Raw genomic sequence first — 265,820 nt, 5'->3', positions numbered from 1 at the left:
TCAGTGTTAGACACATGGCAAAATTATAGTACTCACACATTAAAAATAAAAACCTTCTACTTAAACCATGGAAGCAGCTACAGCACCCCCAAGCCCATCCCTGGCACCACCCGTGATCTTAAGGCACTGCACTGGTAGGGACACCGGTCACTTTGATTAAAAAAAATCTGAAAATCCTTGTTTTCATGTCCTAATCTTGCTGATTTATTAAAGTCATATAATATTACACTATAGTCAAACCACTGAAACAATGATAAAACATTGTTGTACTTTTAGACCTTTTGTAATTTTGCCATAGCATCCTCCTTCTTGATTGGTTGTTGAGTAGTGCCCCTTTTGGGCCTCCTAGGCCACCGTCTGGCTGCTTATGAAACCTCCTAGAATATAGAACAGTAGCAAACCAGAATATATGAACAGCTGCCCTGTGTCCCTTATGTTTTATGTATGTATTTTTTTCTGTGTTGCCTGACTCTTCATCCTTTCTTTTCCCAACATTCATTCATCACCTCACCCTCTGCAGCTCACTGTGTCACGCTGACAGGCGTTTTTGCATATTTTATTTTAATGAGATAAGCACATTTTATAATAGTTTTTTTTCCATTATTGTTTTTATTGTTGTAAAGAATATTTTGTGTGTGGTGTTTTTACACTGAATGGCTGACTTTAATTAAGTGACATGTCACATATATATTGATATTCAGACCACACACGTGTGATTCTTGCATTTGATTCATTCAATAGAGGAATAATTTACATTGCAGAATGCTTTCAAGAATCAGGAATTCAGTTTCCCTGCATCAGCTATAAATGTAATTTTTTTTTACTTTTTATTTTCAGTATTAGCAAGAGAAGACCCTGTACGTCAATCTGTACCATGAGCTCTTTGGTAGCTGTTCGTTAGACACCCTAAGACTTTGCTACACAAAACTCAAAGCAGTACATGGCCTGACAGGAAGGCTGCAGCTGTGGAGGAGTTACAGAGGAGCAGCTTGTGCTTGCAGATTTTGAATAATGAATCCTGGGATAAAATCTGGTCTTATGGGTTTGGGCAAGAATCAAACGTCTCAGAAATGTGGAGTGACTGACATCTCACTGAGTGTGTATGTTGATTTCATTCTGTTTTTACTTGAAGTGCGTGTCTGTGAGCCAGCAAGTAAACAACAACCAACAGGCTCCTGCAATGGGGGAAATCTCACGTAATGCTGAAAATAAATCATAGGTAAGCTGTCATGACCTGCTCGTACGGTCCTCGAGTGTGCCACGCCCCCTCATTTACCTCTTGTGAATTCCCGATTGTGATCACCTGTGGCCTGTTATTTCGGCTAGTCTTTTGTATATCAGTCCACGGTTTCCTCTGTTTCCCAGATCTGTCCTTGACGTTTGTCTTGTGCTGCTCCCCGTTTACCCCAAATAAAACCCCGTACTTTGGATTTCGTCTCCTGGATTTATTTCAGGGCTCCCTGCTCAGGCATAGGACGTGACAGAATGACTGATCTCCAAGAAATGCTTCCGCAGTCTGAGGATCAACGCCACGGTCTGCTTGAGGAAGTGCTTTAATGTCTGAATCTGCCCAAGGTCCAGGAAGACCCCGTGGCACTGAACCTGGCCAGCTGGAGCGGAACCCTCCTGCAGAGGATGTCTCCGTCCGGGAACGCGCACCTCATAGATGAGGTACGCGATAACCTCCTGCAACTTCTGGAAAGGGTGACAGAGAGAAGGCTCCTGCCGCTGTCCCTCCGTGGTGAGCAGCGATCAGAGCCGCTGAGTTGCTCCAATGTGCCCCAACCTCCGCAGACAGTCACAAGCCAGAGGAAAAAGAAAAGGTGGAGAGAGCAACGACAGAAAGAAGCCCCAGCAATCTTCCTCTGGTCTGTCCCTCTTGCTGCTTCTGTCCCCGCTGGGAGGAACTCCTCTCGAACAGAAACCCGGCAGGGTTTATCCAGAACATCACCGCCACCACGTCCTGCATGCAGCTACCCCAAACCCGTTTCACCGGTACTGAGCGGCCGCCACTTGCGGCTTACTACTTGTGGCTACCGGGAAGCCCGCCTGCCTAACCAAGGAGCCAGGACAATGTGGGACGCTATCCCGCGGTTCCCCACCGGCGCCTGATGTGCCTGATCAGCCTGTCCTGCCTGCCCTGCCTGACGTGCCTGTCCTGCCTGTCCCGCTAAAGCCTGACGTGCCTGTCCCGCCGGTTACTGCGGCGCCCCCTGCTGGTCCTGAGTCGGCAGTTCCTGCAGCGCCCCCTTCTGGTCCTGAGTCAGCGGTGTCTGCTGTGGCGCCCAAGCTCCCTATTGCGCCTGCTGCACCGCCCGACCTCCCAGCGGAAACTCCGCCCGCGCCCGAGGTCCTGGCACCGCCTGCAGCTCTGCTCGTGGCTCCGCCTGCTGGTCTGCCCAAGGTCATGGTGCCACCTGCAGCTCCGCCCATGCTGGAGGTCCCAGCTACCCCCGTCGTCCCTGCTACGGCACCGCCTGCTTCTCCACCCGATGTCCTGGTGCCGCCTGCAGCTCCGCCCATGCAGGAGTTCCCAGCTACGCCCGCGGCCCCTGCTACAGCTCTGCCCGAGGCTCTGGCTCCAGCTCCACCCGTGCCTCCAGGCTCTGCCAGTCCTGGTCCCTGACCCATTTCCAGTCCCCCCAGCACCGGTCCCAGACAGTCTGACCACCGCTCCTTCCTCCTTGGAGGAGGAGGAGCTTGAATGGGACCCCTCGGGGACCTCCCTAATGACTCTTCTGCCTTCGCCCCGGTGTGGTCGATTCCGGCCTGAACCCCGCCTTTTAGTGTTCCCTGGTTCGCCCTCGCTCTCCCCGGCTGTGGTTCGGCGGCTGCCTTCTGGCCCTCCAGCTCCGGACAGGCTGCCAACTGCGGGTTCCCCTCCGGGGGCTTGTCGTCTGCCGGTGGTCCCTCCTCCGATGCCTCTGGGCTCCTCCTCCTCCTGTCGTGCCTCCGTTCACTCCTGGTCTATTTGTTCTTCTGTTCTCTGTGCCCTCCGTCTCTCCCTTTCTAGTGTGTCTATCTGCGTTTCCTGTTCTTAGTCGGGTGTTGTCCTGGTTCCTGCCGTTGTGCCTGTACTGTGTGTCGGTTTTTGTTCCCAATTCCTTGTTGATGTTTGTTCTTGTTTTCCAGGTCCCATGTCCCCAGTCTCGTCTCGTCTGTCGACTCCCCTGAGGCACCCGGAGATTTACTTCCCTGCTCCCCGCTCATGCAAAGGACGTGACATAAGGTGTCAAAGCTTAGAAAAGATAGATTTGTCCCTTGCAAACAGCTGCGGCAGTCATCATGTGAAAAATACCACAGTGATCCTGGTACCGGTAAGGAATGATCAAAGATCAGCAGATCATTCTGACTGGAAGACAAGTCACCCCCAGGGGAACAACAGGGGGCAGGAGATAACAAGCAGACAGAGAGCAGGAAACGTGAGATTTTGGTAATTAATAAGTAAATCAAAAATAAATGTGATGTCCATGCAGAATAAACCAATTAGCTGGGCGTACACAGGAACCATGCATGATGGGCGGGGCGGGGGTGGTCGTAGATGGGGCACAGTTTCCCACCCCCAACCCCTGCTTGTGATTGGGTTTGATCTATATTCGTCAGAAAGCCCTCCCCAAAAAGGAAACTGGGTCATACATACATTTCAAGTGTGAAAGACATGCAAACTCTCTCCATATTCTGAAATTTTAAAAATGCTGAGACTTAAATATAACCAATTTTGCTAACCTGAAAATGCTGGGGAAAAAACCGTTCCCAGTTTAGATTTTTTGTCAATTACACCACACATCTACTAACTGATATAGGGCCCAGTCTCGTAATTATAAAAGCGTAATCACTTAGACTTCATTATTATTCCCAAACAAAATTAGTAGAGGCTGCCTCTGTTTCATATGTATTGGCACTAAAACTCATAATAGCAAATTATTTGCAGTGATTAGATTGGCTCTTCCTTCCTGCCAAGTTCCGCAGCTACGGTTCATTTTAATAAGACATCCGTGTATCTGGCCCGGACGCAACCGCCCTCTTCAGCAGTGCGGAGCTCATCTGCAATTTGCCATTGCAGTGAGAGGACTGAGCTGCTAATTACTGAATGCAAACAGTTTACTGAGACATGTTGCTATTGCTTAATTAGCAGCCAATCATGGGTGACGCACAAGGATCCAGAGATAATTGCTGGCCTCAGCACAGAACAGAAAAGCAGAATTCTCCCTTTCTTTGCAGACCATCCAGCTGAACGCTTTTTCTCGCATATCTGAGCATTTACTTCTGTTTCTGGCTTTCTTGCCTTCATACCTGTAAGATTACGCCACCGTCTTTCAATGGAACATTTTATAAGCCAGGTATTGCAGGCGGATCTCTTTTGGCTTTGTGGGCTCATTATATCGCCAGGCCACAGAGTAGCAGGAGCGTGTTCATGTGGAGGGGGAGCTGTACCCAAATCCCCGCCAGCGACCGCACTCCGAATGGACTCACACACGGCGGACAGTCGGAGATGGGAAGCCTCCTGAAAGCGGACAGCAGTACCTGCCCACATCAGGCACTGTGCAGACTCAAGCCATTGTGAATATGACATGAAATGTCATGTGGAATCACATTAATCCGGCGCCCCCTCTTCATAACTTCACTTCTTTGCACGTGCATTTGCAATGTCTTCGTTTTTTAATGGTCTGTGAGGCAGATATGATTTTTTAAAAATATGAAGTAGAGCAGATGACTGATATCAGTCAAAATTTTGTCAATGTTGTATTAACGTCAACCTACACATAGAGCTGCAATCTCGAACGATTTCGTCATGATAATTTGGCAGCTGGGTCATCGTAAATTGAAAATAAATATAATCTGAATAATATATGCGGTCCAATGTACCGAGAGGGAGACTTAAAAGCAGAGACGTCCCAGCAGAAGTCGAAACCTTGGGAGCCTGGTGATTTGCATCACACTGCATTTCCATGGCAACAGCTGCCTCTGCCTGATATAGTAACCATGCACTATCTGGGATAAGTATTGACTTTCATCCTCACATAATATTTATGCAGGCCTTTTCAGCACATGCTATTTCGACTCTTTCAAATAATACTTATTAAGTGTAGCATAGCATTTCCTAACTAACATCAGTTACAGTCCAGATGCTATATTGTGTTACATAAGTATAATCATTAACTTCTACTGGGGAGGGGATGATCCTCAGCGCCTCCCAGCAGGAGGAGTACATTGTGGGGTGGGGACTTCAGCAGTCCATCAGAGGCTGATTACAAACACATTCACACATTCAGAGATTCTGAGAGTCAGCAAGTCACAGCATCAGGCATCTTTGGACTATGAGGTTAAATGAAATGACTGGAGAAGGCAGAGTAAAAGCCCCACACCAGAAGAAAAGCCACACATGGAAGGAGAACCCGAAACTGGAGGAAAAACCACATACTGAAGGAAAAGCCCCACACTGGAGCAAAAGCCGCACGCTACAGGAAAAGCCCCACATCAGAGGAAGATCTGCATACTAGAGGAAAAGGGGAACACCAAAGGAAAGTCCCGAACCAGAGGAAAAGCTGCATTCCGGAGGAAAAGCCACACTACAGAGGAAAAGCCACAACCTGGAAGAGAAGCCACACACTGGAGGAAAAGCTGCACATCATAGAAAAAGTCACACTGCAGAGGAAAAGCCACAACCTGGAGGAGAAGCCACACACTGGAGGAAAAGCTGCACATCATAGGAAAAGCCACACTACAGAGGAAAAGCCACAACCTGGAAGAGAAGCCACACACTGGAGGAAAAGCTGCACATCATAGGAAAAGTCACACTGCAGAGGAAAAGCCACAACCTGGAGGAGAAGCCACACACTGGAGGAAAAGCTGCACATCATAGGAAAAGTCACACTGCAGAGGAAAAGCCACAACCTGGAGGAGAAGCCACACACTGGAGGAAAAGCTGCACGTCATAGGAAAAGCCACACTGCAGAGGAAAAGCCGCAACCTGGAGGAGAAGCCACACACTGGAGGAAAAGCTGCACATCATAGGAAAAGCCACACTGCAGAGGAAAAGCCGCAACCTGGAGGAGAAGCCACACACTGGAGGAAAAGCTGCACATCATAGGAAAAGTCACACTGCAGAGGAAAAGCCACAACCTGGAGGAGAAGCCACACACTGGAGGAAAAGCTGCACATCATAGGAAAAGTCACACTGCAGAGGAAAAGCCGCAACCAGGAGGAGAAGCCACACACTGGAGGAAAAGCTGCACATCATAGGAAAAGTCACACTGCAGAGGAAAAGCCGCAACCTGGAGGAGAAGCCGCAGACTGGAGGAAAAGCTGCACATCATAGGAAAAGTCACACTGCAGAGGAAAAGCCGCAACCTGGAGGAGAAGCTGCAGACTGGAGGAAAAGCTGCACATCATAGGAAAAGTCACACTGCAGAGGAAAAGCCGCAACCTGGAGGAGAAGCTGCAGACTGGAGGAAAAGCTGCACACTAGAAAAAAATCCCCACACCGGATGAAAAGCCAAACTGAAAGAAAAGTCAGATACTGGTGGAAAACCCGCACACCAGAGGAAAAGCCTCATACCAGAGGAAAATCTGCACACCAGAGTAAAAGATGCACATTGGAGGAAAAGTCACACTCCAGAGGAAAAGCCACAACCTGGAGGAGAAGCCCCACTCTAGAGGAAAAGCTGCACACTGGAGGAAAAGCCAAATTTAACAGAAAAAGTCACATACCTGAGGAAAAGCCCATACTGGAGGAAAAACCACACACTGGAGAAAAAGCCACAAACCGGAGAAAAAGCTACCCACCAGCAGAAATTCCCCACACTGCAGGAAAAGCTGCACATCATAGGAAAAGTCACACTTCAGAGGAAAAGCTGCACACTGGAGGGAGAAGCCCCACATCACAGGAAAATCTGCAGACTAGAGAAGAATCTTCTAATTAAATAGCTAATTAATTAATATCCAGTCTAACTGAAGAATGCAATGCAAAAATGAAATCAAAGAAAAGACGCAACCTGCATCTCTGTTCAAAAGATGCAATTGTAGTTGGAATGACTGAAAAACCTTTTGAAACATGTGCACATTGGAACTTGATTTTGAATGGGCACTGTGGACATGCTGGTAGCCCCTGCAGACTCAGTGACCAAACAGCACCTTTTAGCATTAGCATCTACAAAGGCTGCTCTTCTACTCATGGATTCTACTTGTTTTCATAAGCATTAGCCTCCACAAACACTGCTCCTCTCCTTGCTGGTACTGATGGTTAGCATTAGCATCAGCATCCAAAAATGCTGTTCCTCTCCTTGCTGGCATTGCTTATTAGCATTAGCATCCACCAACATTGCTCCTATCCATTCTGCTACTGCTTGTTAACATTAGCATCAGCATCCACAGTGCTGCTCCTCTCCTCGCTCTCTCAGCTTCTTCTTCCTTTAGGTTTTCTGCTTGATTTCTGCACTGCTTGAGTTCCGATGGCTTTGTTGCTTTGCCCCAAAAATTCAAAATACTGTACAAAAATGTCTTTTTGACATTTTCTTTGACACGCCTTATCTACTTTATTGGCGAAAAAGTCAAGTTTTCTGTGCGCACATACTGCAGTTTTTTTCTTTCAAAGTCAGATTGCCAAAACATACAGGTACCAATTTTGGTAGATGTATCTCAAAACTCTCCTACAAGACAATCTATTTTATAAATCTTTAGCTCAATTTGCATTCATTCCAAGGCTTAACTAAAATTAAGTTGAATCATATTGGGTGATGCATTTGGGGTGGCGGAGACTGCAGTACCTGAGGCTTGGCAGAGCTCAGACAGCTCTGTGGTCACGAAGTTGAGCTCCAGCACAAATTTAACACTAACCGAGACTATTTACTGATTAAAAGCATCAAAAATGCGTGGACCCTTAAGGAAAAAATGCACTTACCTGTAAGGATGTCAGCGTAACCAGGCAAGGATAAGGCCTACCACACCGTAGGAGAGGTACCCAAAGCCTTCAATGTAAATATATAAATACATTCATCTCTCCACAACCCCTTATCCAATGAAGGCTCACAGTAAATCAAGAGTCTGTCCCAGCAGACACAGGATATGAAGTAGGTAAACCTTCTGTAAGATACTTACAGTACATACACAGTCACCATAGGAAGAGGTCAGCCAGACACACCCACATGTCCTTATCAGCCAATCAATATTCCTACATGTGTCCCAACACTTAGCATGGTTTAGTCGGTGTCGCAGCATAATAGCACTGTTTAGTTAAACTTTTTGACAATTCCTGCTGGATAAAACTTCTCAAAATTGACCATATTACTACACAGAAGAGGGGCTCGCTTGTACCTGCAGGTGTTCAATTGTGTATCACATGTGATGAGATCATTAAGGAAAAATAATGGCCCCTGCAGTACCCGAAGGAATGCTCCTGTTACCGATGGTGGAGGAGATCACAATCCATCAAAGCATGAGTTCAATTCCTTATCTGCTTAAGAATTATTCACCATGGTGACAAGGCTTTCTACTTCTGCTTTCCTTGGTGAATTTCATGCAGTACACTTATGTACCAACTAGAACCATATTACTGCAAAGCCTTCAGTAAAGAAGGACTGTTGTTCAGAAGCTCCTGCCTGTCCTGGCCTTGGCATACTGAAAGAGAGCTGAGGTGAAAGAGCACCTTCTTTGAATCCCTCACTGTGAAATGCGTGGGAGAACCATTCCAGCAAAGCAGGCTGCTGGGGAGAGAAGCTGCTGGTCCCTCACTGGGCAGATTCATGCGTCTCCATTTGAATGATTTATGCTCAATATTGCCCCCTACTTTTCCTCCCTGGAATTTACTTTGGGCCCAGGTCTCACAGCAAGAATCTGGGAGGTATCAAAAGGCAGACTGGATGCCACCAGTTTCCCCTCGTTATTCAGGACGCTAAGACACCCAGCATAGCAGAGATTTCTGAGTTGGGATATGCCATTGAGGGAACCTTAATTTTCACGGAAATTTTATGCAAGCCTACCTTCTTACGGCGGCTGCGGCCTGGTCGTCTTCTAGCCAGAGTCACCCTCTTACGGCGGCTGCGGCCTGGTCGTCTTCTAGCCAGAGTCACCCTCTTACGGCGGCTGCGGCCTGGTCGTCTTCTAGCCAGAGTCACCCTCTTACGGCGGCTGCAGCCAGGTCGTCTTCCAGCAGGAGTGCATTTTCCTGGGGTTCTTGTCTGCCTGAGTGAATGAGAGGCAGCTCATGCAGACAGGGGGGAATAAGTTATTAAGGCAAGTAACCCAGCATCTGACAGCTACATGCCTCTAATATCAATAACTCTCTAGAGTCCCCTAGTTAATGCTTTTTGTGGTGGCTTAGTTAAGTCTTTTAAATCCAATCTCATCTCCCGCTTTTAATTGTATAGATTTTCCCTATTAGCTTAATGTCAATGCAAGTCTCTCAGAGTCGCCTGGTCTACGAGGTGCCATGTCATCTCACGTAAATCTGGAAAATCCAAAGCACTTCAATAATCCCGAGGTTATGAAATGTTAATAGACATTCTGTGTATGAGAAGCTTTGGGGACAGAAAGTGACTTGGAGGTTGCTTAAGTCTGGCTGTGGCCTCATTGTGCAGACAGTGGGGCTTTAGTTTTTCATGTAATAGGTGTAAGTTCAGGAATTCTGAATCATCCGGATGCTTACAAATGACACCGTTGGTGCTTACTGTATAATCAGCAGCAACAACAGCGTGAATCTGCATTTGTCTGAAAAGCATTTTAATTGAAGTACTCTGGTCTGCCAGCTGTCCTAGCATGTCAAGCACATTTCAAAGGCCTGAATGAGTGAATTGGCACACATCTATAGTGTAGTACACAACCGGCAGACCGGACTCTGACCTGACCCACCGGCATCACAGCAAAGTGAGAAACACTTGCCGGAAAGTCTGGCAGAGTCATCTTTTATGCCTTACAGGAGCATCTGACAGGAAGATGATTACAAGCTGGTGTCTCATGTAAGGGGATTCATCAAAGTGCATGCAGTAGTGATTTAAAAGTGACTGGTTACTGTGCTTAAAAAGAGTGATGACAGAAAGCAGCTCCTCCACTATGACAAGCATATGTTCAGTGAGCAGGAGTGTTTAAACCATTACATCCAGTGTGTTCAGTGAGCAGGAGTGTTTAAACCATTACATCCCGTGTGTTCAGTGAGCAAGAGAGTTTAAACCTTTACATCCTGCGTGTTCAGTGAGCAGGAGTGTTTACACCGTTGCATCCTGTGCATTCAGTGAAGGGGGGGGGTGTTTACACTGTCGCATCCCGTGTGTTCAGTAAGTGGGGGAGTATACACTGTTACGTCTTGTGTGTTCAGTGAGCAGGAGTGTTTAAACCTTTACATGCTGCGGGTTCAGTGAGCAGGAGTGTTTACACTGTCAAATCCTGTGTGTTCAGTTAAGGGGGTGTTTAAACTATTACACCTTGTGAGTTCAGTGAGGGGGGCTTTTACACTATTACATCATGTGTGTTCAGTGCACGGACGGTGTTTTCACTGTCACATCCTGTGTGTTCAGTTAGTGGGGATGTTTACAACATCACATCCTGTGTGTACAGTGAGCAGAAGGTGTCCTCTCCTGTTCAGTGAGTGTGGGTCTTTGCACAATCACATCCTGCGTATTCATGGAAAGGGGGTTGTTTACACCATCACATCCTGTGTTCAGTGAGTGGACGGTGTTTCCTCAATTCCATCCTCTGTGTTCAGCCTCGTTGCTTACTGTATGTCTCAGTTTATTTTAGATTTTGTATCTATTTTATCCATAGTGGCTTGACAGTCACTGAAGAGAATTCTGCACCTTTTGAAAGCTACAGCCCTGTATCACGATCGTCACTGCATTTCTGTGAACAGCTGTGTGCGACAAATTTATTAATATAATTTTATGCTGGTTTAATGTGTCGTTTTATGAAGTGAAAGCATGACTATCTCTGCTAATCTGCATATAAAGTCCACAGTGATTTGTTTAACTCAGCCCTGAATTTTTTTTCTGATATTAAATTTGTATAAATGCTGACAAATTGTTTACTGCGTGTGAAAAACTAAAGGTTATGGAATTAAGATGCTTTTTTTCTTCTCATTTTGGTAGGAGTTGTAGGATGTCCTGGTGAGGAAACTAGAACACGATGATGTTCCCGGTCTCCATCGAGCACGTGGACTGAGACAAACACGGGGAGGCACCTCCAGCCAGGTCCCACCATACCACTTAGCCCTCCCCCCAGGGCAGAGGGACTCGAGATGAGGAGTAGGAGGAGCAGGAGGAGGAGATGCTCCATGGGAGCCCAGGCTTCTGGCGGTAATTACAGTACCGGGGTGGCAAGATGTGCATGCTGGCGCTCATTAACGCCGCATCAGCACCGCAACAACAGGGCACATCTGACGCCCACTCAGGCTGCTTTGTACTACAGAGGACCAGTGTGCCTTTCAATAAATGATGAGACATTTATGAATAATATATTAATTACTTCAATTAAAAATAGATATCTATCATACTCTCTCCTTCAGTCCGGCCATCAGCTCCGGGATCCACCCAATCAGAACCCCCCCTCCCCTCCCCACCCCTGATGGTACACTCCCTGATTCCCCACGATAATCGCAAGCCGACTCCCTCGTGCTCAAACTAAATGCTGGTTTCCTTTCATCATCAGCCTGTTATTTTGAGACTCGCAGTTTTATTACATTACATATTTCCCAGTAACCCACATGGGTTATTGTGCATTTATTGTATATTTCCTGGGGTTCCAGGAAAATAAATACCTTACTGCATGTTTGCTTTATTGTGAGCTGTATATATATTATAGTAATAATTTGTTTCGAATTAAAGTAACATTGTAACATGGGTCAGAAAACATAAGGATGTAATAAAACGGACCAGCTTGAAGCGTCTCTGTGACAGGTGGAGACCTGCTATGCTGATCATTCGTCAGTTTGCATTAAGGACACATGCTATTCAAAACCCGTAAATGAAATTAAAACTTAATACATTTTCTGGCATTTGTTTTGGGTGCTTTTCATACATCTAATTAAATGTAGGTCATTAGTGCCATTGTCATGCAATTCCATCATCGACAATGGTGGGGCGCCACTGAGCACTTTCACGGCAAAGGTCAGTGCGCCTTCCTGCTGTTTCTCAGGTCTGTTTGCTCACAGCGTGGTCTGATATGCTGCAGCGATTCCGTTACATATAAATCTTTAATGTCTGTGAAATGCAATGGACAGCCTGGTGCAGAGTATCGCCACCATGACACCATCAAAGCCCAAGCGTGACGTACAGTACGTACCTTTTAGTGTCTGCATCCACGTATCCTAGGACAGTTTATCAAATGCAGGGTAATACTGAGCCTGGTGCCTATTCCGGAAACCAGAGGGCTCGTGCTACATGGCTGCAACACACACACACGCACACACACACACACACACATTTGTATTCACATCTTTGTGGGGACCGTCCATTCATTTCTATGGGAAAATCCCTAATCCCATCAATGACAACCCCTAACCCTAACCCTAACCCCTAAGATACAAGACTTTTGGTATTTTTAGTTTTTTTGATCACATTCACAGATTTATATAAAATTAAATTTCCCCCTGCGGTCCCCACAACGTCAAAATAACGTATATAATATGTGTGTTATTCTGCTCTGAAGTTACTAAAATGTTTAATTAATAAGTTGAATCAGAAACAGCAGTCAAAGGAACAAGCATGTAATTAAAGTGGGCTGAGGATCAGCTCTTGATTAAGCCAGAATGTCACGTTTTAACAGCAAAGGCTTTTCTTGGCACTAATCTTCAGCACCACAGATTGTGGCCTGTGTGGACTGATGTTGGAACAAGCCTCAAGTGTGCCGACAGCAGTGGGAGTTTCAGGAAACACGTTTACACCTGAAACCTTGTTACCTGAGCTGGTGGTAACCAAGTTTAATACTTGGGAAATATAGTCTGAGAAGAATAAATGACAGGATTGGACTTACACTACATGCTGCAGGTTAAAAGCCATAGAGGGGATTTGTCTGTATGCTGGATACTGATATGTTATATATTATTTGTGGATTCTCTGGATATGAAAAACAATATATAAGGACGGGCGGCATGGTGGTGCAGTGGTTAGCACTGTTGCCTTACACCGCTGAGACCCGGGTTCGAGTCTCCGCCTGGGTCACATGTGTGCGGAGTTTGCATGTTCTCCCCATGTCCAAAAACATGCTGAGGCTAATTGGAGTTACGAAATTGCCCGTAGGTGTGCGTGTGTGAATGTGCCCTGTGATGGGCTGGCCCCCATTCTGGGTTGTTCCCTGCCCTCGTGCCCATTGCTTCTGGGATAGGCTCCGGACCCCCCGCAACCCAGTAGGATAAGTGGTTTGGAAAATGGATGGATGGATGGAATATATAAGGAGAAAACAGTGTAATATATTTTATTAATTAAGTCCAGATCTAGTCTAGTTGCATCCACTGAAATTTCGAGTCTCCCATGCAGTGCATGCGATCCTGACACAGGCCAGGACATTTGACGCCTGTGTGACCGGTGCATTACCAGAATGTTTTGCTAAGACTGGCAAATGTGACTGTGGAAAGATGCTCTGCTTTGAATCCAGCGACCCTCCAACCTACGAGGGTGGACAAGGAACGGCATGATTATTTGATGGGCGTTGACTATGTGTGTAGATCTCACTGACATCCCACTGGAAGGAGGCAACATCCTGTTTGTTGATGGGAGTTCTTTGAGGTTGGAGGATGGATCCCCAGCGACCTCCTATGCCGTGGTGCTGCATGATGGATCACTTGTCAACGGAGGGCATCTGCCCAGACATTGGCCCGCACAGGCGGCTGAGCTGTTTGCACTGCAACAGGCCTGCAAACTGGCTGAAGGACAGAAAGTCACTGTCTACACAGACTCAAGATACGCCTTCAGGGTGTGTCATGATCATGGTGCATTGTGGAAGCAGAGAGATTTTCGCACCAGCACTGGAAAACCCATTCAGCATCAGTTAGTGGAACAATTGCTGGATGTTTTCATGTTACCCGAACAGGTGGCAATAGTGAACTGCCAGTCACTTTTACCTGACCCACTAAATGTACTGTAATATATGCATAGGGTCCATTACTTTTCAATATTCCAAACAATAGCTAATTATTTGTTGAAATAATCATTTATGTCTGAGAGTGGTGATTAAGAAAATTAATGAAACGTGTCTTTCACAAATCATTTCTGTGTAGTTAAGGAATCACTCCCTTTCTGATGTTCGCAGCCCTGAAGTTGCGCTTTGGTGCCCTTGCAGGTCCTGTCAGCTGTGCTCCAGCTGTGAGACATCACCCAACTACACTATATTAGAGCTGCGTATGCTTACAGAGTGATGCTGCACTTTTCATTGTGGCGTAATAGTGAATGTGTGGTTACCCCAAGTGCACAAACAGTGACACTGTGACGTATATCCCAGAGCGCACTGCAGCCCCTGAATCAGCTACTGCCACCACGACCTCAGAGAGGCGTCCATCCTGAATTATTAAAGCGCAGCCAACTGGATGATATAAAAAGACCTCCTGGAAGTAACATTACACGGAATTCTCTCCAAGGCCAGTCCTGAATGTTATGCAGAAAAGAGCATCTTTCATTGGCATTATTCAGCAGCCGGAGATGAAGGAGAGGCCGAACGGAATATGGGCGTGGGCGCCCGGTAAGGCGAGGCCAAGGGGATATCCACGCCCAAACAGCCTCAGCACCACACGCAGATCCCGGGGCAGCAGGCAAGCAGGCTGAGGGGGAAGTATTTTCCTACCCAGAATGCACCTGTGCGGAGGTAGCATGCTGACTGCTCCCACTTTGTTCTGTCTCTCTCGCTATTTTCTCCTCTCCTCCTGTCTCTGGGCATACAGCCGCGTTACCCCTTGACATTGCACAGATGTTCTCCTCAAGCGTTTGAGGGCGACGAACATGAATCAGTTTGGTCATTAAAGCCTTACCTCTGCTGGGAGCTATGGCAGACTCCGCTGCGGCACAAACCAAAGCCCGAAGAGACGTCTTCGCTTCACAGACTTACCTGAGTCTTCATTGTATACTGACTGTTCATTGCTTATTTCAGAACACTAAAAAATAGCACCTTACACTCCTTTTAGGAGGTCAGTCTGCCCGTGGAGTCTGAGATACACACCTCCAGACAAAAACCGCCATCCAGACGAAGCAATTTAAGCACTGTTGCCTTGGACTCATTCATTTCTAAGGTGTTAACAGCTGAGATAGCCATCGCTGTAGCAACCACATTCAAACATGTTCAAAGACATATTCCTTCAGAATGATGTTATTAATTCCGCTTTATAGAATTACAGTGTTCTGCACACCGGAACGAAACCAGCCAGTGCACCAGTGTGCCCATGAACATCCCACGGGCAGACAGAGCCAGATCCGGAAATGTCATCTGTCTGGGACGTCCTTGCACCAGTGCTGAGTCCTCGTTTTCAGCTCCATTCATATCTCTGTCCAAGGCGAGACCCGCCTGTGTGGTCCTGCCTAATTAATCAAGCTTTTTATCATGATGCTTCCTTAAATTTATAGTTGATTTTTGATGAGCCTGGGTCTCGCCCTGCACCCACTGCTGGCGGCAGTGCATTACCAGGCCCCCCTCTTTTGGGGGCTTTTCTTAAACTTCTCATTTATGTCCTTGTAACCACACAAAGCAATAATTGGAGTAAAATCCACTCCCAGCAAAAAAGGGCCGGTGTGATAAAAGAATCGTACCTAAGCAGAGCCTGAAATCCATTCCGGGTTTTTCCATGCTTATTCTGCAGAAGCTATAATGAGGTGGAGCACATCTTCCACTCATGCTACCCATAGCAACAGCAAGTGCTTGACAGCAGCAGAGGGAAGATTTAATGCGGGCTGTTTACTACTAATTCCAGATCATGTTAGTAAGTCAGGTGGTTTGTGAAGATACTGAAGGTCCCACAAGAACCAAAAGGTCCAGATTAAGAGTGTAACACCTTCCTGACTTACAGCTTATTTACAGGGCAGCGTGTGCCAATAAGAGTGACCATTTTGCAGTATGGAAACACCTTCCGCAGAGGTATGGACGATGGCCCTCGGCCAGAGATGCTGTCTGACAGTCTTCAAAGTGCATCATGATCAAAAGCCAACATGCCATTTTCCCAAAGGATTCCTCTGAGCTCATTCTGAAAAATTGGGCAAAGCCAAAGCGGGGGGGCATATGACCAAAATGTCTTATCGCGATATTTTTGGCTAGAATCACGATCCATGATTTGTTTTCGATTACTTACAAACTAATCAAAATTGCAATGCATGTGGTGATGTTAATTAACCATTTAACCACTTAACCACTAATTTTGTCCTTACAAGAAACATTGCTTGTAGCTTTATAATCAGGGATTGACATAACTGGTACCGAAGTAGGCATTCACCATATAAATTGATACGTTCAGCATTTTCTTGTTGTAACAGTGCAAATGTGTAGTTATTTTGTGTGCTTTTGCGCTGTTATGACATGAAATTACCACAAATTTTAACCTTTAAACGGTGAATGAAGTAGCCTTAATATCTATATCTTCAAATGTCATCTGTATTCTTTATTTGTCTAAATATATTAATATTCTATTTATTACTCATTTGCACTATGACCAATGCTTTCCGTGACATAACTTTAAAGGACCACAACAGACACACCAATAGTATAACTAAGTAACAAAAATATAATGTCAAACAGACAATGTCAAGATCAGTGTCCTTCTGACCCTGTGCTATGTGTCTTGTCCCTATTCGGCCAACAGGTGTCGCTGGCCATCCTGTTCCCCCCTCAGTAGCCCCTCAGTCCCTATTGTGTTTCCCTATGCCCCAAACCACTGTGTATCTGAACAGGCCAAATGGTTGGCCATCATCCAGGCTCCCTTTTGTTGTGGGTTTGATGCTGGCCAAATGCCAGCCCCAATTAGTTGTTGTTTTTTGTTTAACATTTGTTATTTTGCGCTCTTGATTTATTTTGTGTTTGTATTCCAGTTACAGTCCCTTGTGTTTGCTCCCTGCTCCCTGGCTGTATTACGTTCTGTTCTCCTTGTTTTAGCTTCTCTCTGTGGTTTTACCTGCTGCATTCATCATTTGACCTCACCTGCTTCTTGTTGGTCCTAATGTCTTATAGCCACACCAGCCCCTTTTAGTCCTTCTTATCTGTGTATTTAAGTGCCTGCCTTTGTTCAGCACACAGTTTTACTCTCTTTCCTAGTGTTACTTTGAGATACATTGTTAGTTCTTATTATTCTGTCATTTTTAATTACTCCCGATCCCTTTATTTTGTGGTTTGTGTTCTGTTTTGTTAATAAACTCCTCTGTTTGCTGTGAGCTGCTCCCTTCATTCCTTCCCTCAACCTGCCTGCTGTAACAGACACATACAGACCCCACTGTGATTTTCTAAGATCAAATGTTACTGCTACCTAGATTGTTTAAGACTGAAAACACACTCGAGCTCCGGTTATCTGGAAAAAAACACAGGCTGTCCATAAAACCTGCGTAATATACCAGATCCTAAACTTATGAACAAAATCTTAAGAAATAAACAGGAAGATGTTATTGTCATGCCCGGCTCATACGATCCTCGTGTGTACCACGCCCCCCTGATTATCCACGTGTGCTTCCCTGATTGTACCCAGCTGTACCCTGTTGTCTTGCCTATTTCAGTCCATGTCTTGCCTTAATTCTTTGTCCGTCATTGATGTTTGTTAGCGTCAGTGCTAGTGTTCCGTCCTGCCCTGCCCGTACCTTTAATAAATCCCCCTTTTCCCCGTATTCCGCCTGCCTGCCTGCTTCTTGCCTGCTTGTCAGCCTGTGCGCTACCTCGCCTTCACCGCGATACTGACAGTTATATTAGCAATTTCACTGTGGAAATAAGCCCAAATATTCATTATAAAGCTAGACTACTTAAGATGAGCATGCATACAAATGACAAAGACGCTGACAAAAATGTCGCAGATGTCTGGATGTCCTGGAAGCCCCCTCACCCCCTCTCCCCTGTCTAATCACTACTCCTCCCAAACATCCTCAACCACAGTAAATGAAAAATTTTACCGGAATCTTACCCAAGCCTACTTTACACTACCCCTACTCAAAAAAATCTTTATCTTAAGTCCAATCTAATAGTCCTGCGTATGGGATTGTATGTGGTGATGCAATGGTGGTTATTGCGGGCCCTGCACAGCACATCACAGCATGCAGACCCTGTGTAGCCCCTGTGTAGCAGGTAAATCATTCTATCTATCCCAATGATGATTAATACTTTTAGTACAAGTAGCAATAGATGCAAATACTGTATATACTGAAGCTGTTTCCATGTTCATACATCACCTTGATTTATCATTGCTCTTCTTGGCTAATTATAGTGTGGCGTGAAGCTCAGTGGGTTGGGCCGCTGCCTCACGCCTCCAGGCTTGGGATTTGAACCCCATCCCTGCTCTCTGTGGGTTGGCAGTTTGCATGTTTACATGTTCCTTCTGCGTCGTGTGGGTGTAGGACGGGTTTCTCCTGCATGTCACTTCCATGCAGTTTTGTGCATTGGTGTCTCACGGTGTGTGACTACAGAGTGGCCTGCGTCTGTGGGTAGATGGGTCTGTGTGGTCATGTATATACTACATTGTGGGGACCAAATATCTCCACAATGTGATTAAAAACCAGTTTTTTTATGTAATGGGGACATTTTTTCAGTCCCCAGAAGAAACTTGTTTGTATAAAAATCTGTTACTGCAATCAAAAAACTAAAAGTCATTGTATTTAGTTTGGTTACATAGTATGGTTAGGGTTAGGGCTACTGTAGGTAGGATTAAGGTTGTCATTGTTGAGATTATGGTTTTGCCCATAGAATTGAATGGACGGTTCTCATAAACATATGAATATAAATGTGTGTGTTTGTGGGGGGGTGGGGGGGGGTGTGCACACTGTAATGCATTGGCATCTCTTCCAGGATAAACAGCTGGAAGGTCGATGTATAGAGAAGCATGGCATTCAATCTGATCCATTTGAAACTGGCCTTCTGGTTTTCTAATTCATTTTTTAATAGAGAACGTGCTGCTTCTGACTGCAGTGCCAGATACCAGCCTTATTGTTCCCATTCTACCAACAATCTGCACATGAGAGTCACCCCTTACTGATGTAGGCCAGGGTTTTATGAACAGACACTTAAAACAGCACCAGTGGGATCCGGGGTTCCCATTCCCAACATACGTAATGCGGGAAGACCGTGCATGTCAGCACTGCAGACTGTCACAGATACGATGTGATGACCCCGCTGCTGCATGAAAGCAGTGTAAATAACCTGCACTGTGGAGGCCTGCCACCAAACACCATAGTAATAATACAAAAAGTACCGATGCACAATATACAAAACTATAACGTCTAAGTGAGAATTTGGAAAAGTGTATATCTTACAGCTCCCTTATGCATAGTATGATGTGGTCTTCTCTGGATGCATTATTAATTTTAATCCTCGCACTTGCTGATTATTCTAAGCAAATAAGTGGATTTCCTCCCTAGGGGGGCTGGCCTACATGCCGTTCTGGGGGTGATGTTCCCATATTAAAGATTTTAAGGCTTAACTGTAGGTTTAAAATTGTGCCCCCAGCATCAATTTCGCAGCATAAATTAGCCATCACACAGGTTTCTGACACGAGGACAACTTGGCCTGCATCTCACCACCCTCTTCAGAAGGTGGGTTTTAATCATTCTTCTGGATCAGTATTAATTTCAGCTCCTTCTCCTTTCCTATTGGTGTGTCTGCATAGAGACCAATCGTCCCTGGGCCGCAACCACGGTAACCATTCTCATGACCTCTTAGATATCGCTCCTGCCTTTAAATCAGTCACTTTGTGAATGATGTCTCTGTTTCTCTTTTGTGATGCATGGCATTCTTTTAACCTGTGGGTTGTATTTTCTAAAAAAGATCAGAGGTTTGAGATAATGGTGTTGCTGCGATATTCCTTGTGCTCAAGCACTGAAGCACTGAACTGGTGCTGCCGGTAATCAAAGGCTATGTATTTTGAACAGAAGCTGAGATCAGTCTATGTGTGGAATCTGTAAGACAAGGCCACCCCTGCCTGCCTTGACCGACTCTTCTGTACAAAGGAACCCTCTGCTCAGTACAAACAGGAAATAAACCAGACATTGTTACCTAATATTAAACCTTGCCTTGCAGAGGACGTTGCAGGCGTCGTCTGCTTTCCTCGCATTGGTCTGGCAATCCAGATAAGCCTCACCCCCTCTGTATTCCCACCTGAAAGCCCACTCCATTGACTGCATCATCACTGGCTTCCTCTGTTTCCCTGCCATTGGTCCAATAATCAGCAATAAGCCCCATCCTCAAAATCCCCATCGCTGCACAGCACAGTTGCATTGGTCTGGGTCTGTCCCCCCCCCACACCAAGGACAGGTAAAGCTGATTATACCTCTAGGTCCCTTCTCTCCCAGATATGAATGATGGACAGACTCAGAGATTGTGGCTCCTGTTCAGTTTCCCAGGGTTATTAGAGGTGCTAATTTGCATCATTGATTATTTTAATGCATCAGCGTCTGATCCATTCTCTCTGCAGCCTTCGTGCTCGTTGGTGACTGAACTAAAATATTCAAAAAATATTAGGTTACCTCTTTGCTTATGTATTGATATTGGGTGAAAATCATCGGCCTGGTCATTGCTGTAACTAATTAAACACACACTAAATTGAAAGTAATCATGCTACGCAACAACAAAAATGGTACAGGATCGCGAGCGAGCAAATATTCAGATTCATGCAACATATTGTATATCATTCTGTGTTTTTCAGTATTTTCATCAAATGTTTTCCAGGCACATAAATAACTATAAGCCTTAAGAAACTTGTCAACTCCATATGTGTTTATCAGGCCCTTTATCTTTACAGAGTTATAGCGATAGTGCTGATAAGCCAGCCCAATGACAGGTGTTTTCATTTAAAAGACCATCTAGAAATGTCAGAATCCGCCACAAAATGCCAGGATCTCCACAAGACATGTCTGAGACCTATTGCTTTAACATTATTAGCATCGTGACAAAAACCCACCAAAATGATACTTACAGATGCCTGAAATATTTCATTGACCTGCCAGCACAGTAGAAAACATGCCTCATTTCAGTATTTGATGACACTTGTCGAAATGTACTTTGGTAAATACTACCTCACATTAATTATGCACCTTTTTTCAATGCAAACAGATGATGAATATGCACCCTGCGTACCATATGACCTTGATCAGGGTTAGATAGGTAGAGCAATGCATCCTGGGATTGAGACCCGCACTGTAATACGTGCCATCGTGTGAAGCTAAATAAATCATCGGAAATCATCCCCATGATATCTATTTACTACTTGGGCATACACCTGACTAACCCTGTAAGCTCCAGAGTGAGTCACTGAGCCTCAGAGGAAACCGTGACTGTCCTGCGTGTGAAACCGACGCATCTGCGCGGTTATTAATCACCGGCACAGTGGGATGCTGTGCTCCCCACTCTCTCTCACCCTCTTCTTCCCGCTACAGTTAATTGGATGTAGCCCTCTTGTGAAAATCGGAGTGACAGCAGTACAGGAAGCCGTGATCAACGATGCCAGGTCTTGGGTCACTCTAACACCCTCGAGATCTATCGCTCAGTGACTGCTGGCCTCCACAATACAGCATGATAAAAACTGACAAGCGAGAAAAAGCCCCCTGGCGTGCTCCAGTGAAGAGTGGAGTGGGCTAACTCAGGGCAGGCCACGGATATCCTGGTCAAAACCGTGTCTGGGCAGTAGACCATGGGCTGGAAAAACACTGTTTACCAAAAGAGAAACAAACCAGAAAGATCCAGATCACAAGGAAGATAAGGATAAGCTGTCATGGTGACAGGGTCACCAAAACTCCCAACAATACAGCAGATGAATCACTGTGACCCTGGCATGCCTTTTCAAGAGCTCACAACAGAATGATGCTATTCTACAGAAAAATGGGTAGCAGACATTGCTACCAGACCGTGAGACAGAGAAGCTGATATCCAGTCAGGACCGGGCAAGAGAGAAGCCAATATCCCATCTGGACCGCATGAGAGAGAAGCCGACATCCCAACCGAATCCCATGAGAGAGAAGCCGACATTCCAACCGGACTGCATGAGAGCGAAACTGACATCCTGACCAGACCGCATGAGAGAGAAGCCAACATCCCGACCGGATCCCATGAGAGAGAAGCCAACATCCTGACCGGATCCCATGAGAGAGAAGCCGACATCCTGACCGGAGCACATGAGAGAGAAGCCAACATCCCGACCAGATCCCATGAGAGAGAAGCCGACATCCTGACCAGATCCCATGAGAGAGAAGCCGACATCCCGACCAGAGCGCATGAGAGAGAAGCCGACATCCCGACCGGATCCCATGAGAGAGAAGCCGACATCCTGACCAGAGCACATGAGAGAGAAGCCGACATCCCGACCAGATCCCATGAGAGAGAAGCCGACATCCTGACTGGATCCCATGAGAGAGAAACCGACATCCTGACTGGATCCCATGAGAGAGAAGCCGACATCCCGACCGGATCCCATGAGAGAGAAGCCGACATCCCGACCAGATCCCATGAGAGAGAAGCGACATCCTGACTGGATCCCATGAGAGAGAAGCCGACATCCTGACCGGAGCGCATGAGAGAGAAGCTGACATCCGACTGGATCCCATAAGAGAGAAGCCGACATCCCGACTGGATCCCATGAGAGAGAAGCCGACATCCCGACTGGATCCCATGAGAGAGAAGCCAACATCCTGACCAGATCCCATGAGAGAGAAGCAGACATCCCGACCAGATCCCATGAGAGAGAAGCCTACATCCCGACCGGATCCCATGAGAGAGAAGCCGACATCCTGACTGGATCCCATGAGAGAGAAGCCGACATCCTGACCGGAGCGCATGAGAGAGAAGCTGACATCCTGACTGGATCCCATAAGAGAGAAGCCGACATCCCGACTGGATCCCATGAGAGAGAAGCCAACATCCTGACCAGATCCCATGAGAGAGAAGCAGACATCCCGACCAGATCCCATGAGAGAGAAGCCTACATCCCGACCGGATCCCATGACAGAGAAGCCAACATCCCAAACAGATCGCATGAGAGAGAAGCAGACATCCCGACCGGATCCCATGAGAGAGAAGCCGACATCCTGACCAGATCCCATGAGAGAGAAGCCGACATTCCGACCAGATCCCATGAGAGAGAAGCCGACATCCTGACCGGATCCCATGAGAGAGAAGCAGACATCCCAACCGGATCCCATGAAAGAGAAGCCGACATCCCGACCAGATCCCATGAGAGAAAAGCCGACATCCTGATCGGATCCCATGAGGGAGAAGCCGACACCCCGACCAGATCCCATGAGGGAGAAGCCAACATCCCGACCAGATCCCGTGACAGAGAAGCCGACATCCCAACCAGATCGCATGAGAGAGAAGCCGACATCCCCACCGGATCCCATGAGAGAGAAGTCGACATCCTGACCGGACCGCATAAGGGAGAAGCCAATATCCTGACCAGATCCCATGAGAGAGAAGCCGAGATCCCGACTGGACTACAAGACAGAGAATCTGATATCCTGATCAGACCGTGAGATAGAGAAGCAGTAGTAGCCTGACAGATCATCTTGAGCAGGGAACTGTAACCACAGAGGCCGAGTCGGGTCAGGGCCTTCAGGTGAAGATGAAGGGGGTCTGGAAAACACGGGCAGCAGGATGATGGACCTGTACTTGCAGGCAGGAACCGCACCAGTGTCCTCATCACGAACCCGCCAGAAAACAGCAGGACTCCAGCAGCACGAATGACGAGTGAATGTCATACTGTCTCATATGCTACAAACTGCTGAAATGTACCAGACAGACAGAAATAACAGGGAAACGATAAATAAGCTGGCAAGTGTGTCCAGAATGTCTGACTTTGACAAATTCTAATATATAACGGTTCTCACAATGATATGTCTCATTTTCTATTCAGCTATATCCATGCTGTCTACTGATCATCGACTGTGGGTTTGTATTTCCAGGCTGGGGTGGGAGGGGGGGGTCTGACCCCGCGGATATTTCAGAGGAACCAAAATGGCCCAAAAAGCAACTACAAACAAATACATATATCAGTTGTATCTAGGGGGAAAAGGGTCATAGAAACCGCCAACGTGGGCAAGCAACCTGAGAAAAGTGGTGGAAATGTGGTGAAGAATGTAGGAGAGAGTCAAAGAGCAAAAGGAAACATGAAGCTTAAGGTTAAACAGCACAAAGATGTTAACAGCTACTTATTCTCCAAAGGCAAACAGCTGTTGGGTTATACAGCTGAACAACACTGGCTGATATCTGGCACGTCTTCAGCTCAGTGAAACGTAAAGACCCAGGAAAGATGACCCACCATGGTCAGTGTGGAAAGTGGCCTGCCATGCTGTACCCATCACTGGCTAATGTCACACTGAACAGCATCATGGAATACTGCAAGGGAACTGACACTTCATGGAAGGTCTGAGCAAAAAGTTGTGCTTTTTTTATCCAATTTTTTAAACCTTTCATTTTTTCCTAAAACGGAAGACATTTGTTTAACTCAAGGATTCTGTTTCATTACATAAGCGACTTTGTGGTATTTTTTTCTGTCTAGAGGACACTTTCACATCTACCGCATCCAAAATAAAGTCTTAGATTGGATTGAAATCCAGTGACTAGGTGGGCCACTCCAGTGTACTAAACTCATGCGTTAGTGAGCAGAGGGTTATATCAGGGATCACTAGGACTGGGGCAGATTCGGGACTATAGTTCCCTGACACCTGAGTCTGCGTTGTTGTTCCACGCAAACACATTCTTTTCTGAAGTTAATAAGGGGCGCAACTATCAAGCTGATGATGGAACTCGCACTTTTCAGCTTTAGCAAAGGTACACATAGGGCGTCACAAAATAATAATTGGGACACTAGAAAAACAGGAAAGTGTAACAGCCAGCAAACATCCAAATCGTAATCAGTAAGGCAAAAACCAACGATGAGGAGACGGAAAACCTGAGATCTAACCACTCTAATAGGGGTGGCAAACCAAGCTGACCGTCTCACAGGGAACTGAGAGTTTGGGTATAAATAAGGTGGCTAATAGTCCACAGGTGCTATTAATGAATGATTAATGATTAATATGAACTGCAGTTTGCAACCTAACCAAACAGAACTATGAGAAATGCAGTCCACTAGGTTCAAACCCTGACATTACAGATATACTCAAACCAAATTGTCTGGTACCAACAATCATGTCAGGCACTGTCCAACCATGTCTTTATGGACCGTGCTTTGTGCACTGGGGCACAGTCATGCTGGAACATAGAAGAGCCTTCCCCAAACTGTCCCCACAAAGTTGGAAGCGTAGAGTTGTCCAAAATGTCCTGGTAAGCTGAAGCATTAAGAGTTCCCTTCACTGGAACTAAGGGGCCAAGCCCAACCCCTGAAAAACCGCCCCAGACTATTATCCTTCCTCCACCAAACTTTGCAGTTGGCATAATGCAGTCAGGCAGGTAACATTCTCCTGGCATCTGCCAAACCCAGACTCACCCAACAGACTGTCAAACAGAGAAGCGTGACTCATCACTCCACATAACATGTTTCCACTGCTCCAGAGTCCAGTGGCAGCGTGCTTTACACCACTCCATCCGACGCTTGGAATTGCATTTGGTGATGTGAGGCTTGCATGCAGCTGCTCAGCCATGGAAGCCCATTCCATGAAGCTCCCAGAGCACAGTTTTTGTGCTGGGGTTAATGCCAGAGGAAGTTTGGAACTCTGCAGATATTCAGTCTACAGAGGATTGCTCAGTTTTATGCACTATGTGCTTCAGCTCTCAGTGAACCCGCTCTGTTACTTTACATGCTCTGCCACTTCATGGCTGAGTTTCTATTGTTCTTAAATTCTTTTATTTTGCGATAATACTGTCAGGTTTCTGGATGGACGGACAGGCAGGCAGTGGGTATGGAGGAGGCAGGAAAGCGAGGATGAGGGAAAAACGGGTCTATTGGGTGGAAAAGAGGATACAGGGAAAACAGGTAGAAGGCGACAAACGAACATTAATGACAAGTCTGGGGAAGACGGACTCAGACGCGGACTAAATACACAAGACAAGCCGAAAATAACAGGAAACAGCTGGGCACAATCGGGGAAGCACTTGTGGATGATCAGGGGGCGTGACACACACAAGGATCCGACGAGCTGAGCGTGACAAATACCACTTACCTGTGATGTTGGCAAGGAAGAAATTTCACAAACTGACTAATTGCAAAGGTGGCATTGTATGCCAGTACCACGCTTGAAATCACTGAGCTCTCTAGAGTGACCCATTCTTTCACAAATGTCTGTAAACCTGACTGCATGGCTAGGTGCCTGATTTTATACACCTCTGGCAATGAGTGTGAATGAAACATCTGAGTTTAATAATTGAGAGGTGTGTCCCAATACTTTTGTTCATATAGTTCACGTTCCCCATTCTGGTGTTTGTTGTCAACATTAGCTGAAGATCCTGACCAGTATCTGCATAATTTTATGCAATGTGCCACATGATTGGTAGATTAGATAATTGCTTGAATCAGTAAGTGTACAAGTGGACCGCACTACACACGAAGACCGCAGTGTGTGGATATATATATATAAAATACCAGCCGAAGGTTTGAACACATCTGCTTTTAATGCATTTAGGTCTGTTTTTAAACCTTATATTAAAAAGCCTCGAGGTAATGGAGTAACACATTCAATCAAGCAGCTTCCAGATGTAGTCACCTGGAATGCATCTCAGTCCTGAAGGAGTTTCCACAAGTTCTGGGCACAATGTGGCTACTTTGTGGAGACTCTCCATTAATTTCTATGGGGAGAACTCTAATTCCACCATGACAACCTTAACCCCTACCCAGCGCTAACCTTAACCATAAGTAACCAAACTAAATATGAGACTTTTCGCATTTTTAGGTTTTTGATTGCATTCAGGTTTTTGTGGAAACCTGAAAAATGGTCCCCACAACCTAAAAATAACACGTTTTTATCACATTGTGGGAGACATTTGTCCACACACACACACACACACACACACACACACACACACACGCACGCACACACAAACTGTGTGTACCACTTCCTTGGAGAATTATAAATAATATAATTTGACTAATCTGTTTAATTGAATAGATAAATCTAATTATTTTACAAAATTACTTAAATTTCCCTCTATTTCCCAAGCGTCTTACTGTCCGTTGTTGTTAACAGGATTAATTTCTCAAGTTATTAGGTCAGGTAGACGGCCCAGTTTACGTGGGTTTCGGGATCAATAGGATTTATTTATACAGCACAGTAAAGTGGCATGGTTCGGGGATGCAGATCTGCCCATAATTAGGTTTTACCAGGACATCCCCGGCGTCATTCACATAAACCGTGACACCTATTGGAAGGATGGACGTGTATGTGCATGAAGTGAGCCAGCCCGCACTCCTCTCTCCATCCTCAGCCAATCCTCAGAAAAGCTGTTCGGGTCCTTAGATGCTGCTTCTGATCCCCTGGCACGAGCCACGGAGCCGCAGAGCCGGGCTTTGGTAACAGGAGCCGCGCCGTGGAAAGCTGCGCTCCGCCCGCCGCTGGTGCTGATGCTGTGATGAGCGGGTGAGGTGGCGGTCGGAGAAAGAGCAAAGCGCCTCCATGCACAAGGATGCGGGGGGGAAATGCCCGGCGACAGGGAGCACGACGTGTGTCGGAAGGCGCTGGAGCTCCTGTCGGATCTCTGCTCTAAGGGCGAAGTGCAAAGCGACAGCTGCCTGGATTTCAGTTACTATCTTCGCGATCTCGGCCGGCCGCGGTACCCCGACGCAGGTAAGGATGAGGGGCGCAGTTTGGGTTTGAAACTTGCCAGCGATCAAGTTGCACGGGAAGTGCTTTGTAATTCTAAAAATCTATATTTTAACTATACTACATGTTCGTTCACAACTTAAGTGCGTGCGAATCAGTGCCCCACCCTCCAGAATATAAGTTGCTATGGGGGAAATTCAGCATTTATTCATGCATTTGTTTATTTATATAGAGACTTCATAGCCGGTAAAAGCAGCCGATTTACTCGTTTTGAGAGACGGTATCATTTGCAACCATCCGTCCTCAAATCCGTTTCTTTTGTACCCGCGCTCCGCCCGGCGGCGCCACACCCTTAGCGGCGGCTCCGCCGAGGGGCACCGGGCGCGTGCGAGGCTTCACTACGCACCTGTCTGCATGTATAAATGCCTATAGCATGCGTTTATTAAGCCGTAATTATTAGGATATTAAGACAAGGACAGATATATGGTGCTTGATTGTACAATCTAGTCATGGGTAATAAGTCGTTTGAAAGTTGCATTTTGCCAAAAGTTTTAAAAGCTATTTCAGAAACACATGTGTGACCTGGTGAATGGCATCATGAATTTCATTGTCTATCAGTAGGACTTACTTGACATAACTTGAGGTTATGCACATGAACTATCCTTACATCTCACATTTGAATTTACTTGAAAAATATGCACTGACACCCTGAGGACAGAAATGCATGCCAACCTGCTGGCTGTAACTGAGCAGGAAGGGGGAGATTGTGCTTCAGCTTCCTGCTTAATGTGGCAAGACTTCACCACATGCTGCACTGGGGAGAGAGCCCAGGACAGGCTGGGGGTGCAGCAAGACGCAGCGTGTTAATGACGGCTCCTACTGGAAGCTGTCAGGCAGCACTGTATTTGGGCAATGCAGTGCAGAAAGCTTTAAACAGCCAAATATTCAGAGCCCCAGTGTGAGTGGCATACGGTCAGCCTTCACTGGCTGAGATGTCACCATACGGAACAACAACCTAAAAATTACAGGAGAAACGTAAGAGTGCCTGCCTGTATTGTGGTTTGCCCTCACGCCCGTGTTTCCGGTTTCTGATTTCTGCTGCTCTGGTGTTAATTGGATGTGGCAGCAGAGAGCAGAGTAATCATCACACTTACAGCAGTGGCGGTTCCTGGGGCTGTGGGTTCTGTATGATGGAGCTCTGGTATTGGGGTGGGTGTTAGGGTCTCTATGCGAGGAGGGCCCTTGATAGGAGCTCCAGTACAGTGTGGGGTTAGTGTTAGGGTCTATATGCGAGGAGGGCCCTCGTTTGGAACTCCAGTACAGTCTGGGGTTAGTGTAAGGATCTGTATGCAAGGAGGGACCTCGTTAGGAGTTCCAGTACAGTGTGGGGTTAGTGTTAGGGTCTGTATGTGAGGAGGGCCCTTGATAGGAGCTCCAGTACAGTGTGGGGTTAGTGTTAGGATCTGTATGCGAGGAGGGACCTCGTTAGGAGTTCCAGTACAGTGTGGGGTTAGTGTTAGGGTCTGTATGTGAGGAGGGCCCTCGATAGGAGCTCCAGTACAGTATGAGGTTGGTGTTCAGGTCTGTATGTGAAGAGGGCCCTCCTTAGGAACTCCAGTACAGTCTGGGGTTAGTGTAAGGATCTGTATGCAAGGAGGGACCTCGTTAGGAGTTCCAGTACAGTGTGGGGTTAGTGTTAGGGTCTGTATGTGAGGAGGGCCCTTGATAGGAGCTCCAGTACAGTGTGGGGTTAGTGTTAGGATCTGTATGCAAGGAGGGACCTCGTTAGGAGTTCCAGTACAGTGTGGGGTTAGTGTTAGGGTCTGTATGTGAGGAGGGCCCTCGATAGGAGCTCCAGTACAGTATGAGGTTAGTGTTAGGGTCTGTATGTGAGGAGGGCCCTTGATAGGAGCTCCAGTACAGTCTGGGGTTAGTGTAAGGATCTGTATGCGAGGAGGGACCTCGTTAGGAGTTTCAGTACAGTGTGGGGTTGGTGTTAGGGTCTGTATGCGAGTAGGGCTCTCGTTAGGAGCTCCAGTACAGTGTGGGGTTAGAGTTAGGGTCTTTAAGAGAGGAGGGCCCTCGATAGGAGCTCCAGTACAGTATGAGGTTGGTGTTCGGGTCTGTATGTGAGGAGGGCCCTCGTTAGGAGCTCCGGTACAGTGTGGGGTTAGTGTTAGGGTCTGTATGTGAGGAGGGCCCTCGTTAGGAGCTCTGGTACAGTGTAGGGTTAGTGTTCGGGTCTGTATGTGAGGAGGGCCCTCGTTAGGAGCTCCGGTACAGTGTAGGGTTAGTGTTAGTGTCCGTACATGATGAGGGCCAGCTCCAGTACAGTGTATATTTAGTGTTAGTGTCTGTTCGTGATGAGGGCCAGCTCCAGTACAGTGTGGGGTTAGGGTTAGTATCTGTATGTGAGGAGGGCCCTCGTTAGGAGCTCTGGTACAGTGTAGGGTTAGTGTTAGGGTCTGTATGTGAGGAGGGCCCTCGTTAGGAGCTCCGGTACAGTGTGGGGTTAGTGTTAGGGTCTGTATGTGAGGAGGGCCCTCGTTAGGAGCTCTGGTACAGTGTAGGGTTAGTGTTAGGGTCTGTATGTGAGGAGGGCCCTCGTTAGGAGCTCTGGTACAGTGTAGGGTTAGTGTTAGTGTCTGTACATGAGGAGGGCCAGCTGCAGTACAGTGTAGGGTTAGTGTCTGTATATGATGAGGGCCAGCTCCGGTACAGTGTAGGCTTAGTGTTAGTGTCTGTACATGTGGAGGGCCAGCTCCGGTACAGTGTAGGGTTGGTCTTAGTATACATTCATCATGAGGGCCAGCTCTTGTACAGTGTAGGGTTGGTGATAGTGTTTGTACATAAGGAAGGTCAGTTCCGGTACAGTGTAGGGTTGGTCTTAGTATATGTTCATGATGTGGGCCAGCTCTGGTACAGTGTAGTGTTGGTGATAGTGTTTGTACATAAGGAAGGTCAGTTCCGGTACAGTGTAGGGTTAGTGTTAGTTTCTGTACATAAGGAGGGCCAGCTCCAGTACAGTGTAGGGTTAGTGGTAGTGTCTGTACATGGGGAGGGCCAGTTCCGGTACAGTGTAGGGTTAGTGTTAGTGTCATTGTGTAGCAGTGATTAACTCCTCTCCAGGTAACTGTCAGCCGGCCCTCATCTCTGCATATCCTCTTAATTTTCCCATCTCTGCGTCCTCTGTTGCATTAGCACGGTTTACCCTGCGTTACTCTAGTTTACCCTGTGTTACTCTAATTTACCCTGTCACGTACTTAGAGGAGCACAGTGAAATACTTACGTCACAAAGGGGAGGGAACAGGTTTCATGGAGGGCACAACAGGACATGGGGGTTTGATTGCGGGAGAGGACACTTCTAACCAGGACACAGAAGCCGGCATCCTACCAGCCTCCTGTTATCACCCATTTAAAATGACGCTCATTTCAAGTATTATAGAACTGTCCTATTGTTCTGGCTGATATTTTACTCATCAGAGAGCGGCTGAAATGTCCTTAGAAAAGTGGTGTTTAAATAAAAACATGGAGAGTCACGCCGGAGCCTGTGCGTCGTGCTTCGCCGTGCATCTCGCAGGAGGTGGGGGCGCACACACACCCAAGATGTGTTGGCCCAGTTTCTTTTATAGCTCAAAGGGTTACGCATGTGGTCCATGTGGAGCCAAAGCATGTCATGACGTGTCCAGTTAAAGATCTTCCTTTTATGGCAAAGGCATGGGCTTGTGAGATCATGACCAGATCACATAAAAGTCACGCTCCAGAACCTCAGTGGAGCTAATGATGCGAGTAAATAGTGTACATTTCCATGTTGGGTTTAGAGAACAGAATCAGAATCAGAATGTTTTTATTATGCTGGAGGAAACTGTTTGTAATTACAGACTGCACAGTATGTAGCCATATGAAAAGACGAAAAATACACAATACACAGTCACAACAACAATTGCTATATAAAAATAAATAAGCATAGCATATGGAGATGCCTGAAGAGAAAAATACACAAATTTCAATGTAAAAAAAGATAAATAAATAAACAGAATCTCGCTCCTCTAGGCCTCAAGTCTGCCACAAGCTATCAGAAGTCTGAGGACTGATGACTCCTGCGTATGTTCTTAGTGATCACAAGTTGAGCAGCTTCTATCTGCAGCGCCGCTCTCCAGTGAAACAGCACCGTAATGTTAGCCAGGTTTCAGGGGTTGGTTAGCAACCCATGCCTCTTTTATTTTAAGCCAGTGTTTTCCTTAAAGAAAGGCAGAAACCCCCAAGTATGACTCAAAGAACGAATCCACCCAGCTCCAGAAATACTATAGTTTTGCAGGGCTGCGATCTCCGCAGTGGTAAGCAGCTGCGCTGTAGCCGGAGCTCGTCACCACTCTTAGCCGTCGAGCTGCGCGGCTTTTCCAGGGCTTAGAGGCATGAATGGGCCCCGTTTGGAGCAGCCAGGATAAATCACTCAGTGCCTGTGGGAGAGTGCTGCCGTTCTGAGGCTGGCGACATGATCGCGGGGGCAGCCCGGGGGGGGTCGCACACCTCTCGTCTTTTCAGGGAGGCTCAGAGGCAGGGGCTGCTTTGCAGATTTTCTTCAGTGGGAGCAGCCAGGCGGCTTGATGCTCTCGCGATGCTCTCCGTCCTCTTTGGCTGGAAATTGCATGCCCTGCCTTAACTCGATATGTACATGGGGCACCATCCACAGGCTGCATGGCTCCTCACTGAGCGGCTCTACACTGCATAGCTCCACACTGCTTGTCTCTTCACTGCACAGCTCCTCACTACACTGGTCCTCACTGTGTGCCTCCTCACTGCGTGGCTCCATATTGCCAGCTCCTCACCACACGTCTGCTCACTGTATTGCTCCTCACTGCACAGCTCCTCACTGCACCTCTGTCGCACGCCATTCCAGGCGCCGACCGGCTCACTCACACAGTCAGGGAGGGGCCTGCTCCTCACAGGCCTGTACGTACTGCCTGCATGAGGCAATAATTGCTGCAGGTGGTGAAGAATGGGGTCTCACGCCTTTTCGGGGCAAATGTTTACTGTCTTCAGTAACATTAAAGAAGGCTTTAGCTCTGCCCACCGACTTAGGGAGCCGGTCTAAGTCTGTAATTCTGCTCTATTATCATGCTCTTTCTTCTCCCCTGTACTTTGATAAATGCTCAGAAGCAATAACGGGAGTCTGCTTGAACATTAATTACCGTGACTCCCCTTGATTACTGCCACTTGGACTTGAATTTATGTGAAGTTTTGTCAGTGGTCTTAATGAAATCTCATTTGGTAAGTCTGAGGGGAAGAGCCAGGCAGGAAAGGCAGGTTAAAGCCCCCCGTTTTGTGGCACTGAATTAGCTGCAGAATCAGCACAAGCGTAAGTGTCATGCTATGGTACATTATAAGGCAGGCTTTGTGCAACAGGGCTGGCATTTTACAGAGTGTGAAAGTCGATAGGAGCACATCAGCGTCCATTTGTCCAGTTTATGTATATATCAGTCAGTCTGATCTACTTGTATGAAACCGATATGCAGCACTGAAAGGTGATACTGGGGGTGTATGCATGTGTGTGTGTGTGTGTGGGGGGGGGAGTGACTCCCTAACAGAGACCCAGCCTGTGGGGTGAAATGTGAATGAGGCTGACAGAGTGATGGGGGAAAGCTGGGGGAGGTACTCATGCGTTCATGGATCTCCTGAGTCTCCTCGCATTGCACACTGTGGCACTTGGAGGGAATATGTAATGCGGTGGGGGGCGCGATGGGGCCAGGCCAGCCAATCAGACGGCAGGGCCATCCCCCTGCTGCTCTAACTGCGAATCGGCTGTACGACGTCACATCCTCTTCACTAACTTTGCTTCCAAACTCATTTTTATGAGTTAGTTAATAATTGTACCAGAGATCTAAATGGGGAGCAATTAACTAGTTCCTTAAGTATGTATTCCTTACAGTACTTTATCAGTACTTACTAATTGCTTTGCCTGTCAAACTAGCTACAGTTTTAATTCTTTTTTATTATCCTCAGTGAGGCTCTTATTACCCCACGTTAGTTAGTTACACAGTTTGAGTTGAGCCTGTCTGTTATGGACAATATAATCTTTCATTCTCAGAATACACACCTGTGTGAAATTATTTACTTGCTATTAGCATAAGAACGATTACAGCTACATTGTAATGCTTCTGTGCTCGCATATCCCACCATGCTCCTCTTTGAAACACATACACACACATATATACATTTAAGAGTGAAGCTTGAGGACTGAGTGCAGGGTCAGGCCATTTATCAGGCTCCCTGGATGTATTTCGGGGGGTTTGAAGGCCTTGCTCAAGCGTCCAGCAGAGATGTGACTATCTGCTGAGACTTTAACCTCAGGCACACAGGTCCAACCTGCTGAGCCACACACCAGCCCCAATACGTGGGTATGTTCCTCTGCCAACTAGATGCTGTGCAGACTGCACAGCTGTGCATTTCCTGCACCATTCAGCAGCAGCTGAACCAGCAGCTGTCAGACTCGGTCCCCAGGCCACAAGCTACTGACTGGGAACGATAACAGTTTCGACTATGGAATCTTTTCTGTCATATTATAATAATTGCCGCGTTGAGCTCATTGGCTGGGCAGCAGCGATTTTCAAATGATGCTTCTGACAGGGACCCAGTGCGTCTGTTTATTTCCTGCTGTAAGCATTCCAGAGAGACGCCGATTCCCACTCCTGCCTTTCCTGGAATGTTCCGGCCAGCACGTGCGCAGTACAGTGGTGTGTGATACCCCCTGCCTGTCGACGTGACACGGATTTGCCGCAGCCTGATCGAAAACACATGTGTGATGGATGGCGGAACCAGCCCACGCCCAGTGCAAGTCACCTGCTCCGTACCGCTCAGCGCGGAGGGTTCGCTGGCTGCGTTTGTCATTAAAGGCCGCGCTAATGGATATGCTGCGTTTTGGCGGTGTTCCAGGGGAATTGGAGATAAACAATGCCTAATCCATCATTCTTTCTGGAAATTCCAGTCGGAGAACCGTATGGAATGTAACACTGCATAAAATTAAGAGACGAAGCTGCTAAGTACAGAAAGGCACTAAGTCGTCACAGAACAGAGGTTCTTTCTGTGCAGATAATTAAACTAACTCAGCTGAGCCTAATTAAACTTGTCATGGATTCTTTCAGAAGTTTAAGTATGGTATACCTGTACTGTAAGTAATGAATCTGGCTGCCTGTAATTTTATTAATTACGTAATGGCAGCTGTTCCGCCGAAAGACCATCCCGGTCTCCGCGACAACTTTGATCAAGGCACCTTGCAGCGATTTATGGGGCCCAGCGCCAATGAACAATGAAGAGCTAGAAGAGACAGGCCGAGCTGCCGCTGTGTGCTGTGCTTACCTTCCTGCAGCTCACTGTCATTTTCTCGAAATTCGCTCTTGGGCCTGTTGGATCAGGAGAAAAGGTGTGATCTGGGAAGGTGGGATGATGGGCTTTTTGTATGGCGAGTATTTAAAGCGGTGCTGCTAGTTTCTTTTTGATGAGTTTAATCTAAACCCCCATGTGGCTGCAGGTAATCATTCCAGGCAGTGAAAATGACAAAGAAAGCATTTTAAACGCAGCTCACCCTGTGACTCAAAAAATGAACAGAACAGAAGATGAAGCCGGAAGCCCATTGTCATGCTGACATGTGCTGCTGGTCGGTGCTCTGCTGCATTTTAGCTTATATGCTAATGCTGACGGTCTCTGGCTTTGGGCTCTGACATGACGCTCGTTCTGGTACCCAGTAAGCAGCCAGCGTGGGAGATGCCAGGGAGCCTTATTCGCTGACCCTGACAAGCCAAAGCCATGAAGATATTCTGTGCTGCTCTCTTCTGGCTTCATGTGGGGTCCCTTTGCTGATGGGACTGGAGCACAGCAGAGTGTGTGGGCCTTGGGGCATGTCCCGACTGAGGCAGAGATGCAGGCCTCTTTCCTGTCTCCCTCATGGGACACCCCACGCCCCCCCACTCATGTTCTCGGTTATGAATGAAGCACCGGCACTCAGACGGGGGCAGGGTGCCGCTTAGGGAAAGCCCAGCCCTCTTAAATGCCTTCTGGTAAATGGCATTAGATGCTTCTCTGAAAGCTGAACCATCTCTTCCACTGTGTGGTCGGAGAGGCGGTGGGGGCGGGGGGCAAGGTGGCCTTCCCAAGGTGCCCTTGGAAGGTTAAATTGCTCGGAGAGGATGAAGGAGCAGGGCTGGTCTGCTGACTAGTATTCGCTGCTAGCTGAGAACCTTGTTTCATTGAAGGGTGATGTCCCTCCCGTGAACCATCCTGTGAAGCACAGAGTGTCGGCAGGTTCTGTGTCAGTGTCCCTGCAGAACGTGAGAACGCGATCTCAGCCCCCCTGCAGGTCCATACACTACAGGGATGCCTGGGAAACTCACAGGCACAGCCCTCAGTGGGGAGTAGCGAGGAACAGCACACTAAAATGCCTTTTATTAAAAATAACTGCGGAACAGTGACTGAACTCCATAGGAAACCACAGGATACGAGTTCAGGAGCACGTGGTTGGTGTGAAAGTCAGTACGATTCATTTACTGTAAGTCAGCTGGTCTCACTGCCCAAAACAGACAGGAGGTCTTTGTCACATGATCTTCTCACGCATAGAGCTGAAACTGCTGACCAAAAATGAAATATAAAGCAAGCTACACATTTTAGGACGCATCCTGAAGGCTGATTATCTCTTATCTGTGCACCAATCTGTCTGGATATTCCCATTAACTGATGATAAAGGTGTAAACTGCCCTCACCACTGCCACAACCCCACATTTAGGCAGAGTGCTGCTGCCCACCCCCTCTCTGCGGGCCTCTCCTGCCATGTGGAAGGTGGGATGCGCCCTGTTTTCCCTGGCAACACTCCCCCCTGCGTCCCTGCATGTCCCATTCCGAAAAGGACAGAGAGAGCTGGTGACGCCAATGGGATGGGAATGAGGGGGAGGGGGGGGAGCATGATGAGTGTTGAAGTAAATTCAGTCTGTTTCACAGAAATATTACTGTTAAGCACAGACATTTCTTGAAGAACCACAGTCTGATGAATGGCGTCACCCAGGGGGGTTTGAGAGTGGAAAAGCTACATCCATCTTCCAACCACTTATCCAGTGTTATGGGGGGGCTGGAGGCTGTCCCAGGAAGCAAGGGGGACACTAGAGACTGGATGCTGGTCTATCACAGGAAACAGGGAGGGCATACCACAGATGCCAGTCCATCACAGGGCACGAGGCAGGGGACACCACAGACAGGATGCCAGTCCATCACAGGGCACGAGGCAGGGGACACCACAGACAGGATGCCAGTCCATCACAGGGCACGAGGCAGGGGACACCACAGACAGGATGCCAGTCCATCACAGGGCACGAGGCAGGGGACACCACAGACAGGATGCCAGTCCATCACAGGGCACGAGGCAGGGGACACCACAGACAGGATGCCAGTCCATCACAGGGCACGAGGCAGGGGACACCACAGACAGGATGCCAGTCCATCACAGGGCACGAGGCAGGGGACACCACAGACAGGATGCCAGTCCATCACAGGGCACGAGGCAGGGGACACCACAGACAGGATGCCAGTCCATCACAGGGCACGAGGCAGGGGACACCACAGACAGGATGCCAGTCCATCACAGGGCACGAGGCAGGGGACACCACAGACAGGATGCCAGTCCATCACAGTGCACGAGGGAGGGGACACCACAGACAAGCTGCCCATCCATCACAGGGTGCCCACTATAGGCAGTTTACAGATGCCAGTCCCTAATCCCCTAATCTACAATGCATGTGGCAGAGCACCCCCCCCCCCCTCACTGGGCCTCTGAGCCTAAGTAAATTACTTTCTAGAATTATATTCTAGAGCACAAAATCATACATTCCAATTTTACTCCATACATCAAAAAGAGTAAAATTAAACATTTGAAATGTGCATAAATAAGCAAAAATGGGAGTAACGTTTATTACAAAGAAACAAGGCCAAATATGGCCTGAAGAGGAGCAGCGCGTTTGTGGGTATGGGGGAAATGCTGCTGCATTAGTGCCCCCCCGGGTGCAGCCCGCTCGCTGACGCTCCCACACCTCTCCCCACGCCGCGCTGCAGACGTGTCCGTGAGCCTGCTGTCCCTGGTGGTGACGGCGTGCGGCCTGGCCCTTTTCGGGGTCTCCCTCTTCGTGTCGTGGAAGCTCTGCTGGATCCCGTGGCGTGAGCGAGGCCTGTTGCCAGGCGCCAAGGACGGCCAGCCAGAGCAGCTGGCCTACGGCGACGCGGACGCTGTCGACAGCGAGTGCTGCAAGGAGGCGACGCCGGTGCCCGAGGCGGCCATGAAGATCAGTCACACCTCCCCAGACATCCCGCTGGAAGCCGAATCCAAGGGCAAGGAGAACTGCATCCACAATGCACGCATGCAGCGGCAGATCACAGAGCCCACCTCCTCTGTGCGGTCAGTGTCTGTCCGGGGTACACCTTCACACAGGGGCACCGGGGAAACCCCGAACCGCGGTTCACCGTTAAGTACCATCACTCAGCATGTCCCAGTCACCCTTTGTGCTCTATGGTGTTCACTCTTTAAAACCACCGACCAAGGTTTATAGTTTGGCTTCTGTACTTTGCTCAAAGAGCCCAGCGGCCTTTTGAGTGACCCCTATTGGAGCAAAGGTGTATTACCACTCCCAAGTTAGAATGGGTAACTGTTGAAGATATCAGTGTATTCAGGTTAGCTCGTCGCATTGTTTTGGGTCTAAAGACTATCGAATGTAGAGTCGATGGCATGATTAAGCAGACCGTTTATTTACTCCTGTGTCCCATCTCTGCTACAAGGCACGACTCCATCCGGAGGCAGATGAACCTGTCAAACCCGGACTTCAACCTGGCACAGTTCCAGCGGCAGGAGTCACTGAGCGGTCTGGGTCGACTGAAACCCGAACTCTACAAGCAGCGCTCGGTGGACAGCGAGGATGGCCGGCGGGGGGCGGGCTGCGGGCGCCTCCACTTCATTCTCAAGTACGACTGCGACCTGGAGCAGCTCATCGTCAAGATCCACAAGGCAGATGACCTCCCCGCCAAGGACTTCTCAGGCACGTCTGACCCCTACGTGAAGATCTACCTACTGCCAGACCGCAAGACGAAGCACCAGACTAAGGTGCACCGTAAGACTCTGAACCCAGTGTTCGATGAGGTCTTCCTGTTCCCCGTGGCCTACACCGAGCTACCCACACGCAAGCTGCACTTCAGCGTCTACGACTTCGATAGGTTTTCTCGCCATGACATCATCGGCCAGGTGGTGGTGGACAACTTCTTGGACCTGGCTGACTTCCCCAGGGAAACAAAGCTCAGCATGGACATCCAATACGTCAGCTCGGTAAGAAACCCGGCTTCGCTGCTGCTTCTCGAGAATCGTGTCCTTGATATTGTGCGCCCACAAACATTAAGCAATAAACACACACGGTGACAGAATCTCCATAATCGCCGTCCTCTGTCTTCCAGCATTTAGTGATTTTGTGTATCTGACATGCAAGTCTAAGCGTTGCAGAATCGATGCCATAGCTGTCAGCTTGCAGAAACATCTATTTCTCTCCTTACAGACATAGAACAGAAGCAATATTTATATTCCTGAGCAAATACGCCGGCTTTAGTGCAGATGTTTGATAAAGAAGGTCTGTGAAAGAACAGCGATGAAGCGCATTTAGATCTTTTCTGCTTTTTTTATGCTTTATCGCATTTCATCATTTTTTTAAATCATTTGAATGAAGTAGCATCAGCAGGAGGGAAGATGAGGCTGATCAGGATGATGAGGATGATGATGAAGTAAAGGACAATAAATAGTAACAACGTTGAGTCTCCATTATAGGAAAATAGGGAAACATTTTACCTTAAATAGTCATCTATAATGACAGCACTGTACAAAAGTCTTAGGCAAAATAAATGTTTAAGGCTATTTATCTGGGTATTAAGTGTACTTTTGCTCAGAGAAAACACAATTTAACATTAGAACACTTGTAACACAATAAAACAATAAAAGCTAGTTAAAATTTCTTCTGTTCTTCAAAAAGTTACTGATATCTAGTTGGATGGGTGCTGGGAATAAAGGGGTGATTTTAGCAGGGGGTTTGAAACGGCTAAGCTAATACACTTTGACAGGCATAATAGCATAGTTTTACACCAACATTAAGATTATTCAAATATCATTTTCTTTGGCTGCCTAAGACTTTTGCACAGTAATGTAGATACCTTCATAATGTATTATAATGGTCAGTATCGAATTAATAAAACATTTCATATCTTCTATTGACCGTCATAAGGTAGTATAGTGTTGATTATAATATTTACTGTAATAAGCTCCAATGAAGCTCTCATTTATAATGTACTATAGGTATCTTCATAATGCATTATAATGATTGGTGTAAGAATGAATGATGTTTTGTACTTCATTACGAAGATATGTATAGTGCATTATGGATCAGAGCTGCAGAAAGCATTTATAATGCGTAATAAATATTGCTATAAGGTGTAATGCCTATTTATAAATATTTATAGCCATGTTTTTAATGCTTCATGAACATATTACAATGTGTTATGAATGTGTTCATAGATTGTTGTAAACATTCACAGACAGTGTTACCAAAAAAAGTTGCAGTTATTATTAAAACATTCTCTTGACCTGGGTGATTACAGTGACTCAGTGAGATTCATTCAGATTTAGGGTGTAAATACAGTGACACAGTGGAAAATTGCTGGTTTATTGGTGAGTTTGCTTATGACAGACACACGCGCAGACACAGGCGTGAGTGAGCTTTGGTGTGAGTGTCCTGGGAGAGCCAGCGGCCCTGGAACTGGGATTTGGGGGTCGTCCTGTGGGGCCCGTTTTTACTCTGCCATCCACCGGATTTGAGCTGATGACCTTCAGGACACAGATTTCTTACCCACTGACCTATATCCCCCCCCCCCCCCCTTAAATTCCACAGTGCAGATTAAACATGTTAAGAACCATCAAGGCGCAATTTGCAAGGTGAATTTTAGGAGACGGTGAATTTGGTGCATTAGTAAGAGAAATCGTTAAGTCGAACGATCCCGGTATGGGAAGTTTTTAATACATTATAAAATAATCATTCACGCTTTTCATTGAGACCGAAATCGGGTCTTCCAGAATGAAAATCCCAGCAGGAACCGTAAGACCACTCACACCATTAGGCGTGCAAACAGGGGCATTCTGTAAATAGACCACTCCGCCCCCTCCAAATAGACCACTCCGCCCCCTCCATGCCAGAGAGGATGGAGGAGGAGCCGGCCACGGGAACAGCCAGCGATAGATGCATAATTGGGAGTGTGCCCCGGAGTGTGTAAGCATTTATCAAGCGTAGGTGAGGAGGAGGCTCTGCTCTGTGTGAGTGTCAGCCACTAATGAGAGCAAAGCGGCGAAAGTGGCCGTCCCTGGGGCCTGCATTCCAAGCCAGTGGTCAGCACCGCTGCTCTGCTAATTACAGCCAATGTGTCATACACCAGCTATTGTGCCTCCCTCTCCCCCGACTTGCCAAGACACTTGCTCTGAAGCGCGCGCTAATCTCCAGAGCAGCAGGGATAACGAGCCCCGCATGATGGCTGCTGTCGGAGGCCTGCAGATCTGGCCAGAGACCGTCTCTCCTCTTTTACCAGCCCTGACATTAATTCCCCTGCCTCTGAATGATGTCTCTCTCTCCCAGATGGGAGATTACAGATTTGGCTCTGTGCGGCTGACTTCCTGGATTGCATTCCAATAAACATTCCGGAAAATTCTGGGGGATTTTCGATTGCAGGATTGCCAGCATATAGACAGATGTCTGACAGCTTTGCCTTTCTCTGAGAGAAGCAGAGGATATGCTTAGCTGAATAGATACCGAGACTAGGAATACCGCAGCCTGTCATCTAACGCTGCTTGAAGTGGAAGGACACCGTGAGTTTTTCCACTTCCCAGTGATCTCTCACTTGGGCTATGTGTCTAAAACATTGTTCATTCAGGAATTCATGGAAAATAGTCATGAAGATAGGAAAAAGATTCAATAAGCCTGAGGAATGGGGACAGAGAAAGGAAGGAATGATAGCTCGCTAATGCAATAAGTGAAGTTAGTTCAATTGGGGAATAATTGGTCAGGGCTAATCATCCTCATTAGCTGTAGGGTAATTACATTATCTGCTTGCTTAAGAGACACTTATCCAAAGTGCTGCACGCATTTTATCTGCCGATATGCTAGGATGTTCCCTCAGTCAATACTGACCTTTTTTAAAGGACATAAAATTCATTTCTCCCTGGATCGGTACCTGCAACAGCAGCATCACAGCCCAGACCTATATTTAACCTGTACACCATGTTCGCTCTGGAGGCTTATAATGCACAGCAAATGCAATTATCATATTAAATACTGAAAACAGAGACTTCTTGTAGATTGTAGCTTAAAATATTTGAGTTCTACTTGCAGTGACACCTCACCGGAATGCATGCAGCCCCTGGCAGAAGCCACCTTATTGGAATATGATATAATGTAACTGAGAGTCAATGCATTAAGGAAAATTGTGCTGGACAGGCCCCAGTCCCGCGCGCTGAGGAAGGGTGTGGAGCGGATGGGAGGGAGGTGTAATCTGTAAGGTTGGCTTGTACGCATATATCATGCAAAGGGCTGTGAATGTGTCTTAGGGACATGGTGTCCCAGAGGTCAATGATTGACTGGTAAAGAGATCAATATGAGCTTTACCTGGGAGTGAACCTTTTAACATTATGGATTTGGAACATTGATATGTTCATACGCAATACGTTATAACAGAAAAGACATTGTTGCACGGAACATGCGACGTGGCGTCCTTTTTGGTGTTACTTAGACGGGGTGCAGAAACAGCAGCGCCGCATCGTTTCATGATGTCATTCCTCCGGAGGACATGACCTACATGGAGAACAACCTCATACAGTATTTCCGACAGGAAGAGGAATATTTGCATGAGAGCCTTGAAATGCAGGATCGTTATGGAGCGGATGTGCTAGCTAGTCTCCTTCTAAGGCGCTCCTAGCTGACTTGAGTGACCCCGCTTTTATGAATCTTACAGTCTTACAGCACGATTGTAACAGGAAAATAAGCAGTTGCATATTAGTACTCCTACTAAGTCTCACAGACTGGAAGCCATTTAAATCAAGCTTCTGATACCTTTGGAGAACTCAAAGAATAAACCCTGAGTTATTGTCTTTGAAGAAGAAAGCACTCTTTATTCCCCAGAGTCTTCAGGGCAGTAGGAGGTTCCAGGAGTAGAGTATTGTCTAAGACTCCAGTGATAGAGAGGCAAACTGACACTATGTGTTACAAAGCAACAGGCAACCAGACAAACTAAGACCAGCCATAATGCACTTTCCCATCTGGTCCCTGGTTCCGAGTTCCTGGGCTCAACTGGGAACTTTTGTAGCTCCTGGCAACCTTTGTATGCTGCTTTCCGACCGCACAACATGAAATGTGAATAAGCATGGGAGATGAAAAAAAGTTTGTAGGCTAAATTTCACACAAGTTCATACTAAACTACACCGCTACCCCAATACTGAGGAGGATGAACAAGTCGTTTTATCAGTTACTGTCAGCTTTTGGGATGAACTATGAAATATGGAGACACAAGCAAAAAATAGTACTGATTAATGTAATGTAAATCAGATAAGATACAAAATAATTCCATTTGTTCTCTCTTTTCCTTGCACGTCTACATAACTTTGAAGTCGCTGGGAAGCGACCTATAGATATTTTGCAGGTAAAGTGTCATTAAGCACTAGAATATTGAACAACTGGGCAAAGGTGCCAGCTGAGTATCTTAGCGATTATCTTACAGGCATTCATGTTTACACCTGGGGGGGGACTCCTGTGACACTATCAGGAATGAATCATTAGTGAATCGTCTTTGACTAGTCATGCCTGTACTTGATTCCATTTCAGCATCCACAATTCCACATTCATATGTCTGTCACACAGGAACTGATGTGCCATTTTACATCATGTCAGGTCGTTTAATCTCTAGTTACTGTAATGTTAATCGCACATTTTGGCTGAGAATTAGCCATAGAAAGTTCCAGTGATCTCTAACTGGCTCCTCATTCTTCCAGCTCATTCTTACAGCTTTAAAAAGTATGAAGTATTCAAGTATGAAGAATAATAGTAAAAAGAAAAAACTTCCACGTTTTAGCAGTTCAGAGATCTGCTCTATTACTGAGTGAGTGTCATGAATAAGGCTGGGTGACAAAATGGCAACGATAATTATCACGATATAATTTCCCTCTATATCAATGTGACAAATGCTCTACATTATTTTTAGATAATTTAAGATCAAACATGTCGCTGGCAACATGCTTTGCATCACAGAATTGCGACACTTTCACTATTGTCAGGATCAGCAGTGTAGCAGAAGCGCAAACATCGCTGTGAAAATGGGGGATTTATTGAACAAACAACAGAATACAATAAGGCAGGTAGGCAGACAACAGACAATACTGTCAAAACAACAGGGCAACTCACCGGGAGAGCAGGTAAGTTCAAAACAACTGCTTCAATAAGGGTAATCCGGCGATTACAAGGATAGTCTGAGGTAATAACCCACAGAGAATTAAGAGAATGTCAACAGCGGAGCTATTTCAGCGACGACTAAAATAACTGTTCATCTTCTATCTCAGGCTCCTGAAATGCGATATAATGTTTGGCAGTGACGGCGAAAACGACACTTTGTGAACCATTTACGATATTTTTTGAGCCCACATGGCACTTTTGGTTTTCCTTTCGGCCCTTTTATAAACAGAGAACCCCATCTAGTGCGGTCGAAGACAGAGCAGATTGTCCAGAAGTGGCCTCTCTACTGTCTGGCAAGTGTTTCTCACTATCAGTCCATAAAGAAGGTTTATAACTACGACTAACCATCTGATGTCTTCAGTTTTAACTCAGGCGTAAAAAAATCAGCCTTTAAACAAAAAAGAAAAAATAATAATTAGACATTTATTGCGAAATTTATCAACTGATGTTTTTTATCGTGATTTTTTTGGCCATACTGTCCAGCTCTAGTCATCACTGGTCTGATGGCAGTTACTGGGCTTACAGCGGTTACTGACCATTCAACAATTTCTGGCCTGATAGCAAATTATTGAGCTGTTAGCAGTTACTGGTCTGACAGTGGTTACTAGTCTGACAGCCGTTACTGATCTGACAACAGTTACTGATCTGCCAGCAGTTGCAGGTCTGACAGCTGTTACTGGTTTTATGGTGTTTGTTGCTCTGATGGCAGTTACTGGTCTGATAGCAGTTACTCATCTGATAGCGGTAACTGGTCTGATGGCGATTACTGGGCTTACAGCGGTTACTGGCCTGACAACAGTTACTGGCCTGATAGCAGTTGCTGGTTTGACAGTAATTACTGGTCTGACAGCGGCAACAGGTTTGACTGTGGTTATTGGTCTAGCAGTGGTTACTGGTCTAACAGTGGTTGCTGGAGACCAGCCGGCCTTCTGGTCTCCATTTCATATCTGTGCTCTTGCTCGGCTGCTGTCCCAAATACCTCTGCCCCCCCCCCCCCCACCACCACCACCACCCTCCCACACACCCTACAGCACTGAGATACTTATTACAGACAAATTGTGAGCAATTTATTTTCACTGGGAATGTCACTGTTTAGCCACTGTATTTCTGTATTTCTTCTCTAAAACAAACCTCGGGCTGTCCTCCATTTTGGTGTAACTGCCATTAACCCTCACGCTGGGCCCTCCCAGTAAATACAGCTCATTACACGTCTGTGCCTCTGTGAGCAGCAATGTGTGGCTAAATTCGAAAGCAATCCATGGAATATTAAGTTATGAGATCACCGTATTTGTCCTTGTGCATTGCCAAAAATGGTAGTTCGGAATTATACTTTATAGTGAATATTTCATAAGTGCCAACCATGAAGCACAGAGGGATGAACTAAATTAAAGATGGATGGAAGAAGCAGTGAGGGTCCAGTCTCGACAGTGTGATATCGATTCAGGGCCCCCAATTGTCATTTACGTGGCCCCTGAGGTAGCGAGGGCCCAGCTTCCACAGTGTGAAATTGATTCTGGGCCCCCAATTGTTACTTACGTGTCCCCTGAGCCTTGAGAGTATGATACTGATTCAAGGCTCCCACTTGCCACTCATGTGGCCCCTGAGGTAGTGGATGCCCAGCTTCAACAGTGTGATGCTGATCCAGGGCGCCTGCTCGTCACTTAGGTGTCCCCTGAGGCAGCAAGAGCCCAGCCTTGACAGTGTGATACTGATCCAGATCCAAAATAACTTTGACACCTACAGAAATGAGACACTAGCTGACCGATAAGCAGCCGTTCCTGCTGCACTGCTCAGGGAGGCAGGTGTGAGTTGGCGTATCATGCTGGATCCACTGTCAGGCATAATGGCTTCCTCTACACTGCCTGCCTGTCTGGAAGAGGGGGCTTCGGGCTTGTGTGCAGCAGGCGAGCTGGAGCCAGGGCATTGGGCCTCGTTCTGCTGCCAATCTGGGCCAGAACTCCAGGGAAGCAGCACACTCACATGACCACATGCATAAATGATGTGCTCGACTGGATCACGCTCTCCGGCTTTCTGCATGTGGGACATACATTGATGGTTGCCATTAAGCCGGTAGGGCTTCCCTGTTCCAGTGTCAGAAGTGATGGAATGAGATAAAGGATATGTGTTCATTTCCCCATGAGCCTGACCGGATTAACGGTAAGACGATGGATTATGGGGGCGGCATGGTGGTGCAGTGGTTAGCACTGTTGCCTCACACCTCTGGGACCTGGATTCAAGTCTCTACCAGGGTTCCATGTGTGTGGAGTTTGCATTTTCTCCGCATGTCGTCGTGGGGTTTCATGCTGAGATTAATTGGAGTTGCCAAATTGCCCATTGGTGGTATGTGAGTGAACGTGCCCTATGATGGGTTGATGCCACGTCCTGGGCTGTTCCCTGCACCCGTCACATCTGGAATAGGCTCAAGACTCCCCACCACCCCGAACAGGACAAGCAGTTCCAGTAAATGGATGGATGATGAAGACATGTTCATTTGGGCCATTAAGTTCTAGGACCCTCCAATAAGAAACACAATCTACTGAAATGTTTTATAAACGTAATCCTAACGTGCCGTATTGAAATAGCTGTCTACAGGCTTTTTAAAGCAGATGCTTCAAAATGCCCTGTTCCTCTGTCATTTCAGCCTCCTAAACAACACCCTAAACCAAATAACCCTAACCCTAAATGAGAGGAGCACATGAATGTGGCCATAATGGATAAATGAAGTGACTTTACTAAAAGAGAGCTAACCAAATTCTCAAACTAGCTTTCTGCTCTCCTGAAGAATGTTTGTGTGAATGAAAGGTGGCTGGAATGGGACAAAGCTTTAAACGCGCCCTTCACTGAAGTTTTGTATCATGATGAAATTGCACACAGCCACATTGTTCCAGGCGGAATCCCGCATGCCCTTCAGGCCTGGATAGCAACATAAATCTCACAACTTAAAACGTGTGTATGTAATATGTGCCTTTAATCGGTTTGCTGCCTGCAGCACCCTCGAATGACTGTCACTGCGTCTTCCTCCACTTGCACTGCTGTCACTGGATGCTTTTTCATACAAATAGCCTCTGAGAAGGAGCAAAGAGAGAAATTTACTGGGAAGGGGAACTCTAAACGAGGGTGGGGGGAACAGAAGGCTAGTCTGTGAAGTAAGACCACGGCAGTGGCCCTGTCTGTCTGACCTTCTGAGATGGAGACGCTGCCCTCGTTCACTCCTCATAGGCTCCCCTGCATTGTGATGGACCTTCTCAGTGCTCTGCTCTAATTTGATTGACCAGGCAAGAGTGACCATCATTTCACCGTTGACTTGATTTAAAGGCGAGTGAGAAAGTAGCCAGCAGTTCTCCTATAGCCTTCAGATGGAAGGGGCTGATCGCATTATTCGTCCCCAGAGGAATTGCCCTGTGGAAGCGTGCCTTCTGTTCGGAGCTTGAGAAAGTGCTGGAAGATCACTGGCTTCGCTTACTACAGCACGTTCGTCCCCCTTTTAGTAAGTCAGGATGTTGCCAGTGAACGGGAGGAGGTGTCTGTCTTCTACCCTGGACCTGCCGCTGAAAAGTCAGGAGGTAACTCTCCTGTCGCCCCCCTGAGACCCTGTACATCAGATCCCTCTGTCACCTTTGAGCATAGTGCTATGGAGGGAGCGGCTGTTCTCTCACGCTCTTGTATGAATGTGGAAATGAAGATACTGATTAAGCCTCATCATCAGTCTCCAGGGAAATGACTTCTTTACAGCTTTGAGATACACTTGGAGAAAATGCAATGCAGGACTGCAAGGACTATATGCAGCTATATGATGAAGACGCGGCCCACAGACAGCTAAGGGGCACATTCGGTTACCCATGCATCTTGGCATAGCTGCAGCCCGGCATTCTGCGCCTAGGCGTGGAGGAGCTTCTACGTCTATGGCAGAGACAGACCGGGGCATTTTATAGCAAATCCTCCCCCTATGAGAGCTGCCAGAGCCAAGCCAGTGAGGTGAGGTAACACAAATGCAAAGGCTGCAGGTTTCGGGCTGAAATCCCTCGTGAGATTCAGAAGGAGGGGGTTTCGGGTGAAAATCCGCAGCTTTTTTTTATAGATGTACTATTTACAGAGGTGATAATTGAACTGCTGCTTTTAAAACATGTGAACAGAGCACTTCATGCTCTGTTAGTCAGGAGACTTTTGCGCTGGAAAACCAAAGGATTCTCCTTGCAAAGCTTTTCATGCTTCACAGATGAGACGTTTCCAATACCACTGCATAAGAACACTTGTGTTCTTTGTACCATATGAACAAAAGGCCTTCTGCTCATTTTCTCTGTCTCTCCTACTTTAGGATAACGTTGACCTGGGGGACCTCATGTTTTCGCTGTGCTATCTCCCCACCGCTGGCCGGCTCACCATCACCATGATCAAGGCCAGGAACCTGAAAGCCATGGATATCACAGGGGCATCAGGTTAGTGCTTAGGGACTCTTTCAAAAGCTGCTGCAGTGTGAAGGTGCTCCTCTGGTTCGCTGTTTCACAAGCTGCTGCAGTGTGAAGGTGCTCCTCTGGTTCGCTCTTTCACGAGCTGCTGCACTGTAAAGGAGTTCCTCTGGTTCGCTCTTTCACGAGCTGCTGCACTGTGAAGGTCCTCCTCTTGTTCACTATTTTTTGAGCTATTGTAATGTGAGGGAACTCCTCTGGGTCGCTTTTTTTGTGAGCTGCTGCTGTTTGAAGGTGCTCCTCTGATTTGCCCTTATACTGTAGGTTCATCCGTTTACATGGACCTCACACATTAGAGTAAAATCATAAAACATAAAGTTGTCACTCCATGGGCTTTGCCTCTTGACTCATATTGCTGTCTCTCCACAGATCCATATGTAAAGGTCTCTCTAATGTGTGATGGCCGCAGACTGAAGAAGAGGAAAACATCAATCAAAAGGAACACGCTGAATCCCATCTACAACGAAGCCATAGTGTTCGATGTCCCTCCGGAAAACATTGACCAAATCAGCCTTCTGATCGCAGTTATGGACTATGACCGGTAGCCTCCTCCGTCTTTCATGAATATTCATGCATCTTTTAACCACGATCTGTCACCCTACTAAAGCTTGTGAGCAGAATCTAACAGCAAAAGGCACAAAAGCAGCAGCCCTTAATGAAAGCCGGATATCTAAACAGAAATGTTTACCTCCTCATGCTCTTTTCTAGGATCCCTTTGTGCCTTTACATCCCACAGCTTAGTCAGCGATAATCGCTGGATCCATTCTGCTTTTCTCTTAGCTTGTCTGGCAAGAGAATGAAAACAATGCATCCTGGTGTTTGTTGCTCTGTGAATTAGGATGCTGTTCCCAGCCTTTGAAAGGTTGGTGGTTCAAATCCCATGATTGGCAGAGTGATTTCACTGTTGGGCCCCTGAGCAAGGGACTTAACCCCAATTGAACGTCGCTTTGGATAAAACGATCTGCTAAATAAATGAAAGGTAGACGTGTTGGTGGGAACGTGAGAACCGTTGGCGTTAAGAAAGCACTGTCTCTGGCCCCTTTCACAGTGTAGGTCACAACGAGATCATCGGTGTGTGCCGGGTGGGTAACGATGCTGAGAACCTGGGTCGCAACCACTGGAGTGAGATGCTGACGTACCCCCGCAAGCCCATCGCACACTGGCACCCCCTGGTGGAGGTAGGAGCCACCAGTCAGCCCTTTATTCTGAAAGATACACATTTACTTGATTCTAATGGAAACACTAGTCATGCACTTTAAATACTAATGACATCATTTGATCAGTATAATAAATTACACCCAGTAAGAATGTTACCCCCCCAGCCCCATAACATCTTCCTGTTGAATCTGCGATTCAAATGGCCAGAGGCTGTGATATCTGTGTGTCTCATCCCGCCTCGGTTACTGCTGCATCGCTTTGAAATCTCACTTTGACTCACGCTGACCTGTAAGACCGCCAGCCTCATCTATAATTCAGCGTTCCAGAGGCCAGGCCTTTTTGGTCAAGTTTAAACTCCCTTCAAAAGATCCATTTATCTTTAGAAAAAACATATTTAAAATGTGCTTTATAGCGTTTTTTCTGAAGGTGCATCTTTGCTTCCTGATGGTATTTTCTCTGCTTGCCAGCCACTGTGTGGCCTCTCAGGTCTCCCTTAGCGTGCATGGTGCGTTTGTTAAAACATTAAAGATGGTATGTCTGCAAAAGGTGGTTTCTGCTCCCCTGGCCAACAGGATGCCATATCAGAGGAATTCGGTTCAGGTGCTTTTTGTGTGGTTATTTTCTGAGTTGAGGTGTTTCGGCACGATGACACATGTGGACTGAGGATAACAGCATGGCTCACTTACCAGAAACTTCAAAGACCAAGGTGACGATGCCAAAAATCGAATCAAATCTTCACACCTGTTCTGCAGCGCTGAAGGCCACCGAATCGGCCCGTTTATTAAAACTGCTTTTCGTTTGCGGATCTGATTCAGCCACTCGTTAGCAGATGTCGTCACCGTAGCTCAGCCTGTCTCCGATGTCTTCTCCTCTGCAGTGGGTAGGGCAGGGCACCTCCGGAGGGGTCCAGGGGGGCTCCTGCCATTCCCTCAAGCCCCCCCCCTCGCCCTAGCTGAAGTAGGCTGGACGGGAGCTTGGAGATGGACCACGGCACAGCGAGGAACCCTCCCCACCCCCCCGGCAAGCCGAAGCCACCCGAAACGTTTACATCTGTGCGAAACAACTTTAATTGTGTGCCTCGGGGATGTCCTGGTCCACCCCAGTCCGCCCCGGTCCACCCTAGTCCGCCCTGGTCTGCCCCCGTCCGCCCTGGTTCGTCCTGGTCCACCCCAGTCCACCCTGGTCCGCCCTGGTCTCCCTCGGTCCACCCTGGTCCGTCCTGGTCCACCCCAGTCCGCCCCGGTCCGCCCTGGTTCGCCCCGGTCTGCCCCGGTCCGCCCCGGTCTGCCCCGGTCCGCCCTGGTTCGTCCTGTTCCACCCCAGTTCGTCCCGGTCCGCCCTGGTTCGCCCTGGTCCGCCCTGGTTCGTCCTGTTCCACCCCAGTTCGTCCCGGTCCGCCCTGGTTCGCCCTGGTCCGCCCTGGTCCACCCCAGTCCGACTCGGTCCGCCCTGGTCTGCCCTGGTCCGTCCTGGTCCACCCCGGTCCGCCCCAGTCCGCCCTGGTTCGCCCTGGTCTGCCCCGGTCCGCCCTGGGCCGCCCTGGTCCGCCCTGGTTTGCCCCAATCCGCCCTGCTCCGCCCCGGTCTGCCCTGGTCTGCCCCGGTCCGCCCTGGTTCGCCCTGGTCCGCCCTGGTCTGCCCTGGTTCGCCCTGGTCCGCCCTGGTCCGCCCTGGTCTGCCCCGGTCCACCCTGGTCCGCCCTGGTCCGCCATGGTCTGCCCCGGTCCGCTCCGGTTGCATGTTTGGAACAATTGTTTTTCTATTTAGTAACAAGCAACGACTTAGGTCTGAAAGTAACTGTTTTCTACTCGGCCTTTCAGCCTGTCTCGTTTCTCACGTAAGTGTTTTGCGCCGTAGTTGTTATCAGTGACTCCCCGATCGATCGACGTGCATGGGTCTTCTTTCTGTTGGATATTTCTTCAGCTGATTCTTTATGTTCGTCTTTTGGAATAACATGTGAGATTCTGTTACTTGAGCTCTGATGTGTGAGGCGTGCTGTGCAAATGTATTTATAGACCTAGTATGTAAAATGTCTTTTCAAATGTCACTAATAAATATTTATATATAAAGCCTTTCACTTCAAATTTACACTGGTTTATTATGAGATGTACTGTGGACTGTAATGCAGTGATGTTTTCCATCTGATATGGAGGAATTGCCCATACAGTATTAGTTTGCACACAACTCTTGTGTATCAAACAAACACAGAGTTAGTATTGTACTTTCTTTAGGTCCATAATAATTAAGCCATCTCCCGGTATTTATGAATCCCCAATGCAGTATTACAAGCAGTACATGAGAGTTACCGTGAAACTCTCTGTAACTGCAAATGGATGCTGTGTTCGAGCCACCGGCATGTACTGAGTGAGAAGGACGGAATAAACAACTCAAACAAACCACTTCAGACCCCTGTAATGAATCCAGTCACATTGGCCTGTTTGCGTGTTTTTGCTGCCTGTGCATTTCTGCTCCATGAATCGTCCCTGGAAGCACCGTTCCATATGCACGTGCCACTTGTCTACGCACCTGACATTGCCAGTAGGTCAAAGGAAACATTCCTCCGGTCAGTGCTGCGCCAGGCACCCCTCTAACCAAGGCCTAGTTACAGTAGAAATGACTGAGGCTTTGAATCACCATGTCTGATGAGATTCCCATTGCCATGCCGATCCTCTTTGCTTTGCTTAACACAATGGGAACCTGCCAAGTAACCGATGACAAGCTGATTATCCCAGATGAGTGGGATTTCAACCCAAATCTGCCCTGATGTAAAATGTCTTAAACACTGCATTCTCTCTGTCTCTCTGTTTGCCCATCTCTCTGTCTTCCTGTCTCTCTGTCTGTCCCCCTTTCTGTCCCTCTGTCTGAACCCTCTCTATTTGCCTGTCTCTTTGTTTATCTGTCTGCTTGTTGCTCAGCATCAGGAGCAGCTTCCATCTGTTAGGCTGCTGGGTCTCAATTAAAATGACTTCATTACCAACGTACATCCCCAGCCACTAGTTACACCAAAGACATCAGAGTCTCAATCCAGCCACCCCGATTGGGTCACATCAGAGCACTTGGCACTCACTGTCACAGGCTTCCCAGGCCCGGTGTCTGTAAAAATCTATGCAGTGGGCTTTCGGTCCAGAAGAACAAAGCCTTGGCTCCAGGCACTTGATGAGAGCCTGAGGCCTGTTGCTCACCCAGAAAGAGACCGAGTTACATCTTTCTACCAATTAGAAAATGAATCCATAAATTATGTTGATAACGACATTACAGTGAGACAGAAATCACTGTCGACACGCCTCGAATGTGGTGAGCTCACATAATAATCAGCAGGGCTGTGATGCTCCTATCTCCATGGGAATACAGGATTTATGTGTGTCTTTTATGGTTAAACCCTCCATGGTACAGATAAGAATGGCTTTGCTCTTTGTGAGCCATGCTGCATGCTATGTTGGCTGTACACGCCGCCGCCTCCCCCACCCGCCACACCGCTGCCTTCCCTGCCCCCCACACTGGAGACTCCCCTGACCACTGTCTCCCCTACCCTCCATGCCAGTGACTTCCCAACCCCATACCTCCCCCTCTTTCCAAGCCAGCAAGTCCCCCTGTGCACTGTCGCCCACACCCCTCCCCTCCTGCTCACTGACTGTCCCCCCTCCCCACCCTCGCTCCCGCCCCACCAACCAGCAACTCCCGAACCTACTGACTCCACCCAACCAAGCCGACAAATGCCTTGCCCACTGACCTGCCGTACCACCTGCACACCTCCACACTGGTTGTTCTCACCAGAGCATCACACTGGATCCATTATTGATCACTGCACACTCTGTCACATTATTAATAAACTGCTTTGTCTTTTCTCATTTCATGGTAGCTGAAATGTCACATCCTGTCCTATGGGGAGGGAGGGGCAAAGATTTTTATTTATAGCATTTTATCTCAAATGGAACAAACCCCGGGGTGGTATGGTGGTGCAGTGGTTAGCGCTGTTGCCTCACACCTCTGGGACCCAGTTTCGAGTCTCCGCCTGAGTTACATGTGTGTGGAGTTTGCATGTTCTCCCCATGTCATCGTGGGGTTTCCTCAGGGTACTCCGGTTTCCCCCCCACAGTCCAAAGACATGCTGAGGCTAATTGGAGTTGCTAAATTGCCCGTAGGTGTGCATGTGTGAGAGAATGGTGTGTGAGTGTGCCCTGCGATGGGTTGGCCCCCATCCTGGGTTGTTCCCTGCCTCATGCCCATTGCTTCCGGGATAGGCTCCGAACCCCCCCGCGACCCAGTAGGATAAGCGGTTTGGAAAATCGATGGATGGATGGATGGAACAAACCCAATACAAGCAGGTATTGATTGACATGGGACTTGTCCAATCAGGGAAGCATAAAGCATTTCAGGGGTTTCCTGTCACTAGAGACCACAGCAAAGATCACGATACACCTTTCGCCAATCTCCCAAGGGAGCCGTTCCAGAAAGAGCCGCACACCCTTTGTTTAACAAATTCAGTTTGTTGAATGAAAAATATCACAATGCAAGGAGGCCAAAGCTTAATGCCATAATAATCAGCAGGCGGTATGGCCTGGATGCACTGCGAGGGGTTTGCAGATAAATACCCACAGCAACCATGCAGAAGCTCCTCTGAGCACACTAGCACTGTTCTCTTTTCCTCTGAAATATGAAGAAGAAATTGCATTAGCCAAATACATCAAGCAAATGAGCTGCACCTCATCAAACGGGGTGGGGACCATCAGCAACCCTGGGGTTGAGCTGGCGCCCCCTGACGCAGGTTATTAAAGGCTTCTCTGTCTCCACGCCCAGGCTGGGCTTCACTGAGCTGGATCTGAAGAGGCCGCAGCAGAAGAAAGCAGTGAATGATTCATGAAGGAGCCGGGGGGGGGGGGGGGGGGGGGGTTCTATTGCATGGGAGAGGGGTCATGATACCGTGAGAATAACCAGGTTCATCTGAAGACGCTTGTGTCCATGACAGCCAGAGAGGCTTTGGGAGAAGAGCGATGCTGTATCTGAGATGTCTTCTGCTCAAATCGGTCACGCGCAGAATCTGCCTTCTCGTTAACTCACCCCGGACCCATGTTCTACCCATTAATCTGCTAATTACTCCATTTTGACAGACAGGCAGCCTGTAAACAGCCCGGGCAGCCGATCGCTATGGCTTTCCTGGGGCAGGCAGCTGAATTGAGTCCCATCAGCAGGTACCGCCTGCCCAGTCTGACGAAAAGCGAGCAGCGTGTGATGCTACTGGGATCCAGATGATCAAAGTCTCACTGAGACCCTCAGCAGGAGGGTAAGCGTGATCTTTACAAGCATTTATGGTTTTTGGGCCAATACCCGGAGCAGGAAAAGCGTGTGTCCTTTTCAGGCCTGTGCACTCAGCACAGAACTGTCAGCAGCACAAAGGCCCCACGGCCTCCCAGACTGGCTTGTGAAGCATCATGGGGGAAATGTCTCTGTGTAGCATTACAATTTTCTGCCACCAAAGGGGCCCATCAGCCAAAAGCCCAGAGACAAGGACGGTCATCGTGATCAGCCTGTAGGAGCTGCCCTTCCACACCAGACTTCTTATCTTAGGTATCCTTCACTAACGGAGAATGAACTGACAACTCAGGAGGGAGCACAGTGGCCTTGGCATCCTCGATTGTGGATTCCAGTCCAGCCAGGGACGGACTAACTTCTCTGGAGGCCCTAGATGGACATGGGTTGGGACCCCCCTAAGTGAGCCGTTGGAGTTTTTTGGAGCTGAAGAAGAGGGAATTAAAAATGCTGGAGCATCAATAATATGCTAATCAAAGCGCAGGGTGCCAGCACTGAAACTTACTGATCGGGGTGGGGGGTAGGAGTGCTGTTGGTAAAACTCACTGATCAGGGGGAGGGGGGTTTCGCACCAGCGGTTCAATCAGCCAAACTTAAGATATATTATATTATTATAGATTTTAATGTTTTGACCAAAATCGTTATATAAATGGTTTGGAGTGGACATTTGATCTGTATGTTTTGTTACGAATAAAGAGTGGAGATCTGCAGTGGGCCCCCTAGAAGATGAGGCCCAGGGTTGTTCACCCCTCTGCCCCCCCCCCCTAAATTCCACCTCTGAGTCCCACCCCTGAACTGGCTAGAATTCTCTTTGTTTGGGTTGTGAAACATGACCGAGCATGGATGGATTGAGAAAGCATGGAGCGGCCTTGAGGCTCTTTAAGTTTAACCTTCTTAGCAGTGTGGTCCTAAAGAACTGGGGTGTGGAGGGGGGCGGGGGGGAGCATATGTTGGGAATTAATGTCTCCTGCAGGTGCGATGAATCCTGACGAATGCAAGGGTGACGCATGGGGGAGCCGATGACATGAACGGAGCAAATATTACAAATGCAGTGAGAGAAGGTGGCTTAGCACTTTGTCAGAGGTCCTTGGGCTGCCAAGCTTGTGAAGATGGCGTCCCCTGTGAGCCACGCTTGGCACCGCGCTTTTCTTTATGGGGGGGGGGGGGGGGGGGGGGGTCTTCTGCATTGTGATTATAAACTCAGAACTAAACGATTATAACTAACTTACAGAGAAAACACATTCATGGTAACAGCTACTAATCTTTTCAAACCATGTAACATTCTCTTTATAAGATCAGCTATGTCCAAACATGGCCTTTCTTGTGTAGTTAAATAGATTTATTGAATCATGGATATAGAACTGTAGGTTATATATGATGATATGTAGAAAGTGATGGATTGCAGTATATTTTGTAGCTCTTTGTAAATGACTAACTGTAAGAAGTGCAACAAGTCAGTTGGCAAATGGGTAGCACACTGTACACACTGTATGTTGATAACACAAAGGTAGAATGAAATGAATGAAGATGGTGGTTAAGGAATAGGCATCACAGACAATAAGGAAAAGAGACTCTGATGGGTATAAGCAGGGTTATCCCAGCCCAGAGAGAGTGACAAAATCCCCAGTCAGCCAGGCTGAGAAGAAGTGACGTCAAAGTTTCTTGTCACCTGGCTTCCTCCAGCACCTTCTGACTCCTTAGGGTTCCTCCTGGCTCCCCTTGACATCTCCTGGTTCCTTATGGCTCCTCCAAGCTTCTCCTGACTCGCCTTCATCTCCTCCATTAACTGGTTTACAGCTCTCATCCTGGTGCTGCTGGCCAGCTCCTCCAAGCCCGGGAGACAAGAGAAAATCCACCGCAAGGCGTAGTCCATACACAGCCCGCATGAAATATTGATTTGACCCAGTAAAAGGATCCACTGTGGGCCAGGGTGGGGCTTCCTCTGTTTAATGTGCATAATTGGCAACGGTCACTGGGGGCAGCGCATTACAGCACAGCAGCTGCAAACAAACAGGCTGTCCTCCTTTACGGAACAAAGACCACCCTGTCCCCCATAACCATGTTTCCTGATGCAGTTCTGTAAATAGAAAACACAAAGCGACACCTCTGAGGTGCATTGAGGCATCGTTATGGGCACCTGGAAGTGTCAGGTCTGCCTCTGACACAAACTATGCCTGCCGATGGGCTGGAAAGCCACACATCTCAGCTCATCCTATTGCTCTGCTTAACCTTCTATCTGCTTATTGCTGGTGCATCTTATACATTCTTTATAATATGGAAGATCTTAACAGTTTAGTCAGTTAAGGACTGCAAAAGAGATCAAAGTCAAAGGCCAGGATACCTTGTCACACTCTAAAATCATTAACTAACAAAAGTGAAGACTAGAAATATGGAGAAATCTGAATGGATGAAAGATGGTTAGAGACTTCATACTCTGCTAGAGGATCATACTCCACAGAGTATGTAAAAGAGTTAGAAACGTTATACTCTACTAGAGGATCATACTCCGCTAGAGGATCATACTCCACAGAGTATGTAAAAGAGTTAGAGACTTCATACTCTGCTAGAGGATCATACTCCACAGAGTATATAAAAGAGTTATAGACTTCATACTCTGCTAGAGGATCATACTCCACAGAGTGTGTAAAAGAGTTAGAAACGTTATACTCTGCTAGAGGATCATACTCCACAGAGTGTGTAAAAGAGTTAGAGACTTCATACTCTGCTAGAGGATCATACTCTACTGAGTGCATAGCACTAGTGACCAACTTCAGACATCAATTGCCCTGATCATTATGTTCCAGTTTACCTTGCAAATATTTGTCTAATCAAAGGAAGTAGGAAATGTAACTCTGTCTGTTCCATTTGACGGTTCACCGTGGGTTTCCCGGTGTTGATCTGGTGAGAGGGCTTTGCAGATCCTCCCATCTCTGAGACTGGAACTTCGAGAGATATCACTCATAATTTCATTTTCATGTCTTTTCAGTCTCAGCAGACATCATCCTTAACGATGGAAGGAAAATAAATATCATAAAAAAACAAAGCATTCAGGGTTCATAATGGGTATAATATAGCACGATAAAATCATAATCCTCTTATTTAATGAATAAAAGCTTGTACAGCAGAAGCTATTGACGCACTTCTGTAAAACTGCCAGTTTCCAGAAAAACTGCAAATCCTTTAATAATAATTATAATAATAATACATTTTATTTATAATTCCCTTTACATCACAAGATCTCAAAGGGCTACAAGTTAAAATAAAAGAGACTAAATAAACAGTTTAAAAATAAACAATTTTAAAACCTCTAAGTGGAGGAACCAAAGGTTTTGTGTCTTTAGATGCTTTTTAAAACAGTCAGTGGGTTGTGGTACCCTCAGGAAGTCAGGGTCAGGTCTTCTGAGCACGGAGACTGATGAGAAAATCAAAATCATATTGATAACTGACCTATGTGAGATTTACAGACACCGACATCCCAAAACAGGGGCATATGATGACCTTCATCCCTCCGATTTAATGCGTCAGTGAATATCAGCATAGACATACAGTAGATACAGGCCTTTATTGGTCATACAGATAATTAAACATCATCATCATCATCATATTCATATTCATCCCACTTCTCCAGGTGAGCTTAGCAGTAGCAGGACACTGGGCGAGTCAGACCTGCCTTTGTCCACAGCCACAGACTCTCTATAATTCTGGAGGATCCCAAGATGCTCCTAACACAACTAGGAGATATAATCCTTCTAGCATGTCTTGGATCTTCTCCAGAGAATAGATCCCTCAGAAACCAGCCAGGTAGCATCCTTATGAGATGCCCGAACCCCCATGTGCAGACATGATCTGAAGGAGCAGTGTGTCAAAGTTCCCCTGGATCAACGTTGAGCAAAAACCAGAATTTATGAATTGCAATCTGAACTGAGTTGGCCAGACCCCACAGGAGGTGGAAATGGAAATTGAATTTGAATGACATGAAGTAAAATTTAATTAATTAAATTTGATGCAATCACACGCCACCGGAATGTCATTTAATATAGCAATTATGTAATATTTACTAGTTGGTAAATGTATATACTTCCCTGTACAAGTGAATGAAGCGTACTTTATTTGTGCACTGTAGTGAGAGAATAGTTATGTTTAACTTTTTGCCTGACAATGTACAGCAGGTTTCTGTCAGCCCTCTAAGCCCATTTCTATTGGAATGCATTTATTGTTTTTGCATATTTACCTGTTTATGTGTTTTATCATTTATGAAGAGTCTGCAGTAGCTTTTCTGAGTGTCGGTGGGTAGTCAGATGGATAGGGCTGTGATACGGTTACTTTTCTGACAGTACGAAGTGCTCTTCCACCATGATACACAAAATCCCAGTTAAATTATTTATTCTAAGGGTGACACTTCAAACTGCCATTCTGCATCCAATTATCAACTGCAATACAAATTCAATGAACTGAATTAGAATTTCAGAGCCGTTCTCAGTTCAGCTCTAAATGGAGCACAACCCTGCTCTGGATCTCCGAATCTTCAGCCCTTAATGGGCTGGATATGTACCTGAGGGCTTTCTGTCTCTAAGACTGTCTGGCTGATACCTTTCTATCAAATCAGCAGGGATGTGGACGGCTTGACTAAAGTCTCTGATAAGCCTATTCTGGGCAAGGTGCTCAGGTTCTCCTTGGTACCTTTCAGGGTTTCTTTGTTGGATTGTAGTCTGTCTGGCCTCCTTACACAGCCCTGGTTGCTGAGAGAGGTCCTACCAGCGGCTCCGGCTCTATGCATCATTAAGGCAGGTCCTACCAGGAGCTCAGGCTCGGTGCATGATTATCGCAGGTCCTACCAGCGGCTCCGGCTCTATGCATCATTAAGCCAGGTCCTACCAGCGGCTCCGGCTCTATGCATCATTATCGCAGGTCCTACCAGGAGCTCAGGCTTGATGCATCATTATCGCAGGTTCTACCAGGAGCTCAGGCTTGATGCATCATTATCGCAGGTCCTACCAGGAGCTCAGGCTCTGTGCATCATTAAGGGAGGTCCTACCAGGAGCTTAGGCTCGGTGCATGATTATCGCAGGTCCTACCAGCGGCTCCGGCTCTATGCATCATTAAGCCAGGTCCTACCAGCGGCTCCGGCTCTATGCATCATTATCGCAGGTCCTACCAGGAGCTCAGGCTTGATGCATCATTATCGCAGGTTCTACCAGGAGCTCAGGCTTGATGCATCATTATCGCAGGTCCTACCAGGAGCTCAGGCTCTGTGCATCATTAAGGCAGGTCCTACCAGGAGCTTAGGCTCGGTGCATGATTATCGCAGGTCCTACCTGGAGATCGGGCTCTGTGCATCATTATCGCAGGTCCTACCAGGAGCTCAGGCTCTGTGCATCGTTACGGCAGGTCCTACCAGGAGCTCAGGCTCTGTGCATTATTATCGCAGGTCCTACCTGGAGCTCAGGCTCTGTGCATCATTACGGCAGGTCCTACCTGGAGCTCGGGCTCTGTGCATCATTATCGCAGGTCCTACCAGGAGCTCAGGCTCTGTGCATCGTTACGGCAGGTCCTACCAGGAGCTCAGGCTCTGTGCATTATTATCGCAGGTCCTACCTGGAGCTCAGGCTCTGTGCATCATTACGGCAGGTCCTACCTGGAGCTCGGGCTCTGTGCATCATTATCGCAGGTCCTACCAGGAGCTCAGGCTCTGTGCATCGTTACGGCAGGTCCTACCAGGAGCTCAGGCTCTGTGCATTATTATCGCAGGTCCTACCTGGAGCTCAGGCTCTGTGCATCATTACGGCAGGTCCTACCAGGAACTCAGGCTCTGTGCATCATTATCCCAGGTCCTACCAGGAACTCAGGCTCTGTGCATCATTATCGCAGGTCCTACCAGGAACTCAGGCTCTGTGCATCATTATCGCAGGTCCTACCAGGAGCTCAGGCTCTGTGCATCATTATCGCAGGTCCTACCAGGAACTCAGGCTCTGTGCATCATTATCGCAGGTCCTACCTGGAGCTCAGGCTCTGTGCATTGTTACGGCAGGTCCTACCAGGAGCTCAGGCTCTGTGCATTGTTACGGCAGGTCCTACCAGGAGCTCAGGCTCTGTGCCTACTTGGATGAGCATCAAAGCCTCTCAGGGCTCCTCTCGTGCCCTGCTGAAATTTACGCAGGACCCGTGAGAACTTGAAAGTGCTTTTGCCCTGTGCAGAACTCTCTGGAAGCTTCTGTTACGACTCTCATTCTGGGCCGTGTGCCCTCATTACTAAGAGCAGCTCTGAATCGAGGAGAGCTTAAGGCCAACTTGTGCTTTTCACAGCTTTTTTTACATGGTAATTAGTTATTATTTGGAGCCTGACAGAGTGCTTCCCAATTGATACTTTCCTTTGGTAAATATTTAATTGGCACTTTCCCAAAAGAACAAACATCCTTGCTTAGACATGAAAAAGCATAAATTTATATCAATTATATCACAAAAAAATATTTTATTAAATGCCTTAAACCACACATTGGTCAGTTTAATGACTGGCCTTTCATGGTGACACTTATTAAGTGATCCCTGCACAGTAATATCAGGACACACTCTCACGCAAGCTCTCCATCCTCCTTGGGGAATGCATCCCAGCTTCCTGTCTGCTTCCCGTTTGCTGGGCTCCTGCAGAGTAATAAAACAGCATGGGCCTTGTGATGGCACACAGCTCACAGCCTTGGGCGTTCCCACTGTAACCTTGATCAACAGGCGCATCAATTAAATAATTGTTCCACTTTCCAGAAAACAGAATTTAAATTACCTTTCTTTGTGTTGCACCTTTACAAAGAGAGCGCAAATCTGTCAGTGTGAAAGTGTGGAAGTGTGACATACAGACACTGGAATGCTCAAGCGACTTTGTTAAAGTATGTCCAAATATGAGCGTGTATCATGGAAGCAAGTCACCTTCAGCAGCAAACTCTGCCTTTAAAATAACACACATAAAATTACTAATGTCCTGCACATGGCACTCGTATTTTTGACTTTTATATAATTCATGCCAGTTCGAAATGGATCGCACTGCAATTTGTGAAACTATGAAAACATCCTGGTGCATATATATGTATCTGTGTGATATATATAAAGTGTGTTTGTGTTGTGCCAATGACCTTGACCAGGATAAAAGGTTAGAAAATGGATGGATGGATGGATGGATGGATGGATGGAGTATGTGTTGAGTGTGCGTGTTTAATTCAAAGAATTTGCTTTAAAAAGAAGTGTTCGATTTTTCTTGAATTATAAAGGTAATTTTACAAGAAAATTGCCTTTTTAGAGTTTGAACATACCTGCAAAATGTCTGTAATTTCTTATACTGCTCTTGGTTTCATTGCTTCCCGGAGTCCCCCCTTCTTCTTCTGCCCCATCACTCACTTTGAGTGAATGCACAGAAACATAGAAATGCACAGAAACACAGAAATGCACAGAAACACAGAAATGCACAGAAATGCACAGAAACACAGAAATGCACAGAAACACAGAAATGCACAGAAACACAGAAACACAGAAACACAGAAATGCACAGAAACACAGAAATGCACAGAAATGCACAGAAACACAGAAATGCACAGAAACACAGAAATGCACAGAAATGCACAGAAGCACAGAAATGCACAGAAGCACAGAAATGCACAGAAATGCACAGAAACACAGAAATGCACAGAAATGCACAGAAACACAGAAATGCACAGAAACACAGAAATGCACAGAAATGCACAGAAACACAGAAATGCACAGAAATGCACAGAAACACAGAAATGCACAGAAATGCACAGAAACACAGAAATGCACAGAAACCTGTTATGGAGGATTTAAAAAATGATGAAAAGGCTGCTGTGCGAAAGTGACAGAAAGGAGAAGATGCCACGTCTCCAAGTTACGCGATGGTAATGGGGGCGTCATTCTGTATTATTTTTTATTAGCATGAGCATACAGGGGGGGTTGGGGGTGGCACCTAAAAGGCAGTGAGCTAAACGTCACGCACAGGACTCCGAAACCTCTTACTGAAAGACAGTACCCTCCTACAACACAATCCCCCACGTCGTCATTTTCACAGCACAGCATGCCATCCGCAGTGGCAGGGGGGCTCTCGGGGGGGCTAGGGCAGTCCCCCAATGACAACACGCACCCCCCCCCCCCCACGTGGCTCCCCTAAATAAATATGCTTCTTGAGTCCAAAATATTAAGATATTACATATGTGGGCAAAAATCCTGTGGGCTGGGAAGAGGCGAAACACAGACGTAAGCACATTTTCCTGAGGGACCCTTAACGTGGGTGTGCTGGGTGGTCGAGTCACATCAGTTGGTGAAAAGGGAATTTAACGACGGGAAAAAACTATCAAGCTTGTGGAAGCAATACGGTCTAAACAAGAAATCAGTGAGTTAAACATTTGTAAAAAAAAAAAAAACTATAAAATGTAACTGCAAAGCATCTGGCCCCCTAAGAGAACAACTGGCCCCAGTCTGCCCCCCCCCCAGGTTGAAATGGTTAGAAACACACAGTCGCACAGTGTGCGACTTGGCACTGTACCATGATTTAATAACGCCCCGGCGGACACTGAGGAGCTGATTTCAATACGCCACACATGACATGTCCCACATTTAAAAATCTGCATATATTGTATAGCATTTCAATCATTGCGGAGACAATGGACTCCAGCCAACGTATGACAAATGTCACCTTTTATGCGATGTTGTGAGTGTATTACAGTAAATAAATATAATTAATCCCCCAACCTTCCCATCCGTGTGTGAGCAGCAACTCGCTGGAGGCAGCCAGCCTCTCTCATATCGAATGTAATTTAATGGTGTAAAACAGGTAGGCATGAATCAGGCAGGGAGGTGTCATGTTTGGGGTCATTTTTCCATTAGCTAACAAGATTAAAAAAACTTTGAATCAAGCAATATACAGTATAGCAGGGTTTAACAATATATATAATATATTTACAATATATATAATGTTCCAGTGTTTTTGAGTAACCTGATACAGGGCTCCCCAATTGCAGTCCTACTTACACTTTTCTGCTCAATTCCAAAGCTGGAGCTCCAGAATTCAAAACAGTTTGCCGATATCCATGCTCAGACACGTCTTAATCAGCTAATTACTGGGTTTAGTTGGTGTTTTTGAACAGGGAAATCTGAACACTGTGTTGGATTCTGGTACGCCGGCTCTGGAATTGCCCTGATTTAATAGCAGTAACCTTGGAAATGCATATTTCCTGCCTCTTCACTTACTGCTAAGACTGTAAAAACCTTTTTTGTTACTGCTGTCTGACAACAAGACAAAGGGAAAGTCTGTCACCTTTACTAAATTAAGGTAATTCAGCAAGATACAGAACATCTGACTCTTTCATTGTACAAGAGACACTGTGTTATGAAAAGAGGCTGGACATTTGATGCGTTTAATGTAATAACATTCAGTGGGCCGTGGTGACAGATGGACACACTGTAGCCTCGAGCAGCCAAGTTGGAGGTGTCCTGTCACAGAACAAAGGCATGTAGTTAGGTTAGCTGCTGTCTCTACCATGATGTGTGTGAATATCTGCGAGTGTGAGCCCTGATGTGGACCGGCATGCCAGGCAGGGTGTATCCTGGCGGTGTCTGTGTGACCACAAAATATTCACAATAGAAACTACAGTCAATTGAGTCCTGAAATCATAGCTGTTAAAGTACCCATGAGGGAAAACGGCACCTTAAATTTAACAGGCCCGTACACTTCTCTCTAACATTAATGACTGTTTGTGTTTCATTTCATATTTACTCCTTGACATAGGTCTAGCTAAACAATGAAATTAAGAAGAAATGTAAATTTATACTAAGACTGAAAATCATTGTATCTTGGTTAATAAGCTTAAGTGCCTGTGCTTTCATAAGCAGGTCAATATGTGATAGGTAATATCAGGTACACATAAGATAAGAATGATAAAAAGTGAAATAATGTAAGGTAAAAATGTTTCTTTTTAACATATAGTTTTGTGACAGAGCCCCCTCTGGTGGACAGATTTGGAAACGTACAAATAATCAAGACCTAAGTTGCAGGAGAAGCTGCTACATGATTTTGCTTGAAAGATTAACTGAAGAAAGAGCTACACAGAGTTTGCAAGATATCTTTGGCAGGGTGCTGAACCCAGAAACACGTTCTGAAGCTCGGCGTTCTGGGTTCATTGCGGCTGAGGCATAGTGACCCCAATTCGTCTTTGCATTTCTATCCATCCATCCATACGTCCATCCATCCATCCATCATCTGTAACTGATTGTCCTATACAGGGTCATGGGGATTCAGGGAGCCTATGAGTGCAAGGCAGGGAACAACCCAGGATGGGGCACCAACCCATCTCAAGACACACTGACACACTATTTAGTCACTCTTACAAGCAATTTGGTGACTATACTCACCTTGCGTGCAATGAAAAAATATTCTATTATGTCCTGTTCTCTCCTGCCAATCATTTCTTTTGTAAGAAAATAGGCTTGTGACTCAGGAGTAAATAAGTGATTTAACTATATTAACATGTTTGGGACTGTGGGGAAAATCCCACAACAGCACAGAGAGAACATGCAAACTCCACACACATGGAGGGTGGAGACTCAAACCCTGCTCCCATAGGTGCGAGGTGACAGCGCTAACCACTGTACCATCATACCTCCCATTTTCCTGTTCTCTCTATTTTAACGGGAAGCACAGAAATATGGAACTTCTGGAACAGGCCCTCGGATAGATTCCTGCCATCAAGGTGCTATGATTAGAACTTATGACATAGAACCGCTATGATTATGTGTGTTTCCATTCCCAAGGGATAACGAGGCATTATTGTGACTTATCACACAAACTGTGGGGGGGCATGTGTGCAGTTCAGAGGGGCAATGAAGCCACGTGATGAGGGCCAACGGTGCATAAGTGATGCTTAGAAGCCTGAGCTGGCAACCGCAGCCTGGACCGCCTCTGTATCTCAGTTACCCAGAGGCTTGGGTTCACAGTGTCGGTCTGACTCAACAATATAACAATGGCTCGCTAATGGATTACAGTGGATCTGGGCTGGGGCATCGAGCTTGAGAAATCCCTCCTCTGTCAAAAAGGCTGTTTTCTTACGAAATAAATAAGAAGAAATGACTGGGGAGAGAGAACAGAACACAATAGTATTAGTTCACTGCACGCAAGCCCTTTTCTTGCTCTCATGATTGGCCTGTACGTGCAGTGAGCCTTGGCAGTCACACTGATAGGTATCAGTATCTGCCAGATATTTCTTTCTACCACGTGTGTTACGTCCTGCCCATCATGTCCACCAGACCCTCCTGTCTCCTCCCTGACGTGACCCTGATGAGCCACACCTGTTGCTTGTTACCCCTCGTTAGCCTTTGTATTTAAGTACCTGTTTGTCTGGTCAGTCCCGGTCCTGTCATTGACGTCGCTCCTCCTGTCTGCCCGTCCCCCTCCCCATACTCGCCTCCTTGTTCTGACTCCTCATGGTCTTGTATGTGGCAGATGGGGATCTGCTTTGAGTCCTTTGTCCTGCATGCTGTGACAATGTGGTTCTGCAGGACTCCCTCTGTAAGCATCCCGACCCTCAAAAACTGCACCAAACCCCTGCCAGCCTCTGGATGAGTTATGAGGGCGAAGCACGCCTTGATATTTCGCATTTCCTCATCTGTCTGAGTCACGTGGCTGTCATCTGGCTATTCTCACTGGTGAATCCTGCCCATTATTTGATGTCACCTAGTTTTCATGGGGCCATCTGAGGCAGCCATTTCTGATGGGGATCTGCAAGCGGAGCCACACGCTCACATCTGGAACACATTCATTCTTGGAGTGAGGCGACCGCCCGCCTGCGTAATACCGCCTCCCGCAAGATCAGCTGGATGTGGCCTCTTTGGGAGATTCAGCCAGATGTGAGGAGGCTTCAGCTAGCCGAGAGCGAGAGAAGCTAATGACAAAGTTACTGGGCTGAGTCTGCCTGAGCTGTGACTTGCGGTATCAGCGTGCCCCCCCCCCCCCCACCAAAGCCTCGCAATGTATGGACGGTGGGTTCTGCTGGCGGCTGGGCTCCTGTCCCTGCAGATCGGACACGCTCAGAGGATGACGCAGGAGATGGTCATGATGCAGTATTTTGACAGACGACTCTCCGAACTCGAGGTAGGAGTGGAATATATACTTCAGGAATCACATCAGATCAAGCTTCTGAAATCTGTGAAGAATCTACCTTATTAAGCGAATGCGATTAGTGCTTCTTGGAATGTCTTCTTCCTTTCTAACGTCCAATATTTCCACTAATACTTTAACATAAATTCATACCAAGTTCCTGATACTACACAAATGGTGGGGATTTGGGGGGTTTTAAAGCAGAAGTATCTTTATTAAGCGCTGTGATGACCTCCCTCCCCCCCTTCCCCCGGCCCCAGGAACGCGTTAACAGATGCGACCAGAGTGTACAGACATACGAGCAGAAGCTATACGACATCGGCAAGCACCTGCGTGGTCACTTGGACGGCCTGGGCGTCTTTAAAGCTGAAATGAAGAGCCTGATGGACAGCGTGCTGATGAGGGTGGAGCGGACGGAGAGGGACATCGAGTACATGGAGCAGCAGAGCCCCCTGCAGCCTTGCGTGGATGTCGACGAAGCCGTGCTGGAGGAGCAGGTGAAGGAGGCTCAGAGGGAGACCAAGAGCAAGCTGGGGCTGAAAGCAGGTAGTGAGAACATGCAGGGGGGGTGACCTGCAGTCACAGAGAGAAGCTTAGGGCGCAGAGGACCAGAACACAAATGTCTGCTCTAATTATTGTGTTGTTAATATAAGAAAACATGATCAGAAACATTTGTAATTCAGTAATATAACTTACATGCTAGATAAATATTTTAGTTGTGAGAAGTTTTTCCTATTTTGCCTATGAATTAGAATATGTGAAAAGTGTATTCATATCAGAGCTGTACTAGAATTAACATTTACCCATTACACTGCGTGAACAGCTAATGAATCCAAGATCAGTCTGTTTGTTCTGTGCACAGCATTCTGGGTAATGAATGTCTCCTGTGTCCTGAATAAGCAAATCACTGAAATGCAAACATTTATATCTGATTTTGTCTGAATTATGCATTGGAAAAAACATCAGAAGCAATAAGCTGATCTTCCTGGAAAGTGATTTCAGCGCACAGTACTTCTGGAAGAGCTCTGCCTTCCTTCCACAGTTCAAAGCCTTGTGGTTCAGGTTAATTTGTGCCATTAAAACACCCAACCACACCTCCACTGGAGAACAGGGCAATGAAAATGGCATGGGGTAGGTTTTTAATAAAGCCTTTTGTCTTATAAAGGAATTCACATAAAAGCCAGGTATTTCATTAAAATTCTCAAAAATCAAATGAAAATAATCAACAAAGTGTCTAAAAATGTGCAGGTTCTGCAGGTTCTTATCAATGCTTAATGACTTCTTCAGAATTCCAGACACACCAGAAAATGTCACCTTCCATCCAACATTGTGGTTGAGCTCCAAGCAAACAGCTGCACAAACACAGCGTTCGGCTCGCTGACAAAGTGAAATGTTTGCATCTTTTCACTGACAGATTGTGACGCGGTGATCAAGGGTGTGAAGTCCCTGAAGATCCTGAAGCGAGCAGGAGAGGCCCAGGGCTCCTGGATGAAGGATCCCAGCAAAGGCTCCTCCAAGGTCTACTTCTTCAGCGGGACGAGGAACAGTGCCTTCCTGGAGTTCAGCAACCTGCAAGCTTTCACCGAGCTAAACTCCACCCAGGGGGCGCTCAAGGTCCAGCTGCCATTCCCCTGGCAGGGGACGGGCCACGTCGTGTACCACAACTTCGTTTACTACCACAAGGCTGGTACAACCAATGAGATCGTCAAGGTGCACATCCGCAACGGCACCGTCAGTGACAGTATGCTGCTGCCGGGGGCTGGACGGCTGCCCGCCTACTCATTGACCCCGCAGACCATCATCGACCTGGCCGTGGACGAGCTGGGCCTCTGGGCTATCCACGCCGACCCGGACTTTGGAGGGAACCTGGTGATCACCAAGCTGGACCGGTCCAGTCTGGCGGTGGAGCACATTTGGGACACAGAGTGTAAGAGCCGGGATGCGGAGGCGTCCTTCCTCATCTGCGGGACGCTCCACGTGGTTTACAACTCGCGCTCCGGGGGGCGCTCCAGCGTGCAGTGCATGTACGACATCCACGACACCATCCACAGCACGGACAGCCCCGTCTTTTTCTTCCCCAAACGCTACTCGAGCCACTCAAGCATGCGGTACCACCCCAAAGACAAGCAGCTCTACTCCTGGGACGATGGCTACCAGACCATCTACCAAGTGCAGACCAAGAGGAAAAATGAGGTCGCCTCAACCTAACTTACAAGCGAAGGCACCATCCATTGGCTGTAGAGGACAACCAGATCTTAATCATGAAGGCAAACAAGGCTTTTTATTTTAGGAATTTCTCTTCAATGTATAATGACCAAAAAAATGTGAACCTAAACTTACATTCATACAGTAACATACTAATGTGATAGACACCAGCAGATATGTGGCGCAAGACTATGCAATTTAATATTAAACCTTGAGAAAACTCCCTCTACTGGTCAGTTAGAGAAGTGCATATACGGAATGCGAGCGTTCACAAGATAGAAAATTTATACATAAATCACGCTGAGTAGCTACAGTATCTAATTGTCTGTCGGTGACTTGATTTAATCAGAGGTTCCACTGAAACACACATTTTATGGTTAATTTATGGTTTGCGTGGCTTAAATTACATAATCGCTGTAACTGCAGACCAACACGTATATTGTATCATTATATATTTTTGCAAGCATAACTGAAATATATATTGTAAGAAATTTTATATTTCAAAATAAAAAGCAGGCTTTTCTTCTGTTGTGCTTTTATTTAAACAATATTCCGTTTATATTTTACTATGCACAATAATATACAGTACATATATTTCATAGGAAAACTTATGTTTGTGTTTAAAGACAGTTGCAAACAAAAAAATTACCGGATATGCTACTGCTGGACAACTTTTACTGTCGCCACGTCCGAGAAAATCATCATAATAAACATGTGTAAGCCGTCAGTGACGTGAAAGTGTAGTACTCTGGACGGAAAACAGCGTAATACTATAATAGGTCTAACAACAGGTCTATAACAGACACGCAAAAAGATAGATAGACGGACAGACAGACAGACAGACAGACAGACAGACAGACAGACAGATAGATAGATAGATAGATAGATAGATAGATAGATAGATAGATAGATAGATAGTCTATATTATCCTGAAATGCGCCTTTTAAAACATCTGCTTAACATCTGTTTGGCTCGGGTCTGTGTTCCCCTTAATTATTTAACACTGAGAACAGAAAACCCATTCCTCACATCTTCAAAAGAGGCTATTAAAAGATTTGCCACTTAAAAGATTATTTTATTCGTCCTTCACAGCTGCGGCTCTCGGTCGCGGTTTTATTCTGAAAAAAAAAAATATATATGTAAATGTTTCCATTTAACTGTACTGTACTTTCTCATACTTAAGTTACAGTGAGACCCGCTGGATGCGCTTCAGCCGCTAGGGGGCGACAAAATGTTGATTAAAAATGGCCAAAATGCGCGCATTGTTCAAACTTAATATAGTGCACCACTACTAACCTTCGTGTATGCATGAGCATAAAACAAAAGCATTACTGACTTCAGGTCTACATGCTAATATTTCATTATTCTTTCATATATATGGAGGGCTGCACTGCGACCTCAGACCTCCATGGCTGTGGGTCCAAGTCCTAACTCTCTATATGTCTGTGTACATGTCTTGTGATGGACAGGCATCCCATCCAGGTTGTCACCCTGCCTTGTCCCCTTTGCTTCATGAGGGAAGTTTCTCTTACGTCCCTGACCAGGATACTTGGATGGATAGATTATTATACATGGGCTATATTTATTGCTTTAAGTTTCACTGCAATTATCATTAAACCCAATGCGATAATCTCCTTCTGAAGATTTTTGATTGCTTTTGTTTCTGGTCATAAATACAATCCAGTCATCCAGGGCAGACTCTAGCTATAGGTGGAAAAGACAGTTGTCTATGACGGCCACTGCATTACCTGCTGCAGAGGATGTGATCAGCATTTTCTTGGTAGGCCCTAGGCAAGCCCTGGACATCCATCCATCCATCCGTCCCACTCGGAAAGATTGGTGGTTACTGCACTTACAGTTCATTCAATTGATTAGCTGCCCATCTACACCGTTTAAACCCGCTGTGTGTTTCCAAAGCTCTCAGATCGCATTTTTGGCTCCTGACCATGCGGACGCTGGCGGATCGGTGCACAGCCGCCGTGGGAATCACATGACGGGCGACCTACAATAGCCGCGGGGCGATGGAAAGGATCCCCTGGCGGTGAGAACAGAGGGCCAGCTTTACTGAGCCATTACCGGCGGAGGACAGATCGGAGCGAAAGGCGAGCGGCTCCCCGTTTCCTCACTGCTCATCCTGCGGTTTGCTGCTTTCCTTTTCGCACTTATGTCCGCCGCTTCATCGTCGATGTACCGTCTTTCTATGTGCATGTTTGTTTAATCAAAGTTAATCATAGCCCGATATAATACGTTAATCATTCGGCATGCGTTCGCTTTTTTTCCTTTTGTAAAACGTATTATAAGGTCGCTGCTTTCCCTTCAACTTTTAAGTGTGAAGTTTAACTAAAGTGCACGAAGTGCAGCAGGACGGCTGTTTCTTTGATAACCCCGCAGATATCTGTGTGGTGGCCCAGGGTGTAGGACCCCCACTGCTTAATAACTATTTTTGTACTGAGTCTTTAATTCTTCCCCTTAACCCTTTCACACAGCACAATGCTACCCACACACCCTTTAGGATCTCCTGGGGCAATGACACAATGGGGCAAACAACTGGGTGAACTGGCACAGATTTATTTGGGGCTCGGTTACAGATACTCCAAACTCCCAGGCAACAACCACCTCCCTCCCACCAACAGGTAAATCACACTACCACTACAAGTGTTATTTCTCCTTCCCCAATACTACTCCAAAACAACCCCACAGCACTCACACCTCCCCCAATATCCACTACAACTAATCACACAGTGGCACAGCACACGGCACCCTTATATACAGCACACTTATGCAGCGGGGAGAGGAGGTCGGTTAACATAGGAGAGGACAAAACCGAAGGGTGACCTGCAAAGGTCCCCCTTACATAAACCTAACCCCCAAACAAAAGTGTAATAATAATAATAACAATAATATTATTAATAATAAGAAACGAAAATGAAAAAAAAGAAACTAAAGACTCAGTCCTGGGCCGGCGCACTTCCCTCGTCCGGCCCACAAAAACAAACAAAAAATAAAAAATAAAAAAAAAACAAAACTTAACTATCCCTTTTCAGCAATGCCGCTACCCTCCGGCCGCATCCACCTCCTCCCGGAGCTCTCTCGGTCCCGTGGGAGATAACCGAAACTCTTCCCACTGTCCTTCTCTTAGCCTGGTAGCTCGTACGCCGCTCACCGCCTCAATCCGTTGGCTGCGATATGCACCAACCCGGTGCCTCCCAAGCCAGCCGACCCACGGCGGCGAGCTTAGACCTGTGGGGGAAACAAAGCCCAAAACAACCCCGGAACCACACCGTCCCGGCTATAACCCGAACGGATACGTCCTACACCCCACCGGTTAGGAACCTTCCCTTACTTCCGGGTTCTAAGCACAGTATCCCAGGCCACTCCCCCCACCGTCATCTGCGTCGCCTTCCCACTGCTCTTACCTCCCCAGACGCTATGGCTGCGCGCTCGCTATCCCTCTATCAATACCGCGGACCCGTGACTTGTAGCCTGGTACCTCAGCTCACTCACGTCCGCGGTCCTCTTGGGGAAAGCCCGCATCGCCCCACCGACGCCTCCTTAAAACAACCGCCGCGATTACCTTCCGTCCCCGGACCGCGCTCCCGTCCACTCTGATGTAGCCATCTTTAAACCCGATCAAGTCCCCGCCTCCGCCAACCAATCTAACAAGTCCCGCCCCTCAATTACCAATGAGGGACGGCGCAACCTCCCCAAGCTTTCGTGGCACTGCTGACAGGAGAAAGAAAACAAAAGAGAATAGAAAAAAAACCAAACCATAAACAACCCATAAATTATAATTCCCCCTTCCCCTCACAGGGGACACCACACTCCCCCCCACTAAATGGGGGCTCGCCCCGAGCACCTACTCTCTATACCGGGCTGGCCTTATCCCAAAGTTGGCTCGCTGGGATCGACGCACAGGCTCCACAACCTCCGGAACTGGCTCAACCTCCACAACCGGCTCCCCATCCTCCGCCGGTAGCCGCCTTTCTACTACCTGTTCAGCCGTCCCAGCCCATGGCTCTTCCCAATCACCAGGCCAACCCCTGGGACGAGACGGTCCTGGTCGAGGACAGACCCCAGCCCTCCGTAGCTCACCCCCCATCTCCGGTGTCACCGATATCCATCCTGGGGGGCATGGCCGCAGGTGCCGTCGATGGAGAGTCCGGAGAGGGCCCTCTCTTCCGTCCGGCCGCAGCTGAAACACTGGGCTCTCCAGATCCCGTTGTCGCACCACCACCCAAGGGTTAGTTTGCCAATATGGGCTCACCTTGCCTCCAGCTCGTCGACGGAAGTTCCTCACCAGAACACGATCCCCTGGGGCCAGCAACCATCTACGTTTCCCTACATTGTGATAGCGCCGATCCCCTTGCCGCCGGCGCTCTGTTCCCCTTTCCACTTCCTTGCAGGCTGCCCACATTCGTCTCCGATGCCCACGGACCCACTCCGACCCGGCCTCTCCTCCGGCCAGATCACAGGTCCCCCATCGCTGATCTATAGGTAACCGAGGTTGCCGCCCAAACAAAACCCAAAATGGGGACAAACCCGTACTGCTATGCGGGGTGCAATTATAGGCCTGCACCAGCTCCGGTAGATGTACCGCCCAACGACCCTGCTCTTGCACCGAGAGCGTGTTCAACAGACGTAGCAGCGTTTGGTTCCACCGCTCACAAGCCCCATTGCCCTGCGGGTGGTAGGGAGTAGTTCTCACTTTCCGGCACCCATACACTTCACACAGTTCTTTCACCAACTGTGACTCGAAGGCAGGCCCTTGGTCAGACAGCAGCCGCTCTGGGCAGCCATAACGCTGGATCACCTCCCCCCAGATCACTCTGGCCGCCGTCGCGGCTGTCTGATCCCTGGTCGGTACTGCAAAAGCGAACCTGGAAAACAGATCAATGGCGACCAGCACATATGGGTAAGTATCTCCGGGGCGCCCCATGGACAGGTAATCCACCGCCAACACCTCCCAGGGGTAGCTGGTATTAATCCCCCCTAGGGGCAGGGGCTCTCCCTTCCCCCGGCTCCCAATCAGGCACTCCTGGCAGCCACGCTGCCTCTGCTCCACATCCCTTCGCATGCCAGGCCAGTAGAACCTCTCTCGCAGGGCCAGGACCATCCGTCGCCCTCGGGCATGCCCCAATGCCCGATGATACTCCAACCACACTTGTTGGCGCTGTTTCTCCGGAACCACCACAGCCCAGCTCTCTTCACCTCCCACTGGGGATCTACGCCGCAACACCCCTTGATCCACTCTCAGTAGCTCCCAATCTTCCAACAGGCACCGGCCCATCCCTCCAACAGTTCGGCCAGCCATCACAGTTGGACGTTCCCCGGATAACACCCACTGCCGAATCTGGGCCACTGCCGAATCTTCACTCTGCCGCTCCGCCCAATCCTCTATGGATCCAATCTGTGCCACCACCGTCATACCTGATCGTCGCGACAGGGCATCTGCATTCTGGTGCTCCCGGCCAGGTTTATGCCTTAACTCATAGTCAAAGGATGCCAGCTGACCCGCCCACCTTTGCTCCACAGCCCCCAATTTGGCAGTCTTCAAATGCAAGAGGGGGCGATGATCGGTGAATACTTCAAACCTAGCTCCCCACAAGTAGTCCTTAAACTTCTCTACTACTGCCCACTTTAATGCCAATAGCTCCAGTTTAAAGGCACTATAGTTCTGATCATTGCGCTCCGCCTCATGGAGGCTCCGGCTGGCATAAGCAATCACCCTTTCCTGCCCCCCTTGCACCTGGGTCAAAACAGCCCCCAACCCCCGAAGACTAGCATCAGTATACAGGCGAAACGGCAAGGTATAGTCAGCATAAGCAAGTACCGGGGCTTCAAGTAGGGCCTCCTTCAGAGCCTGGAATGCTTCCTCACACTCCTTGGTCCATTCGATCTTCTGTCTTGATGAGGAGCCAGCACCTTTCAGCAGCCCATGGAGTGCAGCTGCTTTTTTAGCAAACCCCGGTACAAACCGCCGGTAGTACCCCACAAACCCCAGGAAGGACCGCACTTCCCGTACTGTTCCTGGGCGAGGCCACCCCCGTACTGCCTCCGTCTTCTCAGGGTCCGTGGTCACCCCCTCACGGCTGACTATATGACCCAGGTAGCGGACGGCCCGTTGGAACAGCCGACACTTCTCTGGCTGAAGCTTAAGACCGTGAGCCTCCAGCCGTGCAAACACCTTCTCCAAATGTTCCAGATGCCCCCCAAAATCAGGAGAATAAACAATCACATCGTCCAAATAAATCAGCAAGTAATCATAAACCTGCTCACCCAGACACCGCTGCATCAGTCGCTGGAAGGTTGCTGGTGCATTGCACAGACCAAAGGGCATCCGTTCGAACTGGTAGAGGCCCATAGGTGTGGTAAAGGCAGTCTTTTCTTTATCGTTGGGGTGCACCTCCACCTGCCAGTATCCACTTGCCAGGTCCAGGGTGGAGTACCAGGCTGCCCCTTTCAACCCTGTCAATGACTCCTCGATCCGCGGGAGAGGGTAAGCGTCCTTATGGGTCACAGCATTCAGTTTTCGGTAGTCTACACAAAACCTCCAGGAGCCATCCTTCTTACGGACTAACACTATCGGGGCAGCCCAGGGACTAGCACTCTCTGTAATGACTCCCCCCTCAAGCATGGATTTCAACAACTCCCGCAATTCTGGATACAGACTAGGGGGAACAGGCCGGTAACGTTCCCTCGAGGGAGCCGCCACCCCTGTGGGGATGCAATGGTATACCACATCTGTACAGCCATGGTCCTCCTCGTCCCGGGCAAACACCCTCTGCCACCGCTCCAACAGTTCCTGCAGCTGCCGACTCTCCTCACGGGTCAACCCCGTGCTGTCAGCCACCAGGGCGTGCAGTTGCTCAGGCAAAGCCCCGGCCACTGGCCGCACCTCCACGTCAACCACCCCCCCCCTGTGGCTGGCGCAACACCAACTCCTTCTGAGGCTGCACACACCCAGCCGTGATCTTCTCCACTCGGGCCAGTGGCCGTCTAGGAGGGAGTTCCACAGGATACTGATGGAGATTACAAATACGAAGTGGCACTCTCCCCTCACATACTCGTGCCACAGCTCGAGCCACACACCACTCCTGCTGGCCCCCTCGATAGTCTTCCACCAGGACCTGGTCCCCATCTCGCAAATGCCCCCGGGGCACGTCAGCCCAGATCAGCTTCTCCGTGGCGGGACTCAACACCCATGGCTTCTCGGTCCGCAGTCTGGCAAGCTGTTCCACCACCGGTCCCCTCACTGCTGCTTCCAATCGCCGACATACAGTGAAAGCCTGATCCCAGGCTCGCCGGTCACTCTGTGGGAGGGCAGAACGAAACAAAGACACCTGGGCTCCCCCCCGTGTCTGCAATACCTCCCAACAATGCCTGATTACGTTCATCCCCAAAATCCCATATGGGGCCGGGAGGTGCTGGTCCTCCACGATCACCACCCCTCGCTGAGGAATCTCCACCCCAGCCACCGTGAAGTCCAGCACCACATAGCCCACATACGGGAGGGACAACCCATTCACTGCCTTAAGGGCTAGCCATGGGACTTCAGCCGCCCCCTTGACCTCAATACCCTTCACACACTGATTAAATATACTACGACTAAACAAAGTGACCTGCGAGCCAGTATCCAGAATACAGGGTACCAGCCTTCCAGCTGCCAGCACTTCCAGAACCGGGCTCTCCCCCACCAGCGCCTCCCGCAACCCAACAGGCGTCGTGGACATGCTGGCTTCCGGCTGCACCCCTCGACTATTCACCACCGTCGTTTCTCCCCGAGGGCAACTCCTTACCATATGTCCCGCCTCTCCACAGCGCAGACAAATGGGACGCCCCTGTTCATCCCAACGAGGTCCCCCCGAACTTGCATAAGTGCGGCCACGCCGACGAGAAGGGGGAACTACCAATGTGGTCCCAGGAGCACTCGCCTGCCCCTCTCGAACCTGACTCCATCCTTCCAAAACTTGCTTCAGCTCCCGTACTTGGTCACTCATCTCCCTCAAAAGGTCCTCCCTCAGGGATGACCGTAACGTTTCCAAATCAAGTGAAGGGGCAGTGGCGGGCTCTGTGGCTGCAGTAGGTAGGGGCAGAAACGTCCTCCGGGCATCCACACCTTCCATTACGGTGCCGGGCCCCTCCTCCTTCTCCATTTCTTTCACCTCCCGACATGCCTCCATAAATGTCAACCGGCTGGCTCGTCGAATAAGTCGCTGTAATTCCCTCTTAGTTGACCCTGCTAGGAGGCCAGTCACCAGTTGACTTCGAAGGGTAGCATCGTCATCATCCTCATCCCGGACTGGTTCCTTCTTCCGCCATCTATAATGACACTCCCGGAGACGGAGGATGAACGAACCCACCCCTTCTCCAGACTGTTGTTGACAGGTAAAAAACTCAACCCTCAACTGGGCCAGCCCGGCACCCTCCCCATAAAGTCTATCCAATGCCTCCAATATCTTCTCAGCAGTATCCCGCTGATTTTCCCTCAATAATTCCACTTCTCGCCTCGCTTCCCCTTCCAAAGCACTAAGAACAAAATCCACCTGTTGGACTGCAGAGAGTGACTGCGCCCGGAGACCCACCCCGACTACCCGCCTCCATTCTTGATACGGCCCCTTAGCGGACCCATCGAAGCGGGTCATCCAAGCCCCCCCCAAAAACCATGGCCACCCCCCTGACAACTCCTGTACCCCAGGTGCTGTCCCATCCATGTCGTGCTCGAGGAGATCCTGCCGACTACGCCAAATTCTAGCAGTGTGGTGGCCCAGGGTGTAGGACCCCCACTGCTTAATAACTATTTTTGTACTGAGTCTTTAATTCTTCCCCTTAACCCTTTCACACAGCACAATGCTACCCACACACCCTTTAGGATCTCCTGGGGCAATGACACAATGGGGCAAACAACTGGGTGAACTGGCACAGATTTATTTGGGGCTCGGTTACAGATACTCCAAACTCCCAGGCAACAACCACCTCCCTCCCACCAACAGGTAAATCACACTACCACTACAAGTGTTATTTCTCCTTCCCCAATACTACTCCAAAACAACCCCACAGCACTCACACCTCCCCCAATATCCACTACAACTAATCACACAGTGGCACAGCACACGGCACCCTTATATACAGCACACTTATGCAGCGGGGAGAGGAGGTCGGTTAACATAGGAGAGGACAAAACCGAAGGGTGACCTGCAAAGGTCCCCCTTACATAAACCTAACCCCCAAACAAAAGTGTAATAATAATAATAACAATAATATTATTAATAATAAGAAACGAAAATGAAAAAAAAGAAACTAAAGACTCAGTCCTGGGCCGGCGCACTTCCCTCGTCCGGCCCACAAAAACAAACAAAAAATAAAAAATAAAAAAAAAAACAAAACTTAACTATCCCTTTTCAGCAATGCCGCTACCCTCCGGCCGCATCCACCTCCTCCCGGAGCTCTCTCGGTCCCGTGGGAGATAACCGAAACTCTTCCCACTGTCCTTCTCTTAGCCTGGTAGCTCGTACGCCGCTCACCGCCTCAATCCGTTGGCTGCGATATGCACCAACCCGGTGCCTCCCAAGCCAGCCGACCCACGGCGGCGAGCTTAGACCTGTGGGGGAAACAAAGCCCAAAACAACCCCGGAACCACACCGTCCCGGCTATAACCCGAACGGATACGTCCTACACCCCACCGGTTAGGAACCTTCCCTTACTTCCGGGTTCTAAGCACAGTATCCCAGGCCACTCCCCCCACCGTCATCTGCGTCGCCTTCCCACTGCTCTTACCTCCCCAGACGCTATGGCTGCGCGCTCGCTATCCCTCTATCAATACCGCGGACCCGTGACTTGTAGCCTGGTACCTCAGCTCACTCACGTCCGCGGTCCTCTTGGGGAAAGCCCGCATCGCCCCACCGACGCCTCCTTAAAACAACCGCCGCGATTACCTTCCGTCCCCGGACCGCGCTCCCGTCCACTCTGATGTAGCCATCTTTAAACCCGATCAAGTCCCCGCCTCCGCCAACCAATCTAACAAGTCCCGCCCCTCAATTACCAATGAGGGACGGCGCAACCTCCCCAAGCTTTCGTGGCACTGCTGACAGGAGAAAGAAAACAAAAGAGAATAGAAAAAAAACCAAACCATAAACAACCCATAAATTATAATTCCCCCTTCCCCTCACAGGGGACACCACATCTGCGCACCTGTCTGATTAATACGCACAGCGCCATTATGTCATATCGGCATAATTTAAAAGACAGTAATACCGTATTATATGGCTGTTTCATGTTATGTGGATAACATTTTAAAATTATATTTTTAATTATATTTATTTGTCCACATTTAACTGTTCGAAAGCGACGCAGGTTTTAGCATTCAGAGCAATATATTTGATGTTTACTACCTAGTTAAAAATGAAAAAATGCGTTGAAGGGAAACTTCTCAATTAAATGTAAGTTAAGAACTGCAGATCGAAACTACTATTTCACGAGGTCCATTAAAATGCGAGGAGAAGTTATCGGTTGTATAGCTTTTCTGGCCTGCCGTATATGGATATGAATGGACGGACTGGACATGACGTGGTCTCCCAAACGCAAACATTTCAAAGACGCACAGGGCGTTCATAGCTGTTTGGACATCATGAGAATGTTTCATAGGTGGCCAAGCTACATTGGCTGGAAATCTGGCTGTCTGAGGGGTCCTGGGGCCTGTTTGCTGAAACCTCTGCAGGTGTCGGTAATTCACAGATGTTTAGCACATCCATCCATCCATCCATTTTCCAAACTGCTTATCCTATTGGGTCGCAGGGGGTCCGGAGCCTATCCTGGAAGCAATGGGCACGGGGCAGGGAACAACCCAGGATGGGGGGCCAGCCCATCACAGGGCACACTCACACATCACTCACTCACACATGCACACCTACGGTCAATTTAGTAACTCCAATTAGCCTCAGCATGTTTTTGGACTGTGGGGGGAAACCGGAGTACCCGGAGGAAACCCCACGACGACATGGGGAGAACATGCAAACTCCGCATACATGTGACCCAGGCAGAGACTCGAACCCGGGTCCCAGAGGTGTGAGGCAACACTGCTAACCACTGCACCACCATGCCGCCCCCAACTAGCAAATCAAATAGTAAAATGTGATTTATGACTTGTTAGGGAAGATTTAAATAAACTTTAAATAAATGTGTCCTTTTGAAAACGTGGCTAAATTGCATCACTTGTGCTTCCTGGTGCACTTGTGTTACTGCGGTAAATGACAGCGTTGATGTTCGAACATCAGGATGGGCTAAAGCCTAGCAGATGAGATCCTCACAGTGCAGATTTATAATTACACTTTAAAATGTGCAGATGTCACAGAGTGGGGGGGCTTTCATATTCCCAGTCTCTCCTATGATTATACCATGAAGGAGCTGAAGTTTTGGGGGGGAAAAACTGTGGGTCTTAATCACACTTGTGTCATCGGCGTTTGCTGACTTAAGGCGATGCGATTGCGTTCGGCGCCCCCTGGCTGAATGAATACACCTAGCGGCTCCTAGCAGGATAATAATGGATGAATAGGACTTGTCTTACCTTACAGAACTGATTTAGCAGCTGAACGTCAAAACTTACCAGTGGACATGTAGCGTCATGGGAACCTAAATTACATGAAAATGGAGCCACACCAGAATAATAGTTTCAGAAAGTGTTTTAACTGCGAAGAACATATATCCAACCTCAGTCTTAGCCACTGCTAACTTCCCTATGAAAGATGATTCCGTGCCGTTGCTCTTGTACACTGTGGTCACTGCGGCACGCAGGTCGACCGCGGCTTAGCAGTGCTGTCATGGTGCCACCGTGAATGTGAAGGATATGGTATCTGAGAACTGCTGCCCTTTATCTGCTCGCTTCCGTAATCAATCGGCCTGTTTCCTGCTCGCCAGCACTGACCGGCATGTGACTGGGCCTCCCACACTTAACGATTATACATATCTGAGGTCTGAGGCTTTATTCCACAGCAGAGGGCAGAGAAGGAATCTGTACTCAGAGGAAGGAGAGTTGGGAGCATCTTACTCCCTGCTGTTAAAATACCCTGTGATTTCATGCCCCAAAACAATAACCACGACTATTTATGTTTTCTTTGTGTTTTGGGAGACGCCAGAGTAAAATGCAGTAAACTTCGCCTTAACAGCCCTGGAAAGGCAACATTTTCACAAAGACGATTAAGAATCGGAGAGCTTTGCTTTTAATAAGGCTTCTTGTTTTACTGTAACTGACACAATCCAACCGCATTAAAGGATTTCCAAATTACCCCGTGTGTTATGTTTCGTAACCTGTTTGCATTGAGCCGATGTTGGCGTGTTCGAACAAGAGTGGCATGGTCGCAACGGTGTGCTGAGCGTCGCGGTCACGGCGACTGTGCACCACACCCCCCCCCCCCCCGAGTGTGTCTGCTGTGCAGGGGCCTCTCGCTTCTCCACCTGACTGCTCAGGTATCATTAATGCCATTGGCTTTGCTCTGAATCTCAGCTTGGCTGCCTGCTTTTTAGGTGAGTGTGTGTGTAGAGGAACAGACTCGCGTTTGGAAAGGAAACGGCGGCTTCTGAAGTTATGGCCAATTACCAAGGGCCGAGCCTCCACCCGCAGTCCAGAGCTGCGCACACGGGTGGTCAGCAGAGCCCCCTTCCCCCCCCCCCCCCCCCCAGGCTTGTTCTGACAGCACTGCCTTGTTATCTGGTTAAACATTATCACAATTTGACGTTTGAGCCTCTGCATGTTAGTTTCAGGCTGGGCTTTTGGTTTAAGGTGCTTTTTTTCATTATTGTTACTGTGTTTTCAGTTTATACTGACAGACGAGTCCTTTCTAGCTCAGACTCAGATGCATTTCTGCTGAATTATCTCATTTTTTGTCACAATGCACAAAACTGGTGTTGGGTTACATATGAAATAGGAAGTACTGGAGCAGAAGTCTTGTGTTACCAAACAACATTAACTTGTTTAATAGCGTATAAGATCTTCATATTGCAGACAGATCCTGGATTTAGTGTTTCATGTTCCTATATTAATTTTTAGCACTGTTTCAGTTTTATGAAAAGTGCTGATCTAGTTAATTTGCTTATTGGTCTTGCATTATATAATGTATATAGAGCAACATTTTCACTCACATTTCTACAAGCAGAGAGGTCTTTCCTTGCCGCTGGCCCAGGGTGGTTGTGATTGTCTGATTACCAGTTAATCTAGTAGGCAAACACTGTGCAGGCGTGCCACTCTGCACGGGATCCCCGATCATTACACTTCCTGCACGAACGTATCTCACGGTAAATATAAGAACTAATTTCTGAATATTGGTTCAGACGTTTTTATTTTACATTTTCGTTAGCCTGTTGAGCAATAGCTAGAAAGTTTTCTGTTTAAATAATTTGAATTCTATTTTTTGCCATATTAGTAAAGTAAAGGGATTTATTAAACAGTTATTGTCAAAGTGTGCTTGCAGTGTTTGCTAGGAAGCCCTACCGCCGACGGCTGGTTTCTTGCGGCCCCTTGTTTCCACGTTTAAATTAGCCCCTGTTCTCAGAGCTTATCAAGCATTTGTACTGTGACGATGTACAGAAACCAGACACACAAAGTTGTATCTTTGTAACATCCTTCCAGCTCAGGCTGGCATGTGACTCTTGTGATGTCACTAATCGCTTTAGTGATACCGGGAGGTGCTCGCCGGAGCCTGTCCATTCACGCCGGGAGGTTCTGCTCGCAGAGGTTTGGACGGGCTCACGTTGGAGCTGCCGCTGGAGCGCACAAGTGTAAGTTTGCAAACAGCTGATATGTATCAAATCTTCCTGCATCCATCTGTAACCTGTTTCAGCAATAGAAACTGTAAAGAGACGCCACACGGATCCAGCAGTCTGTCAGCTTAAAGTATGACGATGATTTGTCCTACATGATGAAATGTGATCAGTAAGAATCCCGGCAGAATGAAAACGAATCGCTGTGTTGTTTGGTTTTTATAGTTGTGTGTTTTACATAGATTTACAAAAACAGAGGAGGCAGTAATCTGAGTGATCCCTAAAGGAATGCTTCTGTGTAACGTAAGGGCAGAGAGCCGTGTCCGTAAGCATCTGTGGCCTCCGCCCTCTGCGCGTGTGGTCGGCACGTCGCGATTAGCTGCCCAGGGGGGCGGCCCACCCTGCTGTGCACTGCTGGACGATCCGGCCCAGAGACGCAGACGCACAGGCAGTGTATCTGTGAGCCGGGCACCAGCGTCTTTTTAGGGGGAAAGATATCCTGTGAGGAGGACCCCAGCCGTGGGAGTATCTAGGAGCCTCTGGCCAAAATGTTACTGTTGAGGAGATGAGGAGTTTTAGCTGTTTTAGCTTGGATGTAAGTGCTCAGTGTAGAGCCAGAGCCAGTGTGGTCCATCGCTAATCGCGAAATGAGGATGGTGATGCTCTGTGATCTCCAGGCCGGTCTGCGTATGCAGCTGTGTGTGAGCTCCTCTCGCTCCGTCATCAGTGCCCTGAATTTTCCATGCTGGCTGAACTCTCTCGCTTTAATGTCTCTCTCCCGCTGCTTAATTGATTCATTTTGACGCTGCTTATTGGGGCCTCTGTTTAAAAAGCAGTTGAATTGAATTATAAGCTGCTTTGCAGTGGTACCTTTTGCTTGTGTTGTTTAATGCTCCCTGTGCTGTTTTTTCCACGTCGCTTTAGGCTGCTCAGCTGCAGCGTTAACAGACATGTCCGGCTGTGCAAACGCACAGCAGCTGAGGCAGGCAGGTGGTCCTTCCCTGAACCTCATATGATGTTTTATTATTGCTGTTAATAATAATAGTGATAATAATACTCATGAATGTTGCACTTTTGCATGTATGCTAGTGAACATGCAGGCACAGCCAGCATTATAGAGTGGAGAGCAGACCCAACAGACCCTGTCAGATTCCTGTCTGTGAGTTTATAAGGTGCTAAGGCAGATTGGGGCGCTTGTCTAAATGGACCGTTTTAAGGAATTGAGGGAAATCCCCACATGATATCTGCGGATATTCAGCTTATTCTGAAAGCCGCATCAGTCCGGTTTTGGTTGGTTTACTGACAGCGTGTGGGGGTGGGGGGGGGTGTGTGTGGAGGGGTTTTACTACGCTGAGATCTGTGGGAACAGAGGGCAGCTAGAGGAACTGGTTCAGCCAGGCGATGGAGGAGAGTCACGCTGGGGTGTGCCCCCGCAGTCTGTCGACATGCTTTAATGACTGTAGGTGTGGCTGTGGGAACAAAGCTCCGCTGCAGGGAAGGCCTTGTGTTCCTCTGCTCTGCCAGTATACCCTGCATTTGTCTCTCAGTACTGCACTGTCCTGAGTGTCATGGTCACCTCTGTTACATCTGACTCCAGCACAGGGAGCTTGGACTGTTTGTCCCCTGGCCCCAGGGCGTCCCTGTCCCTCTCTCGGTACCCTGGCCCCACTGCCTCCCTCTCCTTCCTTCAGTACCATGGCCCCACTGCATCCCTGTCCTTCCTTCAGTACCCTGGCCCCACTGCGTTTCTGTCCCTCCCTCGGTACCCTGGCCCCACTGCCTCCCTCTCCTTCCTTCAGTACCCTGGCACCACTGCATCCCTGTCCTTCCCTCAGTACCTTGGCCCCACTGCATCCCTGTCCTTCCCTCGGTACCCTGGCCCCACTGCGTTTCTGTCCCTCCCTCTGTACCCTGGCCTCACTGCGTTTCTGTCCCTCCCTCTGTACCCTGGCCCCACTGCGTTTCTGTCCCTCCCTCTGTACCCTGGCCCCACTGCGTTTCTGTCCCTCCCTCTATACCCTGGCCCCACTGCCTCCCTCTCCTTCCTTCAGTACCATGGCCCCACTGCATCCCTGTCCTTCCCTCGGTACCCTGGCACCACTGCATCCCTGTCCTTCCCTCAGTACCTTGGCACCACTGCATCACTGTCCCTCCCTCGGTACCCTGGCCCCACTGCCTCCCTCTCCTTCCTTCAGTACCCTGGCACCACTGCATCCCTGTCCTTCCCTCAGTACCATGGCCCCACTGCATCCCTGTCCTTTCCTCGGTACCCTGGCCCCACTGCGTTTCTGTCCCTCCCTCGGTACCCTGGCCCCATTGGTTCCCTGTCCCTCCCTCGGTACCCTGGCCCCACTGGTTTCCTGTCCTTCCCTCGGTACCCTGGCCCCACTGCGTCCCTGTCCTTCCATCGGTACCCTGGCCCCACTGGTTCCTTGTCCCTCCCTCGGTACCTTGGCCCCACTGCATCCCTGTCCTTCCCTCGGTACCGTGGCCCCACTGGTTTCCTGTCCCTCCCTCGGTACCCTGGCCCCATTGGTTCCCTGTCCCTCCCTCGGTACCCTGGCCCCACTGGTTTCCTGTCCTTCCCTCGGTACCCTGGCCCCACTGCGTCCCTGTCCTTCCATCGGTACCCTGGCCCCACTGGTTCCTTGTCCCTCCCTCGGTACCTTGGCCCCACTGCATCCCTGTCCTTCCCTCGGTACCGTGGCCCCACTGGTTCCCTGTCCCTCCCTCGGTACCCTGGCCCCACTGCGTCCCTGTCCTTCCCTCGGTACCCTCGCCCCACTGCGTCCCTGTCCTTCCCTCGGTACCCTGGCCCCACTGTGTCCCTTTCCTTCCCTCGGTACCCTGGCCCCACTGCATCCCTGTCCCTCCCTCAGTACCCTGGCCCCACTGCATCCCTGTCCGTCCCTCGGTACCCTGGCTCCACTGCGTCCCTGACCTTCCCTCGGTACCCTGACCCCACTGCGTCCCTAACCTTCCTTCGGTACCCTGGCCCCACTGCATCCCTGTCCTTCCCTCGGTACCCTGGCCCCCTGTCCTGCCTTCGGCCCCCTGGCCCCAGTGCATTAGTGAATTAAACCTGCAACCAGCAAACAGTGTTAACTGGGAAAATGCGTTTTAAAAACAGCCAAATTCAGTCTTGAGTTTGTCTCTTTTAATTAACTGATTTGAGGTTTGAGGTTAATTTGTTTATGCTGTAACATGGCCCTTAGGTTTTCTGTTAGAGAATTACAGAATCCAGATCCATACTAGCCCAGTGGAAGCCGTTAGCAGTTAGTGACCTGTCAGCAGTCAGCCGTTCTGCACCTTTCTTAGACCAACAGGACCTGAAAGCCCACAAAAGCAGGTGGCAATAATTGATGCATTGAAAGCAGAGATAATGTGTGTTTGTGTGCACATAAATAATTTTTGGTAGCTATTTGTAACTATATATCTGTAACATCTGCACATATGTAGACCATTTGTTGTGTTTGAACATGTGAGGGACAGAAAGCAGAAAAATCCATCTGCCCTACTACTAAAATGTCGGATTGTTTAGGGAAGAGAAAAGCCTCTTAAGGAGGGTAAACTGCAGCATCAGCACGGAAGCAGTGAGGCAGGGACGCCTACTGGATCAGGAGGAGCTCCATACAGCACGCAGACTCGGCAGTCACACAGCCTTCTGCTGTAAACAAATCCCTTTGGTGTCTCATCCGCTTGACAGCAGTATGATCATTGATTCCAGAAATCATGTTCCCGTCCCTCCCCATGTGCTTTACAGGACTTGGGGGGGTACCGGAACGTCAGTGCTGTAGCTGGTCACCATGGCATCCGATGCAAGTCACGTGCTCGAAGCGGCCTTGGAGCAGATGGATGAGATCATTGCAGGTACAGCTCATTGATCAGTCATCAGTCCTGCTGAATGAGTATTTCTCAGCACAGGCCACATTTTTGATCCCTCCCAGCGCACCTGTACCAGGTATTTGGTGTTTTTTATTGGCTGGGAGCTGGGAGGGAGCAAAAATGTGGCCAGTCTTTGGGTTCCCCAAGAACTGGGTTGAGAAGCACTCCTCTAAACACTCTTCTCTGCTGTCCCCCATCACAACATGCAGCTTCTGAGCCGCTAACCCTTATATGAGCTGCTTAAAGCCGGTTAAGTCAATCTGGGAATTAAGATTTTCAGCTGTTTCTCTAGTTATCTCTTACAAACGTTGCCAGTGGATTCTGCAGTTGGCAAATACATTTCAGACTGAGGATAGATGTATGGCTCTCAGGTTCATTAATCGTAACTTACGCTGCACAAATATCAAACAGCGTAAGGAATCACGCAATTCATAATAGTAAATGGATGCTGTAAATGTCGGTAAAGTGGCGCAGGCTGTGCATGACACCGACCTTTCGAACGCCTTCGGATGGGTCACGCTCCGCACCGTTCCCAAGGCCTCTGTCCCAACACTTGAGTTCACCCTTAAGCTGCTGCTCCTTGCTCTCGTCCGTTGTCCCAGTCTGCTCCTGATCCAGCTGCCTGCTGAGTTTTTGCTGCCCCCCCCCCCCCCCCAGTGCTGTTTAGCTGCGCCTTGCTCTTGAACCTTATCTAAACAGTGGCTATATGGCCTGTTTTTGCAGAGCGATAAGGTACCTCTGACCCCCCTGCAGTTGCCACACTCCGCTCCATGTGCCTGATGCCTCACAGCCTGCCCTCTTTATCAGTCATCGCAGAGGTATCAGGTGGCACACTGGGCTGAACCGAATAGGGTGCAGAAATATTTGGAGGGGCAGTAGTGAGGGGCAGATGGGCAGATCCCCCCCCCCCCCTTTTGCAGTGCCTGTGTTGGGGATCTACTAGGAAGCATATATATTCACTGGTGCAGCAGTAATAAATAGCAGAGCATACCCCGTAATGCTGTTTGTATGGTGAGGAGGCTGATGGCTGGAATACTGGGTATGATCTTAGGATGCGTGGTGTGGAGATGATCTCCTGAACTCACAGTGGTGGGTGAGGGTTTACTTCAGCAGGTATGTAGATTGTAGCGGAGAGAGAGAGAGAGAGAGAGAGAGAGAAGCAGAAACAGTCCTGTGCTGCAGATGGAGACTGATGGAGTCTCCTTTCAGGTCACACCCACCGTAACCACACATGGAGAGACAGGCTGCTACTATTTTCACATTTATATTCCACAGCCACAGAGGGAAATTCGAGCCCCATCCATTTAATTAAATATTAAATTCCCAGTAAAGAAAGAAAACTTTGTTCTCCGAGTAAGATGTCATATAAATCCAGCAGGCAGCCTCATCGTTTCCCCGTCAAGTCGGTGTCACTGAGAGATTAATCTCTTTTCATCTGCTGCGATTAAACTGGTTTCGTAGCTCTTCTTATTTGTGAGACAGCAGAGTGGATGCGATTTGTCAGATGAATGCTAATCGAAGTGTTTGGGAATGGCCTTTTATGAGTGGTAAAAACAGAATGTAATTAAAGTGTCATTATAGCACAGTCCCCCATCCACCGCAGTGGATTAGCACTTGTTGCATTGCTCATATGAAGCACGTCAGCGAGATTAAAGTTAAGGATGGGGGCAAACCCAGACTCCCATACAGTCCTGTGCTGGGTGAGGTGGGTTGTCTTTCACTAATTGGCTGCTCCACTGACAAACTTATCTCATTTCACATCTGCTGCAGTAGCTTTTTAAACAAGTGACACCTGCTGGTTGAACTTAGTAATTGGTGTTCTGATATTTGTTTTTACCTATAACCAGTTCCATTTAGTGAAATGAGTTTTTAAAAATATGTTCTCATCCCACATTATAAAAATTAGAATTGGTATGGGGGTATTACATTAGTATTATGGCGAGGATATAACATATTTCTGAAGACATCCTTGCTTAATAGACATATAAGTAATTTAGAAAAAAGATTATAATGTCTGTTTAGTGACCTAATCTGTAAAGAGTTAGAATTTAGATTTTCCAGGTAGATGTTGGCAGCTCTTATTTCTCCTGGGCATGATGGAGAGATGATGGGGAGGAACTCTAAGGGAGGAGCTTCAGAGGTCACATGATCATGCTACAGCATTGAGATCATCGGCAGCCACTAGGCCTGTGAAGGATCCGACCCTGTGATCTATCTCCATACAGCATAGGCCTTCAAAATGCATCGCGAGCAGGTTGAGACACCCGGAGCAGGAAGTGCCTGGACTTTGCTTCCGGGTTTGTGTCCTGGCAGATGAATGTTTAGCCAGAACTAACAGGATATGCCTCCTATGATAAAACTCAGACGTCACACACTTTTCCTCGGACACCTCGAGCAAATCTAGGCAAACGCTGTGTGGACAGTTTGAAGTAAAACTCAATGCTTGAAAACATCATTACCGAGGGATCCGTACAAGCAGATCCAGGCTCAGATCTGACGGGAATTTCAGCACCTCCTCCCATAATCAAGGGTCCTACCCTTATGATACTTGCACAAATGTGTGGGGGGGTTGGGGGGGAGAATTAAAACCGCGTGGGCAGCAAGGACCCAACCCGCTGTGATTTGTTTGCACCTGATCAAAAGCGGCTGGCTTTCTGTGATTCTTTGCCATGCATGTCTGATTGATGGTGCCACGCTATTGGATGGCTTTGGTCACATGAGCTGTTTCCATAACCACTTCATGCTAATCTGGTCTTGCTTTCATGTGGGTCGTGTATTTACGGGCTGCACTGGTTACGTATAATGAATCCCATGAGTTAGTCTGTGAGATACAGTCCGCCTCAGAAATTGTGCATATGGACATCAAGTCAAACCTTGGTCAGTGTGCAGCTGATATGAGTCTGTACTTACTGAAGGGGTAAAAAAATAAAAAATGTGCGAGAGTGTTTTCCAGCACGCCTGTTATTTCTGGAGTGAGATTATATCATCTGCTTAAAAAAGAAAGTGCGTGCGGCAGACACACATGTGCTGATGGCTTCCATGTGTTCCTGGGTTTGTTCTGGAACTCAGCAGCTGCAGTGGATCTTCTGTGACACGTGGGCCGCCGTGCTCACTAGAGGTCACGCCCCCTCTGAGATGTTCTCTGTGATGCAGGTTCCCAGGCGGCGGAGCGGCGCCCCCTGCTGGTGCCACAGCTGGCTGCGCAGCTCAGGCTCGCCGCGGAGATGCAGGTCAGCGTGGAGGAGAAGGACGCCATAGACGCGCAGGTAGCTGGACCCACGGTGCAGACCCTGCTTCATTGGCTGGAGATGGGTGCGGTGAGTGGGGGGGGGGGCCCAGGGGGCGTTATTCATGGAGTAGCCGCTGATTGGCCAGGGGGTACATGGTGGTCTCCAACCATGTGAATTTGCAGGCTCACTCACTGTGAAGAGTATAATGAGATGATGAGCCTGATTGAGGGTACATACAGCTGCATCAGGCCCTCATGCCTGCTATTTTTTTACTGGGAAGAGATGCATCATGGGCCGGGTCCCGCTTAGAGCCGAGCCAGAGCTGCTGTCAAGAGGCGGGACTTAAGCAGCACTTTCCATCCTCCCTCTCACTCTTGCCCCAGTGGAGGTGAGCAGATAGATCAGGCTCACGTGGGACCTGTAAGATGATTGGTTGTGATTCTGGGCAACTAGTTTCGGCAGGGCGGCGGTGTTGCCTCTTCTGAAGGCAGCTGGAACTGGTTAAGCCAACCTAGCATCTGAGAGAGGCCTCCTTGGCAGCCCTTTGATGTCAGGCCTCTGGGCTCTGTGGCCAGGGAGTGCTCCCGCTGCTGGATGAGAGCCGCGTACCGGCCTGTGCTCCATCACAGGCATCCGCGCTGCCAGCTGTGCTAAGCTGTAGTGCGTGGAGCTGGAGATGTGGCTCGCTGCGGATGAGCGAGCGGAGAGCAGGATCCTGCCCTGCCGTTAGGGTAAAGCTAAAGCTGCAGCTTTCAGCTTTAGTCACTTGCTCTGATTTGAGTATCTCTCTGTTGGCTCAATGTCCATCTGAGCGTTTGAGATTTCTAGATGTCTATTTGGGCCGAGGGACCAATAGTCTGTGCTGCAGTGATCATTTTGCTACCTTATTGAGAAGCAAAGGGTAGCGTCTGCAAATGTCTCCCTACAAACAGGCTTCTAGAACAAGCAGCTGCATCTGTGTGACGCTCCGGAGACCATGCTCCACGCAGAGGAGGTCTCACCAGGTCCTCCTCAGAAAAAGGTGAAGCAGGTCTTCACACAAAAGTGGATGTGCAGTCTGGTGATACCCATAAGTGGACCATGTCCTGGACTCTCCTGGGTCCTCCTGTTGAGTTGGGGGAGGGCTCTCCTTCCTTCCTGGGCGGTCTCGGTCATAGTCATGGTCATGGAGGGTGATCTTCAGAAAGCTTCTAAAGAGGCATGCTAACAGTAACTCTGTTCCATCAGTTTATTTCCAGGTTCCCTATCACAAAAGTGTATAAGAACCAACAAATGGTCCTTTTTGTGGCAAGAACCACCCCTGCCCCCCGTTGGTATGTAAATGTAAAAAGTCCCCTAACCCCACCCCCCTGCCGATCTGTTTCTGCTCTGCAGTTATATTTGTCTGCCGTTATCTGCAAGATCCCCCCGCACCCCCCCCACTCACTCTCATGTGATCCAAACAGGAAATGGCTGAGTGACATGAAAGCCCTGAATTGGGGTGGGGTGGGGGGGTGGGTGGGGGTAAGTACAGAGGCTGCCTGATAAGACGCCCCTGAGACCGCGATGTTCTCATGGTGATCCTGGGAGCCCACAGGTGTCAGCAGCGACGCCATGTAACCAAGTCGAGTCCCCCTCCCCATAGACACCCCTCCGGGTGGGGGGGGGGCTTTATGGCTCTGAACGTAGAAACAGGGCCTAATGAATCCCAGCCAGAGCTTTAACTAAAAGCAGCAGTGCAGCCCCTTCCCCAGATTCTGTGACTGCCTGCGACCAGCTTGCCCTGCAGTATGCATTACTGCCTCCTTCAATGCAGCTACGTTCAGACATGCGTTAAGAGGACTGAGTTAACAGGAGCCAGTGTTTGAGGAGGAGGAGGAAAGGAGGGGGGGAGGGAGAGAGGTGGGGGAGCCAGAGCCGGCAGCTGGCCTGATCTGCACTCCGAGGCAGCGGGCCGGAGTTGCAGCTTGGAGCTCCGTGCTCCACACCAGATGCTTAGCGGCCCGTGCCGTCGCAGGAAGTGGGCGTGAGCGGCGGAGTCTCCGGGTCGCCTCACTCTGTCCTCCAACTGCAGCCACTGGGAAGCAGAGCTCGACTTGGGGAGACTTGGGCACAATGGCCCAGCGGCATGGAGGGACACATTGATTTTTACAAGCATTTCACTTGGCTTAAAAAGGTATGTGGGTCTGTGCACTTTCTTGCTCCTTCATCGCTTATTTCACTGGGTCAAAACAGCACTGAAACTCCATTACGGGAGAGGGGGGAAGGGGTTCTGATCACGCATACAGTCCAGTTTAACATAAACCATGGGTATGTTTACTAACTTTTTTACTGAGATAAACAGAGGCATCTGATAGAGAAATGATGGCTGGATGGATGGATGGATGGACGGATTTTATCAATTGCATAGCAGCATTTGGATTGCATATGGCAGTTTCAAGCTGGTTTTTGAAGTGCAGTTTAATTATGTGAAGCTTCTGCGCTGAGGTTCTGCTCTCTGTGTCTGAGCACCAGTCAGGAAGCGGTTTGGAGGTGAAGGCAGATGCTGCTCCAGTGGCTGGAAAGCCCAGCCAGGAAATTGGAATGAGAGGACAGGACGGGTGCTGGATCGCTTCACACAAACGTTTCTGCATGGGGAGGCTTTGGTGGCAAACCCCAGCCTCTCATGAATAACTACAGCATCTTCTCATCCCCAGATGGAGTCTAACGTGTGACTGTATCAGGGGTTAGTATGAAGCAGGGAGATGCAGGCGGCTAGTTTTTATTACCGCCCCTGTCCTTTGACTGACTCTTAACCATGACATAAAATAAATGTGACTATTCAGGTCGTATATAGTTTGATCCTTCTAAGTGCGTGTCTTTAAAGCACAACCACCAAAAATCTTCAGGATGGATGGAACTCTCATGGCCAGTGGGTCTGCTGGTCATCATTCTCTGTGGCAGCTGTTGGATTGGCTCATGGTGCCCGAGCAGAGACCTGGAAATTTCATTTATTCCTTTAAACTGGACGTTTGTTTTAACAGTGGAACTTTTCAGGGATAATGCCTGGCAGTGTGCTGTGTATTAGTAATATCGCGACTCGGGGGACCTTCATTACATTCCATCTTAATTCCAGTACTTAAAACCTGCAGTCGGTGCCCTTTGGCTGGACTGTATGCTGAAACCATGGCAACGGGAATGGTTAAGGTGAAGTGAACGTTTACCCTGGAAACTAGCTGGGACCAGGTTCCGTTAAGGTTTTAAGTGCCATCACAGCCCCGATTTAGTACGACGTTAATGTGCTGCCAAAGCCCTTGCAGTGAGAGAGTGCCCCCCCCCCCCCCAACCCCCCTACAGCGATCAAGATCCCCCAGGCAGCTCAGGTCACTCCTTTTAACAGTGACAGTCACATATGACACCCCGGGAAATCTGCTCACAGTTTGAGTGCTGCTGTAGTTGTGATTAAGACGGCCCATGATCCTTGTGAACTACAGGTCCCCTTTACCCAATCAGTGGGCAGGAGAAAGTTCCAGATCTCTGCACATTCATCTCTGCGAGTTTGTAAGTGTCCTCAACTTTTTAACATTTGTTTCTGCGTTTCATTTTTATAGACCTGGTCCCATCTTACGAATCTGGCCACCCGCTAATCGCACTTGATTTGTGTGTGTCTCTTTCTGTGTGTCTCTGTCTGTCTCTCTCTCTCTCTCTCTCTCTCTGTCTGTCTGTCTGTCTGTGTTTCTCTCTGTATGTGTGTGTTTCTGTCTGCGTATGTCTGTCTCCATGTTTCTCTGTCTCTGTCTGTCTGTCTCTTTGTCTGTGTCCCTATGCATGCATTTCTCTGTTTCCATGTCTCTCTGTCTCCATGTCTGTCTGTCTCCATGTCTGTCTGTCTGTCTCCATGTCTGTCTGTCTGTGCCTCTTTGTAAGCCGACTTTTCTGTCTGTATATATCTGTCTCCGTGTCTCTGTCTCTGCGTGTGCCTTTTAACTTTCTCCAGAATACCTTCCCTGCACTGTTTGTACTTTTTTGGGAACACCTTGCATGACTTAATATAATTTATTTCTGTCCTTAGCGGTGTTAATAGAGTTGCCACTCATCCTGTATATAAAAAAAACCTGTACAAAACGCGACTGATCCCTAAAGTGCAATTTAATCCAGAGCTTGTGATTGAGGCCCCCCCCTCCCCACTCTGCAAATGTTATCATGGGAGACCCCCCCCCCAGGGCGCCAGGGGTGGCATCCTGTATTTTTTTGGATTGACAGTGGCAGCCCTACGGGCATGTCTTTAACCGATAAAAATGTCTTAACCTTTCACCTTTAAATAGATATAAACCTGTAATATTATAAATATACCTGAAAACGATCCATTTGGACACATCAGTCACCTGGCAATAAAAACATAAACACATCTAGTAACTTGAGCTTCGGCATCTGACTAAAATTTGTCTATGAAGATGGAATTTCAAAAAGTATATTTATGTAAAACTGAATTTTAATCCCAACATTTTAGTTTAACAGTTCACTTTCACCATCTCTTTTAAATTTTCCTTCGCTGTTTCGCAGTCCATTGATTTGATTGAGCTGCCTGTTGAGGTGGACTAACCCTTTTCAGTAAATACAGATAGCGTTTACAGCTTGCAACATCCTCAACAGGTCCTATTGGTTTTTACATTTAAAAAAAATACGTTCCCCATCAAAGCTTCCAAAAGTCCAGAAATGTCGGGTTTTTTTCTATAACAAGAAGGCTGGACTCCTGGCTCCAGATGTTTAGAGTGAACCATAAAATGTGCCTCTTTATGGGATCATATCCTTGATGTCCATAACAGCATTATAATGTTATGATTTCCTACAAGAACATGATTACAGTATTTTCAAAGTGCAAGGAGCTGATTTTTATTTGTGTTTTCTAGTTAAAACCTTTACGTGATAAACTTTATAGTGCATTGCCCATTTCATGCTGAAACAGGTTATTTTAGGATGAAGGCAGAAAATTAATGTGTCTGGTGTGACTGCCGTTTTGCTAATGGTCCCTACAGTGATGTGTCCGGTATGACTGCAGTTTCACTTATAGTCCCTATAGTGATGTGTCCGGTATGACTGCAGTTTCACTTACAGTCCCTATAGTAATGTGTCCGGTATGACTGCAGTTTCACTTATAGTCCCTATAGTGATGTGTCTGGTATGACTGCAGTTTCACTTACAGTCCCTATAGTAATGTGTCCGGTATGACTGCAGTTTCACTTATAGTCCCTATAGTGATGTGTCCGGTATGACTGCAGTTTCACTTACAGTCCCTATAGTAATGTGTCCGGTATGACTGCAGTTTCACTTATAGTCCCTATAGTAATGTGTCCGGTATGACTGCAGTTTCACTTATAGTCCCTATAGTGATGTGTCCGGTATGACTGCAGTTTCACTTATAGTCCCTATAGTGATGTGTCCGGTATGACTGCAGTTTCACTTACAGTCCCTATAGTAATGTGTCTGGTATGACTGCAGTTTCACTTACAGTCCCTATAGTAATGTGTCCGGTATGACTGCAGTTTCACTTACAGTCCCTATAGTAATGTGTCCGGTATGACTGCAGTTTCACTTACAGTCCCTATAGTGATGTGTCCGGTATGACTGCAGTTTCACTTATAGTCCCTATAGTGATGTGTCCGGTATGACTGCAGTTTCACTTATAGTCCCTATAGTGATATGTCCGGTATGACTGCAGTTTCACTTACAGTCCCTATAGTAATGTGTCTGGTATGACTGCAGTTTCACTTACAGTCCCTATAGTAATGTGTCCGGTATGACTGCAGTTTCACTTATAGTCCCTATAGTGATGTGTCCGGTATGACTGCAGTTTCACTTACAGTCCCTATAGTAATGTGTCCGGTATGACTGCAGTTTCACTTATAGTCCCTATAGTGATGTGTCCGGTATGACTGCAGTTTCACTTACAGTCCCTATAGTGATGTGTCCGGTATGACTGCAGTTTCACTTATAGTCCCTATAGTAATGTGTCCGGTATGTCTGCCCGTTTTGCTAATGGTCCCTATAGTGATGTGTCTGATATGACTGACATTTTGCTTATGGTCCCTATAGTGATGTGTCCAGTATGACTGCAGTTTCACTTACAGTCCCTACAGTGATGTGTCCGGTATGACTGACGTTTTGCTTATGGTCCCTATAGTGATGTGTCCGGTATGACTGCCATTTCTCTGAGGGTGCCTATAGTAATGTGTCCAGTAGGGGTGGGTATTGGCAAGGACCTCACGATACCATACATGGGTTATGCTACGTTTAAATCACGATATATTGTGATGCTATACATATTGCGATATTTTGCGATATTCTACAGTTCACTGAATATGTAAAAATAGAGCTGAAATACAAGTTGCTGCATACGATCTGGGTGATCTTAACGAATCACATTACGTTAATTATTCAGCCAAAACAACATAACTCAATTGAATTTTAACATTATTGTTTTTGCATTTTAACACAATGAACTAGTGGACACCAAAAAACGTTAAGATAAACTGCATAACATTGAAAATAAGAAATGAAAGTGCCCAGTCAGTTATTTAAGGCTGGTGTGCTGTTTGTAGAGGACTGAGCATATTAACTGTTTCTATAAATAAAATAAAACAGACATGATTCCAGCTGGGCGGTAAGACCAAAAATTTATATCACGGTATTTTTTAAAGTTAAATCAGTTTCATAAAAAGTATGATTGGGTGTTTACCACATTTTTACTGGATTTTACAGGACACATTTTCGTTTTACGTTTTGCATTGTTCCCACATTAACTATATTATTAGCCTTTGGGCCTGTCCGCTACCTTAATGATAACATACGCATAGTATGTTTGTTGGCTAACTGCTTATACATAAATGGCTAATATTAAAGTGTGCGCCGCAAGTTGATATATGACTGCCGTTTCGCTTATGGTCCCTGTAGTGATGTGTCTGATGTGACTGGCATTTCACTTACATTCCTTGTAGTGATGGGTCTGGTATGACTGCCGTTTCGCTTATGGTCCCTATAGTGATGTGTCCGGTATGACTGCTGTTTTGCTTATGGTCCCTATAGTGATGTGTCCGGTATGACTGCAGTTTCACTTATGGTCCCTAAATGATGCGTCCATTAAGTGCTCTCCCTGTGCTATAAAACATGTAAATAATCCCCCAGGTGACCGGTGCTCGTGTGCTAACACTAACATCACAAGAGACTTCTTTCCAGGCCTTCGCTGCTCTGTCTGGCTCCCTCCTGTCCTTGATGACCTCATGTCTCCAGAGAGGCTGGCTTCTGTCCACTTTTTTCTCTCTATGCTGATTGGCTCTCCTCCTGTTACCTCTTCACAGGGAAACGTTCAAACCCCGGTGAGCAATGAGGGCTACCAAGAACGCCTGTCACGCTTAGAGGGGGACAAGGAGTCCCTTGTCTTGCAGGTGAGCTGGTATCTACCCCCAGGGACATGCAGCGGTGTCATTCAGCTCCTGGGGGGTGGGGGGGCTGGGTAAGGGAGGTGGGGGCTAGTGTCTGTCCTCCTTTAATGGTGTTGATCACTTTAGTTAATTAACAGCAAGCAGTAACACTGCAGGGTCCCATGATGCCTTGCCCAATATAGCCAGGTGATGCGTATCCCAGCCGTCTCACAGCCATGTGATCGCAGAAAGGGACTGGAGGCCTGCTTTTTTACCGCCTCCGGCATTCCCGGCATTCCTACCTGCCACAGCTATAATTATGAAGCTGGTGTGTTAGGCTGCACTCAGCTAGGGTGAAACTCACTCCGTGCCATTCCTGTTTGTGAGTGTTACGTGTGACAGGTCCAGTTTCACAGGGTGTCAGGTGCAGGTACAGTGTGTTAGGGCATAGCTGTAGGTTGTGTGTGTGTGTGTGCTTTATGTTGCGTGCTGCGTTGGGGCGGTTTGTCCAGCACCTTTTGAAATCGTGTCCTGGCTTGTCGGACTTGGCCTATCTCCAGGCCGCTTTCCCGGGCTTGCCGGCATTCCCAGAGACGGTGGCACATTCCCTGCTCCAAGGACCTGGCCAATCGGTTGCATTTCACCCTCACTAAACAGCTTTGCTTTGCCCCAAGCCCTGCCTACCTTCCGCAAGGTTAAACTTTTACACGACCGCGGTGGAGTCCTGCTCCCATCCGCTTCCTGGTATAGTGACGTGTTCCGAGGGAAGGGCCCTGGGCACAGTGTGTCAGTGGGGCGTGCCACTGGAGTTTGTACCTTCCCCAGGTGGGGGCGGAGTGTCACGCACTAACGGAGCGTGTGTTTCTGGCCTGGCAGGTCAGTGTGCTCACAGATCAGGTGGAGGCGCAGGGAGAGAAGATCAGGGACCTGGAGAGTAACCTGGAGGAGCACCAGCACAAGCTCGACTCCACTGAGGAGATGCTGCAGCAGGTAGGGACCTGCACGCTGCCGCCACCACCAACCCCTCCCGGAGTCTGTGCTGCGTGATGTCATGGCGTTTGGATGTGGTCACAACTGGGCAAGTGTGTCTGTAGCTGTACTCTCATGACACATACGATTCCCATACACCCGGCGGGCACTACCAGGGGAAACAAACCAACTCTCACTTCCGCACACACGGCTCTGACTCTGACTCTGACTCCCGCACACACAGTTCTGACCCTGGCTGTGACTCCTGCATACGCAGCTCTGATGCTGACTCCTGACACAGACACTTACAGCCGGTTTCACTTTGCCGTCTCCACCCACAGAGGGTTTGATTTCGCTGTGAATGTTGTCGAGACTTTGGCAGCCGTGTCTTTTCCCGGACGCGTCACACATACTCTGCCATTCTCACATGGAAAGTGTACTTTTATCTACCCGTTTTCCAATCTCCGTTCTGATACAGCGACCTACACACAACATGAGCCACATTCCCGGGAGGGGGCAGGTAGCCACTCTGCTTAATCTGATTAAGTTCAGCTCGTGGCCACATCCAAAGGGCAGGTTACGTAACACGGCAGGACAGCGGGTTACATAAGATTGGTGACCGCATGTCACATGATGATGGGTCACGGTGCAGAGGTTTCATTGTTTTTTTTTCCCTCGTGAAACTCTGAGCTCCCCCAGGCCCTGATCTAACGCTGTTTCATGCTGTCTTTCATGCCCTGGATATTTTCATGTGTTTTTATATCCGTTTTCAAGTCATTTTAGTTCTGATTTCTCTCGATAAAACTGGCAGGGGTGCTGTGAGCGAAACATGTAGACGTAGGAAGTAATTGTGCTTATATATCCTCACGAATCTGTGGTAGCTACACAAGACAGTATCATAAAGCTCCGTCTGGCCTTTCCTGTGGGAAAGTGAGTGTGCAGAGTGATGTTAACGGGTCTATTCAGTCTTGAGGTTCCTGTCAGCCGTCAGACTCAGTCCCACATACTGGACCCTTTAAACCCTGTGCTTAGGCCCGGTGCTTTGGCCTCAACATTTTCACCCGTGATGAAACCCCAGCGTGTGCAGGATTGCCCCGCTCCAGTGGGCAGGAGAGCGGATCACTATACTGCTCTCCCGGGGGACTGGAGGTACTTCAGCCGCCCATCTAGCTTTTAGGACCGCTTTCATGGGCTTCCTGTGTCCCAGCATGCCTTGCTGCCTGGAGTTTTGTTTATTGTTATCAGGATTATAATTTGCATGAAGTTGCCGGGGGGCCCTTCTGAGACAGCATTCAGCCTTTCCGGCCTGGTGAGAATCTGGCCTCTGTCACACCTTTAATTGTTCTGGGCACACCTTGCATTCAGATACAGGGATTTCCGGCTCAGAAGGCAAAGCACAGTACAGAGTGGCAAAGCCGCGGAAAGCGCGGCAGCCGAAGGTCGCCGGGCCATGGGAGAGTGGCGGCTCGGGGCCCTGAAATGTGAGAGCGTCACGGTGCACAGCAGCAGAGTGAGCCAGAGTGCCACAGCACCTCCCAGGGCCTGACAAGCACAGAACGGCAGCCACTCAGCACCCGCTTTCAAGCTCTCTTCCTAGGTGCTCGGGTCCCTTCATGCGAGGACCTGCCTCGGGTTTAGCCGTCTCGCGTCTTGCCTGTTTGAAGTGTTGGTGGGTCCCGTCCAAAATGAAACCATGATCCGTAACCATGCCAACGGTCTGCTGTAACTCACACGGTGTAATTATGAGTTTTCCATATTTTCCCTGCAGCTCCCATTTTGCTGCCGACCTGCACTCAGAACTTTCCGTTTGCGGTTTTTTTCCAAAAGCACGGCTTCGCGACGCACATTTTTTGGTTTCCGTGAGTCTTCACGCAGCAGTCAGTATCATCGCGGTCACGGACAGCTCATCTCCGTGCTGTTGCTCCTCTGAAGGTTATCACCATAACCTCTGACAGGCCCATGGTTTGTAAACAAACAAGCAAAAAGAAGAGAAAACCCCCATTTGATCTGAGGAGCAACGGTTTCACTGTTCAGTCTTGTTTTCCTCTGAAAACACAAGCTGAATCCTGCCTGCTGCCCATGTGCTCACTGCCGACAGAGCAAATAAAAATAGAGTGCATAGCAGGATATATTTAGGAGAAGTAGATCTCACTAAACTTTGGTTTAGAGGCTGTTACTGTTGCTGGAACGGGACAGTGTCTCGAGCTTCTTATGTATCTGTGTGTCTGTCTCTGTGTCTGTCCCTGTGTCTGTCCTTGCGTCTGTCCCGGTGGGCCCCCCACAGGAGCTCCTGAGACGAACTTCGCTGGAGACACAGAAATTGGATCTTATGGATGAGGTTTCCTACCTGAAGCTGAAGCTGGTGGGCATGGAGGAACAGCAACAGGGCAACAGAGAGGACAAGCAGCAGAAAGCTGAGGTACGCAGCGAAGAGGGGGCCTGGGACGGGGGTGGGGGTCAGCGTCCTTACAGCCACAGCGGAGACTTACCCCAACAGCCTCCCTACTTAGTGTGGATGGAAAAGGTTTGTTTGTTGGGTGTCATCAGACACTCAAATACTGACAGGACGGTTCTGCTAGACTGGGTTCCATGATGGTGGGAGAGCAGTTTACCACATCAAATGTGGGAACAGGCTTACAGGCCAAATAGCGTCCTGTAGAAACACAGCGTTGCCTGACAAAAGAGACTCGTGAGATATACTTTTGGGGGGGGAGGGGGGGGGGCTGGGTAAATGTTCAGGGGAGTTTGCAGAGCTTGTGTTTATCTATTTAGGGTCAATGTGGTGTTTCTGTAGGCCGGGGGGTAAGTGGGGGGCAAATGATCACGTACGTAGATCAATCAGACCCCACAGGACCCACAGGATAACAGATAATACCCCCCTTACCCAATGCGACACCTGAGACCCCCCTGTAAACACCCGGCTCTCCGTACTAGTACCCTTAGTGAACCCCCTCCGCCATGACCAAGAGCACTCCGTTTCATAATAGGCTTTCGGGGGGTGGGGTGTTCAATGCTTCAAAAGATGCGTGCAAATATTTGGATGCATGTTTCTGTGTTTCACAGTTCAAATGTTGAATAGAGGGAGAGGTTTAGGCCACGCAGCTGGGAACTTATTTGCGACTTTGGTCCATTTGTCGAGTGAGGACAGGTTAAAAAAACAAGCCAGAAGTGGAACAGTCACTGGGAAAAACTCTGGCCAGTTGCCCGGGTTGGGGGGGGGGGGTGGTATCGCTGCCTTACACCTTTCAGGGAGGCAGTTTATAGCTCTGAGCTGATCACCTCGCTCTTCAAAGGACGACACGAGGAGCCTCATCTCCACCTCAATGAAGCCATTGTGCTATTTAGAAATGCGTCCTTAGCAGCTGCTCTGGTGACTCTCCCCCTCTGTCTCTCCCTCTCCTCCTTCTCTCTCTCTCTCTGTCTCCCTCCCTCTTCCCCTTCTCCTTTCTCTCTCTGTTTCCCCTTCTCTCTGTCTCTCCCTCTTTCCCTTCTTTCTTTCTCCCTTCTCTCTCTCTGTCTCTCCCTAATTCTCTCTTCCCCTTCTCTCTCTCTCTTTCCCTCCTCCCCTTCTCCCTTCTCTCTCTCTGTCTCCCCTTCTCCCTGTCTCTCCCTCTCTCCCCCATTCTCTCCCTCTTCCCCTTTTCATTCTCTCTCTCTCTCTCTCTCTCTCTCTCTCTCTCTCTTCCCCTTATCTCGCCCACTCTCCCTCTCCCCCCAGTGTTGTTTTCTGATGTCCCCTTTGACCTTATCTCTGCCTCACTGAATGTGTGGCTGTCATATGACCCCAGCATAAGTTACTGTCTTATTTACACAGCCGTCATTTACTGCCGTGGACACCAGAGAGACTCTTTAGGGCCTGATAGCGAAGGTGGACGCAGGCTGACTGCTGCACAACGTCATACAGCGCTGGTGGGCCTGAGAGTGTTTCACATGATGTCTGGGAGTCAGGTTTTGTCCTCCTGCCCCTGCAAGGGGGGGGGTGATGATGTCTCCACACAGCTAGCAGCTCTATGATTCGCTGATAATGTTCCTGTGTGTCTGTATGTTGGGTCAACAAGCAGCTCCCATGACCCATCCTGGGATGTGGATTGGCAGAAATGCTCTTTGGGCTCAGGGACGCTTTCACTGACGATGTCTCCCCAGCCTGGATCCCCCCCAGACGTGTCATTGACAGACGGGCCACAGGAATTGATTCATGGAGCTTCCTTTGGTCACATGGTCCAAGTGTTAACATCTGGAGAGGAAGCTTTTGCTCTCTTGCTAAAACTGACAATCAGTGGCATTTCAAAAACACAAATACAGACAGGAAAGAGGCTGCATGGCCGCCAGGCGCCATGATCTCCTTCCAGAAGGTGCTGGGCTCCATCAGCCTTTCTGTTTCTTTTTCCTGTCATGCTTGGGGTGAGTGTAACCACTCTGCCCCCCCCCCAGGAGAGTGTATTGGGCAAGCGAACACCCCCGTACCCGGCAAACTGCAGCCAGTCCTTTAACATCCTGTCATCCGGAGCAGGAAAGGGCACGGTGCTGCCAAGAGTGTCCCCTCTGCTCACACGCCCGCCTGCCCCCATCAGGTACTCTGTGGCTCCGCCCCTGCCCTGCGGCTCTCCTCTCATGCACTCGCCTCTCTGTTTGTGTTTCCCTCTCTCCCCTCCTCCTCCCAGTGTGTAGTGAATCTGATTAGCGAGCTCCAGGAGCAGATGTGTAAGTTTCAGCAGGAGATCAGTACCAGAATCCAGGAGAAGCAGGCCCTGGAGTGCCAGGCTGGCCGTAGAGCCGAGGGGCCCCACGCGTGGTCGGTCCAAGGCCCGTGCAGCGCACCTGCTGAGGACCCCAGTCAAAATAAGGGCGAGAACGTATGCTCCCCGTCCTGCACGGCCGCCACGGACGCTAACACTAACCGCTGGCCCCAAGGGGGCCCCGTTGGGGTGTTGTCGTGTGGCTCTGAGGGTCACTAATCCCGCGTGGCCATCGCTCTGGGTGCCATGGCTCTGCATAGAGTGTCTGCATGGGTGCTTCTTCTGGGTTTGTGTCATTTCCCTCTTCCTCCTCCAAGCTGGACTTCACTGGTCCATCGCTTATCATCGGACACCAGTTCAAGCATCCAAATTTCGAGCCTGCACCGTGTGTGTCAGTCGTTAACAGACACAGCCGCCGGCAGCTGCCACTCCGGGGCACAGGCCCACACCTGTCACCGCAACGGCGGCCATATTGGTTCAGTCTCTGAAGTGGCCGCACTGCTGGAAAACGGTGTCCATGACAATTTCACAAACTGTCTTTGCCTTCCTCTCATGTTTTCCCATCTTCCTCTAGTAAAAATAAACCTTGTACTGGTAGCCATGTGCAAAAATACTCTTTTATCATGGTAAGTGATAGGATAGTTTTTAATTGCATTTTGAGGAAATGAACATGATAAAACGGTGTGATGATGTAGTTCCCTACAAAAAGAGCTGAAGTGGCTTCTTTCTCATTTGCATGCATCCTGCAGCAGATTTCACCATCATTTCAGGGACATTATCAAAGCGGTGATGCTGATTCTCATTCGTGTCTCTGACATGAACAGGCCCTCCTGCAGGAGCTCAGACATCTGAAGAGTAAAGTGGATGAGCTAGAAGGGGAGAAGTGCCAGTATGAGAGGAAACTGAAGTCCACCAAGGTAAAGAGGGCACTGGGGGGGCGGTCATCTGTTCAGCCGCCATTGTAACCTTTAAAACCCGCTGCCCTAACCAGCCATTGCAGCGTCTCTGTTTGTCAAATAAACACTCGGTTTGATGATCTAAGTGTTGAGGCTTTTGTGTTTTGATTTTGGGCATGTATTGAGGGGGGGGGGGCACCATTTAGATTCTCCTTTTAACTGCGATAAAATGGCTGTTTACTTTTTAAACTTTCTGACCATGAGCTGCCCCGCTGTGTGTGAGGCTTTAGAGAGATGGAGCACAGCGTCGCTTCTAGGCCTGTTGTCGCCTGAGCTGACTGGCTGGCTGTAAGCCTCCTGAGGGCATCATACCCTCAGCAGGGCAGCCTGATTGGCTGCTGGCACCCCCTGCTGGTCCTGCTGCCTTAATGCATGCGGTCAGCGAGTGGCGCCCACCTCAGCCTGAGCGAAATTTATAGGCGAAGTCACCTACCGTCTCTCTTGTCAGGAGCCCTCCTTCTCCTGACAGCCCCCTGTCCCCTCCCCCCGAAAACGCTTCCGTTTCCCAACCAAACAACACCTTCCATATGCACGGTCACTAGGGTTGGCCTTAGCGTGACCGTCTGTGGTGGTTTTCACACCTCTGGGCCTTCATTCTGGTTTCACACCCCATGCTCCTGCTGGCTTGAACTTGCAGTCACTACGCTCATTTTACACTTTTAAACTGATACGTTAGAAATGTTCTTGCTTTTTAATTAGTTATGGGTTGATATTTATACATATTTCAAGTTTCCCATTTCGTTTTTCATACTTGCATATTTACCCATGCAATGTGTATTTTTGTGTGGTATGTTTGTACACAGCCATGGAAAAAATTAAGAGAGCAATCTGCATTTTCAAATCCTGGTTTAATCGTGGTTCTACTGGCAGAAAGCTATGCTGTGCATCAGGATGCTTCTAGGTACAAGATTTCTAAGACAGCAGTACACAGGAATAAGGTGAAGCAGGAGACACTGGGAACGACCAGAAACCAGCCAGGAAAAAGGCAGAAGAGATGACTGTTAACTTATTTGACAATTTTTCATGAATCGGAGGATGACATCAAGTGACCTTCAAAAGCAATGGGAAACATCAAGTGCAGGTGTGAGGTGCACTGCTAGGACAGTTCGTATCAGGCTCCTAGAAGCAGGACTGAAGTCCCATAAAGCAAGGAAGAAGCCCTTCATTAATGAGAAAGAGAAGAACCAGGCTGGAGTTTGCAAAATTTTTGTTTTTTTTCACAGACAGACACCGATAATTAAGTGAAACAAAAATTGTGCTGTGGTCTCTTCATTTTTTACACGGCTATATGTGTTTATACATGTTTGTAAATGTGCGTGTGTATGTTTGTATGGCTTTATGTATGTCTGTTATACATGTGTCAGTTGATATGTATGCAAACATCTTTTGAGTGCTTCTCTCAGTAACAGAGCCCCCCCCCCCCCCCAGGCTGAAATCTCAAACCTTCAGCAGCTCCTGGCAGCAAAAGATGCTGAAATCGAGGGTCTGCAGAAGCAGCTTCTATCCCGGGTCCCGGCATCTGACGACAGTGCAGAGAGAGGTACTGTCACGCTGGGCTCAGGGGCCTGAGACACTGACATGCAGGTGGAACGGGGGCGCAGCCAAGCGGCAAAGCGACCACTGCTGCCCCGGGACCAGCATGGCTGTTTCCCTGTATGCATACTTGAACGTGCTTGTGTTCTCGCGTACCTGTTTTACATTCTTCAGCTGCCAAAGACCACTTCCGATACTAAGAACAGAAAATATCCCCTGTTCCTGATGCCCCCTAATGCTGTCGTCGCTATGCGGCCCACCTACCCTGCAGGAAAAGGCTGAAAGTCGCGTTAGTCGCCACCCCCACTGTCATCAGTTATTTGTCACACTGTGTCATCAAGCCCGGCACCGTGTCCTGCCTGTCACACCGTGTCCATCAGTCCGAGGGGGAATGGGGGGGAACATTATGCCTGAGCATGCCTGTGCTCATGACTAGTGTAAGCCCCCCCCCCCCCCATGTGCTAATGGTACTTTACATTCCAGTCACTGGGTGCGGGTTAGGGGCTAGCAACTGGCTAGAAACACAGAAACAGTCAGTCAAATTCAAGGCCTTAAGTCCCAAATTTTGGATGTTTGCTTGTACTGGGTTTGAGAGCTTCAGCGATCCAGCATGTAGCCCCATTCCCCCCCCCACCCCCAATCCGCCTCCCCTACACACTGCCCATGAACTGTATTTCGGTGTCTCCCCATCCTCCGATGGACTTCGCCTCCTGAGAGCGGTTATTAAGGGCGAGCAAGAAGTTTCCAACCCACATGACTGCAGCCAGATGCTCGATCCACATCGGAAAGTTATTTTGAGGGAAGGGAAAATATTTTCACTGGCGATTGCGGTTTTCTGGCAGCTGATGTCTGTCTCGCTGCAGATCAGGAGCTGCAGAGACTGAGAATTGGGATGGAGGCTCTGCTGGCCGCCAATGAGGAGAAGGTCAGTGACCGCCAAACTCACGTCACTCACAATACTGTTATGCACAGACATCTGTACTATGGTGCAGAATCTGCCCAGAATCACTATACCCCATTGACGCATTTAGTGAAGAGCAGAGTCTGACCACAGAGTGATTTATTCCCGTCACAAAATGCCCAATATCTGCATCCACGGGCCTGGAGCCTCCCTGCACGAGCCACACGGGCCATGCATGCGTGTGGGTGAAGATGGAAGTCCATGAGATGATTAAAAAGCTGCAAGCCACAGAAATGAATCACACAGCGTATGATCCCTTTGTCACGGAATGTCCCGCTCAAGCTGCGTTTTAGAAAAGGACTCTGTTCGTATTCCGGATACGGGATCCTGACGTTCCCTTTGGACTTGAGCCCTGCTACTGTCTGGCTGAGAACACAATCGTTTGTCATGCGGCTGCTGACTATGAAATGGGACAGACAGTTTGACAGGTGGGCGGTGGCCACAATGATGCACATTAATCTGAAAAAGCCGGTCAGCCTGAAGGCTCATTATTTATTAACTGGCCGATTTGCATTTTCATTCAGAATCAGAGTCTTTACACTTCAGTGCTGATCCTTTCCTGCACTGAGACCAGACGTCTCGCAGACTGGAGGCTCGAATCCCACGTGTGTTCAGTCTGCATGTTCTCCCTGGGATTGGCGACCGATCCTGGCACTTGGTATGGTTGTGCCACGTTGCCTGTTTAACTAAAAAGCCGATTGCTTGGCTTCAGGACCGACGCATCCAGGAGCTGGGCGCCCTTCTAGAACAGCACAGAAAGATCAAGGATATCATGGGCCTCGCGCAAGGTAATTCATTTTTACTCACTTTGAGAATAAAAGTGTTGCATTATCAGATTACATACAGACCCATCTGGCAACACAGTGCAAAACTTCAGCAAAACACTGACTGAATGGTTCAGCCTGAGCTGCAGGGATTAATGCCTTGTTTTGTCCTTTACCTGCCAATTAGCCAATGAAAAGCTGCCAGGTGGCAGTGAGGAGGATCTCTCCAGAAGTGGGGGGCTGAGGGGTCTCACTAACAGAACCAGCATGGAGATCCTCCGCCTGGAGGTGAGAGTCGCACTCCTCCACACTGTGCAGCCGCTCCTGCCCCCTGCACCCCCTCTGACCCCCACTCTCCTCTCTCCCAGGTATCTTCCAGGGGTTCCTCACCGCTCGTAGCCTCCCCATCTTCTCTTGACTCCAGGTAGGCAGGTGACAGTGAGGGCTGAGGGTTATGGTTATGGACATATGCCTGAGCTGTCTTTAAGGACTCCACCTTTGTGCTCCAGGAGTACACAGGTGTCTCCAGGGTCTGCAGTGTCCCCTGGGTCTGCAGTGTCGCCTGGCAACACCAGCTGCCAGAACGGACAATGGTAAGTGAAGACGTCACTGGATTATAGGACTTTCAAACATCCACCCTGTTGACATCGTTGACTGGTTCAACACCAGTCAAAGGCCAGATAATTTATCTGATCAGGCTGCTCTGCTCAAAGGGGACACCTAGGGGTCTTTGGTGAAACTGCACTTCTTTGAGTCTTCCACCTTGTGTGTATTATTGACTTTAATGCTCTTTGTCATTCACCAGGACAAAAACACGGATGCTGTCCTCCAGTCTAGAGGAGCTGCAGTTTGGACCTGTGCAGGTTGGGCCTCCATGTTCCTCTTTTGTCACAACATATGGTGATGGGGTCCCATTGTATTAAGTAACAGGGGGCAACTAAAAGGGATCTAAACACTCCACATGGCCTCAGCTCTTCCTGTTTCACTGGCTAATGTTTAGGGGAAAAAAGTCAGTGGTTATACCGTCCCTGGTTAAAGTGTCGTTTCACAAGTGTCACTGTGAATAAGTGTCATTTTAACAGTGTCACTCTGAATAAATGTAGTTTCAAAAATGTCACTGTAAAACTGGTTTTGGATAAAGCAGGCTAACATTAAGCTTCTGGAATGGACTTCTCAAAGCCCCAACCTCAACCCTTAAAAGCCAGGACTGTGCCAAGAAAACAACCAATTTAAATGAACTGCCAAGAGTGGTCAAATATCCACCCAGAATTATGTCAGAAGCTTGCTGATGGCTACAAAAAGCATCTGATCGGGGTGCAATTTGTTACGGGACATTTAACCAAATGTTAGAGGGGGTGTATGTATAATTTGACGCTGTGTGGATTACAGAAAATCCAAAATATATTCAAACTTGTGCACCCAATTCTTGTTTCTAAAAATCATTGAAGATGTATGTTGTATAATCATGCCACCCTGGAAAAAGAAAGGTTCAAGTAAATCATTAAACGCTTAAGATCACTATGACATTCATGCCCCTGAGTGTATGTGAACTTCTGAGCACAACCCTAAGTGCCATTGCGTGCTGTAGCTCACGCTCTCCCTTCTTTTGATTCTCATGCACTGACAGCTTGTGGCTGGGGAGCCAGTAGACTGCGTATCGCCAGAGGTATTTCCACTGGATGATGTCACTGTGACCTTTAACCCCACACTCAAAGCACTGAGCCGTCTCTCTGATTCCTGCCCTTTTTAACTCTCGGACTGTATGTGTTTGACCTGGATCTGCTGCCTCTGTAGGAGGCCGACTCGCCTCCGCCAGCTTTGAAACCTGTAACACTCAGCTTTACTTCCGAAATGCATCCCCCTCCATGCCCCCCTCCCCTGCATGCCTCCCCGTACACCAAAGCTCCCACTTGCCACTTTTAAGTCCCGTGTTTCCTGCTCCCAGATCCGACATCCGGAAAGCGGCAAATTCCAGACGCTTCCAGGGAAGCGGTGGCCGGCTGCACAGAATGGGAGCAGAGAGACGCCGTCACCTGCGGCGCCGAGGGACGACGGCGACCTCATCCTGAGTACGTGTCACTGGGGGTTGTGTTACCGACATCCGGCTATCAGCCGCCTGTTTATGGTACAACACTAGGATCAGGTGACCTGTTGACACTGTGTCTGCCAGTGCAGAGGGCAGCCTGAAGGTGGCGCACTTTTTGTACTTTGAGAAAGTAGCACAAATACAAACGTCAAGGTGTTGGTTTTCCAGAGGCATAAAAAGGCCTTAATCGCTTAAGGCAGGGCATTCTGTACTGAATTTGAAAAATTATATTATATTATGTAGTATATTATACGGTTTGGCGGTGTGCAATATTAATACAAACATTGCATGTCATGCACGTACAATTCTTACATCGCTAGTCGGCTATAGTAAAATAAAACTTTTTCTTCCTTTCAATTTTGTACGGACATTATAGCGTGGGGGGTTATAGTTTTGCTAAAATACTTTTACTCTGTCATGGGAAATAACTTAGCAAGCTTTGCAATCTAAATTATTATTCCATTTATTGATTTTTTTTTATGTTTCCAAATAAGTTTAAAGCTTTACCTCCAAGAGGTAATCATTTCATCCTTGCCATTTAAATCACCGGAAGATGTTTGTGCGAAATTCATGAATCCCTTTTTTGTTTTATAAATACCCCAATATTTATTACAACAAAATGACATCGCTAGGACAGCACGCTATATGCCTGCTGTATTAGCATATTCAACAAAATACTTTTTCATTTCTTGTCATGCCATCCCGATCTTTTTGTTGTGTATCTCCTTACAGCCAAACCGCATTTTTTTTACTTTGTTTACCATTATTTTCTGAGTTTGCGGCTGTTTTCAAGGCAGCGTTGGTATTGGGTTTCAGAGGCTATTTGCAAAGTGTTTAAACTCCCACCCCAAAGTACCGAAGAAGTACCCCAGCTGGTTTGGCACTTTTGGTACTGGAACTTTTGGTACTGGAACTTTTGGTACTGGACTAGAAGTCATTGGAAAAGAGAAAGTACTGAAAGTACCATAGCAAGAGTACTGTACTTGGTGTAGTGGAAAAGTGCCCAAACATTCACTAACATTTACTGATTCTAAACTGTTAAAAGTAGCATAAATGCAAGCATATTGAGGTGGTGAGTGTGGCGGTTAAGATGAAACGATTGCCTGCCTTTTGTGTGAATTTTACATAGCCATTTTTCGCTTGGTGAGACCCTGCGGCGCTTTTCCTGCGCTGACCAGCAGGAGGCGCCCCGTCTCCTTCCCAAAACTCTGTCTTTTGTATGAATGGCTACCTTTCTTGCCCAGACCCTCTTGCTCACTCTTAACCACCCCACTCACTATGCCCCGCCCTCTCACTTGACGCACATGAACATTGCTGCAGGAGTACCAGGGCTCCAGCTTCACATATCGAATCCACAACCGCCCTGGCACCACCTCCTCCCCTCCATCCCCTCACCACCCCCCTTCCCCACTGGAAAGTTACATTGTAGAGCCGCCTGACCTGTGCTCATTCTCTCTTAACCAGCTTCGCCTGGGGGCATGTGTCTGCTCTCTCACGGTTTTGTATGTTTCCGCTGCAAACACAATGCTGTGAGCCCATCATCAAATGCACCAAGCACCTGAAAGCTGAACTATCAGGTGCTCCAACCGACACATTCGATACGTTCAGTAAACACTGGCTTAATTGCTGTGTAGAACATAACCGCCAGCTTAACGCATCTTGCATAATACATAAGGCTGTTCGGGCAGCTTTGTTGTGCTCTGCTGACCCTGCAAAGCAGATGTTGTAGATGCAGAGTGTGTGACTTTCATCTGCACTACACCCCCCCCCCCCCCCTCTCTGCCCCTACTCCACTTTTCTTTAGACCAGTATCCCGTGGGAAACCAGATCTTTTTGGAGCTGGTGGGTTATTCTCAGTTTCCACATGTTTTTCTTGCATAACTAGAGAGATCCAGTCTTTCCTGCTCTGCGGTGTAGCTGTGACTCCACATGCCTCGGGAAGTTTGCCTTCCGTGCGGTTCTGAGTGCGCGCGGCTTCTTTTAGCCCAGGCCAGACCACAGAGTGCGTGGCTGGAATCACACCCTCACTACTGAGAGATGCACACAGCCGAACTCTCTGAAAGCGTCCCCGTTCCTCCACGCTGCAGGGAAGACGGAGGCGAGGGCGTCGCCAGACGTCTCGGCCAGCTCGTCCGGCGTGGATTCGGGCCAGAACTCGCCTGTCTCGCCCGAGCATAGGAAGAACCAGAAGGGAATCAAGAAGTTCTGGGGAAAGTGAGTCACTGCATGAGTGTCATGTTTGTTTGACGTGCCTCCCGTGGTGCACATTTAACCAGCCACCGTCCCCCTCAGAATCCGGAGGACGCAGTCGGGCAGCCTGCAAAGAGACGAGCTGGAGCCCTCGGTGTTTAGGCGAGGGGGCCTGAGGGCCACAGCAGGACCCCGACTGGCCCGCACCCCCGACAGCGGCAGCTCCATCCGGTACATTAACTGAATCCACACAGACATAGAGACGACGGCTGCCGCTCTGATCACACAGTGGCCCTGATCTGATGCTTTCCCTTAGGGACAAGAACACACCTTTTGCCAAGTGGACCAAGGAGCAGGTGTGCGGATGGCTGGAGGACGAGGGCCTGGGGCAGTATGTGAGCCTCACACGGCAGTGGGTCACCTCGGGGCAGACACTGCTAGCAGCCACGGCCCAGGACATTGAGAAGGTACAGTGTCGGGGGGGGGGGGCACTTCCTGCTGGGGGGTGGCCCGTCCACCTCTGCATGTCAGCGTGACATGTGCTTGCCCCCCAGGAGATGGGAATCAAGCATCCCCTGCACCGCAAGAAGATCCAGCTGGCCGTGCGCTCCTTCAGCTCCAAGGTGCCGGAGAAGTCGGCAGAGCTGGACCACATCTGGGTGACACGTGCGTACCAACCACGCCGGCCATGCCCTCCCCCCGGCGAGTGTGTGTGACGAAGGCAAACAGCGTCGCGCTTCTGCATTTGCAGGCTGGCTCGACGACATCGGCTTGCCTCAGTACAAGGACCAGTTCAACGAGGCGCGAGTGGACGGCAGGATGCTGCAGTACCTGACGCTGGTAAGGCCCCCCCCGCCCCCGCCGACAGGCCATTTAAACATGCCGCAGTACCTGTAGGGTCCTTACGAGGGCGCTCCTATCCCACTTCGCAGAGCGACCTCCTCTTCCTGAAGGTCACCAGCCAGCTGCATCACCTGAGCATAAAGAGCGGCATTCATGTGTTACACATCAACAAGTTCAACCCGAATTGCCTGCGGCGGCGCCCGGGAGATGAGGTACGCTGTAACCGAGCCTCACACTTAATCTGAGGGGGGGTGCCCTATTATGGACTGTGCATAATACCATTGCAGAGCAAGATGTCACCTTCAGAGGTGACCCAGTGGTCCAACCACCGCGTGATGGAATGGCTGCGCTCGGTGGACCTGGCGGAGTATGCAGCCAACTTGCGAGGCAGTGGCGTGCATGGAGGGCTGCTGGTGAGTCAGAAGGGCGCTGAGGCTCGGGACCTGCGGAGAGGGGGGTGCGGAGGGGGGAGAAAGACAGAGAGCGAGACAGGGGAGGAGAGAAGGGAAGAGAGAGAGTGGGAGAAAGAGGAAGAGAGAGGGAGAGTCAGGGGGGATGGGAGAATTTAATTCATTCCTTAGATTCTCCAGTTACAGAACCATTAATGACACCATGTAACATTATATAACATACATTACATACATCACAACCCAGCATTTCTATAAAAAATTATAGTAAAACAAAAAATATCAAATAATGCACAAAGAGTATCCTAATAATGTGCAAATAGTTGCTAGTTATGTGCAAGTAATGTGCAAATAATGTGCAGGATACATGAGTAGCTTACACTTCCCTTGCTTAACAATGATGTGCACTGTTGTACAGTACAATGGTATGGAGGCCCTTATGTGTCATGTAGAAGAAAACTATTATTTGTAGTGATTCATGCTCTCAAGTTACTAATCTGTGCGCTTCAGTTACTAATCTGTGCGCTATAGAGCCATCACGATTACTCGATTAAACTCTATTATTACAAAACTCGATTATTAAAAAACATCGATTGAAAATTTCCTTCTCGATTACTCAGCAATATGGCAGAAGGTAGACGGCACATGCAAGTAAAGACTGAAAGCATCATTTGTGTGGAAGCACTTCACATTAAAGGTGAATGAAAATGCAGCCGTCTGTCAATTCTGGAAAGCAGAACTCGAATATCACCACGGCACAACTGCCATGCAAATGCATCTTAAAAGAAAACATTCAAGTTTGACGGGCTCACCCAATAATGCAGGATTAGCCATAGATATGTCCCATTTAGCTTCTCGAAGTAGCCTAGCCTGTGTTTCTGAACATTTGACTTAATTTTTTATTGTGATTCCTATATGTCAAAATAATCGCTGCTAAAACTACAATTTTACCATGTCGTTTAGCCACATCATTTCACATAATACTGTACATAATAACCACTTCACATTAATTATGTTTTGTTAACATATTGCGTGTTGTGAGTAGAGCTGAAAGAGACCAGAAAAAGATCACGTAACAATATTTAGCAGTTGAAAATTATATAGACAAATGTAGATCTTTTGTACATTAACCACCAATCTACTAACGGTCTGTCAAATTCCTTGGTGTTGTCGAGATTTGTGCCAACAGACATGAAGCAGTGCTGTCAAATCACTTGCTTTTGCTCATTGTCATTATAAAATATAAAATATTTCCATACAGCGGAATGCAAATGGATTCCGTGCCCAGTTCTTGCTCGCGATTCTCCTCTTCACTCGATTTGTGCTTCATTTCTCACAAAGTGCCACACAGTCCAACAGAAAGGATGCAAAAGCAGCGGCTGTAAACTTTACACTGATTTTTTAAAAACCTATACCAGATAATGCTGAAATTTTATAACCATCCTTAAAACTGCAAAGCTTGCTAAGTTTAGTTTAAATGTTTTATCAGTCTTGAACCCATTAAGGGCGGTCCTTACAATTTGACGATTGAATGTGCATGAGATGCCATGTTGATTTTAGCATCGCACATCGTACAAGCCTCGCGGTGCTGTGGCACACTGGGTAGCGCTGTCGCCGTGCAGTGGCGCACTGGGTAGCGCTGTCGCCGTGCAGTGGCGCACTGGGTAGCGCTGTGTGTGGAGTTTGCATGTTCACCCTGTACGTGGCAGATCTATGTGTGACTGATCTTATGTGTGACTGTAATGTGTGATTGGTTCCTGCCTTGCGCCAATTGCAATGTATACAATATCATATATTGTATTATATATAATCAACTACTCGATAAATCATCAGATTAATTGATATATTACTTGATTATTAATATAATCCACAGTGACAGACCAAGTGTGCTCGAATTAGTAATCAGTGCTCTGAAGTTACTAATGTGTTTGCTCCCCGATTGGTGATTAATTTGGGGGATCAAATTACTAACTAGAACACAGGAGAGTACAAATTAGATTTTTTTTCTACCATGACACCTAATGGGCTCCGTACAGTGGTGGTTGGTAGGACTGATTTGCTGAAGCGCTCCCTGCTACAGCAGAGCTGAAAGAGCTTGCTACTGAAGGTGTTTAAGCAGCACATTATATAGGGGATGTCTGTCATTGTCCATCATGGAGAACATTTTCTTCATTATGCTCTTCCCCACCACGGACTCTAAGGTGGAGGGTGAAAAGAGCCTGGTCATTCTAATTGGCTTATCTGGTCTGTTTTTGTCTGTTGCTGTGATACCACTCCCCCAACACACCGCCGCAGAGAGAAATGTACGCTGACAGCAGACTGATAGATTTCCTTTCCATCCACACCTCTTGTGTGTGCCCCCACCCTCCGCAGATCCTGGAGCCACGCTTCAACTCAGAGACACTAGCCATGCTGCTGAACATCCCACCCCAGAAGACGCTGTTGCGCCGCCACCTGGCCACCAACTTCGGCACGCTGGTGGGCCCCCAGGCGCAACTGGAGAAGCGGCAGTGCATGGCGGCCTCGGGGTACACACCCCTCACAACCACCGCCAAAGTGCGGGTGAGGACCTGATCGTGGGGGGTGGGCAGGGGGACAGCCTCGGGGTACACGCCCCTCACAACCACCGCCAAAGTGCGGGTGAGGAGCTGATCGTCGGGGGTGGGCAGGGGGACAGCCTCGGAGTACACGCCCCTCACAACCACCGCCAAAGTGCGGGTGAGGAGCTGATCGTGGGGGGTGGGCAGGGGGACAGCCTCGGGGTACACGCCCCTCACAACCACCGCCAAAGTGCGGGTGAGGAGCTGATCGTCGGGGGTGGGCAGGGGGACAGCCTCGGGGTACACGCCCCTCACAACCACCGCCAAAGTGCGGGTGAGGAGCTGATCGTCGGGGGTGGGCAGGGGGACAGCCTCAGGGTACACGCCCCTCACAACCACCGCCAAAGTGCGGGTGAGGAGCTGATCGTCGGGGGTGGGCAGGGGGACAGCCTCGGGGTACACGCCCCTCACAACCACCGCCAAAGTGCGGGTGAGGACCTGATCGTGGGGGGTGGGCAGGGGGACAGCCTCGGGGTACACGCCCCTCACAACCACCGCCAAAGTGCGGGTGAGGACCTTATCGTGGGGGGTGGGCAGGGGGACAGCCTCGGGGTACACGCCCCTCACAACCACCGCCAAAGTGCGGGTGAGGAGCTGATCGTCGAGGGTGGGCAGGGGGACAGCCTCGGAGTACACGCCCCTCACAACCACCGCCAAAGTGCGGGTGAGGAGCTGATCGTGGGGGGTGGGCAGGGGGACAGCCTCGGGGTACACGCCCCTCACAACCACCGCCAAAGTGCGGGTGAGGACCTGATCGTGGGGGGTGGGCAGGGGGACAGCCTCGGGGTACACGCCCCTCACAACCACCGCCAAAGTGCGGGTGAGGAGCTGATCGTCGGGGGTGGGCAGGGGGACAGCCTCGGGGTACACGCCCCTCACAACCACCGCCAAAGTGCGGGTGAGGAGCTGATCATCGGGGGTGGGCAGGGGGACAGCCTCGGGGTACACGCCCCTCACAACCACCGCCAAAATGTAGGCGTGGCCCCAGCTGGGGAGCTTTACTTAATCCCCGGCTGAAGCTTCAGGTCTGAATCCTGCTGTTTGCGGATCGTATTCCTGTTTGCTGAGATGAGCAGCACGCACCCACCCGGCCCCTCCCTTGCTGAGGAGGAAGGAAAGACGCGGGGGTGCTGCTTTATCAATATCTAGCGCTCTCTTCATTCCTGCCACCTCTGCGGTTGGTGGGGGGGGTGGTGTTACAGTTAGGGTTGCCGCTCTCTTGCCCCACCCCTAAACGCTCTCTGTCCGTTTCAGCCCAAGAAGCTTGGCTTCTCCACCTTCGGACATCTCAGGAAGAAGAAGCTGGACGACTCAACAGACTACATCTGCCCAGCGGACATGTCGCCGGTGGCAGCCAACGGGCCCGTCCTCCCCTATGCTGGCTTGCGGGGGCTCAGCCCCATCTTCGACCGCGATGGTGAGCGGCTGGAGCAGGCCGGACGGAGGAGCTGATACACCTCCACCCAGCGTCCCATGGCGAGCCGGACTGTTTCGTGTTTTACTCTCACTCTCTATTACGTCACCTTGTACTCTGAATACTTTATAACCATGACGTTTCACACATTTACACGCTGTACGGTTCCTGTACAAACGTGACGCTCTTCGATTATCCTTACTGTTCAAACAGTTGGTGTGTGGTGGTCTGTGCAATATTTGCACACTGTGGGATATTTAATATTTATGGTCAGTTGTATAATGTAAGTGAGTCAATCCTACATCTCTGGACAAGCTTTTAAGGAGTATACGTTGTTATTTTCGTATAAGATGGCCAGCATATTTTTATAACCACTTGCTGTCATATATTACAGAAATGCATACTGTTCCAAAGTCATTGTGAATAGTCTGTAAACAGGAAGTTACAATGATGAATAAATGTAATCTGAGTTCTGAATCTAAGTGCTGAATGCTGTTCGCTACACACATAGCGTGTCCAACACAAAATGAAGGTCACTGAGCTTGGTTAATTACTCTGAGTGCGTGGCTCAGCGTGTTAGGATGCTAATCCATTGATTGGTGGGTTGCTGGTTCTAATCCCAAGGGCAGCAGAGTAATGGCAAACCTCTGAGCAAGATCCTTAACCCCTAATTGCCACAGAAACTGTCTGACCCTGCATTCTCAAAAATGTATGTTGCTTTAGGAAAAGAGGTGTTAAATGAAATGAAACTTCTGCTACAGTTTGGTTTGTGTTCTACCCAGGGGGTTCATGCTGGCCATAAATTAGGGAAGGTTGATAACTGCTTGGTACAGCCATCTTCTACATATTCAGGAACACCCTACATGTGAAGGTTCTTTTCTCTCGATTTAAATTATACCATGGTTAAACTTAATGGCAATTTATTCCACAGACGATAAAAGTAATATCTTAGCACATAAGGACCACAGTTTTTTGACTTTATCACTGCGAATCAACAGCAAACCCCCCCCCCAGACTAGCACTTTTGGTCGATCCCAGCTAATTAGCTCACCAGGAAGTCAGCACTGCACACACCAGTATGTCCAGTTTGTCACAAGACAGACGCCCCTTTGTTTTAAAAGTGTGTGTGTTGTTTTTAAGACAGTCAAACAGTTTTTTTTTAAAACAAATCAGCAGGTATCAGGTTCCAGGGAGGGTCCATCTGGCAGTGTCAGTTACCTCCTGGCGAGGTCCCCTGCAGACTTGCAGGCCGCACCTCACGTAGATCCCATCTCCGCGGGCAGGAGGAGGCAGGTGAATCCTAGCAGAAGGAAGCTTGCGGGCAGGAGCAGCAGGAGTGTCCGCTTGTGCTTAGGAAGTTTTTCTGCTTGAGACAAATAAAAATTCTCTTGCTGGTATAATCTTCCCCTTTATGAATCCTCATTCAGTGTAAACGTGTGTTAATTTTCAATGTTAATGGCTTGTTAATTCAATCTTCTTTTGCGGTAAAGTAACCTCATCCTCCACCTATGGGGCAAATGGAGACCAAACCAGAAGGACAGCCTATTTTAAAGAACGTATTAATTACGCCAGACAAGCAACGCAGGAGTGTCATCCAGGCCTTCAGCGACAGTGTCCTCAGCGCCTCCGCTAGGGTTCGAGAGTACCTGGAGTTCTGTGACCCCAGCGGCAGATTCCACCTGAGCCCTCGTGTCCTGGAGGAGATCTTCCTGATGAGCTGCATCGGCCGCAGTGCACAGCTGAAGATGTCAGACTCCTTCAGCTGCACCGCCATGAGCAGAGAGCAGAAGGTCCTGCTGGGTGCTGACTGGGTGTGGACCTTCCCCGAGAGGCATGGAGAAGCACTTGAGGCCCAGATAATCGTTCAAGTTCTGTACATCCTGGAAAGCACTGTACCCCCCACAGAAGCCCCTGAGGAGTCCCTACACATCGCCGAGATGGCATCAGGCCAGTTGAGCCGGCCAGAGAGGATGGTGCAGTTCTGCTCCTCCATCGGCCGGAATTGCTACGCTCTGTTCCTCTTCTTCGGTTCCAGGAACGACCCGGGCAACATCTCCGGGCTGCTCAGCAACAACCTGCATGTGGCTCCTGGCAAGGGAGCCACGATCGACCGGACCTTTCTGGAACACTTCTTCAAAGGGTCCATGTCCTTCTCCACTCCAGGCGAGATGCTGGAGAGGATCACTCAGAAGCAGCAGAACGACCCCTTGACCATGCTCATCAGGTTCACATAACGGTACATGGAAATGAACTGAAATTTTAAAAAATAAGTCACTGCACAGCTGTTTAAACCGCCACACTGCACAGTAACTGCTGTTGTAACTGCTGTTAGTCTTCAGGCGCCTTTTATCCCTTAGAGACAGACGACGTCAGTCAAAGAACCTTTAACTATCAGCTTCAGATATATGATGTGTGGAGCTGAAATATCGTTCTCATTGATCATAGTGCAAATGAAAAGTAACAGAATATAAATACTGAGACATATAAAGCATAATATAGACAACAATTTAAGACAGAGATTGAAAGGTGTGGTTAACAGCCTGCTGATGAAGTGCAAAACTGTTACAGAGATTTGGCATTGAAGCAAAATGTACAATGAATAAACAGATTCATACACAGAGCTGTGAGTTCAGAGCTATCAATCCTTTTAACAGACCCAGACTTAGGCTGGGAGGGAACAGACCATTCAGCAATCGAATAGTCTCAGGAAAAAATGCCTCATTGTCCCAGCTTTCGGTGTGCAGAGCCTCCTAGCAGATGGCAGTGGAGAAAAAAAGGTTATGAGTAGGATTCAATGGGTGATGCTGGCAGCCACTGGCCCTCTGGATGCCGCCGCCATTATAAATGTCCAGCAGAGAAGGCACAGTGCTCCTGGCAATTGTCTCTGCTGTTTTAATAAGCTGCTGAAGAGACTGGCGGTCCAAGGTCTTGTGGGAACCAAACCAGGCTGTGGTACAGTTTGTAAGAACACCCTCAATGGTGCCTCTGTAGGTGGCATTCTTGCCCTTTTCAGGCGCCACAGGTAGCGAGATCTCCGATGGCCTTTCTTGGTCAGAGAGGATACATGCTGGTTCCAGGAGATCCTCAGTGAGACGCACACCCTTCTGACACTTAAAGGCTATGGAGCTAAAGGATAAATCCCACTGCCCTGATTCATCATACTGCTTTGTTAGTTTGTCATCACTGGCAGCTCAAACACTAAGATCAGTCGCAGACTGATTTGCTGAATCATTACAAATGTGAACTTGATTAAATATTGTGCTGAGTAGGTGCCATAAAGCAATTCTGTGGGCGCAGTCCAGGAAGGGAGCCAAATAGAGGTGTAAGAACAGAAAAACTGTGTTGGTCAACATTGTGAGCCGGTGATGAGGTTAACACGCTAGCACGTGTTAGCGTGGCTGATATGACAGGAACCTGGAGGACAACAATGACAAATCAGAGACAAGCTATTTATTTAAAATATTAATTTACAGAGCTGTGAAAGATCATAGGTGGATGGTTGGAGTTGAGTATGTTTCTAACACAGTACAGCAGACGCTGCATTTGGAGCTGAGTATGTCTGACATTGTGATTGAGGCTCACAGTGTGATTGCTTCAGTCAAGGACATCAGTACCTCACAGCCCTACTGGCACCTTTAAGGCTGATTTATACTGATACCCTACACTGTAGTCTGACAAACATGCAATTTCCGTCCACTTAGGGCTGATTTATACCTCTGTGTCGAGCCTACACCATAACATAAGTAAGTGGTGTACACCGTTGTGAGCATTTATACTTGTGCACTGGTGTGACTATGTTGCTCAGCAGTTACTGTTCGAGAACACTAGGTGAAACATAGTTTTGGATGCTGCATTTATTGTCTTTTAACCCGATAATAGATTCAATTGTTGACTCAAGCAGTTGGTAAAAAAAAAAAAAAAAAGTAGCCCATTATTAAGTTCTGTTAATAAATTTGTTAAGCTTCATATGCATTTTCCCAAAGTTAGTGTCTATGCTATTCTTTACTTTTCTTGTGTAGTATAGGACCACAGGAACCACACATTTTACGAACACACAAAATGCCAGTGCAGCACTGCCCTCTTGTGGTCATAAATAAAATCAGTTACTACGCTAAAGATCCTACACCTGTATCACTACAATTACGGATTTCTTCATAAACTTCAAAAACCACGGAACTTAGCTTATTGATATTTTACGTATTATAAGTTACATAGCTGATCTATTTGTTCAGATAACCAGAAAATCTGTCTTGAGTTATACAGACGCGCTACATTGCAAACATCTACCAGAATATCTAAAATTGTATTCCCACACAAATAAGCAGTCGAATCTGGTGATTCGGCTAAGCCAGCTAAATAAGAAATGAATGTCAGATTCTGCAATAACCAGCTAAAAGTCATATTATGACAATATTCAATAAATCCATGAATCATATCACAGTGGGACATAATAATCTATGAATAGCCTCTAACTCTAAGGGGCGGTATATGCTGATAAGTGGTGATCATCCTTTTGGAAGGTGTTTTCACACCAGCACTTTTTAGTGCGATTAAAACGGACTCTGATACGATTTCCCCTTTGGTGCTATTATTTTGGGCAGGTGTGAACACAGACCAAAAGAAAAATTCCGAAACCCTTGGGGGGAGGTGGTCTCGTTCCGTTCCCAAACGTACTCAGGAGCGGACTGATTCTGGTGCGAACGAGATCCCACCTCAATCCGACCCAATTTCCAGGTGTTCTCTGCGAATTTCAGCTACACCGTACACGGCTCCAGTAGCAAACCAGCGGGGTGTTCCACGAACCGGGAAAGTCTGACTTATTTCGACAAGTCTGGCTCATTTAAGTGGAAGCTCCGTTCCATCGACGTGTCTTACATGAATCCCCGCTAAGTTACAATAGTAACATGGGCGAGTTAACAAGTCTGCTCCGGACCAGGTTAACTTCCCCACTTAGTTAAGCGGTGTCTCAAAGAACGTCCGACGTGTGGCAACAGAGTCCCAAAAAATCGTTCCGTCGGACGAAATTCCGCGATCTTATTACTCTAACAATATAATAAAGTCCATAAAAAAATCAGGTCTCATCATCCATCCATCCATCCATTTTCCAAACCGCTTACCCTATTGGGTCGCGGGGGGTCCGGAGCCTATCCCGGAAGCAATGGGCACGAGGCAGGGAACAACCCAGGATGGGGGGCCAGCCCATCGCAGGGCACACTCACACACCAGTCACTCACACATGCACACCTATGGGCAATCTAGCAACTCCAATTAGCCTCAGCATGTTTTTGGACTGTGGGGGGAAACCGGAGTACCCGGAGGAAACCCCACGACGACATGGGGAGAACATGCAAACTCCGCACACATGTGACCCAGGCGGAGACTTGAACCCGGGTCCCAGAGGTGTGAGGCGAAAATATAATCCGTTAAAATTATATCTACAGTAAGATATTTTTTATATTTTGTTTAGTCACAGTCTACTTTAAAAGTGTATTAGTAAAATGCAAAGATACGATAAGGTTATTTGTGCAGAACATTTCACATGGATTTTACGGAGATAAAATAATACTGAATAACATTATACAGTAGGAATGACACGTGAACTCAAGGTTCCCCCTTGGATAACAGAGAAACCGAACTATAGGTGTGAAATGGCCTTGGTCTCTATGGAAAACGATGGATTGGCGTGCAAGATATAATTATGACGATTATGATTTAAAAAATAATAGTAAAAAAAACATGCCGTAAATACAGTCTAATGCAGGTGTTTCGCAAACGGGTGGTAAGGCCTACAGCTGCGAACCACCATTGTAACCGATGTGTACAGGTACATACTTTCTCAAGCAGAACAAGGAGTCAGAATAATACATTGGTCTGTGTGGGCGCGCCAATGTGTTTAACTGCATTGGAAATATAGGCTAGAAGGCTGAACTGGAAGCTAAATCGTAAATCTTTCTGTTATCTTGCTTGTGTTTAGCCTACTTCCCCGACAAAGGTGATAATCACCAGTTAGTCCCTGTCAAGATATCAACACCGGGTTACTCGATTACGGCTGCACGTAATGATAACCATCACATATTATACAGATGTTCTGCCTTGGGGCTGCTTAAGAAAGCCATTAGAAGGTGAATGCGTGTGACTTGCAGTGAACTGGCCACACAAACCGAACCGAACTCGCCTAACAATTAAAGGAGCAAATCCATTTCTCCCATCCGCTGCGTGGGAGGTCTGTTGGCATGACAACGCTCCTTTGACAAGATCAGCGTCTGAATTAATAAACTAAGTGTGTGACAAAATTAGCGTGAATCGTTTTTTCCTACGGAGGCAAAATGTAAATGTCATTTTCATCACTGCTCTTTCTTTTTTTTTTTCTCTGTCTGAAATCGACAGCCATCACTAAGATCACGCTTATGTGGAGGAGTGCAGGGTGAGCGGAGTATTCACATGTGAAGAGTATTTCTCCATCCATCCTGAATTCTGTGATGGCTGTTGAAAGTAGGGGTTAGTCAGTGATACTACGTCAGTGTTAGTGATCCAGCTGAAAATACATTGTGTGAGCCGTAGCCTAGTGTTGGCCGGGACACCGATATTGAACCTGTACCGCATGTTCGAAAACTGTTCGTACATTTCTTTACGATGTGTACCAATTACACTATTACAGACATCACTAACGTTATATGTCGCTAAAGCTCGCCATCGAATCAGAACCATGGACTCAGTATGTTCGAACCACTGCCAAAACTCGTTAGACCCTATGTCAGAATTGCACACATAATGCAAAATAGCATATTACGAACTAGCAAATTTGATTTATCTGCTGTAAGTTCTCTGCATAAGAAGATGTCTGCTCCTATAATGTCAGCCATTAAATATGATCTCTATAGCTTCAGGTAAAGTGATTTATGCAAGGGATTTTATAATATAACAGGATCTATATCTAGCTATATGCTGAATGAATTTAAGAGAGCGTGTTATATTCTTATAAATGAATGTATTAGAGCGATCATAATACAACGTTTGGCAACATTATATTAGGGTATGTGCTGGAGTGGAGTGATGCTTACTTTAAGAAATTAAGAGAGTAACAATTTAAATATATTTGAGATAAATGTCTACTAAAAATCAGTGACATAAGTTCATAATTTACTATTAACGATACTTTTGTTTCTTCTGCATTATTATCCCTGCAATATCCCAGCAATATTAGCATTGTGATACTTAAAGTGGCATTGGTATCAAGATTATAATGTTCTTGACAACACTACTGTAGCCAGTGTTTATTTAAATAATGCCATACCTCTAGCACTCTATCGTCTATACAAGAATAAGCATCAAGCCAAATCGCATAGCATGAAACTTCATGAAACTCAACTGGCAACATGAATAGGGGTTGGGGGGTATATAATTCCATCAACATCCACCAGAGGTCACTGTGTGTGTTGGCAAGACCTGCCAATACACAGGCAGGTACATGACTGGATGGCTATGTCAAAGTCACCTGCTCTAAAGACTATGCCAATGACCCCCCCCCAGCTACTACTACTCTGCCCGTAGACCCATCGGTGTTACTCCACACATTCTGGATAATAAAGAGAGAACTTTCCTATCCAGCAAACTGTACCTCAGGATTCAGAGCACCATCCATACAGGGCGCGTGTCTGGTAGAACCTGCACCATAGGTGTTGAGATGTCAACACTACAACATTAACGTTTGCTTACATGGGCCTCATGTTGGTGCTGCACCTGGATAATTACCAGCAGCAACCTGACCTTCAGCTTCTGTTGTTAATATTGTATTGAGAATTAGGGACAGGAATGAGCCATCTCTGAGAATGTGAGGAGAGTTCTGGAAGCTCAGAGACAATGAGAGCAAAAGTATGTGTTTCAGATCCAGTGCGGTTGCTATCCAAGATGAGTGAGAGTTACATAGCAACCAGAATGGACTGATACCAGATAAGTGAGCCATTCAATGTAATCCTGAACCTGACAAAACCTCCAACAAAACAGAGGATTAAATCCATGACTGGGAAACAAGCCTAATACGTTGCCGTGTGATAAGGTTACAGGTTAGCCTGTAGCCTTACAGAGGTACCTCTGAAGCCCAGAATAAATGCAGGGAAACAGAGGCAAGGCCCAACCTGACAGCACAGTGACGCATTTCTCATGTCTCTGAAAACACTGTGGTTAAGAAGCCACTGCAAACTGCAAATATCCTACAAACATGCAGCATGCGCTCCCTATTGGTCTGTGTTGGAATAGCTTTCAGCTCTAATCCAGGATGCAGCTCTGTTTCAAACTTCCTGACTAGTGCATCACTGTCAAGCCTTGAGTCGAGCCAAAGAAAACATCCCTCTAGAGGGAATCTGCATTAGTCACTGTGCTTCGGTTCCAGTATCACATAAATGATGGAAGATGTAACGTTAACACCAGAGGACAAGCCGACATTGTGGTTTTCCATTTCTCCATCACGTGTTTTTCTCCCCTCGTCTGCCACGTACTAAATACCACGGGGTCTTTCTAAATGCCCCCTCCCCCACCATCGGTCCTGAAATGCATCCTTTGGCTTTAGGATTCTTCCATTATCCAAACTAGCAGTTCTCGTGCTGCATGTCATAAAGTGCAGATTATCTCCCATGGATACATTCAAATCACAAGCCATTTATTTCAAGCTTAATGCAGGTACGCCGGTTCCATACTTGTGCTTCTGATGAGATGATGTCGGGGAAGATGAAGCAGGAGACCAACAACCCTCTGACATCGCAGTGGAGATGTGGTGGTGGCATGATATCACCTTAGTATTGTGGAAGTTAGCCAGGTTAGTGTAACATCCTCCCAAACAAGCAAAGAAATGCATCCTGACTTACATATTGAAAAAGATGTGGAAAACTCCAAGGGCGAGGTCAGAAAACAGGTTTCAATAGGTCAGCCCGGCTGAGCGAAAGGAAACACAGAATCAGTGTTGAGTTGCCGTGGTACCAAGATCCTTAGGGGCGGGGGTGACCCAGCAAGCACTGTAGCCTCTGCCATAGAGCTGTGCAAAAGGTAGCCTCTGGGCAATAACCTCTGGCTTGGAGGGTTGCCATGGCAGCAGAGCCCTCTGCAAGCCAGGAATAAAAGGCCATTATCAGCTGTGAGCCAGAGGGTCGGGCAGCCCAGCAGGAGAGCAAACAAGAACACATGAGCCTTCAGGTGTCCAGCCTGCCCACCGCTGATTTGGGTCATATGGGAAGGGTGTGGAGGAGCTTGGTTGAAATTAGTGCATCATGAGACACTGATAAAACAACCCTCTCTGTCCCTTTCTTCGCTGTGCGAGTCCATGAACAGACAGCGTGGCGGCATCAAGACCGTAACCAAAACAGCTCAACCCTTGGGGACACATCTCTCTGTGGCTTTAAGGGGAGAAACACCACCACCTTTAAGGGATGGAACGGCGTTCCACTAAAAAAGAGAAAAGATATTAATATCGCATAAAATATATTTTGAATGTCAATGCATCTTCACAACAATCATTTCCACGCGAAACCAAATAAGTGCAGCAGTTCAAAAACTGTTTGAAAAAGTATCATGCGGAATATCAACCTTTATGTTGATAAAAGGAACTTCAGTGAAGCAAAACATTTTCTGCGTCGACTAATAGACTTAAACGTATTCCTCACCAGTTTCTATTTAATAGTTGTTTGGACAGTAATGGACCATGACGCACTTTTAATTTACCCCGTGAAGCAGTGCCTCGTCTGATGTTTCCAATTAAGCCCGCTGTTGTGCATTCTTGACCCAAATATAATTAACGCACATTTAACCATTCAAAACAGTCATCAGTTAAGATGAACTCGCATTCGCCGGTATTCCTTGTTGGCATCTGGACAAGGCATTGACAAACTCCAAATGAAAGAACCATGAGTTCTATTTAAAAAAACTTTGATTTGTAAATAGTGTTCTTGTTGATTGTAGCTAATCCCTTGTATATAGTGTAAGTAAGATTTCTTGTAGAAAAAAATGCAATGTAAATAAACGCATTTTTTGTTCACTGTGATGGCAGAGCTGCCCCAGGGTGCTTTCTGTGGATGTGTTCTGATACATTACATCAAAGTGTTGTCAACAAAGGGAACTGTAGTAATTGACAGATTGCTTTTCCACTATGACAATATTCGGGCTCTTTTGCTGTGTTTGTGAGGCACATGTAATGTGGAACAAAATGGTAATATAAAGCTGGGTAGCTTACTCATATTTTAATCAAGTAAGTAAATTTTACTTGTATTTCTATAATGACTATTCTAGAAAAGGGTGCACCTCTTGAAATATGACAAAAATAATTTTTCCAGCTAAAGACTCAGTAAACATGCTAAATGGATAAGTTTAACCAATAACATTAAACTGATAAACCGCAAAAAAAAAAATTAGCAAAAGCTAATGATAACCACTAATAATATTGTATGAATTTAGCTTCAGTTTGTTTTTTGGCTCTGAAGGCCTTAAAAACATACCTCGAGAGCTTACATTTTAGCTTGCTGTAGTTAGATACAAAGCTTTCGAAAAAGGTATAGCAGACGAAAATATGTGTAGAAAAACGAATAATGCCACTGGCACCGATTTATACTTCTGCGTTGAACCTATGACGAGCTCATGCCATAGCCTACGCAAGTGGCCTAGGGCACTGTGATTCGACACTATTTGATTCAATGCATTATGATGCAATGCAAAAGAATATAATGGTATGTAATTCAATATGGTGTCATTTTTACTTTGCCTCTACTACTCAGTAAGAATCTTGTTTATATATTATCCATCCATTTTCCAAACCGCTTATCCTACTGGGTCGTGGGGGGTCCGGAGCCTATCCCGGAAGCAATGGGCAAGAGGCAGGGAACAACCCAGGATGGGGGGCCAGCCCATCGCAGGGCAGACTCACACACCATTCACTCACACATGCATTCCTATGGGCAATTTAGCAAGTCCAATTAGCCTCAGCATGTCTTTGGACTCTGGGGGGAAACCGGAGTACCTGGAGGAAACCCCACGACGACATGGGGAGAACATGCAAACTCCACACACATGTAACCCAGGCAGAGACTTGAGCCTGGGTCCCAGAGGTGTGAGGCAACAGCGCTAACCACTGCACCACCATGCCTCCCCAACTTGAGTAATATTTTAAAAAAATAATGGATGATATATGAGTCGCTAGCTTTGGCTGCTCTACACACTCGCTGCAGCTTCTGATACACGAGAGGCTGCTATCGCAGCGAAGTGTAAGTGATGCTGTTGCCAGTGGGAGAAAAACTGCGGGGCATTTTAAGCATTCGCTACTTGCATATCCTCGCTGAGAAGATATTCAGACTGAACTGCAAATGCCTTAAGAACGCTTAAAACAAGATATGCAGAGGAGGAGGAACAAAATGGTATGTTTGTCTCTAGTAGCATAATTAAATATTTTTTGACATATATTTTTTTCCATTTGTATTTAATAGTTTTAAAAATACTAATACTGTATAAAGCATTAAAAAATCATATACATTCATTATATCAAAATAATAAGTATTATATAATAAATATATACAAATAATAAAGTAGTAAGAGCTCTTGTATTTTGGATCGGAATAGAAAGAAATGTGGATGGGCAAATCCCTAATGCATACCCTAAATCGCAGCCTTTGTGATTTGTTAATCGCATTGTTTCAAATTGCGATTTCCATCTGAATCGTTCAGTCCTACTATATTTACTGCCCCAATTACGCAGGGGGCTGGTGGCCCATTATAGGCCAACTGCCCCCCCCCCCCCCCCCGATTCAGATTCGCAGCCCATCAGTGGGCCACAGCCCAATGTTTGAGAAACCCGAGGCTAGTGGACGGACATCTTCTTCAAGTACCAACGAGGTGGTGGAGGAGTAGGGATGCAGGCTGAAATTATTAGTAAATTTGTCAAAACTTTATGACTTGCAAATGGTGCAAAGATCCACTAGAAGATCTACTGCCAACTTTTAAAAGATACCTTTTTGAAACACCGGTACAAAAAAAAAATTCAACAGCTTTCAGAAAGGTTATGATAATCATACAGGATAATGCCACTTCCAGTACATCAAAGTTTTCCATAGCTTAGCCAAGAAACGCTTGAAAGATTTAATTATGAACAGGCCCCCATCATCGCCTGACTTAGCCCCCAAAGAGAACTATTGGGCCTTACTAAATTGTGACATTTATTAAGGTAGCAGGTAGTACTGTTCTCAGAGCAGCGTCTGGGAGGGGGTCCTATAGCTGCCTCAGCTAATATAGAATGGGATTAAATTCAAGAACTTCATTGGTTCAATGGACCACAAGTTATTGGTTATTGAGAACAAAGGTGGCTATACACCTTGTAAAGTGGACTGTACAGAATGGCCAATATTTTATTATTCCTTATATAGACTGAACTAAGATTCATTATTATTATTATTATTTCTGTTCATGGCAAAGAGAAAAAGATCCACTTTAAAACGTTTCTGATCCCCTTATAATTATGAACCCTGATAGTCAAGTGTTTATTTTTGTTTGTTTTCTCTCTAAATAAATTTACTTGGACCAAAAGAAAACAATTCACTTAAGTCAATACAACTGTTGATAAATTATTTTCAGGAATACTTGTCTAATAATCCTGCATTTTACCAATGCAAAGTTGTTAAAAAACAATGCACCGCAAGTTCGTCCCAAACTCTGTCCAGTGCACAATTTTTAATTGGGGTAATTTATGCCGGTGCACTGATGCAAATTTAAGTGGTCTAATCACAGTTGTTGTGGTCTGTGGTGCTGTGACGCATGGTTGCATTTCTGGGGAGGTATAGGACTATGGGATATGTACAATTTCAATTTGATGCACAATTAGCTGAACTGTAGAGCTAACACTAGGCAAACTGTTGCTATTGCCCAATCATATCATGTTTATGTGAGTTCAGCCAACAGCGTGCCAGATAGACTGTTCCAGACACGCTTACAATGGACACTAAACTTTATTTTAATTGTTTATACATGTTTTTGGCCATTAAATTTTATTCACTTTACCTGCAAAAATGTTACTGGACTCACAGTTAGCGGAACAAAATTTAGCATAAGTTAGATTGTCCACTAACAGTTTTCAAAATTAACTGAAACGCTAATTTGGCTTTCAAGGGGGAGAGGTGGTGGTAGCAAAACTCTTAAGGGGAGCTACATTTAGCAGAAGTGAATTGGTCTGCTAACGATTTTTGAAGTTAGCAGAAACGCTAATCCGGCTTTCAAGGAAAAGCGGTGGCGAGGTTGTCAAGAGGGAACTGTGGCAGCGACAGGGCCGGCGAGGGGGAGCGACGCGGCAGCGACAGGGCCGGCGAGGGGGAGCGACGCGGCAGCGACAGGGCCGGCGAGGGGGAGCGACGCGGCAGCGACAGGGCCGGCGAGGGGGAGCGACGCGGCAGCGACAGGGCCTGCGAGGGGGAGCTACGGCGGCAGCGACAGGGCCGGCGAGGGGGAGCTACGGCGGCAGCGACAGGGCCGGCGAGGGGGAGCTACGGCGGCAGCGACAGGGCCGGCGAGGGGGAGCGACGGCGGCAGCGACAGGGCCGGCGAGGGGGAGCTACGGCGGCAGCGACAGGGCCGGCGAGGGGGAGCTACGGCGGCAGCGACAGGGCCTGCGAGGGGGAGCGACGCGGCAGCGACAGGGCCGGCGAGGGGGAGCGACGCGGCAGCGACAGGGCCTGCGAGGGGGAGCGACGCGGCAGCGACAGGGCCGGCGAGGGGGAGCAGCCATGGCAGGGTCAATATTAGGGAAACTCTGCCAAGACCTTTTAACTGCCACTAACCAATTTGTAATCTTATCTCCGGCCCATCAGAATTCATTACAACACTTGCTTTTCTCATGAGACTCTCAAATGTTAGCAACGGGAAATGTTGTCATCAGAGAGCCAACAGAAACCTTAAAAAGCTGAGCAACTCACAACTCTTGTTGCTCAATTCACAGCCAAACCACCACCATGGGGGGCATGAAGCACATTCACAGAACTAAGCAGAAATTAACCTTGAAAAATTACACTTCTAAAGCCTTCTACACACACACACACACACACCCATAAAGCTAATCATCCACATAAACTTCATTAATCTTTAAGAGGAAGTTTAGCTCTGAGCTCAAACTAGAGGAATGGAAACTCAGCAGAAAAGAGCCACACCTCAAGTTCATCACAGATAATATACGAAGTCAGCTTCTCCTAAGAGAAAGATGGTCTCCTTGCAGCCTATTGCAGATGTTTGTCTTGACCTGCAAATACATTAACTGTTAGGCTTTAAAAGTGACAGCTGATAGCTTAAAATAGTGATAGTTTAAAGTAGAAAATCCCATTGTGAAACATACTTACTACCCTGTTCATGGTTGAGAAGCCCTTCTCACAGTTTACACTACCGACCGGGTGGTTGATGCGACATATTTACCGATGCGTGCTCTCTGTCCGCTGGTGGGAGTGTGCTCACCTGTGTGTGTGTGTGTGTGTATCGGGGCGGAACTCCGCCATGCGCGATACAGACAGCAGAGGAGAATTGTAAACGTGCAACTGTGTAGAGACAAAAATGACAAGCTGTTGCATAAATAAGATAAACAACATAAGGCTATTTAGTTTAATAAAAGGACAATGTATAGACCTGTTCTATAGGAAAGGTAACCTTAAATGACTTCTGTTGTGATCTGGCGCTATATAGTTAATAAAATTCAATAAAATTAACTTGACCTTCCCCCTAATATAATGGTAGGGGAAATACTGACTGTACTGCCTCAGTCCAGAGAGGTACTGATCACACCACTGTACTACCTCAGTCCAGAGTAGCTTTGTACTGCGTCAGTTCCAAGAGGCACTGTACTACAGGACTGTGCCACCTCAGGCCAGACAGGCACTGTACCACACCACTGTACTGCCTCAGTCCAGAGCAGCTTTGTACTGCATCAGTTCCAAGAGGCACTGTACTGCAGAACTATACCACCTCAGGCCAGACTGGCACTGTACCACACCACTGTACTGCCTCAGTCCAGAGCAGCTTTGTACTGCATAAGTTCCAAGAGGCACTGTACTGCAGGACTGTACCACCTCAGGCCAGACTGGCACTGTACTACACCACTGTACTACCTCAGTCCAGAGTAGCTTTGTACATCAGTTCCAAGAGGCACTGTAGTACAGGACTGTGCCACCTCAGGCCAGACAGGCACTGTACCACACCACTGTACTACCTCAGTCCGGAGCAGCTTTGTACTGCATCAGTTCCAAGAGGCACTGTACTGCAGAACTATACCACCTCAGGCCAGACTGGCACTGTCCCACACCACTGTACTACCTCAATCCAGAGAGAACTTTACCACATCACTGTATTGCACTACTGTACCAAAATACTGTTTCACATGGGCTGGCAGGAGTCTGGCTTGTTCTTAACCTTCACCTATTAGGACACTTTGACTTCATACGGGCAAATTTAGCATCGGAGCAGGCTGCACAGCACTTGGGACGCACTCACATTTCAAATGAAATATTTACAGCACCAGTTTCAGTAACAAAGAAAGAGGAGATTTCCTGCATTGTGAGCACTGTACATGAGGTGAACACTTAATACTCCTGGCCTTGTACTGAGCCCTGGGAGATGAGGCCTTGCAGCACAGCCTCCCACTGGCCACCACTTAGCGACTCATATCTCTCCATCACCAGGGAGTATCGGTACAGCACCTTCGAACCTGCTTAGCAAACATTACAATTTGCAGTGAGAGATAATCTAATAATAATAATAAATTTTATTTGCATTGCACTTTATATTTTAGCAATCTCAAAGTGCTACAAAGTAAAAGAGTAGTGTAATAAAAATACTATAAAATAAAAAAAGACTAGACTATGCTCTAAAATACTTAACTAAATGTCTTTCTAAAAAGATAGGTTTTTAGATTTTTTTTAAAAAGCATCAGTCAACTGCGGGGCTCTCAGGTAGTCAGGTAGGGGGTTCCACAGCCTCGGTGCCACAGATGAAAAGGCTACGGAGCTTGGTTCTGAGGACTTGGAGGGTGTTAGTGTGTACAGAGCGGAGGGTGCGTGAGGGTGCGTTTTTAGGATGGGGGTGATGTGATCATGCTTTCGCACCCTCATCAGGATCCTGGCAGCGCTGTTCTGGATGTACTGAAGTCTCTGAATACTCTTGCCACGAATCCCAATGAGGAGTGTATTACAGTAATCCAACCTGGAGGAGACAAAAGCATGGACAAGCTTCTCTGGATCTGCCAGGGAAAGTGTTGGGCGGAGTTTAGCGACGTTCTTGAGGTGGTAAAATGACGACTTACAGAGGTGTTTGATGTGGATGTCAAAGGTGAGTTGAGAGTCCATTTTAACACCCAAATTGGAGACAGCTGTGGACAGGTGGATGTTTTGGCCAGGGAAAGTGATACTGTTGATGGTAGAAGAGCGGAGATGGTGTGGTGTGCCTACTAAGATGGCTTCTGTTTTGGATTTGTTCAGCTGAAGAAAGTTGAGCTTCATCCACGCCTCTATCTCCTCCAGGCAGGTAGTTAGTGTGGATGTTGGCAGAGGAGCAGTAGAGAAGGTGGGGGTAGTCCTGAGATAAAGCTGAGTGTCATCGGCATAGCAATGTAAAGATAAAACCATGCCTGCTAATGACATTTCCAAGGGGGAGCATGTAGATGGTGAAAAGGATGGGGCCTAACACAGAACACTGTGGGACACCACAAGTGACGTTGTGGATGTTAGATTTTGCGCTGCCAAGGGCGACATGCTCAGTTCAGCCAGTTAGGTATGATGTGAACCAGTTATGAACAGTTCCTGAGAGTCCAATGGTGCATTGCAGGCGGTAAAGGAGGATGTTATGGTCTATTGTGTCAAAAGCAGCTGTCAGATCAAGGAGGATGAGTAGAGAAGGGGAACCAGTATCTGCTGTCATCAGAAGATCATTGGTGACCCTGACCAGGGCTGTTTCGGCTATGGCCAGGGTGGAAACCGGACTGAAATTTTTCAAACAGGTTATTCAGTTTACTATATGAAAGATGGGCCGCTTCACTGCAAAGGGTTTCACAGTGCTGCCAAACGCCAGCTGAAGCGGATGGTGAAGCACGGGGCAGCGTGTTAAGGGAATAAGATCAAACTCGTCAAGGGGAGAAGTGCAGCAGTATCACAGGCGCCTGTCAGTTTGTGCTCTTCATTCATTCATGAGGATTGAAAAGCGAGTGAGGCAAGTAATGTGAGGAATAAAGGCGACTTAAATGAAGGCAGCCCCCGCGCTCACAGGGGTTTCTCCAAGCCACTGGGTAAACAGCACTAAAGCACATCACGCTGACGATGTGTATTCAAAGCAGCTTCGTCGTCGTTATCAAACAAAACCACTCAGTAATTATATCTGAGCGAGAGCTCTCGGGGCTGGTTGCCTGGCAACAGCAGGCCCCGGCGTGCCAGAGTAAGTGCAGATCCGAAAACGAAGTTAGCCTCAGCCAGCAATGCAGTCCGACCACCAGCACAGGTGAGGCTGCCCAGAAAACAGCACGTTCACCAGGGCTGAAGTGAAACACAGCCTGGCTGCATGTTAAACGCCTGAATCGCTGTACCAAGAACGAGAAGTGAAGTTTAAACGCCAGAGAGCTTCCCCCAAACACCATTAAGACGTGAACGCTTACCAGTCCAGGACAGGAAACAAGACCACCATGTCAAGGAAAGTTCGGTCTACAGTGGTTGTATATAATTCATTTTTATTGATTTACAAAGGCACCAATTTATTCCAATGAAAGAGAGAGACAGAGGCAGTTATCCAAACTGAAAATGATAGAGCCTTATTCTGTGCAACAAGAATGGCAGTAGTTTCACAGGGACGTTACATGTACGTGGAACAGGGGACACCCTGAAGTGTACAATGCCATTCTGGAAGAAATGTACCTCAACATTAAGGCAAATCAAAAGAAAAAGTAATGATTGTCCCAGAATCAGACCTTTGTGACAAAGAAAACCCATTTCAAAAATCAATGCTAGTTAATTTCCCCAAAATGATCACAGCTTGTTAGTGTCATTAGAGCAAGTATGTCTAGGGCAATGTCAACACACTTGTCAGCAGAAACATTTTCTAAATGCAGCGAGGCCTCAGGTCTCCTCAAAAATAGTTGCTAGCTGGGTTCCTGAAGAACCAGGCAATCAGGCTGGGGCCTCTCTGAGGTACTCCAGCCTAGGGACATGTTTGTTTGTTTTCCAACATTTTACACAGGTATGAGCTGCTCCGTTGTGAAGCCATCCAACAGCATGCTTTCTCAGTGCAACACGCCCGGGGCACCAAGATATCTGGATATACAGTAGCTGAAGCTGGTTCTCTGATTCATTATTTCAAGCTCTCATTTTTCTAAATAAATTACATTTAAGCATAAAAGTTAACCCCCAGCATGTTATATTGTAGCTAAATAGATGTACACAAAATAGAAAAGACCGAAGTACTTTCACATTCTGTTGGATGTTGTAAATCCAGGCACGTATCAGATTGTTTATTGTCGCATCCAAAACAGCTCTGGCCATGAGCGTAGCGGAGGAGATTCCTGTCATAAAGAGTCCCCATGGGGGCCAAGTTCATGACCCCCGAAATTGAACATTGGCTAGAACGGTGAACACAAGCATTCACTCCACCACTGACAGCGTTTACATCAGGGAGAGCTGGGAAAGTTAAAGGGATGCAAAGCTGGAGAAACCAAGCGATCATGTTCCCCTAGCATGTTAGCTCGCCAAGGCCAAACTCTGGCGTTAGGTATCATTCAACCTCCGATTACCTCATCACGAGCATGGAGATCGAAGGAAAGAAAACCAAGACAAGGACCTAGTCAGGGTTTAGTCTAAACCTAGAGGGCAGAAAATGGCTTTGGTTTAAAGACTAGCTCCTCAAAAGTAACTGGGCAAGATGTCGAAAGTAACAATAAGTGCAAACCATACCGCGAGGATCTGGGGATCTAGGCACGGGTTGTAAGAGGGCTTTCCAACTAAGCAAGGCTCAAGGTCATTATTGCCGTCAGCAACCCCTATATCTCAAAGTTGGGGGACAAAATGCCCCCTTCAGGTAAGCAGGGGTACATTGATGTGTGGAGTAGGCCATCAGCCCACCCATAAAGGGGTTAATATACATATACATACAGCAACACAATGAAGGTAGCTGAATCAAATGCATGAAGCCAAGTGCCATCAAGTCCTTGAGCCTTGCCAGGTATGTGTTTAAACCCCCCCTCCCCCCCCTCTCCCCAGGGGATAAAGTGCAGGCACTTCCTCGCCAATCGGTCAATCAGCTGTTGGGAAGGTGATGGGATGTTGACTTTCGTGCTGTAATTCCGATGGCCAAGCATCATAGAGCATTGGGTCAAATGCATAGGTATCCAACAGGGTGGGGGGGGGAGAACAGGGGAACAAACCCAACCTCAGTGCCTCAGTGTGCTGGATGCTCTGAAATATGACAAGAACTTGAAGCAGAGGCTGACCACAAAATACCAGATGTTGCGTGCCATCTGAGACCGGGCGATGAAGACCCGCCACACAAGCACCAACATGACGGTGTTGAACGTATAGCGAATGTTCCTCAGCCTGGAAGAGGAGGAGATCAAACTGATGGGGGACAGCATTTGCAAAACAACACAGACACATCCAGCACTCAGCAAGGAATCAGACGTTCGGGCACATGCTGAGACTATCAATTTGTAGCGGGTCAAGCTCTTACTTATTGAGGTGCTTCCTGGCCGCCGGCAGTCCTGACAGTTCCTCATTCAGGACATACTTCTTGGTCCCCATGCAGTAACTCTCCATGTATTCAGCCCAGTGCAGCTGTCTGACATCGAAGTTAAACATCTGGAAGAAGATATTATGGATTGAGAAAACTGAGCAAGCATACAGCTAAAGTTGGATGGGATTAACCTCAAAAGCAGATCGAACTGCACACTGATTTTCCAGCACAAGTGTCATTTCTGGACTCAGAGGGTATTCAAGCACATCATTACCCACACACTTCACCCCAAATATGCCAGACATCCATGGAGCAGCATTTCAGGGACAATGTCCTCATTCACACACGCCCCTCCTTCCAGTTATACTACGTTCCACATGCATCATTCGTGACCACATGCTCCAGGGCAAACCACCCACGTCAGCTGTAGTGAATTTCCATGGCACCAGTGCTGCACCCCTCATACATAGCACCATTATACGCACTTATAGGAGTTACGGTCAAAAGCCGTGTATTACATATCCATGTTGAAGGACAGCAGATCAAACCACAGCCGCCAGCTCAGCAGGAGCCCTGCAGCCCTGATGGGACGGTGAGCCGTACCTTCCGGTCCTGTGGGCTCATCTGGTTCAGGAGCATGGTCATGTTGTCCGTGTTCCACGTCCACGAGTGGCTGGTGAAATACTCCAATACCATCATGGCCTTGTGGAGTCGTGTGATGGTCTTCATCATCCTGTCACCATGGCAACACATCAGGCATACAACAGGGGTGCGGGGGAAGGCTCACTAACCCTACAGCCCTCCCCAGCACAAACAGCACCAACATACTGGATATGGAGTCAGTGCAGAGACCAGAATAAGACATCAGTACCAAAAGACCCCAGACTAGTGTTTCCCCAACCCCGTCCATGGAGACCTAGAGTCGGTCCATGTTTTTGCTCCATCCCAGCTCCCGGAGCAAAAACGTGGACTGACTACAGGTCTCCGAGGACCAGATTGGGGAAACACTCTCCTAGACAGGGTGAGGACAAGAAGCTCACTGAGTGTCACCGTGCCAGGGGAAACCCAAAACAGAAGCTCATCTGGCATGTCTTGGTACAGTCTGATGGTCATTCCACTGAAAAATCCAGCATTCAGGAAATTATAGCAGGAAATGGTTTGGGAATGGAACTGATATGGGAAAGCTATGGATTTACAGGAGGCATACGTGGAGGCGGGGTCATCTCCAAAGCTATTGGGCTCATGTGGCATGAAGACGGACTGAGAAGGAAAGGATGGGGGGAGGAGGAAAAATCCGAGCATATATGCACTGTGTTGCTGTAACAAACCGCCATACAAAAAGCTCATGGAAGCAGCCAGCCGGTCTGCAAAATGTCCTGTTCAGCATAAGGGCTGATATCAGTTGCATTTGTTCATAGCTAGTGACCGATTTTAAATAATCACTGTGCATATGTGTCACTCTCAGTTTCCCCACCAAAGAAAGAAACAACACGTGACTGAGCAATTAAAAGGTGAATCATCCAAATCAGAAACAAGGATGAAAACTGCAATCTATTGGACAAATCAATCAGTCATTTTCCCTAACATGTGTCCAGCTGCTTTATACTGTATGAGTGTAGACCATTAGCTGCAAAACCACATCCTCACAAAATGCCTGATTTTGGAAACTGGAAAGGACCAATGTATTGCTTGATACCAAACACCCCACGTCAGGTAACATTTTGCACCTTGAACTTGAATCTTATCAGTCGTATTCATCCATTACGAGTCAGAGCCAGTGAGAAACTCGCAGACAGTCAGAGCTGCCATTTTTAAATTTTTTCTCAAATTTAGCCCCGCCCCTCAGGAGGAGGAGGAACTGGGAGTTTCTAAAGGCAACATGGTGGGCACTTGGCATCAATGCAACCCAAGGATGATAGTCTGACCCAGGCTGGTGGCAGATGATTACGGTGCAGCACAGGGGTCCCATGTCACCCCCAGACTTAATGGCACGACTCACCAAGGAGAAATGGCAGGGCAACTGGCTGACCAATCAGAGGCCCACACAAGGTGGGAAGCCAAAGACAAAAACTAGAGCCTTGACGCCAATGCCAAGCGGGGGAGGGGCACACTGACACACTACCAGTGGCTTCACGTCCTACGCCCACAAGGGCCACATGTGACATGTGTGACTGAGCCAAAGTGCCCCCTATGCCCCCTGGAAGCAACAGCGCGCCAGTGGCTGCCGCTCCGAGTCCGATGCCATGAAGTCGAGCAAACAGCTGAGCTTGCTTCCTCCCCGCCAGCGACACCCAGTGGTGCAGGGAGAGAGAAGCAGCCAGACCTTACCGGGGCTGGCGGCCCGTCAGCCTGAGGTAGCCGTCATAGAGCAGCGCGGGCAGCGTGTGACTCACTGTGGTCCAGTACTGATTGGTAAAGGGGTTGGACCGCAGGTTTACATTGGGCCGCCTGAACGGCTGTTCTAAGGGGTTGGTCTTGAAGGTCATGTTTATACAGTATTCTGCAGAGAGAACATCACAGCAGCCTTTAACAGAGGCAGACACGCACACACACACGCTGGGGACGAGGGCGCAGAACCAGGCGCAGCGGCCTGCCGTTATGCGCCCTTACCCAGAAGGCAGCTTCACACAAACCCCTAGCTATGGCGAGATCGCGCGCGCGGGCAGGGTGGGGCGGGCCGGTGCTGAGAGCGGCGTTTACCTGGGCGCTCTTCCCGTCATCCGGAGGTAGAGATCATATAGGAAGGCCGGGACCTTGTGACTCACAGCTATCCAGTACTGATTGATAAGGTGATTGGATGTGAGATTAACATGAGGCCTCCTGAAAGCCTGCTCCAGGGGCTTCCTCTTGAAAGTGGATATTACATGGTACTCTAAGGGAGAGAAGTGTGGCAGAGTGAAGCCGGCGGGGCCCTCGGGGTCACCGCGGCGCTCAAACCCGCTGGCTTTAACAGAGGCTGAAGTCAGCGGCGACAGTCAGGTTTCTGAAGCTGATACTATACAGTGGAGCAGGAATAACGAGCGGCAACTGCAGATCCACCTGGAAAGCTGGAGAAGCATCACGGGCAACTGTATTCTACACGGGATTCACTGCACAGCCGTTCTATGCGATTCCAACATTCATCACTAAGCAATTAAATGAACCGACATGACTGTATGCACTCAATAGCACTGATTAAATGCTGGAGTGCCAGAGAGGAACCCCCCCCCCCCCCCCCCAGCATTTGCAGGAAGTATGAAATCATATTTATAAGCCATTTCTCACTCTGGCACACCCGGATTAGACGACATACTGCATTTAATACAAGTAATGGAATCCTAATTGAAATTGCTTGCTAAAAATGACACTATACAGATGGCCAAATATCCAAGAGGAAACCCTCCATTTAAATCCTGAGAAGCAGCTTGGACCATTTCCCCACCCCCACTAGCAAAAGGACCAAACTAATGGGTCACTGATGATCAAGAAACTGAGGCTCATCCCCAGACTCAAAACCCACCTCAAACACCTGCATTTCAGCCCAAACCTTCGCAGTAGATGTGCACATTTGGGAAGAACCCCACCTGCAGTTTGGTTATACTGGTCTTACAATCCAGCAAGACAGGATCTGACACATATTAACCTGGGGGTGAGCCGACAGTCACACTACACTCTACAGATTTAAAAAAAAGCTTTTGGTCTCTACTCAGAGCACATGGACTCGTGGGTGTAGAAGCCCTTTGAGTGATTTAATCTTATCATTGGGTTAAAGCTGCCAGCACCAGCACTGCGTTTGGCCAGTGGGAGCAGGGAGGGTCCACAGCCATCACAAAGCGCCCAGAGATACTCGCTGGAGTCACACTGAGGCCAATTCAGTCAACCAGTCACTTAAAAGAGCAAAAACACAGCAAGGAGCAGGATGTTCCTACCGACTTCTCCCCAGTGGAAGGGGTTGATGCCTCCGGTTGTGCAGTTATACACCAGCAGATTCTTTGGCCTACAGTAGAGATATGGACCTCAAGGTCAGACGGGTCATTTAGTGTCACCTGCGCCCCCAAAGACCTCGGATCGCAGCCCCAGCCTACCTGCTGAATCGCTGTGAGCCCGAGAACCAAGCGGCTGCCAGCGTGGCATTGATGACCACGTCAACCGGGACAAGGTCGGCTACGGCATCATTGGAGGCTCTCATGGTACGTAGGATCCCCTTTCCAGCCTGGGGGGGAAGAGGGGACAAAGTATTGAGCCATCTGGGGTCTTTGGTCCCCCACGAAAGTGGGACTGGAGTAAAAAGGCATGCTTACTGCAATGAAAATCCCGCTGGGGCCATTGAAGTTATCAATCCAGCCCTATCAGGGAAGAAGGAGAGACTGTTTGGAGGAACATCAAAACAGGTCTGGCAGGATAACACAACACCGACCTAACGGGTTAACAAAGCAGGTCTAACAGCTTTTAGACATTAAATCATCCATGCGTGAGGTTTATCAAACGCCAGTCAGATACAACCTGGAACCCAAGAGTGTTAGACGACTGTTAAACAGGCAGCCAATGGGAGAGGTGGGACTCGCAGCAGTGCCGAAACTCACGGGGAACGGCTCCTGCCAGCTGGCCCCCACGATCGAGGGCCGGATGATGGCCACGTTGAGACCCCCTGACTCCTGCTGGACGAGGTACTCTGCCAGCGCCTTGGTGTATGTGTAGGTGTTGGGTCTGTCACCTATGAGCTTTGGCGTGATAAGGCTCACCAGCTTTTCATCCATCCATCTATATGATAAACCGAACACAGAGTTTAAACTCAACACTACAGACGGGCCGCATGTCCATAGCAGCTAGAACTAGTCAACCAACCTGAGCCCGTTTTCAGAAGGTGGCCTCTTCTTGAACTCATTAAAAGTTCATAAAACAGGAACCACAAAGTGGAAACCCTTTCGGGCACAACCACAGTGACACTGCAGTCGTGTTGGGAAGCCCGTAGGTCACCAGGTGCTCAAGAACGAACTTCAAAGACGCCTCAAGCTAATACTCATGCGGGACAACCGTTCAAGTTTTTACCCGATTAAATATTCTTATATGGACCCTCAGATACAGTGTAGTGATCACTGAACGCAGTCGTACCTGCCACTCGAAACCTCACTGGCGATACATTACCCAACGTGCCTGAGGTTATCAGCAAAAACCTTGCAGGCATGACATCAGAGATAAGTTACACACTGCTGGGTAACTGAGCCTAGCATGCTCATGCAGATTAGAATGTGTACCAAGCCAGGACTGGAGCTGTACACCACATATAAAGTACGCATTCACCTGGCTCCTCTCATTTGTTGCATTTATCAAAGCTCACACGCCATTCGGCACTCTGTTCATGCAAGAAAGCGATTGTACAGAAGAGCCGAGCGCTTGATTCTTACTCCAGAGAGTCTATGAGCTTCTTGTAGTCGACAGGTGGCGGATACACCATCTCCTCAATGACTGTTCGGTCACAGTTGGCATAAGCTGTGGACACGTGGATTAACACCTCCAGATGCTTCATCCTCTGCGCCAGAGCCACGATCTTCTGCGTGGCCAGTACGTTCAGCAGCATCGCTTCCCTGCGACAGAAATCTTGCGTCAGGGTTGGGTTTGTGAGTACCGGCAGTCCGCAGGTTACGAATGAGAGCCAGAGAAATGCAGCCCATCATCAGAAATTATACAGTAATAATAAAAAGTGACAACACACAATGCCGCACCTCAAGCCAAAACTGCTGAAGCTGCACAAATGTTTTCACAAACACTGCAAAGTAATGTGCCTGTATTACAAACCAATGTAGTTAACCTGAATATGAAATATAATTGATTTTATGGCAGTGCATTCATAAGTACCGCCTGTGTGACTAGGGATGGGAAATCGAGAATCGGTTCCGATTTGGTTGCGAAGATCCGGAATCGCACACCACGATTCATCCGGACTTTTCAGGTCGCGCGAAATGACATCACATGCCGCGCTCTCAGGGCAAGGCTGCGTTTTACCAAGGACGACGACCACTGTGCAGCGTGCAATCAATGCGAAGCCGTTGTCACCTCTAAGGGTGGTAACGGTAGTAATATGCTTAAGCATTTAAGCCGTCAGCACGGCATTACATTTAAAGATGCCATGTGACGGCCACAGTGCAGGCTCCGTGGTCTCCATAGTCGCGGGTAACTAACTACGGTGCCTTAACCTACAGACACGTTTTCTGAAACAAACGAATTCTGTAGTACATTTGTTTCATCCATTTTAGAAGATGACATGCAGGGTGGCAGCGATAACTCCTCTGAGGCAGCAATCTCATCATGCCCGGAAAAAAACGAAACCCGTTCTCGATAGCTTTCCAGGCAGCGAAATGTGATGAGGAGAGGGTGAGAGAGTGTCACCGGGCCGTGAAAGTTCGTGGTGAAAGGTTTGCATCTCTTCACAAGGAGCGGAGCAAAAAGCTTTTCGGTAGGCACTGGTAGCGAACCGCTTTCATTAGTTTTGTATGTCATTACATTGTAAAGCAGATGTGTAATATTAAACTAGGGTGTTGTCCAATTTAGGAGCGCAAGTAAGTTTAACAATGTTCAAGTGTTAAAGACAAGAAGATGACCTGGTTTTGCGGTAATGTGCCTGTGTGCTTCTTACCACAGTGTAGTATAATGAAAATATTTTTCATTATTCATATTACACTGCAGCTAATAAAACAGTTGCTGAAAACTGCACAGGACAACTTTTTAATAAATATGTAGCTAACCAGGTCTAACTACCAGTCCACAAAATTATAATCAGTGATACATTTTTATTTATTTTACAGTGATTATGAATTGATAAGGGAATCGATAAAGAACCGGATCGATAAGAAGAATCGATGACGGCACCGACATCAATAATTTCTTAACGATTCGCATCCCTATGTGTGACAAAAACAAGGAGGGCACAGAGCATTGGTTACAACCAGAGAGGAGAGCGGCGGGAAAACGAGACCCCAGAGGCTGGCCTTTATCGCTCTAAAGCAGCCTCCCGAGAGCCCTAATCCGAGCGGCAGTGAGGAGAGACCGTGCTCACTTCAGCGGCTCGTTGAATCTCACGGTGGCAGCACAGTGGAATACGATGTTGACGCTGCCCTCCAGCATCTCCTGGTCCTCTTTGCTCAAACTCAGCTCTGGCTGTGTCAGGTCACCGCTTACGGCCACGATTTTCTTGGAAAAACATGGCTGCTCTTCTTTCAGCCTGTCAAAAAGCTAAATGGGGGGTGGGATAAGAACACAGGCTGGTCACAAAGAAAAGACATAACAGCTCTTAGGTGCAGCACTAGGGGGGGGGAGTGGGGACCAGCAAAGAACCACACCTTGCAGTTCACCATGTCGGCAATTCGTTCCCCGGGGGCCTGGCCCGCCTTCTGCCGAACCAGCACATATGCAGCCTTCACATCAGGGCAGGAGCGCAGCAGCTTCTCCAGCAAGACTTTGCCCATAAAGCCGGTCGCCCCTGTGATGAGCACAGTCTTGCCAGCGTAGTACTCCGGAATGGTGGCCATGACAACGACAGCAGCCCTTTGCAGATGGTCCCCTGCAAGACGGAACGCACATGGTTATCAGAGGAGGCTAAGACCGTGGGCCAACAGAAAAGGCCTCCTGGAAGACGGTCCAAACACACACGGTTATCAGAGGAGGCCTACGAGCGTGGGCCAACAGAAAAGGCCTCCTGGGAGACGGTCCAAACACACACGGTTATCAGAGGAGGCCTACAAGTGTGGGCCAACAGAAAAGGCCTCCTGGAAGACGGTCCAAACGCACACAGTTATCAGAGGAGGCCTACAAGTGTGGGCCAACAGAAAAGGCCTCCTGGAAGACGGTCCAAACGCACACGGTTATCAGAGGAGGCCTACGAGCGTGGGCCAACAGAAAAGGCCTCCTGGGAGACGGTCCAAACGCACACAGTTATCAGAGGAGGCCTACAAGTGTGGGCCAACAGAAAAGGCCTCCTGGAAGATGGTCCAAACGCACACGGTTATCAGAGGAGGCCTACGAGCGTGGGCCAACAGAAAAGGCCTCCTGGGAGACGGTCCAAACGCACAGCACAGCTCCGAAAAAGGAGTCGGCGCTGCAGCATGAACACGCCGTTTCTTACGGAGCCTCAAAAAGAGTACAGCCAAGAGGGACAACACTGCAATGAGTCACTAACAGCCACTTGTCACCAGAAAAGCAGTTCTATCTGATCTGGTGAATCATTAACAAGCTCAAAACCAATCTGTGCCAATTACAGATAACCCCAGCAGAGCGACAGCGATAACATCCCCATCGTCATCTTATGCCTTTTCAGTTTACACACTTGGACAACCTGACATCACAGACCACGCTCAAATCCGTCACACTGGGAAGCGGGCTGGGCTAAAATGCCGTGTGATTCTGGATGGCGTCCTTCCCGCTCAATGCAGACGCTTGCAGGTAACACGGCACCATCACAGCAGCATCCCTGCTCAATGCAGCAGTTGTGTAGCACAAAATACAGCTGCCAAGGCAACAGCCGTGGGAACCTCAAAAATGGCAGAGATCCCAGCTATGGGGCACCAATGCCCAGTCCACGTCAGGGCTCAAAATCCAACAGCACAACTAGACATTTACTTTATTATAGAGACATTCAACACGGTAACCCAGGCTTGCATACACAAGCACGTCTGTTCATAAACTGCTGGACTGCATGCATAATAAGTCTGATCAGCACTTATAAATCATAAGTATGTAGAATAGGGGAACGTTCCTTTCATACTGTGGAAGCAGCTACTTTCCAAGAGACAATCAGTGCTGGACTCTGAAAACGGAAGCTCGGTGGCAACACCGAGACCTCAACTGCAGAGGCCACAGGCTCAAACGAGGGCGCCATGCATCTGTGCTATGGCGGGGCTTAAACGACAGGAACTACCGCTGGATAGGAAGTAGCACAGCTCCCCGACAAACCTGAACAAAACTGCCCCAAGAATTCACATTAGTTTACTTATAATCCGACACACTGGGACTTCATTGTGCGCCAGTTTAGCAAGCTGATGTGTCAAATTAACACACACAAACACACACAACTTACAAGATTTCTACTTTAAGAAAATGATTTCACCGACTTTTCTGATACGGTGAACAATTTAAGCTTTAAGTACTTCCAATAAATTGCTAAAATAGGTTAATTTCATCTACTTTCATCTACATCGGAAACTACTCGCTGACGAAAGGCCAAATTTGACTCGAAGTAGGGGGTTTTCAAAAACTGCTTTTCGCACCCGAAACTGCTCCTCTGAGCGAAGCGCCGCTACAGAAGAATGGTTTCGCATGCATCCTGGCCCTATTTCGCTTAAGTGCATTTACACCCTTCGTCCCCGAATACTTCCAAAAAGCGAGGAGAAAGTGAGCACACTGCATTATCCTAAGTTTTATGCATGACCAGAGGGCTTGCATACCAAGATATATCGGTTAAGGAAAAGCCCGGAGTTCGCAGTACTGCGGTTGCCAAGTGAGCTCACGTTTACTGGAGCCTGCGGAGCTCCTTTTCTGGGCAGAGCTACGCCGCGCGGGCGGGCTGCAGCCGCGAGCGCTCCGATCCCCGTGGTCAGCAAGACATTCACGCGGCAGCACGCGCACCGTTACCCTATATAAACGCCAGTTGGTTATTCGGCGAGGCAACAACTAAAGCGGAGGCTCAGCCCGTTAGTTTGAAGCGACAGACGGGGAAACATACGCGAAGTCTGCGGAAGCTCCGCACACGTACAGCACTCCATCAAAAAATAGGAACGTAACTTTAAAAAAAATGTACCCATGCAATTCGTACAACACTATACAAAATCGCAATTTAGGGAATTAGCGGCTGCTTTAACTACCCAGCGCGCGGCACATGTGCTAGTTACCTTGTTAAATAAGCATTAGTTCGGTTAATAGAGTCAGCCGAGGTACATAAAACTGGTTAATGTGCACCTGTCTACTTACTAACCCCTCAACGTACCGCAGAAACAGACGAAGGCTGACGCGCCTCCCCGGAGACACGGAAACAGGGAGCCGTATGGCGGAGCCGGCGGGGGGGCCCTCACCCCCTCACCCCGACGCTCCGAGCTCGCGACACCGCGAGCATTACCTGCACTTCTTGGAAACCCCGGCGTGACCGTTAGCTTCCCGTCCCTTAAAATCCGCATGTTCCGTCGATCTCTAGAGCGGCTCTGCAAACAACGCCAGCCAAAAAGTCATCTTTACCTGTGACACCCTAGTACCTCCAACGAGCGGCGTTACCCCCCTCTGCAGCAGACCCCTGGCGCTCGGCAGCTCGCAACTCCGCAGGCCACACCGACACACACACAGTAAGTTACTACGTGCGCAGGGACCGCCGGCAGAGCTCGCAGAATAATGGGTTCTGCCTCCGCTGATTGACTACAGGGAGAAGGCGATCGGCGATGCCTAACAGGAAGTGATGCAAACACCCGCCTCTAGTAGCACTAGTGGCTCTCTGTGTTTCGTGTTTTATGCATTAAGGTTTAGCCAGCTCCATTTCTTTTTACAGGCGATTGTAGTGATTTATGATGTGTTTTATCGTTGCACTCATCATTTTTGCGTTCAACACGTCTGTACAACTTTAGTTGCTGTCTTGATTTTGCAACGTGTAGCTGTATTTATTATGTGAAATATATTGATGTAACAGGGCATCTATATATACTGTTATTCATCTTATTTACGCATTACGTTAATAAAAAGCTGCCGTTTTCATCTCTCGGAAATTGCAGGAAAAGGAGCCGATAGCTATATAACGTGTAAGTTTGTTAGTGAATGCAAAACACTTTTTAAAAATGCACAAATGAAAATATTTAAGACATCTTGTAGTTTTTTAAAGATTTTGTAGTGAAAGAAGGATGTATTCTTCTTGGACGCATTAAATCTGTTGTTTTGGAGAAGGACTATATCTACGTTTTACCCTTGTTTAATTATTTTACTCTGCCTTTAATAGGTTTGCTCTATATGAAACGGACATTTTTGGGGTAATTATAACGTAAATCACACAGCAATTATTTAAACAAAACTTTTCTTCCATACATTGCAGTGAGAATTTAACTACGTTTCTTGCATGATGAAATTGAGTTTCTTAAATGCATTTCTTACACAACTGAATTTCTAACGCAAATGTATTTAGTGATATCCCTAAATATGGACTACTCAAGATTTATCGGTGATTGGATGAAATGGCTTGCAGTTCTCAGACAGCAGGAAGATTATGTCATCTTTCGTTACAACTCATCTTTTAAGCAATTAGTAATTACAAGTGATTCAGTTGTTCCATAATAAATGCTGATTAAATATTCGCTACTACAAAAATCTTTTTCCATGTTTCGAATGTGCAAAATGCAAATTGATACGAGTGGTATGCAAAATCGTGCACTCATGCATATATAAATGTATACTAACATGTCTTTGCATTTGTGAAACTGATATTCCACATATAGCAATATTCCATTTCGGCGTTCTCAGATATCTTGATTGTATAATTACCAGGAAGCCAATCCAGTTTACTGGATGGTGATTGAATTGTTGCCTGCTGTGAGATTACTGAATGGTTGAATGTCTGACAAACCGTCTTGGTGGCATAACTTAGTCAATCATTTGATTTAATGAAGTATGGCTGCGATAGTGTTAACATGTATACATAATTCAAGGTAAAATGAAAACAAATGGAAACCAAACATCGATGAAACAATTATAAAATCGTTATTGAATGATGGAATAGTTATTTTTAAAAAACGTACGTGATCACTTGTATTTTCACAATTTTCTATAAATCAAACTATTGCCTTTTTACCATCGCAAATAGACAAGCTAGTATCAGTATTGTGCAATGAAAGCCGGCACAATAAAACCGTCCTTGTTTGAGAGTTGGGTTTTCAAGCACCGCCATCTAGTGTAAATATATTTAACATTTATCATGATTCGCAATAAAGTGATAATTAAGAGTGTCTGAAATACCCTTTATCCATCCATTTTCCAAACCGCTTATTCTACTGGGTCGCGAGTGGGCCGTTAATACTATAAGCGACATAGGCAGCCGTCTAGGGCGCCAATTTCTGGTTGACTTGCTAACCAATTTCACTTTACCTCGGACGGCGGGTGTGATCGCTTAGGGCACCACATTGGCTAGGACCCGTTTTGGAAGAATAAGTGTGGGGTTAGTGTTAAAATTAACTTTTTTTTTTGACAGCCCGCTGAGTGCGTTAACCAGCAGCGGTACATAGAGGGGAGTCAACAATTCACACAACGCTCACACTCGCAGTTAGACGCCAGCAACACACGCATTCTACGGCAAACATTGTATGGGGTGCTCCACTTACTAATTACACTGAATGCACAGGTGCACCCCCGTGAGATTACAGAATTGACACATTTATGTAACTTTCTAGTGTGGCACAAAGCATGCTAATCATCTGCTTAATTATTTCCCGCATAAGCAGCCCCCTGGTATCACACTGCCCACACCTGAGGGGTTAGCTGTTCTAGTAGCCCCCAAGTCCCCCAAATGCAGCAGAGGCTGGTCCCTGGCATACCCTCATCCTCTGGCATGTCATATTCTGCCACTGCTGCAGGGGGATGAGGTCAGGCCAGGGGGTGATACTGTGCTAGGCGATCCCTATGTAGCACATCAGTCTTTTGTTGTTCGGGCAGCTGCATGCAATAAGCAACATTAAAGAGCTGCTCCAGGACCTGCCCCAGTCCGCTGCAATGGCTGTCCTGTTTGGGTCCCTCCTTGCAGATGGAGCAGGATACTGAAACTGCCAAAGTCTTGCCTGCAGCTGTAGGCATTGTGGTTGAGCGTCTGTCATTGCACCTTGGAGCTGTCGGGTCAGCTCAAGCACCACCCTCAGATATGCTCCATAGCCATACCCCATAGCCAGAAATAAATTTGCGGTTGGGGGGGGGGGGGTTTCAGTCCCGGCAGGCAGAGCAAATTTTGAAGTAGGAATTCAAACTTGTAACTTTACTGTGTGGCTTACTTCCCTGCTCCACAACTGGCTAATTTATCTCCTTTGGTTCTGAGGGCAGTCCGAACATGAAGTCCGCTGGCCTACAGGGCTCCCACCTGAACGTAGCTGGTATGCGCTGAGGCTTCTCCTGTTCTCCTGCACGGACGCCAGTATGCCCCCAGCACCAGAGGCAGGTAGATCACACACAGTTGCTGGTGGTCGACGGGTCCTAGCCCTTAACCATGGGTCCTCCTGCAATCCACCTTTGCTACAGTCCTCAGCATGGCAGGACTGACAGCAGTCATCGTTCTCACAGGGGCGACAAGAAGAGCATCTGTGTTGCCATGGGTTGCCACTCCTGCAGCACCTCCAGCCAGCTGTACCTCAAAAGGAGTCACTTTCAGTCGTTAAGGGAGCAGTTACTCTAGTGCTCCCTCTTCAATGTGCCTTCGGTGGTCTCTGTGACCATGATCCATTTCTGGCCACCATTTCCCCAGAGGATCACCATATCCACACCAAGGTGGAGCATGGCCTTGGACAAGTCAATATGAGCTCCCAGACGGAACTTGAAGTCCAGTTTGTTGATGCAGGAGTCATGGCTATAGGCCAGGTACACCTCCAGCTCTGTAGTCAATGTGATGTCTCTTCCATGCACACCGGTGACGAATGCAGGCCATGGAGCCAGCTGATCAGGGCTTAGGAGGACACCTGGAGGGTGACAGTGGATCCCGCACCCACCAAGGCTCAGCACGCAGAGGCCACGCTCAGCAGACCCACTAGACAAAACAGGAAGAAGGGTTCATTTTAACCCTCTCCACTTCTGCTAAGGCACCACCCAGTGTAGGACGGTCTGTGTTTGGTGACAATATTCAGCTCAAGCTCTGGGTGAGTGAGTCCCCTAATATGAGTCATTCTTTGTTGTCAAAATAGACTAGCAGTTTTGTAATAAAGTGATGACACCAAACACTGGGAGCCCAGGTGTGTGACGTTTTGAGCTCTACTTTGTGGGGGGAGGAAACAAACACAATAAATAGATTATGTTCAAAACAGGGTGAATTTTTGACATGTCAACGGATTGGTGACGGTAATTGAAAAATGTTTTCTAATATGTATTCATTTTCACAGTTGCTGAATGCATTTGTTTTTTTTTTAATTATTCGTGTGGTTTCTCGATGCCCTGTTTTTTTTACAGCGTAAACAATAATTTACAGTCTGCATCCGCATTTTCGAAGAAAAAAAAATATTTTTTTGTTTCGCCACTAGAGGGGGCCATGTGAATATGAATGAATAATCTTGCTGGAGTTCAGATCCGATCCGAGATCAGATCAGGCTGTCGATTGACAAAGCGCCTTTCGTGGATGCGCCGCTCTGGGGCTTTAGTTCTGAGAAATGCAGACTGTGCAGATGGAAGAGCTCCTACTGCGACTCACATTCTTGGTCAAGGGTTGCAAATATTTGGGGTACAAGATTTTTTATACTAATGCATGCCCGTTCAATTATTTGAACGATAATTTTACAACTGAATACACAGACCTTGACTGAGTCATTTCCACTTTCATTAAACCCAGATGTGTTTCAGGACTGACCCGAACTACAGCAATATCAAGACAAATCAAATGTTACAATATTTCTGGGAAGCGTCAGTTTTAATACAAAAAGCAGTATGTTTGTCTTTTGGGGGGACCTTCCAAGGTCACAAACTCCACCTCATTCTGGGGGAAGCCCAGACATTTCCTGGCCAGCTGGGGGAGATCAGTCTCAGGTTCCATCACTCGTGAACAAGTTCCAGAGCGCTTGCAGCTACTGGGACCTACCCCTGGAGCCCGGCCTGGGTTTGGTGTTCACTAAAAAGGGTCATATTGTGAGCCTGGAACCTATCCAAGGAAGCATAGGGCACAAGGCTGGGGTACACCCTGAACAAGATCTCAGTCTGCATTACCCATCCATCTTCCAATTGCCGGTCAGAGTCCAAAAAAAAAGAGTGTAAAAGGGAGGGCAGCAGACAAGGCTGCAGAATGCCAAGTCATTTTAGAGATTCCAGCTAACCTAAGTGCATGTTTTGTTTTATGGGTTTAAACCAGAGTATCTGGGAGAAACTTGCGTGACAGGGAAAGGACATGTCAGCTCCACAAAGACAAAGTGGATATGGGATTCAAACCTGCAACCCTGGACGTGTGAGGCTATGCAACCTCCCACAGAGCAACCCGGCAGCCAATCCATTATTATTATTATTATTATTATTATTATATGAATTATAATATTTGTTGTAGTAGTGGTCCTCCAAGCACTTTTAATTGTTTCCACTAAAAAGTATGTCTTACGTGTATACATATTAAACGCTAACTACATTACTGTACATTCCGTAATAAGCCTGGATTGACGTTTCTGGTCAATGGAGCAGTAGAGAGTTTGATATTGTAGGTACACAACTTAATAGGGAGAATGATTAATGAGTAATTTACAGCGGAGAAATGAAGCCAAATTAAATATTGGTGGGTACGAGCGCTGCCCCCGCTTCTGGCCACTAAAATGAGCATTTGCAACCCCCCGGCCGATAACAGGGGGGTTCGGCCGGCTGACAGCCGGGGCGGCTGGCGTCACACGCCGCGGATCCCCCGGCATCACAGCCAAAATGGCGGAGCTGTGAGCGGGGTAGGCGCTGCCGTGAGCCAGCGGAGCACATTAATGCTGCACTAAACGCGTAGGAGCTAAATGATGAAACCGCGGCTGTAGTCGGAGCAGCACACATTGTGAGAGGACGCGGATCCAGCTCTTTTCCCTGCGCCGTGAGTATGCTGCCGTGCATAGAGGTCGCAGCTCCGGCTACGGCTCGACTCTGCTCAGCGCGGCCCCGCGGTCCCTGAGCCGGGCTCGGTCATCGGGAACGCGGATCGTCAGCGCTTAACGGAATCGCTGCACCCCACGTTTTGAACAGGTTTCTCATTGTTACCGTGGGACCTGAGCAAGGTTTACATTGTGGACGGCTCGGTGGGTTGCGACAGTAACCTTAATGCACAGCCTACAGGTCTAGATCACTATATGGGCTGCCGCGATTATCTCTTTAATAACATGTAGAATAACATGACATCTGGTGAATTTTTACTGTGATTTTAATGTCTGGTTCGATTTTATTTCTCGAAAAGATGGCCAGATAAATAGGCTGGGGATTTTACACTTTGTTCTGCCTGGGTCAGGTTTAGCTGGGCGTGTGGGAATTGGAAATAAAGGCTAGTGTTCACCACCCCCCCCCCCACCCCCCCACCCCCAAGATCGCGCTACTCGCCGCCGGCTGGAATGAAATTATAACAATAATAATAATAATAATAATAATAATAATAATAATAATAGGGGCCGCCGGATTCACTGATTTGCTGGCTTTAACCTCAGCTTCTCATCTTTAACAGTTATCGCCGTGGTCAGCGGCGGGCGGCCGATCGGTGCGGATGCGATGCCCCAAACCTTTCCCCTTTAACGCCGATGCGCTCCAGATGTGCGGTCGGCTTGGGCACGTGTCCGCGCGCGCCGGGGCTGGGCCGGGCGGGGGATCGGCATGGGGGTCAGGGATTCAAACGAAACAAGATACCGTGCACGGCGCCTAAATACGGCGTGTCACAGATGGTGGACAGTGCGGGTTATTTTTAACTTGCTGGCTGCTTTCGGTCAGTAGTGTAGGGGACAGTGCTAATCACTATGACAGTGCTAATGGCAGTCGGGAAATGCTGATCACAATATAATTGAACATTTGGTTGTTAAAAACCGTTAGATATACAGGAATAGCCATTTGAGCTCTCGTGATGATTAAATTTCAGCCAGGCAATTAAGCACCCGGTCTTAATCTAATCCTATGGGATGTTCCGGCGGATTAGGATGTAATGCAGCAATTTAGGAGTTGCGAGTGTTTTGTGCAAAGCACCGAACATTTCGGAGAATCCAGCTGCGATAGAAATGCATGTCCTCGACAATAACACTTTGGCATGTGGCTCGTTAGATGTAGATGTTAGAGTAATGCATTAAAAGTTCATCCCGTGTTTTAGCTACAGAGGCTTACTTCCTTTTGTCAGATTTGTGCCGGGGTGTCTAGTAGGCTTCCTGACATTGTTTTGGTTTTCATGTCCTCATGGAGAGAGCAGTTATCCGCAGAGGCCGGGCAAAGGCTTGTCTGGACACATCATGCGTTATGCAGATTCAATGACATAAATACATGGAGGAGGCATACCCCTGTGATCTGACAGGCTCAGCTGCTCCCTCCCAGTAAACACGAACCGGACCCGGTGAGCTGGCAGTCCGGAGAGGAGCTGTGAGGGACTGCAGAAGGGACTCAAAGGAAAACAGGAGGGAGAGCGCAGAAACTCCCAGTGTCAGCCGGGAATCTGACAGTCTTTGCAGGACGCGGTGAATGGAATGAATTCAGGGTGCGACTCGCCGCGGAGGAAAAGCTCAGAGGTGAGATCCACTTGCACTAGTGAAGTAACGCAACGGCGTCCTTAGGCAGTGCCAACGCCTCTAGGGCAGCCGAGGTGGCCGGACAGATCAGCTCAGTTCGTTTTTGTTATGAGTTGCACGTAAAAAAGAGTAATACGGAGATGGGAGTAGGGGGTGATTATACTGCACGGACCTGCGTCTCCCATCGCCGTCCAAGCCCTTGAAATCAGTGCAGTATTTTATGGAACAGTGGAAAATGTGCGAGTCATTAGTTTATAGGCAAAACATATGTGTATGATGTGCGAAACATGTAAAGCAAGCAGTAGGAGAACATAGCATTAAATGAGATGATGCCTTTATGGTAAATGCTGATAATTACACGAATTTGGATAAGCCTAATAATATCGCCTAACTGTGCATTCTCCTTAAATACATTCCAGAGGACACAGTATGAGGGTATATATGGTTATTAGATTAACTCCAAAGCGATGTGGTGAAACTGTAAACAATATTTAAAAACAAGATTTAAATGCTTATATACAATTTAAAATGTCAAACAGTAATTAGAGTGTTCTGCTAGCAGGAAACTTAATGATTCCTCATTGTGTTTGGGTGGCCTGAAGTTGCCTAAATACTGACTGTGTTTTGTGATTAATTAAATGCCCCCCAGCCTCGACCTGCCTCTGATTGCTTACGGTAGACGTGTTTTCTCTGTGGGCTTGCAGTTTGGCTCTGTAGGTATCGAAGAAAATGACACGCCGTTCTCTGTCTGGAAGGAGTTAGCATCCTGGGAATTGGGCAGTGTGCTAGATTTGCTTGGAGTAATTATTGGGTTTCGTGCAGTTAATTACATGACGATCCTCCCGCCAGCGTGAATTCCGCCTTATTGCCTGACCAGTTTGTGTGAGAAAACGGTAATCTGAATGAGAGCAACATTAAGTGTTTAACAGTGTATAACGATGTATAACGAGTATAATGATGTATACCGAGTATAATGATGGCTGATCTCTGATCAGTGTGCGCAGGGCACAACCGCCATCCTAAAGGAAAGAGTATGGATGCAGCACCTGACGACCCAAAGACTCTCTTAAATATCCGTCCATATTGAATTAACATTCATTGTTAGAAACAATCAGCTTAACCTTCAGTATAGATTGTTTGGTGATATTTGCTACTTTATTCAGTTCATCCACTGTTTTTTAAAAAAAAACAGTCACCATGTTTGGTGTAAGCTTTTGGGGATTGTGAGTCGAAGCTTCAAGATGAAGAGACGAAGGGATCCTGACCCCCCCCATGAGTGCAAACATACACACTGAAATACTTTGAACAACTAGGATCTTAAGACAGGTTGCCTGCCAGGGAGAGAGTTATAAGATCAGGTAGAAAGGAGGATGGATTCTAGGAGAATGAGTCCCTAGTCCTTGGCTGAGGCTTGGGTGTAGGGCGTTTTGGGCCGAGCCAGTTGGGTGTAGGGCGTTCTGGGCAGAGCCAGTTGGGTGTAGAGCATTCTGGGCAGAGCCAGTTGGGTGTAGGGCATTCTGGGCAGTGCCAGTTGGGTGTAGGGCGTTTTGGGCTGAGCCAGTTGGGTGTAGGGCGTTCTGGGCCGAGCCAGTTGGGTGTAGGGCGTTCTGGGCAGTGCCAGTTTGGTGTAGGGCGTTCTGGGCCGAGCCAGTTGGGTGTAGGGCGTTCTGGGCAGTGCCAGTTGGGTGTAGGGCGTTCTGGGCCGAGCCGGCTGGGTGTAGGGCGTTCTGGGCCGAGCCGGCTGGGTGTAGGGCGTTCTGGGCCGAGCCGGCTGGGTGTAGGGCGTTCTGGGCCGAGCCAGCTGGATGTAGGGCGTTCTGGGCTGAGTCTTGGAGCATCTCTTCCTCTGTTCTGCGTGACAGACTGGCTCGGTTCCTGAACATTAACTAGGATACTTATTTATGTAACGGGTCACATAAACCGTGGACTGAAAGTGGGGGTGGATGGAAAGATTGAGCTCTCTGTGCTTCTCTGCCAGTGAATGGTGGGTGGAGTGTTGAAGTCTCATTACCCAAATGACATGCTGTGGCGTTCGTTCCAGGATGATCTGAAAGTGGGATCATGTCCTCCTGTAAATCTTAGGGACCAGTGGCTTTTCCAAACGAGCCCTCACTGGAGAATATGTCAGGTAAGCAGCAGGGCAGCTTCAAGGATGTCAAATGGGGAAAAACCTTACGTATTACTGAGATCCTCATAAGGATAAACACTCAAGAGAAAGTATACAGCATTAGATGGCTTTGATCACTTTGTCTTTGTCATGTCCAGCCTGACTATTGTGGAGTAAAAAAGTGGATGTTTTTGTTCTGAGGAATCCAAACGCATGTTGTCAGCAGAAACCTGCCTTATTTTTCTGGGCATTTGTTGAATTAAGAAGCTTATAATTTACTTTATAATCAAAGTGAAGAAAAAAATCAAAGAGGAGCGAGGTGCAGGTTATGCATTGTCGTTGGTCACTTAATGGAGATGCTATGTTATGATCAGGGAACCCTGAGACGAGGTCATTGGGGCAATGTCTTAGGGGTGTGGCCTCAGGGGGCAATGTCTTAGGGGTGTGGCCTCAGGGGGCATGGTCTCAGGGGTGTGGCCTCAGGGGGCATAGTCTTAGGGGTGTGGCCTCAGGGGGCATGGTCCTAGGGGTGTGGCTTCAGGGGGCATGGTCCTAGTGGGGTGACCTCAGGGGGCATGGTCTTAGGGGGGTGGCCTCAGGGGGCATGGTCCTAGGGGGGTGGCCTCAGGGGGCATGGTCTCAGGCGTGCGGCCTCAGGGGGCATGGTCTCAGGTGTGCGGCCTCAGGGGGCATGGTCTCAGGGGTGCGGCCTCAGGGGGCATGGTCCTAGGGGGGTGGCCTCAGGGGGCATGGTCTTAGGGGGGTGGCCTCAGGGGGCATTGTCTTAGGGGTGTGGCGTCAGGGGGCATGGTCTTAGGGGTGTGGCCTCAGGGGGCATTGTCTTAGGGGTGTGGCCTCAGGGGGCATGGTCCTAGGGGGGTGGCCTCAGGGGGCATGGTCTCAGGCGTGCGGCCTCAGGGAGCATTGTCTCAGGCGTGTGGCCTCAGGGGGCATTGTCTCAGGGGTGTGGCCTCAGGGGGCATGGTCCTAGGGGTGTGGCTTCAGGGGGCATGGTCCTAGTGGGGTGACCTCAGGGGGCATGGTCTTAGGGGGGTGGCCTCAGGGGGCATGGTCCTAGGGGGGTGGCCTCAGGGGGCATGGTCTCAGGCGTGCGGCCTCAGGGGGCATTGTCTCAGGCGTGCGGCCTCAGGGGGCATGGTCTCAGGGGTGCGGCCTCAGGGGGCATGGTCTCAGGGGGGTGGCCTCAGGGGGCATGGTCCTAGGGGGGTGGCCTCAGGGGGCATTGTCTCAGGGGGGTGGCCTCAGGGGGTATTGTCTCAGGCGTGTGGCCTCAGGTGGTATGGTCTCAGGGGGGTGGCCTCAGGGGGCATGGTCCTATGGGTGCGGCCTCAGAGGGCATGGTCTCAGGGGGGTGGCCTCAGGGGGCATGGTCCTAGGGGGGTGGCCTCAGGGGGCATTGTCTCAGGGGTGTGGCCTCAGGGGGCATTGTCTCAGGCGTGTGGCCTCAGGGGGCATTGTCTCAGGCGTGTGGCCTCAGGGGGCATGGTCCTAGGGGGGGTGGCCTCAGTGGCATGGTCCTAGGGGGGTGGCCTCAGGGGGCATTGTCTCAGGGGTGTGGCCTCAGGGGGCATTGTCTCAGGCGTGTGGCCTCAGGGGGCATTGTCTCAGGCGTGTGGCCTCAGGGGGCATGGTCCTAGGGGGGGTGGCCTCAGTGGCATGGTCCTAGGGGTGCGGCCTCAGTGGGCATGGTCTTGGGGGTGTGGCCTCAGGGGGCATGGTCCTAGGGGGGTGGCCTCAGGGGGCATGGTCTTAGGGGTGTGGCCTCAGGGGGCATTGTCTCAGGGGTGTGGCCTCAGGGGGCATTGTCTCAGGCCTGTGGCCTCAGGGGTCATGGTCTTAGGGGGGTGGCCTCAGCGGGCATTGTCTCAGGCATGTGGCCTCAGGGGGCATGGTCCTAGGGGGGTGGCCTCAGGGGGCATTGTCTCAGGCCTGTGGCCTCAGGGGGCATGGTCTCAGGGGGGTGGCCTCAGGGGGCATTGTCTCAGGCCTGTGGCCTCAGGGGGCATTGTCTAAGGGGTGTGGCCTCAGGGGGCATTGTCTCAGGCGTGTGGCCTCAGGGGGCATGGTCTCAAGGGGGTGGCCTCAGGGGACATTGTCTCAGGCGTGTGGCCTCAGGGGGCATTGTCTCAGGCGTGTGGCCTCAGGGGGCATGGTCCTAGGGGTGTGGCCTCAGGGGGCATTGTCTCAGGGGTGTGGCCTCAGAGGGCATGGTCCTAGGGGGGTGGCCTCAGGGGGCATGGTCCTAGGGGGGTGGACTCAGGGGGCATTGTCTCAGGCGTGTGGCCTCAGGGGGCATGGTCCTAGGGGTGCGGCCTCAGAGGGCATGGTCTTGGGGGTGTGGCCTCAGGGGGCATTGTCTCAGGGGTGTGGCCTCAGGGGGCATGGTCCTAGGGGTGTGGCCTCAGGGGGCATTGTCTCAGGGGTGTGGCCTCAGAGGGCATGGTCTTGGGGGTGTGGCCTCAGGGGGCATTGTCTCAGGGGTGTGGCCTCAGGGGGCATGGTCCTAGGGGTGTGGCCTCAGGGGGCATTGTCTCAGGGGTGTGGCCTCAGAGGGCATTGTCTCAGGCCTGTGGCCTCATGGGGCATGGTCCTAGGGGTGCGGCCTCAGAGGGCATGGTCTCAGGGGGCATTGTCTCAGGCCTGTGGCCTCAGGGGACATTGTCTCAGGCGTGTGGCCTCAGGGGGCATATTCTCAGGGGGGTGGCCTCAGGGGGCATTGTCTCAGGGGTGTGGCCTCAGTGGCATGGTCTGGAGGGTCATCTTACGGGGTATAGTCTTGGGGGAGTGATCTTACAGGGCATGGTCTTGGGGGTGTGATCTTAAGGGGCATGGTCTTGGGGGGGTGTATGGTGTACTGTACTATGGTGTACTATGGTGACAATTATCATTGTCGGTATTTTATTTTTAGTACCACCACAGCACAAGAGCAAAATGCAATGAAGAAGATGCTTTACAATGAAGTAAGAAGCATATCAGTCTTCAGGTTGGTGTAAGCCCTGACTAGACTGGAGGTGATTTTACATTATCTGCATTGCGGTTCTGGTTATTTTGACACTGATATGAAAATGCATCCTTAGAAGAGTGGACAGTTTCCAAATGACGAGAAGACGGTACATTCTGCTGGCTGTGCTCATTCTCAGAGCAGGCTAAAGTGGAGAGCTTTTCTAAGTGGGCTTAGTTCACCATGGTATTTGACCCGGTGCCGCCCGGCTTAGGGCCCGGTCGCCGTGGTGTCTGACCCGGTGCTGTTCGGCTTAGGTCCCGGTCGCCGTGGTGTCTGACCCGGTGCCGCCCTGCTTAGGGCCCGGTCGCCGTGGTGTCTGACCCGGTGCCGCCCTGCTTAGGGCCCGGTCGCCGTGGTGTCTGACCCGGTGCCGCCCGGCTTAGGGCCCGGTCGCCGTGGTGTCTGACCCGGTGCCGCCCGGCTTAGGGCCCGGTCGCCGTGGTGTCTGACCCGGTGCTGCCACAGCTTAATTCACAGATGAAAAAGTTTAGACGGTTTTATAAGGCAGTAGAAGTTTGAGCTGCAATGTAAACACCCCAAACTGTTTGGCTGCAGAATTAACTCATAGGATTTGCTTAATTACGACAGCCTTGTTGAACTCCCAGTCTGACTGTGAAGCTGCTATGAAACTGTGCAGCTGATTGCACAACACTGGGGTTTAAATGGTATGTTTTGGTCAGCATTAACAGATGCTGTGAGAGATCGTGTGTTAGTTTTACCTCGCAGCACTGCACTCATCGCCCTCACTGCAGCCATTGCATGCTCTGCATTCACTGCACTCACTGCATCCACTGGCCCAGTGGCTCCTGTGGCCAAAACCTGTGGTGTTATCAGGATTTATATACCATATTGGATTTGTCATGCCCAGCTCGTCCACTCCTCGTGTGTGCCACGCCCCTGATTACCCACGTGTGATTCCCTGATCGTACCCAGCTGTGTCTTGTTATTTTTTGCTTCGTCTGGTGTATTTAAGTCTCAGTCGTGCCTGTACCCCTTGTCGGTCATTGATGTTAGTCGTCGTGAGATGTTCCCTGCACCCTGTTCCCTAAATAAATCCCTGTTCACCCTGCTTTTGCCTGCTCGCCTGCTTCCTACTCGCTTGCCTGCCAGCGCGTTCACCCGCTTCACGGGCGAACGTAACAGGATTAGTGTGTATTTTCCGATTTAAAGCATTGTGGCGTTTATGCATGCCGATTTATTTCTGAGATATTTTAATTTATCCATATCATCAGCAGTTCGCTAAGCTCAGAGGGTGCTGGGAGGCTGGGTCAACTTACAGGAGGCTGTCTTACGGGGGATCCTGAGGGGGACCCTGACTGGCAATGAGATATTTTTGGCTGTGATGCCCTTAGGGTTACCCCTTAGCTTTGTTTGTCCCCCCCACCCTCTCTCATAATATGACACTGGAGACTGAGGAGACAAAGTGCTCAAACTGTCCGTCTAAAAGCAGTAACACACTAGAGATCAAACACCAGCACAAGAATGCAACTTCCACTCATCAGTACCGACTACCATAGCAAATGTTCTGGACTGTTCTTTCTTTGGAAACTGTTGTTATCCTCTTAGTACCATAGGTAGGTATCATAGGAACTGTTAGCAGTTTCGTGAAAATTTGGAACAATTTTACATGAACGCCATACAAGCAATTTTCTGCATTTGTGGTGTTACAAATTATACATACACTACACAGTAAAAATTAAATGGTCTTCAGGTGAAATGTTGTAACATGTATTTTTAACCATTTTGTTCTTACAAGAATCTCATTTAAACACAACCTTCACCTGGTCTGAAGATGGATGAATGAATCGATGGGGGAACAATCCCATCTGGAAAGGCTGAGGTGGCCTGGCTCAGTGTGGTTGGTGCCTCCTAGTGGTATTAACAGAAATAACCCCGGTCAGCGGTCGCGTCACTGCAGCCTGTGTGACACGCGCTGTCCTTCCACAGCATAAAGCCACCGGTATTTTTATACACTGCCATCAGTGTTGGGAGGGGACAGTGTCTCTTTTTAAAGGCGCATGACGCACGACATGTGGCACTGCAGGTCAGGATGCCGTGTCGATGATCGGAAGGTCACTAGTTCAGACCTCGGAGTCAGAGTGATTGCCCTGTTTGTCCTCGAAAAGGTGCTTAACCCCCCAATTGCTCCAGTAACTGCCTGCATTAAAAAAGCGTCCGCACAATAAATAAATAAAACAAATGTAAAATCATTCCTAAAGATTTCATTTGATAGTTCATTAGCCATGATAACTCATAACCAACCATTAGTGAGATGATTTTTATTTAAATGTTGAACTCATAATTTATGCTGGGAGTGCAATTCCTGTGCCTGTGCAGTTTGCATGTGTTGTGTGAATTTTCAGGTACTCTGGTTTCCACCTGCTCTCCAAAGAAATGCAATCTTGCTTAAATATCTGGTTATGTAAATAAAAAATTGGTTGGAGGATGGATGGATTAAAACTGAAATAATATTTTTTGCACATTTGGATGTGAAATGTTATGAGAAAGAAGCTCATCGTAAGTATGTAATATGATATTAGTGTTTTAGCATGGGACATGCTTAAAAAACAACATTTAATGAAATCTAATAAAACTGTTTTGTTATACATTGTAATAATTCTTTGCATGAAAAGACGTTTGAGCCAAGTGGTACATCATGGCTGAGCTAAGCAAATGGCAGGTTGGCGAAAATGGCATCTCACTGTCACCAGGCTGCAGAGTGGTGTTGCTCTGATGAGGCAGGTGGAGCCTCGAAGTGACCTGCCTACAGGATTGTGTCGCTTGGATGGGGAAGGCGGAGCCTCGAAGTGACCTGCCTTCAGGGTGGTGTCGCTCTGATGGGGCAGGCGGAGCCCCGCTGTGACCTGCCTACAGGGTGGTGTCGCTTGGATGGGGAAGGTAGGACCTCGAAGTGACCTGCCTATAGGGTGGTGTCGCTCTGATTGGGCAGGCGGAGCCTCGCTGTGACCTGCCTACAGGGTGGTGTCGCTCTGATGGGGAAGGCGGAGCCTCGCTGTGACCTGCCTACAGGGTGGTGTCGCTTGGATGGGGAAGGTAGAACCTCGAAGTGACCTGCCTACAGGGTGGTGTCGCTCTGATGGGGCAGGCGGAGCCTAGCTGTGACCTGCCAACAGGGTGGTGTCGCTCTGATGGGGAAGGCGGAGCCTCGCTGTGACCTGCCTACAGGGTGGTGTCGCTCTGATGGGGAAGGCGGAGCCTCCCTGTGACCTGCCTACAGGGTGGTGTCGCTCTGATGGGGAAGGCGGAGCCTCGCGGTGACCTGCCTATAGGGTGGTGTCGCTCTGATGGGGAAGGCGGAGCCTCCCTGTGACCTGCCTTCAGGGTGGTGCCGCTCTGATGGGGAAGGCGGAGCCTCGCTGTGACCTGCTTTCAGGGTGGTGTCGCTCTGATGGGGAAGGCGGAGCCTCCCTGTGACCTGCCTTCAGGGTGGTGTCGCTCTGATGGGGAAGGTGGAGCCTCGCTGTGACCTGCCTACAGGGTGGTGCCGCTCTGATGGGGAAGGCGGAGCCTCGCTGTGACCTGCCTACAGGGTGGTGTCGCTCTGATGGGGAAGGCGGAGCCTTGCTGTGACCTGCCTACAGGGTGGTGTCGCTCTGATGGGGAAGGCGGAGCCTAGCCATCGCCAGCCTTCGTCATTATGAAGCCGTCTGGCTCTCAGACTCAGAGCTGTCGCCTTTGTCGCCACATGCACGCCCAGCCGTCTCGACAAAGAGAAAGGAGGCTCTTTACTACTCATTCAGAAAGAATCCTCTTTTCAGGGATAATTTGCCCTGATGCTGATGGTTCTGGTTCAGGAAACATGGGTCGGCAGAGACCCCACTGCGGCTGGCCGTGTCTGGGAGGGAATACGTAGGCCTGTATCCATGTATTTGTCTGGCAGATATGTACTTAGAGCTGCGACCTCTGCTTGCACAGGGGGGTGGGCATTGGCTGCTTTTTTCTATAATAACCAGAAGCAGATGCACGCCAAGATGCATTATGGGTGATTTAATGGACTTATTTGTTTTGCCTCCTCTAAGCTCGACTTGTTTGTCCGTCCCGTGATCCTTCGGTGGCTCCCAGCTGCTGCACTCATGCGGATTACAGGCTGCTTTCGCAATCGGCGTCTCGGTATCCCACGGCACTCGCTGTCCTAGCTTTCAAATGGTCTGGGGGGCGGGCAGCGTCAGCACCGCGGCAGATTCCTCCCGCTTCTTCCGGGGTTAAGGGGTCAGGGGGTGCAGGCAGGGGGAGATCTTTTCTTCCCAGACCCGCAGGAAGGCTCTGCACTCTGGCTAGACAAACAAGCCGCATGGAGTTTTCAGATCTGCTCGGCTGGTCACATGGTGAGAGAAAAACAGCCACGTTTGCCCACTTCAGACCTGTTCCTCTTTAACTGTTCCTCAGCTGGCAGGATTACCACATCTTACTCATCAGCTTCAGCTCTTAAGAGTCACATTCAGTCTTTGTTTTAATCAAAAGTCCAGTTTTTTGAGAGTCAGCTTACAGCTCACATGTGACCCATCTGCTCCTCAGTCAGGATACGTGTCCCTCACGTGTAGCCTGAGTGTTCCACTGATTAATGGCCTGTGACATCACATGATGACCTCAGTGAAGGGATTTCTGTAGTGATCGCCAGCGGGTGTCATCAAGACAATACAGGGGTCATACAGGGGTCAATACAGGGAACGTTACATAATCCAATGAGCTGCGTGCTGACATTCATGAAGGTTAATTTATTTCCAAGTCCTCTGTCCATTGTGGCCTTTGTCAACATGTTGGATAACAAACTTACTAGGCACTCAGAAATACCAGTTAGAAGGCACAATCGTTCTTCCTATAGCTGCATAAATGGTCTTTCCCTTTTCAGTATAGAGTGGTTACAACCACAGGGCCAGCAAGAATATCTTCTCTCATGGAAAAGGCTGTTCATTGGTTGTGGATCCAAGGGGCTGTCTGTTGACATTAATGGCCAGTTTCAAAGGAGTATGGGGGCTTTAGTGTTCACTTTAGTAGTAGGAGGTTTGAAGGGAGTATGGGGGCTTTAGTGTTCACTTTAGTAGTAGGAGGTTTGAAGGGAGTATGGGGGCTTTAGTGTTCACTTTAGTAGGAGGTTTGAAGGGAGTATGGGGGCTTTAGTGTTCACTTTAGTAGGAAGTTTGAAGGGAGTATGGGGGCTTTAGTGTTCACTTTAGTAGGAGGTTTGAAGGGAGTATGGGGGCTTTAGTCTTCACTTTAATAGGAGGTTTGAAGGGAGTATGGGGGCTTTAGTGTTCACTTTAGTAGTAGGAGGTTTGAAGGGAGTATGGGGGCTTTAGTGTTCACTTTAGTAGGAGGTTTGAAGGGAGTATGGGGCTTTAGTGTTCACTTTAGTAGGAGGTTTGAAGGGAGTATGGGGGCTTTAGTGTTCACTTTAATAGGAGGTTTGAAGGGAGTATGGGGGCTTTAGTGTTCACTTTAGTAGGAGGCTTGAAGGGAGTATGGGGGCTTTAGTGTTCACTTTAGTAGTAGGAGGTTTGAAGGGAGTATGGGGGCTTTAGTGTTCACTTTAGTAGGAGGTTTGAAGGGAGTATGGGGGCTTTAGTGTTCACTTTAGTAGGAGGTTTGAAGGGAGTATGGGGGCTTTAGTGTTCACTTTAGTAGGAGGCTTGAAGGGAGTATGGGGGCTTTAGTGTCACTTTAATAGGAGGTTTGAAGGGCGTATGGGGGCTTTAGTGTTCACTTTAGTAGGAGGCTTGAAGGGAGTATGGGGGCTTTAGTGTTCACTTTAGTAGTAGGAGGTTTGAAGGGAGTATGGGGGCTTTAGTGTTCACTTTAGTAGGAGGTTTGAAGGGAGTATGGGGGCTTTAGTGTTCACTTTAGTAGGAGGTTTGAAGGGAGTATGGGGGCTTTAGTGTTCACTTTAGTAGGAGGCTTGAAGGGAGTATGGGGGCTTTAGTGTTCACTTTAGTAGTAGGAGGTTTGAAGGGAGTATGGGGGCTTTAGTGTTCACTTTAGTAGGAGGTTTGAAGGGCGTATGGGGGCTTTAGTGTTCACTTTAGTAGGAGGTTTGAAGGGAGTATGGGGCTTTAGTGTTCACTTTAGTAGGAGGTTTGAAGGGAGTATGGGGGCTTTAGTGTTCACTTTAATAGGAGGTTTGAAGGGAGTATGGGGGCTTTAGTGTTTACTGGGCGGTTTGAAAGGTGTTAAGGGGGGCTTTAATGTTCACTTCAATGGCATGTTACAGCCTCCCTCTCCTGTATGGGCACCTCTGTGTAGACTGCTGGAACAGTCATTAGCAAAATACACTCATTCATTAGTCAATTGGTTTGATTTTTTTCCATCAGAAGATGGCAGCCTGCTTTGTATGTCTGAGAAAATACCTTTTCAAGCTAAGCTTCGGTTTAAAGGAAATAAGGACAGTCTTCAGGTAAGATGCTTAATATATGCATCTGCTGAATCTTGCCATATAGCCCACGGTTACCATGGTTACCTATCAGAGGGACTGAGCATCTCAGCGAGCGTCTCCCTGGCCTCAAAGCCGAAACCTCTCGGCGAGGCATGTTTGGCCCAATGAGACAGGGCCGTGGTCTGAGCTTGAGTGTGACTGACGGTCTTCTGGTCGAGGTCGCTGTGCTTCGTTTATCTGTGACCTGCCTTATGCCCCAGGTTTGAGAAGTCATGCACCTCGCTGGGAGCTCATATCCGCTGTCAGATAAAGGAAGCGATTCTAATAGAGCTCCTCACTCAGATGAAGCTGATTTTCAGCATCTGAGAGCCTGGATTCCGAAACAGAGCCACCTGTGAGCCTCCCATCCGTGGAGAAAGGCTGCCCTTTTATAAACAGTGTTTGCAAATTGTGGCCAGACAAGCTGTGCTTCCTCCAGCTAGGATCCCCCATTCTGCTTGCTGACTCACTGTCCTGCGTGGCCTTGGTGTGGGTAACAGCTTATTTTAACGTCTTAATTCACATCTCAGACTCATTGTGCTGGATTATATTACTTCCATGTTCACTAAATATAGTAAATTATAAAACTGCGATTGCATAACCATGTTCTCCAGGCTGTTGCGATGTGCCTCATGAGCGGAGCCTGTGCTTTGATGGCGTTTTACTCGCTGTCTCGTGGCATCTCTGCGCTTTAAGTACACCCCCACGCGCCCCCATGTTCAGGCAGCATCTGCGACTTTCTGTTCTTTCCCCATCAATTCCTGCAGCATCTGAGTGGTTGCATGGGGATTTTTCCACTGTTGCCATGGTGAGTGTTGCTGACATGGTCGGGGGGGGGGGGGGGGTGAAGGTAGCAGGAGCTGTCCCTCCTCATGCCCCCCCCGCTTGTGTCATGGGGGGGGGGGGGGGGGGGGCACCACAGGAGGCCGTGTCCATGAGGGCCTGCTGCCATGTTTCTGAGTGGTTGCCTCTTCTACGGAGTGGTGGTGAGTGTGTTTGGCCACACGTGTCTGGTATGTGGCATACATGCTATTCTTGGTGTAATTTAGGAGCCAAAAGATCCTGATGCTTTAGCCAAAAAATATCAGCATTGTACAGGAAGTATCCCAGAATGCTGTGCAAGGGTACCCTTGTCTGATCTTAACCAGTGAAATTGTAGTTTGAAAAGTGGTTTGAAGTGAGGGAAATGGATCATCTTTTTAAATAATTTTTTTTCAACAGTGAACATGCAGGTTTTACAATAATGTGTCAGAAATTAGTTTATCACCATAATTTGTCTTGCTTTTAGCTAACAGCTAACACATGATGGTAACTAGCTGCCAAGCTATGTAACTGCCAGCAGACAAACAGACGTATTGGTGTCCAAGAACAATATTTGCTACCCTTTTATGCTGGTTAAGCAGCCATGCTGAGAAGAAACTGTTTTTCTATGACCTCAGAATTTCTTTTAATCCACATTTAATTCACTTTACTGGCAGAAATACCTGGACTGCTCGGTTTCTAAAAAAGCCTATGTGAAACAAAGGCTGTTTTCTGTGCTTCAGAATCAAAGATGAATCCCCATGTTTGTTCTGATCTTCTACCGTGGTGCTGTCCTCATCAGGCATTACTCTGAGTCTAGCCAATTATCTAGAGCTGAACTACTTCTCTGCCTCTTACTGTGACCTGGGAACACTCTTAGCGAGCATTTCCTGAAATGAAACTGCACTGTTTCTTGTCATGCAGGGCTGTGTGTTGGAAATGGAATGTCCTCTCAGCCGCTGTGCTATCAGGGTCTCCTGGTACCTGTATCCTTGGCCGTGTGAGTGTGACAGGGAGACAGGAAGAGCGCATCCACTCAGGGGGTCTCACCACTGTGCTAATGATGCTACAGTGTGACTGTAGGTTATGCTGAGTAGGATTCCTGTCAGTTTACAGTCGCGCTGGGGTGGGGGAGAGCTCATTGGAACAGGCCAGCTTGCTAAATTAGGAGATGTGGAACTTTCCAGCTAATTTATCGCCCCTCTACTCTGTCATTCCTTATGAGGAACATGGAAGAATGTCACCAGAGCGGAGCTTGTAACGTCTTGTGCAGTTAAGGTGTGCCCTCACCCCTCTGCCCTCACCCCTTCTGTGCCCACACTGCGTTTCTTTTGTGCCCATGATCTCCAGGCACCTGCACTTGCATCATAAACTGCACTAATGTTTCTGCTTCCCAGAATGCCAAGCGCGGGTGCCGGGAGGGTAAGGAACTGTACTGCATGTTCGTGGGTTGCTGGATGAGATTGCCAGTGGGTGGATGGATGGAATAACTGGGGATAATTTGTGACGAATGGCTTTTGCTTTGTTTTGGGGGAGCTCCTGACCCTTCACATGTGCTGAGGGTCCGTGCTGGGGGCTGGTATGGGCCCTGCTGACCCCATCGGTGGCACCTGTGTGTTTACAGCTCACGGCGCGGCTGCAGTGTGCCCCCCCCCTCGCAGATGTCCGTAGCGCTTACTCGTGTAAGAAGGGGGACATTTGGCCGATGGCTCACACCCTGCACGATGGCCATGGGAGACGACCATGGGATGTCGTGGACGTACATAAATCAGGCTGGGTGATGTGTCCAGCAAGGCCCCCCCCCCCCTTCTGGCAGAAGCGGTCACTGGGCCTCATGCTCACTGCAGCTGTGTCCGGAAAAACAATAGGGTCCCACATTTTCCAAAAATCTGCTTCTAACCTGTCCATAAGGAAGGGAACATGGCTGCAAATACAGCATGCTTCACTGCGGCTCTTTGTGTGACAGACATGTGCAGCTTTGGCGCTGTAATGATATACATATGTGCAGTGCTCTTAGGGGCTTTCGTTTGCGGGGTGGGCCGGTCGAGGCACACGGGGGTGTTTCCGCTCTCTGTCGCCCACAGTGTCGTCACAGTGCCACCACCAGTCTCTGCTCCCCACCATGCAGGTCTCCAATGAGGTGCAGCACCTAGGATTCAGCATTGAGCTGTACGCACACACCCAGGGATACACGCCCATTCGGCCCCCGCCATCATCCACACACACCTGCTCCTTCCTCATGTGCAGACCCCAGCCCTCCCTCACCCCTCCGCTTCATCTCACCGCAGACCTGCCCCATGGGATGGAAAATGATGGAGGACAAAGGCCCTCGTGTTGCAGACTACTTCGTGGTGGCTGGCCTGACGGAGTCGTCCAAGCCCCTGGATGAGGAGATCCACTTTGATGACGTGTGCCACAAGACAGCCCGGCCCAAGCCCCCCATCACAGATGTCACCGTGGTGATGCGTTCCCTTGGGGAGGAGGTGCCCCCAGGCTACATCTGTGTGGAGACCACACCCTCGGGGCTGTCTGCCGACCTCAACAGCGGCAGCCTCATGGGGCCCCAGGTCTTCCTCTGCTACCGTAGAGGCCGGGACAGACCCCCCCTGACCGATCTTGGGTGAGTGGGGCTGTTTGTGTGTGGTGTCAGGATCTTTTGACCACTGAGTTTTGGTTGCCAGGATGTAACCAGCAGGTTTTGTTCATCTGGATCTGACTGTGCCTTTCCGTCGTTCTACATGTGGACTCTTGCTTGTGTACTAAATCTGGCCCCGCCCCCGGCCCCGCCCCCGGCCCCGCCCCCTCCAGTGTGCTGTTTGAGTGGAAGGAGCGGCTGAAGCAGGGCTGCCATGTCATCCAGATGACGCCCTCTGGTCGGTCCGCCAACATCAGCAGCACGTCGTCACAGCGCATTTACATCACATACCGGCGTGCCCTTGATGGGGCCGCACACGCCCCACTGGCCGTCACTGACATCTGCATCATCATCCCCAGCAAGGGCGAGACGCCCCCCCACACCTTCTGCAAGGTGGACAAGAACCTGAACAGCAGCATGGTGAGCTGTGGGGTTTGGGGCTTTGCACGATTGGATGGCAGAGCAGGGGCTGGGCTGGCAATCACCTTATTGGAGGGGGTAGCTTGGCTGTTTATTCACCCTCTGCTCTGCCTGACAGCTACCAGCACCCTCATCATCACGGGAGCTGGGAGAGGGGTTATGGTTAGAGGTCAGGGAGAGGGATTAGGGTCAGTGGTCAGGGAGAGGGGTTAGGGCCAGGGAGAGGGGTTACGGTCAGGGTGAGGGGTTAGGGGTCAGGGAGAGGGGTTATGGTCAGGGTGAGGGGTTAGAGGTCAGGGAGAGGGATTAGGGTCAGTGGTCAGGGAGAGGGGTTAGCGCCAGAGTGAGGGGTTACGGTCAGGGAGAGGGGTTAAGAGTCAGGGAGAGGGGTTACGGTCAGGGTGAGCGTTTAGGGGTCAGGGAGAGGGGTTATGGTCAGGGTGAGGGGTTAGAGGTCAGGGAGAGGGATTAGGGTCAGTGGTCAGGGAGAGGGGTTAGCGCCAGAGTGAGGGGTTACGTCAGGGAGAGGGGTTAGGGGTCAGGGAGAGGGGTTACGGTCAGGGTGAGGGGTTACAGTCAGGGTGAGCGTTTGGGGTCAGGGAGAGAGGTTATGGTCAGGGTGAGGGGTTATGGTCAGGGTGAGGGGTTAGGGGTCAGGGAGAGGGGTTATGGTCAGGGTGAGGGGTTAAGAGTCAGGGAGAGGGGTTACGGTCAGGGTGAGCGTTTAGGGGTCAGGGAGAGGGGTTATGGTCAGGGTGAGGGGTTAGGGGTCAGGGAGAGGGGTTATGGTCAGGGTGAGGGGTTAGGGGTCAGGGAGAGGGGTTACGGTCAGGGTGAGGGGTTAGGGGTCAGGGTGAGGGGTTATGGTCAGGGTGAGGGGTTAGGGGTCAGGGAGAGGGGTTATGGTCAGGGTGAGGGGTTAGGGATCAGGGTGAGGGGTTATGGTCAGGGTGAGCGTTTAGGCGTCAGGGAGAGGGGTTATGGTCAGGGTGAGGGGTTAGGGGTCAGGGAGAGGGGTTACGGTCAGGGTGAGGGGTTAGGGGTCAGGGAGAGGGGTTACGGTCAGGGTGAGGGGTTAGGGGTCAGGGTGAGGGGTTATGGTCAGGGTGAGGGGTTAGGGGTCACGGAGAGGGGTTACTGGTTACAATTAGGGTGGTTTGGATGGTACTATGACCATGGCTATCTGATGAGTGCTTTTCTTCTTGATTTTCAGTGGGGCTCCTCAGTTTACCTGTGTTATAAGAAGTCTGTGGCTAAAACCAACACTATTGCCTACAAAGCAGGTTAGTGACCCTCAGCTTTCCATTGGTCCCGCAGATCAGGTGAACAGGGGTCTCTGGTTCGAGTGCGCATTCATGTGTGGGGGCAGTTGTATGAGAATGTGGGAGCGTAGGTCTGTAATTACAGGAGCATCGGATGTGATAAACCCCACAATGCATGGGGACTCTGAGATCTGCACAGATCTCACTTGAAAGCATTCCTCCTAATCCAGGGTGACTCCATCTTCCCAAACTTGTGCGGATCCCTGGCACTGCTTGTAACATTGACTGCTTGGTTTTCTCACGTGGTCAAGGCTGTGTTCATGTTTCTGGCAGCCCAGCAGTAAGAATGACTATGTAGCATCCTTTCAGCAGCGCAGGATATATGGAAATACTCAGGATGTGAGGCAGGTTTACACCACAGCCATTTATTATGCATTTCATGGTTTTTTGAACGTAAGAATCAAATGAGATGTATGACTCACTCTCATCCGGCGTCTCGGGCGCAGGCTCAATGGGCGTAGCCAGGCTTTCAGTCTTGTCCAGAATTAATGACGAATAAGGCTGCAAGTTCACTTTTTAAGGGTCAGGCCTATTACAGTGGGAGTGTTTTCTATTAAAATATTATTAAAATAGCCGATGATCTGTGGCAGCTTCTATGAAACATTTGGTCATATTTTGGAAATTTGCTGATAGACCAAAACTCTTTCTGGGTTCATACAAGGTCTCTGTGGTTTTTAAGAAGCGGGGGCAGCCTTCACCCTCCCCCTCTGTCGCCCTGCCACAGGGCTGCTCTGCAGGTACCCCGAGGACGACTACGAGTCGTTCCCGCTGCCCGAATCCGTGCCCCTCTTCTGCCTGCCCATGGGCGCCACCATCGAGTGCTGGCCGTCCCAGACCAAGTACTCCCTCCCCGTCTTCTCCACCTTTGTCCTGACGGGGGCTTCGGGGGAGAAGGTGAGCTTTTGCACTTAAACACAGAGAGACGTGTAAACAGAGGATATCTGGCCAGGGGCTCTTCCCAGCTGAGACGGAGCTGCGTCCCGCTAGCTGCAGCACCCCCCCACACCCTCTGCATGCTGACGGAGCACGGTCGCTCTAACAGGGGCTGCCTGCTGCTGACTCTGACAACCTTGCCATAGTTGGCAGAGGAAAGCCTTCAGCTTGGGGCGCCAGGTGTTTTAGGGAGGGGGGCACAAATACTTAAAATGAGTTTTCCTACATTTTAGTAAATATTAATTGTCTTTCCCTTGATGCAGGATGTATCGCGGCACCATCTGTCATCTTATTAATGGACGGTTGAAACTCGCAGCTGTGTTCGCCGGGTACGATTAATGCCCCTGAACTGCCGTCCTGGGTCATGTGATCCCGCAGGTGTACGGAGCTGCTATTCAGTTCTATGAGCCGTACCCTCAGGAGCAGCTGTCGGAGCGCCAGCGGCAGCAGCTGGGCCTGGATGCCGCCAGCGAGCGTGTACCCGCAGCCACCCGCTCGACACACACCAACAAGTGCATCTGCCTGCTGTCCCACTGGCCGTTCTTCGACGCTTTCCGGAAATTTCTCACTTTCCTGTACCGCTACTCCATCTCCGGGCCCCATGCCCTGCCCATCGAGAAGTGAGTTCCATGTTGGCGTCCGCGTGCTGAACCCTGTGAAATTCGAGAGCTCCACCTGACTTGATTTCAAATGACCTCAAGTCGGATGACAAGCATAGAGTCATGTCCTGGTGCTCAGGGGAGCTGCCAGTGTCTGAGGGACTTGGGTAGCACATGTGACAGCAGGAATGAGGTTTCACTGCACATATTCTAGAAGCCAGGGCCGGTTCCTGGGGATTAAGTTTTCATATTGTGTACAGGTCTTAGTTGACATGCCGATTATGGTGGAGCTTGAGGGGTTTTCATGTGCCTATTGGGGGGGGTGGGGGGTGAAACACCACGCTGGTGGCTAGTGAAGGTCACTGCACTTTTGTTTCCAGGCACATCTCGCACTTTATGCACAAGGTGCCCTTCCCTTCATCCCAGAGGCCCCGCATCCTGGTACAGGTGAGCTGCTGGTGTTCTCCCCCCTGCAGTGTCATGTCTGCCTGTGCCCATTCACATGCGGGCCATATGTGACTCTCTGTGACTCCACAGCTGTCCCCACACGACAGTCTGATGCTTAGCCAGCCAGTGTCCTCGCCACTGCCTCTCAGGTAGGTCAGTCTGCCTCACTGACGCTCCAGTGCCTCGCCATGTAACCCTCTGGCTCGTCCGTCCTAAACGCCACCCGTGCTCTCATGCTGCAGTGGAGGGCGGCTTTCCACGCTCCTACAGAACTTGGGCCCTGAGAATGCCGTCACCCTGCTGGTGTTTGCCGTCACCGAGCACAAGATCCTGGTGCACTCACTACGGCCGTCTGTGCTGACGAGCGTTACAGAGGCTCTGGTGTCGGTATGTCCCGCCAATCTGGCTCTGATCCTGCAGGATGTTTGGGCGGATGACAGGCCCTGGAGCCTGGCCTTCCACAGTTCCCAGCCCCAGGATCTCCTGCTTTCCCATGCAGATGATCTTCCCCTTCCACTGGCCATGCCCCTATATCCCGTTGTGCCCGCTGGCTCTGGCTGATGTGCTCAGCGCCCCATGCCCCTTCATCGTGGGTGTGGACTCCCGCTACTTTGACCTTTATGACCCCCCGCCAGATGTCAGCTGTGTGGACCTCGACACCAACACCATTTCCCAGTGAGTACAGCTGGCCACTTCCAGCTGTCATCCTAGTATGTCTTGTAACGTAATCACCTTCCCGCTTCCTCTTCGAACACCGATCTGGTCATATCTGGTTTGCCTTATACTTATACCATGCAGGCTTTCGCAGTTCCCCATGTGACGTTGTGGTTCACTTCCAGAACGTTCTTTGTTTTTTAGCAATGAAGATAAGAGGGGCCTGATGTTGAAGGTCCTGCCAAAGAAGGCCTGTAAGAACCTGATGAACACCCTGAACAACCTCTACCAGCAGCTGGCTGAAGGTGTGTGTCCATCACACATCACTATTCATACAGGCGATTATTCATATGAAAGCGATTATTCACTGTTCAGCAAATATTCATGCAGGCAAATATTCATATAAGCAGTTATGCGAGCAATTATTTATGTGAACGAGCACCTATTTTGCCCATGTGGGAAAATAACAAGAAGCATTGTGTTTATAAACAGTTATTTGGGAGTTGAATTACTCCTTGATATGCATGCAGTAAACCTACAGATCCTGTCCGCCTTTCCCATGGAGCCACTGGCTTCCAGAAGTTTCTGCAGAACCGCATTTGCCACAGAAATGTCAGCTGTGTCACTGGGATAAAAGAAGGATAATTTCGGATTAGCGACTATGAGTTGCTTTAAGCAGGATTGCAGTAGTAATTCACATGCCATGACTGTATGTAGGTTCTTTCAAGACCTTCCTGGTGTCAGTGGGATTTAGGGTTACTTATACCATCACTTGAGAGACTTGGGAGTAAACTGTATAAATGCTGTCCAGCCAAATCACTGCTGTCTCTACTAATAGCTTTTCATAATGCAGTGTTGTTAACTGACTTGGTGTCATAATTTAAATTGTAATTGTAATCAAATGCTCCCGATTTGTGTCAGGCTGTCAGAGACCTCGAGAGGATGGCCTCATGGAGCTGGCCATGAGTGACTATGACTTCAGCAGTGGGAAGAGTCTTCAGACCCTGGAGATGGAGATCCAGGAGGCCTTCCTGCGCTTCATGGCAGCCATCTTGAAGGGATACCGCTCGTACCTGCGGCCCATCACCCAGGCACCCTCAGAGAAGGCCACAGACGCCAGCTCCCTGTTTGACCTGCAAGGTGGGTGCCCTTCTGACCTGGCAGCATTTGTCAGGCAACCTTTTTTTGGATTTGAGAGACTGAAAATGGAGGAATTTATCTTGAGTATGTATCTTTCATTTGATTCAGTGAAGTAACTCACAGTTGGTATGTTGCAGTGCCTAACAGTCGATACGCTACTGTGCCTGATAGTGGATATGTTGCAGTGTCTGACAGTTGTTACAGTGAAGTAACTGACAGTCGATACGTTGCAGTGTCTGACAGTCAATATGCTGCAGTGTCAGACAGTCAATTTGGCACAGTATCTGACAGTCGATACGTTGCAGTATCTGACAGACGATATGGTGAATTATCTGACAGTCGATACGTCGCAGTGTCTGACAGACGATATGGTGAATTATCTGACAGTCGATACGTCGCAGTGTCTGACACTCGATACAGTGAAGTATCTTAACAGGTTATCATAGTGAAGCAGTGTCATATGTTCAGAAAATGATTCTGATCAGAATAATCTCTGCATGTGTGTGGCCCTCCCAACATACTGCCATCCTGCTCGGATGAAGCCAGATGGTCTTGTTTCTTGTTTTCCTTTTAAATAAATAAATAAATTGGATTTTTTTCGGTGCACAGGGAGAGGGTGGGTCGGTTTAGCAATTCGGATGGTTAGTTAGTGACACAGCTGCTCATTCTGGAAGGCTGCCTTTGAGTCCCACTGATGTCATGGACGAAGCGTGGTGATCTCATCTGAGTCCCTCCGGACTCACAACATTATCACACTGAATGAAACCGAGTAAGAAAATGTGTTTACATAATAACCTGAGCAGGAGTCCAAGCCCCAGTTCCCCAAGGGTACCGTAGTTAAATCAGAGGCCACTATGTACCCAGACACATCTATGACATCAGTCTTGTCAAGAAGTTCAGTTAGTCATGGACATGATGGGACCCAGAGCTGCATGGAGGGGCTTCCCTGGTGTCACGGGTAGGGTGGGGTCAGCCATACCAGCATGCCCTGCTGTGGGTGCCTCGTGCATGTCAGTGCTTTATTTAACTATTCAGAAACCAACTATTCAGAAGCAGTTCCTGTAGTTTTGACTTTCTTGCACTCTTAGTAGTCACCTGAATATGAGTAAAAATATCCTGACAGTATGAAGATGAACGTCGGGGAACATCTCCCCTGCCTCTGCCAAGGCTTCCATAGGGGTGCTCTCAGTGTTTTCATCACACCTCCAGGTTTTCTGAAGAGCCGTGACCGCTCCCACCAGAAGTTCTACTCCCTCATGACGAAGACCCAGATGTTCATCCGGTTTATCGAGGAATGCTCCTTCGTCAGCGATAAAGATGCAAGCTTGGCATTCTTCGATGATTGCGTGGACAAGGTAGCCCTCCGTGCTCTCTGCTCCTGATGGACACAGAGCTCAACGTCTCACCAGACGTCCTGCTCTATTGGGTCCTCAGACCAGTCTGAGGTTGTTTCTTAGTAATGAAAGTTCATTAGGCCTCCTTTTTCGAGTAAAACTAAGCAGTGTTTTCATGTCCGCTTCCATTCTTCAATAGACTTTTATGGTGACGTGTCTTTCCTACTAACCCAAACGCCTCGCTGCGATTCTTTGCATGGCTCAGGCTGGTCGCCTGTCCTTCTGTAACCCAGCTCGCTTCTCTCTTGCCTGCCTCTTCTCTTCCTCTCCATCTCCCTGTCTGAGCAGCTGTTCAACACAGAGCGCAGCGCCGACAGAGGAGGCAAGGTAAGGCGCCCTCTACAGGCCGCGCGTGAACACACAAAGAGCCCTGACCCCCTCTGTCTGTGTGTGTGTGTGTGTGTGTATGTGTGTCTGTGTGTGTGTCTGTGTGCGTGTGCGTCAGCCTGTGCTTAAGATCATATGGGATGTTTAAGGACAAACACTAATTTGCAATTATTGACTGTAGGCTGTTAACTTTCAGTGATGAAAATGTAACAAACAGAACAAACAGATTTTTGTTTAAAGAACTGCAGCCAATAATTTGTGTTTGGAGATACAGTTAATGATGACCTGCTAATATAAACCTGCCCTGAGGTCCAGCTGGACAACTGGAATTTAACAGGCAACATTAATTATCGTATTAATTGTAGGAAAAGGGAACACAAACAGCATGCAAAACAAAACAACAAACGTAGTCTGTTTCAAATGATAACTAAAGTAAAGTTTGCATAGTTTGTCTTAGGTAGCAGTATATACAATAAGTTAACAGAGCTGGGTCAGTGCATTAGCTGGATGCAGAGTCGTTTCCAGAGTGACTCTGAGGCATTGTTACCATAGTCTGCTCATCTCTCTCTTTCTGTGACTGTATGTGCTGAGACTGGCTGTCATCCTGTCCAGGGTGTATCCAACCCTGTGGGAACACTTCCCAGAATACACTCTGGTTCACCATGTCCTGCCTGAAAAGATGGATGAATGCCTGTTTCTTTTTCGTCAGTGACACCAGTATGATTTAACATCCATTAAAAATACCATTAAATCAAGAGGCAACTAGAATAATGTGACATTCCTTTGGATGTGGTCACTGTTATACTTTTAGCTCTCAGCTCTTGCTTTTTGTAATGAGTCATTACAGGCCCTATAAGAGATATTACAGACTGATGCTGCAGTCATACCTTGATGGACCACCAGGGTGTGGCTGATTTCATGAGTCACCAGTTGTCTTTGGAAGGGTGCTAACCAGAAGAACAGACCAAATTGCTGAAGAATTAGAAAAATCTTATCCGCAAAGGGCCGGTGCGTATGCAGGTTTGTGGGATAACCTGTAGGTCAGCTGTTCAAAACCAGGTGTGCGAATTCTTTAGTCAATCAGTCCTCTAATTAATACTCTAATTAGGGGGTTGCAGCAAAACCCCACACACACAGCAGCCCTTTCTGGATAAGATTGCCCACCCCTGCATTAGAATATACATCCCTGTATTATATAATCATGTACCATCTTAGCATTGATTTGGCAGTCAGCTGCTACTTGCTTGCAACCTCTGTCTCTAAACATGAGCACTTCACTGGGTGGCCCACGTTTAGACAGGTCTATACAGTCTGTATGATGTGATTGGTGCACTTAACTACATGAACCTCCATACCTCCGGAAGACCTGTCACTCTGCCATCCCACGCAGCTGTCTTGGATGTTTAAAAATAAACATGTTTTGCATCTCCTGTCTGCCATAATGCAAAGAGGCTGGTAACCTGGGCGTGTCACCATGGTGATCTCCAAATTGTGCCGGATGTATAGGGCCGCCTGTGCGGAGGTCAAGTGTAATTTAATCGTAAAGGGTTTGTCCGTTGTGGGAGGAGCTGTTGCATCGCTATTGGTGTTTTTCTATCGTATGATGTAATCATGGAACGTCCCCATAGCCTTGACAGATGTGGGAATGCAGAGAGCCTGGGGCTGATCCTCCATCTCTGGGTTGACAGGGGAAGCAATCACACTCTTGGTTTCCGGGTGAGCTGTCAAACAGCTGCCTGCTGGAGCGAAAGTGTCTCTGCAGTGGATTTGGATCAGTCCCCTGTTGTGTCGGGGCTGACGGATCATGGCAGGAGCAGCAGAAGAGCTTCTCCATACATTCTCTGGCGAGAAGTGCCCTCCAGCCATCGACATGCAATAATAAGCCAGTTTTTCTATTCTGGATAGATACCTGCTTCGGAACCTGGGGTCTGCTTATCTGAATTTCTGTTCCATAGTCTACTGATAATAAGAGTGTGAGATTCATTTTAAAAAAATCCATAATTTCTGGCAGGAGTACAGTTATGCTATTACATATTCTTCACTCAATCATGTGTTGCAACTATACCAGTAAGGGCATGAAGTCCTGTCATAAGGTAATTAGAGAACAAGTTAGCATCTGATCTTAATAAACACTAACTGCATGCTAATGCTGCATGTTAGGCGCAGAAAGATGCGTGGATGCATCAATGTAGCAATTTAGTTGCATCAATCTGTAAAATGAGAATCGGTTTTAAACGATTTTTGGGGGCAAAATCCTCCGTAAAAGTATCCCCAGCTTCCAGGTTGCACGCTCTCTTGATCACATGCTGCAAAATGACATGCAGAGTAGCAGCTCTGGCACGTAAATCTTCAGTATGTAAGCTGGTAGGGGAGACTCATTTATAGTTATAAAGGAAGCACAACCTGAAGATCAATGAGCTACAGTGATGATCTTTGCACCACGACGCTTCTGAGAAACTTGCTGCTGTTTTATAGTGTAAGACGATCTCTCTAATGGTTATGAAAATCTTTGTGCTACAATTTTTTGGGGAAACTCCCCCCTTTTGTACTACAAAAAAGGTGTTCTTTTTGCTGGTATTGGTAGTAATAGTCAGGATTCTGAGGTTGCCATCTAGTTAGCTAAGTAAAAAGTAATGTTAGCTTTAGAGATGCATGATATATCATTTAACATGAAAAAGCAAGATATCGGCATTGATCCGATGTGTCAGTTTTGGCTGAAATTGCCAATATTTAAACTTTATCAACATTTAAAATTAGCAGTACCACAGCGTAAGACACAACTACTAACATGTTGGAGATGACTGTCATTACACTACAGATGGCTGCTTTCTATAGTGGAGGATGAGGGATGCTGTCAACTCATTTAAGTACCGGCCTGTGTTAATAATTCATTTTAAAATCTGGCCCACTCCACGCTCACCAAGTGGCTCAGAGGTTAGGCGTTTCCAATGCATCGGATTGTTCCCAAATAATCAGAATCTAATCGAATTGCCTTGGAGCTAACAGCTTACACCCCTAGTATACCTAATATGATACAGGGATGAACATCAGTGTAGCCGTTTAGGGCACATACACAGTAATGGGTCCGGTGCCCCAAGTGGCACAGAAAGGATCCCTGACTTGGGAGCCTCAGATGAGCAGCTGGATATTTGTAAATATAATGCAAACGTTCTGAATGTGCTGCCTGCCCCATAGCTACAGCGTGTCTTTGAAATGGAGCTTTCCCATGACACGTTTACTGCCCTGATGGGGGGGTAACGGGGCAGACCGAGCGTCAGCTCCGTGAGAGATCAAGCAAAACTCTTCTCGAAGGGATGATAAGTTAGTCATTAACTTTGCTTGGTCAGTAAGCTCTGAAAACTAGGTCAGCTACTGGGCCTTTCCGCTGTGGGAAACGTGGAGTCAGAAGGATCCGAGGAGGTTTGCCCGCATTATGCTCTGGGGGGTGTCAGGGTGCAGCTGACCTGTCATGATGTCACATTCGTAGAGGAGCAGGATCAGACAGTCCTTCCAGTCTGCTGATTTTGCACTTTGAGACTGTGCTGTTTACCCCCTTCCCCTAGTCTTTTTTATCTATGCTTCATTGGTTCATTTTTAGCATCTCTGCTAAAGCGCTGATACTATGGACCAATGTACTCTAAGACCGATGATCGGTGCCTTTGGTTACATTAATAGTAAAACGGTCCTTGTCTGTCACCCATGGTCACCTTAGTGCCACCTCCTGAGTTTAACGTGCTCTTCCTCTTCCAGGTGGACAGCGACCGGCCAGAGGAGGCACGGCTGATCGAGCTGGACGAATCCCACCGCAGTGAGCATACGGTTTTCATCACCCCCCCAGAGATGCCCCCCCTGCCAGAGGGTGAGGAGTACCCTCTGTGCTACAGGTACCGGCAAAGGCCTGGCAGCACGCATGCATGCGTACGCTCCTATATTTTCTGAGGGTCTTTAGATATCCAGATCCACCCTCCATAGTATGTACCTCAAACGGGTCAGAGGGTACACTGGGGAATCACAATGAGGGATTTTGTCCTGAAGGTTTTGGTCTGAGTCCTAGAAATGACCCAGTTGTTTTGCTCTTGAGGACATACCCTAACTTCTCCAGGCAAGTGTGTACTTCCATTCACAGTTGGCACCTTTGGTGTACAGCTTCATATAACTGCATTTCGGATTGCACCTGCATGCCAGTTGAGGTGGATCATCTGAGTGAGTGTATCTGAAGGTGCTGAACGGTGGCCCGTATCTCCTGCAGCTACAGCGGCTTCCCTGTGTTAAGGCCGGAGCTCTTTGATCCACTGGAGGGGCTGAGGACCCCTGCCTCTCGCGTAGCTTCGCGACACAGCTGCCCCACAAGTCCCGCCCCTATGTTCCGCCGAACCAAGCAGGTGAGAACCTACAGACCATATTGTAGGCCTTAAGCTGACCCATACAGTGCCCTCCCCAGCCATTATTCCAGAAACCGACACGCTTCTTCGATAAGCACTTCTGATGTCCTTTAGATTTTATTGGTTTGTTGAAGTAGTTCTTGCTCAGTGATGTGTAGGTAATGAAAGGGAGGAAGGTCACGGTGTCTTCCTCACTGTAACTTGCAGGATGACAGGAAAATCAAGCCAATCTAGCAGGGAACTGGAGTCATCACGGGGTTTCTCTATTTCAGGAGATCAAATCAGCACAGAAGATTGCAAAGAAGTACTCCTCCATTCCCCAGATGTGGTCCAGATGTTTGCTGCGGCATTGCTATGGGCTGTGGTTCATCTGCCTGCCTGCCTACGTCAAGGTGTGCCACTCCAAGGTGCGGGCACTACGCACAGCCTACGACGTGCTTCGGAAGATGCAGGCCAAGAAGCTGCAACCCCCAGACGAGGTAGGAGCTTAGGCTGCCCTCGCGGCCTGATGCAGCCACGGCTTTCTTTAGGCCAGACACTTCCAGGATCTTGAAACCTCTGCCCTGTATGTTCGGCTCTATGTGCTCCACACTTGGTATTGCTCCCATTCTCCTACAGGTATGCTACCGGGTTCTCATGCAGCTCTGTGGACAGTACGGACAACCTGTGCTAGCCGTGCGAGTTCTGTTTGAGATGAAGAAGGCTGGAGTCCAACCAAATGCAATCACCTACGGTTATTACAATAAGGTCAGTCCCTGGATGATCAACCAGAGAAGAGCAGTGGTGTTGTTACGCATCTTGAAGGAACATGATGTCCTTGATGAAAGTAACACTACATTGTTCATTTTAGAGGTATCCGAGGTTCATTATTTTATAAGCGTCGATGCTCTTCTAGCTCCATAAACACAACATGTACAAAGCAAATGTCAGGACAAGAGCCCATTTGGTTCCCCTTGTATTGCTGCTGTTGCATCTCTCTCACTCGCGGAGAGAGCATTGACGACTCCCGCTCGTACAGCGTGAACACAGGCATCCTCGTCTGCTGGTACTCGTGGCTGAGTGTTTGTCCTGCTTCTGAGAGCTCGGGCGGCTTGCTGACCGAAATCACACCCAGAACCCCGTTCGGCATCGTTTCTAGAAAGTCAGCTTAATTTGTTATTGATTTTGGAGGAGGAATCCAGGAGCAGTGAGGTCACGGTAATGAGAGCTAAGTGTTCCTTAATGTGTTGCTGGCGTGTCAGCGTTCCCGCCTGCTTCCTCACCACTCCTTGTTTCCTCTCCTCCCAGGCCGTCTTGGAAAGCACCTGGCCTTCCAGCACGCGAGGGGGCTACTTCCTGTGGATGAAACTGAGGAACGTGGTTTTGGGCGTGACTCAGTTCAGACGGGCACTGAAAAAGCAGCAGTCCAACCCAGCGCAGACCCCCCTGTCGGGTAGGTCAGACACTTTGGGCCTGTGCACCATGTTATGACCAGTAACTGAGCAGACTGCTAGTTAGAGGGCTGCTCTTTCACCCTGCCAAATCCCGTACTCAGCAGCATGGGCATTCCTACCTCCTCAGACTCCTCCGTACTTTGGTATTAGATTCCCCCCCCCCGACACATCTTTGAGCTCCCCTCAAAAGAGCCCGCACCCCCTACCCAGCTCATGCCAGGACACCAGACTTTGCAGTAATCAAGCATCTCCAGAGAACCCCCCCCCATCAGTTAAGATAAAATACCAGAAGGATACTTTCGGATGGCCTGTTGCAATCTGTAAGCCAAAACCAAGGTTTATAACCCTGCTCACACCAACCTCAGCTGTACAGAAGATGAGGTTCTCTTCCCCTAGTCTGACAGAACTGGAGTTCTCTGGCAGGCCTGGATGAGAACGTTGCTTACGCTGGTGTTAGTTTTCCAGTTTCTCTCCGTTCCCTGCAAACGTCTTACTGCCTCTCAAACTCCCGGCTCTGCCCGGCTGCTATATCATGTCCCCCTCCCGCCACAGAGAAACACCAAAGTCCATTTTCTCCACAGAACTCAATCAGAGTGTCCATCTCCTCACGCCTCCCTGGCCACCTCCCTTCCACCACAGGAGCTACGAGGCTACACCTCCTCTCTCCTTTATTTCCTTCTCTGTTTTTTAGATCATTGAGTTTCGCTGTCAACCTTGTTCAGACTGTTCTCTCCTGCAGGGCCCCCCCGTCCTGGGTGCCCCCTGTCGGCTCTGGATGTGGGGGCCCCTCTCACACTTTGTTGTTTTTGAACAGATGGCAGCGACCTGGACGCCGTCAGTCACGGCAGCCTGGATAGCTCTAATGACACTAACATGGTGGAGCAGGCCCCGTTCGGCACTGACCCAATCAAAGTAGATTCTGCTGATGATAGATCTAGCACAGGTACAGGAGGTCCATCGCCCCGCATCGTGCCACGCCTCCCTGTCTCCTCCTCATCGCTCTGCTCTGCCTCCTTCTCCGTCCACCCCCTGCTTGCGTGTGACGCCAGCCTGGGGCAGCCCTGGATGGCCCTCCGGCCCTCTCCTCTGGGGGGCTCAATCCGATACCCTTTCACCACCCTTCCTTTAAGTGTCTCACTGTGTCTGTCTTTCTGTGTGTCTCTATTATCTCCACCCCCCCAACCCCCCCGCCCCGTGTCACTCATTCTGATCGTTACGTCGATCTGTGGTGCACTGTCCTGAATGTTCTGTTAAAACTGAGCTATGACATGTGACCTATTGTTAAAGATATTTTGTTCTCCGTTCAGGATCCCATCCCTTTGTTCTAAGTAGGACACCATGTATACAAGATTTATGACAAACATCCAGAATTGTCACCACTAGTACATAATGTGCCTAAAAAAAGATCAATGAGTTTCTGGAACCTCCTTCCTCAACAAATGACAGATATGAAGCTGCAGGCAGAAATATTCATAGAAAAGATAAAAGTGGATTGACGTGGCAGCCGGTTGCCAGGAGACCGAAATGTCCCTCTTGCCGAGGCAGAGAGAATCAGTTTTAACGGTGTCGGCCTACCTCGTCCCCGCGGCCCTTTCTTCCAGTAGTCGTCAGTTAAAAGGTTTCTCTCTGTCCGGCTCCTGACCGGGCGGCATCGCCCCGCATGTCAGCCTCAGATGACAGGTTATCTGGGACACCGGCTGCTTTGATCTCATACATTGATTGAATCTCTTACAAACGTGGGAAGGTTAGTTCCGGCATTTCTCTAAGCAAGGTGTCCAGCTCGGGGAAGCTTAGGGAAAATCCTGCGTGCAGAAATAGCGTGAGGAAGGGTGCTCACTCTGCCTCTGTGTCAGGGGGCCAGTCTGACCTGGGTTACAACTCCCTCTCTAAAGAAGAAGTGCGAAGAGGGGAAGGTGGTCTGCAGGACAGGACGCTGGAGAAGGAGGACTCCAGCTCCCGTGAGTTGACAGGGACCGCCCCCTCCGAGCTCCAGCCGACAAGCCTAGTGCTGATGTGTTTATAGCCCTGCTCTCTCATCCCTGACTGACCTCTGAAGGCAAACATGCAGTATATGTCCTAAGTATGGAAAGACGGCAGCTGTGAAAGGTTTTAGTGTTAGTGGATGGTCTTGCTCATATTCCTGTTTGTCTCTCAAATTGAAGTGAAATGAGCAAGTGCAAAAGGCGAGAGTTCTTGTAGAGATCAGAGAAATAGCATTTGTGTCTGTTTTTTTACAGACCTTAATGTTACTCTTTATAGATAACATGCTGAATGCATTTTTCGTGACAGATTACTGCTCTCTAGTGTTCTTCTCCAGTACTGCAACCCACTGTTGCATTACATAAGGATTATTTTGTAATTCCAATACTGAGAACTGAACCTATATTGACAGAGCTTTAAATAAGTCACTTTGCACTTGCTGACTGAATGCGGTCAGCCTCAATATTATTTAAGTTGTAAGTCCTTTTCTTGTGACTGGTTTGGTGCAGATGTTTGTAGAATGTGTCAATGATGAACCCGTTGGGGGGGGGGGGCACAGTGTCGGAGAGCGAGAGTGCCAAAGACAGTGGAGACTGCCTCCCGCCGCTGGACTTCCCTGATGTCAGTGGTCCGTTCCATCCTCATGCTGGCATCGTCCGTAGCAACTATCCCTATGACAACACAGCCAAAGAATCTGACGCCAGCACCGGTCAGTACCACTAACCTACAAAAATGCAAAATCTTTGTAATCACCAATTCCTGTGGCATGGTTCTGAGGGACTACCTGAGCTTTTCATATCTCCCTGCAGACCATGTGGCTGGGCTGCTCTTCACTTCCTCACTGGACGACATTGGGATCATCCAGAGCAGTAGCCTCCGCAGGCGGCACAGGAGTGCCATGGAGGAGGGCCAGAGACGCTTGGACTGGCCTGGGGTCAGAGGTCGCAGCCTGAGCGGAGACACTGCAGGGGGCATGGTGCTGGGCCTGGGCATGACCCGGGGCAAAACAGACCCTCTCAGGATTGCTGAGAATCTGGGTGCAGATGCCAGGATTCTCTCGGGAACATTCCAGAAGAGCACAAGGCCCAACTCTTTGAACCTTGGCATGCGGGAAGTGGGGCTCAGGAGCAGCCACAAAGAAAGTGGGGAGAGGGATTCCAGCGACGAGGAGAAGCCAGACAATGCTGCCATCTTCGATCTGGAGGACCTGGACGAGGAGACAAGCAGAGAGGCCACGGCGGGCGGTGCCCAGGCTGGCCGTAATAGGGCCACAGAGCCCTGCCCGAGCGGTGGCAGCACCCGTGTGACTAGGAGGATGGGCATTGAGACGGGCTTCGACCCGCTCTCCCTGCTCGCGGCCCAATCGGAAGAGCAGGACTCAGGGGGAGGTGAACCAAGCACCCCCACGGCCCGCCGCAACCTAGCTGAGGAGATTGAGATGTACATGAACAACATGGGCAGCCCTCTAAGCAGCCGGGCACCCAGCATGGACCTGCAGGATGCCTGCAGCCCCCAGCTCCCGGGCGACTCCCCGTCACGTCGTTCCAGCCTGCCCCACGGCTCCCCGCGCCCCCCCCCCCATGCCCCGCTCACGCACCTGCCACCAGCGCCCCCGTGATCGCCTCTGGTCTTCACCCACCTTCTCACAGGGCAGCAGCCCCCTCAGGGACAGGGAGCCTCCTGCCTCCCCCTCGTTCGCCCTGGACACACTTCTCACCCCCACTCTGGACGTCTTTAAGAGCAGCGTCTTCTCCGCGGGGAAGGGGGTGGCAGAGAAAGCCAGCCGCTGGTACTCCCGTTTGGCCACCTACACCACACCCAGCAAGGTGCGACTGGCATCACGGCTGGTTTGGTTCACGGGTTTACAGTTACTGTGACAAGGAGTCTGATAACTCAGGATTGTCTGATAAATGGTACGGTACATAAACAAGTTTCTCAAAAATCAGCATCTCCTTGAAACACACATGGCTGTATTTTAATTGGCTGTTTCATTATTCAGGGTGGCTTGTTTAACTATTAGAAATGAATGGAATGCATCCTGAATTGTACCGGCATCTAAATGAAGGATCCATTGAGGTTATTTTTTGGTAATGCTTTATATTAGTTACACCTTCATTATGTCTTTATAATGCATTCATAAGCTGCTTGTAAATATAACCTAACATCCTAACATATCCTAAGAGCCTTAATATACATTAATGTTAAACATGATATGATAATAAGAAGCATTATAGTCGTATGATTGTCACAAACTCGGGCGGATTTGGCGTTAGGCCGAGGCATGATGCCGGCAGAATCTAACACTGGGGAGGTAGAAACAGACAGGTCCAAACACAAGCACGGGCACAAAGAATTTAACCAAAACCAAGTACAAATCAGAAGACACAGGAACAAAATACAAAAATGGAGGAGGTGGGGTTTGAACACGCGACAAAGGGATTTGCAGGTAGCCACACACTCAACACGTTGAGTCATGCTACTGACAGGAAATAGGGGAAACACAAAGAGGGACAGGATGGCCAGCAATGCCTGCTGGCCAAATGGGGAGGGGGCACAAAAGACTGAGACAACAGGAGCTAACCATGACAATAATGTTTGTTATAAATGTGCATTAAAGTTGTTAAGGTATGCTAGGATGTTACAGTACACTTACATGCTGCTTATGATTGTTATACGAATGCATTATAAAGGCATTATGAAGGTGCAGTTGATGTAAAGTGTTACCCTTTGTTTACTGTTAACATTCTAAGTGGTCAGAAGATGGTGTATGGCAGAGCATGCTCTCAAGTAAAAAGGAGGAAGTCTGCAGTAGCCCCAGTAGAGGGAAGCATAGCTTAAATCAGAAAGGCCACCTCGAGGTCTTGTTTTGGGATTATCTGAATCGGGGTTTTATCTGCAGGCAGTAGGGGGTCTTTAAGCACCTTTAAGCACCGCAGGGAGCCGTGGGGCAGGCTGGAACGACTCTTGGGTGCGTTTTCCTGTGGTCCTCATTCTCCCTGTCTTCTCAGGATACAAACTACGACCACCTAAGCGTCTCATCCTTGGGTGTGGGGGACACAGACCGCATCTCCCTCGTGGATGAGGAGTCTTACCTGGAAGCTGAGGTCCCAGGACCCAGCTCACCACAACGGAATGGTGTTTCAGGCCCCAAGAGGAGCCCTCACAGGACACGAGCGGAGAGCCCTGCACCGCAGCTCCGCTCAGGCGCAAAGCCTCTCCACACAGGTGATGATACAGATAGGCAAATGTTTTTAATTCCCCTAACCTGGAGGTCAGCTGATCCTGATACATGAGAGCGAATGTATCAGTGGGCTGATTGTCTCAGGCCTGAGTATGGCCTGATTGAAGCTCTTCAATCAGCCAGCTCCAGTGTCATTAAGACCAGATGTGCCTTCCTAGGAGCTCAGAGCCCCTCTTCAGCAGACATGCTGCTGATTACCCTCCCGAAGTGACTTTGCACTGCCTGCAGACTGATGCTTCCCCTTTGAGACTATGGATTTGACCTGGTTGTGTTTGTAGTAACTTAATAAGCAGCTACCTGCACAGGCTCCAGCTCTGCTGCTCTCGTCCCTCAGGCTGCGTTCCGCCTCCGTCCAGCTTTACTCTTCCAGACAAATCGGAACTGGAGTCTTCGCAGTACACAAGCAATACCAGCATCTTTCAGAACTACGCTATGGAGGTGGGTCTTTCACCTGGGAAGTGCCAAAAAGCGTTGAACCGTGTGAGCAGGTGTTTGTGCAGGTCTGGGAACAGTCTCGAGGCGCTTGGAGTGGTGCCTGCCCAGCTTTGTGGTTGATCGCACAGCCGGTTGACCTCTGCCCTGTGCCTATTGACACACCGACTCAGGTGCTGATCTCCAGCTGCTCCCGCTGCAAGACCTGCGAGTGTCTGGTTTACGACGAGGAGATCATGGCCGGATGGACGGCTGATGACTCCAACCTCAACACCACTTGCCCCTTCTGTGGCAACCCCTTCCTACCTTTCCTCAACGTGGAGATCCGGGATCTCCGAGGTCCTGGCAGGTATGGGGACAGACACAAGGGAAATGGACTGAAGTGGCAAGGGACTCATTGAAGCTAAATGGTCCTATATGTCACTTCCAATCATATTAACTAACACCCTTCCACTGTCACTCTGCACCTCGCTCAGGTTTTTCCTAAAAAGTAGCCCGTCTGCAGAAGAAGCTGTGTCCTCGTCCTACTCGGTCTCCACGGGCCTGGGTACAGGGACGTCCACGCTGTCCACTCCCTGTCCCACCTTGACCATGTCTCCACGGTCACCCCAAATCACGATACATGGTTGCCCTGGCAACAACAGGTTTGAATCCTGTTCTATTCCCGTATTGATTCTGTTTATTTTTACCGTAAATGAAAGCCATTGAGAAAACCATGAATGACAATACTGCTCCCAAAAAGACTCGTCCCCCCATTGCTGGCATTTATCCACAGTGTCGGTGAGGTTTAGTCCGAGCCCCTAGTCTCCATTCCATTTGTGTTGCTGATAAAGGACGTGTTTGAAGTAGCCGTCCCTCAGAGATGAGCCCTGCTCCTGACCCTAATCTACAATGTAAATGGGAGCCTCCCTGCCCAGCTGCACCTGGGTCCGCTGTACCCAAAAAGCTGCAGAGGGTCACAATGTAGTCCTTTCGGAACACTGAGTGCAAAAACATCAGCACTAGGATTTACATGCCACACACTTTCTGCAAAATTATGGTCAGGATGCACTGATTAAACAAAGAAGCTTTATGTGGCCACAGGATGTTCCTAGGAAAGAGTTTAATACTAACTGATACCTCAAGTGAGAGCCAGGTTATTTGGGTGGATATGAGGATCTTCTACACTGATCCAAAAGGCCATTCGCTCTCTGTAATTACTGAGTTTAAGCCACAGCTGTCTCACTTTACAAAGTGTAGAAATGGTATTGTATCAGTCCAACTTATGAGCAGGACCCTCTGTCTGTTTTATGGCTGCATGCATTTCTGCTGCAGTGCTCAGTACTCTGTTGCCTGTGCTTCAGGTCACGGGCTGCAGGTTAGTTCACTCAAACAGCCTTTTGTACCCACAGGAGCAGCTCCCTGGGATATTCCGTGGCCCACTGTGTCGAAATACCAACAGAGCGGCGCCAGGGCGCCCTGTCTCCAGAGCCCACCATGGTGCGCAGTGTCAGCGCCTTCGGACCCCTGGAGGAGCCCGTCCGGACCAGCCGCTACATCACAGGCAGCCTGCCCTGCCGACTCAACGAAGTCACGGTAAGTCAACGAGGACCTGTCCTTCATCTGGAAAGTTCCAGAAAGTTGGACACATTGGAAAGCGCCTTAAGACATTTTCATCTGTATTATTAGCAATTCTGAGGTGCATGTAAACTTGCATGTTTTAGGACCCCTTGAGCATGGAGTGGCGTCTACACAACCCAGACCCAGTGACAGTGCCCTATCTGAGCCCGCTGGTGCTCTGGAAGGAGCTGGAGAGCCTGTTGGAGAACGAGGGGGACCAGGTGATCACTGTGTCGGACATGGTGGACCATCATCCCATAATTTTCTGGAACCTGGTGTGGTATTTCCGCCGTCTGGACCTGCCCAGCAACCTGCCTGGCCTCATCCTGACCTCAGAGCACTGCAACCGTGGGTCCCAGGTAGGACACTCAGATCTGTAAGTTCCCAAATCTTTTCAGATTCAGAAATGAGGTCTCTGACCTCATCTTTGATCTCATTCTGCTTACGAATCATTGAATGCGAGTATGACTCAATGTTGCTGACTTCAGTATCATAGTACTTCTTGTTTACTAACATGTTTGAAGGTCATGGTACAGGATTCTATTGTTGACCTCAGTCAAGGATGTAAGACTGTAGGTGCCTAGGACATACTCAGGGGGCTATGGGGAGGCTTTCTCACCTCACCAATCACTTTACAGATTCCTCGGCACTGGATGTCAGAAGACAGCAAACATGTGCTGATCCAGATCCTATGGGACAACCTGAAGCTACATCAGGATCCCGCACAGCCGTTCTACATCCTGTGGAACACGCACCGTAAGTGTGGGCTCCGTATCACTGTGAGGCTATTTGGGTGGGTGGTAGTTTGTGAACCCACCCACACAGTCTTTGGCGTGGGCTAAATGCAGTTTCTCCAGATTTGCTGTGTACGTATGTGTTGGGGACATGTAAGTAGTTATATGTAACAGTGTTACATAATGAAATTACAAAATCAACGTAATTGTAATCCATTACAGTTACTGAGAACAAAAACATGTAATTAGTTTACAGTTACTAATCAAATTTTTGGTGATTACAAAGGGATTACATCCAAATTGTTTTCGATAAAAAGCTTATATGTAGAAAATAACATTAATTTTGTTGCTTTGCATTTTTTCACCGTGCAAAAAAGCCTTCTTTTGGCATATTTCCAGACAATGGGGGTCAGCCATTGGGATTTTGCAGCTTTATTGCCCAGTTTAAAATGCTTTTTAGAAAAGAACAGTAAGTTGTCGACTTATGACCTATGAGACTGATCACCTTTAAGGCTGCAGATATGTGGCCATGACTGTGCCGGGGCTGGCATGACTGTGGCATGACTATGGCCATGACTGTGCCGGGGCTGGCATGACTGTGGCATGACTATGGCCATGACTGTGCCGGGGCTGGCATGACTGTGGCATGACTATGGCCATGACTGTGCCGGGGCTGGCATGACTGTGGCATGACTATGGCCATGACTGTGCCGGGGCTGGCATGACTGTGGCATGACTATGGCCATGACTGTGCCGGGGCTAGCAGCACGAGTGTTGCCCAGCATAAGTGTATGACAGTTTCCACCAACTTACGACCAAATCAACTTACAACTGATCAGTCGGAAACAAACACGGTCATAAGTCAATGATAACCTGTAATCAAATGTAATAAGTTACATTACTCTGATGAAGTAATCAAAACAGTTATGTTACGTATTGCATTGTAACACAGTAGTTAGTAATCTGTAACCTATTACATTTCAAGAGTAACTCTCTCCACAGTTGGGTCCCTTCTCTGTAGATTGCTCTCTTTCCTTTGTCTGGTCATTCTCTCTTGACTGCTAAAAACTAACAGAAGTTCTCTTTGTTTTTGCAGGCCTAAATCGTACTCTTTTAATTAAGAGTGAGTGTTAACACTGGGTTGTACACTTATAGTCCCTCAGCTGTTGTGTCCTTTGGCTTTGCTCTTTTTGATGTTTAATCAGCATGTTTTTGTTTGCCGTCTTCACACATCTGATGCGCTACTTCGTTGTCAGAAGATTTTCTGTTTTACTTTCATTCTGTTGCTCTCTAGTGGTGCTGATAATAGAGGATTTATATTTTGTACAGTATTTTTTAAATGGACATTGCTCCAAAGCAATTGAACTCCAAATTAATTTCTTTGAAATATCTCAAACGCTTCCAAATAACATTATAATCTTTTGCTTCCGGGCCTTAGACACCCTGACACATTTGCGGATGTGTGTTTTTACTTTATTTCGAGCCTTTGGTGTCCCATTGTTCTGTGATTTCCCAGCCACTCTCCGTCGTGCCATTCTGTGCACATTTGCATGCACACATGCCTGTCCTCGTGAATGCATGTCAACTAGCTTCTCATGCCTCACTGCAGATCTGAACTACCCAGTGACCTGGCCGCTAAGGGAGGAGGAAGACGAACATGTGGGGAAGGAGCTGCTGCAGAGTGTAGTGAAGAGCATCCAGAAGAACGATGTGTACCGACCCATGAGCCAGGTTCTGCAGTTGGTTGGGCAGAAGCTGGGTGTCCGGAGGCAAAGGTAGGGAGGCTGTCATGTGACACGTGAACATGCAGTCACCACCTTAGTAACTGATACAGAGCAGCAGCTCACATAACTCGCTGCGTTTCTTTCTGTCCTGCTTGTCTGGGGCTTCCCATAGGAGTTTGTACAGAGAGATCCTTTTCCTGTCTTTGGTGGCATTGGGCAAGGACAACATTGACATCGGTGAGTAGCTCATCTTTGTGAGGATACAGTGTATGTAACACCACAAGGAAGAACATGAAGTGGTTTGCTGACTGGGGGTATTCAGGGGTGGCGAGTGGCTCAGTGGGCTAAGCCTCTGTGTCTGTGATCAGAAGATCAGCGGTTTGATCCCTCGCCTCAGCAGAATCATCATGTCTGTGGGTCATTTAGCAAGGCCCTCTACCCCCAGCTCGAGGGGTGCTGCATGCTGGCTGACCCTGCACTATGACCCCAAGGCATGGACAGCAAGATGGGTTGGATGAAGAGAATTTCAGTGTACCTGTACTCATACTTGGTGCAAATGGCAAAAAAAAGATTTAATCTTGTAATCTTTAAAAAGTGATAATGAGTGGATAATAAGTTTATTTTCCTTCAAGGCAACAGGGATTTAATAGGTCGCTCTTGATGGAATTCAGCTTCTGTGCTTCTATGCTAACCTTTGCCTCCCAACCTTCATACAGATGCATTTGACCGGGAGTACAAGATGGCCTACGACCGTCTCACGCCCAGCCAAGTCAAGCTGACGCACAACTGTGACCGACCACCCAGTGTTGGGGTGATGGAGTGCCGCAAGATCTTTGGAGAGCCATACTTGTGAGCCGGTCACATGTCTCTCTCTCTCCACCCAACACCTACAACACTAGCATCCTAAGACTGCAAGGTCCTCATCAGTGCAGCCTGCTGAATGGGTGGAGACGGCTTTGGCACATCACAACAGTAAGACGGCACCCAATGTACAGTTCCGCCAACTTGGACAGTGTGGCCTCCTCCATAAAGAATGGATGTGCCACCAGAATCATGTGGAGTACCAGCCTATAGGCCTGTCACAGATGCAGTCTGAAAACAACACCAGGCACCAACCGGTGACTTCCAGAAGACCCCATACCAGACCACTGCCCACACTTGGAGGGCTTGTGCACAAAAAGACGCTCAGGAAATAAGAGGTGGTGAGAAGCGAGACAGCGTAGTGCCCCTGGTAACAAACTGATAGCGGGGGCCCTGTGTGTTATTACTGCCCCAGAATAGGGTTCGATCTGGCAGTAAAGCTCTCGGATTCTGTAGCAATTACCATAAACAGGAAACAGGTACCTGGGTCAAGAGCAGCCTTCTAGAATTTAGTAAAAAAAAAGAACAGAACATTTATGGTCACGTTTTTTGGTTATAATGTGGTACTTTTCAAAAACTTATTTAGATTATGTTCTATACAATGAATATGTCCTGTACATACTTTTTAAAACATTTGTATTATATATTCATACATTGAAACTAATACTGACAATATGTCACTTGTATTCTATTTATAAAGATGCACCATTATTTATTTATGTCTGCTGTAGCGCTTAAGCCCAGTTTTTACTATGTGGTGGTTTACTTTCAAGTGAGTGTGTGTGTGTGTGTGTGTGTGTTGGTTATTAGGGAGGCCTTGTCTTACTAGTGAGTACTGTAATAACCCCTGTATGTCTACCTGAACCATCTGAGGGTTTGATGGTTTGTGACACTGCATCAGAGGAGACCCACTTATTAAGGACTGGAAAATCTACTTGTACTGTGTGTGTGTGTGCGTGTGTGTGTGTGTATATATATATATATATATATATATGTGTGTGTGTGTGTGTGTGTGTGTGTAGAGTCAAATTCCATCCTTTTTAGGAGGGACGTAATTTTTCAGGGCCCAACGAAGCGGAATATAATGACTGGAAGACTGATGATCTAACGTTTAAAAGATATATTTTAAGTGTGTTTTAACACATTTATCGATTGGAGTGGCTCCTCGTTAAAGGTATCTCTTAAAACTATACACAGATTACCAGTTGAAATCGGCATTAGAAATGTGGCTTTGTTTTAAATACGGAGAGATATGAATGGCTGTTAGTGAACTTTTCAGTGAGGTCCTCGCTAACGGAGGCACACAGTCGTGTTACCTGAATTGTTCAGCTGCCTAAAATGGCGGGAGGTGTTTGCTGGATAGGGAGTGTTTCTTTAAAACGTGTGTAAACGGTTTTTATAACGGTTTCACTGTGCCTGTCCTTCGTTAGTTTGTAGAGAAATGCTTTACCAGTTGTAATCCCAGCGCGTATACTGCCCATTAGAAAACCAAAAACCGATTACCCAAAATGGTACATCGAGGCTGTGCGTACGTGTCAGTCTGCGTCTACATGTATATATTTATTTTCATTTACGCGTAGTTATAAATTGTGGCAATTAATTGCGATGTAAATCTGAGATGGTACAGCTTAGTCATGCCTGTGCCCGGCTTTCCATTAAATTTAAAATGGGTGTCATTTCTATACCTACAGCAGGGTAAGTAGTGAGACCCCCCTCTGCTGTGAGATGAGAAATGGCGCGACCGCCTAACTGTGAAATACGCCGGGAGCGGTAACCCTGCTCCTTTTATCAAAATGCCGGGGAAATGACGGACGTCTTACGCTGGTCTCCATCTCATACGGCGATGCCACGGTTACCGTGCCCAGCCTCCGCCTGTCCTGCCGCCGCGACCCAGTCATGAAGGACGGCTGGGGGCCCCTCAGCATCCTGCCTGTTCGGGTGTCACTAGCGGACAAGTTCCGGCTTTTACCGCGTTAAAATGTATTCATATGGTTAATTAATATGCATCCATTACTTTTTATTTAAAAAGTAGCAATAGTAACACTTTAGGTTTCCTTCCATATTATATTAATACTCACACATATCCATTAATTTCTCGGAGTGAGAAATGTGCATATTAAGAAAAAAACAAACATATATCCATATACAGTGTTACTACGCATCACACGTTTTCTCTATAAATTTATATAAAATATAGGCATACGTATATCAGTGTTCAGACACATCTGTACATGTTTACAACGGCGTAAACTGAAAATAATTTTATTTGTAAAATAGCTTCTCGGTTAATCGTTCATTTTAATGAAATTAACATTAATTCGCTTCGGATCAGGATCTTAGATAAGACCATCTCTTTGTGTTATCTTGGATTAAAACAGCATGACTTCTGAACCCGCCGGTATAAGCTTAAATAATTGGTCAGTTTTCACAAACTGTGTATGTTACGTCATTCTGTGCAGTGTAAGGAACTAGCAGTTAGCTTGTCCCGCCATGACAAATCATGATGGCATTTTCCAAATATCAAGCAAACCTCTTTTTGTGAAATTGTGAAGAAGCACTTCCACTTGTTAAATACTAATTTTGAAGCTCTGTGTTTTTTACCATATGGGTATTATAAATGAGAACTAGCTGTGCCTTGTGTTTCACTTTGGAGTGGCACGGTCCATGGGAGAGCTCACAGGATGTGTGGACATGCCTAACTGGTAATTGACATTTCTAACTGGTTGGCATGGTGGCATGCTGCTCACTAGCAGCCCCTATCACGCTGTGTCCTGCCTGCAGCGCAGCCCTGTGCTGAAGGTCTTGGGGGTCACCAGACTCCCAGACATCCCAGTCCGTGTTTCCGGAAAATTCACACCGTTAAAATGCAGATGTGCATTTGCAGTGCAGGTTTGAGTTTCCATTGATCGCCTGCCCTATACAGTAGTGAATATGGACCATTCTGAAATCATGATTTTTATAAATTTTTTTGTCACGGGCTCTTTGATATTTTTGTGATGCAGGTCTCATGAAGTTTCAACTGTACATGTTGAAAGATGTAGCTTTACGTGATTGCAGAGCCTGAACTCACTGACCCACACCAGGCATTTTGTCTAACGGTGATCAGTAGCTTCTGGTCAGTGTCAGTCTGAACGCACTGACCTGTTCTCCTGAAAGGCTGACTTTGAGTGTAGGTGCCCTTGTGAAAGTTTCAGATCTTTATTTATATAAAAGCCAACCGATATGTGAGCTGAGTGCTATGCAAATGTTAATCCTTTATAAATGTAAAAAATTAATATCTAGAAACTTCTCCAACTTTCTTCCCTAATCACCCAGCAAGATGGCATGGAGCGAGACTTAGACGGTTAAACGTTCTTAACACCCAGCAGCTTCTGTAATAATGTAGGATTACCCTCAGTCCATGTATGTGTCACTTATTCACAGCTGTGTGTAAAATGTGTAAGGATTTTAGCTTGATGTACGTTTTGTCTGCTCTTTTTAGAATGGACCTTCAAAAATGTTTACAGATGTGTACACAGGAAGTACACCTTGGGATCCAGTAGTGATGATGCATCTTAGACAGGATCTTCAGGGTCGTCAACCTTTTAATTGTAAATAAATTCACTCATAATGCGCATGGTTTTATTGTTGTGTCTGTGGAGCTTAACTTTATTACTTTATGCATTTCTATGTAAAGTATAAGGTATGTTATTCATCCATTTTCCAAACCACGTATCCTACTGGGTCATGGGGGGTCCGGAGTCTATCCCGGAAGCAATGGGCACGAGGCAGGGAACAACCCAGGATGGGGGGCCAGCCCATCGCAGGGCACACTCACACACCATTCACTCACACATGCACTACTACAGGCAATTTAGTAACTCCAAGTAGCCTCAGCATGTCTTTGGACTGTGGGGGGGCACCGGAGTACCCGGAGTACAGGAAATATTCCTGCTATATTTCTAAAGCCTTCTGAATACTAACCTTCACACAAGGCTGGGATTTTCATCTTCTCTTATAAACTACAAGTGACAGGACACCAGCATCCCTAAAACACCTGGTAAATAGCAGAGAATGTTTCCTCCCTTCCAAATGAAAGGCTGTTAATCTAAACCAAAGTGACTCATTCACTGCTGTTTACTGACCATGTACTTACTGTTAAATTGTAGTGTGTTTCAATGATAACAGCAATGTAATAGTGGGCAGACAATTACTGCTTGTTTAATGAATCCATAGTGCATTACGTTCATTTCTGAGCCTCAGTGGTACCTCAGAAATGTCACATTGACATGTAGATTGATGTGCAGGACACACAGTCCCACACACATACACATATTGACAGGAACCGGGTATGAACAAGGTACATCCATCTTTAGACCAGTCTCTTAAATTACGTATTAAAAACACTTTTAATCATAGTTAAATTCTTTCATCCATCACCTAACAGATACCTTTGACTTGGTTGTGGTTTTCAATGGGTGCCATCCCACACTTGCAATGCAGTACAGAAATTCCTACAAGCCTTACTGATCTAACATGGAAGTAAAATGGGTAAAACAAATCAATCACCCCCAGCACTCTCAGCTAAGACCCCTTCTGACGGGAGGTGATTAATATGTTCATGTCTGTTGCCTCGATATTTAGCCTGTTGCACCAGTTTGAGTTTTAATTTCTAAAGGTTGAAATGTCTTGTTAAACCTGATCCATATTCAGATTTTTTTCACAAAGCATCTTTAACAAGAGATTAAAAATTATCATGGTTCTACTCCTGCTTTACACATGACACCTGGGATCATGATCTCATATAACATGAAGCTCACTGTGGAGTTTCTGTGCATATTCATTACTAAACAATCCAACCGCTCTTCTTGACGTCCAACGCAACAGTGCAGCCTTAATTCACTGGTGTTCATACATTCAAAGACTCTGTGTGGATATGCAGATAATTGAGTTTAGTGTGTATGAGTCGCATTAAACGATGGTGAGTGAGCATGCTTTGTCTGCTCGGACAGCAGTACAAACAGGCAGTATGAGGGAACGTCAATCAACAAAACCTTCAAATGAGCTTAGTGTGTTTAAAATTCTGTGTGGGACCACACTGAGGCGTGGGATCCTATGTGCTGCCCTCAGATAGACATAGGGCAAACGGGGGCACATGTGCTGTCCTCAGATGGACACGGGGCAGATGGGGCGGATGTGCTGTCCTCAGATATTTGGGGCAGACCGGGGTAGATGTGCTGTCCTCAGATGCATGGGGCAGACAGAGGCAGATGTGCTGTCTTCAGATATATGGGGCAGACCGGGGCAGATGTGCTGTCCTCAGATGAACACGGGGCAGATGGGGCAGATGTGCTGTCCTCAGATATATGGGGCAGATGGAATAGATGCACTGTCCTCAGATGGACACAGGGCAGACTATGATGCGATCTTCCAGCATGACACTGAGCACCAGGAACACAAAGTAGAGGAGGAACATGGTTAAGCCGAGCCTCTTGCTCATCTTCCACTTGCAGGCAGCGATGGAGACAATGACAAAGAGCAGCATGAGGAAGAGCAGCACAATGGCGCAGAAGAGGCCGTTGCTGCTGACGGCCACGGGGACCAGACCGTTGGACAAGGAGAACATAAGCCAGGGCAGGGGCAGCCTGGGGAGGGAAAGGGGTACATATGAGGCTCGTGCTCTCCCAGGGAGAAGCGTGTGCCTCATCTACTGTTACTGCAAATGCACAGTGGAAGGCAGAAAATTCCATGCACGAGAAAGACTGAACTATGCAACCAATTATTACAAGCAACATTCATTTGGGATCAAATGTGACAGTGATTTTAAACTTAATCTCTGAGGCTTATGAAACAACCAGATGAATCAGCAATAGTTACTTACCATTTAGGGAATAAAAGCAAGTTATCGTACCTGACTGCTCTGTTTCTATTAGTAATGAATCTGCAGGCATCACCAGCCCCCCACCTGCTTTGACAGAGAGCAGGACGCAGCCCAGCTAGTGGCAGCTCACCCCATTGTGATGTCAAAGATATTACTGCCCACTGAGCTGGACACTGCCATGTCGCCAAGACCCTTGCGGGCCACGATGACGCTGGTGATGAGATCAGGGATGGAGGTACCAGCTGCCAGGATCGTCAAGCCCATGATTTCCTCTGAGATGCCAACTGTCTCGCCCACCTGCAAAAGCACACTCCGGTCAGAGGGGGGAGCTGTTGCGTTTCAGGGTGAAGAGTACAGCCATGGTTACAAACATGCTCAAACGGGCAACACTGAGACTGTTAACTGTACTTTTGAAGAATATGGATTTGAAGCTGGCAGTAAGAATTCTACAGAAAGGCTTGAGTCACTGACCTGATGTGCCCACCACACCATCAGGTAGGAGAAGACTGCAATCCAGATGATGGACCCAAGAAATGTCACTACAAAGTACTTTTTGGAAGCCTGCAGAAGGTAAAGTGAGGGTGGACTGTTTAAGCTGTACTTTGGAGTGTTTCTGGTTCATTCGGCTTCTTGCCAGGCTGGTTTAGTGTGTACAGGCCATGGGCCGTGCATGCTGTGGTTGGTCTTTACCAGATTTCGCATGTCAGGGAGGGTCAGCCACAGCGGGAAGATGATGGGCAGCAGGAATAAGTAGGTGGCCTGCTTGCGCCGAGTGTCAGGCCACTCCAAAGACAGCGGTTCCTCCTTCTCCGTGTCCTCCTCGTCCTCGCTGTCATCGTCACTGTCCTCGTCGCTGCTGTCCTCGTCACTGCTGTCTTCAGAGCCTCCACCATCACCACCTTCTCCATCCTAATATACAACAGGGGAGTTCCTCAGACCAAGGAAAAGTAGAGGAGGCCAGTAGGTGGGGATACAGGGGGACACTAGGCTGTCCAAAAAATTATGTCACAATATTTTCAGAGATTTTCACGATACTGATATTTATCACCATATTCTAAAATTCATATGCAGAAAACAGCAAAATATGAGAAGTAGTTTTGAATTTTTCTAATAATGATGACCAAATCATTTTATTAATAGTTATGGAGTGTGTGACAGGTATAATGACAAATTACACCAACAATAATCTCATACCTTGATGCAATTTGTGTATCCATAGTACATTATAACTCTTAATTATCCAAGAAAACGTGTGTTTAGGTGATATCACGATACTCACAATATTCAAAGTGATGACGATGTGAATGTTCATAATCATGGTACGATATTTTATCAATATATCGCCCAGGCCTAGGAAAACCCAGAAGTGGCCATGCTTCAGTGAATGACGGATGTGTTATGATGTACCTTCTGCTCCTGGGTCTCCTTTTCCTCTTCCTTGGCTGCAGGCTGGGAGGTGGAGGCCTCAGCTGCTCCATCTGGAAGTCAAGGAAGATGGGCAGATTCAGCAGCTGGCAGTAACGCTCCTTCATCGCTGCTCATGGAATATGTCCTTTACACAGCAGATGTCAGAGGCTACCCCACACAGATTTTACTGAGCTGTCATACCATGAAATAGATTGTGGGGTCCAGATTCAATTGTAGATTGGTTCCGATATTGGTGACCATTGGCGATCGTTTTATGACCACACATCCTGGACAGGCCCATAGGGTTCCTGGAGAGTCTCTCAAAAAGCACGGGACATAAGGCTGGAGGACCTCTGGATGGGTTTCTAGTTCATTGCAAGGCACTTATAATCACACACAAGGCTATCCTGAGGTATCAGCATACCTAACTGCATATCATTGTACAGTGGTTGGAAACCCATGTGACATGGAGAGGACATGCTAACTCCACACACAGCCAGTGGAGGCAGGATATTCACCTATCAAGCATCCCAGAAGTGTGGGCCAAATAAGCTAGTCTCTGAGCCACCGTGCCACCTTCAGTGTTCATGCTTATTGTAATATAACCCTTTTTCCAAAAAAGTCGGGACGCTGGGTAAAATGTAAATTAAAATAGAATGGAATGATTAACAAATCATATAAACCCATATTTCATTGAAAAGAGAGCAAAGACAACATATCAAATGTTAAAACTGATTTTTTTTTTTTTCGTTCTATGACAAATAAACGCTCAACCATCGTGGTGCCTCACCTCTTCTTTTAACACCAGTCTGTAAACGTTTGGGTACTGAGGAGACCAGTTGCTAGAGTTTTTGTAAGTGAAATGTTGTTCCATTCTTCCTTGATCTAGAATTTCAACGGCTCAACAGTTTGGGGTCTCTTGTCATATTTTTCATTTCATGATATGGCAAATGTTTTTAATGCAGACAGGCCAGTCTAGCACCTAAGTTGATGTACTACAGAACCATGCTGCTGTAATATGCACAGAATGCAGTTTGGTATTGCTGAGATATGCAAGGCCTCCTCTGAAAAAGACATTGTCTGGATGGCAGCATGCGTTGCTCCAGAACCTGTATATATCAGTCAGCATTAATGGCGCCTTCCCAGATGTTCAAGCTACTCGCTGGCACTAATGCACCCCCCACACCATCACGGATGCTGGCTTTTAAACGGTCTACTGATAACAAGCTGGATGGTCCATCTCCTCTTTAGCCCGGATGAAGCAGCATCCTTGATTGCCAAGAAGAATTTGAAATCTTGATTCGTCAGACAACAGGACAGTTTTCCATTTCGCTTCAGAGAAGCCAGCTGCGTTTCTGGATCATGTTTAGATATGATTCTGTCTTTTCATGGTATTCTGTCAACCTGCACTTGTGGATGCAGCAATGAACCGTGTTCTTCGCAGACAGTGGTTTCCGGAAGCGTTCCTGCGCCCACGCAGTGATTTCCACTATAGAATCGTGTCTGTTTTTAATGCAGTGCTGCCTGAGAACCCAAAGATCACGGCTGTCCAGTATCCGTTTCGGCCTTGTCCCTTGCATACAAAGATTTCTCTGGATTCTCTGAATCTCTTAATGATATTATGTACCGTAGATTATGAAATTCCCAAGTTCTTTGCACTGAGGAACATTATTCTTAAATTATTGTGTTATTTGCCCACACAGTCTTTCACAGAGTGGTGAACCTCTACCCATCTTCACTGTACAGAGAATCTGCCTCTCTGGTTATCTGACCTGTTGTCAAATAACCTACTTAGTTGTGAGGTATTCAACCAGGTGTTTTGTTTTAGCATTGCACAATTTTTTAAAACTTGTTGTTGGCATCAAATTCAAATTGAGCATGAATTTGTCATAAAACAATAACATTTGATATGTTGCCTTTGTTCTATTTTCAATTAAATATGAGTTTATATGATTTGAAAATCATTGCATTTTGTTTTTATCCCCAACTTTTTTGGAAACAGGCTCATACCATCAAAATCAATAGCTACCAATAATGTAATAACGTGCCAATAACATAATGAATATCTCAGTTCTTAATGCACTAAAAATCAATAACGTAACAGCTGGCTAATAATATAATAAGCTATTACATCATTTGCAAAAGTTACTACATTATTGGTTCAGAAAATATATTATATTATTGACCAGTTATTACATTATCAACTTTTATTATATTAAGAATTGATACATTATTACGTTATTGGCAGTTATTACATTATTGGCTGCTATGGGGTGGTTTCAATTTTCTCAATAACTGCAAGACCAAGAGAATGTCCATTCCAGCTTGTTCTATTCTGTACATCACTGTATTTTATCTGCTGTCATCAGATTGACTGTAATGACTATTAAAGTATGAGTGCATGGCTGAGCATGAGCTGTGTGTTACACTATGAGCCAGTGCAGTGTTACCAGATGCGCTCACTATATTAAAATGATTAGGTGCTGTCGAGTCACCATATAGATGCTCTTCTGCCAGAACATTGTGTCTAGGACTTACATATTAAAATCACCAGCCATAATATTTATTCATAAGATAATAATAAGGCTAGAAATTAGACAGTTTTTCACCTTTTTATAATGGGCATAGCTGAATAACACAGCTTTTCATAATTTGTAATAGAGTATGCATATCCTTTGTGTTATTATACAATAAAAGCTGCAGAAATATGTCTCCAGTGCAGGGGATCCCAGGGGAAGGGGAAAAATTGCTTATCCTTTGCCGCCCTAACGATTCTGCCTCAATGAGTTCTAAGCAACAATTACCCTGATGCTGAAGTGCACGGCTCCATCTGCATGTAAATCCCAGAAGCGATTAGCTTAAAGGCCATGGTGCTTACAGTCCTGCTGGTGACCCATTGTAACAAAGCACTCCAGAGAGGAATTCAACAGGCAGAGAAGGTGAATGCAGTCATTACCACTCGGGGCCATGTCGAGACGCGTAGCTGCACTGATTGAACGTGCTACAGGCTCATCAGACTCCTCTTGTTGCTATGGGTACCGATGCTGCAGCTTGACCCTGAGGTTGTGCCCACAGACGCCCAGATGTTGCCTGAGAGAACCTTCAGATTGGAGCTACATGGTTTTTGCTAGCCGGCTGTAACGCTCGCCACCGCGAGTGCCATCGCTCCTCATCCGAGGCAGAGGTCAGGGTGGGGAGAGCCCTGCTTTGGCGGTCGTCTATCTTACCTTCTGCTCTTCCTCGCGCCTTGCTCTCTACCTTCCCCCTGGCCATTTTGTTCAACATCTCGGCCTTGTCCTTAAACTTAACTGTAAGCGAGAGAGAGCAAAGGTGTCGGCACTCGGTGAAGGGACCGGACACGACACCACCCCACCTCGAAGCGAGCACGAGCATCTAGCGAGTAGGCGGGCTATTACTTTCCCAACTGGCCATCATTCGGTGGGGGGGGGGGGGGGGGGGGGCAGAGTGGCTCCCTTAACACAAATAGGAGCAGATAGTCTGGAGTCTAGACGTCATACCGGACGACAGAATTTCATATGACAGAGCGACAAACATGCAAAATCACAGACGCTACAGAACGCGATACACAGACACCAGGGGGACGACTGCGGATTTCGCAGGACACAGAAGCAACAACAGGACACAGGTATGGTGAGCAGACCGTTCTGACCTTACCTGGTCCCTGCTCTGACCCTCCAGCCTTTACATTCCCATTAAATCCCGTTTCTAATGGACAGAGATTGACACATGAGAGGACCCACACACTGCACTCAAGGCAGCTTCACAAGAGCACAAATCGAGGGCAATCAAGACAGCCGGCTATGAGTAATGAAGGCAAACACTGAACATACAGGCTTCAGAGACCCGCCAAGGTCACCTTGAAGTCTTTCTCATTACAAGCTCTAAGGCTGGGTTTTTCAGTTATGCTCCAGGTATTTACCACACCAGCAAAAACTCAAACAGCAGTTAATGAAGTTTGTTGAAGATAGTATACTGAATCTGGTGGTTTGGCGTGCAGTCGGAACAAGAACCTTCTGGTCTTGGCCATCCATCTCCTTGCTAGAATGATCTACCACAAAGCTCTTTCTCTTGTGCCTCTAGAGAATGCGACGGCAAAGCGTTTAGGGTCATTGGCTGTTTATAGGAGTCTGCTTTGTGTGTTTAGGAGTGACTCTGTAGTCAGTGTTCTACCTCCAGCCCTATTGAGATAAACAGATTGGGCCCAGAGTGGTTGGCTCTCATCCAGCCTTTATTAGCTGTAGCATTAAAAGCTGATTAAGAGGCTGCTAGAGGCTGTGAGGCTGAGCCCAGGCCCTGGGGGAGGGAGGACATCGTAAAGGTCACTCTTCAGGAGGAGCCAGCACCTCAAACCTCAAACAGAAGCCTAAATCAGCACTCTGACTGGGTCGGCTGGGAGATCTTCCTGACGACATGCGGACTTTCCAGTTTTCCACTCAGTTTGGAAACCATAAGAAAAACGAATCATATTTTCTACTCTTGCTCTGTGTCATCTCGCTGTTCACCTCACACTTGCATGTCATTCACGTTCACTGTATTCTATAGTCATACATGCATGTACAAAAAAGCATACATAAATGCACAAACAGCTGTGTTTTTGGGCCATATATTTAGCATCCCTGAATCTGAACAGCCGCAGAACCAGCTTGCTATTTCTTAAAAGTTAACCAAAAAATATATGCAGGGTTTGCAGGCTTAATATGTATGGTAATATGACTATTGATACATTTTTTAGGACTGAAAATACATAACTGTCGATGCCAATGTTCATGCTGTGTGTATTACATAAATATCATAAGACAGAAGAACACATTTTACATGTTCCTTCAAGTTGTTGCTTGCTATGAGCAGTTGATGCTATGATATGAGTTGTTAATGCAATACTATGAGCAGTAAATACTATGCAATGAGCATGTAATACTATGATATGGGTAGTTCTGGGTATGAGTATGCTCTGTAATGGGCAGCTGATGCTGTGCTATGAACTGTTGATGCCATTTTATGAGCAGTTGGTGCTATGTCACTTGCAGTTAATGCTATGCTATGAGCAATGAATTCTATGCTATGCACAATTGATGCTACAGGAAGTTGATGCTATTATATGAGCCGCTGATGCTATGCTATGCTATGCTATGCTATGCTATGCTATGAGCAATGAATTCTATGCTATGCGCAGTTGATGCTATACTACAGGAAGTTGATGCTATGCTACAGGAGTTGATGCTATTATATGAGCCGCTGATGCCATGCTATGCTATGCTATGCTATGAGCAGTTGATGCCATTCTAAGACCAGTTGGTGCTATGTTACAGGTAGCTGATGCTATGGTTTGAGCCATTGATACTAAGGTATAGGCAACTAATGCAATGCTTTGACGCTACATTTTGCTACATGGATGAGTCAGAAAGTCTAAATAGACAAAAATAACATATTTTTAAATCAATATTTAGGGAAGAACCCTATGTCTAACCTTCCCCCAGTGGATCAAGGGTGTGGATCATCAGCTGAAAGATGGTATTCCTCATGGTGCTGTTGTGTAGAGAGGCAGAGCTGCCCCCTCGCTGCAGGCCAGGTTTCAGCTGTAGAAACAACAGAATTCAGTTCACCAACACACACATGATTCACATGGTGAAGATCCTCATATCGAAGCACAAATTCAAAAATTCCCTTTTTGAATACAGCAGGATATTGCAGAGGAATTTAGCACTTTAGCGGTTTATGAAACACAGCAGACCACCATTTGAAGGCACAGAAACATTTTCTATCAGTCTGTGAAACTCAACACACCATCCATCACATTGATCTTATATACATAAAACTGGAGCAAATGTTCAGCAAGGTAAGAGAGAGACACGTGATGAAATCCACCATTTAATTGCATAAAGTGAGATAAAAAAAAATACTGAACTCAAAGCACAGAACCAAACCAGCATGCATCTGCTCTTGGGAATCCTCAGCATTCCAATATGTATAGGATCACTTGGGTTGATCGTCTATGTGTTTCTTAGTTCACTGAGGGGTCACAGGCACATAGACACCTACCTTTAATCTCTTTTTGTCCTCAGGATGGTCCGGAAGGTTATCGCCACCAGGTGTCCCATCGTCCTGCATACATCATTGAAATGTTTCACCAGAGCTGACTAGCCATAGCCATTAGTGCTGCCGCTATGCTAACACTTCATGTTTGGTGTGAAGTTTTCATCACTGGGCCCTTGAGCAAGGCCCTTAACCCCAGTTGCTCCAGGGACTGTCTGACTCTGCTTTCCCAACTGTACCTGGCTTTGGTTAAAAGTGTCTGCTAAAGAAAATCATGTATAAATGTAAATGTTTCCGGAGATTCACTGGCATTTTTCGCCTTGTCATGGCAGTGTGTTCCTTCTGCAGCTGGGATTAGTCATGTGACAGAATGATTCAATCACAGTGCCCCGTGAGCCTCGATCGACTTTCCTTAAGCCCGCCGGTCTTCAGCAGAGGCTTAAGGACTGTCACTCTGCTAGGGAGAAGATCTACCAGTCCAAGCAGGCCAAGAAATGCCTCAGTAAGCGCGTCCTTAGGCTCTCGTTAGGTTTGTTCTGTAGCGCATCTGTGCTTTCATCAAGAGCTCACAACTACATGTGGTGGATCAGTAATACATATCACAAGGTCTGATTCTGCACAACCATGTCCCGCTTAAACAGGCCTGCTGCATGAACACAAGCTCACCCTCATCAGGTAAAATGCTGTTAATAATTTGCTCCTGTGACAGTGGCCACAACATATAAGTTTACAGTTATGTACAGATCTGCACCCTTATCAGAAAATTAAGAATTCAAACCCAGTTTACAGTGACCCCTCTCGTATAATCAGAGCTCTGGGCCGGATGACAATGGCTGTATCCTCACTGTCATGCCCTGCTCGTCCGATCCGCCAGTGTGGCCACGCCCCCTCATCTACCTCATGTGGATTCCCCATGTCCACCAGCTGTTTCCTGTTGCTGTCATTAGTTCATTGTATTTAGTCGGCGTTTCAGTTTGCTTCCCCAGTCCGGTCATTGACGTTACATGTTGCCAGTGTCCTGTGGTCATGCAAATTCGTAATAAATCCCGCACTCTCTGATCTTCCGTCTCCCTGCCCCTGCTTCCCCATCCTGCGTTGTGAGACTCACAGACAGACAAGCTCTGCCTGCTATATAGCGCCCTTTCCACTCAGCCTAACCTTTGTTAACAGTGTGGTTCAAACTATGACTTCCTGAGCTTTCAGCAGCTTATGTAAAGCGAAGCCAGGTGAGAGCCCTGGCACACCGTCACTGGCTGGAGGCTCAGGCCTCACGTTTGCCAAATCGGCGATGCGGTGCAATGCTGTTGCATATAGACGTGAAACATGGCAGACTATCTCAGCTTTAGGAACAAGGAGTGGTCACCTGGCGTGGGCCTGTGCAGAGCTGTTATTTACTCCATTTTTTAATCAGACATTCCTCTCACATAAAACACAGGTGCTATTGGACTGCAGGATGACTGTTGTCTTCCACTTATCACTGACCTTTTTCGTCAGTATTTCTTTTTTATCGTTGCATGTTCACATTCACAATTGCTGGAAAACAGATGCATCCCCCAGGTGAGTCAGAATTTGCAGAGGAGCGCTTAGTGCTCAGGAGCACTGCGAGTTTTTTGCTAGCATGAGCTTGCTTTAGCCTTTCAGTAACACTTCACAGAGTGCTCCACTTTCCAGCCAGAGTCCCTCAGAGGATTAGCTGCTACGCTAGGTGATCGGCTTTGGTTCCAATGGAGTTACAACAGCTTCCTTTGTCTCTACATGCAGGAATAGACAGGGAAATACTGAAGGGGGTCCAAGCCTGTTACACGACTTGTTTCAGGAAGGATACTAAATTAGGACAAGTTAAATGCCAGTTTGCTTAGAGAATAAACCAAAATATAAATCTTTGTTATAAAACAGGTTGGTGCCCCTTGTATTTTACAGAATCATCAAGATGCTACGTGTCAATATGTCATGTGAAATGAAGGAATGGCAGCCTAAAAACGGACAAAAGTGTGTGTGGTAAATTACACAAACGTGTGTAAATGATAAACACACGCAGAACAACACACAATCAAAGCTGTGATCATCAGAATCCATCACCAGGCACTTGATGGTCATGCTACACATCTGGGAACCCATCTCATTTCTGCTCATCAAACACTAACGGGCAGGGCAACACTTCCAATGAGCCCTTCAATGCGGCTCATTAATAAATATGAGCTGAAATTAGAACAGCTATTGGCTCGCACCTGAGCACGAGAGGCGCTGTCCATGTCAAAATATGCATGTATCATTAAAGATTCTCATACACGAGGAAAAGCAATACATATACAATATATGTTAATTTAAGTCAATGCATGAGGTGTTGATTAATAAAACATAAAACAATTATACACTGATACATACTGCTCATTATTCATCATTATTAGGCCTAAATTCAAGAAACGACAGCTCTCCATAAATAGAAATCATACCCTTTCCATTTTTAAGACAACTAATTGTACAAATTTAAGATGGCTTATAATGCATGAAACATCTTTAGATATCTTGTTTCATATTTCTGAAATTTAAACTATGTGTTCTAAAGAATGAAATGGACAATTTCTAAATGAAATATTAAGTTTTATGCTAGTGATCACAGTGTAATCCTTTAAGCATCATCACAAGTGCATATTCTGATAGTTTTTTTCAAACTGTATAAATGTGAGATTTTGTCTCCTATTGTGACCTTGTATTTCTAACATCTCAACATGAATTACATCATATTTTTCTTTTCACAGCAGGTCTAGCTGTCTGCAGATAACTTAAGCGAATGTGTGAAAAGGCTGCAAATAAAAGTGGCAGAGTGAGGCCGACCTTCTCTGGCTCCTCTAGGGCGATGGCCTTCACGATGTTCTTGTGCTTGTTGAGCTGCGTCTTGAAAGCGTTCTCCAGCTGCACATTATACTTCATGAAACACACGTAGGATATGTACGCCAGTAACAGCAGAATACTCTCCCACCACACAATGGTGCTGTCCAGGAAGAAGATGATCAGCAGGATGAGGTCCATGATGTAGAAGGACACATCCCGAAAGAGTGGCCACCAGGTGAGGTGCAGGATCTCCCGTGAGAAGAGAGCGCACATGCCGATCACAAAGAGGATGTTGAAGACCGCGGAGCCCACGATGGTGCCAATGCCCACATTGCTGTGTGAGATGAACACCCCGATGAGCGAGGTGAAGAGCTCAGGAGCCGAGCCGCCGGCCGCCATGAACGTGGCACCGGCCACGTCGTCTGAAATTTCCAGCCTGTCTGTGATGACGCCGAGGGCAGGCACGAAAAACTCATCACAGACGATGGCCAAAGACACGAACATGTAGATCATCCCAAAAAGATGCAAAGTGACCCAACCCTGTCGTCTCTGCTCCACAGAGAAGAGGTCCTCTGGGTATTCGCCCTTCATACGCGGGGCACTGCCAGATGAAGGTGCTGTGGTGTTGGGTGCATGTGTAGTGTAGGGTGTAGGACTTTGGATGGGCATGGTAGGTTTGGGGGGCTCTGGGTCAACATAGATGCAATGTTTGAGGGTTGTGTGGTTTGTGGTCATTAACAGAGGTGCTGAGGTCATCACAGGAGGAACGTCTATGGCTGAAGTGGTTGTTTTTTCGGTCGGATGCTCTACTGCCCTTTGGGTAGTTACCGTGAGCTCCTGCTGGTCAGATTTAAGCACACTCTCCTCTGTCCCAGGCTTATCCTCGATCTGTCGCTCCAACCAAGGTTCTGAATGCCTGGACCTTAAAGTCAACTGGTAAACACAGCATATCAAAACTCCACAGAGAAAAAACATAGCCCGGCTCCAATGAAGTCTCCTCCTTCGTGACAAATGCATTTTTTGTTTTACAAAGGGTCAAATATTCACACGCATAAATAAATGTAATTAATACTGCACTTTCCCCATCCAGCTTCCAGCACTCTTTACAAGCAGGGTTTAGGTTTCATCTCATCTTTAAAACAGATCCTTCAGAGGGCTGAACCTGTTGCGAATTGGAGACAAAAAGCGTAAATTAGATGAAGTTTCTTTCGATTTTTATAAACCGCTTGCAGTCTGATATGACGCGCAGCCATAGCGCACTTATACTGAACAGGTTTCAAAGCTCAAGGTGAAGCAACACGCACCTGTTACTATGGCTACAAAATTACAATATTTCCTCTCCCTGAAAGGTACCTATTAAATCGCATGGAATACAAGCTGAAAACACGAAAAAATGGGGGGGAAAGAATTGCGTTAAGGTACATTTTAATCCGATGGCAATAAAGACCGCGGAAGACTCAGCGAACCACAATATCTGCTTAACGACATACATACTTGAGCAAACCTTTTGTAAAATACGTATTTTTACTGATTTCGATTAAACCTTTCAACGGCTTTAAATCCCCTCTAAAACAATGAGGATTCTTAAGTCTCTCGACATGTAACTCATTAAAAATATATGTTACACGTTACCTGTATTTAAATATGAATTCAAATTATTCACATTAGCGGAACAGCGGAAAGTTACCTGAGAGCGCAGGATGGTGGAGGATCCCTGCTGGAGATAGATGAACCCTGCAGAGATGTGCGCTCCCAGCCGCGGGTCAGGACGCCCAACCGGGACGCGCTTCTCCACGCATCAGCATAAAGCCTAATGCTTGCACGCTTTAGTCAACAGATTATCCTTGGCGTCCCTCACACTCTCATTATCTTCTGGATAACTTTCACCGATGGCGGCCGCTTCTGAGCGATGTGCTCAGTGACTGTCGCTGTTATTCTTCCTATCTGTGATGGGACACACAGGCGTGCTCTTCATGGGGTTGGGATATACCGACCTGCTGTCACTGGTGTCCACGCTTTGGCGGTGGGGGGGGGGGACTGTCACTAATGCTTGTACAATATAAAATCAAATTTAATGACAAAATACACTCACTTTATTCATTATTTAAATTCGTGCCTGTACAGAAACAGAATTGAGTTGCTTACATAGAATTCCCTAGTATACCAAAGATAAGAACCTTGTTGCGGCATTTTACCCTTGATTTTATATACAGTATAAGAATCGTGTAGGAAGATAATTGGCAAATGGCATATTTGTACGCATTCATTCACATAAAAGATTACCAAAGTGTTTATTCTGAACTGTTTACTTTTTAATCGAACTATTTGGATATATCACCAGCAAAATATAAAGAGAATTTCCACACGGAGTACCACTATTCTATTCTATTCTATTCTATTCTATTCTATTCTATTCTATTCTATTCTATTCTGTTCTATCCATTTTAAGATTAATAACTATTTTGACAAGATTTGGAAACTGAATTGGTGATAAATGTGCTGTGCTCTGTGCTAATCGCATTCCTTGGTGCATCTAGAATTAAAAAATAAGCTATAGCTATACTTTGCATGAGGTTATGTTTTATTTGTAAATAATCTGTATGCATTCGCGGTTAAACATATCTTTGTTATGAAAATCGGAAAGTTTTGTCGCAGTCTGTGGAGTCTCAAGATAGCAGTATGACATAGAATCGTATAGTTGAAAATTCATGATTAACTTTTTAAGTGTTTGAAGTTCATTCATCCATAATTTCTTAAAGTCTTAAATATACGCGTACACTCACCGTTTCAAAATTTATTTCCCAGAGGCACATCAGAGATCTTGATGCTGGTGAAGCCAACCACATCTCTCTCTCTCTCTCTCTCTCTCTCTCTAATACACACACACACATATATATATATATATATATATATATATATATATATATATATATATATATATATATATATATATATATATATATATATATATGTATATATAATATATGTATGATATGTATATATAATTTGTGTATGTATATATATATATTTACATACACGTATTATATATACACGTATTATTTATATACACACACACATACACGTTGGCTTCAACAGCATCAAAATGGAAATCCCTGAAGTGCCTCTAGGAACTAAAGTTTGAAACGATGAGTGTTCCTCACGTGCGCATTTTAGAGGCGCGCAGGCGCTGGAAACCGGACGCAGGGTTTTGTTTATATGGCGTGAGGGGATTTTATTGTTGCCGGCGAAGTTCATAGAATTGTTTACGCTGCAGCTGCTTCCGCCAAAGGTGTGGTAGGACGAGTCCTTTAAAGTGTTTTTATTTCCCGTAATATTTTACTTACAAATAACAGAATTAATTTATGCGACCGCGTTTTGAATGAGAAGTTGTTTGGTTGCATTTGTCAACACCACATCTTCGGTAACATGTAGCCTCAACATGATTTTTTTTCGAACATTTTTTATAATGAGGGTTTGTATTTAAAGGATTTTTGACTTTTTATAGGTTTCTATAACTTACACCCATTTGTTTCGAATTACGTATTTAAAATAAAAAATAAATCCTGCGTGCATTTAGTCATTTCTAGTTACTAAGGCACTCGAGAAACCCGACTGCTCTGTATCGCTTAATGTAGTTTCGAATTTTTAAATGCTGCCTGTAACACTGAATCGTATTAAGTTGTGTTGTATTCCATGTAACTTCCTTGGATTAATCCACGCTTTTGCGAAACATCACGTGTCGGAAGTGCGATGCAGAATAGCCGTAGTTATTCTGAAACATTAAACTGGGGGTGACATCAGGGTCACCCAGCCGAAGAACATGTTTATAGTAAAACGTACGGAAACGTCTATAGTGGCTTTTGCGAAACAAAACCGTCGCCCCTGCTGTGTTGACACTTCTAAGCGGTTTTCACAGGAGACGCGTAGGCGAGTCTGCAGCCATGCCGACCGTGGTCATGATGGACGTCTCACTGTCCATGACCCGGCCAGTGGTGGTCGAAAGCAGTGAGGAATTTCAGAGGAAGAACCTGGCGATCCACGGGCTGACCATGCTCTTCGAACACATGGCCACCAACTATCGTTTGGAGTTCACTGCACTGTTGGCGTTCTCATCTCTGTGGGAGCTTATGGTGCCTTTCACCAGGGACTACAACACACTGCAGGTACTCTCTGTTACAGTCTGTGCAGAGCTTGCTTGCTTAATATGGCATATCGTATTAAAATCAGAAAGCAAGCTTTGGCAAGTCACCTTTAATATTAAGACTGCTGGCCGCATGGCATAATCATGCAAAACCATTATTGTTTTTTTGGAAAATGTTCCCATTTCTGTTAGGAGGCCCTGAACAACTTGGAGGATTATGATAAAACGTGTCTAGAATCGGCCCTGCAAGGTGTCAGCAACATTGTGCAGCAGGAGTGGGGAAGCGGGTGTCCCTGCCAGGTACAGCTGGTTGCATCACTGCAACTCCCACACTGCAGGCATGAGCTGCTGCATTAATGACCAATTCCCCCCCCCCCCCCCCCCCAGGTGGTGCTGGTCACCGATGGCTCCCTCGGGATCGGACGTGGCTCTCTCCGGCACTCTCTGCAGACCATCAAGCAGCGTGGGGATGATAAAAAGTTCCCTCTGCCTTTCCTCTTCCCATCGAAGCTGTACGTCATGTGCATCGCCAGTGCAGAGGAGGTACCGCAGAGTGGCTCTGCTCCCACCCCAGTAGAGGACGCTGTTCAGTTCCTGCTTTCCTGAGGATGTGCTTGATTGTCATTTTTAATGTTATATTTATGAATGAATGAATCAAATGAGAGTTCTGAGGTATGTGTTGTGCAGTTTATGGACCTTTGATAGTTTTTGAAAACAAAATCAACACAAAATCAGTTTTGTTGTTATTCTTAGTTTTTTAATAGATTATAAGATCTGTGAGTTGTTGCTGGACATTTTTGCATTGTTACAGTGTAGGTAACTGCTAATGAATTAATATTTATGGGTGCTGTCTTGCATGTGACAGCTGCAGTATGGTGACGCTTTGGAGAACCTGGAACAGTTGCTTAACTTGAACGGAGGAGAGGGTCAGATCTTCACCATGGAGGGGCCGCTGTGCTTGAAGAATGTGCAGTCCATGTTTGGGTATGTCTGCATTCCTCTTTTGTTTTATGCTGTGGGCTGCCTGGTTGTGGAGCTGGTTCTGCTGGGAGTTGTGTCCCAGACACCACACTCACGTTTGCGTATCTGTGTTCAGGAAACTGATCGACCAGGCGTACTCGCCATTCCACGCTGTGCTGCGTTGCGGGAACCTGTCATCAGATGTGCAGGTGTTCCCCCGGCCCGAGCCAGTCCAGTTGGATGAGGAGGTGGACCCCGCACCCAGGACCATTCTGACTGGTGCTGACTGAACCTTCTCTGATGTTTAGGGTTTATAACTTCTTAACATCATCTACTCTCAGTAGCCTGAAATGCTGGGTTGACTTTATTCATTTTGTTGCAGACCTGGAGATTGTTGGCTTCATTGAAATTGGTGACATTTCTAGTCCGCCGGTCTTATCGAGGCACTTGGTTCTACCCATCGCTGTGAACAAAGGTCCATCCCATCAACTTAAATGTGCGACAAACCCTCAGATATGAGCAAGTGATCAGAGACGTTCAGGCGTGACCATTTTGTCGAACCTTGTTTACAGATGTAGACGAACTGGGAGCAGGGGCCCCCGACGACATGGAGGAGGACAGCTCCAGCACTCAGATGGCAGGAAAGAGCCCCAACTTCTGCGTTTTGCTGCACGGGAGCCTGAAGGTGGAGGGCATGGTGGCACTCGTACAGCTCGGGTTAGAGACCAGCACGGCGCATTCCTGTCTTTCTGATGTCACAGCAGGTCATCACAAACAGGAGGGTCCACCCCTGACTCTCTATCTCTCTGCTTTCAGTCCTGACTGGTTTGGGATGTTATACTCTCAGGCTGATAGCAAGAAGAAATCCAACCTGATGATGTCGCTTTTTGAGCCTGGCTCAGAGCCCCTTCCTTGGCTTGGAAAAATCCCCCAACTGGGCCCTACATCAGGTAAGCGGTGGGGAGGGACCCTTCTGTCTACACATATCTGCACATGGACACTCAAGGGGTTTCATCACAGAAATGAGATCTGAAATACAACTGAAATGTACTCAGATTGTGCAAAAATATGGATTTCAGGATGTTAGACACCTGTGTATCTGGCAAGTATTTATTTTTTTTAACAAAAAAGCCAAAAGGAGGAAAAGAAAAGCAATTTCTTGACCTGTTTCTAGATGCTGCCGAGAATCCTTATGGTGAAGATGACAGCAAAAGTCCTTTCCCACTACAGCCCAAGAACAAGCGCAGTTATGCTCAGAATGTCACTGTGTGGATTAAGCCCAGTGGCTTGCAGGTACCACTTGCAGTCCAGAGGGAGTTTCACACATCGGGTAGCGCTCAATCTTTCAGGGGAGGGTGAAGTGATACATGTTGGGTACCACTTACCCGCCTGGGAGAGGTCACACGTCAGCAGCTGGTTTCAGCTTACTGCCTGCTTTTTGATGTTCAACACAGACTGACGTCCAGAAGATCCTGCGGAATGCCAGGAAGTTACCAGAGAAGACGCAAACCTTTTACAAGGTGAGTCTCCGGGGGACCCGTCTGTAGGGAAGCCCTGTGTGGTCTCCCAGCGTGCCATAAAGCCTGTCCATGGTGTCGTGTCAGGAGCTGAACCGGCTGCGGAAGGCAGCCCTGGCCTTCGGGTTCTGGGAGCTGCTGAAGGGGGTGGCGGACCTGCTGGAAAGGGAGTGCACGCTGCTGCCGGACACGGCCCACCCTGATGCCGCCTTCCAGCTGTCTCATGCCGCACAGCAGCTGAAACTCGCCAGCACAGGGGACTCCCAGTATGCAGCATTCGAACATAACATCACACCCATGCTCACAGACTTCTCAGGAGGGGCTGGCGACCGCGACCGCCTGTGAGGGGGAATGGGGCTCTGTCACTTGGCACGAGCGAGATGCTGCCAAGCAGGACCACGGGGCTACCATTCACCGCAGCTCCTGAGCCACGCTCCACCCCTGAATGACTGGCTGAATGGAGTCAGCGTCAGGGCCTGATGCTTTTTTTAAAACCATTCTGTTCTGGTTCTGCCGTTTAGTGGAGGGTCGAACCTATGACTGGGCCGCAGATCTTGCTGGGCAGTCCCTGCCATTCGTCGTCATTCCAGCTTAAACGCAAGGCAACATTTCCTGCATTTTTTTGTTCCGTTTTAAGTTGAAACTTGTCTAAATTATAGAAATGAGTCAAATTAAACATGAAAAAGAAATCATGTTGAGACCTTATGTTTCTGAAGATGTGGTGTTGACAAGTTTTACGAACTTGGAGCACAAGTTAAGGAAACATTAAGATTACCACAGCCAAAGTACTGGCTTCATATTCAGTCATGTCAGCCTGCAGAAAATGATGCATTTAAAAGTATTCAAGCAAGGAACCCACATCACATTTTTCTCCCAACCTTTATTTTAAGAATAGTGACATTTACCATCCTTCATAAACTGGCCTATTCACTGATGAGACGAGCCTCCATCTTGTTGCCTGGTTTAGAAGCGTGCTGTCCCTCGCTGTCCCTCACCCTGCAGATGTCCTGACACAGTGGAAGGCAGCAGCTCGGAGAGGCCTGCGATGGTGGGACTCATCACCTCGCATCTACCCCCCCACCCCACCACGACCCACCCATAATCTTGTGCTATGAGAAAACAAATTAACACCAACCCCTCACACTCTGGTCCGGAAAAAAACAGAACAACGTTTCACATTTCTTTGGTGTCCTCCATTTGCTGAGCGCCGTGGCAGATAGGAACATGTGGTGTTAATACTGCTATGAAAACACATGCTGTGAGATTCACACTCAGATCAGAGTGATAAGCAGGGAGACACGACCCACTGCATTCTGGGAGTCCAGCAGAGTCAGGCGAGTCGCTCCATTTCACCGAGCAGGCATTCTGATTCAATATACTACAGCCACATACCCTCTGACTGATCAATAATATCAGATATAAATATTAGATAATATAAAGAGGATGGGGAAAAGTGTATAAGAGCAGGGAGGAGGTGTGTGAACAGGCCGGGGAGCAAAGCGTGTGCTAATGCTTCTGGGTAATATAAGAAGCCCAGCAATGGTGCATCATCACTGTACCAGCTCCAGACAGCATTCAGCCTGCTTCCTCTTAATGCCAAAATGACGTTCAGTCTGTCCAGGAAAACCAGCAGCGTCAGTGTCTCATTTTACAGATATTTACGGCGACGATGCGTCTGTGGAATTGCAGACAAGCTTGAGTGGACGTGGAAACGGTTAGCGAATGCACACTGCGTCCTGCAGGAGATGGGCGGGGCCTTGCAACACGAAACCTAAGAGTATCAGAAGGCAGAGCCTTCTACCACATGGGGCTAGACAGCTATCTTGGAGCAGTAGAGTGCATGAGATACACCTGCAGGGTTTTACGGCGCCCTCTTCAGGAACAGAAATGATGCATGTGGTTCTGTGACTTGAAGAGTTGAATACTCAGGTCAAATTATCCATGCAAAGAGGTCTATACAAACCAACACACTGAGCAGGGATGATCAGTGTGTACCAGAGTGCCACCTTGCTGAGGGACGCCTTGTGGGGACAGGAAGGGACGGGTGGGGACAGTGCCGAAGCTGGGGTGGGCAGCGGGAAGACAGCCAGCAGGAGAATGGAGGAGCTGTCCCAGTCATTCAGAGACCAGCAGCTTCACTGCAGCTTCCTCCTCTTGGGGCGTAAACGGCGCTTTCGCTGCCTGAATAGGTGCCGGAAGTTGACGAAGAGACCTGAGAGGGAAGAAGGTCCACCAGCATTTAGGGACACATGCATGTTGGCTTGTTATGCCAACTGCCAGCCACAAACGTATGGGACAGCCAGCCAACTTACCCAGGAACATGAGCACGAGGTAGATCTGCAGCGAGTAGGAGAAGCTCAGGGAGTTGCCCAAGCTTTCGGGAAGTGGGATGCTGAAGAGACGCGTCTCATCGAAGATGGGCAGCGACTGGATGACGGCCACCGCTGGGGGAGGGGGCCACAGGCTCATTAGAGTCACGGTCACCGCATCACCAAGCGAATATGCAGGATAAGCAGGTGACACTGACCTTCTGCCAGCACCCCCATAGGGTACAGAGGGATCCAGAGAGAGTAGCGGAGCCAGGTGAGCACGCTCCACTCCGTGCTGATGCAGGCCAGCATGTAGTATGGGTACCTACAGCAAGCAGAAAAGCTTAACGCACTGTCCCACAAGCCACAGGCAACATCCTCTGCACACTCAACGTCTCTCAATTGGCTCAACGTGAAACCTAGCACCTTATAAGAGATAGCCTAATGCTAAGCCTATCCGCAACGCTGACCTTAACCCGAAGGTTGACCCGGACCTCACCTGAAGATCTCGATTATACTCCACAGGTAGAAGACGAAGAAGACCACCGCTTTGTTCTGCATGTCCTCCAGGCTCCCAAAGATGACGAACAGGATGACGTTCCTCCCCACCAGCTGCCCACGTGTCACGACGGGCACAAACAAACGAGAGGCTCGTGTTCAGACGCATGGCTGGCAATCCCATAGAAACAACCTACATGTTTCAACTATCGTATGATACGAGTGTGAGACCTGGCTGACATTTGTATAGCATATCCAGCTGCCTGAGCTTCGCAAAGGACGTATCACTCTCACGATGTGATCAGAACTGCCCCATTAAGGAGAGGATCGCTTTCACATTGCATGCTCCCTGAAGTAGCCTCTTGGCTCACCACCACCCCGTGGTATAAGAGGGATCATTGACAGATGGGTGAACGGATAGATAAGCTGCACACTAATAATGTTCAATACTTAACTAAGCTGCTCGTGATATGACCCAAACAGTTTCCAGGTATGACTATGCCTCACTACCCACAATGCCCTGTGAGAGCAGTGCCCTCATTCTGCAGGTTCAAACCTGGATAAGCGGTGGCATGAGTCCCGTTCTGACGATACCCAGGGCGGGATTGACGACCTCTACCACAGCCAGGATCTGGCAGAAGTACATCATATCAGCAATGGTGTGGAAGGTGTCATAGAGGGAATCTGCGAGGAGAAGAGAGGCCCATCAGCTTGTTTTGATATACCTTTCCAGTACAGCACACACTTTCTCCCTGTTGCACATGTAGCACAGATCCTGCCCTGTCCTTCATCCTTCAAATAGCTCCTGTGAGTTCTCGTAAGAGATCGGCACAAGGTCTCCGCAGGGTACGTGACCTCCAGCTGCCACGGCAACAAAACACAGATGCCCCCAGAGTATCGGCAGCCTAGATAAACGATAGACACAGATGCCATGAACCCTCACCCTGTCCCAGGATAAAGAGGCGCACGGTCATGTTGACGAAGATCCAAGAGAAGCCCAGGAACTGCACCAGGTTGTACATGAAGAGGTAGCCTCTTTTCAGGCCTAGGTAGGCTGGAAGGACACCGGGAGAAGGGAGTCGTATTTGCTCACACGCATCAAGACATAGAAGTGGGGCCGCATTCACAGTCACACGCCGAGGTTACTCACGATCCTTGGGAGACCGAGACTCCACAGAGATTTTGTTGATTTTCTCCTCCTTTCAGGGAAACAATCATTAGCTTTGACAGTGATGACCCAGGACAGCAATGCACTTTTTTAAAGTTTGCCCCTGAACATTTTTCATTGTATGTTATTTAGAACATGCAAATACGCCACTGAAAAATTTGTTATATTTTAAGTGACGGCTGAATTACACATCATGAAGTATCATTGTAATAAGTCAGACCCCCCTACAGGACCAGAGACTTGGACGGGGGGGGGGGCGGACACCTTGGCATGGAGCTCCATCTCCGCATCGGATTCTTCCATCCAACGGTCAAAGTCGGGGGCCAGGAAGACGGGCTTGCGTTCCTGCAGCGTTAGGCGGTCCCACCATGAGTGCTCCTGCTTCCTGACTGTGATGTTCACCTGACGCTGAGTGGACCTGTGAGTTACCTGAACACAAACACATGCACAGGCCGGTGTTCAGAGACCTTGTACTGACACTCAGACACCAACACACACATCATGTTAAGAGAGTAGCAGAGACACATCAGCAACAGCCACGGCTTACAATCGCTCGTACCTGGGGCTCGACTGGTTCCAGGAACTCCAAGCTGAACTCATACTCATTGTCTCCCTTCGCTCCATGACCCTGGGCTGGAAAACAGGACAGTGAGCAAACATTAAAATTACTTGAGAACGATATCTGTGTGTATTAATCTAAATATAGCCGAATGCAAATCGAGCTTTCGTGCACATCAGACATTACCTCTGAAGTGAAGAGTGTTGTCATGCACGCTGATATCGAGGTTCTGCAGAAGAAAACACACGGTCAGTGACTTAGCAAAGGCGACGAGATACACGGGGGAACAAAGAAGGAGAACACAGCCTCCGGCCCTCTGCGCCTTGCCCAGCACATACATCCATATCACCACAAAATCGCTTAAAAAGCTTACAGTTACTACACTGTACATGATAAGAGGAACTGTAGGAAGTTGCTTAATTTCACAAAGGTCTCAACTGATGCAAGTTGCTACTATTAAAAAACTCCCCAGGCTGCCATATGTTATAGAGCTGCCCTTACAGTCTTCAGCATTCATCTGAAAGAATGTCTCCACAACTGACCCACTATGCACAAGGTATAACATACTCATATATGACGTTACCATCTGCAGACATTCTTAAGAATGGTACATTCATAACGGTTGATTCAATGAGCTAATATTGCTAGTCAGCTTAGCTGCGAAACCATGACCTTCGCAATTAAAATCAGGCATTTAAGACCAGCAAAGGCATATTTTTAAAGCTAAGGAGAGCTCAGTGGGCTCCATCTTTATTTAAAACCTGCCATATGATCCCCACCACAGGATGACAACAAGGAGGAGTCTCCTTTTGAAATGCAAATAGAGAACCCTGCCACAACAGGGCGTTGCATGGCCCAAGTTGCAGAAAAACACCGGCAACCTGCCTCGAGCCTGCTGCCGCACCAGAGCACCAGAGGTTCCCTGTTCAGCACTATTATTTAAATGAATAAGGCCTGAACATAACAACCTGTTTGCATAAAATATACATACGGGCACCACCTGTTTTTGCAACGAAATACAGCCGTTCAAATGGCGGTTCATATTTCCAAGCAGGTGTCAAGTGAACACAGTGCCACAGATCAAGCTCTTCCATAAAGCAAGGGTTTAACAGAACATACACTGATGCGTACGACTCGATAATATTAAATAATCAAACAGGAAGATGCCTGTAACACGACACATTCTAAATACTTAAAGATTAACACGTGACACTGCATTAATACCATAGCTATTTCCTTAACTTCACATGTTTTGTCCAATATCAAATTGCAGCTCTGTTTATTTAACACTGGCGTACTGTCGGACCTTTGGCCGGACCGCTGACATTACAGGACACAGACACGCGCAGCGCCCACGCAACACGGACACGCGCAGGTCCATGCAGCCTATATTAAAATATAGAGAGTAAACATGGCTCTTCGGCAAAACTGCATTAACCCTTCTGGTTATAAATTCGTGCTGTTCAGATGACCGTCCGTCTAACAGATTAGTGTTTTTTCACCGTTACACTTTCTGCCAGCAGAACATGTTTGTCCAGCTGACTTTTCCGAAAAAAATATTTTATGCACGCTTTGGAGAGAGCCAAAACCGGACATTTTTTTATTTTAATATTCAATTGAGATAGCGATATGTTTTAAAAGAATCAAGTCAACCCGATGGGACTTATTAAACAAACTTTTTGGCATTTTTACAGAAGAGCGGCAGTATAATGACATGCTTATACTTGTTGTGCTGCAAAGATGATGGACGCCGAAGAGCATGTAACGCCCTCCCCCTATGTTACTGCTCTAGCTGGTGATCAAGAGAGAGCTGCTGCCTCCTCGTCAGCTGACATCGACATTACAATTTAAAACAGAGTTATGCGCCCAGGGAGGCGGTTCGCCTGCCCATGCCCTGCCGGGTCCGGCTGCTCTCTCACCGTCACCATCACCTTCACATACCTGAGCGTCGCTCAGCTCCACGCGCAGGTAAATCTCGCCGTGCCGCTGAGCCCAGTAAACGTGCGGGGTGAGCGTCTGCATCGTGAGCTGGAGGAAATGCCTAGAGTTATTTTAGTCAAAATAAAATAAAAAAAATGAATGGGGTCATAAAGCACACCAGCAGGATAAGCCGTATCGAAGGATCAACGGGAAGCTGCCCAGAACATTCCGCAAAGCCAGCGTGCGCGCCCTCGACACCTCGTGCAGCGAACGGGCTCGTGCACTGGCGCTTGGAGAGCCCCTAGGCGGATACAGCCACGTGATCAGGAAGCGGGGTTCAGATTGGGCTTAGAAGATACGGAAGATAAACTCAAACAATATTATGCCTGTGTTACAGAGGCACAGTGACATGCGGCACAGGAGTATTTCCGGTTTAAAAGTATCCATTTTCATTAAGAAGAATTCTCAAAAATATATATATTTTAGTAAATTTTTTCCCACCTACAGAGCAAAATATAATACTTCTGGGTGTTAGGGGTTGCCACTGGACCCTTAGTACCTGTTTAGATCGCTTGTAGACTTCTCAGTTTTCTCTATGCTGCCCTTAATATATTTTGACGTGCATGTGTCCTGTGATGGATTGGCATGTTGTCCAGGGTGTATCAAGCCTCATCCCTACCTGGAATGGACTCCAGTATGAGACAGATGTGCGGTGTGTGTGTGATGGATTGCCATCCCATCCAGTTTAATCTCGATCATGCACTGGATGTGTGGTTTCAGTAAAATTAGTGAAAGAAAAAGAATTATAAGGGTTAATGAGTCCTATCAGGTGTATCCCTACAGAGTGTTTGGTCCCTGTATAACCATGACTGTAGGCTAGGCACAGCTTCAGCTCCATTATGAAATTTGCTGATGAAATCACCATCGTTGGTCAGATCAGCGATAACAATGTGATGGCAGACAGGGATAAGGAGCAGCTCCTGACAAAATGGTGTCAGGACAATAATCTCTCCTTGAATATCAACAAAACCAAGGAGCTGGATGTGAATTATAGGAAGCAAGAGGCAGACCAGAGTCCAGTTCAGGCTGGAGCGGTATAGAGGGCACGAAACCTCAGATCTCTTGGCATCCCCCTCACTGAAGGCGTCAGATGGATTGAACAAGCAGCGACTGCTATAAAGAAGCCCCACCGAAGCCTTTACTTACTCAGACATCTGCCAGCAATTCTGGATGTTTACCACACAGGCTGCCTCAGAAAAGCCCAGCATATTATTTCACACCCCAGCCATCCAGCAAAATCACTTTTCTCTCTCCAGCAGAAGATGCTACAGGTTCATGAAGACTCACACTGCTAGACTCAGGAACAGGGTCTTTCCATGTGAAATCATCACACTTTCAGGCCTCATCGTCACGGATTTTAACGAAACTTATTTTGGTCTCATAAGTAACTCATGAAACTGAAATTGGCCACGTCTGGGATCAATACTGAAGAAGATTTAAGTGAATAAAATTGTAACTTTTTTTGTGGGGGGGGAGCTATGACTTTCACTGGCTATATCTACCTTAATGTAAGCTGCACAGTAGTGGTCTTTATATTGTTTTAAAGCTATTGTCCAACTCTATAGATTGAACAAATAATATGCCATCCCCATTTGAATAATTACTATGTATTAACCGATTAAAATATTCAAAATTCAACAATAAAAAAACATATATATATTTTTTTTATTTTTTAATATTTAAATATTTTAATATTTTTTATTAAAGCTAGATCATAATGTCATCTCCAGAAAATTTGGTCTTTGGTTTTTAAGGTGTGATATCGTGACTTAAATGTAGCATCACATGGTTTTATATTACTAATGGGCAGCCAAATTGACATAAAATCGTATAACAAGCACGGGTGTAAGTAATAACATTAATTAAGGTTACTATTATTATAATAATGCATTATTGCATTCAAATGCTTTCCTTGCCCTAGTAGCCTAAAAGCCTATCTAGTTTGTTTATTTCTGTTACTTTTTCAGGTTTTTAACAAATGAAGGCCCTTTGTAGTAGGCCAGTGTCTAGTCAAACTGTAAACTAAAGAGGAAAATAAACTATTCTGATTGGACCATTACAGTTAAACTTTTGCCTAAACCGGACAGACAATTTGGTTCCCAGGGCCGCTTTTAGCTGTAGTTTTGTTCGGTTATAATGGACATGCAGGCTCCGCCTACAAGGCGCCTGGCGTGCCGGTGACACCCAGCACTGAAATCTCCCTCAGTACAGATCCCAGACACGGCCAGTTTCAGTTTCATGAGTTACTCATGACCAAATCAGCATGCCAAGTTTCATTAAGATACGTAACGATGAGGTCCGAAAGTGTGATGATTTGACATAGAATGACCTGGCAGTTTCTTTATAACGGCAATATGACTGCTAAATACGCAGTTAATCTATTTTTGCACTACAGTTTCATGACCTGTGAATAACTGACCACGCACATCAGTTCTAATTCAGTACCTTGCATGCCGTTGACTGGCTTACTGGGTATTTACAGTGTATGTTGTTGTATATGGTGTCGATCCTCCTGGTGCCATGCCCCCTCATTTACCTCGTGTTAATTCCTGATTGTTATCAGCTGTTTCGTGTTGTTTCTGCTTAGTCCTGTGTATTTAGTCTGCGCTCAAGTCTGTTTCCCCAGTCCAGTCATTAATGTTGCTGTGTTTGGGAGTCTACTCCCGTAATAAACCCTATTCCTTTGCCTGCTTGCCAGCACCCGACGTAACATATGGTGTATATTGTATGTTTATTGTACCCATTGTATGTATATTGTATTTCATTGGTGTAACAATAATACACTGGGCTGTGGGGCAAAAATAGATCATGTCCCTCCTTCCAAATTCACACTTAGGGCCTGTCTACGCCAGTGGCAGCAGTTGCAAATGATGAAATTTAAGTAGCCTCCACATATCGTACCCATCATGCACTGCAGTAGTTAGCAAATTCCACAAACATCCTTTTTTCATTAAATACTCACCTCAGAGTTTGACTACAAACCATTATAAACTATTACATTTCAAAATTGTTTTAAGTATTGTGCCAAATATTTTTGTATTATAGCTCCCACCATAATGAGACTGTATACATAAAACTGAGAGAGATAAAAGTAGTATGTCACAAAGTCTAGCAATATGTGTTACATCGGTACTTAAATTTTTCTTAATATATTTTAGAATAGAGTAAATGCTCTTTACCTCCCTGAAAAGCCCACTGGCATCCTTTTTGGTTACCAAACCACCCCTAATTGTATTCATGGCCGGTGTAGTTGATTGTGGCCTGGGTTAGGGGCTGCTTAATTCTGTAGGGAGAAACACAAAAAAGAGTTTCATTGCACTTGTACAAATAACGATAATGTTACAATCTTTGAATCATATACATTCATTTAAAATTCATTTTAAAATGTGCTTAGAGTTACCTATTCACCAAACAACCACTGTGGAAAATGTTTCAGCCTTTAAACATTACTTAATTGTATGTTAATGAATAGATAAATGAGTAATCTGAAGTGATATTTATTCTAAATTAAAATGCAATCTATAAAACACACAAGACATCAATAATGAAGTCCTTGTGAATTTAAAATACAGCCTTGCATCGACTAGTGTACGCATTTGGGACCACTGGGTACGACTCAGACTGGGTGCCTCTCAGCATTGTAACTGTCCATCACATTTACATTACTGTATGCATACTGTATTACAAATTTGATATGGCCAGTGGATCACTATATGGCTGGCAGTACTGCCCATTCTCTTGGCCCTTTTATCTTATGCGATCGATACACCCAATAACATCGTACGACGCCCACTTTCAGGCGTCTCCTGATCAGTGTGTATTATGTACTATGAACTGCTGACATAAATCCAATGGAACGTGACTCTGCAAATGTAACTCAACATAAGACTGTAATATAAATGTGCGGATCTCTTACTGTTTCTTGTGGACCCCGAAAAAAGCGATGTCAAGTGTAGCCTGTTAATTTTACTACGCGAGGATGCTTGTAAACCACATGTCTGCAGTAGCCCGACATATCAGGGTGAAGTTACTGTAACCCCATTTTCCCATGATGCAAATCTCTGAATTGTTCAAGCAATCATATACGATTCGAACAATATTCAGTTTTATCCCATAAGCTGGCGCACTCGCTATTATAAAATATTAATAATCAATATATATATATATGAGCTGCAAATTCTGCCGACTAAGGCACTCTTTCCCCATATCAAATATTAACCAAAACTGTTTTGCGATGGTTCAAGAGTCGATTAAGCTGAATGTGACTGTCTTTATATTCTTTTACCAACAGGGGGAGACAGACGCCAGATAATCTATTTGTTCTGTGTGTGACGTGGGGAGATGAATGTGGCTTTTAAACTGGTAAGTCTGCATGAATGAAGAAAATAGTTTGAGATAATATATTAGAAACGCATTACGGATCTCCCAGGACAATTAATCATTGAAATACCGTGTACTGAGTATTGACTTAGTTGACCTGTGGGCGTCGTGAGCAGTTCCACACGACAGCAGATGATTAACCTTCTTGCCACTGTATTCACTTTGATTGCAAGAATTAGCCATTTAGATCAATGGAGTTTATCTAATCAGTAACACTTTACTTGAGGCGGCACAAATAATGCAGTAGTACACTCTTACTTAATGTACTAATTATCCAGAAACTAACCATCAGTTACTTACTGATCTCATGTTTGTTCAGTCATAATTGTTCATGTATTTCATGTAGTTACCATATTTGTTCATGATTTGTACTTTAGCAGTAATTGAGTTCCTAAGTTACTTGTGCCCCCTCAAGTAAATTAAGTGTAATCTAATGATGATGTATCTCTCAGACTAGGATTATGAAATGTTCAGCATTTAGAACAGATCTCGTTTCAGATTGACAAAGATAATTTTTCTCCATAAGTTCACACATACCAAGACCCTCATGCAGTGTCATGAAGGTGAAAGCTTAATGTCCCTTCACTTACTTTAACCCTAAATGTAATAACAGACATGCGTCTGTAAAAGTTACTGTGTAATCAAATTGTGACTAACATCTGCATCCATGGACAGCATTCCCGATAGTTGCTGGGTGGTGCCAGTGTTTGGCAATCGACTGTAAAATGGCCAGCAATGCCCATTGATCCTGATGCCCACTGATCCTGATGCCCACTGATCCCGATGCCCACTGATCCTGATGCCCACTGATCCCAATGTCCACCTCTCAGTATCAGAACATTCACCTTTATTTAGAAAGTTGTATCACTTGCTAGTTTGTTAGTCTAGAATCATTCTTGATCGTTGTTCCGACGCCATCCCCCGATGAAACTGTTGTCATCCCATCCAATGCTCATCAGCAAAGCGAAAGAAATATATCTCGACAACAGTTTCTATCATGCTATAATACAATTTCACTTTTTATTATTAGCAGGACTGATGGTGATAGTTAATAAGTAGGCCTATAATTAAAATCATGGTCTTGAAAATGTATTTTGTGTTTTTCTGGACTGTCTTAACTTGGTCTTTCTTGCCTCCCTCAAATTCTACACCTTAACTCAGGCTGTACACTTGAAGGTCCACATCAGAGGTCACCAACCTTTTTGAAACTAAGAGCTACTTCATGGGTACTGAGCCATACGAAGGGCTACCAGTTTGATACACTCTTTTTAAATCATGTATAATACACATGTCTTAAATACTTATTTTTTAGATATTGCCATTTTCAGATCTGTATAAATGCAAATGTGATTAAAGAAGAATAGCAACAGGATAAAATAAAATTTTAGACACTGTTCACTAGTGAGTTGTGCTATTTTTAGAACAGGTCCGCGGGCGGGACTTATGTGGTGCTTGGGGGCATCCTGGTGCCCACGGGCACCATGTTGGTGACCCCTGGTATAGGTTTTCACTCAGGCTGTACCCTTGAAGGTTTAGATCTTGACTCAGACTGTACTCTTGAAGGTTTTAAATTGGACTCGATATAAATAGCCTCACCCCATCATTACTGCCTTGCATTTATGCTACTCTTACTGTTTGTCTTGTGTGCTGTTACCCTGTGTCTGTCTGCAGAAAAGTAAGCATCTCAATGTACTCAGTATTAGTGTCGGACATATGTGATGGAATAAACACAAAACAAAACTGTGTATGAATATAAACCTCATTGTGTAATTAGAATGATCGTTCTGCAGTGTGACCTCCATGATCTGCCCCCACTCGTCGTGTAAGCACCTGCAGGGATCCCCTTGTTGTTCCCCTCCAAAGCTCTGGAGGGCGGGGCGGCCTGTCAGGGAGCCTTTGGAGAGCTGCAGTGGGGAGGAGCTCCAAGTCTGATGCAACTCTGTGGCAAATGAAGCTCGTGGCTCAGGATGCGGGTGCCAGGGACTCCGCCGCTGCAGGGCTGGCTGTCTCTTAGGGCTTCCAAATTCCCCATCACAGAGGAACACGTACATGACACAAATGTTCATACTTATGAACCCTGTTGGTGGCAGCATCGTTCTTTTGACTGAGTGAAATATCACTGCTGTGTTTATGGTTTGCAGTCATTTCATCCCGCATTCAGGATTCATTAGTTGCTGCTCTGCACTTCCTTCAGGCTGTTGTGTGTATTTAAAATGTCTTCTGTGTGGCTTCTGGCCCCGGTGATTTGCTACATTTCCTACATGGGGGGGGGGGGGATCTCACGCTACTCTGTGCTGCTGTGTAGGTGACATGACAGTACAGCCCCACTTGATGTGCCCTCAGAAACTGAGCGCATCCCTGTGTTTTCAAACCTGTGGAATAACGCAGTAAAATGGCACTTGGTAAACATACCCTAAGCTGACCTTTGATCACTGCAGAGCCTATTTCCAGTCTATTGCTTATATTGATTTAATTGTTGGCAGGTTTTTCTCCCAGGCCTGGGATATTACTGAGCCCTCCAATGCCTGAAAAAGCTAACATTTTATACAGAGTTATGAAAATGATTAATCAGCATCATAATAACCACCTGCCATCCATCTTCTGATGAATTATCCAGTACAGGGTCGTGGCCGGGGGGGTGGGGGGGGGGTGCAGCCTGTCTCAGGCAGCATGAGGCACAAAGCCATGCATGGCAGCTCATCAATGGGCTCACACACTCTCATTACTACCACACCCACCCAGAGTCTTTGGTTAAACACTGGGAGAGCATGTCAACTGCACTAATTCAGAGCCGGAACCGTGCATCTGGAAGGGGTCACCGGCACACCGGCCCATGTGCAACTGCCCAGGAGAACTTTATAAATGAAGGACAGGCACAGAGGAAACGAAGAAAAGAGCAAACTGCAGACAGTGCAGGGATCAGAGATTCAGTGACACACCCCATTGGTCCAGATAGTCGTCCATTCTAAGGGAAGCTAAACCATCGTCTGAGCATGAACCCAGCTTCATTGGTTCAAGCCTACTGTCTCTGCATCTTGGGTGACCATCCCAAAAACAACCTACTGTATTGTTGGGCCACATAATCTGTAACCTGCATCTAATAGTCCTCTGACAGCCCAGCAGCTAATAAAGCAGCTTCTCCGGACAGTCAGTAAATTGGGGTGCTGTGTACAGAACGAGGAGAAGATAAAAAGTAAGTAAACGCAGCAGGAAGAGAAGAAAGCATCCGTTATACTGTTAGTTGTCTGCCACAGTTTGCACTTGGTTCCCCACAAAAATGTTTGGATGCTTCTAGGATTATTCTCCTTCAAATTACAGACTCCAAGAAAAAACAAAGTGTGGGTGAGCTTTCAAAATCTTATGAGAAGGAGGGAAGAAGGAGGTTCAGACAGAAGCTGCTGATATGGCTGCAGGTCCTTCGATAATCAGGGCCATAGCCAGGATTTTTAAAATACCAAAAAATACAAAAGTGGTAGCCCTTCCTAGGCACGCCCTGTAATAGATCATGGTTATTGGAGTTGAAGAAAAAATACCTTCAATGTTCTCGGTGGTGGGTACAGGCACGTCTATAATGAATCTGTTTAGCTGGCTTATGAAGGCCAAACTTTACCAATTCTTGGAAAAGCTAAGTAATGACTTTGAAGATTGTGGGTAACCTCACTATGTTATGAATACAGAGAATATAACTCGAAACCTGCAGCAAGAGCTCTTTGACAGCCAGAGACAACATTACATTTTTAACCAATTCCTAGATCCAAGATTCCTTAGTACAGGTTCTCAATTTGAGTGCCCATGAAGTTCAGGAAAAATGGAACAACACTAAACCTTAAGACTCAGGAATATTTCAAAGATTTGCATCAGTCTCTATGTAAGCAGATTCCCAAACCTGTCTCCTATTTCAAACACAAAGAATCGAGAGACTGACTATCCAACCTGGAGAGTGTAGGAACCCGCATCTGAAGGACAGCTATGTTTGCAGTATAATGACCTCTCAGTAACTCGTCAGCCATTTACCCCAGTGTGCTTAATACATTTCTCCCTGGGCATGTGTCATGGAGTGCTTAGTGAGTTTTTATAGGCAATGATCACTATGAGGTAGGGGGGATGGACGGAGCACCGAGTCACAGATGGAGTGTGTTGCACATTTTGTGGTGGTGTGTGTGCTCAGTGTGTGTGCTCAGTGTGTGTGCTCAGCCTCTATGCCTATGATCAGAAGGTTACTGGTTCGAGCTAAGCCTCGGGAGAATAGTTATGCCCGATCGAGGCCCATAACCTCTGACCCCACCAGTTCCCTGAACACTGCCCTCTTGCTGTGACCAGCAAGCTTGCACTCACCTGTATGAAGAGTAAGATGAGGGAAAGAGAATTTCCCCCTGGGGATTAACAAAGCATTACTATTATGTTCTATTATAGGGCACTGTACAGGAGACAGATGTTCATTGCTGTAGATCAGGAAGTGAATTCCTGATTATTCTGGGCAGGATCTCCTGGAGTCAATCCCAAGTAGCATTAGACACCCTGCACACGATGCCAAACCATCACATACACATCATCATAGTCTACAGGCAGTTTCTGGATGACCAGAAAGCCTGGCTGTATGTGTCCTTTGGAAGCCTGTGAATTGCAGAGTAGAGGTACCATTCAAACCACAACCCTGGAGATGTGAGGCCACAATGCTACCTGCTGAACCATGTTTACTCCTGAAGAGCCTCTGGTTGCTATGGTCAACAGACAGCCGACATGGAAGGACAGTCTGCACCATCACATTTACAGCACCCTCCACAATTACTGGCACCCCTTGTAAAGATTTGTAAAAAGGGTTAGAAAAATTCCACCTTTTGGTGAAGCAGCCTCATGTCACACTGAAAAATTTAGAAAAATCTAACCTTTCATTAACATAAATTTATTCCAGGAAAAAAATCCTTCACAAGATATAATTAACAATCAATTAACAAAAATAATTAACAAAAACACATGTGCCACAATTATTGGCACCCCTGATTTTAATACTTTGTACAACCTCCCTATATAACATTTTATAAGGTTGGAGAATACAGAGCAGGGCATCTGAGACCATTCCTCTTTACAGAATCTCTCCAGATCATCCAGGGTTCTAGGCCATCTCCTCTGCACTCTCTTCTTCAGCTCAGCCCACAGGTTTTCACTGGGGTTCAGGTCAGGGGATTGAGATGACCATGGCAGAAGCTTGATTCTGCGATCAGCTGACCATCCTTGTGTTGATTTGGACATGTGCTCAGGATCACTGTCCAGCTCGAAGATCCAATGAAGGCCCAGTTTTTGTATCCTGGCAGAGGCAGCCAATTTTTGATTTAAGATGTCCTGGCATTTCATGGAGTCCATAGTGCTATGTACCCTAACGAAATTTGCAGGGCCTTAGGAGGAAAAACAGCCCCACAAAATCACAGAACCTCCACCATATTTTACATTTCAGATAAGGTTCATTTCATTATAGCCATCCTTCTTTTTACGCCAAACCCACCTTGAATGTTTATTGCTAAAAAGCTCCATTTTTGTTTCATCAGACCATTGAATTTGGTTTCAGTCAAAGTTGTAGTTGTGTTTTGTCTGATAGTTTTTTCAGAGACGTGGTAACCTCAAGGATTTTACTTGGTCTTGTAATTCACCAACAGTGATCTTTGGAGATTTCTTTTGCCTCTCTTATGATCCTCCTCACTGTACATGGAGGAAAATAAACTTGGCTCCTCTTCCAGGCAGGTTTGCAACAGTTCCAGTTGTTGTCCACTGTTTTATTATTTTCCTAACAGTAGAAATGGGCATTTTCAGGCGAGTAGCTATTTTTTAATACCCATTCCCTAAGTTATGAAGGTCAACACACTTCTCCCTCATTTGGTCTGTGTTTCTCTTTTCTTTCCCATGTTGATGGATGACTAAGGGAATTTTGGCTCAGTGTCACCTGATGTTTGTATCTCTGTTAACCAGGAAGTTATGGATTACAGCTTCCTATTCACTCCACTCACCTCAAAGATGTACAATTTACAGGGGAAACATGCTTCAGTTACATTGTATGCAATATAATTTCCAGGGCTGCCAATAATCATGACACATGTTTTTATTAAAGATGATTATTTCTTGATGAAGGATTTTTTTTTCTTGGAATAAATTTATGTTAATTAAAGGTTGGATTTTTCTCAATTTTTCAGTGTAACATGATGCTTCACCAAAAGGTGGATTTTTTCTAACCCTTTTTACAAATCTTTACAAGGGGTGCCAGTAACTGTGGAGGGCTCTGTATTTAAATAATTTATCTGTCTGATTCATGGTCAAAATGTCTTTTAAGCCTGTCAGGGGATTGGATTCTGACTACCTGCCAATTTTGCCAGGGACGGGTCTGTCTGCTTTGGAATTTGTATGAGAAGCGCTTGCTAATCGCAGAGATGATGAAATGTGTGTCGGAATCCCAGCTCCGTGGGTGCTGCTTCCGGAAAGGTCTCTGCTGGTTTTTATCAATCCAGAGCTTTTCTCCTGTGCTGGACCAGAAAAGAGGCTACCACAGTATGCAGAGGCAGCAGCACGCATCAGAGGCAGTAGCAGGCATCAGAGGCAGCCTTTCCTGCTGCTGCAGGGTCTCCCCAAGCCAGCCAAGCCAACTGTTCATCCAGCAAAAGTCACAGCAGCACATGGACAGCTGTTGTGAAACAGCACCAGCCAAAGGCGGTTGCCTGTCTGGCCGGACCACAGCATTCAGGATTCATCATTTTGGTTTGAAGATTTGGTAAAAGTAATGTTATAATAAACATTGTCATTACTGTGAATTAAGTGATTGTAATGAGTATACCAGATAGTGAATTTTTGAAAAAATATTTATAGAAATATAAATGTAGTATTTCCCCACTGTACTTGGTTTGAATAAAACCTCATAAAAGTTTTGTGTCAAAATGAATTATCCACTAAATGTGCCACATGTTAAATGGTATGACAGTTACCCACAGAATACAATTAAGGAGATAAAATGGAGATGCTTTTCCAGAATGTGACTGACATGCCATGTGTATGGTAATTTACATTCACCATAAAATAGCTACACTGTGACAGAAAAGGCTAGACAAGAATGCTATTTAAGTTACCCACTGTTGAAGAGCTGAATACTATATTAACTTGTCAAAACCGCAATGGAATCATAAAACATTTTTTTTTTGCTTTCCAAAAAGCAGAGTGAGAAGGGGGGGATTAAATGAGGGTTATTTTTCAGATTCAGATACCTGTTTGGAATAAAACAATGAGGCGTGAATGTCACGAAACCAGACACTGTAGAACAGGAAACGGATCTTGGGGCCGTTTGTCCGTGAAGGAGCCGCTGATGCAATAAAGCGATGAAATTCATGAGGGAGAGCGTCCGCGTTACAGAAGGCATAGTTCATTACTTTAATTCAAAACATACGATACAAACAACATTTTCTTGTACAGAAAATTGCATCCATAATCTTGAACAAGGTCATGAAAACCAAATATGAATGTTGAGCAAATTCAAAAGCACATCTGAAAGCAGCTGTCCACAGTCGTGGTCATTTTCCAAAAATGTATGGTTTGAAGGCATCTTCGCAAATGCCAGCCTTTGCCCCCCCCCCCCACACAACAGCAGGTAGGTCTTCAGTGTGCAGAGTGCACAGACAGGCAGACCCTTTTAAGGATGGATGGTGAACTGCTAGTGACGAAAACTGCACTCGGATGCTGTCTATGCTAATGAGTCACACAGAACTCCCAGTAAAAAGATTTATTTTAATGACATTTATTTAAATAGTACAGTCAGTCTTTTGTTTGTAGGAACTGTTAACACATGAAAGCAACGGGGTTCAAACCCACTTCCCAGAATGTCTTAGAAACAAAAGAAAGTCTATAGATGGTTCACGCTTTGGTGAAAGGAGGCATCCTTTAACTGTGCCACCAGAACTAAGCATTACGTTTTCCTCCCAGAATGCTGTGCCGCTTTCTGTCACGTCTGCCGGTTCAAAGACAAGCCCAAGCGGAGCACAGCTACACCCCTTCGGAGGGCTCTCCCAAACCCACACACACACACACACACTGAGGGGGGGGGTGTCCTCTTGTACCTTCCTGTGTAAACACAGCTCACATGGAATACAAAAGCATTACAGGATCTACCACAACATTTCTATAGGACTTCAGAAACCGCAATCAGACTCGAGAGCTCTTCTGACCAAACTGTGAAGCGTACTTGTGCCAAGCCGTTGGGCTTTTTATTCAAAGCATTGTTAGGGTTAGCAAGAAAATAAAACGTACAAAAAGAATGACATCATGGCCAGGACAGTTTGCAGTAGCATCTTCACCCTGCTTCAGCCTCGTTTCGGGACGGCAAGGTGCATCCTAACCTGTGCAGAAGAGGTCTCCTCCCCTTAGGTGAGTGAATGTCACTCGATAGGGAATCTGAAAAACTATGGGTAGTGTGCGATCTTTACACATTTGTTCAGGAAATGAACTAAGGAGTAAGTGACAGGGAAGGAATGCGCTACTTAATGCAAGCTCACTTAGGGTCACTCATGAAGGACTAGGGGCCATGTTTAACCAAACATCTACTGTAACAACCACCTGCTGTACAAAGAAGCGAGCAGAACAGAGCAGATGACACCTACAGAGCGCCTCCCGTCTGTGGGCGTTATCAATGCAGTAAAGCGCAGCCTTTAGTGGGTCATATTTGGCATATCTGAAACTCCAAAAGGAAAAACACACACAGCTCACTCTCTGGAGAACTAGCTGCTAATGGAGATGGACGGGGACAGGATGGGATTCGGAGTCTGGGATAGAGATCAGTCAACCTCCCATCCGCCAGATTTAAAAAAAAAAAGAAAAAAGAAAAGAAAAAAAAAACAAAAAGCAGGGAGAAATACTTAAACTGCACAGCAAATATACATCTTTTGAATATTTGTAAAGAATAAATATTTTTTTAAATTTAAAAATGATGCAGACACGTGCCACGCTTGCTGTTTAACTTCCATGCATATGCATTATTTACAAATTGAAAAATACAGATCTGCTTGCTTCACACGTCAAAAGGTGCGACCCCGTACAATCATCCCGTGGACATTCGGCACCCCGGAGCACGGCGGCTGCGGCCAAGGTGCTTAAAGCGGCGTCTCCAGGCTCCATTTTACACCCAAAGATGCAGAAAATAAGTCAAAACAACAGAACGAAAGCCACAAAGAAGTGGATCTAAGGGATGGAGTTACAACACAGGCCCAGGGGGAGGGAAGGGGGAGATGGGGGATGGGGGGGGGGTCACGCGCCACTCTGCTGCTAGCAATACTGTTGTACAGTTAATATATTTAATATTTTGCCTTTTATTTCAATATAATCTGCTTTGAATAAACAAAAATGGGGGAAAAAGATGCATTATTGGATAGAAGAGCAGAGGTGCACGCAGAGGCCAGTGCTGCCAACTGTAATCGCATTCAGCACTCTAGATTCATTTCCAAGGAGTTCATGGTGCTCAGTTCATCCTCAATCCTCTATGTACTCCCAGAGGTCCTTCTCATAGCCTTCATGAACATGCTGTAGCAACACTCTCCGTCGGCTCTCACAGTATCTGAGGGGGAGGGGGAGGCCTGTTAGGGGCTCGGCGGAGCCTCATGCAGGAGGCCCTCACCACAATGTGATGGAAACAACCGGACATGCACCCCCTCGACATGGACCAGCTGAGATAAGACTGAAATTTCTTTGCCCAGTAGTAACAAATACAACAGAGGATAACGAGGTGGGTAAAAAAATGCAACTGCCTATCAGCACAATGAAAGTGATTCCGGTGACACCTCCCCTTTAAACAGATGCCTTGGTAGGAGAATAGTACTCGCCCCCCAAATATATGGGCCCCCATACTGACCTGTATTTATCCTGTACTTTCTGCTTGATATCCTGCAAAGAATCTTGGGAAATATCCCTCTCCAGGTATCCAGACAAGACCTCTGTGGCGTTTTCCAGGTCAGCTTGATTATTCTGGAATAAATGAAAAGTGCCTGTTTTCAAAGGGCTACTTTTATTTTATGCGACCCACATTAGTTAGATGAATTTAAAGACGTGCAAGGTAATTGGGATGTTAGTGTTTCAGCAATTAAGTTAAATAAGTTTCTACAAATCAGTATATCCATCCATTCACATTCTCACCATCTGACCAGAGTTAGAGGGGGTTGGGAGCCTGTTCCGGGCAGCACAGGGCACAAGGCGGGGGGGGGAACACCATGCGAGGGACTCCAGTCCATCACAGGGAACACACAAGCACCCAATCACACACCATGGGAAATATACAAATTGAAAATTCAGGGATGTAGTTAAAAAACAAATTGAAAATAAAAATGACAAGCAGAGAACATGCAAACTACAGACAGAGATGTGGGGTTCAAACCCCCAACTCATGAGGTACCCTGCAAATCAGCACAAGAGGCAGGAGGGTAAAGCCCGGACTGCATTTGGCCACTTCAGCGTGGGACTTACCTCAAAGATGATGGACTGATTGTTCTTCTTGAGGTAGAACGCGAAGACGTAGGTGAACATGAGCGTGGAGCGGCACTGGCACAGGACATCCACGGCCTTCTTCAGGAACTGCACCTCGATCCATGACATGTTATGCTGCTGCATCTCCTCCATCTTCTGCTTGACCTGTGCGTACAGCTTGTGCTCGAAGCGCAGGCTCTGCATGTGATTCATGTAGCGGTTGCAGTAGAAGAGGTAGCGCTGCAAGGCGGCCCTGGAGCGCTGCAGAGGACACAGGGCATTGGTGAGGGCTGGGACACACACACACACCCCCACTCCGAGCAGGGGGACACGGGGCCTTAGTGAGGGCCAGGCACGCGCACACACCCACTCCAAGCAGGGGGACACAGGGCCTTAGTGAGGGCCAGCATACAAACCCACTCCAAGCAGGGGGACACGGGGCCTTAGCGAGGGCCAGGCACGCACGCACACACACACACACACACACACACACACACACACACACACACACACACACACACACACACACACACACACACACACACACACACACACACACACACACACACACACACACACACCACTCTGAGCAGGGTGGGAAATGGGTACCTCTTGGGCGTCTCTCGCTGCCTTTGCATCGTCTTCATTGTAGCGATTGCAGTTGTACCTACAAAGTCACACAGTCCCTCAATACAACAGACAAGAATAATACAGGAGACAGCAAGGTTGCATTATAAAGTCAGGCAAACAAAGCCATGGGTCATGACGTGTATGTGACGAGGGAAGGGGCTTGACAGAGTGACAGAGGTGTCCAAGCCAAAGTGCCGGGCTAATACACACCCCTCACCCTGAAAACGTGGGAATGCAAATGAGTCAGGAAACTGATCAACAAACAAGACTGACGGGAAAATGGTCTCTTCATGGCTGATATCAACCAAGAGTAACTGGTGAAAATTTGATGGGAAGAAAAAAAAAAAAAAAAAACAGCTGCAATTTAAGTTGCAAGGATGAAAGCACTCATACAAAGAGTGAATCACATCCTTGCCCAAACTGCAAAAAGTCAAACGCTCATTTAGTTTTACAGCAAAGAACTCAAACATCAGGTCAGATGCCAGTATTCAGCACAGAACCATTGTTCTTCACATTTTATCGCAGGAAATAAAGAACGTGAATGAGTACAGAGGAAATGAAACTGAACAGATGTAAATTAAGCAAGATGAAGGTGGAGGGAGTCTGGTGGATGATGCAGCATTCAGGCCCAACACGACACAGCATAAAGCACCAGATCAGGGAATTGCAACGTACCAGGCAGACCCGTGTGGCTCCCAGGGGCCCAGGCAGACCCAGCAGAACTCTGCTTTGCAATTCTGGTTGCGGCAGACCATGTGATTGCAGCCTCCGTCCTTCTCGATGGTCACGTGGCATTTCGGGCATTCCTAACAACACGAGGCACGGTCAACCCTGTGGCTCAGCAAGCCCCGCCCCTAGCGCAGCAAGGACGACATTGGCACCCACCTTTGTGTTTGCCGCGATCCAGTTCGAGGTTTCACTGTCGTCGTCACACTTCTTGATCCATTTCCTCAGCCACTGCAAGCGAGCCATGCAGAACAGGTCAGACTCAGCGACAGGTACTGAGGGTCAGGCTGCTTCCAGCAAGGAACATGAGCAGAACCCAGCCTCAGTGATACCTCTTCATGAGCAACGTACAAAAGGTGCGATGGGCATCAAATCTCCAGTCACCCCAAACTTGACTTTGTGTTCAGGTATAAAACAAATGCAAAGTATTGTGGGAGGTTTCTCTTCACCGCACAAACACACAGGCTGGTTCTTTGAAGCCTCAGAATGATAAATACAGGCAGAAATCAAGGCTCTTGCTTGTGTGGACAAAACGCCTTTAGATGAAACAGCACACAAAGGCTTTAAACAAACCAGACTACAGTAAATCTAAGCGGTTTTAAAAAAGTAAAAGTGACACTCCACCCAAAAATGGAAGATGTTTGCCAATGAAAGATCTAAGTCTGTAACCACATAAGCAGCACATTAACACCCGCTAGTGTAAAGCTGAACACACCTTGCACTTTACAGGATCGTGCCAATTCTCTCCACAGTTGAAGCTGCAGGAGGAAAGAAAACACATTTTCCAAAGATAAGACTGATTAGTTTATGACAAATAAAGCATGCTTAGAGGGTTAAGCGAAACCAAATTAACGAAAATACGGTGGTTAATAGAAATTTAATACATATAACATTCCGGCATTCCAGGTGCTGCAACCCTTCAGTTTCAAAATCTAATGTAAGTAGTTCCTGCAAAAAAAGCAAAAACTCAAATGATCGCCTACAAATTAAATCATAGTATACAGTCCTCTTGGGAGAAGGGTCAGATGTCCACCAAACATGATCTTGGATACCCACCTTGTACCTTGGGGCCAACAAGCGCTACAAGATGAACTCCTACAGATTCCCCACAATGTAAGAAATCTACACCAATTGAACAGAGTTCCATAGAAGGTTCAGTTTCATACTATTATGTTTAATTCTGGGCAAGTCCAAGCTCAGCCAGAAGCACCAGCTGTGTCCTGGTTTAGGTCTCACCATCTCTGTGCTGAGAGAGACCCCTTACCAGAACTGACGGCCGCATTTGCATCTCACGGGTTTCGCATCAGGGTACTGGACTTTGACGACGTGGTGGCAATCTGGCGCTGGACACCATTTTAACAGTCGATTGCACTGGGAAAGGAGCACACAGGGAAGGCAGAGGGAAACTGCAATCATCTGTGTGTTTACATATCAGCTGTGTGCTGAGTTTTAGTGTTAAGCAACAATTTAAATTAATATAGTGTGCTATTAAAAATAGGATCCTTACCTCTACAAAACTATTAGTGATCAAATGTTGATACTTCAGTTTCACTTTCGAATCTGTTATCAGTCGCCTTAAAAAGAAAACGGTCACATGACTTGAGATTTATTGAGCATTTTGCAGAGATGAGTACAGCAGTGCATCTAGAAACCTGGCTTCCCTCAGACATACGCAAGTCTCAAAGCAGAAAGTGCACGTAAAAAACACCACAGGTTACACTTGAGTCCCTCAGCCCCAGGAACCATGTAATGCACTGGCTTCTCTCTTTAAATAAAGGGTGCATCATTCGGGTTATGGAGAAATTACTACAACCCCCCCCACCCCCACACAAAAAAAACAGGAGTGAATTTCAGATCTGTTGCTTGTGTAGCCTTCAGCTGTGATGAAGAGCTTAGTTTAGTCAAATAATGACAATGTGTGAGCAGCTGCACTAATATTTTGGTTAAATAAGACATTATACTAAGCTCATTCCTCATTGGTTACTTCACATTTTAAGACCATTTCTTTTTCTCTGGATGGACACCAACTGACTTTTATTCAACACAATACCTCAAATTTCACCTTTTCCTCTTTTAGCACTGACAAAATGAGCCTGTACCACAGCTGTAATGTTACGGGATCTCTGGGCCAACAACAGCAGCAGGGGCTGCCAAGAGCAACATTTCTATAACTGCTTTTGGTGCCTGCAGATACAGCATCCGATATCCTATCAGGCACAAACAAACCAATGTGTCTTCAGTTAGCCAATAAAACACACGGAGTTAAGGTTCCTCCTAATGCCAATCATACCTACTGCCATTATCATCATTTTGGCATTTTTGGATATTTTCATCAGGGACTGCAGAATAAAAAATTATTCTAAACAAAACCGAAACGAACAATGCTGCCCTAGAGTCTTAAAATGCATTCCTGATCTGAGCAATGCGCATTTGGACCAGAACCGTGACTGCTTGTACTGCCACTCTGCCTTAACGGGTTTCCGTCCTTTAAGGGACGAATGACAACATAAAAGAAACTCCCACGTTCTTCCATTCATTCCAAACATGGCTGGGCCAGTTTCTATAGACAAGAGCGTGGCAGCGTCGCCACCCATGAGGCCAATTTTGTTTTCCTTCAAAGAAGTGAAGAGGGGCTGTGGTCAGTGACCCTACATGACACAGACTTGAACCCAGCTCAACCTTAGCCAGCCTGGGGTAGATCCACGGTCCAGTGACTGGCTCAACGCGATTTCCTGGATGCTGTGATATTCAACCAGTACCATCTTCTTTTCCAAGTTTCATGAAGACCCATCAAATGACACAGCGTACCACTGACAGATTGATACAAGTGCAAATCCACAATCTCATGTGGTGAGAACTTATTTAAATCCAGCCAACATACATTGTCACAAAAAAAGTGACGTACTGGTTTCACAGTAATGAATTGGATTAAGTGTGTACACAACGTTATATTACACACCTGAATCCCTACAAAGACTTTAGCCCAAATGTACATGAAACATTACAGGATAGTAATGATGTCCCAAAGGAGTGGCAAGTACCACTACTGGTCTGGTATGATTTATTTAATTCCAACAGTAAACTGCTGAGTGCATAAATACTTACATGACTGTGTTGTCATCTACCAGAATATCACAGCTGTGAGCAGGGCAGGAAATTGTCTATGAGGGAGGGAGAAAGGATTTATGTTAACATATTTATGTTAACTGCAGTAAGACATAAGAACATACAAGTAGTTACAACAGCTTCTACTGCTCTCAAACTTCTCTTACAGAACCTCAGGCAGAAACCACCGGTGTATGCAGTGTATGTGTACACATGTATGTGTGTGTGCATGCGTGCGCACAATCTCGCAGGTTCATCTGTCACTGATCTTCACTCCCTGCTCATGGTTCAGATTCTCCCACAGCATCTGAGCTAGATATTTGAAATGACAGCCAAGCGCCTGACATACAGCCCATTTTATACAGGCAGCAAAGCAATGTTGAAAAGACATGGAACTACTTATCAGAGAAGATTAAAGGTTAAACATTCTGAGAGGTTACATGCTTACTGTCCTCTGCAGGGGTCAGCAGCATAGCTGCCTTTAGGTTAGCACTAGCAGCCCACCCCGTATCAGCCAGCACACCCATTTAACGTCACACTCAAGACCAGAAGTACTGGTAAATGGGGGGGGAGACACTTGAAATGCAAATCTCACCTGTCCCATTCCCTCCTCAATGATTTTGGTTGTCAAGTAGTCACCCCAACACTGCATGCAGAACTTGTGCCCGCACTCCAGTCCAGTGAAGTACTACAAGAACAGCACACACACATTTTACAACTATGCAAAAAAAATACTGCTTTAAGAATTATTTACAAATGCTTAAGTATTCGGAAATTGTGACAAACATCCAACAAAACGTAAGCAGCAATTCAGATATGAACAACTGGCCTGGCTCTGAAGGCAGTTAAATTCCAGTGCAGCCAGCTTAAATGACAGTTCTCAGGTTCAAAATAAACTAGTGATTTCATTATTATTCCCTTTGGGAATATAATTTATTATATATATTACATATATATTATTTATATATAATATTGTATATTATATATTTATATATATATAATATAAAGCTTGGGAAGGCAACATTTAAGCACCACAGCTTAAAAAGTAGCAGGACAAAAATAAGAAATTGAAAATTATTGAGATACTTGCTTTGAAGACGAAACTAGAATTTATAATGGCAAACATCTAACAAAATGTGCAAATACCTCTACAATTATTTTACACTGACCAATTCTGCAGGGCTATGTACTGAAAGAAAAAAAAGGTCAACGCATTTCTATAACTTAACCAACAGATGATCAGACAAAAAAACGGTATAAGCTCACTTTGATAGCTAAAGAAAAGGGAAAAAAAAACCTTGGTTAAAATGAAGATGAAAACAGCAAAATAAATACTCACTGAATTTGGATAGTTCAGGTAACAGATCTGACAGGGCATATCTTGTGCCGAAGACCTCGTGGTCATCAAACGTGCTCGAGATTTCTTACTAGGGTTTATAACGTGACATTCTGAGAAAAGCTTATCCAGATTTCCATCAAAATACCTGTGAGGGAAAATACTGCATGAATATAACTAAGTGCTAGTAATAACTACCACAAAATCAAACACCATCCTGTTTGGCAGCATTCACATAAGGAGCCCAATGAAATATTGACAAACTTAAACTGCATGCTTTAAAGTTCGATCACCAAAGGAAAAGGGTTCCAAACCTTAAAAGGTTGCCATAAAACAAGTCAGAAGGACTAAATAACTGGAGTGTTGAAGGCAAACATTCTATATTTAGAGGAATTAATTTATTAAGCTCCAGAATTGATATCGAAAGCAGAAATGCCATTAAAGCTCAGGGATCCAAAAGAAGCAAAAGTAAAACTCGCCTTTCCATCAGCTTTTCCTTGTCCCAGTTGAAATGGCTAAGTAGTATTCTTGTTATAGTCGCAGGGTTCTACAAAGAGGAAAATCACATCCCAATCAATTTATGTCAGAAACCTTCAGAGAAGATTTGACAGTATGGCTTACAGCCATCACTATATTTGACTTGTCGTAATGTTTTGTGTCAAACAAAGGCTCACCAACCCAACATTAGAGCCGTTAAAATGAAAGCAACGCTGTGGCATATGCTGTTTGTTCACGTCCAAGGACAGGAAGTGCTGAGACACTCCTGACTAATATGCTTAAGCGAAACCACTCCAGGGAGAGATCCAGCTGCAAAAACAGGACATTTTAAGTTGTTTTGGAAAAACACAACAGCTATGACACCCCTAATTTCCCCTGGGGGATTAATAAAGTTTATCTAGGCAACAAGTAAAAGGTGCACCCGATAACTGCACTGCACTGGTAACCTTTAAAAGCAAGCCCTTTTGTATTGACAGTAAATCAGGAATGCACATTCATGAAGTGTGTTCATGTATTCAAGGAAACAAGTTCATTTTCAATTGATTTCCAAAAACACACACCTACCAGAAGCAGGAACACAGTCTAAATATCTGAGGGGGAAACATTTTCTCTCAACATGCACAGGTTTGCAATTCGGAATTACTGTGTAAACAAAACACTTGCTGGCCACAACCTGCAGGGAGCCACTTAACTGCACCACCAATTAAGGGGAATCCCAAGCAAACAGAATTAGGTTCTACATGATGATCAGAATCATTCCACATAGACCTCAAAGAATTTATACTTCATCACAAGAAACAATAGGAGCCTCTGATGTCTAGCTCAGTTCACCACCATGCTCATTTTCCACATAAAGCACATGACCAGCAAAACATATGCATCTAAACAGTAAATTGAATATCCTTCTGATCAACACCTCAGCGTGCTCTGGATGTATTCTTTAAATGTGTTTCTCTTGAACATCCCTTAGTCATTGAAGAACAGCCCCCTCAAGGGGTGTTTTGAATCTTCATCGCTCCATGAATCAGCAGTACTCTTCCAACTAAGGAGTTCTAAGGTGACTGAAGAGTGGGCCAGCTTCCAACAACCAGAGGCCATCCACAAGCCAGGACACAAAACATGCAAAGCAATTAAAATACTGGTGTGGTGGAGATTCCCACTGCAGTAAACTCAGGAATCACCACATCAAACTAATGAATTTTGTTATAATTTATCAAATGGCAAGAATATATTTCAGAAACAAAACTTTGGCGCTCAACTGGCACTGACCTATATTATGAAATGAACAAGCTATTCTTATAATCACATAAGCGGTACAGGAAAACTAGACATGCATGTCCTCCACAAGCAAAAAAACACCAATATCCAAGGCTAAAAGCTGTTTTAAAAAAGTAAATGGCAGCTGACCAATTTGATTTTTTAAGATAATAGGGATATACTTAAGAACTATTTTCCTAGAATGATATCTGTACTGAACCCATAGAGGTTGTGGAGATAACATAATTCAGGATAAAGGACTTTTGTTATACTCATAGGTCAGATAAGTCAAGAGATGGTAAGAAACGGTGGAACCGAATTTCCTTTAGGTAGGATTGCAGAGTTCTGTCTAGTTCCAGTAAGACGCACTATTAAGTAGTTGAACAAATAACTTGGCTTGGTTTCACCCTTTACAACGTGTAATTAATGTGTACCGAAATTTCAGAAAAATATAGTGGAATACACTCAAAATGATCTAAGAAAGGTACAGGTACTAAGGTGAAACTCGAACATTTGTGGTAAATGGCCTGATATATTTTGAGACAGATACAAACTTATTCACTGTAGATGAGCTGAGACCGGAACAGGGCCTTAAAAGTGCGTGGTTTGTTTTATGTGGTAGAAAGGACGATGGTGGATTAGGGCATTTAGTATCTTTAGATTGTTCACGCACCGGCAATCGGAAAGCTGCGCGGCGGCCGCAGCCCAACTTTGAAGGCCCAGATCTACTGCCGGAATATGGGTAGCAGGCCTGGTGGGGATTGGGCCATTGAAGGATCGCAGGGAAAACCTTTAAACGCCACATCGTCGTTTACAACACACATTTATCTGGCCTGTACGGTTCAAACGCCCCGGGATGGACATGATAGCCATAGCATGTTAGCTCGTACCATTCTCATCTTAATACTTATTCTGCAAACGCAGTGGGTGTTAATCTGTGTAAAACACCAGACAGTACCGGCCGATATTTACGAGCTGGCTAGTTAGCTACACTAGCAGGACGTCAAACATTGGGACCGCGCCGTAACAAACTCTCAGTGTGCTGACAGCGGCCGTTAAACGCTGCAACTCGTCCACACTTCCCACTCCCAGCACCGTCAGGGCTCCCGGTAAAATGCGCACCGATAAATTGTCCGGTTTATTCCGCCACCAACATGCCAAGGCCTCCGCCATATTGTCGGTGGGTCGAGCCTGCTAGCTGGCTAGGGCTAATCGGGGGTCGCTAGCCGGGTTAGCGGGGGACTTTAATCGTGTAACAACACCACACAGTGTGAGCACTACACCGCTGGCTACCTGAACCCCACAGAATGAGAACCGAACCCGCAGTTTACAGGCTGTAAGAGGTCGGGAAAATGATCAGCGGGCTACCCGAGTACAGCTCCTAATCTGAAGGCACTTTCGGCTTAATAAACAGCATAGTACGCCTTCGATAAAGCCCGACTAGGGAGATCCATCCAATCAGTCTCACTTCGTTTAGCAGGCTCGCTAGAGAACACCGTAAACACATCCAGAAAACAGTGGAATCCCCGGCTGCCAGACAGTAGCTCGCAGACGAGCTAACCCACACAGACCAGGGCTGCGGCAGAACACCCACTTCAGGTGGGGCTAGCCGTCCCAACAGCCCCGGCACAGGCCAGATTTGCGCCGAGGCCTACCACTTCCCCACATCCCCGGCCTTTCCTGCGGTTCGCTCGCCGAAAACACCTCACCTGGATGACCTCGTTGACCTCCCGGATACACTCCACCATATGCTGCAGAATCTGTTCGGCCGTCAGTACTTCGAAGCGGTAGTCCTCCTCGTCCTGACCGGGCCCCAGGCCGCTGCCCCCATTCTCCCCGCATTCGTCTCGCTCACCACCGGCCACGACGGGGTCGACGAGCTCTACGTCCCCGATCTCCAGGGTGTCGTCTTCGGGCTCCTCTTCGTTGCTGTCTTCGCTACACTCCTCTTCCTCATCGTCGAATTCATAATTGTAACCCTCGTCCGAGTCCATAACTAGTGTTTGATGTGAGGTTTCAGCGTTTGCCGGACACGAATATAAAAGAAACGGACAGAGACACAAACACAGCAGAGAAAGATGACAGGAGCGGGCTTCGGACTTACAGCCGCAGAGGAACAACAACACAGGCGCCGCCGCCGAGCCAACAAAGGGACGCGGCGTCATGAACCGACGGCGAGCCTACGTCACGCGGCACGGCGCGAGGGAGCCGGTACGGTCCGCCGCTTCTAGAGAAGCCGGTGGCCGGCCAGCCTGCATGAGGGTTTAGTTAGAAATATAATAATATTTAAATTTTACTATTAACATGTAGTTGAGGGGGAGAGTACATTGAAGTTCTGAGATATAACAGGAGAAGACAAAAATCAGGGTAACATTAAAAATATGTATGACAATAATACATTGTTACATTATTTAAAATCTAAGTTATGTTACATAAAAAAAAAAAAAAAAAAAAATCAACTGGCCCTTGGAGGTAAAATATTATTCAAAAGATAAATTGCTTACTACCAGAAACCCTAACCAAGACAAGTTAGTTGGATAGAAACCTTAATATTATTAGATGCTGTTACTGACTCTGAATTTGAGATACACCTCTGGCCTGTTAGCCCCGATTGCCCCTGCTGACTTAAGTCCTTGAACTAGACAGTTTCATTCTACCAGTTTCCAACATACAGTGTGTTTAACTGCATAAAAGCAGTGTAGATGAGGGAAGTTCATTTGGGATTCAACATGTGACCAAAGGTAGTATCTAATTAGGAGAAATTATTCAGATTCTTAAATCCATCCATTGTCCAATCTCTTCTCCAATAAAGGAGGGCTGGAGCATATCAGAGGTAGGGCACTGTTTCTCAAAGGAGCACAAATGAGTACCATCTGGGGGGTCACCAAGGACTGGTTTGAGAAACACTGGTATAGGGCACCTGGACATGGTGCTTGTCCTAAACTACTTATCGCACCTTCAGCAGAAACAATATTTGGAAATTTCGGACTCACTTCCTCCTGCCAGTACAAGTCAGTCAGATGAGCCGGTCATCCTGACAAAAGCCAGCTGGTCATCATCAGTGCAGCTACCTGCTACCAGGCTAATCAGCCTGCAAGGCCGTCCCCCTTCCCAAGGCTCAGCTCCTCATTGGCTAACGGTGTATGCTGGGATGTTGCTGCTCCCTGCACAACTGAATCTGCAAATTTTCTTGTGGAGGAACCCTCTGGCCCTGGCTGGCATTGGACCATAGCTTTGTGCTGCTGATGGTGTTTGGTCCTTTGCACTCTCAGAAAAAACGGCTACTAGTTTGTACCTTTGCTAGTCACTGGGGCTGTATCCTCAAGGGTCTGCCAGTTGTACCCTTAGCTGTAGGTAATTGTATCTTTTAAGGTACAGAAATGGACAATGAGGAACATTTTCCTACCATTGGGGGTACATTAATGTTGTTTGTACCTTAGAAAGTCCATTTATGTACTTTAAAAGGTACATGATTGTAAAGTACAGCCCCAGTGACAAGTAAAGGTACAAACTGGTACCTTTTTTTTTTTGAGAGTGTGGGATTAATAGTTGGGGATTCTTGGTGTAACTCCTCCCACTAGAGTCACTATGTTAGTGTCCTCGCAGTGAGATGCAGGTACAGGCAGCTTATGAGGCCTGCAGTGTGTTCTCCTGTGATGGTCAGCTGCTCCCACATGGACAAACATGACAGTGTGTTCTGGCTCTCTGGGGGCGGAGTCTGGTGAGTGAGCCTAGCGGCTAAGTGGCTTGGGATGCTGATCGTTCAATTATGTCACTTCCTTCAGATCCCCTCAGGGAGACTGTGCTGCACATCTGAGATCTAAGTTCTGTTTTATGGAAATGGTCAAAAGCTACTGCAGAGGTGATGACTGTCTTCTTCCACAAAGTAACAGGTTCAAAAGGGAGATTGGCATTTGGTGACTGGAATGAAAGGTTAAGGTAGAGAAGTGAGGCACATGAAGATGAGGAACTTGTAGGCTTGACTGGTGCTTCTAGCAGCCAAATGACTGCTCCCACTGAATAATTACATATTTACACATTTAGTCAAGGCATAATTAGTCTGTGTTAGGTTTATGCCTACAGCTTGACTTTTTTAAGGCTACTCACACTGCAGATGCTCTCATATTCCTTATGCTCTATGTACACTGCAGGTATCTGCCCATCCTTTAGCTTGGTGTGTGAACTTCAGAAGATTTTCCTCAGTTTTAATGGGATGTCTCTGTTGTTGTCATTCCTGCCGTGATTCCAGTATTAAGATGCTCAGAGATAAAGAATGTGGCTTAAAACATCTCAGATTTTTATTTAGCAAAATAAGTATTTAATTGGAATTAACTCGGTAGGTTTGTATTTATATTGTCTGTGTATAAAGTCTATTGCAGTTAATATAAGCATTGATTTTCTTTGCTTTCCTTATGTAGCTGAAGTGGTTGCATCTTTTGGTCACCACAAGATGGCAATATAGATTTAAACAGCTGAAAGTACTGTCCTCCTCTAACCGTCATAACAAACATCATCATTGGCTTATATGCTGGTCATATGATCACACAGGTGGCAAATCATGGCTTAACGGGTAACGTCATGGTGCTATAAATAAATTAATAGGATCAAATATTATTTGTGTATAGACAGTAACAGACACCTAAATGTAACAGTTGAACATTAACATGAATTTCAATCTCGTCACATGTTTAGGTATAAGTGTATTTTTGTGACTTTCCTGTTAAACTGTTTTCACATGTATTAAGGTGCATAATGATATGATATGATCTGATATGATGTATTCAGTATTTTAAATTATTTGTAGTGTAATAATATTGTACCTGTTAGCTCCCTGCTGCTCCCAAACCTCTAAAGATTATGGCGTTTCCACCTGATAAGATTCTGAGTCCCACAATGTCTCTGGGAATGAAAATGATCAGTATCTGATTCTCTGCACAGGTTGGGCTGATCTCACTATAACTGTGTGGATTTTATTTGGAGAGAGAATTTCGGTCACATTTGACCGAAATGTAAACTGTTGTGTCTTGAGTTTTGTGAATGGCTCCGGTGGTTAATTTCAGTCATGGTGTTGTAGTTAATCTCAACAGGGGGACTGGTTAGGAAGTGTGGTGTAGCTATGCTGTAATTCATTAACCGCCCGAAGAATGTCATCATTCTTACAAGAACAAGTGTTCGGTGTTGTGATGAATAGATGCCGTCAAACAATAAATGGCAATACCAAAACTAATTTCTAAAGCATCTTCTATAACTAGTAGTTCAATATACCTCACTGGATATAACCCAACCATCAAAAAGTATATTTCTGTGTGTTCATACTTCCTAGAAGACAGAGGCCTGCCTGTTGTACCAACCGGGCCATGTTGAGTTTGCATGTCAACACATGGCGGATACATTTTAGATGCATAAACATGTTACGGGGCAACAGAGCCCATGGGGAATTTTTATATACACAAAGGGAGAAAACAGCGTACATTACAATAACAACAACAATGAAAACCATAACAATCATAAAAAAGGCAAGCCTGTATAACAAAACAGGTATTCTTGCTTGGCCAGACAGCTTGTTAGATTTAAGGTAGTCTAGGCTAAATGTAAGTGAACGAGGATAAAGTCCATTTAAATTTGGGTACCACAAATCCAACAAGTTCTCCAGCTAAGCAAGAAATCCTGCTTCGTGTAACAGGCGCTTCGTGTAGCAGCCATCGAAACTCAGCTGACCATCTCAAGTGCAGACAGGTGTGTGGACGGTGTGTTACTCTATCCCGGAGGCAGGGGGCAGTGCAGTGGCTGGGCGCCGGTGCCTAGTTACACAGCCTGTTCAGCGGGGCCGCTACGGACAATGCTGCTGTTAACACCCCCGCCGGGGACCTTTGGGCCCCCTGAAAGTTTAATGTGATTTGGGAGCGACCTCCAGCGTGAGGTCAGAGATGAGCCAGAGTGACAGCGGGCCAGGCCCTCGCCGCTTCCTCGGCCCGGTAACCGAAGGCGGTCGCCTCGGCATCAAGTGCCGGTCAGCTTTGTTCCTCGGCTGTTGGTGATGGGCCATCTGTCTTTGCGGGGGGCGCTAACACCGTTCTTATTGCCGCTGAAGGACAGGCTCGCTGCGTACCCATCTGATTCATACGAGGCGGAGCAGTGACCTGATCTCAGGCCCTGGAGTCCTGTCTTAATGATTAATTCATCTCTGCACCCTGATAAAGAGGTTATTTTCCTGTGTTTCTGCCCTCTGTTCAATGGGCCATGCCGGTGACATCCGAGCCAGACTCTGTTATTGTATCACGTTCAGTAGAAGAAGCCAGAGGGTCACCTGACCTGCGTGCTGCTGACAAGTCAAATAAAAAAGCAGACTTTCCCTCTTTGTGTATTTATCACTGTTTGTCAGTAAGAGACAACAAAGTGAAAGAGATACACTCAGCTATTAAACATTCGCTTCATTTCTTTCACAAATGCCTAAACATTCAAGATAAATAAAGGAGATAATATAAAATATCTGGGATTTTGTTTAAACTAAATAAAACAACATGCAATAGCTGTGTTATTTTCTTTATCTGAACAAGTAGAACATTGTGCTAACAACACAAAAGGTATAATTTGAAGTCCCATGGAACACACATAAAATGTGATGATTTAAGTGTAAGTTGCTTTAGATGAAAGCGAGATCAATTTTAAAAATGTAAAATAATTCAAAAGTGAAGGTGGAAAATTCAGAATATTTCTGCTTGAATAATGGCTTAGGTGTGTATCTAATTTTGTACATTTGTGTATGGTTGTTTTGCCAAATTATTGTGGTCTCAGATCTTCACATCCTTTCTTTTAATCTCCTGTCTAACATTTGCATGTCCACTGTGATTTGCACACACAGATCAAACCCAGAGCTGATGCGGATTCTCCTCACAGACTGAGGGGTGTGCATCCTGCATATTTCCCGCGGCCCCCCCTCTGCTGTTTCTCCATATTCTGGGCTGCACTTGGCCCCAAACTGGAAAGTGAAACCCTGGGTCTCCTGTGCTGCTCTAATAAGAGACGCATTATCAGCCATGAAGACGGAATTACGACGGAGGACAATGGTGGATGAAATGTTGTGCGGGGGCCGCATGTGGGGATCGGCTTGGGTTTCCGTCCCGATTACAGTGTCTTACGACCAGGCTGTGTGTCCAGGGAGGGAGGAACACGCTGACCTCACCCCAGGAGGGGGCGGGGGGGACGCATCGCCGCACTTGCCGAATGTCCGTGATGCACGCCATGAAGTCGCAGCACCTGACTATCCGGAAGCAGGGAGCTGGCCAAACCCTAACCCTAAGCCCAGTCTCTAATCGGCACGGTCAGGCTGATGAAGCCATGTTTGGCTGCCTGTCCTCATAGACGCATCAGGTGGACTGTATTCACCTCAATGGGGAGACTCCTGTGTTATTCCGATGACAGCGTCAGATAGGACAACACTCGACGCAGTCTAGAGTGTCATGAAGTTAAGGTCTGTTTCTCCTCCTGAGCCCAGATGTCTGGTGGCTGTTATGCAACCCACATGGACGTATTACACCAGTTGCACTGCCTGTGAAAGCTTACTAAAATATCTTATATAAAAATGAAAATACTCACCAGTCACCGGCCAATGATGGGCCAGCAGGTTCATCATGAATTTTAGGGACAGCACAGAGCTTATTCGTGTGCTCTTCATATTTACCCCCCCCATTCCACACATCATCATCCTGTGGCTGCACAGTCATAATATGGGTGGTTTAAGTGTTTAATCAGGTGAACACGCATCAGATTATAGGCAGACATGCTTTGGCCTCACACAGAGATGTGCAAATCAAGGTACTTATGAGTGTCGAACGTCTGCGAGCTGCTTGTGCATTAGCTGCATTAGCACTGATGTTTTGGCTGATCTCACCCCAGTCACACATGATCAGGATCCGGGAAGCGCTTCCTCTGTAGGCTCAGTATTCAGTGGCGCAGAGAGACACCGTCAGCCACCAACAGGCACCAGTGCTGTGCTGGTTTTCTTTCCAGATTCGTTGGTTTGTGCATGGATGCAGAGCAAGAGGGAGAACATAATGTAAAAGTATCTCCTTCATATTTATGTCATCTGATTCAAGCAGCAACTTTTTGAAATAACAAGCAATTGCATACTGTCACACCCCGCATGCCTTTTCCCCCCTGTGATCCCTGTTGTGTGATGCTAACGAGCCTCACCTGTTCCTCGTTTAACCTTGCCTTTCGTTTTAGCCCCCGTGCGGATGACCCCAGGTGCCTTTCCTTTCAGCACCTGTGCGGATGATCCCAAGTGTCTCTCATTTCAGCCCCCATGAGGATGATCCCAGGTGCCACTCATTTCAGTCCTTGTGTGAATGATCCCAGTTGCCTCTCATTTCAGCCCCTGTCCGGATGATCTCGGGTGCCTCTCGTTTCAGCCCCCGTGAGGATGATCCCAGGTGCCTCTCGTTTCAGCCCCCGTGAGGATGATCCCAGGTGCCTCTCATTTCAGCCCCCATGTGAATGATCCCGGGTGCCTCTCATTTCAGCCCCTGTCCGGATGATCTCGGGTGCCTCTCGTTTCAGCCCCCGTGAGGATGATCCCAGGTGCCTCTCGTTTCAGCCCCCGTGAGGATGATCCCAGGTGCCTCTCATTTCAGCCCCCGTGAGGATGATCCCAGGTGCGTCTTTTTTCAGCCCCCGTGAGGATGATCCCAGGTGCCTCTCGTTTCAGCCCCCGTGTGAATGATCCCAGGTGCCTCTTGTTTCAGCCCCCGTGAGGATGATCCCAGGTGCCTCTCATTTCAGCCCCCGTGAGGATGATCCCAGGTGCCTCTTGTTTCAGCCCCCGTGTGAATGATCTCGAGTGCCTCTCGTTTCAGCCCCCGTGAGGATGATCCCAGGTGCCTCTCGTTTCAGCCCCCGTGAGGATGATCCCAGGTGCCTCTTGTTTCAGCCCCCGTGAGGATGATCCCAGGTGCCTCTTGTTTCAGCCCCCGTGTGAATGATCTCGAGTGCCTCTCGTTTCAGCCCCCGTGAGGATGATCCCAGGTGCCTCTCGTTTCAGCCCCCGTGAGGATGATCCCAGGTGCCTCTTGTTTCAGCCCCTGTGTGAATGATCCCAGGTGCGTCTTTTTTCAGGCCCCGTGAGGATGATCCCAGGTGCCTCTCATTTCAGCCCCCGTGAGGATGATCCCAGGTGCCTCTCGTTTCAGCCCCCGTGAGGATGATCCCAGGTGCCTCTTGTTTCAGCCCCCGTGTGAATGATCCCAGGTGCCTCTTGTTTCAGCCCCCGTGAGGATGATCCCAGGTGCCTCTCATTTCAGCCCCCGTGAGGATGATCCCAGGTGCGTCTTTTTTCAGGCCCCGTGAGGATGATCCCAGGTGCCTCTCGTTTCAGCCCCCGTGAGGATGATCCCAGGTGCCTCTTGTTTCAGCCCCCGTGTGAATGATCCCAGGTGCCTCTCGTTTCAGCCCCCGTGAGGATGATCCCAGGTGCCTCTTGTTTCAGCCCCTGTGTGAATGATCTCGAGTGCCTCTCGTTTCAGCCCCCGTGAGGATGATCCCAGGTGCCTCTCGTTTCAGCCCCCGTGAGGATGATCCCAGGTGCCTCTTGTTTCAGCCCCCGTGAGGATGATCCCAGGTGCCTCTTGTTTCAGCCCCCGTGTGAATGATCTCGAGTGCCTCTCGTTTCAGCCCCCGTGAGGATGATCCCAGGTGCCTCTCGTTTCAGCCCCCGTGAGGATGATCCCAGGTGCCTCTTGTTTCAGCCCCTGTGTGAATGATCCCAGGTGCGTCTTTTTTCAGGCCCCGTGAGGATGATCCCAGGTGCCTCTCATTTCAGCCCCCGTGAGGATGATCCCAGGTGCCTCTCGTTTCAGCCCCCGTGAGGATGATCCCAGGTGCCTCTTGTTTCAGCCCCCGTGTGAATGATCCCAGGTGCCTCTTGTTTCAGCCCCCGTGAGGATGATCCCAGGTGCCTCTCATTTCAGCCCCCGTGAGGATGATCCCAGGTGCCTCTTGTTTCAGCCCCCGTGTGAATGATCCCAGGTGCGTCTTTTTTCAGGCCCCGTGAGGATGATCCCAGGTGCCTCTCGTTTCAGCCCCCGTGAGGATGATCCCAGGTGCCTCTTGTTTCAGCCCCCGTGTGAATGATCCCAGGTGCCTCTCGTTTCAGCCCCCGTGAGGATGATCCCAGGTGCCTCTCGTTTCAGCCCCTGTCCGGATGATCCCAGGTGCGTCTTTTTTCAGCCCCCGTGAGGATGATCCCAGGTGCCTCTCATTTCAGGCCCCGTGAGGATGATCCCAGGTGCCTCTCATTTCAGCCCCCGTGTGAATGATCCCGGGTGCCTCTCATCTGCTCCTAATCCTGAGCTCCCAGTGCCATTATTGTAATGTCATGGTGCAAGCTGCTCGTGCCCCCTTCGTTTACCCTGCACCCCCTCCATTTACCCTGCTCCCTGTGTCTTTACTTTACTTCCCCTGTTGTGTTTTACCCAGGGACGGATTACGGACCGGGCCAGCGGGGCCGCTGCCCAGGGGCCCTTGGGGTGCAGGGGGCCCATGGGGCCCCTAGCCCAAAACAATTTGCAACACTTATCAACAATGTATTTTCGTTTGTCTATTTTAGAGGGCCTACATTCTTTGATCCTCTGCCTACAAGGGCCCCTGACCCTATAGGGAGGGCGTTTGGCTGCCAAGGGTCCTTGAATTGTGGTGGTTGTGGTGGTGGTGGGGGGGGGGGGCCTCGCAAACATTTTGCCCAGGGGCCCACACAACCGATAATCCGTCCCTGGTTTTACCCTCAATAAGACCACTTTATTTTTCGTAGTCACCTGCCTTGCCTCTATCCTTCCCACACTGTGACACGTACAGTACAGTAACTGTGCAGTAATTAATATGTCGTGGTACAGGAAGTCAGCATTTAATCACTGTTAATGAAAATGTGATAATTAGATTTCGCCATTTGCCCCTTTTTTAACGGCACTCTATAACACCTTCTAGTCCTCCTAATGATAATTTACTGGCTACAATAAGATTACACGTCTGGGATATTTACTTAGCTGATTGATCTTCTCCTTTCAATGACAGCAGATGGCCGAGGCAAATAGATTCCAGGTGGCCTTGCTCTGGAGGACTCCTCCTTCCCAGGGGGCTGAGTAGGCCCACCAGCGACAGGCTAGCGGACGGACCCCACGGTGCGTTAGGGAGTGGGGGTGGGGGGTGGGGCATCATCATGGATGCCAGCTTGATTACTGATTTGGTGGTTGCTGGGGGGTAATAGGGGAATCTGTTTCTTTCCCTGTTCCTTTAATAAGCTGACTTAAACAAGATGCCCAGACAGGGGAACACCGTAACCAGGGCGCTGGGCCGTCTGGGACCACCGCACTGACACACGTATGCAGTTTAGGGAGACCCAGTGATGTCACCAGCCCCAGGAAACTCTAGACACTATGAGGTGTGAAGATGCTCTTACTTAGATGCTGGGATCCGGCATCTTAACCATTCTAATGCTCAGCCAAACAATAAGTGACCCTCCTGACCCCGTCTGTGTGCTGTGAGCCGCATGATTGGCTGTTTGGAGGAGCAGGCCGACCATGTTAACGACCGGCCTGCGAGTGCATGTCAGCATGTTGGCAGGAATTGTTTTCCAGATTGAACTCCGCATCTTAATCACAAAGGGCAACAGTTGGCCGTTCAGATTCTGCTGCTGGATCTCCCAAACAATCTGAAGGAGGCTGATCCCATCAAAGGGATCAGCCGAGCGCCAATGTGACACTGATCTCCCAACAAGCAAGCCCCGGGTCTCTATTCTGCTGATGTCAGCATGGCATTCCTCTGACCAGCAGCTGCTTACTGTCAGAGATCTAGGTCACCAAGTACAGCACAGGGGAAACGTCCTCATCTGACGCCACGTATTCTCACTGTCCAACTAATCTGTCCTCATACCCAAGGTGTCTGTCCTGTCATCAACTGTGCATAAATATATGTTTCCAGAGGGCTAAGTCATGGGGACCCAAAGTACTGGCAATCTCATGTCACCTAAGGCGGCGATTTCCAGCCTTGAGATGATGTTTCTGTTTTTTTTTCAGATGTGATCATTACCTGCGAACGTCAGGGGTCATGAAAAGCCGTGGCTTAAACGCGTTTGATTTATTTTTGGGAATTACCCAAAAAAATTGACCCCCTCCTCCCAAACCCACAGCGTTCGACAGCCACACCGGTCTGCAGGATGCAGGCTGAGATAATTTGAATATGAAATTGATGATAAGGCAGCAGACTAACCTTCTGGATGGGGGAGTGGTGGCGCTAAGGCTAACATGCAGGTAATCCACGCAGCTCAAACCCCCACATATAGGTATGCTGGGCAGGAGACACTCTGGGTTATATAACCTGAAGGGGGGGTAGGGGCAGGAATAAGGCAGCTGGCAGTCTTACAGTGTCAGCACTCCACAGATCAGATCGATAATGCTGCTTTGCTCCAGCCATACAGTAAACCAACATCGCCTTTATGTAATGCCTAGTGGGGGGGGGGGGGGGGGGGGGGCAGTCAGACAGAACTGCCACAGCTCTGGGGGGATTTTGCTTGAGACTGACAGAAGGCCACTTAAGAACAGAAAAATGCAGCAATCTCTCTTGTACTTTTTTGTTAATGTTAACGCACCATTGATTTCAGCGCTGAAAGTCGATATCTTCAAAAATTGTAAACTGAAGCATATGCCATCACGTCAATCCCTCTGCTGACCTCAGCACTGCCCCCCTGTGGACGCTGAAGATAACAGAGAAGTTGTGGCGACAGGAAACCCAGCAGCCTCCACCTCCCTGCCAGCACGCGCCAGGGACGTGCCATCACTGAACCACATCATCACATAATGCATGTGTAATCGCTCTTTCGATTCTTATTTTAGGGCGCCTCTTAATCTCTTTGTTTACTTGTAATCGCTCCCCTGCCCATCTAAGCAATCCGTCTCTGAAACGCAGTGTAAGAAGCTCTCACTGGTGCCCCACGTTGGCCGCCCCACGCTGGTCGGCAGGTGATCATTACATAAACACGCTTAAGGGTGTGTCACCCACTACTTATCAATGGAAGCCACGTCACACTCACTCAGGGTTTATGCAGCTCCTGTCTGGCTGGATCTCTCTGTGAACGATACCGGAGCCACATCCCCCACATCTAACTCACTCAGGGTTTATGCAGCTCCTGCCCGGCTGGATCTCTCTGTGAACAATATCGGAGCCACATCCCCCACATCACTCATATCCGATCCTCTCGACAGGTCCAGCCCATCTCAGTGATGTGTGAGGGCCTTCTTGTGTGCATCTCCAAGTATTTGGGGATTGGACTCCAAAATGTCGGTCACCTTCAACTGCAGCTCTGCTGGTATTTTGCAGTTCACTGGTCTGTCACATGTTTCACGAGTATAAGACAGCCTCACATCCTTCCCTGGACCACACTGCTACAGAAGGACATTCATGGTGGGTTCCATGCTTATGAGTGAGATGTCACTGATCACACTCAAGTCAAAGCTAAGGAGTTCACTTTGTTAGTAGTTGTATTGTGGTGCTGATGGACTAGGGTTCAAATCTTGAAACAGCCACATGAATTCCTGTGTTTTTGGGGTGGGTGTGTGGGTCAGGATACTGTGTCTGTGATCAGATCCCAATTTTACCACTGGGTTCTTGAGCAAGGCCCATAACCCCTGCAGGGACTGGCTGACCCTGCTCAAAAAATGTGCATCACTTTAGTTGAAAACTAATTAATAATAATCACGTTGCAGGTTTCTGTGGTTAAACACCGTGGCCGGTTTCCATCAAGCACATCACACTGCAATGCAGGCAATGGATGTCGTTCCAGGTGTGTAGCAGTGAATCAGATGCTGCTTTGCAAAGGCCTTTTCCCGTTTGCTCTTTCAGGAAAGTCACTCTTTTCCTGATACTGGAATTCTGAGCATTCGCGGGGATTACAGAGGCCCATTCATTTGTAAATGACTTCCCTGTGTAATGACAGAAGCATAAGGCATAAGGTGCATGTGCTTATAGAATGACCTCCTCTTTTTATTCATCCTCTTTAGTGATGGTGCCTTAATACCTGTTTATCACGCTGTAGCTGAGTTTAGGGGTCTTGTGTTTCTTCCCCTGTTAGTAACTATTTTGATATTTCTTCAGGCAATATTATCAATACCAGGCAGGCAAGTAAACACCTTCCCTTTTCACCATGAAATAATCTTGTGTTGCACCATTAAATAGCATTTCAGTGAACGGGGGTCATTGCAACATGTTCTTGTAGCTGGTGTTAATTATCCAATCAGAACGTCCCCCGTTGTCATTGTTATTTATCCTGCCACTTTGGAATAGCTTATTAAAACAGCAGCGTTATTTAAGCAGATTTAATGCAGCCAGCCAAGTGCTTCTGTGGGAATGAGCCCAGTCTGCAGCTGGACCCGGACTCAGAACTGCCATCCTACCCCTGTCTGCCATCTGCCCCCCCCCCCCCCCCCCAGTCTAGAACTCTAATCTTTTTACCTCCTTTTGTGTCCCTAGATCCTGCCAACAAGCGCGGCGTTTACTAACGTTGGAATATTCAAAAGTGCCATAAATCTCTGTTTACCACCCTCCAAATGTATGTATGTGTTCAGTTATCTAACAGTTGGGGGGAATTGTATTTGTGGACCCCAGCCCAGGCAGTTGGATGGTGGGGGCAGGTCAGGCAGCTGTCTGGCTTTTCCCTGGGACCCGACACTGCATAAGTCTTTAATAAGATAAGTCCTGCAATCAGAGGAAAAAAGCAAATCACTGACTCCAGGAGCATAAGCACTGGCGAGTTGCACAGGAGTCAGTAATTAGTACGGCTGGGGTGCAGAGAGCAGCCCCCACATGGGTGGGAGGCAGAGCCGTGCACAGTGACCCCACTGCTCTTTTAATCTCACTAATAATGGTCCCTGGTTAGCATTTACAACCCAGTACCCAGATATATGCCACCTGACACCCACACTCATTTTTATATTTTATTTAGCTGATATCTTTGCCCATTTTGTGACATCAGGGTCAGATGGTTAAGGGCCTTATTCAGGGGGCCAACAGTGACATCACTCTGCTGTCCTTGGGATTTGAACCAGCAACCATTCCCTCACAGGCTCAGCATCTTAGCCCCCTGAGCCAAACGCCATCTACATTTGTAGCTCCTTCTCCTCCCTGGTTAGCGTATGATACCCAATTTACTGTATGAGTTTTCAGTGAAAATACAAGTATGATCATCATATGACCTGAGCCTGTTCTCATCTGGGGCTCTTGCTGGGTGTTATTTAGAATAAAGCGTTTCTCCACTTAGGATTATGGAGGATGGTCACTGTCCCCATGAAACCCCATCCCCTGGACTGGCTCCCAGACCCTTAATCCACACTTAAGGGTGGAAAGGAATTCCCAAATTTCCTGTAGGACAAGCTCATGAAAGCAGAGCCCTTCATGGATAAGAAATCATATACAAACATATAAGCAGGCATGTTTTACTTGTATATATTAATTGTGCTAATGATCTCTGACATTCTAATACATATGAATGATTGTTAAAAATGTAGTAAATGCCACATGAAAAAGACATTTTTTTATTTGTAACAGAAAACAGCACCCAAAGGGGTAGCATAGGATTAAATGCATGTGGTATGATGTCATCAATGGGCCCTCTTACAAAGCAGGATTAGAAAATGATGAAACAGTAAGAAATACGTGGGAGGGAGGGGTGGGGTGGTGATCACCTGCTGGCTCCAGGCCAGCACAAAGCGGCCAAACAACACCAAACATAAACAATTAAACAAAACCAACACTAATGGCGGGCTCGCTGCCGACGAGTCATCCCGTCATGTGTCTGTCATGGCCTGTTACCGCAGGGTCCTTTCGATCTCCCTAACAATATCTAACAACAATAATAATGAACAATAATACGATACACTCGCATGACACGTTCAGACAGCCCATAATTCCCTGGCTCACGGTGGCCATTCAGCAGCGACTGTTTGCCACCAATAAACCAGACGACTAAATTTAGTAAAGTAAATTAATCCCCATGAAAACTACATCCATTTAAAATTCTATTATTCCCCCGCCTGCCCCGCCCCCCCGGCACTGCTAAAAAGACTGATTTCTCACCCAGTCAGAACGAGAGAAATGGCAGTTAATGGGCGACAGGGTGCCTTGGCAAACAGTGCAAGTCCTTTAGAAGGAGAGCAATCACACTGATCAAATTTACAAGAGGAAATTGAGCTGGAATTCAGGGGCATCGCCGCCAGGGGCCAATACAAATTGAAGGCCGGCAAACATAATAATGGCCAGGCCATGTAATGATCCCTTTAAAGGGGGAGCTGGCAGGAGCTGCTGACTGACGACTGCTTTCGGAGACAGAGACGGGTGTGCGGGATGGTAATGGAGTGTAGGGTTACCGCCGTCCCACCCCAGGCCAGCGCCTCCCTGCTCAATGCCCCTCATTCTCTCTTCAGCTTTTTGGGTTCCTTTGTCATTCTTCGCAGTGTGACTGATTGATCCACCTCTAGATGGACAGTAAAGATTAAGAGGATGACAGATAAGCATGTGCTTACACAGCGCCAGGACTAATCTCCCCGAGTGCCTTTAGGAGCCCCGCAGAAAGGAGGACTTGCACACCTAAGGCAGTGAGGGGAAAGAGAGGAAGAGCTCAAACCAGCGCGGAACAGCCAGCAGGGCTCGAACCAGGAACTCCCTTCACCTGGAGCACTGGGGCAGGGAGTCCCTCCACAGGCGGAGAACCTTCTGCATCCACTGGAATCTTATTTGCCGATCAGCGGCTGCCTGGTCAGCCCACATCGGACGACGAGGAGGGTTCTGCGTACTTCCATTTGGAAGAACATCCAGGCTTCACATAACGGCTCCAGACGTCCGATGCCAAAAGAGCGTCCACTACTGATCACCTAGAGCTGACAGCCAGACACTAATCAACAGGCGCTGATCAACAGGTGCTGTTGACCAGTCGCTGATCAATAGGCACTGATCATTGGACACTGATCAACCGCCGCTGATAACTGGACACTGATTACCAGGCACTGATCAACAGGTGCTGATCACCTGGTGCAGATCACCGGGCACAGATCACTGGACACCGACCAGCGGGCACTGATCACCAGGCACTGATCATCAGTCGCTGAGTCCCAGCCACTGATCACCAGGCAGTAAACACTGGCCACTAATCATCAGGCAATAATCATCAGGTACTGAGCAGTTTAGGCAGTGAAAATTACACACTGGTCCTCTAAGCAATCACCAAAACCAGACCGAACTGTTTCTTGGAATACATTTACAAACGTTGAACAGACGTTTGCTTTGCTTTCTGAGTTATCATTGGGCCACACCCCACAGTCGGAGTCCTCCCAGAATGATGATGGAGGATCACCTCAGCAAGAGCTCCATGCTGCCCTCCTCATCGCCTAGTGAGTCCTCAGGGAGCAGCAGCACGGAAGACGGCCATGGAGGTAAGAGCCCCCAGAGGGCGCTATTTCCCATCCAAATTCTTTTATGAATGAAAGGACATTTTAACTGTATAACTTAACTAGCTCACTGTTTATAACCAAAAATTGAAGGTTACCTGAAAATATAGTATAGTTTTTGGATCAAACAGTAAAATTATTAAAGGTATTTACATCTTTAAATAGATTGTAATTAAATGGTAACAGCAATACAAATATGATTATTATAGGTGGTTATAGAGGGGAAAACATACCAATATAATATGATGTAATATGACAGTGAGTTTAATCATATTTATCTACAACACAGCTAAAGTAAATGTATTTAGAAAATTCAAAATAAAGGCTGTATTATATAGTATGCGGGCAGTAGATTAGCACAGCCTGACATAGAATCATCCGGCTTTTAAAAGCCATTTATTACCGAAGGGACGCCAAAGGCATCCAGCAGCTCAGAGTTACCCCCCGTCATTTCTGCTGAAGCTGCTTGCAGCCCGCGGCAGCATATCCGTTGATCAGAATGCCTTAACGAGCTTAATAAGCGTCCGGCTCACCGCCCGCTGGCGTCTCTGTGCCCCCGACAGCGAAGAGCCCGGCACCCGGCAAAGCCCTGAGCCCCGCGCTGCTCTGCAAGGTCTGCGGAGATACCAGCAGCGGGAAGCACTACGGCATCTACGCCTGTAACGGCTGCAGTGGCTTCTTCAAGCGCAGCGTCAGGCGGCGGCTCATCTACAGGTGCCAGGCCGGCACGGGTATGTGCCCCGTGGACAAGGCGCACCGTAACCAGTGCCAGGCCTGCCGTCTGAAGAAGTGCCTGCAGGCGGGAATGAACAAGGACGGTGAGTGCCAAGGTAGCGTGCCAGTGAGAGTACCATGCTTACATTCCTCAAGTGCAGGATAACAGTATTGAACAGAGTGATGTGTGTAATAATATTAATACCACATGCTGCACATTTGGGGAAGAGTGGAAGAGGCCAGAAGTTGCGTAATAGATCTGTCTAAAATGCAACAAGCCCTCACAGAGGACGAAAGTACGCAAAGGCTACTCAGCGTAAGCTTCCAAGGCCACCCACGCAGAGCTCCTGCATATTGCATGATGGAGACGCATGCATGCGACCAGATCCTGTCTCCCACAGCGGTGCAGAATGAGCGGCAGCCCCGCAGCACCGCCCAGGTGCGGCTGGATGCTGTTGATGCAGACGCAGCGGAGAAGGAGCACCTGACCACGACGCGGGAGCCATCCTCCTCGTCCTCATCCTCGTGCTCAGTCATCACGCGGCCCCACATCAGCTCCTCGGTCAGCTCGGCGGCGGCGGTGGTGCAGCGCTGTTCCAGCCCACAGAATAACCACCGCTTCATGGCCAGCCTGATGACGGCGGAGACTTGCGCCAAACTGGAGCCGGAAGATGGTGAGGGTGTGGGGGTTGGGGTGGGGGGGGGGTCTCTTGTATACATCATCGTTATCATCAGCGTGGGAAGCATCCGGCCCCATGCTTGCTTATGATCTCCAGCATTCCACTCAGGTTCTTTCAAAAGAATTCAAGAATTGAAAAGCTTATTTTTATTTATACAAGTGCAATGAAATGCTTGCATGCATATCTCCCTGCAGATTTAAACAGAGATAGTAATACAGAAACAGAAAGAAATAATGATAACAGAATGGTGAACAATAACATACAATATGCACTGAATTTACAATACCATACATGTCGTACTACATGGTGCTAAGGTTTAAAGTGGCAGTGATGAATAAATCACAGTGGTGATTGGGTTTACAGTGCAAGTCTGTCTAAATGGTCCCCCCTGCAGTGGATGAGAACATCGACGTGACGAGCAATGAGCCGGAGAGGGCCTCTACTGAGTACCACGTGTCGCTGTACCCTCCCAACAGCCCCGAGAGCGTATATGAAACCTCAGCCCGCTTGCTTTTTATGTCCGTCAAATGGGCTAAGAATCTGCCAGTGTTCTCCAACCTGCCCTTCAGAGACCAGGTGAGCCCCCAGAGGTCCCTGCACACCAGGGCTCTCGATGTGCAGCTTTAGCGCTGAAGAAGTCCACACATGTTTGTTTATTCGGGCTATTCTTACTTAAATATTGGATAAATGAACAAATTAGTATACTGAAAAAGCATCTTTCAATTTATTTTGGAAATTATTGTAAAGTTGGTGTACCGAGGAAGATGTTTTGCAAGCTCTCAGTACACTTCCCCTTACATACGGACATGGTATTTGTCATTGGCTCCTCCCCTTGTATCACTGACCCCGCCCCCTGTGTCATTGACTCCTCCCATTGTGTCACTAACCATTCCCTTTGTGTCACTGACCACGCTCCTTGTGTCTTTGACCACACCCCCTGTGTCACTGACCCCGCCTATTGTATCATCAGGTGATCCTCCTGGAGGAGGCGTGGAGTGAGCTCTTCCTGCTCTGCGCAATCCAGTGGTCCCTGCCCCTGGACAGCTGCCCCCTGCTCTCGCTGCCGGACCTCTCACCCCCCCCGCAGAGCAAATCCAGCCTCTCAGGAGCTGACCTGCGTGTACTGCAGGAGGTGTTCAGCCGCTTTAAGGCCCTTGCCGTGGACCCCACCGAGTTTGCCTGCCTCAAGGCTGTCGTCCTCTTCAAGCCCGGTCAGCTATGACTGATGCTCATTCTTTTACTGTCACTGTACCGGAGACCTGAAGCAGGCCGTCTCTCTTTGTCTGGGATGTTAACCACTTTCTGTTTCTGATACATTGGGCTGCCTGCAGAGACCAGGGGTTTGAAGGACCCCGAGCAGGTGGAGAACCTGCAGGACCAGTCTCAGGTGATGCTGGGCCAGCACAGCCGCACGCATTACTCAGGCCAGCTTTCCAGGTAAGCGAGAGAAGCGGTCGTTAAGAATACTCACCATTTTTCATGCTTTACATTATTTACAACAGTGTTTCCCAGCCTGATCGTCAGGGACCTGGGAGAGAGCAAAAACATGGACTGTCTGTGGGTCCCTGAGGATCGGACTGGGAAACGCTGATCTACAGCACTGTTATGCAGCACTGTGTTATTCTGACCTGCTTATCAATGCAACACCCTTCAGGTTTGGGAAGCTGCTCCTGCTGCTCCCCTCCCTGCGCTTCGTGACCTCCGAGCGGATAGAGCTGCTCTTCTTCCACAGGACCATCGGAAACACCCCCATGGAGAAGTTACTCTGTGACATGTTCAAAAACTAAGTGGCCACTAGAGGTCACCCTGACGCCGGCCAGGCAGAGGCTGTAGACGTGCTTTGCTGTGCTTTTACGGCAGCGCTCTGCAGATTTATATTAGCCGTACATCTGCGTTGAGATGACAAGATTTAAACATACACAGATTGTCCCGGTGGCGAGCGAACCACCCCCACAGTAACTATCGCTGGACATTGCAGGAATGTGAAGGAGGTTGTGGTTAGTGTTTACACCTGCTGATAAACATAAACCTATACTAACTGTACAGCTGCAGTAGACTCACCTATAGGCAATATTATTCCGATGGCTCATGGCAATACACATTCCTCATTACTTTGTTTCGTTAGCTCTGTCATTCCCCATAATATGCGAGCTATATGCTATTCTTTGTTTTATGCTTTA

The 265,820-nt window shown here is 47.6% G+C and overlaps 11 protein-coding genes across 28 annotated transcripts; 7 read left to right on the top strand and 4 right to left on the bottom strand.

The window, feature by feature from the left end:
- Positions 1-27,528: 27,528 nt before the first annotated feature.
- syt9b (synaptotagmin IXb) lies at positions 27,529-52,363 on the top strand. 2 transcript variants are annotated; one of them, XM_049030177.1, is made up of 7 exons: positions 27,529-27,851; positions 37,920-38,259; positions 38,637-39,177; positions 48,693-48,813; positions 49,213-49,384; positions 49,892-50,021; positions 50,879-52,363. In XM_049030177.1, exons 1-7 carry the CDS (start codon positions 27,704-27,706, stop codon positions 50,951-50,953), a joined length of 1,527 nt encoding a protein of 508 aa, XP_048886134.1. In that variant the 5' UTR covers positions 27,529-27,703; the 3' UTR covers positions 50,954-52,363. The 2 variants fall into 2 exon arrangements, with proteins under 2 accessions (XP_048886134.1, XP_048886133.1); XM_049030176.1 differs by lacking the exon at positions 50,879-52,363 and having other exon boundaries at positions 49,892-50,697.
- A 14,698-nt stretch (positions 52,364-67,061) lies between these two features.
- On the top strand, positions 67,062-70,180 carry olfml1 (olfactomedin-like 1). The gene is made up of 3 exons (XM_049030180.1): positions 67,062-67,446; positions 67,713-67,998; positions 68,867-70,180. The coding sequence occupies exons 1-3, from the start codon at positions 67,324-67,326 to the stop codon at positions 69,658-69,660; spliced, it is 1,203 nt and encodes a 400-aa protein (XP_048886137.1). The 5' UTR covers positions 67,062-67,323; the 3' UTR covers positions 69,661-70,180.
- A 12,743-nt stretch (positions 70,181-82,923) lies between these two features.
- ppfibp2b (PPFIA binding protein 2b) lies at positions 82,924-117,833 on the top strand. Of its 8 annotated transcripts, none has more exons than XM_049030159.1 (27): positions 82,924-82,941; positions 83,320-83,424; positions 87,170-87,276; positions 90,445-90,557; positions 97,835-97,921; positions 98,774-98,887; positions 101,151-101,285; positions 103,528-103,719; positions 104,427-104,519; positions 105,987-106,098; positions 106,955-107,016; positions 107,765-107,840; positions 108,004-108,104; positions 108,185-108,240; positions 108,326-108,409; positions 108,622-108,679; positions 109,444-109,482; positions 109,762-109,885; positions 111,990-112,116; positions 112,195-112,323; positions 112,409-112,559; positions 112,647-112,758; positions 112,844-112,932; positions 113,025-113,147; positions 113,223-113,348; positions 115,716-115,904; positions 117,197-117,833. In XM_049030159.1, the coding sequence occupies exons 3-27, from the start codon at positions 87,213-87,215 to the stop codon at positions 117,392-117,394; spliced, it is 2,754 nt and encodes a 917-aa protein (XP_048886116.1). In that variant the 5' UTR covers positions 82,924-82,941; positions 83,320-83,424; positions 87,170-87,212; the 3' UTR covers positions 117,395-117,833. The 8 variants fall into 8 exon arrangements, with proteins under 8 accessions (XP_048886116.1, XP_048886114.1, XP_048886121.1 ...); XM_049030157.1 differs by having other exon boundaries at positions 90,445-90,608; XM_049030164.1 differs by lacking the exon at positions 103,528-103,719 and having other exon boundaries at positions 90,445-90,608.
- A 148-nt stretch (positions 117,834-117,981) lies between these two features.
- Positions 117,982-119,976, top strand: rep15 (RAB15 effector protein). The gene has a single exon (XM_049030181.1). The coding sequence runs from the start codon at positions 118,865-118,867 to the stop codon at positions 119,588-119,590; it is 726 nt and encodes a 241-aa protein (XP_048886138.1). The 5' UTR covers positions 117,982-118,864; the 3' UTR covers positions 119,591-119,976.
- A 15,076-nt stretch (positions 119,977-135,052) lies between these two features.
- On the bottom strand, positions 135,053-147,496 carry far1 (fatty acyl CoA reductase 1). 6 transcript variants are annotated; one of them, XM_049030172.1, is made up of 12 exons: positions 147,261-147,496; positions 144,377-144,597; positions 144,094-144,269; positions 142,445-142,624; positions 141,623-141,800; positions 141,341-141,385; positions 141,125-141,252; positions 140,969-141,036; positions 139,761-139,932; positions 137,664-137,793; positions 137,058-137,185; positions 135,053-136,924 (listed from the first exon to the last, which is right to left on the bottom strand). In XM_049030172.1, exons 2-12 carry the CDS (start codon positions 144,563-144,565, stop codon positions 136,762-136,764), a joined length of 1,557 nt encoding a protein of 518 aa, XP_048886129.1. In that variant the 5' UTR covers positions 144,566-144,597; positions 147,261-147,496; the 3' UTR covers positions 135,053-136,761. The 6 variants fall into 6 exon arrangements, 5 of the variants coding, with proteins under 5 accessions (XP_048886129.1, XP_048886131.1, XP_048886130.1 ...); XM_049030174.1 differs by lacking the exon at positions 147,261-147,496 and adding an exon at positions 147,016-147,139; XM_049030173.1 differs by lacking the exon at positions 147,261-147,496 and adding an exon at positions 146,921-147,033.
- A 6,065-nt stretch (positions 147,497-153,561) lies between these two features.
- Positions 153,562-196,683, top strand: dennd4a (DENN/MADD domain containing 4A). Its single transcript, XM_049031037.1, is given in 35 exon segments — positions 153,562-154,450; positions 169,099-169,430; positions 169,619-169,865; positions 171,079-171,148; positions 171,912-172,081; positions 172,499-172,740; positions 173,100-173,166; positions 173,257-173,315; positions 173,409-173,553; positions 173,666-173,841; positions 174,025-174,125; positions 174,742-174,960; positions 176,170-176,315; positions 176,643-176,681; positions 180,432-180,565; positions 180,931-181,063; positions 181,336-181,542; positions 181,682-181,810; positions 182,351-182,495; positions 183,311-183,439; positions 184,350-184,454; positions 185,036-185,185; positions 185,286-186,042; positions 186,044-186,302; positions 187,485-187,701; positions 188,052-188,155; positions 188,323-188,498; positions 188,626-188,793; positions 189,541-189,724; positions 189,853-190,107; positions 190,387-190,504; positions 191,579-191,605; positions 192,092-192,257; positions 192,379-192,443; positions 192,923-196,683. Coding segments are annotated over 35 exon segments (5,820 nt in total). The 5' UTR covers positions 153,562-154,408; the 3' UTR covers positions 193,060-196,683.
- A 487-nt stretch (positions 196,684-197,170) lies between these two features.
- slc24a1 (solute carrier family 24 member 1) lies at positions 197,171-211,006 on the bottom strand. 3 transcript variants are annotated; one of them, XM_049031040.1, is made up of 11 exons: positions 210,908-211,006; positions 209,224-210,153; positions 206,395-206,457; positions 205,823-205,931; positions 204,010-204,060; positions 203,562-203,642; positions 200,335-200,405; positions 199,618-199,836; positions 199,399-199,488; positions 199,058-199,224; positions 197,171-198,691 (listed from the first exon to the last, which is right to left on the bottom strand). In XM_049031040.1, the coding sequence occupies exons 2-11, from the start codon at positions 209,974-209,976 to the stop codon at positions 198,442-198,444; spliced, it is 1,854 nt and encodes a 617-aa protein (XP_048886997.1). In that variant the 5' UTR covers positions 209,977-210,153; positions 210,908-211,006; the 3' UTR covers positions 197,171-198,441. The 3 variants fall into 3 exon arrangements, with proteins under 3 accessions (XP_048886997.1, XP_048886995.1, XP_048886996.1); XM_049031038.1 differs by lacking the exon at positions 210,908-211,006 and having other exon boundaries at positions 209,224-210,389; XM_049031039.1 differs by lacking the exons at positions 204,010-204,060; positions 210,908-211,006 and having other exon boundaries at positions 197,172-198,691; positions 209,224-210,389.
- Positions 211,007-212,383: 1,377 nt separating this feature from the next.
- On the top strand, positions 212,384-216,530 carry ints14 (integrator complex subunit 14). 2 transcript variants are annotated; one of them, XM_049031249.1, is made up of 12 exons: positions 212,384-212,509; positions 213,137-213,383; positions 213,554-213,661; positions 213,749-213,904; positions 214,227-214,345; positions 214,458-214,600; positions 214,704-214,796; positions 214,894-215,038; positions 215,138-215,271; positions 215,496-215,614; positions 215,776-215,841; positions 215,926-216,530. In XM_049031249.1, the coding sequence occupies exons 2-12, from the start codon at positions 213,162-213,164 to the stop codon at positions 216,181-216,183; spliced, it is 1,563 nt and encodes a 520-aa protein (XP_048887206.1). In that variant the 5' UTR covers positions 212,384-212,509; positions 213,137-213,161; the 3' UTR covers positions 216,184-216,530. The 2 variants fall into 2 exon arrangements, with proteins under 2 accessions (XP_048887206.1, XP_048887205.1); XM_049031248.1 differs by having other exon boundaries at positions 214,704-214,817.
- A 168-nt stretch (positions 216,531-216,698) lies between these two features.
- On the bottom strand, positions 216,699-222,579 carry hacd3 (3-hydroxyacyl-CoA dehydratase 3). 2 transcript variants are annotated; one of them, XM_049031250.1, is made up of 11 exons: positions 222,314-222,579; positions 220,559-220,601; positions 220,373-220,446; positions 220,078-220,242; positions 219,796-219,844; positions 219,589-219,699; positions 219,202-219,329; positions 218,647-218,759; positions 218,366-218,472; positions 218,151-218,282; positions 216,699-218,050 (listed from the first exon to the last, which is right to left on the bottom strand). In XM_049031250.1, the coding sequence occupies exons 1-11, from the start codon at positions 222,392-222,394 to the stop codon at positions 217,974-217,976; spliced, it is 1,080 nt and encodes a 359-aa protein (XP_048887207.1). In that variant the 5' UTR covers positions 222,395-222,579; the 3' UTR covers positions 216,699-217,973. The 2 variants fall into 2 exon arrangements, with proteins under 2 accessions (XP_048887207.1, XP_048887209.1); XM_049031252.1 differs by lacking the exon at positions 222,314-222,579 and adding an exon at positions 221,597-221,678.
- Positions 222,580-234,476: 11,897 nt separating this feature from the next.
- On the bottom strand, positions 234,477-246,984 carry LOC125751804 (E3 ubiquitin-protein ligase arih1). The gene is made up of 14 exons (XM_049031084.1): positions 246,473-246,984; positions 243,488-243,555; positions 243,012-243,156; positions 242,268-242,360; positions 241,673-241,728; positions 240,075-240,141; positions 239,832-239,938; positions 239,283-239,325; positions 238,727-238,798; positions 238,517-238,647; positions 237,821-237,878; positions 237,212-237,472; positions 236,604-236,716; positions 234,477-236,309 (listed from the first exon to the last, which is right to left on the bottom strand). The coding sequence occupies exons 1-14, from the start codon at positions 246,926-246,928 to the stop codon at positions 236,225-236,227; spliced, it is 1,755 nt and encodes a 584-aa protein (XP_048887041.1). The 5' UTR covers positions 246,929-246,984; the 3' UTR covers positions 234,477-236,224.
- A 15,156-nt stretch (positions 246,985-262,140) lies between these two features.
- On the top strand, positions 262,141-265,605 carry LOC125751880 (photoreceptor-specific nuclear receptor-like). Its single transcript, XM_049031277.1, has 7 exons — positions 262,141-262,231; positions 262,810-263,064; positions 263,362-263,634; positions 264,035-264,216; positions 264,611-264,851; positions 264,972-265,077; positions 265,295-265,605. The coding sequence occupies exons 1-7, from the start codon at positions 262,141-262,143 to the stop codon at positions 265,425-265,427; spliced, it is 1,281 nt and encodes a 426-aa protein (XP_048887234.1). The 3' UTR covers positions 265,428-265,605.
- Positions 265,606-265,820: the final 215 nt, after the last annotated feature.

This window comes from Brienomyrus brachyistius, chromosome 11, assembly GCF_023856365.1.
Source record: "Brienomyrus brachyistius isolate T26 chromosome 11, BBRACH_0.4, whole genome shotgun sequence".
Lineage (NCBI taxonomy): Eukaryota > Metazoa > Chordata > Actinopteri > Osteoglossiformes > Mormyridae > Brienomyrus > Brienomyrus brachyistius.
The sequence above is the reverse complement of the archived record's forward strand: the minus strand, read 5'-3'. Positions and strand labels throughout refer to the sequence as shown.

Bases quoted from the DNA above. Each gene is read 5' to 3' on its own strand.
- syt9b (XM_049030176.1), top strand. From the start codon at position 27,704: ATGCCCGGCGACAGGGAGCACGACGTGTGTCGGAAGGCGCTGGAGCTC. The intron at 27,852-37,919 runs GTAAGGATGAGG...GCCGCGCTGCAG, and splicing joins GCCGCGGTACCCCGACGCAG to ACGTGTCCGTGAGCCTGCTG. The intron at 48,814-49,212 runs GTTAGTGCTTAG...GTCTCTCCACAG, and splicing joins GGATATCACAGGGGCATCAG to ATCCATATGTAAAGGTCTCT.
- olfml1 (XM_049030180.1), top strand. From the start codon at position 67,324: ATGTATGGACGGTGGGTTCTGCTGGCGGCTGGGCTCCTGTCCCTGCAG. The intron at 67,447-67,712 runs GTAGGAGTGGAA...CCCCGGCCCCAG, and splicing joins GACGACTCTCCGAACTCGAG to GAACGCGTTAACAGATGCGA. The intron at 67,999-68,866 runs GTAGTGAGAACA...TTTCACTGACAG, and splicing joins CAAGCTGGGGCTGAAAGCAG to ATTGTGACGCGGTGATCAAG.
- ppfibp2b (XM_049030157.1), top strand. From the start codon at position 87,213: ATGGCATCCGATGCAAGTCACGTGCTCGAAGCGGCCTTGGAGCAGATG. The intron at 107,841-108,003 runs GTAATTCATTTT...CCTGCCAATTAG, and splicing joins TATCATGGGCCTCGCGCAAG to CCAATGAAAAGCTGCCAGGT. The intron at 108,680-109,443 runs GTTGGGCCTCCA...ATGCACTGACAG, and splicing joins TGCAGTTTGGACCTGTGCAG to CTTGTGGCTGGGGAGCCAGT.
- rep15 (XM_049030181.1), top strand. From the start codon at position 118,865: ATGGGGCAAATGGAGACCAAACCAGAAGGACAGCCTATTTTAAAGAAC.
- far1 (XM_049030172.1), bottom strand. From the start codon at position 144,565: ATGGCCACCATTCCGGAGTACTACGCTGGCAAGACTGTGCTCATCACA. The intron at 141,386-141,622 runs GTGAGTTTCGGC...CTTCCCTGATAG, and splicing joins GCTGGCAGGAGCCGTTCCCC to GGCTGGATTGATAACTTCAA. The intron at 137,186-137,663 runs GTACGGCTCACC...ATCTTCTTCCAG, and splicing joins TGAGCCCACAGGACCGGAAG to ATGTTTAACTTCGATGTCAG.
- slc24a1 (XM_049031038.1), bottom strand. From the start codon at position 210,237: ATGCATTTGTCACGAAGGAGGAGACTTCATTGGAGCCGGGCTATGTTT. The intron at 203,643-204,009 runs GTAAGGTCAGAA...TCTCGCTTACAG, and splicing joins AGGGTCAGAGCAGGGACCAG to TTAAGTTTAAGGACAAGGCC. The intron at 199,225-199,398 runs GTCAGTGACTCA...GTGCTTTTGCAG, and splicing joins TGGTGTGGTGGGCACATCAG to GTGGGCGAGACAGTTGGCAT.
- ints14 (XM_049031248.1), top strand. From the start codon at position 213,162: ATGCCGACCGTGGTCATGATGGACGTCTCACTGTCCATGACCCGGCCA. The intron at 213,662-213,748 runs GTACAGCTGGTT...CCCCCCCCCCAG, and splicing joins GAAGCGGGTGTCCCTGCCAG to GTGGTGCTGGTCACCGATGG. The intron at 213,905-214,226 runs GTACCGCAGAGT...TGCATGTGACAG, and splicing joins GCATCGCCAGTGCAGAGGAG to CTGCAGTATGGTGACGCTTT.
- hacd3 (XM_049031250.1), bottom strand. From the start codon at position 222,394: ATGCAGACGCTCACCCCGCACGTTTACTGGGCTCAGCGGCACGGCGAG. The intron at 219,330-219,588 runs GTGAGGGTTCAT...TTCTCCTCGCAG, and splicing joins CCTCTTTATCCTGGGACAGG to ATTCCCTCTATGACACCTTC. The intron at 218,760-219,201 runs GTTTGAACCTGC...ACACGTGGGCAG, and splicing joins TCATGCCACCGCTTATCCAG to CTGGTGGGGAGGAACGTCAT.
- LOC125751804 (XM_049031084.1), bottom strand. From the start codon at position 246,928: ATGACGCCGCGTCCCTTTGTTGGCTCGGCGGCGGCGCCTGTGTTGTTG. The intron at 241,729-242,267 runs GTGAGATTTGCA...CCTCCCTCATAG, and splicing joins TTGAGGAGGGAATGGGACAG to ACAATTTCCTGCCCTGCTCA. The intron at 237,879-238,516 runs GTACGTTGCAAT...GTGACTTTGTAG, and splicing joins GAGCCACACGGGTCTGCCTG to GTACAACTGCAATCGCTACA.
- LOC125751880 (XM_049031277.1), top strand. From the start codon at position 262,141: ATGGAGGATCACCTCAGCAAGAGCTCCATGCTGCCCTCCTCATCGCCT. The intron at 264,217-264,610 runs GTGAGCCCCCAG...TTGTATCATCAG, and splicing joins ACCTGCCCTTCAGAGACCAG to GTGATCCTCCTGGAGGAGGC. The intron at 265,078-265,294 runs GTAAGCGAGAGA...AACACCCTTCAG, and splicing joins TACTCAGGCCAGCTTTCCAG to GTTTGGGAAGCTGCTCCTGC.